The sequence below is a fragment of the Monodelphis domestica genome, chromosome X (assembly GCF_027887165.1).
Source record: "Monodelphis domestica isolate mMonDom1 chromosome X, mMonDom1.pri, whole genome shotgun sequence".
Lineage (NCBI taxonomy): Eukaryota > Metazoa > Chordata > Mammalia > Didelphimorphia > Didelphidae > Monodelphis > Monodelphis domestica.
The window spans coordinates 65,334,424-65,622,781 of NC_077235.1; the positions used below are offsets into that span (position 1 = coordinate 65,334,424).

General features: G+C 38.1%; 3 long non-coding RNA genes, 5 other non-coding genes and 3 pseudogenes across 8 annotated transcripts; 10 read left to right on the forward strand and 1 right to left on the reverse strand.

Moving 5' to 3' along the window:
• The first annotated feature begins 33,102 nt into the window (after window positions 1-33,102).
• On the forward strand, window positions 33,103-187,716 carry LOC107650312 (uncharacterized). The gene is made up of 4 exons (XR_008914347.1): window positions 33,103-33,867; window positions 62,782-62,897; window positions 184,256-184,321; window positions 185,977-187,716. It is a non-coding gene; the product is annotated as an uncharacterized LOC107650312 (long non-coding RNA).
• On the forward strand, window positions 33,874-40,254 carry LOC130456073 (uncharacterized). The gene is made up of 2 exons (XR_008914346.1): window positions 33,874-38,328; window positions 40,080-40,254. It is a non-coding gene; the product is annotated as an uncharacterized LOC130456073 (long non-coding RNA).
• Window positions 35,606-35,664, forward strand: MIR7383-2 (microRNA mir-7383-2). The gene has a single exon (NR_127656.1). It is a non-coding gene; the product is annotated as a microRNA mir-7383-2 (primary transcript).
• Window positions 78,315-78,373, forward strand: MIR7383-3 (microRNA mir-7383-3). Its single transcript, NR_127657.1, has one exon. It is a non-coding gene; the product is annotated as a microRNA mir-7383-3 (primary transcript).
• LOC130456072 (uncharacterized) lies at window positions 112,657-114,825 on the forward strand. The gene is made up of 2 exons (XR_008914345.1): window positions 112,657-113,316; window positions 114,651-114,825. It is a non-coding gene; the product is annotated as an uncharacterized LOC130456072 (long non-coding RNA).
• MIR7383-4 (microRNA mir-7383-4) lies at window positions 146,013-146,071 on the forward strand. The gene has a single exon (NR_127658.1). It is a non-coding gene; the product is annotated as a microRNA mir-7383-4 (primary transcript).
• A 30,178-nt stretch (window positions 187,717-217,894) lies between the features above and the next one.
• Window positions 217,895-217,953, forward strand: MIR7383-5 (microRNA mir-7383-5). Its single transcript, NR_127659.1, has one exon. It is a non-coding gene; the product is annotated as a microRNA mir-7383-5 (primary transcript).
• A 17,231-nt stretch (window positions 217,954-235,184) lies between these two features.
• On the forward strand, window positions 235,185-237,193 carry LOC130456075 (ras-specific guanine nucleotide-releasing factor RalGPS2-like; annotated as a pseudogene).
• Window positions 236,814-237,490, forward strand: LOC130456074 (ras-specific guanine nucleotide-releasing factor RalGPS2-like; annotated as a pseudogene).
• Window positions 237,491-244,000: 6,510 nt separating this feature from the next.
• On the reverse strand, window positions 244,001-244,076 carry TRNAK-CUU (transfer RNA lysine (anticodon CUU)). The gene has a single exon. It is a non-coding gene; the product is annotated as a tRNA-Lys (tRNA).
• Window positions 244,077-267,241: 23,165 nt separating this feature from the next.
• LOC100010774 (ras-related protein Rab-5A-like) lies at window positions 267,242-270,331 on the forward strand (annotated as a pseudogene).
• The last annotated feature ends 18,027 nt before the right edge of the window (window positions 270,332-288,358 follow it).

Consider the following 288,358-nt stretch of genomic DNA (forward strand, 5'->3'; position numbering starts at 1 on the left):
TTCAATTAGCTTTTTGGTTGATTCTCTAGGATTCTTTAAGTAGACCATCATGTCATCCACAAAGAGTGATAACTTGGTCCCCTCATTGCCTATTTTAATGCCTTCAATTTCCTTTTCTTCTAAAATTGCTAATGCTAGTGTTTCTAGTACAATATCAAATAATAGAGGTGATAATGGGCATCCTTGTTTCACTCCTGGTCTTATTGGGAATGCACTGAGTTTATTCCCATTACAGGTGATATTAGCTGATGGTTTTAGATATATACTGTTTATTGTTTTTAGGAAAGACCCTTCTATTCCTATGCTTTCTAGTGTTTTTAATAGGAATGGGTGTTGTATTTTATTAAAGACTTTTTCTGCATCTATTGAGATAATCATATGATTTTTGTTGGTTTGCTTGTTGATATGGACAATTATGTGGATGGTTTTCCTAATATTGAACCAGCCCTGCATGCCTGGTATAGATCATACTTGATCATGGTGAATGACCCTTCTGATCCATTGCTTGTCTTTTTGCTAGTATCCTATTTAAGATTTTTGTGTCTATATTCATTAGGGAGATTGGTCTATTATTTTATTTCTCTGTTTTTGACCTGCCTGGTTTGGAATCAGTACCATGTTTGTGTCATATAAGGAATTTGGAAGAACTTTCTCTTTGCTTATTATGTCAAATAGTTTGAATAGTATTGGGATTAACTGTTCTTTGAATGTTTGATAGAATTCACTTGTGAATCCATCAGGCCCTGGGAATTTTTTCTTAGGGAGTTCTTTGATGGCCTGTTGGATTTCATTTTCTGATATGGGATTATTTAAGAATTCTATTTCTTCTTCTGTTAGTCTAGGCAGTTTATATTTTTTATATATTCATCCATATTGCCTAGATTGGTATATTTATTGTCATAAAATTGGGCAAAGTAATTTTTAATGATTGCCTTAATTTCCTCTTCATTGGAGTTGATGTCCCCCTTTTCATCTTTGATGCTGTTAATTTGCTTTTATTCTTTCCTTTTCTTAATTAGATTGACCAGTACTTTGTCTATTTTGTTTGTTTTTTCAAAGTACCAGCTTCTAGTCTTATTTATTAGCTTAATAGTTCTATCACTTTTGATTGTATTAATTTCTCCCTTAATTTTTAGGATCTCTAGTTTGGTTTTCTTCTGGGGGTTTTTAATTTGTTCACTTTCAAGTTTTTTATTTGTATTTCCAATTCATTGATCTCTGCCCTCCCTAGTTTGTTAATATATGCACTCAGGGATATGAATTTTCCTCTGATTAGTGCTTTGGCTGCATCCTATAAGGTTTGAAAGGATGTCTCACCATTGTCATTTTCCTTGATGAAATTATTGTTTCTATGAATTGTTCTCTAACCAATTTTGGTGTATTATATTATTTAATTTCCAATTAATTTTTGATTTGGTTCTCCATGTACCCTTACTGATCATTATTTTTATTGCCTTATGATCTGAAAAGGCTGCATTTATTATTTCTGCTTTTCTGCATTTGTATGCCATGTTTCTGTGACCTAGTGTGTGGTCAATCTTTGTGAATGTGCCATGTGGTGCTGAGAAGAAGGTGTATTCCTTTTTGTCCCTATTTATTTTTCTCCATATGTCTATTGACTCTAATTTTTCTAATATTTCATTCTCTTCTTTTACCTCTTTCTTATTTATTTTTTTATTTGATTTATCTAAATTTGATAGTGGTTGGTTTAAAACTCCCACTAATATGGTTTTACTGTCTATTTCTTCCTTCAATTCTCCTAGTTTCTCCATTAGAAATTTGGGTGCTATATTATTTGGTGCATACATGTTGTCTAGTGATATTTCCTCATTATCTATAGTCCCTTTTAACAAAATATATTTACCTTCCCTATGCCTTTTAATCAGGTCTATTTTTGTTTTGGCTTTGTCAGATATCATGATTGCAACTCCTGCCTTCTTTCTATCAGCTGAGGTCCAGAAGATCTTACTCCATCCTTTAATTCTGACCTTGTGAGTGTCTACCCGCCTCATGTGTGTTTCTTGAAGACAACATATGGTAGGGTTTTGGATTCTAATCCAGTCTGCTATTTGTCTGCATTTTATGAGTGAGTTCACCCCATTCACGTTCAAAGTTATGACTGTTACTTGTGGACTCCCTGGCATTTTGATATCCTCCCCTAATTCTGACCTTTCTTCTTTAGTTATAACCTTTTAAGCCAGTGATTTACTTTAAATCAGTCCCCCTAGTCCCCTCCCTTGATATGTTTCCCTTTCTAGCCCCTCCCTTTTTTCCCTTACCCTCCCCCCTCTCCTTCCCTCTCTTTTTGTGTTCCCTCCCCTCCTACCCCCCTTGGTTTTCACTTCTCCCTTACGCTGTTGGATAAGATAAAATTCAAGATCCCTATGGATCTGGATGCTCTTCCCTCTCAGAGTTGATTTCACTGAGAGTAAGGTTTAAGTAAAAACTCTCTTCCTCTCCTTCTTATAGGAGAATTCTTCCCCTCCCCTTCCCATGTGTATCTTTGTGTGAGAATGATTATTCTATTTAATTTTTTTTCTATTTCTTGGAGTATATCTTAGTACCATCAACGATTCCCCCTTCCCATTTTCTTTCTATCCCCCCTTTCTCCATATCATCTTGATGCCCCAAACTTTCTTTATGCATGATTCTTCTTACTACACTAATGATGCATACAATTTTTGAAAGTTACACATTACATTTTCCCCACATATTAATATATATCATTTTATATGAATGTGGTACTTATAGAAGAGCGTTTGAATAAAGGAAAAGATAACATTTTTCTCCTTTTCCCTTTCCTTCATATTTACCTTTTCATGTTTCTCCTGGTCTTTGTGTTTGGATATCAAACTTTCCACAGAGCTCTGGTCTTTTCTTTACAAACACTTGGAAATCTTGTATTTTGTTGAATGCCTATACTTTCCCCTGGAAGTATATAGTCAGTTTTGATGGATAGCTGATTCTTGATTGAAGACCCAGCTCTCTTGCTTTTCTGAATATCATGTTCCATGCCTTATGGTCGTTTAGAGTGGAAATTGCTAGGTCCTGTGTGACCCTGATTGGTGTTGCTTTATATCTAAATTGTCTTTTTCTGGCTTCTTGTAAGATTTTTTTCTTTTGCTTGGAAGCTTTGGAATTTGGCAATTACATTCCTGGGAGTTGTGTTCTGGGGATTTAGTGTAGAGGGTGTTCTGTGAACTCTTTCAATGCATATTTTATCCCCTTGTTCTAGAATCTTGTCATCTAATTTTATTTTTAAAACAACCCTGGGAGGTAGATGCTATTATTATTCCCCCTTTTATAGTTGAGGGAACTGAAGCATACATAATTACTTACTCAGAGTGGCACAGCTAGTCAGTGTCTGAGGCTGGATTTGAACTTGAATCTTCTGACTCCAGGCCCACTGTACCACTCAGTTGTCTTATAATATTTATGTGCTTCTCTTGAAGAGTTGTTAGAAAAGTGCTTGAAGTACTCCATTGGTATAAGACATTGTCATCTCCATAGGGAGGGTCCTGTTAATCTTATTTTATCCTATCTAAACCCAGAAGAATGTGTCTTCCTATACTCCCTCTACTCCTCATCAAAAACTACTCAACAGAAACATTTCTATCATTCATTCATTTTTATTAAAAAAAACACTTTACCTTATGACTTACAATCAATACTGTGTATTGGTTCCAAGGCAGAAGAGCTGTAAGGGCTAGGCAGTCAAGAGTTAAGTGATTTGCCCAAAGTCACACAGCTGGGAAGTGTATGAGGTCAGATTTGGAGCCATCTAGCTGCTCCCATTCATTTTTTTTTTTAAATAATGATGGCTGTCACTCACATGAAGCATGAGAGTGTCATGTGTCTCAAAGGGAAGCAGAATAGATCTAGCCTCTTCTCTGAACACCTTTCTCGAAGGAGAACATATTCTTGCCAGGAGAGAAAGCAGGAAGTTGGGGTCAAATGCTGCTAGCTTCTTTGCCCTTTTCTAAGAGAGATGCGGTATTGGTTTAGAACTCTGTCTGCTCCTTTTAAATATTGTTATAGGGGATGAGATTTGCAGGTTTGAGCTGAATGTCAAATCTGTCTCTTAAAGAGGAAATGAGAACCCTAAGCATCGTAGTCATGGTTTGACTCCCTTCCCACTGTAATGCTTAGAATGGGCGGTCACCAAAAATTGTAATTAACCCTTAAGTCACAAGACTGTTAATAGCTAGATTTATTAATAAGAAAAAAGAAAAATAAGAGAGAAATGTAGAAAGGAGGTGAAGAATTTCCTAGCCTAATAATCCAGAACCTAAGGACTAAGTGTCTGTCTCCAAATATCAGCCTCAGAAAATAACCCCACCCCCAGTTTCCTGCTGGGTCTCATCTTATAAATCCTTACTACACCCACTAGCTCTTTTAGATCACTCCTGAAGAACCAATCACAATTCCTCAATTAGCCTGGCCCCACCCAGGGGTGCAGTGCCTGTGGGATCAATTCCCTGGTTGCTGATTGATCCAAATTCAAAACAAATGGGAGGGAAGTCTAAATCTCTGATTGATCAAATAAAAATACAAATTCCCTTCTCACACCACCAAAATACCAGTTTCACATTGGACACATATAACAAATAGCAAAAACACAACAACAAAACCATTTATCCAAATCAGTACCAAAACAAAAATCAGAAAGGGTATACAAAGGAGAATATAGATACCACACTGCCTAAAGCAACTCCATACTAAAAGAGGACTAAAGAAGGCTATAACTCTTCCTGGTACTCTCCTACCCCCTCTTCACTCCTCATGTACAGCAGGATATTTTTCTCTATCGATAAGAGGAGAATTTCATAATAATGAGCTTTGGGACAGGGGTTGAATTTGAAAAGTAATTAGCACAGTACCTGGCATATAGTATATGCTTAATAAATTCTCCTCCAATAAATAGAGACAAACTTATCTGTAATGATTGTAGCAAGTATGGAGTACGAGGACAATTTTATTTCTATAAAGGATTGTGTAATGGCTAAGAATGGACAAAATGCAAGTTTATATTCCCTGTTAAAGGTTGAATGGCTGGAGGAGCACCTCTTTCTACTCCAGGTTATCAAGGAAAAGGAAGTTCTTACTAACAAAAAAAAGGAGGAAGAACATCAAAGAAGAAATAAAGAGGCAGATGGCATCCTGATCCATGTCAAAAAATGTAGCAGAGGAATGTGACAGAAGCAAAAGGACCAATGTGCCTTTGGAACTATTTAATAGATACATGGGTATGCTCTTAGTGAGTTGGAAAAAAACAATTTCTCATGAGAAGGAATGATGTTAAGAATTTGTTGCAAGTGCTTCCAGGAGGAAGGTCATCAGGACTGGTCTCATAGGAAGAAGAGGTTAATGCTTGTGGCTAACACTCCATGGTGAACCCTCTTGAGCCTTAATGTTATTTGATCTCTACAGTATAGGCATATTTGGAATCTGATGAGAAATTTGCCAAGACTAATGTCCACTATTCATTTTCCAGTTAATCACAGGAGAACGAATGAGATTGCTAGAGAGCATCTAGGAAGCACTGCTAGAAGTGGAGTTATAGACAAGAAAAAGAAGGCCTTAGGTGGCATCACTGCTGCCAAATGAGGGAAAGGGCTCCTTGAGGAAAAGTTAGATAATGGAAGTAAACTGATTAGAAGGATGGCATCTGGAACATGGATTTGGGATTGGGAATCATAATTTGGAATACAGGAATTAGGGATTTTTAGCCTGGAATGGACGCTTCCTGACAAGGACTAGTAAAATACGTTTGCTCTAAAACTTGCAATTCTGATCCAGAAGGTTTTAAATTGGAAATATAAAAAGCAAACTACCCACATATTTCTGTCAGTCTAGAGACTAGAGTGAGCACAAGTATAGCAAGGGAAGAAGGTAACCAGTTATTCACAGAAGATAATATATAGTTTAAGTGTAATAAGAAGTCTCACAGACTCAAATGTTACTAGATAAATCTTACAGAGTATAGATGATAAACAATGTGTCCTAGAGATCCCAATTCAAGGAGATAAATGTGACTTCGTAGAAAGTACTGGGACTAATGATGGGAATATGACCTAAAGGAGGCCTTATTCAAAAAGAATAATCAGATACAATGATAACTATTATGAACTAATCATTTCTTCCCTCCTCCCCTTTTCCCTGCCTCCCTCCTTTTTTTTACTCTTTTCTATTTCCTTTGAAGGTGCTCTGGGGTACAGAGGTATACCACTGGGGTTCAGGAAGGATACCTTTTATAAGAATGCAAGACTCCAAAACTTAACTTAAAAGTAAAGAGAGATTTATTAGTAATGTTGAATTTTTGGCAAGCAAGACAGTATGAATGGGAGGTTGCTCCCATAATGCCTCAGTTCTGGGGTTTTTATATTCTTTTACAGCAATGAGGACTTGACTTTGGGGCAAGAGGTTGGGGAGGAGGTTTGCCGGAAGACATGGGGGTGGTTCTCATAACTTGGAAGACAGATGGAAGAGGTCTATCTCTTTGTCCATCTCAAATCAATGGGACAATCAAAGGAGGATAATCCTCTCAAGGTCAGATGTTTTGGGTTGGGAGTCAGAGGGTGTAAGGGAGCAAAGGAATTTCCCTGATAATAGGTTGTCTGAATTTCGGGGGGAAGGGGGGGTACAATGCCCATGACAAAGGCACAAGTCTGTCTATTATTTTTCTGGCTCAAACACCTTGATACCTATAGGATCAAATACAAATACCTCCCTCCCCCTGATACTTAAGATTTCCTGAAACATCACCTCAATCTACCTTCCAGAACTTGTTTCATATTATTGCCTTTCCCTAGGTTCTACATTCCAGCCAAACTAGGAACAACAAATTGTTTCCCCATACTCAAGCATTCCATTTTCTGCCTCTGAGCATTTGTATAAGCTGTTCTTAGTGCCTGGAAAGTACTCTCTCCTCATTTCTGTCTTTTCAGAATAATTTCTTCCCTCTAAAATTTACTTTCACAAAACCATTCCTCATCTCTAATCTCATGGCCAGTATATGTTATATGTTGTGTTCGTGTCACATCCTCCCAGTTTAAAATAAACTCTCTTAGGCCAAACACTGTATTGTTTCTGGCCTCAAAGCTCCAGAGCCTAGAATAGCATCTTGCTCATACTCTGATAGATCTATGATTCATCAGTGAGAATACTCCCTCCAGCAGGGCAGAGTTTAACCCATCCATACTTTCTCAACCTTGTCTAGGGTTTCTCACAAATCTCCTCTGGGGTATTTACCAGTAGGGGCCATCTTCCAAATCTGAACACTGCAAGGGTGCCAGTAAAACATACATATTGGGCAATCTACTAGTCAACCCTCCCAATTGGTCCACCTCCTTTTCTGTTACCATGTTTCTTTGACAGTACCTTTTTTATTGCTGTGGCTTCTGTGACTTTCTTCATTGGCAATGAAATGCATCCTACTCATGGATATATATCTCTCAGTCACACTTTGGATGACCTGAACCTTTAATTCTTTGGAGACTATGGCTTCCTATGTTTTGTATCCATACAACAATCACTAGATGAAAAATAATGTTAAAAAATAGGTCATAGTTTCTGTTATGGGCAGGAAGGATACATTTTGGGGTTCGGGAAGGATACCTTTTGCAAGCATGCAAGACTCCAAAACTTAGCTTAAAAACAAAAAAGAGATTTATTAATTTAGAAAGTAATGTTGAGAGTGGCCAGGAGGATAGCAAGGTGGAACAGCAAGATGGGGAGCAGTTCCTGGGAGGACAGCATGAAGGGAAAGGCTGTTCCCCATGAGGATAGCATGGATGGAAAAGCTGTCCTCCAGACGACATCAGTTCTGGGGATTTTATACTCTTTGAAACCCGATGCTATGTCATGGTGTGGACGTGACTTAGAGTGGTAAGCCCTCAGGCATTTGGTGGGGTGAGGTGGTCATCTGACTGGGGTCTACCTGGAGGCATAAGGATTCATCTCTTTGTCCATCTTAAATCTAGAGGACAAAAGAAGATAAACATCTCAGGACCCTAGGTGGGGTCATTGGGTGTTTCTAGGTTAAGAGTCAGAGGATGCAAAGGCAAGGGAGTTTCCCTGATAATAGTTAGCCTGGGTTTCTGAGGTACAGTGCTCATGTCAGTTTCCAAGAAAAGGTCATGAAAAACCCAGTGCTATTTCCCCAAATGAAAGCCAGGCTATTCTCTTCTTCAGTTCTGCTGTACCCCACTGTCCTTTATCAAACATACATGGGTACTAGCAATATGGATTATCTATTCAATTGCCCAACAGTCTGTACATTAGGAATTCTTTATCTACTTGTTTTTTCTTTTGTGGATAGTTTGACTGAACTCTTCAGCCATATTAAGTCAATAAGCATTTATTAAGCACCTATTGCATGCTAGGCACTGCATTAAATGGCAGTGACTCAGTGGAAGGCAAAAATAATCCCACCCCTCAACAAACACCTGATATAATAGAAAAGACAACACACAAAGTACACAATCTATATACAGAACAGTTTGGAAATAATCTGAGGGAAAGAATTAAGACAATTTATATTTTTGTAAATATTCATTCATATCACCTAGATTTCCATATTTATTGTCATATAATTGGGCAAAATAGTTCTTAATAACTACCTTAATTTCCTCTTTATTAGAGTTGAGGTTGTCCTTTTCATCTTTGATACAGTTAATTTGTTTTTTCTTCTTTCCTTTTTTTAAAAATTAGATTAACCAGTACTTTATGTTATGGGGTTCAGAGGTGTACTCCTGGGGTTCAGGAAGGATATCTTTTGCAAGAATGCAAGACTCCAAAACTTAGCTTAAAAACAAAAAGAGAAATTTATTAATTTAGGGGGTAAGGTTGAGAATGGCCAGGAGGATAGCAAGGTGGAACAGCAAGATGGGGAGCAGTTCCTTGGGAGGACAACATGAATGGAAAATCTGTTCCCCATGAGGACAGTATGGATGGAAAAGCTGTCCCCCAGACGACATCAGTTCTGGGGATTTTATACTCTTTATAACAGATGCTATGTCATGGTGTGGATGTGACCTAGAGTGTTAGTTCCTCAGGCATTTGGTGGAGTGGGGTGGAGGCATAAAGATTCATCTCTTTGTCCATCTTAAATCTAGAGGATCAAAGAGGATAAACATCTCAGGATCCTAGGGAGTCATTGGGTGTTTCTAGGTTCAGAGTCAGGAGGATGCAAGGGAGAGAGAGAATTTCCCTGATAATAGTTCGCCTGGGTTTCTGGAGGTGCAGTGCCCATGTCACTTTATCAATTGTATTTGTTTTTACAAAATACCAGCTCCTAGTTTTATGTATTAATTCAATAGTTCTGTTACTTTCAATTTTATTAATTTCTCCTTTGATTTTTAGGATTTCCAATTTAGTTTTTTATTTGGGGATTTTTAATTTGTTCTCTTTCTAGTTTTTTTTTAATTTGCATGCCCAAATCGTTGACGTCTTCCCTGATAACTTGTAAATAACACAGAACTACCAAAGTAGTCAGAAAAACCAAGTCAGGAAATCAGGAAATAAGTCCAATATTTAGCCCTTTACTAAAGAGAGTCTGGCTCTGCGACTTTTACAGGTTTTATACCCTGGACTCTGGGGACACTATCCCTGGGAGTGACACCGCAGGAGATGACAACTCCAAGGAACAAAAGAATTGGGGGGGGGGCTATATATCATTTGGTGAGATCCAGGGGCAGGGAAAGATGATTGTCATTACCATAGCTACAAGGAAATGGGAGTGTTCAAACTACATTGACAGGATACCATCAAGCTTGGGATGGACACCCAAGCCAGAGGCTAGAGTATAAAGGAAGGGGCTACTTACAATGGATACTAAAAGGATGGTCCCTGCCCAGGTGTGGGCCTTCTTGGGAAAGGATCTCTGATACAAAGGGGGATACAAAAAGTGTACTTAGCATTTGCTTAGCCCCACCTAACTGAGATTGTCATTTACCTTGGAGTCCATTATTTAGCCTGAAACTGCTAGCCTGAGATTCCCTTCAAGGTGGATTCCCTTGGGAACAAGGAACAAGTACAAGCTTTGTGGTCTCCAACTTACAATCTAGTCATAAAACTTGGGGTTCATTAGATCTTACTAGGCTACAAGTTTGGGGTTTCTAGATTCCATGTTGACATCCCTTTCTAATTTGTTGATATATGAACTGTTAAACTGGAAAAAATGCAGAACTATTAAAATGGTCAGAAAAAAACACTTTTTAATTAAGGAAAGGGGGTGCATGCATTAATAGGCCTTCCACTCAGAGCTGTGTGCCTCAAACCCTCACAGAATCCCCCTCAACTCTGTCCCTGCTCTGGTCACGGACCCCTGGTGTTGTGGTGTGCTAGAGGCCAACCCCTTGTGTTCGGGAAGCATACCTTTTGCAAGAATGCAAGACTCCAAAACTTAGCTTAAAAGTAAAAATAGAGATTTATCAGTAATGTTGAATTTTGCGCCAGCAAGACAGCATGAGTGGAACAACCTGGAAGGTTGCTCCCAGAATGCCTCAATTCTGGGGTTTTTATAGTCTTTACAACAGTGAGGACATGACTCTGGAACAAGGGTTAGGGTGGGGGGAAGGTTTGCTCGAGGGCATGGGGGTGGTTCTTTGGATTTGGAGGACAGAAGAATGAGTTGTATCTCTTTGTCTCAAATCAATGGGGCAATCAAAGGAGGGTAATCCTTGAGGTCAGATGTTTTTGGCTGGGAGTCACTAGGGTGTAAGGGAGCTAAGGAATTTCCCTGCTTACAGTTTGCCTGAGTTTTGGGGTACAATGCCCATGCCACTGGGAAAGCCTGTTGTGGGGGGCTTGAGGTGAACCCTTGGGGTTTGAGAAGGGCACCTTTTGCAAGAATGCAAGACTCCAAAGCTTAGCTTAAAAATAAAAAGGGAAATTTATTAATTTAGAAAGTAATGTTGAATCTGGCCAGGAGGATAGTATAGGTAGAACAACAAGATGAAAGGTTGCTCCCAGAATCCATCAATTCTGGGGACTATATACTCTTCACAACAGTAAGGAGGTGATGCTGTGTCATGGTGAGGATGTGATTCTAGAGTGGTAAACACTCAGGCATTTGGTGGTGGGGTTTGATCATCTGACCGGGATCTATCTGGTGACCTTCATACTTTAGGGGCAGATGGATGTCTGAGATACAGTCATATGGTATTGAAGTGTAGCCTGGAGGTGCATCTCTATGTCCAGCAGATGTTTCTGGGTTAGGAGTCACAAGAACAGAAGGGAGCAAAGGAATTTCCTTGATTATAGTTTGTCTGAGTTTAGCCATTACAATGTCCATGCCAAACCAACCATGTGAGATTGACAACTCCAGGGAACAAAAGAGGAGATCCAAGGGCAGGGAAAGATGATTGATTAACAGTACTATAACTATAAGGAAATGGGAGTGTTCAAACTATCCTCACAGGATAGTTCCAAACTTGGGAAAGGAAACATAACCAGAGGCTAGGGTGTAAGGGAAGGGGGTACTTACAATGGATACTAAAAGGATGCTCCCTGCCCAGGTGTGAGTCTTCTTGGGAAAGAATCTCTGATACACTGGGGGAAACTACCCAAGACAAAAGTGTACTTAGCATTTGCTTGGGCTAAGCACCTAACTGGGATTGTCATTTACCTTGGGGTCCATTATTCAGTCTGAAACTGCTAGCCTGAGATTCCCTTCAGAGTGGATTCTCCTGGGAACAAGGAACAAATATAAGCTTTGGGGTCTCCAATTTGCAAGCTAAGCTAATCCTAAAATTTGGGGTTCATCAGATCTTACTAGGCTATAAGTTTGGGGGTTTCTAGAATTCCACACCGACAGCACTCAGAGATATAAATTTTCCCCTGAGTACTGCTTTGGCTGTATCTGAGGGAAGGAATTAAGATATACCAGAAGAGCCCAGAAGGTGGGACTTTAGCCAAGACTTGAAGTCAAATTATACTAAGAAGTGGAGATAAGGAAACAGAACATTTCCGCTAAGGTGAAAGACAGAGTGTCTTGTATAAGGAACAACAAGGAAAGCAGCATCTGTAACCTGACAAGTGTAAACATAGAAAGATTTTGTGACTATGTGATTAAAGATTGTCCATACAAAGAATGTCTCGACCCCAGTATTGATTGGGAAAAAAAACTATGAAATGGTCAGAAAAACCACTCTTTTATTAAGGAAAGAAGTACAGGGCTGAGTTAGTCTTCCATGCTGTAAAATTTAAAATTTAATCTCAAATAATAAAATATTATATTTTAAGGAGGTTTATTAAATGATCATTAGAAATCAAGGAATAAAGAGGATACAAAATAACAATGAAAACCATGTGCCCATGGCTGGTTAGCCATTTTTAAATCCCCACCTTACCACCATCACTGCTGATTGCTACATCATGCCAAAGAGGGCATGGGAAGAGTTACTGCCAGTTAAATACCAATAACATGATCTCCATAATGTGGAGTTGCAGGAGAGATTATAGGGAATTTGGGGAAATACTAAGGGCTTCTGGGGAATTAAGTCAAAGGTTCAAAATCTCCATTTATACAATGCAGAGCTGCACACCACATGCCTACACAGAGTCTAAGGATTGAACTCTGGATGCTCTGGTCACTGTACCCTGAACCCTGGGAGAGCCAACCAGGCTAGATTGACTACTCCATGGAGTAATTAAAGTGGGAAGCTTAAATACCTTCCTGAGTATTTGTTGAGATAATGATGTCAGAGGTAGGTAATGCATATAGTGGATTTACATTGGCTTGACAGATCAATGACATACAAGCTAGAGGTATGGTAACTTTAGCCCTCTCTTTTCAAACTCCCAGAACAAAGACCGCATGGCCTGCTCATAAATTATGCATTGGAATGCTGTCTGACCGGACCAGAAAGGAGCTCTTTGTGGCTCATCTCAGAGATTCTTCCTGGAATCCTACATATCCCCCTCCCCCCCTTTTTTTTATAAAATAAGAGGGTAAGAAATTATAAACTTAATCAAAGAATCAAACATTAGTGAGCATAACCAATCAAAAATGAATTCTGAATCAAATTGCAAAACTTTTAACTATTATGAAGGACCAATAATAAAAATAACCTTAACTTAGTAATGATTTTGAAGAATGATCTTCATATTAACTTATCAAAGTTAAGGGTAAAAAGTTTCATCAAATACCAATAATAAAATTTTGATAATAAAATAATCTTAACTCTTTATAGATCCTGAATGAATGTGATGTCCATTTCATAGTTTGTAGGAGATATGTATTAATATATAGTTTTACCCATGCATAGCCAAGACTATAAAAAGTAGTCAGATCTTTTTAATAGTTGAGAAGAAGGACTATATCCTGAGATAAGAGGGAAATCCTTTCTTTCCCATGTCCTGATCATGCATGATATTAGGGATATATAAGGCAATATGCCTGCCACATAGATACAGGGATGAAAATTTGGGACCAGGCTGACCTGTGAATGAGGGTGTCAAAACACTGCGTCCTTGCACCTTCAACGGTAGATATCCATTTCATATGGAATATGCATTTGTCTGTGGATTTAGGCTGCTGTCTGGCCAAGTGAGAAGTATCCATTGCCATCCCTTCTTATGTAATCTGACATAATTTCTTAGAATAGTCCTCTGAAATTTAACAAATGCTGTCATGTTTCTACAGTCTCCAGCTTTTGGGTGTGAATAAAAATAAAAGTCCAAATTCATGTGTCTTTCATAGCTCAGGATCAGAGTATTAATAGTACTTGCAAGGTACCTTTAGTATTCAAAAGCAAATCTATGGGAAAAAATAATCTGAGAAAATGATCCTGGGAAAACAATCCTAAAGTTAATACAAAATTTTAAATTCATGGCTCACTTTTCATGTGGCATAGTTGTAGCTGAGCCAATATGTAATATCAGAATTTACATTCAAAAATGATTTCTATTTCCTAATTTAAGTTGACCAAAATTCACCTTGTATATGTGCATAATTTTTCATCATTAAAAGCTTTGCAAAAACATTAATACAACAATTATTGTGAATTTTTAACAAATACCAATATTCCCATACACGTTACATTCTAATTTGTTGTTTAAATAGATGTTTAAATAAATAAATAAATAAATAAAGAATGATGATAATGAAGTGATATTGCAACTTCTGGCTGCATATTTCTTATATCATCCTTATTTAAATCTCTGCTTCTGTATAATTGAACTAAACAGTATGATAACCAAGCATATAACATTACCAATGTTTGCAAAATTCATTGTACCAGACCAATGTTTGGGTAAATAGAAGCTTAAGTTGTTTTTTATATAGAAGCAATTTCTACAATTTCTTGTTCATATAGAATTTGATGTAACTTTTTCTTTCCTAGTTGTCAATATATAATATTCAATGTGCTTTTTCTACAAGCGTATCAGTGCCAATTTTTTCCTATTTTTAATACATACTTCAAAAGCGAAACTTAGAGTATACTTTGCCCTTGCTCCATGTAGGTATGTAATAACCTGTTCCACCTTGGAGGGTCAACAACTGTGCATCCACAGAAATTGTCCAACCTAGAGCACTCAGTTTACCACTGAGGCTTGACTTTCATATACCAGAACATCTTCCAGTATTTGAAGGGGAAGCTAATAGACCCCGAATCCAGCGGCCTGCCTGAATTCTGGGACTGGTGGGAGAGAGCAAGAAAGAGTTCCCACAAAGATATTACCCAAAAAGATGGGGTTTCAGGAGTAATGATCAACAATGGTATTAACATTTAACCACACCAATGGTGATTGGCACATAATGTCTACATAGTTATTATCAGGAACATAATCTATGCATAGATGTAAACGATCATTTTCAATAACTTAGGTTCCTAATAAAAAATGTCAAAGTGCATTTTGCCTGACACCTCATCCTTTTTTCAGAGTAATATCAGGACCTTATAAATCCCTGTGCAGTGTCTCCTGCTTTAAACACCATTTTTTTGTTGTCAGAGTTAATAGGTCTATGCTATGAATGAGAAAATTTCTATCTCCTTCTCTTTGGAGAGTCATCCCAATGTCTATACCCTTGTCAACAGTAGCATTTCTTACAATACAAGTAGGAATTTTTCAATGCATACAAAATAAATTCCTTTTGACAGTATATAGTATAGACATCCAAAATGAAAAGTATACAGTAGTGCCTAAACAATTATAGCTATTTCGTTTTGATCCCATGATAAAGTCTTTGGAGTGTGGGATCTATCTGGTGTCCTTGACAGACATGAGTGGGGTTAAGTCTATCTAAGTTAACATGCTTGATATTGGTTTGGGTATGATATACCAGTAGATGTCAGTATGACAAGTGTCCATCAGTAGCATAATAGCAAATGTCATTAAAAGCAGTGTAATGTTAGTCTTTGGTGTGTTTGTAGTCACCAGTGATGGTTTCTTCCAGCGTGTCTGGAGAGTGGCTGGTGTGTCATCAGCATTGTTTGTGTGCGTCTGTTTCTGATGTCATCTGGCATGATGTGCTTTGCGGGTGACCAGATGTTTTCACTCTCTGTAAACATACAAACAAAACCTCGACCCAAAGTTATCATCCTGTTGGGTCCCTAACAGTCTTAATCTCTTGGTAATATTCAACCCAATCCATGTATATCATACAATGTAATCTTTATCATTACATTCAAATTGTTATTGCATAGTATTAGCTTATATTCCTTGTGGGATGTAGAAGGGATAGATGGTTAGTTATACAATTTCCACCCTTTTTTCTTTTTAAAAGCTTAAATGCCTTTTCCAATAACATAGACTTTTAAATAAGACTGATTCTAATAAAGATCTATTTTCTTCTTGCAAATATAAAATGAACCTTATAAGACAATTATCATACATACATATGGAATGATAGCAACAATTTGTGCTGCAATTGGACAGTATTCACTGTACGAACATAACATTTTCAATTGTATCAGTTGTTATTTGATCATATTTGGGTAACATGGGACAATTCCAAGAAAATAACTGCAAGTTACATATTGTTCAAATACCATTTGAAAATTTCAGGTGTATGATAAAGCTTGATCTTATAACAATTATCCATATATTTGTATAATAGAATATTTGTAAGTAAATTAACGATATTCTTCTGTAAGTAAATTGTTTTTCATAAAAGTACATTTGTGTGGATAGTGCATCAGACCTGCCTATAAGGCGGTGTTATTGCCTTTCTAGCCCATCTGCTGTTTTTTTCTGGTGTCTGGTGCCAGACACATCTGCATTGTTCTCTTCCTGGGCAGACTTTCTTTCAGCTGGATGCCTTTGGTTTTCCTCCATGGACTTCTGGTATCTGAGAAAATAGACAGAAAATCTCGACCCCAAATGAAAGCCTTATTGGGTCTTATTAAGTTAGAAAGTAACTGAAAGTACATCCTTCCAGTTTTTGAATCTTGGGGCTTACAAATTCCTTTGAGCCCTTTCTGCAATTGCTTGCATTTAAGCCATGAGTTATCCAATTCAGCCCATCTATTGCTGTTAAAAGCACTGTTATCCCAAAATTGTTTGGAATAGTTAAATGTGCACGATTATTTACAAGATCTGTAATCACTTTGCACACTTCTTCATTTTGGGCTTAATCCCATAAATCAGGAGAGTAACTATCTCCCATCACCTCTTAGTTTTCAACTTTTAGAACATGAGCATGTTGCAATGCATGCTTTATTCCACAATGTGTAATTCTTAAAATGTATCAGACATCTTTTAGAGGTGAATATAATCCACAAAATTTCGCACTGGCAAGCACTTTCACTTGCTTGTACAGGATATTGAGGTACAATGGATCTGGCCCTCTGCTGGAACAGAGAGTGCTAGCGATCTGCCTGCTAAAAAGCAGTGGCCTCACAGCCATTTACCTTTGAAAACGTTTTCTCCTTGACTTTGCAAGACAGCATACATAGATGCTAAATATTCACTTTTTTAAACCAATAATCATAAAAACATCATACCATGAATCCCATTTGATTTTTACCAATTTGTGCTGTGATCTTAAGCATTTGTCTATCTGCATGTAATTTTTGCTTTTTGCAAAAATTTATACTATGCAATCATCAATATTACAGTACTGTTTCCTGTTTTTCCTTAAATAGATGCAGTAAAAGTATGCACAGCATTATCAAGCAGTTGCACTGATGTTATTATTTTTAAACTATTGCATCTAAATTCATAACTGAAAAGATCTTGATACTGGGACTAGAATTATTAATTTTATTTATGAACTTTACAAAATTCCACTGCAAAAATAGATCACATTGTGCAAGTAACATTTGAACTTGTATTCTTGTCATTGGTTTTATATTAATATAATGATCAGCTTCAACATTTGTAATTTGAGTAAATAGCAGTACTGCCAATTCTAAATCACACATAAATCACTTTCCTTGTTAACAAATTAATGAAGAATCTTAATAATTAACTACTGGTTAACAATTTGAATCCTTACAACAATGTGTCCACTCTGCTGAGAATGTGTCTCATTTTTAGAATTGATGCTACATTATTTTGAGAGTGAATAATTATAAATAATTTGTTTTTTGGATAAAGTTGCATTAATACATCTTATATAAAGTTTCTGAACTTCATTCAGGTTTTTTAAATAATATCTAACTTTTATCTTTGCTGATCTTATGTCCTGTTTAAAAATTTTAATAATTCCTACATATTTAAAATTTGAATGTGTTATTAATTTCTCTAAAGCATATACGAATTCATGCTTGTCATTTAAACAATTGTACTTAGTATTAACTTTCCTTTTAATCAATTCCAGTACGTGTGATGAAAACTTGTAATCCCAGTTGCAGGAATGCTGCCCTCCAAGTGGCAAGATCAATTTATGTTTAGAAGCAAGCCACATGGCTGGGAAAGTCCATGTAGGTTCACATCTAATTAAAAGCCTTAAAAAATTCTGTTTGCACCTTGGTAGTTAATCTACAGTTACATTATAATTTATGCTAAAATATTATCACAGGTAAAATATGTTTTGTTCCAATATGTTGTAATATATGACAAAAAGTAGATAAAGATTTTTAACTTTTAACCTTTCCCTATCAAGAAATATAATCAGACATTTCTTCATAATTTTGCCATGTCCAATCTAAATTAGAACAATTTAATTTTTTTATATTTGACTTTACAGTATGTTCATATTTTAGCAATGATCTTTTTAATTTCAGATTTTTACACTTTGTTTTTACACAATAGCTTGCCTGGATTCTCTGGCAGTGCTCCAAAGAGGTTGCTAGATTCCTCTTTGATATGTTAAAATAGTGTTGAGGTTTGCTGATAGATAAAAAAAGCCTTTTGCTCTGGTTGTCCCCTTGAGAGCGAAATGTCTGTTTTCTTTCTGCGTAAGGCAAACACTTGTCCTCCTTTTTAAACTGGACTGCCCTTAGATTCTTGAGGACTAAAGTTTTCATGCTTTAATGTGATCTTATAGTCCTTTTGTGAGGAATTATATCCTCAAAGTATTCTTTAACCTTAAGCAGCTAGCCCAACGTGATTAAAGGTTTGTTCTTCGTTTAACCATTGCTTATTAAGCTTTCACAATTTACCTGTGCCAGTTAACTTCTGTTACTTTATGATTTTTAGCTTGTTCCTTGCATAACTTTTGAAGTAGGCAATTTATAAGAAATCTTTTGCAATAAACTTAGATTTATTTTCAATGAATAATCTGGCTCTGGAAATTGCTGGCTTTACCTAACTCAGTAATCTGGAGTTAAAAGAACTTGATTAACATACTGAATCATCCTGCTTTGAATTTGTTTAGAAGTCAGGATCTCAATGCCTTATTCTTAGGCTGTAGTAAATTAAACTTTGCACTTTCCAAATTAAATTGTAATTTCTGTTGGAGAAGCATTTCTACCTGCTTTTTTTTCTATAAATTTAAAATGGTCATAATACTGCATTAAGCATTCGTGGAGGCAGAGGTTGACATAAATAATTCTGTCTGTTTCTACAGCAAACAGACAGAGGAATGATAGCATGGATAGAGAAGAATCAGTTAAAGGAAGGGGGTTAAGTATTTTGTTAGTATTGTTAGTGAAAGGAAGGGCAAAAGACTGAGAGAGAAGTCAATCCTCCATATTTAATGCAGCATATCAATTAGCTCATTTGCTCTCAATTGCAGGTAATATTTTTCTTAATTTCCAATCATCTGGTGTAAGAGATTTTGAGCATTTGGATTTTCCCTAGGTAAGGGAAGCTAAATATTCTGCTTCCTTTTTTGACTGCAGAAGAGAAAGGAACTCCATGAAAATTGGGGGAGGGGCTGCACATTGCCTTCTCTTGCTTCTGAATGCCGGAGTTCCTTGGGGTTTTTTGAAGTTTATGAGCTGTTATCTGCTTGGTTCAAAGATCACTAGGCTATTGTAAATAGGTTAGAATTAAGCCTGAAGAATGTTTCTTTGTGGCCAACTGCCTTAGCAAACATAGGAGATAGTCTAGGCTAAAGAAATAGTATCAGTAAGAGGTTGGAGGTAGGGCGACAGCTTCCACCACTTCAGGATTCCATCACTAATGTGAATCGGGGTGGAATCCTGAGGTTTTTGCCTCTTGATTCTGTCAATCTTCCTGTTCCTTATCATCAGCATTTTGCATTGGCTGATCGGCCAAAATCCTTTTACTACTTTTCCACGCATTCAAGTTGATCTGCAATATTTTGTGTCCCTCTTTCTGATGCTTTCTTTAGCTCTTTAGCTATTAGATCCCATGCAATCATCTGGGACCTCCCAATCTAAAGCAATCAGATCCTCTCCCTGATAAAGCTCCGCCTTACCTCAATGGCCTCTTGAGCGTAATCCCAGCTTTGACTTCAGTCTCTTAATGCCCTTGTCTCCTCAAAGATTGAGTGCACTCTCATTCTTTGCGTTTTCTGTGTTGAAGGGAAGGGTCCTAAAGGCACGTTGAGCACCATAATGCAGCGGTCTGTCCAGTAGCCACTACACAAAAGGAAATATCTACAGGATTATGATTTTGAGGAGGAGAAAGAAGTTGGAGGGAGAGTTTGGGGGCAACTGAGTCTATCACACACAGATCAGATACTGTTTAGGAAGGATGCATCTTCCATTTATCTTCCTTTATAGGACATACAATGAAGGAAGATAAAAATAACCAAGAATGCATGGATTAGGAATCAGGAGTGAGGTGAGAAGGAAGGAAAAGAATAAAGAAAGAAGATCTTTAGAGGCACACTGGATCTCCATAACAGGAGTGATCCATGTGGCCAGCAGACAGGTTGGAAAGAGAGAGAGAAAAGGAACAAGAGGAAGAAAATGGCGTCCTTCCTGAGTATTTGTTGAGATAATGATGTCAGAGGTAGGTAATGCATATAGTGGATTTACATTGGCTTGACAAATCAATGACATACAAGCTAGAGGTGTGGCAAGTTCAGCCCGCTCTTTTCAAACTCCCAGAACAAAGACCGCATGGCCTGCTCATAAATTATGCATTGGAATGCTGTCTGACTGGACCAGAGCTGAGCTCTCTGTGGCTCATCTCAGAGATTCTTCCTAGAATCCTACAGATTTATAGAAATTTTAATTAATAAAGAAAGAAGGAATTAAGGGAAGAAGAGAGAAAGAGAGAGAGAGAGAGAGAGAGAGAGAGAGAGAGAGAGAGAGAGAGAGAGAGAGAGAGAGAGAGAGAGAGAGAGAGAGAGAGAGAGAGGGAGGGAGAGAGAGAGGGAAAGAAAGAGAGAGTTAATTTAAGCTGCTCTGGCTCAGGCTGAGCCAAGAAGTAGTTAAAGACCTAGGCCAAAGTGGCCTCCCTGAGCCTAAGGGAGAGCGAGTCAGTCTTTATCACTCACCACAAGACTGTCTCCAAGCTAGATTCTTCCACTCCAAACTGAAATTACTCTCCAAACTGAATTACCGCAACTGAATTTTTACCCCTTCCTTTTAAGGTAATTTTCTCTTATGTCACCTCCCCTAAATTTTCACATCTACCAATCACAGTAGATGCTTTTTTCCAGGACTGCCCATTCTTAGTTTTCATCTTCTTTGGTTTTCACCTTCTCTAGTTAGATTAAATCTTCTGAGTACTTCACACCTCTTTGTTAAGCTTGCCTTTTGTAAGTTACTTGACCTTTTTAGGACTAATTTAACTTTTACAGGTACTTAACACCTTTTTGTATTAGATCTAAAAATAGACTTAGCTTAACTATAAGGTATGAGTTTAGGGACTTTCATTGTTCAATCAGGAGTTTACAACTTTATCTTCCCCTAAGGCACTGTCTGAGTAGGGTGGAGTAATTTTAAAAGTTCCCAATACATTCCTGATTCTTGTTAGACCAAGTATCTCCATTGTTACAATAAGGCAATAGTTTAAATAAAATCTTCTAAGGTACAGTCTGAGTAGTTTTTAAGATTCACAGAACTGATGTTAAGACAGGCAGTTAAGAAGGCAGAAGAAAATGAAAACTGGAGTCATCCAGGATGTGGAAATGGAAAACCTAGAACCTGACAGCTGAGCCCCAGCAACCTCAAAAGAGACTATCCCTTCCGTTAGGACAACGAGGCAGAGCCCTACCCAGACAGGCTCCAGTCTTTCCCCCTCCTCCCCTCCTGCCCCTCCACTCTTCAAATTCCTTTGCTGGGGGGGGTGTCAGATATTGCTTCCTTTGCTTTCTGGGGGGGGGGGACAGGAGGCAGATGGCTCAGTAGTGATGACAGTTGGCAATAAAGTCATTTGAATTCTGAAAAAAAACTTTAGTATACTCAGGAACAAAAATGAACGTCTTTTGTAGAATGTTTATACATTTTTACATATTTCAATTTCCAGTGAACAAATTTTAAAGCCTTCAACTGGCCATATAACTTAAAATGAGTTTTTGCCTTCCTTGTAAAGCAATAACTCCTATAAGCATTTTATAATTTTGTATAAATATCTATTTTCTCTAAATATTTTCCTTTCAGTAAACTGCTTTCAACCCTCTGATTAGTATACTGATTTTCAAATGATTGGTAGAATTGATTTTTACTGACTAGTAAAACTTACTGCCTATACCTTTACCTCATACTTGCAAAACTAAATAATAAAGATTTCTATCAAGAAAGGAAAAAAAAGGGGTTTAATAAGAGAGAATGATAATAAAGTAAGTAGAATGATGATAATGGATCTCCCTTTAGAAGATTTGCAGTGTTTGGGGAATTAATCCAATCTTCACAATATCATTAACAAATAGGAGAACTTAAAGGCCCTCACCACCTTTAAGGAATGTTTTGGATATCCTAACAGCAGCAAAACCCTTTGTCAAGCATGTCTTCTTTTCTTATGATTTTTGATTTGTATTCCAAGCTCTTAGCACAGTGATTGGCTTGTGGTAAATAATTACTTTTTTCTTCATTCATCTTGTAATTCAATATATAGTTGTACTAAGTGCTGGAGATACATAGCTCCACTGGTGTCCTCATAAAATCAGAAACCTTCACTGCTGGTTCCCAGTCACAGGGCTAAAGTCAGTCACAGTGCTAAATTCTGGAGTTAGAAAGGAAGGCAGAGAAATATGCGGTTCTTTTCATTTTTTACCCCATTGTTTTATTTGATAGTCTTGAACCCTTCCTAGATCTAAAGCTTCTTAAAGGTATGGACCATAGTTAAGAATTTCCCTGCTAGATGTTTAAGAAAGATACATTCCCTGCCTTCTAGGGACTGTTGATAATTTAGTAGAGTATATTTCTAGATTACTAGTAGGAAGAAAGGAAAAACCACACTCCATGTGTCAGAGATAAAGTTGTTACCAGCCTGTGGGGTGTGAAAGATAGTAAGAATTATGGAAGATTTTCAATAAGGGATAGATCCCAAGTTAGTCTTTAAAGGAGAGGTAGAAATTTAATCAATCAGCAGAAATCTATGAATTACTTTGTACCAGGAATTGTGAAATGTGATGGAGATATGAAGACAAAAATGAAAGTCGCTATTCTCAAGATGCTTACAATTTATTGGTTAAGATGAGAAGGAAGGACACCCTAAAAAGGCAGTACAGTATGAACTTAAAGGCTGGGTGCCCCTTTGTCCTGTTCCCATTCATCCCTTGAAAAGGTCCAACCCTGGATTATTCCTACCATTGGATTCCTTTGCTCTTATTAACGTGCCGCTGAATGGTGGAAATCAGTATGATGGAAATCAGAAAACATGCAGACTGGACCCACTATAAATTCATATTATCTAATTTCAACTGAGCCCCTCACAGGAGCATTGCAAACATTCTATTAATCCCAAATTGATTTATTATCTAACTTTAAATGATTGCTCTCAAGCTTCCCACCTCATACCCTCCTTGAACCATCTCAGCTTCAACTGCCATGCTTCATACTTCAAAAAATGGAGTCATTTTCCCAGGTCTGTCTATTTCTTCTCTTCCCCTTCATCATTTTACATTAGTCAGACATCTTCCTCCATTGTCCTTCCCTCCAGTTTCACATGAAGAGATAGCACTTCTCCTTGCCAAGACAAAACATTGGCCTTTGACTCATCCCTTACAGATTTTTTCCAAGTAAATTGGCCCACATAAGTCCTCCTCATCTTTAATCCTGTGAGAATTAAAATTAATATACAACTCCAAATATTATATTTAATGAGATTTATTAAAATAACAAATAAAAAGCTAGAGTAAAAGGATGCTAACTAAGCCATGTTCGCAAGAGAGGAGACTTAGAGGGAGGAGTCATGGAAACATGATCAATAATATAACAACACAAACATGAGGATGCAGGGAAAAGGATGCTGGGAGATACTAAAGGAATTTTGGAGAACATAGTCCTGGGGTTCAAAATTTTCTAATTAATATAATCCCTCCCTTATATAATGGCTTCTGTTCCCTCCAAATGTATTCATTTCTCCCCCCATCCTTAAAAACTTCTGGTTTGAGCCAATCTTTCCACTAGCTATTGTTCTGTATCTTTCCTCTCTTTGGTCAGGAAACTCATTGAGAAAGCCATCTATAATCCATGTCTATGCTTCCTTTCCTCTTGTTCTATTTTAAACCCACTGCATTCTAGTATCTGACTCCTTCATTTAACTGAATCCACTCTTTCCATAATTATTCATGATTTCTTAATTGCCAAATATCATAGTCTTTTCACAGTCTTGAATCTCTTTGATCTCTCTCCAGCATTGATACTTCTTAAAAATACACTTTCCTGGTGCAGCAGTGGGTAAGTCATTTAAACCCAATTGCCTAGCCCTTATCACTCTTTTGCCTTAGAACTCATACTTAGTATTGATTCTAAGTCAGAAGCTAAGGGTTGTTTTTTAAAAGAATATACTTTCCTTATTTTTTTTGTGATATTACTGTTTCCTGGTCCCCTTATTTGCCTGACCATGCTTTCTCAGTCTCCTTTGCTGGATCTTCAACCAGGTCCTTCCCACTAAATATGGATGTCTCTGGGCACACCTTGATTGCCTTCTCCTGGAGCTCTACCCTGAGCTTTAGTCAAAAAGAACTGGGCCTCCCCCCTTAGTACTATCAGCCACCCCAAACTGTGAACTATGTCCACAACCCCAGCCTAGACTGGGATTCCTGGCCTTGCTCTGGGCCCACACAGATCAGCCCACTTCAGCCCAGATTACCCTGGGCTGAGACTGGACTTTTCCACAGATGGTTTCTGAGTATCTCACTTAAATACCTTACCAAGCCTAAAGCAGAAAACTGGTCTGAATCCAGTCAATTCTAGTATAGGTGTTTAAGAGAGAGAAGATGCCGCACAAATGCTGATAATCATCCCACTGTAAAGACATAAGAATTTGGAACACTTCTGAACTACAAAGAAAAAAATGATCAACCATGACTCTCTGGGACTCAAGATGAACTATATTTTCTTCTTCCTGCCTGGAAAATGATGGGTTTAGGATGCAGAATTTTGTTGTTCAGTCATTTTTCAGTTGTGTCTGACTTTGTGACCTGCTTTGGGGTTTTCTTGACAAAGATACTAGAGCAATTTGCCATTTCCTTCTCCAGCTTATATTACAGATGAGGAAACTGAGGCAAATAGAATTAAGTGACTTGCCCAGAGTCACACAGCTAATGACTTATCAGAAAGAGAAGTCTTCATGACATCAGGTCCAACATTCTATCCACTGTGCCACCCAGCAGGATGTAGAGTGAGACATATATTTTGTATATACATAATGCAATAATTTATCTTACTTGATTATACATATTTGTTACAAAGATCTTGTTTTTCTTTATTTTCTACTAGGTGAGAGAAAGAGGTAGAATGGAGGAGAGGGATTTTTGCTACTTGAAAGAGAAACAAATATTTTTTTAAAAGTTGATTGGCTAGGGGGCAGCTGGGTAGCTCAGTGGATTGAGAGCTAGGCCTAGAGACGGGAAGTCCTAGGTTCAAATCTGGCCTCAGACACCTCCCAGCTGTGTGACCCTGGGAAAGTCACTTAACCCCCATTGCCTAGCCCTTACCACTCTTTTGCCTTGGAGCCAGTACACAATATTGACTCCAAGACAGAAGGTAAGGGTTAAAAAAAAAAGTTGATTGGCTAGCTGTGATGTGAAACCAAATAGCAATAGGTGAACAATCCAAGAGCAGAATAGGTACGCATAAAAATTTAAAAGACCTAAGGGAAATCCTCTATAGTATTTATAGTTCTTCTATGAAGTATTTATGGAAGAGTATGGACAAAGTCACATGTGATGAGGAGGTACATATATATGTCATCTGTACCACAAGATGTACCTGTATCATCGAAAATCCTAGTTTGGCAAGACACTTAACCTCTTAGTGCCCAGTGCAGCTCACTAAAGAACATATTGCAGGACAGTTGGCAAACTTTAGTGGTAGAAGAGACTTTTTTTCACCAAAAATTCCCTTTTACATTGAAACCACAGAAAAGAATAATAATTACATTATTATTTTTTCAAAATTAACTTTTCAAAATGCAGCACATATTTTTTACTATCTTCATAGCCAGAGAATAAAAGATTTGGAGGAGATCTTACATGTATATGGATATGAGTATATACATATATATTAAATTCAAAAAGAAACAACAGAAACATGGAAAGTCTAAGTTACTTGACCTACATCATCTAACTAGTTAGGGAAAGAACTTGGACTATCATATGGATAGTCTTAAGCAATCTATTTCTTTTTATAATTCTCATTGATAATAATACTGCTAGTAGTAATACTAGTACACAAGGCATTGTGGGAAGATGGTGAAGTAAAATGAGAAGCTTTCTTGCACTGCTAATACCCCCACAACCAAAAATAACTACATGATATCAATATTAAAAGTGACAAAAATAGGTAGGACTCTGGAGGTAAGCTGAATAGCAAGGGACAACTAGGAAGAAAATTTTCTAACTTCCTTGGCCTTAGTCCCATAGATTCAGACCCTGGGGGCAGGAACAGAAAAAATAGAAGGAATCCACAAAACAAGCCCTGATGGCAATATTAGCAACCTCACCTTATTTACTGAGCCAAGGGAGCCTTTATCTCTAAAGGTACCATTGGAATATGTAATCTCAGGTGGAGAGCCCTGTGAATGATGGAACAACTTGGAGTCAGTGGGGACCAAGTCCTAAGGGCAGAAACTATAGCTGAATTACTAACAAAAGAGGGTATGTGGAGGCCCTAAAAATGCAGAGTGGATACTTGCTCTGTCCTGAGCTGCAGTGGTGGGAGAGGAGGATGAGGAAGGAGCACAGACTCAAGTAATTGCTGAACATAAATATTCTACAAGTCTTTAACACTCATTATATACTATGGAAGTAATTGTGCATCCTGAGGAGTTGTGGTACTGGAACAAAAGTTTCACTGGTATAATCAAGCTGGAAAGACTTGTTTTGGAAAGAGTATGGTTCTGGCAACAGATTGTGTCTATTGCATAAGGGCCAATCTAGCAAAATTTGGTTCTATATGTAGAATTTAAATTAATATCCAACACTCCAAGTATTATATTTTTAAAAGTTTATTAATAATCACTTGAAGTGGAAGAAATAAAAAGAAAATAGAAGTAAAAAAAACTTAATTATCTAACAAAATTAAGACCACCTGAGCAATAGTCTTCTGGCTCTTACTTCATGCCACCTCCACCAAATGGGATCATAGGACAAGCACAAAAGGTGGGATTACACAAAATTTATATCCTCCCTATGTCAGCATATAATGTGAGAAGAGGAGTGGGGTACTGGGAACTGTAGTTCTGGGGTTCAGATTCCAATTACACAACCCCCCCCCCCGTGATTCCTATGGAAAATGAGCATGTAGAAATTTCCCAAATTAACATGCCTAGTTTCCACATGGAATCAAGTACACATAATCAATTTATATCTCTAAAGATCTTCAACTAAAGGTACATACAATATTGTACTTTATAAGGGGAAATTACAATAATTTGGGAATAAGAGGGAAATAAAAGAAAGAGAACAGCGAGGCGCATTGACAAAAAGGCAATTAGGGGGAAGTCCCCTTTGACATAAGAGAGTATATTCAAAACAAATGCATTCAATTCCCCTGTAGTTCAATTTCATTACACCCCAAAGTTCATTCTGGATCTTTTGGTGTAGTGTGAGGTTTCTGTAGTCATCTCCATGGCACCTTCTCAAAACAGTTTACTTTCTTGTTTAGGAGAGGAAACAAGTTTCTTTTCCTAAAATTACTCTCAAACAAGTAACATTTTTTATAAATCTAAAATTATATAGCAATTATACAATCCCCCCCTGAAGAGGATGTTGACAAGTACATGGATCACCTAGGCATACATGGCTGAGTTATGAGGTATGTGAATCAATTGTAAAAAGGAAGTAAAAAACATTAAAAAAAACAAATAGAAGAAAGGAAAAAAATTAAAATTAAATAGTATATACAAATTCTGAGTAAGCAAGAATAAGCCCATAACAGGTCCTAGAACCAGGGTCTAATAAAGTGATTTATGTCCCACAAGCCTGTAGAACCATTGCAGCAACATGCACTTACCCAATCAGCAGTCAGGACTACAGAAAATTGCCACACTATGAAAGTCAGAAAAGGGACTAGATTTTTGCAGTAAATGGAAAATATAATTCCCTGGTCTGATTTTACCTTCACTCTCAGGGGTAGGGGAGACAGAATTATAGCTAAGCCGAGGTACTTTGTCTGAAGCTGGCACAGGGAAATCCTGCATCTGACATTGTCAAACAGCCACTTCTTTGAACCCCAAAACAAGTCCTCTGACTTGGCACATATTTTCATCAATCCCACCAGGATTGGTTAGTCTCCTTAACCTTGAACTTCTTAGTACTGTATAATGGCTTTTTTTGTGATCCCTTCGCCTGGAATCAGCCACAATCATTAATCAAAGTCCTATAATATTAATAATCAATGGCAGGTTTCCATAGTCTAAAGCTTTTAGGTATGCATTAATATTAGGGCTAATGGATATTGTAAATTTATATTAGTGCAAAATCAAAAAATCATTAATACTAGTAACATGTGCTTCAAGTGCAAAAATGAGAGAAAAAAGAAAATTCAAATACGCTATTACACATACAAGGAAAAACAATAATAATTTTAAAAAATATATAGTTCAAAATCAGTGACACACTGTGTTATCCAAGGAGAAGTGCAATACAAAGGTTTCTCACCCTAAAATGAGATCCATTTCCTTTTTAACTTGGTCATGATCCTCAGTGTGGGTGCAAATGATTTTCATCAAGTAACAGCTTTATAAAACAGTAGTATAACAGGTAATGCACATTCAAAGAAGTGCCCAAATCCCCAAAATCACAAGAGCCCATTTAATGACAATAGCAAACAAACCCACTATCATTAGGATTCACATGAGTCTCTATAGCCACTTGCTGTAAGACATTAAAAAAAAAAAACAAAACCTTTGAAGCTCATAGATACTTGTCACAAGTTCTGCAGATCTAGCCAATTTTTAAAATTCAGGCTGAGATATTTTTAACAAAGTCTATTACTGACATCATTCCAAGAGGAGCCCAGAAAAAAAAAACACAGACACACACAGACACACACAAATCTCTGTACCGCTGATGAAAGCCTTTTGGGTCTAAAATGTCACCAAGAATCTAGATTATTCTGGTGCAAGGGTGGAGTAGGCTGAAGAGTTACAATTATAAAAACCATCCAGAAGCCACTAGGAAACGTGGGAAAGGCTCCCTTCCCAAGAGCCATCCAGAAGTACCACACCCCATTAGGAAAACTTTCCCACCTCCTGGATGAGATTGTAATAGCCATAAAAGGCATGTCTTTATATGTCTCATCCAATTCATTTTTATAAATGCAGAGTTGGGGAATACAATAGTGCCATTCACTTCAACTACTAAATGGATCCTTTACCTTTTGTTACAAGCAACTCAAAGGTAGGCAAATGATCAGTCAGAGGTAGTGGTGCTACTAGATACCTGAAAATTCACTTATGAAGACCCCTTAAAAATAATTTAAATGTTTAGGTCACTAAATTCTACAAAGGTTTTATATAGGTTGTAACCAGTTTGATGGAATCCATCCATCATCATCTATGTGACAATTAACAAAGACAAAAAGACACAAAATACTGTTTAAGCAACATGTGACCTCAAGAGATCTGGTGACAAACCCAGCATCCACAAGGTCTTATGGTTTTGCCATAGAAAAGGGTTTGCACAACTTGTTTATGGACTTTTACAATGGTTTTCTTCATCCAGTCAAAGAGGGGGAGTACAAATAAAGATAATGTAATAGCACATATAACTAATGGCCAAAACACAGTAACAGAAAGTGACATAATGTAACAGAATATATTTGATTAGATAAATATGTGAACTTAACAAACAAAATTAAATTTTAAAACAATCAACAAATGTAATAATATAAGTGACAGGATACAGGCACTGAATTCAAAAGTTCTTTTCTCCAATTCCAATAGCTACATTACAGAGACTTCTTCACTATTTGGAAGGGAACAAACTAGAACAGTTAACATCAATAAAACAATGGAGTCTGAAAAGGCTTAAAAATTCACCTCCAGATTCTTTAAGGCTCCTGCCCCTCCCCAGTATCATCATCCATTTAGAGTCCTTTGGTCACATCTCTGGGGTTCCCCATACCCACACTGGGCATAGTGTGGATGAACCCCATATTGGGTGTGTTGCAGAGACTGGGCAGGCCAAAATGGTAAGGGGGTGTAGGGAGATGAATCTCCTCCCTGAATCTCAGGATTAATCAAGCTAATTGCAAGGACTAGTGTGCCCAGGAACAGTAGTAAGAAAAGACACCCCAAAAGTTTGAGTTGTGTTAGCTCTGTAATGCTCTCCTGGAATGGGAGCTGTTTGAGATAGGCAGGAAACTGAGCCATGCTTTCAATTCTACTTATTAAATTGTTGCAAATCTATTTCCTGTCTGCAGGTGGCGCTAGCCTAGTATGTACTAGATAGGAGTAAAGACCTCACAAGGCTAGTAGCCCCAATCAGCCTTTGAGTGGAGGGTGGCCAGAGGCTAAGTTAGTGAGGGAAAACAAAAGCTTGTATACATGTATATCTTCTAAGTTAACTACTAAAGAATAGTTAAAAAGAATAGTAATTAAAATGCACAGAAATTCATAGGAAACAAAATCTAAGAAAGGAAAAAGTGTTAAAGATCCACATATGCCATCAAATGTCTATTCCCAAATGCTTAGGCAACAAACAATTCTAATGGGGAGGTAAAGTGGGATTTGTTTGAAGAGAGCAATGTGGATACACAGGGAACTCATCAATCAACTTAAATTTTAAAAAGAAATGTAGAGAAGATAGAGGAAAGCCAAGGAATAAAAGATGAATCTAAGAGCTTGATGTGGACTTGTAAAGACAGTGTCAGAAATACTAAATCTCAGAATGGAAGAGAATCAAAGAATAGATAGAACCTTAGGGGTGTCCTGACAGTGGTGATAGCAGCAGCAGCAACAGCTGTTGTTTCAGGAGTTCTTAGCTCAGAAATGGTAAAGGGGTCAGACAACTAGTCATAAGGAGTTTACAAGGGCCCTGGGTATAACTGGCACTTTTTGGCAACTCTACTGCCAATACCCAGTTATTGTTCTAACTTCCAGGAAGGAGAGGAGTGCTGGTGGTTTGTCACAAGGGAGCTGGGCCTTGGTCAAAGTACTTAAGCAAAAAGGAGCACTTGTGGGTGCAGGGGACCAGGACCCATCCTTGGGTAAAGACCAAAATACGGACAAAGGAGAGTAGAGACCATACTTCTCCCAGGATCTCACAACCTTAGAATTATCAAAAAACTGCAAATCCCCAGAACTAGTACAGAAAACAGCATCACAGTGGACATAGGTTTAGACACACTTTGGGAGATAGTGGATGATAAAATAGCCTGGTGGGCTATGAGCCATGGGGTCACAAAATGTCAAGAAAAGACTGGCTGACTTAACAACTATTGTGCTATAAGAAATTATGAGATTATCTAACATTACAGTAAAAGAAAATAACAAATGCTGGTGGGGAGGAGGAAAAATTGGGATACTACAAGTCCAATCATTTTGAAGAATGATTTGGAACTACACACAAAAACTGCATATTTTGATCGTAGCAATACCTCTATATTCAAAGAGATCAAATAAAAGGAAAAAGGACTTATTTATACTCATTATTATATTTTTAGAATTGGAATTCGAGGAAATGAAACGAGCAAAACCAAGATAACATTGTACACATTTACAGTAATTTATTATAAGGATGATAAACTTTTAAAGACTTAACTACTCTGATCAAGAAAATAATCCAAATGGATGCATGATTAAAAAAATGTTCTCCACCTTCAGAGAGAGAGAAAAAAAATGAAATCTGACTGGAGATTGAAGTGTGCTTTTAAAGTTTTAGTTTGGAGTTTTTTGACTTTTCTTTTGCAACATGGCTAATATGGAAATATCTTTTACATGATTTTAAAGGTAAAATTATATCAAATTTCTTATCTTCTCAAGGCAGGAGGATCAGGAAGGAAGGAGAAAATTTGGAATTCAAAACTTTAAAAAATTAATGTGAAAAAATGTACATGTAATTGGGAAATATTTAATGATATGAATAAAATATATTTTAAAAGAAGAGAGAAGGGGTTTCAGAAAAACCTGGCTTAGAATTATATGCACTTATACAAAGTGAAGTCAGAACTGGGAGATTATTATGGACAGTAACAGCAATGCTGTAATGACAGTCAACTGTGAAAGTCTTGGCTACTCTGATCAAAACAATGATTCTAAAGTACTAATGAGGGAAAAAAATGCTGTCCCCCTCTAGAGAGAACGGATGAAATACAAATTGAAGTGCTATGATTTTCTCATTTTCTTTTTCTTGCTTTTTTGGAAATATGGCTAATGTGGAAATTTGTTTTTCATGATTTCACATATATAATTTATAACCTCTTCTTTGCCTTCCAAGTGTGGGGGGGGGAACTCCATTTAAGGGAGGACATCCTTAGACCCTTAAACTCCTTTTTTCCTTTCTGCTAAGAAGTGCCCAAGCTTGTAGCCTAGGAAGATTAAATGAACTGCAATTTACTTGGCTTAAGGGTGAAGGCTCACATGAGAGTTCCTCCCCGAGGGAAAGTCCTACTTCCATGACTCTCCTCGTCCACCCTTAAGCCAAGTAAACTGGGGTTCATTTAATCTTCCTAGGCTACAAGCTTGGGGACTTCTGGATTCCATGTTGACACAAGGAAGGGTCCTTGTTGTTCAGCACTATCTGATTCTTTGTAATCTTAGGGTTTTCTTGGCAAAGATACTGGAGTAGTTTATTTCTTTTCTTTTCTTTTTTTTAAATAGATATCGCACTAGGATAGTTTATTTCTTTCTGCAGTAGATTAAGACAAACGGGGTCAAGTGACTCGCCTAGGGTCCCGCAGCTAGATGTCTGAGGTCAGTTTCAAATCCAGATCTCCTTGACTCCAGACCCTCTATCAATGCACTTTGGCGCCACCAGACGCCCGTCTAGCTGCAAATAAAGGCAGAACAATTCAGTGTGTGACTAGGGGGAAGAGGGTGATCGGTGGAGAGTGACAGCAAAAGGATGAGCTGGGAAAGGGCACAGTTCATCACACAACACCCAGGCTCATAGTCGGTCTTCTCCCCATCTTCCCAGACCAGTTGGAGCTTCTGCCTGTTTGGGGGGTGGGAGGAGAGGGGAGCTGCCCAACAGATCAGGGGTGGGGCAAGGGCCAACCCCACATCTGGTCCTTAGAACTGTGGAACATCCTCACTACGTTTTATCTGACCTCTACTTGAGCTTCTAACTAATTCCAGCTTCCGTTAGTCACTCGGTTTGCGGTTTGATTTAACCTCCTCTACCCAGTTCCCTTTCCGGTCACAACTCGTTTCTGCTATTACCTCACTTCCTGGTTCGGGGTAGCGTAGCTTCCGTTTTCTGTCTCTTTCTAAGGCTTCTAGCCATGCCCTTTCCAAGTTAGTCTTTGGCTCCGGAGGAGGTAGCTGCTGGCTGGGAAGGTAAACTGCTTTCCTATATCTGCCTTGAGTTGAAAGGAAGGAAATGAGGAGGGAGCCGGCGTAGGCCTTAGCTGCGGAGGAGGACGGAGAAGACAGACCTCTTTCTGTTTTCTGAGCTGTTTCCCCACCCAGGTGGCCTAAGGTTCCCACATCATTCCTCCCCCTCCTCCTCCCTCCCCCCCCCCCCCATCTCCTCCTTTCCATACTCTTATATCTAAAAAATGTCTATTGAAGAAGGGCCCCATATATATCAGAATATAGCAACATTCTTTTTTTTTTTAACTGTGAGAACTTGAGGGAAGGGGGAATGGGCCAACCATCGATTTGAGAATGATTGAACACATTTTAGTATGCAAGTGTCATCATGAAATATTCCTTTGTAAGAACCGAGGAAATTAGGAATGCAGAGAAGGAGAAGAGCCACACGCGCTGATGCAGAACAAGGTAAGCAGAATAAAATACTTAGATGTATTATGTACAATCCGTACCATGTTGACTACCTTCTTGGGGAGAGATGGGAGGGAGGGAGAGAGAGAACACGGATTGCAAAATGTCAGAAAATGAATTCTAAAAATTGTATCGACATATAATTTGGGGAAAAAAAATAGAATATCTGCATAATGGCTGCCATGATACAAATATAGATGAAATAAAAGCCTGTAATCAGTAATTAAGGCAGCACAGTGATATTATTAGATTTGAATAGAGTATTAGATTTGAAGTTAAAGAGCTGGGTCACTAGTTAAGGGACTCCCCATATCGTTTAACTGTGTGTGCCCCACTCTCCTCAACTGTAAAATTAAGGGATGGGTCTGGATAATCTCTGAAGTCCTTTACAGCTCTCTATCTGCATTCCTGTGTGACAGCCAGTCTTGGCCCAAGAAAAGAGATGAGGAAACAGCACCCTTCTTTCTTAGCAGAGGGGTGGGGGCCTATGCAGATGTTACATGGAATGTTGTGGTCACCTTGTCAATTTGTTTTGCTTAACTATTACTGTTTGTTTCAAAGGAGGGCTCATGAGTCAAGGGAGGATGGGGAAGTTTTATGCAGCAATGACTGCTGTACAAACAAAAGACATCCATACAGCTTCTTGTAAAAATAGAGGAAAAAACAGAGATTGAATTAGATACTGTCTAATGCAGAATTGCCCAATTTAGAGAGAGGATCATGGGAGTTATGTTCCAAGGGGTCCTTTTTCATTAAATAAGAAAGAGAAAAAAGACATCTGAATGAAACTGATTTTTTTTTTGTGCACACCTTGTACAGTTGTTTCTTTATGTAACACTAGCACATAATATGTAGATGATTTGTGGATGTGCTTTATACATAATTTGGATAAGTCTAAAGAGATGAATTTTATGGAACTGGCAGATCCTGTTATGGGATTTCATCTCAACCAGTTCTACAGAAGCACAAGCATTTTGAACAGTTTACTGTCTGTGTGGCATCCTTATGCTGGAAGAAAATAATCAGAACTGGGAACTGATCATTTCTTCTCTTAATATGCATAACTAGTAGCATTGAACAAAGGGTATTTGTTGTAAACAGTATCTGATACTTGTTTTATTGCCTAGCATCGGTCAGCTCTTACAAGACAATTTAAAAATTTATCATGTAGGGAATTAAAACCTTGAAAGAAAGCTCTAAAGGGTTGGGGGACTTGGTGGGTTCAGAAGATACAGGAAGAGTCTTTAGTATGTTTTTCAAAGTAAAAGATGCAGTAACATGTGCTCATTGTGTGCACATGAACCCTCCCAACAACTTGCCTGTGTTTAGCCACAGTTGTATATGAAAGCTACTGAGTATTTCGACTATTACCAAACAAATGGGAAAAAAACCCAAAGTAATATGCTTGGGAATCATGAAAATAAAGAAATTTTTGCATGTTCTTTAAGGAGTAGCAATAAGTATTTATCTTATATAATGTATAATCTTCCAAACCCTTGGTAATTTATCTATAAATTCAGGTATAATAGTCTATTCTTTGCCTCCATTGGGTTTGCTCACTCTGAACAAGAATGGCCATGTTTAGATACATACATCCAAGGTGCTATTCCTTCCTGTAATCTTTGACTTTACATCCAATTAAGTAAGTCTTTATTAAGCCCTTACAGACCAAGGCCCTCCAAAGGACCTCCCCAAGTCTTTTCTCAGCTCTCTCCTCCTCATGATTGGCGTATTCCAAGGTACCTGAGGTCCTCTTATTTTATATTGACTGTAAGAGGCTCCAGCTCCCTTTGTTTACCCCAATAGAAAACTCCACTACCACTGCCTCCTTTGGGCCATCTGGTGACAGCTACGTCTGGACCAAGTGGACTTCCTGCCAGCGCCTTTCTATTGTGGTTTGTATGTTTTTCAATAAAGTCCATAATTAGAACAACTGAATGTGAAAATGTGTTTCTTACAATCCTTGGAAAGCCTCAGAAGCTACTTGATTACCATGATTTTTCCGTTCATGGGACATCTTCAAAATGCATGGCATAAACATGACTTTATTCTATTTCATAATATAACTGTTAGTAACTAGGTTGTGGACTGGTGAGTTCAATGTCATAGGAAATGTCTTCTACCAATACCAGTGGCCACTTTCTCTGCAACTTCTTCTGAGAGCAGTGGGTTCCTTAGCCAGTATGTGGCAGGGGCAAGAGATAATCAGACCTTCCAGCCTTCAAGGCAGGTTTCTTATCCACTATTCCATGCTGCCTTTTAGTCCCCTGTTAGGGACATTAAAAAATGAATGAATCCTGAATTCAGGAGTCATTCTAAAACAAACACTATTGTTTATCGATGACACATTAAACCTGGTTGTTTACATGACACAAGGAAGGTTGTGAGTTAGGGTGCTTAAGTCAAGAAGACCTGGATTCCAGACTTTGCTCAGGCTCTAATGCCTATGTGACCCATATACCTCCCAGTGCTCCCAGGCCTCTCTCTAGGACCTGAAGTTGGTGATTTGCTTCATCTCCTTATCTGGCCTTCCCTATACCTATGAGGTTGGTTTAGTTTAGGCAAAAAGAAAATGAAGCCTCCAATCCTAAAAACCTTGCAACCTTTATTTTTCACTTAGACTAATATTTTATGGTACTGTGAAATCAGTTAGCATTACTTAGTAGGATAAAGAAATGACTACTGTAAGGTAATTAGACTCTCTAAAATTCCCCTTGGAAATGCGTTATACTATTCTATTCAAATAGTGGGATGAAACTATTAATATGGTTTCATTTTCTCTTCCCACCCACCTGTACTGCAGGTGTTCTTTGGAGTTTGGTCCTTGGCTTTATGCTTTTTTCTAACTGTTTTAAGGAAGGAGGCATTTAAAAATTTAATTTAATTTTTTTTAACTTCTCACAAAGTCAGATATCACTAGCCTGTGGGGGAAATTTTGACATTGAAGACCCTGAAGGAGTTTCTTTGAGTCACCATCCCCTCCATACTGAGAGGGGAAAAAAATCTGCAAATCATTTTATGTGTAAGATGAATGCCATTAAAGCCTTTTAGTTGATAACAAATATTGATAAAGTGCTCTCTCTTTATGCCCCAATTATTTCATCTATTTTGTTGTTATTTTTAATGGGTTTTCCACTATTAGTATTTCCCCTTTTGTTTGTTATTCTATGTATTAGTTGCAAATGCTCTTGATTTTTGTGGGTTTATTGGTAGTGTTGGCTCATTGCAAGCAATGTAAGGAAATAAAAAGATAATGTGTAGTGCTTGCTATCATGTAGCCTTTAGTCTAGTAGGAATGTATGATATGTACATATAATTTTATAGATTAAATGTAGAAGTGATTGTGAGGAGAGTAAAGTTGCTACATGAAGTTGGTGATGGGTTAGGGTTAGGGAAAGCTTCTATGAAGGATGGCTTTAAGGGCCAGGTCTTGGAGGATGAGTAGAATTTCAGAGACAAGGGGAAGGCTCACTTTAGAGGCCTAAGGAAAAGATAATTGGTTCAGAGAAGATATCCACCATCATCTTTAAAAAAAATCTTTATAATTTAGTATTCGGTTAGCAACTGTTCTATATCTCTTCTTCCCAGCAAAACATTTTGAAAAGGACTATACATTTGTGTTCTCACTCCTTTGTAAATCTTCTTCCTTCTGACTTTTGTCCTCATCATTCAATTGATTGTTTTCTTCAAATTTAACAATTTTTTTTCTTTTTTGGGAGGTGGGTAACATCTTAAGTTCTTAAATGTTACCCTTCCTCCCCAGTCTGCACTAGAAAGTGACACCATTGGAAACAGATATGGATATGTTATTTGTGTCAAATGTGTATGTGACACACATACACTTCTATTTATCAGTTCTTTTCTCTGGATATGGATAGCAACTTCCTTCATTGTAGTTATTTTGAATGTTCATATTACTCAGAAGAGCTTAGTCATTTACAGTTTTCCTTCGAACAATATTCCTGCTACTGTGTAAAATTTTTCCTTGGTTCTTCTTGTTTCACTCATTTCATGTAAGTCTATGTTTTCCTAAAATCAAGCTGATCATCATTTATTATAGTATAGACAATCATATATTGTTAAATTTTTTTATTATCATGCAAAACACTTCCATATTGGTCATTGTCAAGAGCACACTCATACAAAACCAAAGCCCCAAAATGAAACTGTAAATCAAAACATCCAAAAATCTCTTAAGTATCATAGTGTGCCACACATAAGGACCATCCTTGTTCTATGTAATTTTGTAACATTTAGTTTGAATTTTTAAATATTTATTTCTGTTTCCATTGTGTTTATTGTTTTCTTGAATGCTGACTTTACTCTTCATCAATTAATACAGGTATTTTCCAGCATTCTCTTGGATTCATCTTATTTTTTACAACAGCCAGGTTTCGGGATTATTATCCTCATTTGGTCTCACCCACCTTCCCAGACCAGATGAAGCATGTTTATCATGTAAGTGGGCAGGGCTGCCAGTAATATCTTAGCTTGGGCAAGCGTCTCCTTTAACACTCAGATCCTCAAAAACAAGCACTGCTTAACAAGCTGCTGTTGAACCTCACCACTCCTAATATACCATCTCCAGTGGACTTCAACTGCAGCTCCCTCCAGTACTTCCTGTTTCAGGTATCATCTCTATTTCCATTCTCATCGTCCTCTGCTCACTTCTGTTTCTAGTTATATATGCCTTTTCTATCTCCCCGTTTCCTGTTTCTCACTAGAGCCCTTTCCTTTTTTTCTGTTTCCAAGTCTTCTAGCTGTGGGCTTGGTGGAGGTACCTGGTGACTGAAAAGCTAAAGGGCTTTCCTAGATAGCCTATGAGATGGAAAGAAGGAATAGCACTTACAAGGGTGTGTGTGGGAGGAGGAAAGAAAAGCTATAGGCCACAGCTTTAGTCTCACATGCTAGGGAGGATAGGAAGGCAAGACCCTTCCCATTCCCTCAGCTATTTCTAAAACACAGATGTCCCCAGACTCTTGAATTATCCCTTCCTCTCCCCTGTCTGCCTCCCACTCCATTGACCCTTCTCTAAAGCTACAGAAATGATTCAAAAGCAGGTTGATCCCAGGTAAGGTTAGCCTGGCCATTTTTGGGGAGCAGACCGTAATTTGCTCAGCCTCTGCTTATTGCAGATATGCCAGGGATGCCTCTGGAGACTTAGGCCATAAATCCTCTGCCTCCAGAAAAGACTCACTTGGCATTGAAAGGAAAAAGCCCAGCATCCCTTGGGGAATGTGGTCTTCAGGAATCTGTAGCCTTGAGAGTAAAGATAGCATTGGCCTGCCAAGAAGTGCACCACAAAGACTGATTGGGAAGAAATGACAGATGGCCAAATCCTAGGGAGTCTTGGTGGTTCTCTGTATTGGAAGAGCAATGTGTCAGGGGAGCAGAGACTTTGAAGGCTGTATAGCCCCATGTGCTTCCAGCCACCTGGTTCTTGATCAAGTTTCCTTCTCAGCAAGACCAGAGCTTACTGCTCTGCCCAAGTCACTGAATTGGCTCCTTTTAAGGTGAGAATAGCAGAGGGCATTTTTAGGGCTAACAAATTCCCCCCAGCTTATGATGCTTAGATCTGTCAGTGACTAGGGAAGGCATGGGGAGTAAGTAGAAGGGCAAGCACTAGAGAAAAAGGTGTCCTGGGGGGGGGGGTTGAGGATGTATTCCTCTGTGTGTGTGTGTGCTGGGTAGAGGCAGCCCCTGAGTAACTGATGGTTGAATTTTCCTTGTGAGCATTGACACCTTGGAAATGGGGGAATGCTACAAGTCAGAGTTTATTTGTTGTTTTGTTGACTGTCGTCTAGACTACAAAATTTAATGTAAAAATGTTTATACAGATTATACTTAAAAGTGTGGCAGGTACACATATTTTCCCTGGAGAGCTGGTGGTTAAACCTTTCCCAGAATCATCTCTGACTAGATGAAGTGATGTTTCTCTCCCTCCCTGTGTCTAGCTCGTTTTCTTCATTCATTCTCATCTCAGGTGCTAAAGTAATCAGGGACTATGCTCTACTCTTTTCAGATTAATTACTAAGATCACAACATCATTCCCATTAAACAATTGGCTCGGAGTCCCTGCCTATACTTATTAAATATTTGTATTTATTGAATTTGAGAAAGGACTTTTTCCTTAAAGGTTTGCTCAAGCTTGTTCATTTCCTAGGCCTAAATAAACATCAAGCTTACTGACTTTACCTTTTTGTTGACAGTGTAAACAAGCAGTATAACAAAGAGAAAAATAATCATTTACAACATATCTGCTGTGAAAAAGATGATAGCTAAAGGCGTTTTCCAGCATCACTGTGACATCAGGCTTCTCACTTCTGGACCCATAAACCCACCATTCATTTTTTTTGAATACCAATTAAAGTGTTTTCTCAAGAATTTTCTTTGTGTTTCTTTGTAACATTGAAGTTAAACCCAGTTCTCTTAGGAAATAGTTTCTAGATCCTTTCCCTTTTTCCTCTCTTGAACCATTACAACTAACAGTTTCTCTCCAGAATATCAGTTAAACAGTTTCTCCCAAACTCCTCATTGAATGACAGTAAAAACACTAGGGTCCGTCCATTAGTGCCTCTTGAAGATAGGGTAACAGGTGCTTGAAATCTGTGTTGGAGCTTGATTCCTTGGCAGGGGTTGTGGGCTAGATGAGGCAGAATTCAGTGCACATGTTCACAAAGGCCAGTCTGGGCCAGTATTGTTAAACTTGCATGTGTACATGTTGTCTCCCCTGATCACAAAGGGCAGGGTTGGTTTCCTTTTTGTCTTTGTAACCTCATCACTGGGCACAGTGCCTGACACATCAGCTGGTGGAGCTGGGTGGCTCAGTGGATTGAGTGGGAGGCCTCAAACACTTTGTCAACTTGTGACCCTGGGCATGCCACTGAATTTCATTTTGCCTCAGTTTCCCTAGCAGTAAAATGGGGATAATAATAGACTAGCACCTAGCTTCCAGGGTTGTTGTGAGGATCAGAGGAAATATTTATAAAGCAGTTAGCACAGTGTCTGGCACATAGTAGGTGCTATATAAACATTAGCCACTCTTAGTTTTCACTGAATGTTTGTGAATTGTTGATTTCTTAGGGAGATACTGTTGAAACTGGTGTTATAAAAGAAATTAGACAAAATCCTTAGTTTATTCAACTCAACAGATGATGAATTTCTCAGGGATATATCTGCTTTCTTTCACTAGTTTTTCCCTCCACAGAGGTAAGGTAAATAGTGGAAGTGGCCTCATTTTACTGAAAAGGTAAGTCTTCAGCTCCCCCTGGCAGGCATGGCATGACAAGTAAGAGCTCTGAGGTAGGACAGTTACTCATTTCCCCATACACATGGACCTTCTTTCCAACTCATAAAGGATAAGTTTACCTTTTCCTGACCACTGATGGTCACGCTGGTGGGATAGGTGTGTAGTAAGCTGCCTCCTGAGTTGTTATGGTGGACAAAACAGACATTAGGTAGAGGTCCTCAAAAGGTGTGAACAGAGAAGGTGGTGTTAACTTGGAAATAACTCAGAACTACTAAAGTATTAGAAAACCCACTCTTTAATCAGGAAAAAGGGATAAGCATTATTATTTGGTCACTACACAGAGTCAAAAGCTAAATGCCATACAAAACCAAAGGCCTTGAGACTAGGAACTATATCCCTGGGAGAAAGCAGTGTACTAAGTACCAACTCCAAAGAGAAACAATACTTGAGAGTCTATACCCTTTTGGGAAGCCTACAAGAGACCAACCACAAACAGGTGTGTAAACCTCTTTGCAGTCTACAAGCTATGATATTAGGGAACAGTCAGCTGTAACAAATTATGACTTGATGAGAAGGGCTCCTACTTCTTTAAGCATTTCTTCACCTTCAGAGGATGGAATTCTTAGGAATAACTTCCTTTTGTCAATTCCTCAGGTATATCTCCATAGGCAGAATTCTTAGGCGGGATTAGAAAAACTTCCTAATTTGTGTCACTTCCCTTAAAATCAGTGACCTTAATTATGTATATAATCTTCTTGTTCACTTGTGTTTTTGTTCACTTTTCTGCCCATTTTTCTTTAAATGTCCTCATTCATCAAATCTGTATCCATTCCTAATTTCAGGAGACCTCATTCTCAACCACAGAATAAGAGGTACCTCTCAGTTACCTTAGTTCCCTTTTCTTTTTATTGCTTCATGTGTGCCTACACTACTACTCAGATATTAATACATGAGTAATTATCCAGTGTTGTATCAATAGTGACCTGTTGGATTAACATACTGTGTTTAAACAATAGGATACTGCAAGAAAAGACATGAATTCAAATCATAAAAACAGGACCAATGACTGGTTTTTATATCAATATATAGTAAAGCATGTATATATGCAGTAATATTCAGACTTGTAAAAATACACCACACTAACAAATAACAATTTTCTAGCATTATAACAAAGCTGTTATGGAAGAAATATCTCCTTTTTGAGTTCCCATGATAGATAAGTGCTACCAAAATAGTTCTAGCACAATACAGAAAGCATAAGGTTAAAAGTCTAGATTTTATTATGCTTTTAACACAGGTTTAGGGGTAAAAAATAATCTTTGATTATAAAAAGTATCAAAATGTTAATAGAAAAATTATGAGATAATAAATTATTTTACATATTGCAATCTTTTTTTTTAGATTTTAAATGATATTCAATGAATGATAATGGTGAGAAAAATGTTTTAAATAGGTGAAGTTTTTTAAAATAGATTTTCACAAGTGAGAAATAGTGAAAACATTATTTTTCATTTATACCTCCCTTTGTAATACATTTAAAATAAGTCCAGGCAGAGAAATAGAAGAGCTTTTTAGAAGTCAGGGTAGTGCCTTAGAATTAAAAAAATTCCTGAACTCAAGGAAGTCACTGACTTCTTGTTCCCCACTCAGATTTCCAGGATATTAATGAATTTACAAAATTCTTTTACTTCATTTTAAGTTGTTAGAATTTCCTTTCCTCCTTATATTTATTTTATATTATTATTTAATTTTTATTTGGTCATTTTCAAACATTATTCATTGGAAACAAAGATAATTTCTTTTCTTCCCTCCCCACCCTCCCACCACCTCTCCCATAGCCAACGCATGATTCCACCGGGTATCACATGTGTTCTTGATTCGAACCCATTGCCATGTTGTTAATATTTGCATTAGAGTGTTCATTCAGAGTCTCTCCTCAGTCATATCCCCTCCACCCTGTAGTCAAGCAGTTGCTTTTCATAGGTGTTTTTACTCCCACAGTTTATCTTCTGCTTGTGGATAGTGTTTTTTAGATCCCTGCAGATTGTTCAGAGACATTGCATTGCCACTAATGGAGAAGTCCATCACCTTCGATTGTACCACAATGTATCAGTCTCTGTGTACAATGTTTTCCTGGTTCTCCTTTCGCTCTGCATCACTTCCTGGAGGTTGTTCCAGTCTCCATGGAATTCCTCCACTTTATTATTCCTTTTAGCACAATAGTATTCCATCACCAACATATACCACAATTTGTTCAGCCATTCCCCAATTGAAGGGCATCCCCTCATTTTCCAATTTTTGGCCACCACAAAGAGTGCAGCTATGAATATTCTTGTACAAGTCTTTTTCCTTATTATCTCTTTGGGGTACAAGCCCAGCAGTGCTATAGCTGGATCAAAGGGCAGACAGTCTTTTATTGCCCTTTGGGCATAGTTCTAAATTGCCCTCCAGAATGGTTGGATCAATTCACAACTCCACCAGCAATGAATTAGTGTCCCTACTTTGCCACATCCCCTCCAGCATTCATTACTTTCCATAGCTGTTATGTTAGCCAATCTGCTAGGAGTGAGGTGATACCTCAGAGTTGTTTTGATTTCCATCTCTCTGATTATAAGAGATGTAGAGCACTTTTTCATGTGCTTATTAATAGTTTTGATTTCTTTGGCTGAGAACTGCCTGTTCATGTCCCTTGCCCATTTATCAATTGGAGAATGGCTTGATTTTTTGTACAATTGATTTAGCTCTTTGTAAATTTGAGTAATTAAACCTTTGTCAGAGGTTTTTATGAAGATTGTTTCCCAATTTGTTGCTACCCTTCTGATTTTAGTTATATTGGTTTTGTTTGTACAAAAACTTTTTAATTTGATGTAGTCAAAATAATTTATTTTTCATTTTGTGACTCTTTCTAAGTCTTGCTTGGTTTTTAAAATCTTTCCCTTCCCAAAGGTCTGACATGTTTTGTGGGTGAGCTCATTCCATTCACATTCAGAGTTATTATTACTAGCTGTGTATTTCCCAGCATTTTGATTTCTGCTCCTTTTCCTGCTTTTTCTTCTTTCACTATTTCCTTCTACACCAATGTTTGCTTTTGAACAGTCCCCCTTGTTCCCACCCTTATTTTACTTCCCTTTCTACCCCCTCCCTATTTATTCCCCCCCCCTTATTTTTCCTGTAGTCTTTCTAAAGTTAACTCCCCCACTCCTTCCCTCTCTTGTACTGCTTCCCTCCCCACCAGACCGTTTGTTACCCTTCTACTCCTCTATAGGGTGCAAATCTATTCTCTGCCCCCAATGGATTGGATTGTTTTTCCCTCTTTGAGTCACGTAAAAGTTGAGTATTTCCTGTCTCCGACTTCTTTACCCTTCCAGTGTATTGATGTTCTCCCCCCTCCCACCATGAGCTTCTTTATGACATATAAATTTACCCCCATTTGTTTCTTTTCCCATTTCTTTTAATATTAACCTATTTTTAAGCTCTAGTTATATATGTGCATACTCATGCGTATGTATTTTTGCATGCATATATCTATATACCTATTTATGTCTTGTCCTTTCATCCTATACAGTTTGTTGCTGTTCCCTCTAAGTATACTTCTTTTTGCTGCCCAGGTAATAACAACAGTTTTTAAGAGTTACCAATGACCTCTTTTCTTATAGGGATACATATCATTTTAACTTAATGAGTCTCTTTAAAAATTTTTTTTGTTTTTCTTTTTTCCCCTCTTTTTTAATTACCTTTTGATGATTCTCTTGAGTTCTGTGCTTGCACATCAAATTTTCTGTTCAGGTCTGGTCTTTTCTTTAAGAATTCTTGAAATTCTTCTATTTTGTTGAATGACCATACTTTCCCCTGAAAGAATATAGTCAATTTTGCTGGGTAGTTGATTCTTGGTTGTAGACCTAGTAGATTCCTAGCTTTCCGGAATATCGTATTCCATGCCTTTCTTTTTTTTCAGTGTGGATGCAGCCAGATCCTGAGTTATCCTCACTGTGGTTCCTTGGTATCTGAATGACTTCTTCTTGGCAGCTTGTAATATCTTTTCTTTGGTCTGATAGTTCTTGAATTTGGCTATAACATTCTTGGGTGTTGTCAGTTGGGAGTTAAGTACAGCAGGTGATCTGTGGATTCTATCAATCTCCACTTTTCCCTCTTCTTCAAGGATTTCGGGGCAGTTTTCTTTAATAATTTCCTGTAACATAATGTTCAGGCTTTTTCTTTTGTCATGGTCTTCTGGTAGGCCAATAATTCTTAAATTGTCTCTCCTGGAATGATTTTCTAAATCCTCTGTTTTGTCAATGAGATGCTTCATATTTTCCTCATTTTTTTCATTCTTTTGGTTTTGTTTTATAGTGTCCTGCTGCCTTGTGAGGTCACATAATTTTAGTTGTTGTATTCTGGTTCTTAAAGACTGGATTTCATCCTTAGTTTTTTGGTCGTCCTTTTCCTTTTGGTCAGATTTTCTTTGGAGGTCATCTTTCATCTTCTTCACCTCATCTTTCATCTGCTTTGCCTCATCTTTCATCTCCTTTGCCTCATTTTCCAGCTGGTTGATTTTGGCTTTCAAGACACTATTTTCTGTTTCCAGATGACTTATCTTAATTTTTAAGTTCTTTTCCCAATTGTCTTCAGCCTCTCTTAATTGTGTTTTGAATTGCATTTTGAGTTCTTCCAAAGCCTGTATCCAATTTGCTGGGATTTCTGATTTTTCCTTTGCTGATCCCTCCCCCTCTGTTTCATTCGCTCTTTGCTCATTACCTGTGCAGAAGCTGTCTATTGTAATTTCTTCTTTTTCTGTTGTTTGCTCTAATTTACCCCTTCTTTGCTCCCCGTATTTGGCTGTGCTCTTGCTCCTCTCATTTTGTTTTGGTTTTGGAGCTGTCAGTCTCCCCTCTTGGAGCTTTGTCAGATCTCTTGGTACAGTCTCTAGGGGAGGAATGTTAGCTTCCCTGTCCTCTGGGGGCTTTTGATTGGATTGAGTTCAACTGGGTCGGGCTGTATGTGGTATGAAGCTCTGAGGCTCTGAAGACTCCTGGAAGGCTGGGCCGCCCAGGCTCTCTCCAATTCTCTCCAGCTGCTTCTCCGCTGTTCGCAAGTGCCTTTGCCCACCTCCCTAAACTCTGAGGAGTTCTGATGGAATTATATTCAACTGGATTGGTCTGGATGTGCCCTGAGGCAACGGTGAGACTGGACCCAGCCACTGCCCGTCTCTCCCTGGCTTCCTCCCCGCTGCTCACAAGGTAGACCCTGAAAACCAGCACCGTTGCCCGCTCAGAGGCTCCCGCTGCTGCTGGGGGCTCAGCCCTCTGGGTTGTGGGGGAGGGGTCCTGGGACCTTTGCTCTGCCTTCCCCTTAGCCCTGAGTATTCTCGGATTCCGGCTTGGGGGGGGGGGGGCTACCTTTTGATTTGAGTCCAGAAGGAGGGTTCCCTGCTTCTGTCCTGTTGTTCAGCTTGAATTTCGGTGCCCTAGGAGCATTCAGTCTGTATCAGTAAGGAAGGGTCTTCCACGAGTTTAGGCTTTTGCTGCTTGCTAAGCCGCCGTCTTGACTCCCCGCCCTACATATTGCAATCTTGTACACTATTTTAGGCTATGAACATTTAAAAAAATTCACAATCTTATGCTTCCTTCAGTGTCATAAACATTGAAAAAATTTAGTTAAGCAGTGTCATAATCTCTCATTTCCACTAAGGAAAGAAGTTAAATAGACCATAGGTAAACTAAATCAGGCCACAGGTTAAACTTCTTTTTAAAAATATTTTTAATAAATTTCCATATGAGTTTTCTAAAGTTATATAATTCAAGTTTTCTCCCTCCTGGAGCTGGCGAGCAATTCAATCTGGATTATGCATGTATTATCACACAAAACATGTTTTGATATTAATTTTTGTAAGTGAATAATCTTATAAAACCAAAACCCCAAAATATGTACCCAAATAAACAAGTGATAAATCATGTTTCTATCTGCATTCTGACTACAAGAGTTTTTTCTCTGGAGGTGGATAGCAATCTTTTTCATAAGTCCCTCAGAGTTGTTCTGTATTGTATTGCAGTTAGTAGCAAAGTCTGTCACATTTGATCTTTCCACAGTGTTTCAGTTACTGTGTACCATGTTCTACTGGTTCAGCTTATTTTACTCTGCATTAGATCCTGTAGGTCTTTCCAGCCCTTCCTGAAATCATCCTCTTGGATCATTCTCCAATTGAGGGACATCCCTTTTGCTTCCAATTCTTTGCCACCACAAAGAGAGCAGTTATAAATATTTTTGTATAAACAGGTCCTTTCCCATTTCCTTTTTGTCCTGTCATCTGAGAAGTACGTGAAATCTGAAATTTTCAATTCCCATGTGTCAGGTTTCAGCCAACTCAGTAGTAATACCTTAAGTAGGAGAAATAGCCCTCATGTACCCCCAGACCAAAAGAAAAAAAATTAAAGAGAATCAAAGATGAAAAAAATTGCATAGTCCACCATTTTGCTCAAAGGTTTGCAATGTACTTTTTTTGATTGCACATTTAGTGTGTCCATATTAGAATTTCAGCATACAACTCTGAAGGTAAACATAAGCACCAGGAAACATTAAAGTAAGAGTAATACAGTAATGATTGTTACTATTAAATAATACAAGGTCTCTCTAATCTGACTTTTTCCTAGTAACCCACTAAAAATATCTATTTAATAAGCTTATTTCATCTTGTACCTTACAAGTCCTGTGTAGGATTCTGAGATAAGTGTCATTCCCAAGGCAAATTCTGAGGAGGTTTTCTTCCTCATACATCTGCTTCCTTCATTTGGAGGGGTAAAACTGCTAAAATCTGCTAGTGATAAGACCATACAATTCTATAAGGCCCTCGTATCATAGTCACTCAAATCTGGTCTTCTAGTAGCTAGTTCATGTGGCAAAAACCTGTTCAGAACTTAATGGAGCTAACCTTTTTTATAACAAGGGTATAAGAAGAACATCAAGTTTTAAGAAGCCACCTGAAAGCGGACAGAATTAAAATTTTTACATACCACTTGGGCTTTCTCTCTACTTTAGTCCTGTACCTGATATAGGTAATGCTATTCACAGACTGAAAGAGGAATCTTAAAAAAGACCCATAAGGGTGTGACTTATTAAACAAACCATACTGTTTCTTAGTATTCATCACATTGATTCCTCAAAATAGGAAAAATAGATGCTTAAAATTTTTTCTTTACAATTATTAATGCACCTTTATTTGTAAAGTTGTTAATCCAAATTTGAGAACATATTACTAAAACATAATCCAAGATTGCATATTCCAAGAAAATAAATTTCTTTAAAAATTCATGTGGGGGGCAGCTAAGGGTCTCAGTGGATTGAGAACCAGGCCTCGAAATAGGAAGTCTTAAGTTTGAATCTGGCCTCAGACACTTCCTAGCTGCGTGACTCTTGAGCAGGTCACTTAACCCCCATTGAGTATCCGTTATTGGTCTTCTACCTTGGAACCAATACACAGTATTGATTCTAGTATGGAAGGTAAGGGTTTAAAAAAATCATGTAAATTTAATTGAATCCAAAGGGAAGTACTTTGTTCTATTTTTTTCAATCTCGTTCTTAATTATTTTTAAGATCAAAAAAGTTTTAAAAAAAATTCATCCAGTAACATATTTATTTGCCCTTTTGTCGTTGTTCTTAATAGAAACCTTTAGAAGTGAATTGTGTGTGTGTGCATATATACATATGTTTTCTGATTATTAGAGAAAATGTTTTAATCTCATTGCTTTTTTCAAAATGTTTACTATTGAATTAAATTTTTAAATTTTTGCATAAAATTTGTAATTTACAACTTTTACAGCTTAATTATATCACATTTTTGTTTTCTTCACACTTTTGAAGATATACATATGCACACATGCTTCATAACATCACCTAGAAGTACTGTAGAGAACTGATGCTACCCATAAATGTGTAATAATTAACTGGAGGATGGATTGCAAGCCTTATTTAGTTGTTTAGGTTAAGAAGTTAAAACAAATATTGACCAGAAATTCAGAATAGAAAAATTAAGAATATTAAGGCCTTTTATACTTGTAACTTATTATATCAGCTCAATTATATTTAAGTATTGCAACAACAGGATTGATAACATTTTTTAAAAATTTGCATTTCACCTGCTCAGATTATTGAAATTTGCTATTAAAGGAAGGACAGACATGGTTTTAAAACAAACATGTAAGCCTTTTTAAGTTGTAAGAGGTCTTAATTTCTCATTAAATTACTTTATTACTCTATAACAGTGATGAACCTTTTAGAGGGTGATTTGAGAAATGTCCTCAGGCACCCCATGGAGATGGGGAAAGTCCCACCCCACATCCCTCTGCCTTTTTACTAGTGAACTATGTGCTGGGGTGATGGTATGCATGCCCACAGAGAGGGTTCTGAGTGCCCCCCTCTGGCATGCATGCCATTGGTTTGCCACCAGTGCTCTATAATGTCACAATTTGCTGTTAGGGCGGCTGATTAGATTGGATGACCTTGCCGAAACAAAAGGACCTAAAGAACCTGATAAGTCCCCAAAGAACTTGAGTTAAGGACAAGGGTCTGTTGTGTTTTTCCAAAGAGTAAGTTATTACTGTTCTTCATTTTAAAGCAAAATTGGATACTCAGTTGGATACTGGACAGTTTTTAAACCTTATGACCACATTCTTTTAACAGCTTAGTTTCTTTTTTTAATTTTATTTTCATTGTGATGCAAAACATACTTTCATATTAGTCACTGTTGTAATAACAAAATCATACATAAGCAAAACCCTAAAATTAATAACACAAATGCACTGATGTGAAAGAAGACTCCAACAGTTCTTTCTCCGGAGGTGGATAGCATTCCCCATCATAAGTCTTTCAGGATTATCTCTGATCAGTGCATTTCTGAGAGTAGCTAAGTTTTCACAGATAATCATCTTCCAATATTTCTGTTACTGTGTATGGTATTCTCCCAGTTCTGCTTATTTCACTCTGCATCAGTTCCCACAGATCTTTCCAGCTTTTTCTGAAATCATCTTGTTTATCATTTTTTATATATAGCACAGTAGTATTCCATTACGAATATGTACCACAATTTATTTAGCCATTCCCCTATTGGTGGACATCTCTTCAATTTCGAGTTCTTTGCCACTACAAAAAGAGCTAACAGCTCAATTCTTAATTTAATACCATTCAAATTAAGAGAGAAATTAATGTTCTAAGGTTGCAATTGCATTGTTAGCATTTTTTCAAATTCATAGTATTTCTTATATAATGATTTCCCTAAAATGATAATTCAAGAAAAAATATTAAACCTAAGAACATACGCAGAAAAGATTTTGAAACAGAAAACAAAACTTATTACCAGAGAAATGGCATCAAGTCAGTTGAATGCATTTCTAAGTCATCTTATGCAGAGGATCACTTCATTACTTTGGCATTCTATGTTAAATTGCATTCAAAAAATAGTTTGGAGTAATTTTGGAACAATTAACATTTTAAATTCTTATTCATGCAGTTTTATATGCATATCATCTTAATGCCAAATATCAAGTGATTTTCATGCTTTAAGATCTGATCTTCAAACATCACAACTATCTAAACAAAAGGACATATCTCACTTTAAATGAGAGGATGATATAATTTACTTTTAGGACTATTAGATTAAAATTAATATCTTAAAGTTCTTATTTTCCATAATGTTTATTAATTAATTTACTTGAAATAGAAAAGATAGATAAACATAGATTTAAAGTTTCCTTCTTACTCTTAAGTCTCACCATGTGTAGTAGTTCATCCTGTAGGATTCTCCATCCATCTCACCTGCCTGCTCAGGAAAGTAGAGACCCAGGTGAGGTCCACCCATACCCTTTTATTTATATTCATGGGCACAGCACTGGCATGTAAAAAATGGGATGAACTGGATTGGCAATCCAGGAGGGGAGGGGATGAAATTCCCTCTACACAATTTTCCTTGTGATCCTTTGGAAGACTAGTCTCCCCAATGGCTCATTTAAACATAACTATCTTATACCTCTAAAGATGTTCTAGCTAAAAGTACATACAACATTGCACTTTCTAAGACAGTGGTTCTCAACCTTTCTAATGCCATGACCCTGCAATACAGTTCCTCATGTTGAGGTGACCCCAAACCAAAAAATTATTTTGGTGGCTACTTCAAAACTGTAATTTTGCTACAGTTATGATTCGGAACATAAATACCTGATATGCATTATGTATTTTCATTGCTACAAATCAAACATAATTTAAACCTATGTTTTGTGATTAATCACAAAAACAATATTTAATTATATGTTGAGAAATATTAATCCAGCAGGAGGTAGCCTGAGCACTGGGGCGGGAGGTAAGTCCTGCCTGGGGAGGGGGTCTGCAGACGACGCTGACTTCTTCCTGTCGTCTCCCTCCAGCTCGAACTGAGGCTTCACTTTGCTGGGGTTACTCGGCTCCGTTATCTGCTCCAGGAGTTACCCACTCCAGGACTTGTTCTTAACTCCTCCGGAGCCAGCGGCCCGGTGCTCTCTCGGGTCTCTGTTTGAGTCTGGTCTCCAGGCAACAGGGTAAATCCATTGCCCCTCATAGGGGGAGGGCTGTTGATAGGTAACTAATTTTAGTACAATGTGCGGGCAGCAGGGTTCCCGTTCTTTCCGAGATCTTGCTGTAAAGTAGCTCGATTTCTCAGTGGCTAAAGCCATCGGAAATATGTATTTTCTGATGGCTTTAGGCGACCACTGTGTTTTGGTTGTTCAACCCCCACTGGGGTTGCGACCCACAGGTTGAGAACCGCTGTTCTAAGAGGAAGCTATAATAGTTAGAGATAAGAGGGAAATAAAAGAAGAAAACAAAAAATGATTGATAGACACATTGACAAAATGCCAATTAGGGGGCAGTCCCCTTTGGCATAAGAGTTGCTTTCAGAATAAGTATGTTCAACCCCCTTCAGTTCAGTTCATTATATGCCAAAATTCATTCTGGATCTTTTGATGCAGTGTGTGACTTCCACAGGCATCCTTACAGCACCTTCTCCAAAAAAGATCCACTTTCTTGATTCAGGGTGTTGGAAAGTTTCTTTTCCTGAAATTTCTATAGGAGATTTTAAAGCTTGGATTTTAGGATAATTATACAATCCCCCCTCAGGAGGGTGCTGACCAATACCAAAATCACCCTGGGATACATGGCTGAGTTATGAGGCATATGAAACAATTGTCAAAAGAAAAACATCCCCCCATAAAAGAGCAAACATTAAATTCTGGATAAAAAATATAAAGAAAAAAATCTTTTGTGTATAAAATTCTGAGGAAAATAAAGTAAAAAATATAAAACCTGTAACAGGTCCTTGAATCACTAGCAAGGCCCAGTTAAAGTGATTTATGTCCTATAAGCCTGTAGGACAATTGTAGCAATATATCACTTTACCCATCAGCAACCAGAGCTACAAAAAATTACCAAACTATAAGAGAAGGGACCAGGTTTCAGCAGCAAATGGGGAAAACCATTCCCTGGTCTGATTTTACCTTCACTGGTAAGGATAGGGGAGCCATAATAGCAGTCAAAGTGGGCTGCTTGATAGAATATGGCACAGGGAAGACCTGCATCTGGCATATGTCAAACAGCCGCAACGTCGAACCCCAAACAAGTTCACATACCCTGTCTTGGAGCATAATATCATTAGTCCTACTGGGATTTGGTTGGTCTCCTTGAACTTTGTGCTCCTTGGCACTGTGCAGTGGCTCTTTTTTTGTTCACTTCTCCTGAAATCAGATATAGTTATTAAGCAAAGTCCCATAACATTTATCATTTCATGGCAAGTCTCCATAGTCTAAAGCTTTTGGGTATGCATAATTATTAGGGCTAATAGATACTGTAAACATATCCTTCAAGTCAAGAACATTAATACTGATTCCATGTACTTCAAGTACTACAAAGGATAGGAAAAAAGAAAAAAATCAAATATCCTATTGCAAATATAAAGAAAAACAATAAATCATAATTTCATAGTTCACAGCAGAGACACAACACAAAGGTTTCTCAATCAAAAATGAGATGTCTTCCTCTTTTAACTTGGCCATGATCCACAGTGTGAGTGTACGTGATTTTTTTAACCAGGTAAAAGCCTTTTAAAAAAGCAGTAGCAATAGCAATAGGCATTGTTCAATTTTCTAAATTTGGTTTTAATTTAATTCAATATTATTGATATTTAATAATACTTTTATTTAAATGTATTCAATGTAATGTTATTGTTTTAGATTATTATTAGTAGTATTTAAATTGCCTGCAGTTTTTACTTCTTACTTGTGGGTGGCACTACACCTGTGTGTAGAGGGTAGGACACTCTCTTTGGGTGGGGTTTCCTAAATTTTAATTTTAGTTGTTGAATGGAGGATGGATGAGACTGGGGAAAAACTTGAGGCTTGCAGACCCACCAGTAGGCCTCTATATTTGTCAGGGTATGATATGACAAGAGCTTGCACCAAAGTGTCAGAGGGAAGGGGGCATATGTATTCAAGAAATGTTGCAGAGATGAAATGAGCAGGCATTGGCACAGCTTGGATATGGGAGTTGAAATGAAAGATACGAAAAAAATTTAGGATTACTCCAGGTTGTGAATCTGATAGATTAGAAGAATAGTGTTACCCTTTATAGGCTTGGGGAAAGTTTAGGGACAAAGTTGAGTTCTATTTTGGCCATACTGAATTTAAAGTGTCTACTAGAACATCTTGTTTGAGAGGTCTGAAAGGCAGTTGTAAATGTCAAATTGGGGGTCAACAGAGAGGCCAGAACAGGTTAAGTAGATTTGAGAATCCTGGCAGAGATGATAATCAAATTCTTGGGACCTGATGAGATCACTAAGTGAAGTACAGTCAGAGAAGAGAAAAAGGTCCAGGACAAAATCCTGAGGAGCACCTCTGGTTAGAGTATATGATCTGGAGACTGAGAAGAGACAATCAGATAGGTAGGTGGAGAACAAAGGGAGAGTGGTGTTTAGAAAACATAGAGAAAATAGAGTATTGAGAAGGAAAGAATGTTCTATTGTTAAAGGCTGCAGGAGAAAAAGGATTGAGATAAGACTTTTAGATTTGGCTGGGGCTTTTATTGGCCATTCAGTTAAAGCAGCGGTTCTCAACCTGTGGGTTGCGACCCCGGTGGGACACAGGGGTCGCCTAAAGTCATCAGAAAATACATATTTCCGATGGCTTTAGCCACTGAGAAATCGAGCTACTTTACAGCAAGATCTCGGAAAGAACGGGGACCCTGCTGCCCGCACATTGTACTAATATTAGTTACCTATCAGCAGCCCTCCCCCTATGAGGGGCAATGGATTTACCCTGTTGCCTGGAGACCGTACTCAAACAGAGACCCCGAGAGAGCACCTGGACGCTGGCTCTGGAGGGGTTAAGAACGAGTCCTGGAGCGAATAACTCCTAGAGCAGATAACGGAGCCGAGTAACCCCAGCAAAGTGAAGCCTCAGCTCGAGCTGGAGGGAGACGACAGGAAGAAGGCAGCATCTGCAGACCCCCTCCCCAGGCAGCACTTACCTCCGTCCCCAGTGCTCAGGCTGCCTCCTGCTGGATTAATATTTCTCAACATATAATTAAATATTGTTTTTGTGATTAATCACTATGTTTAAATTATGCTTGATTTGTAGCAATGAGAATAAATAATGCATATCAGGTATTTATGTTCCGAATCATAACTGTAGCAAAATTACAGTTTTGAAGTAGCCACCAAAATAATTTTTTGGTTTGGGGTCACCGCAACATGAGGAACTGTATTGCGGGGTCACGGCATTAGGTTGAGAACCACTGAGTTAAAGCCTTAAGTGATTTGAGCTAGCCCCATTCAGAACATTCTGGGCCTAGCTTGAGAAAATTATCCCAGTTTTAGAAGAGTATTCCCCCCCACCCCAAACTCACAATTCCTAGCAAAATAAGCATCTAGAAATTTTCTAAGGAGAAAGTTCCCTCCCACTTATGATGAGGACTATTCTCTTTACTCTCTACATGAGGCTTCTTTGTGTGACTGAATGGGAATTCAATAAACAACTGTAAATTCTTCTCTTCACACCTTTCTTCAAGGGAGACTTTCATTCCTGTCAGAAGTTAAGTTGGAGGTTGTCACCAGAGATCACCACTCTGCTTCCTCAGAGGATTCTATTTGCTCACTTAAATATTGTTAGTCTTGGCACTGAGGTTTGGGGGTTTAGACTACCTTCTGATCAGTGTGTAGAGAGGAAGAAGGATCCCAAGCTTTATACCCAAGATTTGACTCCCTTCCTACTAAATACTAATTCTACAATGAATACCCATTGAAAACAACACCATTTATTCAAATTATGGCAAAACAGAAATCAGAGAAGATATGCATAGGAGAATATAGACCAGACAATATAGAGTGAAGGACCTCTCTCATTAGAAGTCAGGTCAGTTCAACCAAGAAGGAGTGTCCTGGATCTCCCCCGGAACAAAACTCCTGGAAGTCTGAGTGAGGAGATAGGGACAGTGTGGATGCTCCCAGCTGTCTTCATGTTGGCTTCTTCTTGGAGTCTTTTCCTTCTTGAAGTTGGATGGGGCTCAACTATCTTCTGTCTCAAAACTAAAAGTCAGCAATTTCTACTGCTCTAACCTACTCTACCCTGCCCCTGATGCAATGCAGGACATTCTTCACCAATGAGGAGAGAGTCTTATACCAATGGAGTTTGAGACACCATTACATATCAGTTGCCAGCTCTGGACATTTCTAACTCCATGATAGCTCTTGCATTCATTCATTCATGCATTTTTCTGCACCTAGTCTAAGGCTGATACAGATTGGCCTTCTATTTTATCTTTCTTAATCTATGGAGACTGAACATTTATTTAATATGGAGGAACATGGACTTTCCCTGTCATTGTAACAAGATTATTATTGTACATGTTGAAATTTGAGTTCAAAAGGAAAGAATTCAGATTTTATTTTAACATGGACTGAGATACATCACAGTTTCTTTCTTTTTTTTCTTTGAATTAATTTATTTAGCCAATTTAGAACATTATTCCTTAGTTACAATAATTACATTATTTCCCTCCCTCTCCTCCACCCACCCTTCCTGAAGCCTATGCACAATTTCATTGGGTATTGTGTCCTTCATCAGAACCTATTTCCATGTTGTTGGTGTTTGCATTAGGATTTTCATTTAGAGTCTACATCCCCAGCTATATTCCCTCAACCCATGTATTCAAGCAGTTGTTTCTCTTCTGTGTTTCTACTCCCCCAGTTTTCCCTCTGAATGTGGATAGTGGTTTTTCTTGTAGATTCCTCCAAGTTGTTCAGGATCACTGCATTGCCACTACTGGAGAAGTCTATTACATTCAATTGTACCATAGTGTATCAGTCCCTGTGTATAATGTTCTCCTGGTTCTGCTCCTCTCACTCTGTATCAATTCCTGGAGGTTGTTCCAGTTCCCATGGAATTCCTCCACTTTATTATTCCTTTAAGCACAATAATATTCCATCACCAACATATACCACAATTTGTTCAGCTATTCCCCAATTGGAGGGCATCCCCTCATTTTCCAATTTTTGGCCACCACAAAGAGCGCAGCTATGAATATTCTTGTACATGTCTTTTTCCTTATTATCTCTTTGGGGTTCAAACCCAGAAGTGATATGACTGGATCAAAGGGCAGACAGTCTTATCACCCTTTGGGCATAGTTCCAAATTGCCCTCCAGAATGGTTGGATCAATTTACAATTCCACCAGCAACCATTGCTGTCATGTTGGCCAATCTGCTAGGTGTGAGGTGATACCTCAGTGTTGTTTTGATTTGCATTTCTCTGATTATAAGAGATTTAGAACATTTTTCATGTGCTTATTAATAGTTTTGATTTCTTTAACTGATAATTGCCTATTCCTGCCCCTTGCCCATTTATCAAGTGGAGAATGCCTCGATACACAGTTTTTCTCCAATATCTCATGTACCCTCCATTCCCACCTCTACTCATACAAAATATATTTTGATTGCATTTTAAGGTATCTGAATGTTCATTTCTGGAAAATGTGATTGGCAGGGAATCCATTTATATCCACAAAAGAGAAGGGAGACCCCCCAAATCTTATCAGTGTTCAGTTTGGGATCTCTGTAAGGCCACAATGTTTCTTGCAGCTATGATTTCCCTGTGCTTACTCAAAGGACCAAGCAGATTTGCCTTCTAACTCATATTCCCTAATGGTGCTTAATTTCTCTGCCTTTGCACAACTATATAACCCTCCACTCCATGCCACAAAAGCATTCCATTTTTAATTTTTCCTGCTAGAACCTTGATATGTCCTACAAATATTGGTTCAAATGCTACATTCAGAAGAAGAAAATATCAGTTCCCCAGATGTTACTATGAACTTGCTTTGGAGAATTTCCCTTTTCTTCCAGTTGCCCTGATTACCTTGACTTACTCTTCATATTTTGTATATAATTGTGATATGGATGACATAGTAAAGAGTCTGAGAAGAGAAAACTCAGACAAAGTAAGTATTGAATTTATATTTTCCGTGATATCCTCAGCACCTAGGGCATAAGGAGGAACACTGAGGTCTTTAATATGTGGGTTCAGTCATTTATTTCACACAAAAGAACATAACACAATGTTTTGCTGACTTGTTTTGACCAAAATGCATACTATTCCATGTTGCCGTTGTGTTCCAAAGGAAAGACTCTAGAACCCATTTTAACATTAACTCATATCACACATTTTTTTTTCTTGGACATCTCATATTTTTCCTATCTAATGTGATCAGTGGGGAATCCATTTTAACATGAAAGTAGAAGACACAGCTCCAAAGTCTTATCATTTGCCAGATTTAAACATTTGTAACTCTACACACTTATTCTTTTTTTTTTTTTAAGCTAAGTGGTTTTTATTTTTTTGTTTTTTTTTTTAATTTTATAGTATTTTATTTGATCATTTCCATGCATTTTTCATTAAAGACAAAGATCATTTTCTTTTCCTCCCTCCCACCCCCCGTGGCCGACGTGTGATTCCACTGGTGTCATATGACTACACACTTATTCTAAGGCTCAAACAAATGTGCTTTCTACCTGATGTTCCCTTTGTCTTTGCACAACTATGGGCAACATCATGCAGAGAATGTATTCCATTTTCACCTGGGCCTTCTCTATGTCCTGCAAAACTCAGCTGAATTCTCACATTCCACAAAAGGAAGATCCTAGTTCTTGCTGTTAATGTGATCTCTCTGTATACCCTTTCCCCTCTCCAAGTTTCCTAATTACTTGGCATACTCTTCATATTTTATAAATGTTGTGATGTGGCAGACTTTTCTCCACCCATATGAAGTAAGCGAGTCTATTATTATTGCAATATCCTAAACACCTACAGAATGGGGAAGAATACCTAAATCTTAAACAAATGAGGTACCAGCATTTATTTCACTTGAAAAAATAAAAGGACCTAACATGGTCCTTTCCTGACATTTTGTGACCAAAATGTTGTACCATGATGGAACATGCTGAAATTTCAGGTCAAAATGAAAGAATCCAGAACTCATTTAAAAGTACTCTGACATATTAATCATTTTTCCTCTGATATCTCATGGTCTCACCATATATGTTTATATTCCACTAAGTCAAAACTCCACTTTCATTGCATTTTATGTTATCTGAAAACTTGTTTTGGGGAAAAACAATAGGCACACTATTCATTTTAGTCAGCATATGAGAATGGAGAGCCCCCAAATTGTGTTGATTGCCCTGTTTGGTCATCACTGACCACATTATTATCTCTTGCATCCCTGATTTCCCCAAACTTATTCTAAGGCTAAACTAAATTGACCTGATCTTCTCTTTGTAACATCTTCTTTACCTGCCTTTGCAAACCTTTGAGTCCCTGTACCCCATTCCCTTTTCACTTGTACCTCTTGGAAACCCTTAATGTCCTGCAAATTTTAACATGAAGCAGGTTCTTATTCTCCCTGGTGCTATTGTCTACTCTCACTTCCTTGTTGCTTTCCCCATGCCACATCCCCCCATGTACTTAGCACTCTTCATATTTTGTAAACTTTGAAGTGTGAAGAGGTATTCAAGACCAATTTAAGGTGATGAACCTAATTTGTTTTTGTTTTGGTATCCATAGGGCATGATGAAAACTATGTAGGTCCTTAATCAACATGACTTGAATATTAATTTCATGCAAAGGAAAAGAACATAGTCTTTTGTGACTGATTTGGGAAATTACACTATGCTGAAGTTTTATTCTAAAGGAAAGAATCCAGAACTCATTTGAACATTAAATCTCATATCACACATTTTTCCTTGGACATCTCATGTAATCACTGCCACCACATCTAGGATTATATCCCTACTCCAAACTCTGCTTCAATTATATTTTGAAGTATCTAAATGTTCAATTATGGTCAATGTGATTGCTATGAAATCAATTTTTAACACACAAATGAGAAGGGACAACCCCAGGTTTTATCGGTTTTCAGTTTTGAACTCTACATTGTCTCTTGCATCCCTTATTTCCTCACTCTAGGGCTCAAGGAAATTGGCCCTTCTACTTGGTCTTTTCTCATTCTTGTTTCATTTTTCTGCCTTTGCAAATTTATGAACACCTTGCCCCTTGTCATGAATGCATTCTATTCTCACTTGTGCCTCTTAGACCCCAAGTATTCGCAAAGCTCAGCTTCCATGCTACCTCATGCATGAGAGATTCTTATTCCCTTTGGTGATAGTGCGAGCTCCCTTCCTATCAACTTTCATTCTGTCACTACTTTTCCCTACTCTTGAAATTACTTATCATTCTCTTGTTAATTTGTACATGTTGATATAGGTAGTTATTTTCTCCAGGGTAATAACTGTTATATATAATTGTTTTGACATCCTCAGGAACTAGGGCAAGGGAGGAATGGACAGGTTAATGGGGATGGAATATGTATTTTGTATGCTTTTACTCACAACTTTTGATAAAGATGGTTTGGAACATGCTGAATTTGACTTCAGACGGAAAGTGTCTAGAACTACACCCTCACTTTCTGATTCGTGAGCCCTATAATTATCTGGCCTCTCTACTTGCTCTGTATTCTTCATGCAATCAAATCTTTCAAGGTATCCATTCTAGGCACTCTCTTCTAGATGCTTTCTGCCACTGCCTAGTAGAGCTTACCCCATAGATCCTCTTTTTTTTATTGTGCCTCATTACCAGAATAATGCTGATAATGATAGTTGTCAAAGAGAATACTACTCTATGATAGGACTCTTACTCTACCAGATCTCTGATTCTGCAGCCCAATACTGATCTTTCCCTTCTTTCATTTTACTTCTACATTTGCCTAGAAATATCCCCATGTCCATGCTCTTTTACTCCTCCCTGTGCATCAAAATCCCAACTCTCCCCAGTGTAGGGCATGTAGACTTTTCAAGTGCCAAATCTTTCTGGCCTTATCCAGTATAAGATCCTTATATCCCTTCACTGACCATCTCTTTGCCCATAGGAACATTCATCAGTGGAACTCCTTCACACCTCCAAAGTAAGGTCTTACCATTCTCTTCAGTTTTTATCTGTTCCTTTCATCCACTGTATAGTAAACTTTTCTTTTTCTGAGACATCAGAGGTCACCTTCCCCTCATTGCTAGTCCTTGATTTGACCATTGTATACTACACACTCCTTCCTTCTCCTACTCTCCTCCCTACTCTCTCATGTTGTAAATGCTGTCACCTATAGATAAGGCATCACCTTATCTTTGGTTCTGTTTTTTTTTTTCTTAAAAAAAGTTTTAAACTCTTCTTTTTTCTTGTATGGTTGAGTTTAGATTTGCAGAGTAGGTCACCCTGGTCTGTATCCTGAGCCCTCTTCCTCTTTGGAATGCTTTACATTTCCTCTTTTCTAAAGGGTGCTGAATGAGAAAAATTATCTATTCTGACCAGGTCCACTATCTTCCTTGAGTTTATTCTTCCTGAGATCTGTGGTGATTTTATCAATTTTTCTCTCCTTATTCTCCTTATCGCTCATTTTCTAATTCCCTCCCTTCTAATTATGGTTTCCTGGCAGCCTGGATCTCAAAGCATCTCAGTTTCCTCCCATGCAGGGCAATTCATAGTTTACCAGCCTAGGTCATGTTTCCAAGTGTCTTTTAAAGACCCTTCTTTACATCACTTCCTGTGCTTTCCCCCACTTTTACAGGGACCAGTTACAATCTATAACTTTACTTCAGACTGTCCAGGGGGCAGTCAGTCATTTCTGAGTTGTCACCCACTTTAGCACATGGGTTGTGGATCTCCCCCACTTTAACGTAAAGTAGGTTGTATATGCTGGTGATTAAATTTAAAAGTAGACAAAAGGAAAGTTAATTCTATCTTCATGATCTGGAGTTAATGTGAATTCCCTCTCTACTTTCCACCATCTTTCCTTGACATCTCATAAACAAAATGGATATTGCAACATGCTGAAATACAAGTTAGGAAAGTATTAACCCACTCATTTCATTACCAACTTGGATATGATAGTGTTTATTGGACATCTCCCATACTGCCCCTGACATTGCACTACATCTTATGTCAAACTCTTAATTTTATTGGCTTTCAATACATTTGAGAACTCCGTTCTGGTAAAAGAAAGCGGTCTGTTACTTAATGAAATCTAGAACTTTGGGAAGGAAGTAACAATCATTTCCTCAATGAAAACAGGAATTCAGACTGAATTATGACCCTTCATATGACCAATTAAACTCTTAATCCTAACAAAGATCATTGATTACCAGATAAAGATGTAATTGTGATGTTTTCCACCTACAATGTACATCTATACTAGGTCAACTTTTCAAATGCATATAAAAGGAAGCTGGAAAAAGGGTAGGGGGGCATGATTTATAGCTGTTGGCAGGGAAGGGAGGCAGAAGCTCAGTTCCAGATAAGATAAGGCACAAACTTACAGCAGATGACTATGAGGTTGCATCCCTTGGTGTTCCTGACAACTAGTCAGTCAAAAAACATTTATTAAATGCCCACTATTGTACATGGGGATACAAAGAAAGGCAAAAAATCATTCTCCTCCCTCAAGTAACCAAATAATGGAGGAGACAACTTGTACCAACTGTGGAGAGACAAGGAATTTACAAGCAAATAGGAAATAATTGTCATAAGAAAGGCACAAAAATGACAGGTATGGGGAAGGGGGGAAATAATTGTAGCTGGAACTGGAAGGAAGCCAGGGAATTAGGAGGCTATTGAACACCCTTAGGTAAAAGGTGATGAGAATCTGCTGTAGGGTGATGCTGAATGAATGGAGATGGTATCAATATGGAAATGTAGAGAGGCAAATGACAGGATTTGACAACTAATTGGATACTTTGGGGTGAGAAGAAATTAAGGATGACACTAAGATGGTGAATCTGGGGGCCCTTTGGGCCAGGAGGATATAAAAACAACTTCAGGATATTCTAGCAGAGATCTGCTAAAACTAAGGAATCTTCTTTATGGATTGTTGCCTTGCTTTTCCCCTCTTTGTGGATTGCTTTAATCTGGTTTTTGGATATGCCTTTGTTACAGTTGTTCCTTGTTTTGAATAGGAACAGTAATGTCACAGGGTAATGTCTCCACTTCCTTGAGAATTGGATTTAAATGAGGCAGAGTTACACAAAGCCATTGGCCTCTCTTTCTCTCTCTTTTCCAGAGTCATCATAGTTCAGTGTCAACAAAACAATGAAGACTACTGGCTTTTTATTAAAATAAAGATTTCTTGGAATCCCGAGTGGTCTGTTTGCCTTGAACTTGGAACCAGGAAACAAGGTAAGCATCATATATAATTTATTTGAATTTCCTTATTTAGATAATCAGATTTATATAAATCCAGCATCAAGTCTTACTAATTTCTTGAGGGGAAAGGTTGTGGGAAGCCATCAAACCCACACTGACAGAGTCGCAGCTGGAGAATGAAAGCTACAAAGTGGCCTTCATAAAAAATGAGGCACCCACTCAACCCCCTCTCTGTGACTTCTCTGACTAACTTCCCTTACTACTGGCTAGGATTATTATTCTTTCCCCAGTTACCGAAGAAGTAATATGAGAGCAAATACTCACAGGATTTATACATATGCCCACTTTTATCCTCCTAGAATAATACCCCAAAGATCATATTCACAGAATTAAAACCTAAAGATCACTACCAACTACCCCCTCCTTTCTCTCATCAGAGGCACATTAAGATGCCCCACACCCATTGCAAGCCAAACACACAGTCACACCAATCACTCTAAGCACAAGCTGCTGCAACACACTTCATTGTTTCTGTATGTGTACAATAACCAGGCAGCATCACTAAGGTGCCTTAATGAAACACGGAAAAAAACGTAACATGTAAATTGAGGAAATTCCCGATTCTGGTCTGTCTTAAATTACCCTTTAACCCCATACCTTGCTGTGAAATGTTTTACCTATCTCCTAAGTAATTGTGATTATGAAAGCTGATCAAGGTGGGCAGCTGGGTAGCTCAGTGGATTGAGAGCCAGGCCTAGAGATGGAAGGTCCTAGGTTCAAATCTGGCCTCAGACACTTCCCAGTTTTGTGACCCTGGGAGAATGACTTAACCCCCGTTGCCTAGCCCTTACCACTCTTCTGCCTTGGAACCAACACACAATATTGATTCCAAGATGGAAGGTAAGGGTTTTAAAAAAATGAAAACTGATCAAAAGCAGCAATGATTCTCTTAGCTGGTCATCCCACATGTATTCATCTATCATGTATTTTTCTGTAGTAGCAACATGGTATGTGATCACAGAATGTTGATTAAGCAGTTTGTTAATGTGTGACTTATCCAATTATCTGTAGAATATCATGTATGTTGAAAAATGAGACTGTGCCAGAAAAGCATGTACGTACTGAACTACATAATAAACATGAACTCTGTGCCAGACAGAACAGCTTGGTGATGCTTGAGGATCACGTTCTTTTTAGAAAATTTTATTTAGTCAACTTAGAATATTATTCCTTGGTTACAAGAATCATATTCTTTCCCTCCTTCCCTTCCCCCCCACCTCTTCCCAAGCCGATGCATAATTCCACATGTGCCCTTGATCAGAACTTATTTCCATGTTGTTGATGTTTGCACAACATCTTGATCATTTAGAGTCTACATCCCCAGTCATATCCCCCTCAACCCATGTAAGAGAACCAAAAAAAGCTCTCGGTCTAAAACCTCTCCAGTGCTCAATACAGTGACACTCCACACCCAGACCTCTTCCCAGGCAATCATTAAGTTCTCAGGGGCTGGACCTGCCCATAAGAACAACAAGACTAGGGCCCCCAGGAGGCTGAGGAAACATGGAGATAGGGTGCCAGAGCTTGGGGAGAAGGAATGACTCACAGTAAAATGCCACTGATAACTGAAAAAAGCCCTTAGGCTAAAACCTCTCCAGTGTTCAATACAGAGACTTTCCTACTATCTACACCCAGATCTCTTCCCAGGCAATCATTAAGTTCTAAGGGGCTGGACCTGTCACTAAGAGCAGCTGAGGACTAGGGGGAAATATCCTCAGGGCAAAAACCTCTCCAGAGCCCAATACAAAGACCACCCACATTCCTCACTTAGACATCTGACTAGGAAGGAACAAGGCAATAGCCACAAACTCCCAGGAACTAAAATTCACAAACACCAAAAAAAAAGCAAGAAGAAAACGTTGACCCTTGATAATTCTTATGCAGAAAAAACCCAGACTAAAGAGGAGACAGAGCAAGATGACAAACAATTAATCCAAACCTTCAGGAAAAAAAATGGAAATTGGTCAGAAGTTCTTGAAGACTTTAAATCCGAGATTGTCAGAAAAATGGAAGAGATGTGGCAAGAAAAGTGGGAAATAATTAAAAAAGAAAACAACAGCATCTCCCACTTGGAAATTGAAGCCCAGAAATCAAATGAAGTGATTGAAGACCAGAAATGACCTCCTAGAAGCCATGAAAAGCAGGATAGATCAAACCAAAAAGGGAAATCAAAAGATCTTAGCTGAAAACCAGTCATAAAAAACTAGAATTAGATAAGTAGAAGCCAATGATCTCACAAGATAGCAAGAATTAATAAAGTAAAGTCAAAAGAATGCCTTCTAATCAGAAGGCAACACAAAATATCTCATTGAGAGGGTGGTTGACCTTGAAAATAGATCTCAGAGAGACAATTTGAGAATCATAGGCCTACCTGGAAACAGACAGAAGCCTTGACACCATACTACAAAAAATTATTCAAGAAAACTGCCCTGAGGTTCTGCAACAAGAGGGCAAAATAGACATTGAAAGAGTCCATAGATCACCCGCTACACTAAATCCTCAAAAGACAGTCCCCAGGAATGTAATTGCCAAATTCAAGAACTTCCAAGCTAAGGAGAAAATATTAAAAGAAGCCAGAAAGAGACAATTCAGATATCAAGGAGCACCAATCAAGCTTACATAGGATCTGGCAGCTTCCACACTAAATGACCGCAAGGCTTGGAATATAATACTCAGAAAGGCAAGAGAATTGGGTCTACAATCAAGGATCACCTACCCATCAAAATTGACTGTATACTTCAAGGGGAAAGTATGGGCATTCAACAGAATGGAAGACTTCCAAATATTTGTAAAGAAAAGATCAGAACTAAACAGAAAATTTGACATCGAAATACAAAAACCAAGAGAAACACAAAAAGGTAAATAAGAAAGAGAGGATTCTTATTTTTTTTCTTCTTCCATAAGGGCCTCAATAAGTCCAAATTGTTTATAATCTTATATGGAAAAATATTATTTGTAACTGTCAAAAATTGTATTCACTATTATAGTAGTTAGAAGAATTACCCATAGGTAGAAATTAGGTTACTAAGTGGTTTAAAATCATATATAAAAAAGAAGAAGAAAGACAGGGAGAGGGAGAGAAAATGGCACCAAGAGAAAATTGAAGGAATAAGAAAATTAGGATAATCTATATTACACAAAAAGGCACACAGGAGTGGGAGGGGAAGAATACAACAATAAGAAGGGGAGGAAGAGAGCGCTAAAAGGTAATACTCAAACTTTACACTCAGTGGAATCAATTCTGAGAGGGAAGAGCATCTAGATCTACTGAAGTATCTGATTCTATCTTACCCTATAGGAAAGTTGAGAGGGGAAATCTAAGCGGGGGGAGGGTGAGTTAGAAAAAAGGGGAGAGAGGGAAAGAGAAGGGGAAGGGAATTTAATAGACCCTAAAAAATAAAAGGCAATAAACAGGGGAGGGGGCATAAAGGGAGGAGGGTAAGGAAGCAATACAAGGTGGGGAGAAAGGAAAGTAAAATAAGGGTGGGGATTAGGGGGGCTGATTAAAAACAGATCACTGGTGTAGAAGGAAATAAGGAAAGAGGAAAGGGCAGGACAAGGAGAGAAAATCAAAATGTTGGGAAATACACAGGTAGTATCATAACTTTGAATGTGAATGGGATGAGCTCACCCATAAAATGCAAGCAAATAGAAGGATTAGAAACCAAAATCCTATCATATGTTGTCTTCAAGAAACACACATGAGGAAGATAGATATGCATAGGATAAAGGTAAGTGGATAGAGCAGAATCTATTGGGCATCAACTGAGAAAAAGAAGTCAGGAGTCACAATCATGATATCCGACAAAGCCACAGTAAAAATAGATCAAGTTAAAAGTGACAGGGAAGGTAATTATATCCTGATAAAAGGCAGCATAGACAATGAGGAAATATCAGTACTCAACATGTATGCACCAAATGGCATAGCATCCAAATTTCTAAAGGAGAAACTAGTGGAGCTCAAGGAAGAAATAGATAGAAAAACTATCCTAGTGGGAGACCTGAACCTTCCTCTATCAAAACTATATAAATCAAACCAAAGAATAAATAAGAAAGGTAAAAGAAGTGAATGAAATCTTAGAAAAATTGGAGTTAGTAGATATATGGAAAAAAATAAATAGGGACAAAAAAAGGAATACACCATCTTTTCAGCAGCACATGGTACATTCACAAAGATTAACCATGTACTAGAGCATAAAAGCATTGCCAACAAGTGCAAAAGGGCAGAAATAATAAATGCAACCTTTTCAGATCACAGTGTAATAAAAATAATAATTAGTAAGGGTACATGGAGAGGCAAATAAAAAATTAATTGGAAGTTAAATAATACGATTCTCCAAAATCAGTTAAAGAACAAATCATAGAAACAATAAATTCATTGAAGAAAATGACAATGATGAGACATCCTTTCAAAATCTATGGGATGCAACAAAAGCAGTACTTAGGGGGAAATTTATATCCTTGAGTTCAGATATTAACAAATTAGAGAGAGCAAAGGTCAATGAATTGGGCATGCAAATTAAAAAACTAGAAAATAAACAAATTAAAAATCCCCAGATGAAAACTAAATTATATATCCTAAAAATCAAAGGATAAATTAATAAATTTGAAAGTCAAAGAACTATTGAATTAATAAATAAGGCTTGAAGTGGGTACTTTGAAAAAACAAATAAAATAGACAAAGTACTGGTCAATCTAATAAAAAAAAGGAAAGAAGAAAACCAAATTGACAGTATCCAAGATGAAAAGGGAGCCCTCACCTCCAATGAAGAGGAAATTAGGGCAATCATTAAAAACTATTTTGCCCAATTATATGGCAATATATATGGCAATCTAGGTGATAATGATGAATATTTACAAAAATATAAATTGCCTAGATTAACAGAAAAAGAAATAGAATACTTAACCCCATTTCTAAAAAAAAAATTGAATAAGCCATCAAAGAACTCCCTAAGAAAAAATCCCCGGGGCCTGATGGATTCACAAGTGAATTCCATCAAACATTCAAAGAACAACTAATCCCAATATTATACAAACTATTTGGCGTAATGAACAAAGAAGGAGTTCTACCAAATTCCTTTTATGACACAAATATGGTACTGATTCCAAAGCCAGGTAGATCAAAAATAGAGAAAGAAAATTGCAGACTCATCTCCTTAATGAACATAGATGCAAAAATCTTAAATAGAATACTAGCAAAAAGACTCCAGCAAGTGTTCATGAGGGTTATTCATTATGACCAGATAGGATTCATACCAGGAATGCAAGGATGGTTCAATATCAAGAGAACAATTCACATAATTGACCATATCAACAAGGAAACCAACAAAAATCACATGATTATCTCAATAGATGAAGAAAAAGCCTTTGACAAAATACAATACTCATTCCTATTGAAAACACTAGAAAACACAGGAATAGATGGGCCTTTTCTAAAAATAATAAACAGTATATGTTTAAAACCATCAGCAAGCATCATGTGCAATGGGGATAAATTAGAAGCATTCCCAATAATATCAGGAGTGAAACAAAGATGCCCATATCACCTATATTATTTAACATTGCACTAGAATTTGAAAATGATATGATGGTCTACTTAAAGAGTCCTAGAGAATCAACTAAAAAGCTAGTGGAAATAATCAACAACTTTAGCAAAATTGCAGGATACAAAATAAACCCACATAAATCATCAGCATTTCTATCTACTTCTACCTTATCCTAGCATCAAGAGTTAGAAAGAGAAATTCCCTTTAAAATCACCATAGGCAATGTAAAATACTTAGGAATACATGTGCCAAGAGAAACACAGGAACCATATGAACACAACTACAAAACACTCTCCAAACATTTAAAACTAGATCTAAATAATTGGAAAAACATTGGTTGTTCATGGGTAGGATAAGCTAAAATAATAAAAATGACAATCTACCCAAACTAATTTACTTATTTGTTGCCATACCCATCAAAATACCAAAAAACTTTTTTACTGAATTAGAAAAAAAAAAAACAGAACAAAGTTCATTTGGATGAATAAAAGATCAAGGATATCAAGGGAAATATTGGAAAAAAATGCAAGGAAGATGGCCCACCAGTACCAGATCTTAATATGTACTATAAAGCAGTGATATTCAAAACCATATGGTATTGGCTAAAAGACAGAAAGGAAGATCAGTGGAATAGACTTGGCTTAAGTGACCTCAGTAAGACAGTCTATGATAAACCCAAAGATCCCAGCTTTCTAGATCAAAATCCACTCTTTAACAAAAAATTGAAAGACAGTATGGGAGAGATTAGGTTTAGATCAACATCTCACACCCTACACCAAGATAAACTCAGAATGGGTGAACAACTTGAACATAAAGAAAGAAACAATAAGTAAATTAGGTGAATACAGAATAGTATAATGTCAGATCTTTGGGAAAGGAAAGATTTTAAGACCAAGCAAGAGTTAGAAAAATTACAAAATGCAAACTAAATAGTTTTGATTACATTAAATTAAAAAGTTTTTGTACAAACAAAACCAATGCAATCAAAATTAGAAGGGAAGCAACAAATTGGAAAACAATCTTTATAACGAAAACCTCTGACAAATGTCTAATCACTCAAATTTATAAGGAGCTAAATCAATTTTACAAAAAATCAAGCCATTCCCCAATTGATAAATGGGCAAGGGACATGAATAGGCAATTTTCAGATAAAGAAATCAAAACTATTAACAAGCACATGAAGAAGTGTTCTAAATCTCTTATACTCAGAGAGATGTAAATCAAAACAACTCTGAGATATCATCTCACACCTAGCAGATTGGCTAACGTGACAGCAAAGAAAGTAATGAATGTTGGGGGAGATGTGGCAAAATTGGGACATTAATGCATTGCTGGTGGAGTTGTGAACTGATCCAAAGATTCTGGAAGGCAATTTGGAACTATGCCCAAAGGGTGGTAAAAGACTGCTCTTAGATCCAGCCATAGTATTGCTCGGGTTGTACCTCAAAGAGATAATAAGGAAAAAAGACTTGTATAAGAATATTCATAACCACGCTCTTTGTGGTGGCAAAAAAAATTTAGAAAATGAGGAGATGCCCTCTAATTGGGGAATGGCTGAACAAATTGTGGTATCTATTGGTGATGGAATACTATTGTGCTCAAAGGAATAATAAAGTGGAGGAATTCCATGTGAACTGGAATGACCTCTAGGAATTGATGCACAGTGAGTAGACAGAACCATGAGAACATTATTGACATATATACTGTGGTAAAATAAAATATAATGGACTTTTCTACTAGTAGCAATGCAATGATCCAGAACTATTTGGAGGGATGTATGAGAAAGAATGCTATCCACATCTAGAGGAAGAACCGTGGGAAAAGAAACACAGAAGAAAAATAACTGCTTGATCACATTGGTTGATGGGGCTGTGACTGGGAAAGTAGACTGTAAACGATTACCCTTATGCTGGGGTCCCCAAACTATGACCTGAGGGCCACATTGTAAAGATTAAAATTTAGGGGAGACTGAGGCAGGTAGAAATTAGTTTCGCTCTGCAAGGAGTATTATATTTTTAGAGGTTTATTAAGGATTATGGATTAAAGAAAATACAGGATAAGGAAAACGTGCCTAGGCCAGAGGCCTAGACAAGACCTCACCTACGTTATGGAAAGAGCCACGTCTGCTCCAAAATGGAAGTCCAAAAAAGAAAGAGCGCATAAAAGCCTTGCAATCAGGTTAAATACCTTCTCGATCTCGCCCACCTCAGAATTCTGTGAGATTACAAAGCATTTTGGGGAAGTGGAGCAAGGGCTTGTGGGGATTGAAGTCCAGAGTTCAAATCTCAATTTTACATTCCCCCCATTTGATCCTCTAGGAAGAAGTCCTTCCTCAAAGGATCATAAAAACATAATCAATTTAAAGATTACAATAATTTGAGGATAAGAAAAAGAAAGAATAAAACCAAAAATTGCTTAACGCATTGACAGAAAGCCAGTTAGGGGGCAGTCCCCTTTGGCATAAAAGTATACATACAAATAAATGTTCAATCAACTACACCCAAAGTTCAATTTTTTGCAACTTGTGGTCTGGAGGCTTCTTCATGGTGGCTTCTCCAACAGTTCAGTTCTGGTTTCAGAGAGGTAGCATCTTCTTTACCTAAAATTCTTCTCAAAAGGAATTTAAACTTTGCAATTAAATTGCAATTTGCAATTTAAATAATGATATTTTTTACATTTCCCCCATTAAGAGGGTGATTGAAAAACCAGGATCACTTAGGGATGCATGGCTGAGGTATATGAATCAATTGGTAAGAGAAATTAACAAAAACATCAGAAAAATCCAAAAGAAAAGAAAAAATTTCTGGATGAAATTATAGACTATCAAAGTCTTATGTGTAAAAATTCCAAGTAGAAGAAAAATAAATCTATAACAGGTCCTTGAATCAGGGCCCAATCAAAATGATCGAAGCAATGATGCATTTACCCAGTCAATAGCCAGGACTACAGAAAGGTACCACACTATGAAAGACAGAAAAGGGGACCAGATTATATAAGCCAAGTAGGAGCCAAGTTTTGGGGATACTCCTCTGTGAGTATCTTCAGAGTGAGTGTGGACACAAGGAAAGCCTATGTCTAGCAATGATAAACACAGAAACCTCGAGTCTTCACACTAGGTTCAAGACCTTTGTATTGGCCTAGAAGTGCATCAATCCATCCTGGATTGGCTTTTCTTTGGCCCTGTGCAATGACTCTTTTGTGTATATCTTGTCCTGGAATCAGACAGAATCATTAAGCAAAGTCCCATAATTTATTTAAATAATTCGTGGCATCGTTTTTATAGTCACAAGCTTTTTGGGCATGCTCTGACAAATGTATTTCAAAGTTATAGTACTGAAAAGTCAAAAAGTTTAAAGAAAATCTTAATGCAGGTGACGTGCTTGGAATATAAAAAAGAGAGAAAAAAAACAAATAGTATATTGCACATGCAAGAAAAATATAATAATAAAAGAGCTTTTAAAAAATTCAAAAATATAGCTTATAATCATTGATACTCTATGTCAGCTAAGAAAATATAAAATACAAGGCTTTCTCACCAAAAATGAGATCCATTTCCTCTTAATATCTGGCCATGATCACTGTGAGTAGAAGGCAAATGAATTGAACAAGGTTAACAATTTTTCCTTTTTAAAAATACAGTAGTACAAATATGTAGGTATCAAAATCCCCCAAATTCTCAATAGCCCAATTAATTACAATAGCAAACAAACACACAGTCATATTTCACATAAGTTGCTATATGGCATTTTTTAAAAGCCTATGAATTGATGGACATTTGTCACCCTGTTTTTTTTTTTTTTACAAACGTAGCAATCTTTCAACCTTGGTAATAAACATATTTTTAAACAAAGTAAAATACTCATCTTGGTTTAAGAACATAATCAAGAAATCTATATATCATTCTGGTGCAAGTAAAGTAGTGAGCTGAAGAGTATAAATAAAGGGGTGCTCCTTTTTCTTGGAGGCTTATAGGGATACAAATGCCCTGAGATTAACTGCCCAACTTCCATTCACATATTTAGAAATGAGGGAAGGTTGGGGGTTATAAATAAAATGTATTTCACTTCAGCTAGAATTGCCCTTACCTCGTGGTAGGGGCAGGCAAAAATAACCAGAGATTGTTTAAAAAATTACAAAAATCATATTTAAAAACCCTTAAAATCATTTGAGATATTTAGTATATTAAATTTTCCAAAGATTGTTATACAAGTATAACCAGTTCTGAAGTCCATCCATCCTCTGTGACAATTTACAAAGTGAAAAATAGAAAAACTGTTTTTTTTTTCATATGGGCTTAATTACAATAATATTTGTTCAATAGTTATAGGGGAAAAGCAACAGAATTTTAAAACTCAGTACATTCAAAATAAATTCAGTCAACCTTCAGTGTAACAGAATAATATTCAATCCAGTAACATATGAACTTAAAATCACAAAGTTATATCTTAAACAGAACAATCAGGAAATGCAATAGAAATACAGAGATTTTTTATAAACCATTGGAGTCTGAAATGCCTTAGAATATAGCCTTTAGTCTCTTCAAAGTTCCTTGGGTGGGTTTTTTAAAAATTATTAATTATCCATTTAAATGTCTATTGTCCGAAGGCAGAGTGGTAAGGGCTAAGCAATGGGGTCTGAGCGATCTCCTCGGAGCCCCACAGCTGGGGAGTATCTGAAGCCAAATTTTAACCCAGGACCGCATTTCTTTATGTCTGGCTCTCAGTCTGTTGAGCCACCCATTTGCCCCTCCAAAGTTGAATCTTTGGGCTGAGTCTGCTCCCTGACAGGCAGGTGAAGTCAATGAAATTACCAAAAGAGTCAAAAGATATCCTTTTAAACAGCCCATTGCTATTAAGTTTCTGTTTGAAATATCTGTTTCTTCTCCTCTCCCCTTTCTCTCTCCCCCTGCTCTGATACCTCCTCCAGCCCCAGTCCACGTGGCTAATCTTAGCCTAAGGGAAACTTGCCCATTCTCCTTTCCCTCTTGTCTCTCCCCTTCGCCCACGTGGCCAATACTGTTACCAGCTGATAGAAATGAGTCCTGAGTGATCTACTCCAAGGATCTGGGTGATGAGCCAGCTGGGGTCATGCTCGTGGGTCTGGGGCGCAGAAACAGGCAGGCAGTGGCCAGCGGATGGCTGCAGGCAGGAACACAGACAGGCAGGGCCGGTGAGAGGCCAGGAGCTGGAGCGGCTGCTGGGGTGGGCAAGGCCGGGACCAGGTACCAGGTGAGGACTATCCGGGCTGCAGGCTGCAGGCAGGAAGCGACGGGGCCTAGCCGGGTGGGGTGGGCGGCAAACACAACAGGTCCGGAGCCTGTAGCAGCTTTGCGAGGGTAAAAAACCTTGGCCAGAGAGATGTGGCTCAAAAAAAATTTTTTTTCTAGGTACTAGATATTCAAAGTTGAACTAAAGATCAGAAAAGAAATCAGAAGATTGAGAGGTTTTTTTCCCATTAGGTTGCCAACTGTAAAGATTAAAATTTAGGGGAGACTGAGGCAGGTAGAAATTAGTTTCGCTCTGCAAGGAGTATTATATTTTTTAGAGGTTTATTAAGGATTAAGGATTAAAGAAAATACAGGATAAGGAAAATGTGCCTAGGCCAGAGGCCTAGACAAGACCTCACCTACATTATGGAAAGAGTCACGTTTGCTCCAAAACGGAAGTCCAAAAAGAGAGAGTGCACAAAAGCCTTGCAATCAGGTTAAATACCTTCTCGATCTTGCCCACCTCAGAATTCTGTGAGATTACAAAGCATTTTGGGGAAGTGGAGCAAGGGCTTGTGGGGATTGAAGTCCAGAGTTCAAATCTCAATTTTACAACATTTGGTCCCCTGAGGCCCTCTATCCGCCCCCTTTGCACTTCTGGAAGGGACACCTCTTTCATTGGTGGTTAGTGAGAGGAGCACTGTATGTGGTGGTGCCCCAAAGCACAGCATCTCTCACGTACAATACTACTTCTGGTGACATAATCCTTTGTGTGGCACCTTACAAAGAGGCAACGCGCAAAGGATTATGTGGCTGCACAGTGAAAGACATCAGTATGGTGAACGGTGATCTGGGGGAGGGGATTTTGCACTGTGTACACTGCTGCCTGGTTAGGATTAGGTTTTTATAGTCTGAACCTCCAATGGTCTGAGGGACAGTGAATGGGACCCCTGCCTTAGTACAAATATTAATAATATGGAAATGGGTCTTGATCAATGACACATGTTAAACCCAGTGGAATTGCCCATCAGATATGGGAAAGGGATGGGGGCAGGGGAGGGAAATAACATGAGTCTCGTAACCATGGAAAAATATTCTAAATTATCTAATTAAATAAAAATTTAAAAATAACCCCCCCAGATAAACTAGATGCATTCCCAATAAGATCAGGAGTGAAACAAGGATGCCCATTATCGCATCTATTATTTGACATTGTATTAGAAACACTAGCAGTAGCAATTAGAGAAGAAAAAGAAATTGAAGGCATCAAAATAGGCAAGGAGGAGACCAAGTTATCACTCTTTGCAGATGACATGATGGTCTACTTAAAGAATCCTAGAGATTCAACCAAAAAGCTAATTGAAATAATCAACAACTTTAGCAAAGTTGCAGGATACAAAATAAACCCGCATAAGTCATCAGCTTTTCTATATATCTCCAACACAGCTCAGCAGCAAAAACTAGAAAGAGAAATCCCATTCAAAATCACCTCAGACAAAATAAAATACCTAGGAATCTATCTCCCGAGACAAACACAGGAACTATATGAACATAACTACAAAACACTCACCACACAACTAAAACTAGACCTGAGAAATTGGAAAAACATTAACTGCTCATGGATAGGATGAGCCAATATAATAAAAATGACCATCCTACCCAAACTTATTTATCTATTTAGTGCCATACCCATGGAACTCCCCCAAAATTTCTTTATTGATTTAGAAAAAACCATGACAAAGTTCATTTGGAATAACAAAAGATCAAGGATATCCAGGGAAATAATGAAAAAAAAAAAACACAAATGAGGGGGGCCTTGCAGTCCCAGACCTCAAACTATATTACAAAGCAGCAGTCATCAAAACAATTTGGTACTGGCTAAGAGACAGAAAGGAAGATCAGTGGAATAGACTGGGGGCAAGCGACCTCAGCAAGACAGTATACGATAAACCCAAAAAGATCCCAGGTTCTGGGACAAAAATCCACAATTCGATAAAAACTGCTTGGAAAATTGGAAGACAGTGTTGGAGAGATTAGGAATTGATCAACACCTCACACCCTACACCAAGATAAATTCAAAATGGGTGAAAGACTCAAACATAAAGAAGGAAACCATAAGTAAATTGGGTAAACACAGAATAGTATACATGTCAGACCTTTGGGAGGGGAAAGACTTTAAAACCAAGCAAGACATAGAAAGAATCACAAAATGTAAAATAAATAATTTTGACTACATCAAATTAAAAAGCTTTTGTACAAACAAAACCAATATAACTAAAATCAGAAGGGAAACAACAAATTGGGAAAAAAACTTCATAAAAACCTCCAACAAAGGTTTAATTACTCAAATTTATAAAGAGCTAAATCAATTGTACAAAAAATCAAGCCATTCCCCAATTGATAAATGGGCAAGGGACATGGATAGGCAGTTTTCAGATAAAGAAATCAAAACTATTAACAAGCACATGAAGAAGTGTTCTAAATCTCTTATAATCAGAGAGATGCAAATCAAAACAACTCTGAGGTATCACCTCACACCTAGCAGATTGGCTAACATAACAGCAAAGGAAAGTAATGAATGCTGGAGGGGATGTGGCAAAGTAGGGACATTAATTCATTGCTGGTGGAGTTGCGAACTGATCCAACCATTCTGGAGAGCAATTTGGAACTATGCACAAAGGGTGATAAAAGAATGTCTACCCTTTGATCCAGCCATAACACTGCTGGGTCTGTACCCCAAAGAGATAATGGACAAAAAGACTTGTACAAAAATATTCATAGCTGCGCTCTTTGTGGTGGCCAAAAATTGGAAAACGAGGGGATGCCCATCAATTGGGGAATGGCTGAACAAATTGTGGTATATGTTGGTGATGGAATATTATTGTGCAAAAAGGAATAATAAAGTAGAGGAATTCCATGGAGACTGGAATGACCTCCAGGAAGTGATGCAGAGCGAGAGGAGCAGAACCAGGAGAACATTGTACACAGAGACAAACACACTGTGGTATAATCGAACGTAATGGACTTCTCCATTAGTGGCGGTGTAATGTCCCTAAACAATCTGCAGGGATCTAGGAGAAAAAACACTATCCATAAGCAGAGGACAAACTATTGGAGTAGAAACACCGAGGAAAAGCAACTGCCTGACTACAGCGGTTGAGGGGACATGACAGAGGAGAGACTCTAAACGAACACTCTAATGCAAATATTAACAACATGGCAATGGGTTCGAATCAAGAACACATGTGATACCCGGTGGAATCATGCGTCGGCTATGGGGGGTGGGGGGGAGGAAAAGAAAATGATCTTTGTCTTTAATGAGTAATGCATGGAAATGATTAAATAAAATACTATAAAAAAATTACCCCCCCAAATAAAAAGAGGGGAAAAACAGAGATTGAACTAAATAATGTCTAATGCATTATTGCCCACTTTAGTCAATGAGCCCTGGGAGTTTTGTTGTAATGGGTCCTTTTTCATTAACTTAGGAAGGAGAGAAAGAAAGAGATTATTGAATGAATGAAACTGATTTTTTGTACATGATTTATATAGCTTGTTTCTTTATGTAACAATGGTCCAAAACACATATTTGTTTTGTGGATGTGCTTCATATATAATGGTTTTGGACAAATCTAGAGAGATGAGTTCTGTGGACTTTGTAAACCCTATTTCATGATTTCATCTTAATTGGTTCTCCTGGAGAAGCATTTAGAAAAGTATATTGTCTGTCTAGATTCCTCATGCTGGAAAAAGATAGTCAGAAGTGGGAATTGATTATTTCTTCTTTAGATATGGGTACCTGGTAGCATTGAACAAATGTCTATATTGCCTAGCATTCGTCATGTCATGTTTTAAGTAACAGTTAAAAAAAATTATTTTGCAAGGAGTGAAAATCTCAAAAGAGGGAAAAAAAAGCACTAGCGTGTCGAGAGGTTAGGTAGGCATGGGCACTGCTTTTAGTTTCTTTTTCTAAGTAAAAGATGTAATAAAACAGGGAATCATTACTTTCTTGGATATTCTATAAACTCATGAACATATGAAAATTGCCAAGTATTTTAACTATCTGAGGAGGAAAACCAAATTAATTACTTGTTCATATTTTCTTAAAGGAGAATAGATAGATACATATCTTTTATAATCTAGTGGGTAGCTAGGTGTTGAAGTGGAAGGAGTGCTGGGCCTGGAGTCAGGAAAGCCCCTCTTTAATTTAAATTTGGCCTTGCAACACTCACTAGCTTAGCTGTATGACTTTGCAAAAGTCACTTAACTTTACTCTTTGCTTCGGTTTCCTCATTTGTAAAGCTAAAGAAGGAAATGGTAAAACAATTCAGAATCTTTGCCAAGAACACCCCAAATGGCATTACCAGGAGTTAGACATGCCTAAATGATGAAAAGAAAATCTTCCAAGCCTTTTATATCTTTTCTTTAAATTTAGGTATAAGAGTGTGTTCTCTGGGCCTGCTAACTCCAAACAACAATGGGGATGTTGATACAGGTGCAGCCAAAGTGATAGATGGCTATCCCTTCCTATAGCCTCTGACTACATACAATTCCATAAGCCTTTATTAAGCCCTTACAGGCCAAGGACCTCCCCCAAGCCTTTTCTCATCTTTCTCTCTCCTCATGATTGGCGTATTCCAAGGTACCTGAGGTCCTCTTATTTTATATTGACTGTAAGAGGCTCCAGCTCCCTTTGTCTACCCCAATAGAAAACTCCACTACCACTGCCACCTGTGGGCCATCTGTTGACACAGCTACATCTGGACCAAGTGGACTTACTGCCAACATCTCTCTATTGTGGTTTGTATGTTGTTCAATAAAGCTAATACTTAGAACATCTGAATGTTAAAATGTGTTTCTTAGACTCACTGATGTAATTAGCCCAAAGGGATTTTGAAAAGTCTCTGAAGCTACTTAGTTACTTTGTTTTTTTCATTCATGGGGCATCTTCAACATGCATGGTATCAATATGACTTTATTTATTCTATTTAATAATATAACTATGTTAGTGACTAGGGTATAGGCTGGTGAGTTCACTGTCACAGGAAATGCCTTCCACCAATACAATTGGATCCCTTCTCTGCAATTTCTTATGAGAACTGTGGGTCCCATAGTGGCAAGGGCCAGACTTAATCAGATCTTCTGGCCTTCAGGTCTGTCTCTATATCCACTTCTTCATGCTGCCTTTCAGTCCCCTGTTAGGGACATTAAAAAATGGATGAATTATACTTTCCTCTTCCTGAATTCAGAAGTGATTCTGAAACAAAGCTTATCAATGACATTTTAAACTTTACTATTTAAAAGTTGATATATTACAAGGAAGGCAGTGAGACATAGTGCTATCCTTAAGTCAGGAAGACCTGGATTTAAGACCCTACTGGCTATGTGACTCTAGGATAGATGTTTAAACCTCCCAGTGCTACCAGGCAACTCTCTAGGACCCTGAAGTTGCTGATTTACTTTGTCTCCTCCCCCTGGCTTTCCCTAAACCTATAAGATTTATTTAACGGTACTCTGAAGTCAGCATTACTTAGTATGCCTTAACTGGATGAAGAAATGACTGCTGTAAGGTAATTAGAATCTCCAATCATTCCACTGGAAATGCAGCATTTACTGTTCTATTCAAACAGTTAGTGGGCTGAAATAATTCATATGGTTCCATTTTCTCTTCCTATTAACCTATACTGCAGGTGTTTCTCAAAGTTCAATCCTTGAATTTCTGCCCTTTTCTACTCTTGGGGTTCCTAACTGTTCCTAACCTAACTGAAAGGAAGCATTTTTAATTTTCCCACTAGGCCCTGGGGGAATTATGGACAGTAAAGACTCTGAACAACACAAACCTCTTATTATTTGTCTGTGAGTGAAGAAGTGAATGAGTTCAAAAGTTCAGTCTTCCTCTCTCAACTTGGATGCCTAAGTTTTGCCTTTCTTTTTATCTCTTTTATGTAAAGCAAAACTCTGAGCTAGGGATAGAGGTTCAGTACTCTCATAGAATAATTCTATGGGAACTCTTATCTCACATCTAACCGCAAATCACTTTGTGCCAAGGAAACTTATTATCTCTCTTAACTTCAGTTTCTGAGAAACTCTGTGCCATTTGTTTGCTATCCTTGAGAACATACAAGTTGATCTTGTCTCATCTCTGCTTATCCTTGCCCAATTAAAGATAGCCCTGTCTAGTTCCCAGGAGCCAGTGAATCTGGTCCACAATCAATAGTATCAGCATGCAGCTGGGTCCCATATATCATTAAAGTATACTTCTGAGACAGAGAGAGGTAGTTTTCCTCCCATGTGGTATGGGCCTGCTTTCCTTAATGTAATCAATCATAATTCTTCATCACTATGATGCTCCCAACCCAATAATCAATTGTATTATTTCCTTACCTATCCTTTTTTTCTTTCAATGCTTATGAAATGAAGCTGCATCTCCATCTTGGAATATTTGGCTTAACTGAGGCAGCCTTCTTTATTACAAGATTTGAGCCTTGATTATAAACTATTGTATTGCTTGGAGAACTTGTGCCTCAATCTATCTTTGTGGGAATTTCACTCATGGTGCATTAGAGACCTAGAGAAAGGACAAGTGGTTCAGAGAAGATATCCCCCATCCTTGCCAAACAATGTAATTTTTTAGAATATTTTATAACTGCCCAGTATCTTTCCTCTCCTCATCTAAACTCTGAAAAAGCCTCTTCATTTTTGCCTTCACTCCCTTGTAAACCCTTCACAAAGACTTTTGACCTTTTCTCTAAAGTGAGACCATGCTCTCCCAAGTCACCAGTGGTATCATTCTTTTTGCTTTTGTGACATCACTATACTTCTGGTATTTTGCCATCTTCTTCCCAGAGAGCCATTCATTAGAACATTTTTTTAAAAAAGGAAGATGAACAAAAAGTTAAACTGATCAAAAAATCAAAAAAATCTGTAAAAATATGCAGTGTTCCTCATCCATGGACCTTCTGCCACTAGAGAGGAGTAGAGGATATTGTTTTCTAACATTTCTTCTTAGGGAGCCCTGCTTTTTCTATGAAATTTTGCAACATTAACTTTTGATTTCTTGCTAATTTTTTCCATTTACATTGTTGTAGTCATTATGTATAGTGTTTTCTTGTCTCTGCTGACTTCACTCTGTGGCATTTTTTAAAGATGTTTCTAGGCTCCTCTGTATTCATCATTTCTTAAAACAGTAATATTCTATTCATGGACCACAATTTGCTTAGCCATTCCCCAAATGACAAACATATTTCTATATACTTTTCTTTTACTAGTGATTGGCAGCATACTTTCTTATGATTGTTAATTATTTTAATTTTTTTCGAGAACTGTTCATATTCTTTGGCCATTTGTCTGTCAGGAAATGTCTTTTAGTTTTCTATACAAACCAAGGTGAAGTGGGCTTGCAGCCATATTAGTATATGTGTGCTAGTATGCACACAGATACAAACACAGAAAACACCCATCTATTTGTACTTTCCCCCTGTTCACAGGCGAACCTGTGCTCATGCCCACACATGTATAAATAACATATATCTTGAATACCTCTTAGTATTAAGCAAACTTTTAGCTGAGAAGTTCGATACAGATTTTCCCTCCGTTCAACTCCCTTCCCTTGTTATCCTAAATACATTAATCTTCTCTGCATAAAAACTTTTCAGTTTCATGCAATTAAAGTTTGTTTCTTTCTTTTGTTATTGCCTCTATTTCTTGTTTGTTTTAGGAAACATCTGTCCATATCTGTGAGAGATATATGATCTGTTTCTCTTCTAATTTTTTTAGTGCAATGTGATCTTTAATATTAAAGTTTATTCATTTGGTGTTGATAGAGGAATATATATTGTGAGATGTTGGTCAAAGCTTTACTTTATCTAGAACACTCTCTAGTTTTCATAACAGTTTTTAATTGAGTAGTGAATTCTGTTCCTCAAAAACTTATATTTTCCAGTTTATTGTTAACCAGAAAGCAGGGACTGTTTGCTTTTTGTGTCTGGATTCCTACCACCTAGCTCAAGGCCTGACACCAATAGAAGATGCTCAATAAATGCTTGTTGACTTTCCTTTGAGGAAAACAGATAGAACAGCCTTTTCATTGGCTTCTTGTGGCAAATGTGGTATTGCAGTTTACTGAAAGGTTCTGATTGTGTCATGGCCGCCTTCTAGTATTAAACTCAGACTTGTTTCAGATTCTTAGCTTGTTGTCTTTTCCATATGACAACTCATTCCTGACCAGTAAAGGATAAGCACAATGGATCCAGATGAAGTCCTGAATTGATAACGTGAAATAAATAATGAATCCCTTCTCTCTAAATATAAATTCAGACCAATTCATCACCATTAAAATGACCTTTTAAAATCATGCTATAAAAGGTCATCTGACAGAATAAGACTTATTAACAGTGGAGACTGCATTGATTTGGTAACAAACTACAATGGTCATCTTTCTCAGGTCATGATAGGATCTTGTTTTAAGCAAATTCAACATACATGAATTCACATATATGTGGTCAAGAATAAAAAAGTAGAAAAACACAGAAAATAAGCATTTTAATTACTCACTAAATCTTTGCCATTTTCCCAAGCAGTGTAAAGTCAGTGTATCCAATCATGCTCAATTCTTGCTGTAATGATTAAAATAGTGGAAGACTTAAATTGTGGCAGATAATAGAGTGGATGGTTTAAATTGGTTTAAATTGTGACCGCAGAAAATATGGTTTCAAAACAATGTCTTGTTTTAAATCAAATATAAGGTGGTCACCAGGGAAATATTCCCAATTATGAAATATACCCAAGTCAACTGGGTTTTGTAGAGATTTTAATTCATACAAATGAGGAATGAGAGAAAGAGAGAAAAAAGGAAATAATGAGAAAAGGATAGGCCGGCCCAGGGCAGCCCTGGCCAACCCAGGCCTAAGCCTTAAGAGAAAAGATCAGTCAGTCTTTAATCATTCACCACAAGATCTGTCCAATCAAGGATTCTAGTGACACCAGGCCAGCTTCATCTCAGCTGACTCCACCAGCTCAATCCTGAATCTGAAACTGAATGTGAATCTGAATGTCCTCAGCTCCCTTTCTGAGTTCCTTTTAAAGGGAATTTTCTCCTATGTCACCTCCCCTAAATTCTTACATCTACCAGTCACAGTAGATGTTTTCCAAAGGATAGACCATTCTTAATTCACACCTAAGAAGTCTAAACTTTTGAGTAATTCACGCCTGAGTAAGTTCTCACCTCTTTGCCTTTTGCAAGTTCACAAGTTGCCTGACCTTTATAGGTACTTAGCACCCTTTTGTATTAGTTCTAAAAATAGGCACAGCTTAAGAACTTTTTGCCTTATTACATGTATGGGTTTAAGTACTTTTCATTGTTCAGCAAAGAGTTTACAACTTTATCTTCCCCTAAAGTAAGCTTAAGTAGGAGTGGAGTAGAGGTCTTCACATTCCTGATATAAGTAGAAGTCTCACATTCCTGATCTAAGTTCCTTCATTGTTTAAAATGGGGAATAGTCTTAACCCAACCTTATGAAGTAGGGTCTGAGAATTTTTAAGGTTCACATTGCTCTGAGAAGTATTTGTGTGAGTCATCACATTTTTTTCTCTAAACATTAGCTTGTCTGGAGTTCTCTCTGGTAATCAGTGGAGTTCAAGTCAGAGCAGTGCTTCTCTTTGTTTCATTAATGCCATTTAGTTATTAGTAATGGCCCCAAGGTACAAGAGTAGTAAAGGTGGTAGCTTAGATAAGCCTAAGAAAAGCTGCAAAGTACCTTGGTATGTTTGAATAAGAAATACTTATTACAAATAGTAGGCTTTGCTATTAGCATTATTTTCAGCTTATGCAAAGAGTCTTGGAACATATTGGTCATATAAAATGAGGTCTTATTGTATTATCAAGATCACCAGGATTCTTCCTGCCCCCAAATTTTCTTCTGATAATTAAGCTTGTGCTATAGTTTGACTGATACCAAGTCTTCCCTGTGTTTCCTGAATATTTACAAAAATATAAATTCCCCAGATTAAAAGAGGAAATAGAATACTTAAATAATTCTGTCTTAGAAAAAGAAATTGAACAAGCCATCAAGGAACTCTCTAGGAAAAAAAATCCTCAGGACCAGATGGATTTACAAGTGAATTCTATCAAACATTTAAAGAATAACTAATCCCAATATTATAAAAACTATTTGGGAAAATAGGAAGAGGAGTCCTACCAAATTCTTTTTATGATACAAAAATGCTTCTGACACCTAAGCCAGGAAGAGCAAAAATAGAAAGAAAATTATAGGCCAATTTCATCAATGAATATAGATGCAAAAATTTTGAATAAGGTACTATCAAGGAGACTAAAGCAATATATCACAAGGACCATTCACAATGACCAGGTAGGATTTATACCAGTGTGTGGGATGAAATTTGTGCATTATTCCCCAGTATACATTGATTAGTATTAGTAATCATAGATTTGCAATTTCCTATAGAAAAATAGTGAAGTTAGATGCACTCAACTAGGAGATATCAATCTCTCCTTTTGAAAAGAAGAAACCCCCTCCCCAGGGATAAACATACATACATATATATATATATGTATGTATATATATATATATATATATATATATATATATATATATATTAGTATAGGCCTTTGACATTCTTCTTGAATGTAGCTAAAAGGCTGTTCTCCCCCCTTCTATTCCTATTGGAAGAAGTTTAGGAGTAACCTAATTCCTATTAGAGAAATCTCAAAACTTACAAGTTATAAATCTTGACTACATGAGAAGTGTTGTGATGCCGTAGTACCGAGAAATGTTTCAGAGAGTGTTCAGCAATCTGATAAATCCTTTGACAGGCCTAAAACCTTGACTCAACTAAAAAATGCAAACCTAAGGAATATTCCCATATGCTTAGATACACTCAGAAGCAGTGAAAAAGAATAAGGAGGCTAGAAGAAGGAGGGTAGAATAAAATACAGATGACGGGAAAGTAAAAATTACATTGTGTTGGATCCCTATAAAATCTGAGTAAACCTGTGTATCTGGACCTGCTTCTGAGACCACAGACTGTGGAGCTTCGTGAGTAGTATTGCCTCACCCTTGCCTCTCCCCAACTCATGAGGATGCTGTCTAGGCTCAGACAGTGTTCTTCATACTCTATGCCCCCCACCACACCTCTGATTAAAGCCACATGAACTCTGCCAGCATCAAGTCTCCTGTCTTCTCATTAGAGTGAACCCAAGGGTATGAGCCCCTCTCAGAATTTTACTCCACACACCAGGAATGCAGGGCCCATTTAATATTAGAAAAACTATCAGTATATTTGTACATATCAATAACCACATTAACAAATCACATGATAATCTCAGTGGATGCATAAAAAGCCTTTGACAAAATACCACACCTATTCCTATTAAAAACACTATAAAAGCATAGGAACAAATGGAGTTTTCCTTCAAATAATAAGTAGTATCTAGTTAAAACCATATGCAATGGGAATGTTATAATCTTTCCCAATAAGATTAAAGTGAAGTAAGGATGGCCATTATCATCACTGTTATTTAATATTTTACTAGAAATGTTAGCTTTAATAATGAGAGAAGAAAAAGAAATTGAAGGAATTAAAATAGGCAATAAGAAATTAAACTATTACTCTCTAAAGATGATATGATGGTACACTTAGAGAATCCTAGAGAATAAACTAAAAATTTAGTTGAAATAATAACTTTAGTAAATCTGCAGGATACAAAAATAAACCTACACAAATCATCAGCTTTTCTATAAATTACCAACAAAGTTCAGCAGTAAAAGATAAATTCCCCTTAACTCTAGACATTATAAAATACCTGAGAATATATACTTGCCAAGACAAACACAGGAATTAAATGAACATAATTACAAAACACTTTTCACTCAAAGTCAGATCTAAACAGTTGGACAAACATTAATTTCTTTTGGGTAGGCAGAACTAATGTAATAAAATGACAATTCTACCTAAATTCATTTATTCAGTGCCATACCAATAAAACTACCAAATAATTATTTTATAGAACTAGAAAAAACAATAACAATTCATGTGGAAGAACAAAAAGTCAAGAATGTCAAGGGAATTAATGAAAAAAATGTGAAGGAAAGTGGCCTAGCAGTACCAGATTGCAAACTGTATTGTGAAGCAACAATCATCTAAACAGTCTGGTATTGATTAAGAAATAGAATGGTGGATCAAGGAAATAGATTAGATGCATAATATGTAAGTGTAAATGACCTTAGTCACATAGTGTTTGTATTTATTAAGCCAATGCACCTTCTTATACCTTCCCTTTTATGTGTTCTCTTCTGTCATGCAATATAAGCTTGATGAGCCAAGGAATTGTCTAGCTTGCTTGTCTTTGTATTCTCAGCATTTGGTACAGGGTTAAAGAGGTAGTAATCACTTTTATGCCCTTTGTCTCCCTATCTGTTTATCATCTATCTCATGATTCTCCCTTTTGCTCAGCCCTTGAATCCAATCTGGTGTCAAGTGTAGATTAAAAATTAATATACAATAACTCTAAGTATTATATATTATAAAATTTATTATCTAACAAAATGGAACAATGTGGCTAAGTTTTTCTACCTGCTCAAAGAAGACTATGTCCACAGGAAGAGCACCACAGGAAGCGAAGAGAAGCTAGACCAGGAACCCCACACAATTTATCTCCTATCTATGTCAGCACATAATGACAGGAAGTCAGTGAACTCCTGGGAATTATATTTTTTTAGGGTAACAGATTTCTAATTATACATTCCTCTCTGTGATCCTTTTGGGTGGCCAATCTCCCCAGAGGGATCATTTTAAACATAGCCAACTCATAAATTGCAATGATTTGAATATTGATTCTAAGACAGAAAGTAAGGGTTTAAAAAACAGTCTATGAAGATGGCAGCTCAGATGCAGCAAAAGTTCAGACCTCTGTATTCAAATGGGAAAAAAATAAATTATGAGTACCATAAAAAAAAAGTTCAGACCTCTGAAAACCCTTCCACACCAATCAAAAACACAGTGCTTCAAGGAGACAGTAAACCAAATCTAACAACAGAACAGAGCTAGGGAACTCTCCTGCTAGATTCAACTTAAAAGGTATGTCCCCCAAAAGCCTGAATTCTTGAACACTTGGATTCAAGGGAAAGGAGGAAGGAAGGTCCCAGGACCCTTCCCCCAACTATAGTGCTGAGTCACCAGCAGTGGCTAGAATCTCTGAGTGGGCAAAGGCGCTAGTCCAGAGGGAGTGCCTTGCTGGCACAGGTATGCCAGGCTCAGGGCATTGGACACAGGTGGCATAGAGGCAGCTGGAGTTGAAGCACAGAGAGGGTAGCCTAGTCACAGCCAAAACACTCCATCTTGCTCCATCTTGCCCTCCCGTGAGATTTTGGTCTCAGAGCACATCCAGCTCTGCATATCAACTCTGCCCTGGATTAATCTTATCAATAGGGCAGATAGGAAGTGTTCAGAGGGCAGGGAACCTCAAGCTCCTACACCCCTTCCCCATAGACTGCTCTGAGAACCTCTCTGACTAAGCTCCAAAGGCAAAGACTGCAACCACTACAGGCTACAAGTTTGATAACAGGGTGGGAAGCCCAGCTCCTTTTCAGCTACTGCTGCCAGCTGGGGAAGATCTGACCTTAGGGCTCATAAATACCATCAGCCTAACCTAGTCAATCAGAAGAGCAGAGAAGAAGCCCCTTCAGGACAGAATAGCCCAAACCCAGGGATCCAGCAAATGATCAGAGGAGCAAGATTATAGGCAATGATGGGGATTGGGGGGGGAGAGAAGGAAAAAATATGAGTAAACAACAGAAAAAGAAAAAAGGAATTACAGCTGACAGCTTCTATACTGGTAATGAACAAAGATCAAATGGAACAGAGGAGGACCAAGGAACACCAAGCAAAAACACAGAAACTCCAACAAATTAGACACAGGCTTTGGAAGAACTTGATATAAAATAATAAAAATGACCATCCTACCCAAACTCATTTACCTATTTAGTGCCATACCCATTGAACTTCCAAAAAATTTTTTTACTGATTTAGAAAAAACCATAACAAAGTTCATTCGGAAGAACAAAGGATCAAGGATACCTAGGGAAACTATGAAAAAAAAATACAAAGGAAGGGGGCCTTGCAGTTCCAGATCTCAGACTATATTATAAAGCAGCGGTCATCAAAACAATTTGGTACTGGCTAAGAGACAGAAAGGAGAATCAGTGGAATAGACTCGGGATAAGTGACCTCAGCAGGACAGTATACGACAAACCCAGAGAACCCAGATTTTGGGACAAAAATCCACTATTTCATAAAAACTGCTGGGAAAATTGGAGGACAGTGTGGGAAAGATTAGGTTTAGATCAACACGTCACACCCTACACCAAGATAAATTCAAAATGGGTGAATGACTTGAACATAAAGAAGGAAACTATAAGAAAATTAGGCGAACACAGAATAGTATACATGTCAGAGCTTTGGGAAGGGAAAGATTTTAAAACCAAGCAAGACTTAGAAAGAGTCACAAAATGAAAAATAAATAATCTGGAATACATCAAATTAAAAAATTTTTGTACAAACAAAACCAATGTAACTAAAATCAGAAGGAAAGCAACAAATTGGGAAGCAATCTTCATAAAAAATCTCTGACAAAGGTTTAATTACTCAAATTTACAAAGAACTAAATCAATTGTACAAAAAATCAAGCCATTCTCCAATTGATAGATGGGCAAGGGACATGAATAGGCAGTTTTCAGTTAAAGAAATCAAAACTATTAATAAGCACATGAAAAAGTGCTCTACATCTCTTATAATCAGAGAGATGGAAATCAAAACAACTCTGAGGTATCACCTCACACCTAGCAGATTGGCTAACATGACAGCTATGGAAAGTAATGAATGCTGGAGGGGATGCGGCAAAGTGGGGACACTAATTCATTGCTGGTGGAGTTGTGAATTGATCCAAACATTCTGGAGGGCAATTTGGAACTATGCCCAAAGGGCGATAAAAGACTGTCTGCCCTTTGATCCAGCCATAGCACTGCTGGGTTTGTACCCCAAAGAGACAATAAGGAAAAAGACTTGTACAAGAATATTCATAGCTGCACTCTTTGTGGTGGCAAAAAATTGGAAAATGAGGGGATGCCCTTCAATTGGGGAATGGCTAAACAAATTGTGGTATATGTTGGTGATGGAATACTAATGTGCTAAAAGGAATAATAAAGTAGAGGAATTCCATGGAGACTAGAACGACCTCTAAGAAGTGATGCAAAGTGAAAGGAGCAGAACCAGGAAAACATTATACACAGAGACTGATACACTGTGGTACAATCAAAGGTAATGGACTTCTCCATTGGTGTCAATGCAACGTCCCTGAACAATCTGCAGGGATCTAAAAAACACTATCCACAAGTGGAGGATAAATTGTGGGAGTAAAAACACTGATGAAAAGCAACTGCTTGACTACAGGGGTGGAGGGGATATGACTGAGGAGAGACTCTAAATGAACACTCTATTGCAAATACCAACAACATGGAAATGGGTTCAAATCAAGAACACATGTGATACCCAGTGGAATCATGTGTTGGCTATGGGAGAGGTGGGGGTGGGGGGGAGGAAAAGAAAATGATCTTTGTTTCCAATGAATAATGGTCAGAAATGACCAAATAAAATAATGTTTTTAAAAAAGAACTTGATATACAATAAAAAAAATTAAGAGAGACTGAAGAACTCTGGAAAAAGAACTTAAAAAGCAAAATAAGTCATCTGGGAACAGAAAATTGTGTCTTAAAAGCCAAAATTAACCAGCTTGAAAATGAGGCAAAGAAGATAAATGATGACCTATAAAGAAGTGGAATGATGACCTACAAAGAAAATCAGACCATGAGAAGGATAACCAAAAAGCTAGGGATGTAATTCAGTCTTTAAAAATTAGAATCCAACAACTAGAAGCAAATGACTTCACAAGGCAACAAGAATCTATGAAACTAAATCAAAAGAATGAAAAATTGAGGAAAATATGAAATACCTCATTGACAAAACATCAGATGTTGAAAACAGATTGAGGAGAGATAATTTAAGAATTATTGTACTACTGGAAGATCATGACAAAAGAAAAAGCCTGGACATCATTCTACAGGAAATTATCCAAGAAAACTGCCGTGACATTATAGAGCAAGAGGGAAAAGTGGAGATTGATATATCCAAGGATCCCAGCTTTTGGGACAAAAATCCACTATTTGAGAAAAACTGCTGGGAAAATTGGAAAACAGTATGGGAGAGATTAGGTTTAGATCAGCATCTCACACCCTACACCAAGATAAATTCAGAATAGTTTGAATGACTTGAATATAAAGAAGGTAACTATAAGTAAATTAGGTGAACAGAGAATAATATCCTTGTTAGATGTTAGAAAAAATTACAAAATGTAAAATAAATAATTTTGATTACGTTAAATTAAAAAAGGTTTTATACAAGCAAAACCAATGTAACCGAAATTAGAAGGGAAGCAACAAATTAGGAAAAAAACTTCTTAACAAAAACCTCTGACAAAGGTCTAATTACTCACATTTATAAGGAGCTAAATCAGTTGTACAAAAAATTAAGCCATTTCCCAATTGATAAGTGGGCAAGGGACATGAATAGACAATTTTCAGATAAATAAATCAGAACTATTAATAAGCACATGAACAAGTGTTCTAAATCTCTTATAAGCAGGGAAATGGGAATCAAAACAACTCTGAAAGTATCACCTCATACCTAACAGATTAAGTAACATGACAGCAAATCATAAATGTTGGAGGAGATGTGGTAAAATTGGGACATTAATACATTGCTGGTAGAGTTGTGAATTGATTCAACCATTTTGGAAGGCAATTTGGAGCTATCCCCAAAGGGCGCTAAAAGGCTGCCTGCTCTTTGATCCAGCCGTAGCACTGCTGGGTTTGTACCACAAAGAGATAATAGGGAGAAAGACTTGTACCAAAACATTCATAGCTGTGCTCTTTGTGGTGGCAAAAAATTGGAAAATGAGGGGATGTTCTTCAATTGGGGAATGGCTGAACAAATTGTGGTATCTATTGGTAATGGGATACTGTGTGCTAAACGGAATAATGAACTGGAAGAATTTCATGTGAACTTGAAAGACCTCCAGAAATTGATGCAGAGTGAGAGGGGAAGAACAGGAGAACATTGTACCCAGAGACTGATACACTATGGTACAGTCCAATATAATGGACTTCTCTACTATCTGCAATGCAATGATCCAGGACAATTCTGAGAGACTTATGAGAAAGAATACTATCTACATTCAGAGGAAGAACTGTGGAAATAGTAACACAGAAGGAAAACAACTGCTTTATCACATGGGTTGATGGATGAGGATATGATTGGGGATATAGACTCTAATTGATCATTCTAGGGAAAATATAAATAATATGGAAATATGTCTTGATCAGTGACACATGTAAAACCCAGTGGAATTACATGTCAGCTACAGTAGGGGGTTGGGGAGATAAAGAACATGAATCTTGTAAACATGGAGAAATATTCTTAATTAAAATTTCCTGACAAATAAATTGCAATAATTTGTGGATGAAAGGAAAAGAACAAAACCATTGATTGCTAGGCGTATTGACAAAAGGCCAATTAAGGGGCAAGTTCCCTTTGGCATAAGAGTGTACATACAAAACAAATGCATTGAACACCCCACTGTTCAAATCACCATATCCCAAAGTTCACTCTGAAACTTTTGGTGCAGTGTGTGGTCTCTGCAGGCATCTTCTTGCACCTTCTCTGAAAAGTTTCACCTTCTGGATTTGGGAAGTAGTTTCTTGTTTCTTATCCTAAAATCACTCCCAAAGGAATTAATAATAATAATGCACTGTGAGTTTTTATTTGGTGGTGAGGAAGCTGATCCAGAGTATCAAGTTCAGTAATTATTGCAGCTCTTGTATAGCACATGCCATTTCTCAATAATGAAGAACCATCTATAAATAATATTAAATCTGAATTATCCAAAGGGGTGTCCAGTAAATCATTATGAGGTTTATCAGCAATGGATACTAAAAATGTACAGTCTTTTAAAGGTTCTCTGGAATTTGTGAAATCAGGGAGCAAGGTTGCAGGATTAAGAACTCTACAGAGTTTTAGTGTGATATGTTCATTGTTTAATAGGATTATCTCATACCTAGTAATACTTTGGTCAGTAAGTGCCTGTGTCCAATGTCTTAATAACAATGCCTCGACCTTGTGTGGGCACATTATGGTCAGAGGGCATCCCAATACCAGATTGGGAGATTTGGTTACCAGTAAAGCTGTGGCAGCTACTCCTCTAAGTCATGGTGGTGCTCCGGCAGCTACTGGGTCAAGCTGGGCCGAATAATGGGCTACTGGGCATTGAGCAGGTCCCAAAAGTTGAGTTAGAACCCCTGAAACTACCTCTTTCTGTTCATGGACATATAAGGTAAATGGTTTATCATAATTTTGGATGCCTAGAGCAGGGGCAGATAAGATAGCTTGTTTTAAGTTTGAAAGAGCTGTTAGGTGTTCAGTTTCCAATTTAAGCGGTTCAGGGACCGAGTTTTTTTGTGAGTGATACAAGAGGATTAGTGATTTCCCCATAGCAAGGGATCCACTGCCAACAAAATCCTGTTGCTCCAAAAATCGTCCTCAATTGCTTTTTGTGGTAGGAGTACTTAACTTTTGCATATTTTCAATACACTTGGGAGAAATTAAACAGGACCTAGGAGTTAAAATGAAGCCTAAATATTGCACCTTGGGAAGACACTACTGAAATTTGTCTTTGGAGACCTTGTGACCTCTCTTGTGTAGCTCTAAAGGAAGGTGATTACTATCCTCCAGGCATACTTAAGCATTTGGTGAGGTCAAGAGTAAATCATCCATATACTGAGTTAAACGACTGCATTTACATTTTATGACAGCTGTATCAGCATTTAAGAATTGTGTAAACAAAGTAGGGCTGTCCATGAAACCCTGAAGCAAATGAGCCCGTGTCCTCTGGGAACCCTTCCACGTGAAAGCAAAGATATGCCTGGAGTTCTCATGTATAGGTATAGAAAAGAAAGCTGAGCACAAGTCTACTACTGTAAAGTATGTAGCTGTGTTAGGAATAGAAGAAATAATAGTATTTGTGTTGGAAACTACAAGGTATCTCTTTATAACATAATTGCTCACAGCTCTCAAATCCTGGATAAAGCAATAGAGATACTTGCCATTGGACCCCAATTTTGGCTTTTTAACAGACAGGATCGGCATATTGTATTCAGATTTACAGGGAATTATGATGCCTTGATCAATCAGTGAGTTTATTACAGGTGTAATGCCATCAATTGCTTCCTTAGAAAGAAAGTACTGAGGAATGGAAGGAGGTGGGCTAGATTTTTTTTTAATTTGGACAGGGACTGCTGATTTAAGTAGGCCAACATCAGAAGATGATGTGGTCTGGAAAGACTGAGGTATATCAGTTGGGATCTCCAAAATAGGAGTCTCCTTTGTCTCATGAGCATTTGAAAGAAGTTCAGGGAGTAAAGTTAAGGATTCCTCAGGCAATTCCAGTGACATAGAGCCATCTGGAGAGCAAGTTATTGTGGCCCTAAGCTTGCATAAAAGATCTCTCCCTAGAAAATTTATAGGGGAGGCAGGCATTAAGAGCAAAAAGTGTTCCACACTAAGGGGTCCTATGGACACTATTCTAGAGGAAAGCTTGGGAACCTTTAGGGGTGTCCCTGATACTCCCAGGACATTTATTGAGCCAATTAAACTGCAATCTGAATAAAGTGTTCTCTTTAATAAAGACTGGGAAGCTCCAGTTTCCAAAAGGCAATCATAATATGTGTTACAAACCTTCAATGTTACATGGGGCTCATCAATATGGGGGGCAGTCAATGGGGACAACAGGCAGTAAGACATCAGGGTCTGGAAAATCAAAGGTTGTATCCTCTGGTTCCTGTGCTCCACCCCCCCACCCTTCCTCCCATTCACTTTCATAATCTTTGGGTAGTTCCCTGAGGGGCAGTAGTACCCTGGGTGGTTTGGGAATGAGCTTCACTCAAGGTATACTGTTGTGGGGTCATTTGGTATGAGTTATAAGTTGCCTGATTTATGTTCCTGGAATTGTTATTAGTCCTAAAGTTGTGATTCCTGAAATCATTATTGTGATTATTATTCCTATAATTGTTTCTATATTTATAATTCAAATGGATATTATTTTTGATTGCCTGGAACAAATTCATAAAGTTCATCCTTATATGTTTCACTTCTTTTCACAGAAGTGGCAGGTAAGGGACCAATGGTTAGATTCATGGAGAGGGGAAAGTGCCATTGGTTGAGTATCATGCCATTTGTCTTGTTTATCAGTTCTATCACTTAAAAGAGTCTAGTTTCTTCTGAATCGTGTCCAGTAAATTATTAGTCTGTTCCTCTTTTTCTTTATGGCCTCTAGTGACATAAACAGTGGTTTTCCTCAACTCATCAAGATCCATCTCAGGCCATCTTGGGCAATGCATTTTAAAGTAATCCTGGACCACTTTGCAAGAGTTGTTGACAAAGTGTCGCCTTATCCCTTTCTGAAGAAAGATCAGGGTCCAGATATCTACTCCCAAGCTCAATGAGCTATCCATGAATTTAGAGGGTGTCTTATTGTCGTATTAAGACTTTCAAATTTGGTCTATGCATCCGGTCTTTCAGAGCATTTTCACATTGCTTTTAGAATGGTCTCCCTACAATGATATAATTGCAAATAGTCCCCTGGGTTGTTATAATCAAAGGATTATAACAAGGATCTTTAGATGGTGTAACAATTAAAAGAGTATTTGGCATAAACTGTTACAGATAAAAGAGTGGTTGACTTAAACTGTGACAGCAAAGATGTTTTTTTATATTAAAAATAAAGTGATCACCAGGGGAAAATTCCCAAATATGAAATATACCCAAGTCAGCTGGGTTTTTACGGAGATTTTAATTAATACAAATGAAGGAATTAAAGAAACGGGAGAGAAACAGAGTAAGAGGGAATAGTAGGAAAAGGGCTAGACCAGCTTAGGCCAGCCTTAAGGCTTAAGCCTTAAGAGAGAGATCAGTCAGTCTTTTATCAACTCACCACAAGATTTATCCAAGCAAGACTCTAGTGTTCAGAGACCCACCAGTTCAGCTTTGGCCAGCTCCATCTCCTGAGAGAGAGTCCCTTGCTCTTGTGATAATTAAAATGTTTGGGAGCAAGGGAAATATATATATATCAATTATGATCGCTGAAATATGTTTTCTACTGTGTCTTGGTTTTATATAAATATAAGATGGTCACCAGGGAATATATTCCCAATTTATGAATATGCCCAAGCCAACTGGGTTTTATAGAGAAATTTAATTTATAATACACTGATTAATCAATAGAAAAAGAGAAAGTAAGAAAGGAATAAGAATGAATAAATCAGTCAGTTGGTTTTATCACTCACCCAAGATCTCTCTAGGTAAGGCTTCTCATGCCAACCTCAGGCTCCACCTTCAAGAGAGCCTCCTTTCAAGAAATGTTTCCAGAGAATTCTCCTCCTTTAGAGCCAGGCTTCTCTCCTGATCCTCCAACCGAGCAACCTCCTCAGTCCTCACTATCTTTAAGGACACCATCTCAGTTCCCTCCCCTCAGTTCTCACATCTACCAATCACTGTCCATGTGTCCCCTGTGCCAATGGTGGCTCTAGCTTAACCCAGGACCGCCCAGAGGTCTGCCCCTTTGCACATGTCTGTTGAAGGTCATATTCTCAAATAATTAAATCTTGATCTTTGCTGCAGCCTTTCCTAAATCCTGTTAGACTGAGAAGGGTGGAGATTGTAAGTTCCAAGACCTGGTTCTGTCATTCCAAGTATCTCTATTGTATCAATTCTAAAATCAATCATGACTCAAAGAACTTCCTATTCTATGCTTAAGCATAGGTCAAAGCCCTTTCCATTGTTAGCAAAAGGTTTCTGTCCTAAAGTAGTCTTAAGTAGGGAGGAGAAGGATCCTCCCATGCCAAGGGGTTTCACATTCCAATAGAGTTCTTACTATCAGTAGGAAAATTTTTCCAAGTATGAAATTTTCCAATGGTGAAATTTCCAACATTCAAAGGTCTAAGAAATTTTAAGGTTTACACTCTCAGCCTCTCATCTCCTTTTAAAGAGAATTTTCTCCTATGTCACCTCCCCTAAGTTCTCACATCTACTAATCACAGTAGACATTTTCCAAAGGACAGACCATTCTTAATTCACACCTGAGTAGACTAAACTTTTGAGTAATTCACATCTGAAAAAACCTCTGAGTAAGTTCTCACCTCTTTGCCACTTGCAAATTCACAAGTTGCCTGACCTTCATGGGTACTTAGTACCTTCCTAAAAATAGACTTAGCTTAAGGCTTTTGCTTTACTATAAGTATGAGTTAAGTACTTTTTCATTGTTCAGTAAAGAGTTTACAACTTTATCTTCCCCTAAAATATACTTAAGTATGGGTGGAGTAGAGTTCTCACATTCCTGACTAAGTCCCTTCATTGTTTAAAGTGGGGAATGGTCTTAACCAAGTGTTCTGAAGTAGGGTCTGAGAATTTTTAAGATTCACAATGGCCAGTGTGCTGCATTGCACCCCTGGACTTTATTAACATGAGAGATGATCTTATTTTGCTCATGTTCCATTAGAAAACCTTGGAGCAAATTTTCAACATCTTTATAAAACAGATTAGATTGAAAAAATATTGGCCATCTTTTCATTACAAGAATTGGTTCTTCTTCATAACTAGGGGTATTGCATTTCAATTTCTTTATATCTTGGGGTGTATGTTGTCTTAGGGTTACCACATCTTATTGTGGGCACATCTCTTAAGGTGAAAAGGAATTCATAGGAATTGGTTAATGGTTGTGGTTTCTTAAAAGTTGACTTTGGGGATACCGAGGCAATGGGTAGAAGCAGGTATGTTAGGAGGACAAGATTTCTTTGGGACTGGGGTGGGTTGTGGGTTGGGAGAAGGGACAGGATAGGATGGGGAGAGGGTTAGCCAAGAGTTGCAGGCCATAACAGAGGAGGATCTCCAACTGAGATATAGGAGAGGGGTCTTTTTTCTCTATTTCATGAGAAATAGGATTTTCCTCTTCTGGTAGTTCAGGAACAGGCTTGCAAAAATCAGACATGTTTTGGATAGACTCCTTGTTTGCCATTGAACCCTGTAAGAAGTACTGGAAATTGTCCAATTGAATTTTCATGTTGGCTTGTATCTCAGCTCTAAGTTGCCATATGGTAGTGTGTTTCTACTTAACATTTATGATCAGGAAAAGAAAATTTTCTCGCAACATAAGAAGGTGGCAATCTTTAAACGTTAAACTTTAAAGGTTCCTAATTGGATGAAAGCCAGAAAGCTTTCCTGCAGAGTAGCATTCATGCTGCTCAGTATTGCAACTAAAAGGTTAAATGAAAGGAAAGGGGAAAAGAAAATAATTTGCAATATATTTCATATTTAAATTTTTTATTTATTATTATTAGTAGTGGGGATAGGGTAAGGGCAGGAGTATTTCATCTTATTTTATTTTATATGATATTATATGATATTATTGAATTTTATTCCCATAAAAATATTTTAGAAATTTTGAAATTTATTTATTTTTTATTGTTGTTTCACCCCAGTGGTATAAAGCAGCCACTGCAGCTCAGAAAAAAAAAATTAGTGCTCAATACTGACCTCTAGTGACCAATAGGCAGCAGTACAACAGGGAAGGGTTAGGGCATGGTTAGGGTGGTGGGGTGGGAGTAAGGGGCATAGTTAGGGTGGTTCTGTCTGCCAGAAACCAAAATTGAGGTTATGACTACAAAACAAGGTGGGTTTTGGGTTTGCATTTGTCCCAAAAGCAAAATTTCTCCAGAGGGAGAGGCAGGAGAAAGGCAGGTTGGGGCAAGGCAGGGAGGGAGTTCCTGGAAGCAGGCTGGGGTGGTTGGAAAAGGACCTAGCCAGGATGGAGAACCAGGAGCCTAGCAGGGGCTAGGAGACCACCAGCTACGGGGCAGAGAAAGGGACTCCCCTCCCTTCCTCCCACTCCTGTACTGGGCTGGTTCTGGGGAGGGAGTTTAAAACTTACCTGCATTTACTGCAGGTAGCAGCAAGAGGAGAAGCGGGATTGGTAGAAGCAGCAGCAGAGGCCATGTGGGGGGTGGGCAAGCCTGGTGTTGGCAGGAGCCAGAAGAGCCGCTGGGGCAGCAACAGCTATAGAGGAAGCCACACCTGGGTGGCTGTGGGCTAGCATCAGGGAAGGTGCAAGCTGGGGTGGCTCAGGGAACCTCAGTAGCTTGCTAACAGCAGAAAAGGCAAGCATCCCCCCCAGGCAGTCGCTGGGCTAGAGAGACTTGAAGGGGGGGTTTGGGGGGGGTGACTGCAGCCAAGGTGGTCAAAGCTGCCTGGGCAGGAAAAACAAGACTCTCAGTAACTGAGAAAGTCTAGCAACTTTACTGAGGGGCATTGAGTAGAGAAAACTCTAAGAATTCATATCCCGAAGTGGCATGTCAATGTAGATTCAAAATTAATATACAATAACTCCAAGTATTATGTATTATAAAGTTTATTATCTAACAAAATGGAACCACGTGACTAAGTTTTTCAACCTGTTCAAAAAAGACCACATCCACAGGAAGAGAAGAGAAGCTAGACCAGGAACCCTACCCAATTTATCTCCTGTCTACCTCAGCATGTAATGACAGGAAATCAGTGGACTCCTGGGAATCATAGTTTTTATGCTAACAGATTTCTAATTACACACAAATTTTATCAATACTACCACCACAATATCCCTTGCAGTTCTTCCATTATGTCTCTTTTAAGTACAGTGCAACAACAATAGTTTAATTGAACTAATACTGTTTTAACCATTATACTAGTCCATCAGAATACATGAATTCAAATCATGAAAACAATACTAATGACTTTTTTATGTATCACCACATAGTAATTATACATTTAATAGTATTCAGACTTAAAGAAATACACTATTTCAACAAATGCATTGTAATTTTGAGGGACTCACATTCCTTAGATGGAGAAATGAGGGTTGAAGGCAGTGAGGAAAGGGTTAATGAAAATGACTTCTGTCATTACTCCCTCCCAGATTCCCCAAATTACTTGAGGAAATAAAAATGGAGATCTCCCCTCCGTGAAGGCTTGCCCCTTGGTGTCCGTGTTGGCCCTCAAGGACGACGAGGAAGTCTTCTCTACAAGGAAAGTGTGAATCTTAAAACTGCTCAGACTGTGCCTTGGAACATTTGGTTAAGGTTATTCCCTTATTGTAACAAATGAAGGTGCTTAATCAGGAATGTATTGAGAACTTTACATTACTCCATCCATACTTAGGCATACCTTAGGGGAAGATAAGGTTGTAAACTCCTTACTGAACAATGAAAAGTCCCCAACTCATACTTATAGTGAGGCAAAATCCCTTAAGCTAGGTCTATTTTTAGATTTAATACAAAAGGGTGCTAAGTACCTATAAAGGTTAAATTAATCACTAAAATGTCAAACAACTTACAAAGGGCAAGCTTAGCAAGAGGTGTAAAGTTTTAGTTTACTCAAGGAAGGCTTAACAAAAGATGTGAATTAAGAATGGATAGTCCTGTGAAAAACGTCTACTGTGATTGGTAGATGTGACAATTTAGGGGAGGTGACATAAGAGAAATTTCTCTTTAAAAGGAGCTGTCTGAACCCAGTTCAGGGGATTGGAGTTTTTGGAGTTATTGTGGAGGAGCTGGCTCTTTGAACTTAGGGAGTTGAGTTTGGAAGCTGAATTGGAGGGTCTCTCTGAACACTAGAGTTTTGCTTGGAATGACCTTGTGGTGAGTGATTAAAGACTGACTAGTCTCTCTTAAGGCTAAGGCCTAGGCCATTTGTCCTAGGCCTTTTCCTACTATTTCCTCTTACTCTGTCTCTCTACCTTTCCTTAATTCCTTCATTTGTATTAATTAAAATCTCCATAAAACCCAGCTGACTTGGGCATTCATATTTGGGAAATTTTCCCATGGCGACCACTTATTTTTTATTTAATTCAAGATACTAAAATTATCTTTACAGTTTTGGCAATTGACAGTCTTGAAACCATATTTTTGTGGTCACAAGAGGAATGTGGGACCTCAAACCAAATATGCACTGCTTTGGGGAGCTCACAAACCTCCCCCTCGTGTCTTCTTGAAAACTGGCAACAAGATGGAGTCTGCCAATGGGCTTACTCTCTAGATGTTACTAAATGAGATTGAATTCTCTATCTGACTGCTTATTTGATTTAATTGTTGATTGGGGTAAAGGGGAAGAGGTTAGAGGGATTGTAGGTTGCCCTAGATTTTTTTCTAAATAATATAATTACTGAAGTAAAAGGTTTTCTCATAGGCAGGGGAGAGGTAGAAAGATGAGAGTACTACTCACCAATTTGAGTCCAGTATCTCAATAATTCATGGAATGAAAGTCTTTGAAGAAATTAGGTTTCTTGATAGGGACCAACGTTTTAAATAGGAATCCGCGATGTTAAGATTTCTGTCAGTGTCAGAAATCTCCACAGGTATCTTGAAAATGGCCCAGAGAAACAGCTTTGCCTTCCACTCCCTTCTGTGTCTCCACACTCCAGACCCTGCTCCTTAGGCAAATTTCCCAGAAGTCCTTGTTCATTTCCAACTGTTGTTCTTGCCTCATGCACTGTAGAGCTCCTGACTTCCATTTCCCCCCAATGGTTCTTTTGTCCTACTCCTCATCATTACAGCATCTATTACATAAGAGCAGGATGAAGCCAAGCCAAAATAAACTTGATACACCTTCAAAAAATTAATAAAACAAAATCCCATTGAAAAAGAAAAATTCCAGGATATAATTGGGAAGAAACAAAATTGTCAGAATCTCTAAAAAAATTCTACTTACTATGAAAAGAAAAAAAGACAAATAAATATTTTTCAAAATAGGAGGACAAAATCCTATTTCTAAAATAAAAATGCCCACAGGAACAAAATTTCCAGATATTTCCCGAGCCAAGGAAGTCTCCCAAGTTTCAGTGTGCTTCCCAAAACCAAACCCCATTCTAAGGCTAGGTAAAAAGAATTGAGACAAACCTTAGCATTCAGCATCATACACACAAAAAAAAAATCAGTCTGGAAAGATCCTCCAAGTTATTCACAAAACAATGGGCTGCCCCTTAGGGAAAAAAAAGATTAATAAAGAAGACTAGGATAGAAAATCATGCCCCTTTCAGTATTTTAGTAAAAAAGTGACCAAAAATTATATTACTGCATGTATCAAGACCTGTCATTGTTCATTTTGTTAAGAAGTATAGTCATCTGCGCCTATAGTATGAGGGTGTTATGGAACTCAAAAAGAGGAAGAATAGACACATTTCTAATCCCTTCTCCCTATACCCTTCTCCAAAGGAGACTTGTATTCCTGTTAAGAGGAGAAATAGGACATTGGATCAGGCATGACACCACTCCTCTGCTCTCCTCAAAGAGAGAATATTATGCTAGGAGTATATTTCTTTGTTCCCTTAAATACTGTTAGTTTAGGAGATACAAGTTTCAATTTCAAGCTAAGCTTCAGATCGCTATTCTTTTTTTAAACCCCATCTTCTATAAGATTTAAATTAATATCCAATAACTCCAAATATTATATTTTATAAAGTGTATTAATAATCACTTGAAGTAGAAGAAATAAAAGAACAAAAGTAAAAGCCTTGTACTCCCTCAACTTCCACAGCCAGGGGAAGAGAGAGGGCGAGGGAGGAGCTACACAAAAATATACCCTCCCCATGTTAACATGTAACATGAGAAGGAACATGGGAAGCTGGGAAGAGAGTTCTGGGGAGCAAAATTCTAATTATATACTTCCATCTCAGAATCAGTATTTGTGTTGGTTCCAAGGTAGAAGAGTGTTAAAGTCTAAGCAGTGAGAGTAAGTGACTTTCTAAGGGTTATACAGCTAGGAAGTGTCTGAGGCCATATTTGAACTCAAGATCTCCTGTCTCTGGGCCTAGCTCTCAAACCACTTAATCACCTAGCTGCCCATCCAGATTTCTATTTCTTAATAGCGCAATCAAGGCCCCAAGCTATATATATATATACATCCATGATTGATTCCCTTCTGACCAAATGATAATTCTACAGTGAATAAACGTACTGAAGAGCAAAATTCAAACAAATGAACAAAACAACAGCAAATCCATTTATCCAAATCAGTGGCAAAACAAAATCAGAAGCATAAAAAAGAGAATATTTCTGGGTTCCTGAATCAACTTCATACATACAGTAGATTAAAGAAAACTGGAATTATTCCTGCTTTTTTTTGCCAAATCTTTCTGACCTCTCATGCACAGTGGGGCTTTCTTCACCAATGAGAAAAGAGTTTCGTATCAATGGGTTTGGGGAAGGAGATTACATTTGGAAATTATCACAGCATTTGGTACATAGAAGATGCTCAGCAAATTCTCTCCATCTCTAGCAGTGAGAGACAAATTTATTAAGGACAAGTTTTTTTTATCAAATACTTTCTCATCTACCAGTAACACCTAATGGATAAAATGCAAGTTTATTTATATTTGTTAAAGGTAAAATGACCAGAAGAGCAGCGGTTTTTTTCTCCAGGTTATCAAGGAAAAGGAAGTTATCACTAACAAAAAAAGAGTAAGAGCTTCAAAAGAAATAAAAGTCAGATGGCATCCTGATCCAGGTAAAAAAGTATAGCAGAGGAATGTGACAAGCAAAAGGACCAATGCACCTTGGAAACTATTTAATAGGTATGTGGGTATGCCCTTAGTGAATTGAAGAAGGTAATTTCTTATGCCCAAGGAATGATGCTAAGAATTTGTTGCAAGTGCTTCCAGGAGGAAGGTCATCAAGATTGGTCTTATAGGAAGAAGAGGTTAGTGCTTGTGGCTAGCACTCCATAGTAAAACCTCTTGAGGCTTGATATTAATGTGACATGAATAAGATGGTATTTGATCTCTACAGTATAGGCATATTTGGAATCTGATGAGAACTTTTTGCCAAGGATAATGCCCAGTATTCATTTTTCTAGTTCATTATAGGGGAATGAATGACATTGCTAGAGAGCATTTAGGAAGCACTGCTAGAAGTGGAGTTATAGGTAAGAAAAAGAAGGCCTTAGGTGGCATCACTGCTGCCAGATGGGCTTTTGAGGAAAAGTTGGATAATGGAAGAAAACCAGTTAGGAGGGTGGCATCTGAAACATGGATATGGGATTGGGAATTTTGACTTAGGATATAGGAATTGTGAGCTTTTAGCCTAGAATGGATACTTCCTGAAAAGTACTAGTAAAATAATATTTGCCGTAAAACTTCCAATTCTGATCCAGAAGGCTTTAAATTAAAAAAAAAAAAAAGAAACCTCCCATATATTTCTGCCAATATAGAGATCAGAGGGAGCACAAATATAGCATGGGAAGAAGAGGACCAGTTATTTACTTGGGACAGTACACCAAAAGGGTAGTAATAAGACCCATAGACTCAGGTGTTGCTAGATAAATCTATAGCATATAGAACAGTGATGGCAAACCTTTTAGAGATGGAGTCCTCTCCCACGCTCCCAGACCACGCGCTTTGTCCTGCCCCTCCCCACCAAGTGCTGGATGTGCCCTTACACACCGTTCTTATTGGGCTGCTGGGTATAGGGGCAGGGGAAGTGAGGAATGTCCTCAGCAAGTATAGAGAGGGAGAGGGGAGTGGCCTGATCACTCCTCTCCCCTCCAGCTCTGTCTTGTGAGACACCCACCTTACTCCATGGGTACTCCCATTGAGTTGCTGGGTAGAGGGGTGGGGGATGTGAAAAAAATGTCATCAGGCACATGGAGAAGGGGAGGGGAGCAGCTCTGCCCAAGTCCCTCTGTCTTTCTAGTAACGAACTGGGTTGGGGTCGGGGGGAGAGGGTAGCACGTGTGCCCACAAAGAACACTCTATGTGCCATCTTTGGCACATGTGTCATAGGTTTGCCATCATTGGTATAGAAGATAATTTGTATTAGAAATCCTAATTCAAGGAGATTGTATAAGGGGAACCCTCTCCCCTGGGTCATCTGACCTGTGTCCCTGCACTGTGTGACTGGATGTCACATGAATGCTCCAAACATAGGTCACAGGTGAAGAGTCCTTGGGGCATGACCTGGAACTAAAGGTTATAGGTTGGGTCAAAAGAAAGAATAAAAGAGGGGGTGCGATCTATTTCCTTGGATGGTGGCGGTAGAGACCATGACTGAGAGAGACAGCCATGTGGAGAGACACATGGTTACAATTAGATTAGAAACAGGTTTTAAACTCTATATGTCTGCTTTCTCTATTTCAAGTAAATATTAATAAACTCTAAGGAAACTTAAGAACCAGGAGTTTTAAATTTAACACTAACAAGATAAATGTAAATTCATGGGAAGTACTGGTAATGAAGGCAATTTGACTAAAGGAGGTCTTATTCAAAAGGAATAAACAAGATGTGTTGATATCTATCATGAACTAATAATTTATTCACTCCTCTCCTTTTTCCCACTACCCTCCTTTCTTTTACACTTAACTATTTCTTCTGAAGGCACAAATCTGACTATAATTCTCCTAGGTCTAAAACCATATTGCCTCAAATACAAATGCTTCCCTCTAACATTTAAGACCTTCTGCAATATGATCTCAGTCTACCTTTATGGATTTGTTTTGTATTTATTCCCTTTCTCTAGGTTCTACATTCTAGCCAAATTAGGGGCAAAAAACTTTCCCATACTTAAGCATTCCATTTTCTGCCTCTGAGCATTTTTATAAATTATTCCCCCCACCTGGGAAGTACTCTCTTCATTTCTGTTTTTCAAGGACCATTATTTTCTTTCAAAATTCACCTGTTATGTAACCTTCACAAAGCCTTCACTTGTGGAGGACCAAGGGGTTAAATCCCCCTGAACTCTCCCTCCTCTATTCTGTAAGTTCACAAAGAGGACACAGGTGCAGAGAAAAGAGCAATGTAACCTTAAGTCTAATGATGTGAAAGCAGAGAGAAAACTCCCTCCCTGTCTCCAGAGACCAGGCTCTAATCAAAATTATTTTTGTTGACCATTTGTTTCCCTTAATGAGATACCTTGTGTAAAGAATTAAAATTTAGGGGAAACTGAGGCAGGTAGAAATTAGCTTCTCTCTGCAAGGAGTATTATATTTTTAGAGGTTTATTAAAGGTTGAGAATTTAAGAAAATACAAGTAAGAAAGGCATGTGCTAGGTGGGCCAAGAGGCCCAATTCAATTTCACTCACATCATAAGAGATGTGTCTGCTGGGCAGCAGAAGTAGAAAAGAAACCCTCAGTAGGCGGAGAATTCCTTTAAATAATAATTTGCTCTCGGCCCAGGTGAGAATTCAGTGAGATTACAAAGCATTCTGGGGAAGTGGAGTAAGGACTTCTGGGGATTGAAGTCCTGAATTCAAGTCTCCATTTTTACATCTCTCCATGTGATCATTTGAAAAAAATATAATTTTTCCCAAAGGATCATGAAAACATAATCAATTTAAAAATTACAATAATTTGAGGATAAGAAAAAAAAGAACAAAACCAATAATTGCTGGATGCATTGACAAAAAGCCAGTTAGGGGGCAGTCCCCTTTGGCATGAAAGTATACATACAAATAAATGTTCAGTCAACTACACCCAAAGTTCAATTTGGATTTTTTTGTGTGCATCTTGTGATCTGGAGGCATCTTCATGGTGTCTTCTCCAACAGTTCACTTTCTGGATTGTGCAGCTTGTGATCTGGAGGCATCTTCATGGTGTCTTCTCCAACAGTTCACTTTTTAGATTCAGATAGGTAGCATCTTTCTTTACCTAAAATTCTTCTAAAAAGGAATTTAAACTTTACAATTTAAAATAATAATATTTTACATTTCCCTGTGTTGTGGGTGATTGAAAAATACAGGATCACTTAGGGATGCATGGCTGAGGTATGAGGTATATGAACCAATTGGTAAGAGAAATTAAAAAGACATCAGAAAAATCCAAATAAAAAAAGAAAAATTTCTGGATGAAAATATAGACTATCAAAGTCTTATGTGTAAAAATTCCAAGTAAAAGAAAAATAAATCTATAACAGGTCCTTGAATCAGGGCCCAATTAAAATGATCTAAGCAATGATACATTTACCCAGTCAGTAGTCAGGACTACAGAAAGTTACCACACTATGAAAGACAGAAAAGGGTCCAGATTATAGGAGCCAAGGTTGAGATACTTGGTAGAATGTGGAACAAGGAAGACCTGCCTTTAACACATGTTAAACAGCCGCAACCTCGAACCCCAAACACATTCAAGTCCTCTTTGTCTAGGCTCAAAATTACATCAATCCCACCAGAATTGGTTGGTTTCTTTGACCTTGTGCTCGATTGGCACTATACAGTTTAGCTTTGTGCTTCTTTGGCACTGTGCAATGGCTCTTTTGTGTATATCTTGTCCTGGAATCAGACAGAATTATTAAGTAAAGTCCCATAATTTTTTAAAAATAATTAGTGGCATCATTTTTATAGTCTCTAGCTTTTGGAGCATGCATTGATAAATGTATTTTAAACTTATAGTACTGAAAAATCAAAAAGTTAAAGAAAATCTAAATGCTGGTGACATGTGCTTGAAATATAAAAAGGAGAGAAAAATAATAAAAAACTGAAAAGGTATATTGCACATGTGAGAAAAATATATATAATAAAAGAGTTTTAAAAATTCAAAAATATAACATAATCATTGACACACTGTGTCAGCTAATAAAATGTAGAATACAAGGCTTTCTCACCAAAAATGAGATCCATTTCCTCTTCATATCTGGCCATGATCCACTGTGAGTGAAAGCAAATAAATTGAACAAGGTAACAATTTTCATTTTTAAAGAACAGTATTACAAATATGTAGATATCAATATCCCCAAAATTCTCAATAGCCCAATTAGTTACAATAGCAAACAAACACACTATCATATTTCGCATAAGTTGCTGTATGGCATTTTTAAAAAAACCTACGAATTGATGGATATTTGTCACAATTTTTACAAACGTAGCAATATTTCAACCTTGGTAATAAACATATTTTTAAACAAAGTAAATCTCATTTTGAGTTTAGAACATCATCAAGAAATCTCATTCTGGTGGAAGTAAAGTAGTGAGCTGAAGAGTATAAATGAGGGATACTCCTTTTTTGGAAGCTTTTTAGGGGTACAAATGCTCTGAGATTAACTGCCCCAACTTCCATTCACATATTTAGAAATGTGGGAAGGTTGGGGGTTATAATTGTATTTCACTTCAGCTACTAGAATTAGCCTTACCTCGTGGTAGGGGCAGGCAAAATAACCAGAGATTGTTAAGAAGAAATTCTAAAAATCATGTTTTTAAAAACCCTTAAAATCAATTGAGATATTTAGCACAGTAAATTTCCCAAAGGTTGTTATAGCAATTGTAACCCATCTATCCTCTATGTGACAATTTACAAAGTCAAAATAGAAAGACTGTTTTTTCATATATGGGCTTAATTACAAAGATATTTGTTCAATATAGTTATAGGGGGAAAGCAACAGAATATAACAGTTAAACTCAGTACATAAAAATGATTCAGTGTAACAGAATAATATTGAATGCAGTAATATATGAATTTAAAATCACAAAGTTAAACCTTAAACAAAGCAAATAGTAAAATGCAATAGAAATACAGATATTTTTATAAACCATTGGAGTCTGAAATGCCCTAAAAATAAAACCTCCAGTCTCCTTAAAGTTCCTTGGATTTTTATCCATTTAGATGTCTATTATCAGAAGGCAGAAAATTGGTAAGGGCTAGGTAATGGGGGTTAAGGGACCCATCCAGGGCCCCACAGCTGGGAAGTATCTGAGGCCAGATTTTAACCAAAGACCTCCCGTCTCTAGGCCTGGCTCTCAGTCCACTGAGACACCGAGATGCCTCCCCAAAGTTAGCTAAAAGCTTGTACAGAGCTGAATATTTTCCCTGACACACAGGTGAAGTCAATAAAAGGATCAATGCAATTAAAAGATATTTTTGTAAAATAGCCATGCTTTTAAGTTCCTGTTTTGAAAGTCTCTTCTCTCCCTGTTTTCTCTCTCCCCTCCTCCGATACCTTCTCCTACCCCAGTCCACGTGGCTAATCTTAGCCTAAGGGAAAATTACCCCATTTTTACCAGCTGGTAGAAATGAGTCCTGAGTGATCTGTGATCTGCTACAAGGCTAGAGTTTTGCTGGGGCCTGCTGGCGGGTCACCAGGTGATCGAGATCTGGTTTGAACAGGGACTGGGTGAGCTAGAGAGAGCACCGGGGTGGGCAGGACTGGGAGCTGGAGTGGGCAGCCGGGCTGGGCAGGTGAGCTGCAATCTGGGTCAAACAGCAAACTGGTCTGGAGTGGATGGCTGCAGGCAGGCAGGTAGGCAAGGGCCAGGCTGGGAGCTGGTGAGCTATCTAATGACTGGAATGAGCAGCAGCTTTTTGAGGGTAAAAAACCTCAGCCAGAGAAATGTGGATCAAAAAAATTTCTAGGCACTAGCTATTAAAGGCTGAACTTAGTAGAGAAAAGAATCAGAAGATTGAGATATTTCGTTTTCTGATGTGGTAAGCCAAACTGTAAAGAATTAAAGTTTAGGGGAAACTGAGGCAGGTAGAAATTAGTTTCTCTCTGCAAGGAGTATTATATGTTTAGAGGTTTATTAAAGGTTGAGAATTTAAGAAAATACAAGTAAGAAAGGCATGTGCTAGGTGGGCCAAGAGGCCCAATTCAATTTCACTCACATCATGAGAGATGTGTCTGCTGGGCAGCAGAAGTAGAAAAGAAACCCTCAGTAGGCGGAGAATTCGTTTAAATAATAATTTGCTCTTGGCCTTTCTGGGGAAGTGGAGTAAGGACTTCTGTGGATTGAAGTCCTGGATTCAAGTCTCCATTTACTTGGTAGAATAGATAAATATTCATATTGCTTCTGGATGAGGGGCTGGAACAGCAGAAGCCTGAGAGAGCAAGCAGTAACCTAAAGCCTGTTGATAGAGTAACATGTTGGATTAAAGCTAGATTGGTATAAGGATGCAGTGTGAGAGTCCTCCCTTTGTGCTACCCTACCCCTCTATCTCAAATTCTGGGGTCCCCAAGATCGCAACATTTCTTTGTGTGTAACTCCATGGCCAGTATTCTTCTATATATGTATAACATCGTTTTAGTTTAAAATAACATCCCCCAGAGCAAGTATTGCATTGTTTCTGTCCTATATCTAGGACAGCACCTTGTAATACTCTGATGGATCAATGATTTCATCCATGTGAATACTCCCTTGAACATTGTAGAGTACAGACCATCTATACTTCTTCATTCTTGTCCAGGGTTTCTCACAAATCTCTTCTGGTGTATTTACCCATTAGGGAACATCTCCAGAATCTTTACCTTGCATGGGTACCAGAAGAAGATGTAAATTGCTCATCCCTCTTGTTTGGCCTACCTACTTTTCTATTTACTTGTTTCTTTGATGGTATATTTTTTCTTGCTGCAGCTACTGGGACTTTCTTCATTGGCAATGGGATGCAACTCATGACTATGTTTCTCTAGATCACTCTTTGGAGTTCCTGAATCTTTAATTCCTTGGAGACTGTGGTATCCTGTACTTTGCATCCATATAGCAATCACCAGAAGAATAAAACTGTTAAGATGAGCCATAGTTTCAGGGAGGCCATTAAAAGACCAGGGCAGTTTCCCCAGATATAAGCCAATTTGTTTTCTTTTTTCATTTCTGGCCTCCTAAGATATCAGTCCATTATCTATGCATGTGGGGACCAGCAGATATGGGTTTTCTATCCAATTGTTTAGCAACGTAAAGAATAGGAATTATTTATCTATTTGGTTTTTCTTTTTGTGGATAGTTAATTTGACTGAAAAGTTCAACCTAAGTCAACAAGTATTTATTAAGAACCTTTGGGGCCAGCTAGGTGACTCAGTGGTTTGAGAGCCAGGCCTAGAGATGAAAGGTTCTGGATTCAAATCTGACCTCATACACTTCCTAGCTGTGTGATCCTGGGCACTTACTTAACCTCCTTTGCCCAGCCCTTACCACTCTTCTGCCTTAGAACACAACCTTGATTCTGAAACCGAAGGTAAGGGTTAAAAAAAAGAAACTACTAATGTCTCAGGCTCTGTTAAATGACAAGGATTGAATGAAAGGCAAAAAAAAAATCCTTCCCTCTCTAAGAAAATCTCAATCTGGTGGAGGAGATATCATTTGAACAAACAAGTATAAATTATATTTATTTATATGTTGTGTTTGAGGTGAGGTCTCACTTCAAAAGAATTTGTCATTCATGCTATGTTCATTTAGGGCAAAGTTTTTATTGGGGATAACAGGGAGATGTGGCTGGGCTGGTGAAAGTGGGGCTATTTTCCCCTGGAAGTAGTGGGGATAGGAATTTAATAGAGAAGAAATCAAGGACCCTCTGCCCCTTCCCCTAGTTTGGGCTTAGGAAGATGGACAGGTGCCCCTGAGTAGCTCTACAAAGGTGGAAACTAATGGAATTTCCCTTGTTGGCTGTTCATTGGAAGGAGCTAGGTGTCCTAATAAGCTCTTGACCTTGGATGTGTGCAGGTATCTGGAACAGAGCCCCAGTGTGATGTCATTTGGTGCCTGACTCAGGGATCCCAGACCCCATCATTTTCCCCCTCTTTGTCGAGTTAGGTATAACCACTTCCAGGGGTGGAAATGGATAAGATGGTCTCTTTTCATTCCCTGGACAGGGAATGGGTAGAGGGTGGGGTGTAAGGTGATATCCCAGAGACTTCACATTTTGGGAAGAGACCTTTTTCAGTGAAATCTGGGAACCTCTCTCATCAAGAAAGTTCAGTGTTGAGGTCACATCCTCAAACGAGGGCTGGAGGGCTGGGCTGCAAATAAGAATATCTTCTACATATTGAACATCAGTCCAAGTCCTAAGAGAACCTGAAATCATGGAGCCGAGTCACTGGATGGTTCCCAGGGCAGCCCTGTTTCCAATGTCCTTCCTTCCCCTCAGGAGGGGCATGGTCCAGGGGGGTTCTGCTAGAGAGGACACCCCTTTATCCAATGGCCTTTCTTACCTCACTTGAAGCAAGAACCTGCTACATAGGAAGTCTCCTTTGGGTTGCTGGAAATGGCTGCAGCTATCAGTAGAGCTTGTTCTCTATTACAGGCTCTGGCTCTTCTGCCCTTCTTCTCAGCCTGCATCAGTGCCTGTTGTTAAAAGCCTTAAAAGTGGCATCAAGTAATTGAAAGAATGGGGTTTGGGGTCTTTAGTCAAGTTTCTGGAGCTTCCTTCTGATGTCCTGGACCAACTGGCCAAATTAGGGTTGCATGTTAAGTATGGGGGTACCTTCTGGCGACTCAGGGGTTCATGGCCTTAGTAGGGTGACCTTGGAACAGTGCAGTTTTCCTCAGACCCTTGTCCCTGTATGACTTCTTTGAGTTTTTCATAGTTAACCTGTTTCTTTATCCCCTGCTTTATCCCATCTACCAAGCAAGTGGTCATGTGGTCCCTCCATCCTCTGTCCCTAGGTCCCTCAGTCTTGGTCAGGTCATTACAGCCCCGCCCCAAATTCTCCTTTTCTCATGTCTAGTACAGCAGGACAGGATGATGTTCATACCTCCCCAGTGCAGGTCAAGTTGTAGAGACACAGCTTTAAACCCCTCAAGGAGTTTTGTGGGGTCCTCTTGTTGTGGGAGAAACACACCCACATTTGGAGCAGGGTCTCACCCCAAGAATGGAATACTCTAACTTGATCAATCCAGAAGAAAAGAATTTTATTTGAAGAAGAGGTTTATAGTGGAATAATAGCCTAATAACTGGTAGAATAGTCTGGGGTCTAATCAGGTAGCCTTAGGACTGATGGATAAGTCCATAGGCTAGTAGAATAGCTTCTTTGGAGCTGGTTGAATAGCAGCTCTCCAGGTGTGGAATAGGAGCTCCATGCCCTGTAGATCAGGGTCACCATATTTATTAGACTCTGTGGGCTTGTCATCATCCCATTCACCTCTCCCCCAAACCCTGGAAAATAGGCATGGCCAAATTCAGTAGGAGATGTGTTTGGACGTTTGACACTTATGGAATAAGGAGCATGTGCAGGTTTGGGGGATCTTTCTGGAATACCAGAGTCCTTGGTGCAGGTCCCACGTTGCCCCATTGGCCTCCTTGTCATCATTTGACAATGTGGGGGGTGGGTCTCGATACCCTGCTGGAATGGGAACATGGGGCAGCCCAATAGCCAACCATTAGAGGTAACTGCTTATGCCTAACAGAACAGACCTAAAGTAAATATAGAACAATATGCAGAATCAACAAATCAGCTTTGGCACGAGGCTGATGTCCAATATAGAGCCTTACAGATCTGGTACACAATGGGTCAGCCTGCAATTCACGTTTGACTAATGCTGAAACTATAGGTTTTGCCTTGGTGTTTAACCAGTGCTAACTGGTAAGAAATGCAAGATCTGAGAGCAAGTATTATGGCCCTGTTCCTATTGCTGCCCTTCACTGCCCTGCTTCATCACTGAGTAATGGCCAGGTCAGTCATTGAGGAGGGAACGTGGACTCCGGGCAGGCCATTTCCCATAGCCACCCCACCAAAGGGGTAAAAGAAATCAGGGGGCTTCTCCCCTAAAGAAGAATAAGATACCCCACTGCCCTGAGATAGGGATGGGTAGGGGCCCTCCCCTTCTCTCTCCCATTCACCTGTTCCCCCCTCCAGTGATGTAGTGTCCCAAGCTGCACTGCTCAGGGTCAGGGTCTAATGCAGGGCTAGGGCTGGGGATATTGTCGAGGGAGTGGGGCAGGTGCTGAGGCTAGTGGGGGGGGGGAAGGTATAGGGAATCTGGGGAATAAGGAGGTGGAGTTTGTGGAATCAAGTCTATGGTCCCCACTGGGCCACCCTCACTGTAGCTGCTGCCTGGGCCTGGGTACCCTCCTGCACACACTGGAGGAAGGGATGGGTGTTGGGGTGGGGAGGAGGTTGGCAGTGGGAGCTCTAGGAGCAACCAGCCCAGCTTCCCCTAATAGGGTGCAGGATCAGAGACACCTTCAGCTGGGACCAGAACCCTGGACTGGGGACCCTGGGGAGGGAAAGTTGCCCTAAGTTATGCAGGTGGCTTCACAGGGTTTGTCAGGCACATTCTGCACTGTTCCCCCAGCTTAGAATGTGGGCTCAAAGCCACAAAAGCCAACATGGAGGGAGTCTCAGGCCATTTGCCCTCCTGCTGCAGTAATGAATTTGGCCAAGGTTCAGGGTTCCCTTTAAAGGCCAAATGTCCCCTTCCCCCAGTTAGTATTGGAGCCATTGAGAGATACAGTAGTGAATGAGCTGCTTTCTCTTAAGATCTGGGAGATCAAAACTGCCCCATTGTCCCAGGTTCTGCCTGTCCCCGAGTTAGCAGTACCCACCACTTCCGTTTTCCCATAATCACACGATTTCATTTCTATACGTTTATTTGCACCTGCCCACTTCCGTTTCTGGTCACACCCTGTTCCTGCTTGCCTCACTTCCAGTTAGCCCCATTTCCGTTTCCTGTCTCTTTGCCAGGCCTCTTGCCATTCTCTTCCCTGCTTGGGCAGTGGGCTCCGAGGAGGTAGCTGCTGGTTGGAAAGGTAAATTGCTTTTCTATATGTGCCTTGAGTTGGAATGGAGGAAATTGGGAGAGAGTCAGGGTAGGCTTCAGCCTTAGCTGCGGCGGAGGCCTCGGAAATGGGAAAGCTCTCACTGAGCTGCTTCCACAAGGGAGGAGGGGCGGCTGAGGGAAGAACAGCATGAGGAGCCAGCCAAGCCCTATGCCCTCACCTCTCCCCTCCCACATCCTCTTCTCCCTTTCTTCCCTTCTTAAGCCGCTTTTCCCTCTTGCCCTCCTTCCTCCCTCCTCTCTCTAAAGCTACAGAAATGACTCAAAAGCAGGTTGATCCCAGGTAAGGTTAGCTTGGCCATTTTTGGGGAGCAGACTGTAATGTGCTCAGCCTCTGCTTATTGCAGATATGCCAGGGATGCCTCTGGAGACTTAGGCCATAAATCCTCTGCCTCCAGAAAAGGCTCACCTGGCATTGAAAGGAAAAAGCCCAGCATCCCTTGGGGAACGTGGTCTTCAGGAATCTGTAGCCTTGAGAGTAAAGATAGCATTGGCCTGCCAAGAAGTGCACCACAAAGACTGATTGGGAAGAAATGACAGATGGCCAAATCCTAGGGAGTCTTGGTGGTTCTCTGTATTGGAAGAGCAATGTGTCAGGGGAGCAGAGACTTTGAAGGCTGTATAGCCCCATGTGCTTCCAGGCACCTGGTTCTTGATCAAGTTTCCTTCTCAGCAAGACCAGAGCTTACTGCTCTGCCCAAGTCACTGAATCGGCTCCTTTTAAGGTGAGAATAGCAGAGGGCATTTTTAGGGCTAACAAATTCCCCCCAGCTTATTATGCTTAGATCTGTCAGTGACTAGGGAAGGCATGGGGAGTAAGTAGAAGGGCAAGCACTAGAGAAAAAGGTGTCCTGGAGGGGTTGAGGATGTATTCCTCTGTGTGTGTGTGGGCTGGGTAGAGGCAGCCCCTGAGTAACTGATGGTTGAATTTTCCTTGTGAGCATTGACACCTTGGAAATGGGGGAATGCTACAAGTCAGAGTTTATTTATTGTTTTGTTGACTGTCGTCTAGACTACAAAATTTAATGTAAAAATGTTCATACAGATTATACTGTTTTCTTCATTCATTCTCATCTCAGGTGCTAAAGTAATCAGGGACTATGCTCTACTCTTTTCAGATTAATTACTAAGATTGCAACATCATTCCCATTAAACAATTGGCTCGGAGTCCCTGCCTATACTTATTAAATATTTGTATTTATTGAATTTGAGAAAGGACTTTTTCCTTAAAGGTTTGCTCAAGCTTGTTCATTTCCTAGGCCTAAATAAACATCAAGCTTACTGACTTTACCTTTTTGTTGACAGTGTAAACAAGCAGTAAAACAAAGAGAAAAATAATCATTTACAACATATCTGCTGTGAGAAAGATGATAGCTAAAGGCGTTTTCCAGCATCACTGTGACATCAGGCTTCTCACTTCTGGACCCATAAACCCACCATTCATTTTTTTTGAATACCAATTAAAGTGTTTTCTCAAGAATTTTCTTTGTGTTTCTTTGTAACATTGAAGTTAACCCCAGTTCTCTTAGGAAATGGTTTCTAGATCCTTTCCCTTTTTCCTCTCTTGAACCATTACAACTAACAGTTTCTCTCCAGAATAACAGTTAAACAGTTTCTCCCAAACTCCTCATGGAATGACAGTAAAAACACTAGGGTCCGTCCATTAGTGCCTCTTGAAGATAGGGTAACAGGTGCTTGAAATCTGTGTTGGAGCTTGATTCCTTGGCAGGGGTTGTGGGCTAGATGAGGCAGAATGCAGTGCACATGTTCACAAAGGCCAGTCTGGGCCAGTATTGTTAAACTTGCATGTGTACATGTTGTCTCCCCTGATCACAAAGGGCAGGGTTGGTTTCCTTTTTGTCTTTGTAACCTCATCACTGGGCACAGTGCCTGACAGACACATCAGCTGGTGGAGCTGGGTGGTACTATGATTGGAAGACTGCTAGTCACTGAATTTCATTTTGTCTCAGTTTCCCTAGCAGTAAAATGGGGATAATAATAGACTAGCACCTAGCTTCCAGGGTTGTTGTGAGGATCAGAGGAAATATTTATAAAGCAGTTAGCACAGTGTCTGGCACATAGTAGGTGCTATATAAACATTAGCCACTCTTAGTTTTCACTGAATGTTTGTGAATTGTTGATTTCTTAGGGAGATACTGTTGAAACTGGTGTTATAAAAGAAATTAGACAAAATCCTTAGTTTATTCAACTCAACAGATGATGAATTTCTCAGGGATATATCTGCTTTCTTTCACTAGTTTTTCCCTCCACAGAGGTAAGGTAAATAGTGGAAGTGGCCTCATTTTACTGAAAAGGTAAGTCTTCAGCTCCCCCTGGCAGGCATGGCATGACAAGTAAGAGCTCTGAGGTAGGACAGTTACTCATTTCCCCATACACATGGACCTTCTTCCAACTCATAAAGGATAAGTTTACCTTTTCCTGACCACTGATGGTCACGCTGGTGGGATAGGTGTGTAGTAAGCTGCCTCCTGAGTTGTTATGGTGGACAAAACAGACATTAGGTAGAGGTCCTCAAAAGGTGTGAACAGAGAAGGTGGTGTTAACTTGGAAATAACTCAGAACTACTAAAGTATTAGAAAACCCACTCTTTAATCAGGAAAAAGGGATAAGCATTATTATTTGGTCACTACACAGAGCCAAAAGCTAAATACCGTAGAAAACCAAAGGCCTTGAGACTAGGAACTATATCCCTGGGAGAAAGCACTGTACTAAGTACCAACTCCAAAGAGAAACAATACTTGAGAGTCTATACCCTTTTGGGAAGCCTACAAGAGACCAACCACAAACAGGTGTGTAAACCTCTTTGCAGTCTACAAGCTATGGTATTAGGGAACAGTCAGCTGTAACAAATTAAAGGCAAAGGTCAAACTAAAACTGGGCTTCATGAGAGGAAAACTTTCATCAAATAGAGAAGCTTTCAAAACAAAAAGGTGCTTAACACTTAAAATAAGTATGCTTAGTACTGGGGAGATCAAAAGTAAGGGTAAACTAATTCATTAAAAAAATCCATGTTGACAGTGGGTTACTGTGTGAATCCAGTTATTGAGTACACAGGAGAGTGTGGATTGTGCTGTTTGCATTTTAAGACTTCAGGGAAGGATCCCAGAAGGGTTGTGAAATGTGGAAAGCCTTATTGCTGAGGCTAATGGGGCTCAAATTCCAGTAAAGACTTCAAACTCAGCCTCAAAACTTCAGAGTTTGAAGTCTGTTGGTGCTTTATCACTTAGCACAGTGTCCAGCACATAGTCATTGCTTGATAAATGTTTTTTGATTGTGATTGATAAATTGAAGTAACCTGTCCACGGTCACCCAGCCAGTCATGGGATCTCACAGTTGGAAGGGAGCTGGAAACCAGTGTTCCTGCTGCAGAGAGGAATACCCAATGCAGAATCCCTGGCAGGTAGTCAGTAGGGGCAGGCTTTCTTCTCCTTATTCTTCCAAGGTCTAATGAAGCTTGTATCAGCCTCTATTTTTTTTAAACAGAAATAAGTCAGGTTTAGGCATTTTATTTTTTAAAAAAGCTGGAAAAAAGTCAACCACCATAAATTATTCACCCAGCCCTTCTTCCTCTATTTCAGTCAGTTCAGAGGATGAAAAAGATCCAAAAAAGATGGTAGGGGGTTGAGTGGAGTATAAGCTCTCCATGAGGCAGGAGTATTTGTAGCAAATAAAATCCCTATCAGAAATTCTTGTGCTTTGAGAATCATGGTTTCCAGTACTAGGAAGGTGATAGGTGCCCAGTGTTCTGCCCTAGTCACATCTCGCCTTGAGTATCATATTCCAAAGTACCTGGAGAATATCTAGAGTGCTCCATTTAGGAGAGAATGGGGACTAGCTTTGGATGTTTAGTCCACAGAAGTGATGACTCAATCAAAGCCAGCTGTTAGACACTTAATAATTAGGGGACCTTGGGTAAACCACTTTGAATTTAGACTTGCCTACTGGGAGGTCACAGAGCCCTTACTCCTCATTCCATTTCCCCTTTATGTACTTTGCTTTATAATGTTAGCTCATTGAAGGGACATGTTTTCTTGTATTTTTATAGCACACTACTTGGTGCATAGTAAGCAATAAATGGGTTTCTTCTCTCTGTCTGTCTCTTCCACACACTTAACACCTAGCCTCAAAGCTTTTCCTTTCCCACTATATGTTCCACTTAGATGCCAAAAAGGATATTCTGAAAGCATTGTTTAATAAATGTCTTCTTTAGACACCAGTTCCTTCCTACTGTGTCTTAAGATTGCATACAAAAAACTTGCTTGTCATTTCGAGCTTCTCATAACCCAGCCAGGACCCATTTGCTAGATTTATTAAAAATATGTGATTCCCTTCACATAGTCTTTGGTCTAGACAGATTGCATTCTTAATGTTCTTCATAATGATGCTTCATTTCCTAACTTCTTGCCTTTTGCAAAGTCTGTTCCTGATACCTAGGAGGTGTTCCATCCTTCTGTCTTTGAGAGTCTGGCTTGATTGCATATCTCAGCCCAGATGCCAAATCCCATTTGAAGCAGTTGTCGCCTGGTCTTGGTGTGAAATCACTGAGTTCTCCAGTCTCTGTCTTCTTCCCCCCATATCCTCCCCATAAGGTATACATAGTGAGTTAAGGAATGGTGTAGTCCACCCATTGGAGTTAAGTACATAGTTTATTCTTGTCATGATATCTTGAGCACCTCCACCATGAGAAGAAATACATGTGCCATTTGTCTCATCAGTAGGGCTTGAACATTAATTTCACCAAAAGGAACATAATGTCATCTTCTGCTGACATCTTGTAACCAAAGTAGATATTGCACCATGCAGAAATTTGAGTTCAAAGAGAATCTAGAAATCATTTTTACATGCTCACATTTATCATAACGTTTTCCTCTAACAGTTCATGTACCACCTCACAGCCTATGATTACACTCCCACTCAACCCAAACTGTACTTTGGTTGCCTTTTAGGTAATTTGAAGCTTGTTTTGGTTAAACATGATAGGCATGGACTCCATTTTAACCTACAAATTAGAAGGGAGAGCCCCCAGGTCATCTTAATTGCCAGCTTTGGATATTTTAAACTCCACAATATTCCTTGAGTCTGGGTTTTCCTTGCAGTTTCTCTGTGGCCCAAGTAAACTTACCCTCTACCTGATCCTCCCTTACTGGGTCTTCTTTCTCTGCCTTTTCAAACCCATGAGTCTCCACCCCATGCCATTAATGCATTCCATTCTCACCTGTGTCTCCCTTGCCAGTACATTCAACACAAGGATGGCCATCTATTTCACAATTATAAGAAAAAGTGGTTCCTTTGCTTGTGATTGATTAGTTAATGGAGGTATTCTTATGTCGGTCATGAAAATATACCCCATTTTCCCCAGTTCTCTCTGGCGTGGGACTACACTGCACCATCTATTACCTAATTGTCCAAGGTTCTCTGACAGCAGTTCAACACTAGTGGTGCTATTGGCCCTCCTTGTGACTGGTGTCCTAGTTTGAGAATATCCAAAGTCTGCTGAGGCTGAGGCTCAGGATTTTATTAATCCTTTAATCTCCACAGTCCTGTCTCACCTCAGCCATTATTTGCAATGACTTTTGTGTCTTCAGAGAACTGATGATATTACAAAGGTACCATACCCATCCCCGGTTCAAATATCTTCAGTTTATTTTTCCTACATTTTCAGGAAATTCACAGTGCCTCTTCACAAGTTTCTCATCTTTGTGGAGGAATTGAAATGGGATTTCTCCCTTGAGGCATCTTCTGATTAGTCTTCTTCAAGCATAGCAGCTAAAGTTTGTATATGTTCTTCAGTTAATCTCTGGCCTTACCTCAAAATCCATTGTCTTTGCAGTTACCACCTGTCTGATCAGTTTGTCTGTCTCAGGGATCTTCCATCATTCCCAAAACACTCTTGCTTGTAAATGCCAAGTCTCTCAACATTGTTCTTCTAGGGCACATGGTTCACATGGAAAAAATGCCAATTTTGACCCTGTGGTATCTATATATCACAGAGAGTAATGCCACCACTTTACTCATAAATGGAATAGTATTTTGTGGGAAAATTGTGACATTCAGTCTGTAGGAATGTCTCTTGATAGAGTGGCTCCTGCTTCTTCCTCAGAGGATGGACGAGTCTGAAATTCCCAGGAATGACTTCCTAATGTCAATTCCCCCAGTGCTCCATGGGCAGAATTCTCTGGCAGGATTAGAAAAGTTTCCTGATCTGTCTCACCTGCCTTAACATACACTTCTTATCCTTCCTCTTTTCTGCCTAAAAGCCTCATTCTTAAAGTCTCTAACTATTACTGATTTCAGGAGACCTCTGCCTCTCAGCCAGAAAACGAGTTTCATCTCAGTTATCTCAGCTCTCCTATTTTGCCTACTGGTTTGATATACCATGCTTACACAGCATGATAGGGCAAGAAAAGATTAAAATCATAAAAATAGAACCAATGACTGATTCCTATATCAACATACAGCACCAATATATTTGAGAAATATATTGGACTGATAAATATAGCAATTTCATAATCATAGGATGAAGCTGTTATGACAGAAATATCTCCTGTTTGAATTCATGTGGTAGATAACTATGGCCAAAATAGTCCTACCATAATACAGAAATTATCAGAGTAAAAAAAGCCTAGTGCTTAAAACAGGTTCAGGAGTTAAAAAAATAATCTTGAACTCCCAAAGGCATTTCTAAAAGTTTATAGAAAAAATGAGACAGAATAAATTCTTTTACATACATTTTTTAGGCTCTGAAAGAGTATAAATAAAAAGGCCATGCTTCTTTTAATGTCATAAATGTTGAACAAATTTAAGCAGAATCATAATTTCATACATCCCCAAGCAAACTAACCTAGTTAAAAAGACTATATAGGTAAACTTAGGTCACAGATTAAAATAACATTTAGAGGGTTCACAAGGAATGGAATGATGGAGAGGGGAGATTTGCATGTCAACAGAGTTAGCATCAGATAAATCCTTCCTTATGGCAAATTACTTTGGAAGCTTTTTGGCTTCTATTTAAATTTTTAAAATTTAAAACCCTTACCTTTTGTCTTAGAATCAATACTGGGTATTGGTTCTAAGGCAGAAGAGTGATAAGGGTTAGGCAATGGGGGTCAAATGACTTGCCAAGGGTCACAGCTGAGAAGTGGCTGAGTTCAAATTTGAACCCAGGACCTGTCATCTCTGGACCTGACTCTCAATCCACTGAGCTACTTGCCCCCTCTTTTTGTCTTGATGAATGTTTAAGAACTGAAATAAAATTTCACCTCACCGAGGACAGGTTTTAGCCAGATCAGTAATGTCTTCAGTAGGAGAAACCTCCCACTAATTAATAAAAATGAAATCAAAGATAAAAAAATTTTTATTGTCTACCATTTTGATCACATAGAGGTCTGCAATACCCCCTTTAGATCACACACATAAGAATTGTTATGTCCACATTAGAATTTGATTGTATACTTCTGATAGCAACCAGAAACACCAGGAGACATTGAAGAAAGAATACCATGATGATCAATTTTAAATAACATGAAGTGTCTTTGATTCAGCTTCTTCCTGGTAACCTGCTCCAAATATCCATTTAATCAACTTCATCTTGAGTCTTATCTCTTCCATATAGATGTCTCATCCTGGGAAACATTTTTCCTTTGAGATTTTGGAATAGATGTCATTCCCAGGGTAGTTCTCAAGAGGTGTTCCTCCAAGTACATCTGTTTCCTTTGTTCCACCTCACTTGCAGAGTTCCCTAAGGAAAGGTTGCTAATAACTGCTGGTGATAAGAAAGTACAGTTTTTAAAGACCTAACAGGTTATCAAATTTTTTCTTCTGATAGTTATTTAATGTGAAAACCTGTTCAAATCTTAGGGATCTAACCTTATTCAACAGTAGAGCAGGTAGTTTACTTTTTGAGTCTAGGCATGCATGCATTTTAGTTTTTTAATATTAGGCTTTCTGTCTTTACTTCAGCCCTGTACCTAATATAGATAATGCTATTCACACTCTGAAGGAAGAAGCTTAAAAAGAATCTAGGAGGGCTTGACTTGTAAAATAAGCCATACTGTCTTTAGTATTATCTATCACACAGGGGCTTCAAAACAGGAGGGAAAAAACATGATTTAAAATTTTCTGTATAATTATCAATGCAATTTTGTATATAAAATCTAACCCAGTTTTGAGAATACTTCTAAAACACAATTAAAGCCTATATATTCTACAAGGGGAAAAATTTTTTTTACAAAAATATTCATTATTGTAAATTCAGTTGAATTTAGAAGTTGTTTAGTACTTTGTTCTATTTTTTCAGTTTTAATTCCAGGATCAGAAAGAGAAAAAAAATGTTCAGTTCATCCAGGAACATCGTGTCCACTTGTACTTTTGTCATTGTTAATAGAAACATTTTGAAGCCAATCCTGTGTGTGTATCATAAATATGTATATCTTCTCATTCTTAGAGAAAACTGGCTGATCCTGTTGCTTTTTTCAAAATGTTTACTATTCCATTACAATTTTAAACATTTACTTAAACATTTGTAAGTGACAATTTTTACATCTTTATCACATCCTTGTTTCATCCCCTCTTTGAGGACACACACATACACATACATACATATTTTATCATATCATCTAGAAAAGTGGTAGTACTGTGGAGACCTATTGCTACATGTAAATGTACAATTAACAAGGGAATGGCTTGCAAGCCTTAGAATTTACCTAGTTATATAGGTAGGAAGTTGAAACAGTGACCACAAATTCAGAATTGAAAATTTAAAAATATGAAGATCTTTTATACTGGCATCCCATTACATCAACTTAATTATGGTTAAGTATTACAACAACAGGATTCATTTATATTTTTTAAAAACTGCGGATTTCACCTACCCTGGTTATTGAAATTTGCCACTGAAGGAAGAAGAGATGGTTTAAAACAAACATATAAGTCTCCTTACTTCAATTGAGAGAGTTCTTAATTTCTCATTAAACTACTTTATTACTCTAGAATTCCACAACGTGCTTTTAAGGAGGTGACTAGATTTGATGACCTTGCCTTAATAGAGGGACCCAAAGAACTTGAGAAATACCCAAAGAACTTCACAGTTAACGACAAAAATCTATTGTGTTTTCCTAAAGAGTAAGTTATTACTGTTATTCATTTTAAAGCAAAATCTATCCAAGGAAATAATTAGCTTTTAAAACCTTGTGAACACATTCTTTTAACAGCTCAATCCACAATCCAACAGAATCTAGAATAAAAGAGAACTTAATTTTCTAAAGATACAATTACCTTATTCTTTAGATAACATTTTTTCAAATTCACAGCATTTCTTATATAATGATTTCCCAAAAATGATAATTCAAGAAAAATTAGAAACCGAAAGGTACACAGAAAGGATTATAAAGCATACAACAAAATTTATTGCCAGAGAAATGGCATCGATTGAGTTGAATGTACTTTTAAATCATTTTACGTAGAGAATTACTTCATCACTTTGGCATTCTATGCTAATTGTAGTAAACCAGTTCGGGAAAAATTTTGAAACAATTACATTTTAAGTTCTTGTTCATGCAGTTTATATGCATATCACCTCAATGCCAAATATCAAATGTTTTTCCCTTTAAGATATGATCTACCTGTGGCCTCAAGCATTTCCTTGCTGTGTGACCCTGGGCAAGTACCCCATTGCTTAACCCTTTCCCACTCTTAAGCCTCAGAACCAATACATAGTATTGATTTATGATACACAGTATTAGAATCAAGTATTGATTCTAAGATGGAAGGTAAGGATTAAAAAAAAGATCTGATCTACCAATAGATCAAATATCACAATTATCCTAAACAGAAGAACACATCTCACTTTAAATGAGATGTTATAATTTAGTTTTAGGATGAAAATCTGGATTTATAATTACAAATGATGTCATTTAAAGCCTCAGTTTTCCCAAAGCCCAAAATCAGCACCTGAAATAATGGGTCCACCTCTTTCAGTTACCGTTCTTTCTAAAGATTTATGGTGGTAGCCTTGCCTTATCATTCCCTTTTGGTGCCTATGAGGCTCTCCTAAAATATAGCAGTTGTAAAAATGATACTGTCACTGTTTATCTCCCACATAAAGATTGGATCACATCCTCCTAATTAATGGTTCTTCAAGGGCAGAATTTTAGTTCCTACACTCAATTCCAAGATCCATACTTATTTCTGTAGTTGTCATTTGGTAAAACTTAAATGTAACTTCATAGAATATTATCCATCTCATATTGCTATGAGGCATTTCTCCAACTGTTGTTCACAAATTTATAGGCAAAGGAAGTTTTTCTTATCATTCTCACTGCAATGAGATTAAAAAAACCCCTAAAAACCTCTCTTCTAGACTCCAAATCCTTAGTTCACATTTCTTTCCATTTACACTTTCAGTGCATATGGACACCAACTTTCTTTTTCCATTTATTCTCTTATTTGTACTTGTTTAAACATTCTCCTTAGTTTTCCTTCATTATAGTCATTAGTACTGTCTGACTCTTTGTGACCCTATGGACCACGCGGTTTTCTTGGTAGATACTGGAGTGGGTTTCTATTTCTTTCTGCAGAGGATTAAGATAAACATAAATTAAGTGACTTCCCCAGGGTCATACATCCACTTCTTGTCTGAGGCCAATTTTGTAGGTACTTGTACTTGCTGACTACATGACATGAGCCACTTAACTGCTTCCTACAAACTTCAAGACTATTATACCACTTTTCTTTTGCTCTGATTCAGCATTCACCTACCTCTGCTACTTATTTTCACTCTATTTCATCTATATTTTACAATCAGTCTGGCACTTTCCTGAATCTCCCTTGCACAATAGAATAGTAAAATGTACTAATTACTTATAAAACTTTTATTAAAATTTTGAGTTCAGTTTCTTTTAGGTGACTGCTTCTTATTTATGTAAACAATTAAGTTCTTTTAAATCATTCACAGAAAAAATGTAATGGCAAGGTAAAGCATTGCCCTATGATTAAATTTTAACCTACTAAATAAGGCTTATAGACTACAGACTGCAAACCATTTGATTTCCTTTGCTTTAAGACTTTCTTAGCATTCCATAGGCACTGAATTCACCTTCTACTAAAATAATAAATCTATCATCCTCTAAGGAAAAAAAATGATTTTAAGTCTTTTTTTTTATTTTTAATATATTTTATTTGATCATTTCCAAGCATTATTCGTTAAAGACATAGATCATTTGCTTTTCCTCCCCCCCCACCCCCCATAGCCGACGCGTAAATCCACTGGGCATTAGATGTTTTCTTGATTTGAACCCATTGCTTTGTTGATAGTATTTGCATTAGAGTGTTCATTTAGAGTCTATCCTCTGTCATGTCCCCTCAACCTCTGTATTCAGGCAGTTGCTTTTTCTCGGTGTTTACACTCCCATAGTTTATCCTTTGCTTATGAATGGTGTTTTTTTCTCCTGGATCCCTGCAAGTTGTTCAGGGACATTACACCGCCACTAATGGAGAAGTCCATTATGTTCGATTATACCACAGTGTATTATTAGTCTCTGTGTACAATGTTCTCCTGGTTCTGCTCCTCTCGCTCTGCATCACTTCCTGGAGGTTGTTCCAGTCTCCATGGAACTCCTCCACTTTATTATTCCTTTTAGCACAATAGTATTCCATCACCAACATATACCACAGTTTGTTCAGCCATTCCCCAATTGATGGGCATCCCCTCGTTTTCCAGTTTTGGGCCACCACAAAGAGCGCAGCTATGAATATTTTTGTACAAGTCTTTGTGTCCATTATCTCTTTGGGGTACAGACCCAGCAGTGCTATGGCTGGGTCAAAGGGTAGATATTCTTTTGTCGCCCTTTGGGCATAGTTCCAAATTGCCCTCCAGAATGGTTGGATCAGTTCACAGCTCCACCAGCAATGAATGAATGTCCCTACTTTGCCACATCCCCTCCAGCATTCATTACTTTCCTTTGCTGTTATGTTAGCCAATCTGCTAGGTGTGAGGTGATACCTCAGAGTTGTTTTGATTTGCATCTCTCTGATTATAAGAGATTTAGAACACTTCTTCATGTGCTTGTTGATAGTTTTGATTTCTTTATCTGAGAACTGCCTATCCATTTCCCTTGCCCATTTATCAATTGGAGAATGGCTTGATTTTTTGTAAAATTGATTTAGCTCATTATAAATATGAGTAAACCTTTGTCAGAGGTTTCTATGAAGATTTTTTCCCAATTTGTTGTTTCCCTTCTGATTTTAGTTACATTGGTTTTGTTTGTACAAAAGCTTTTTAGTTTGATGTAGTCAAAATTATTTATTTTACATTTTGTGATTCTTTCTATATCTTGCTTGGTTTTAAAGCCTTTCCCCTCCCAAAGGTCTGACATGTATACTATTCTGTGTTTACCCAATTTACTTATGGTTTCCTTCTTTATGTTTAAGTCACTCACCCATTTTGAATTTATCTTGGTGTAGGGTGTGAGGTGTTGATCTATTCCTAGTCTCTCCAACACTGTCTTCCAATTTTCCCAGCAGTTTTTATCGAATAGCGGATTTTTGTCCCAAAAGCTGGGGTCTTTGGGTTTATCGTATACTGTCTTGCTGAGGTCGCTTTCCCCCAGTCTATTCCACTGATCTTCCTTTCTGTTTCTTAGCCAGTACCAAATTGTTTTGATGACTGCTGCTTTGTAATATAGTTTTAGGTCAGGGACTGCAAGGCCCCCATCATATGTGTTTTTTTTCATTATTTCCCTGGATATCCTTGATCTTTTGTTCTTCCAAATGAACTTTGTTATGGTTTTTTCTAAATCAGTGAAGAAGTATTTTGGTAGTTCAATGGGTATGGCACTAAATAGATAAATAAGTTTGGGTAGGATGGTCATTTTTATTATATTGGCTCGTCCTATCCATGAGCAGTTAATGTTTTTCCATTTGTTCAAGTCTAGTTTTAGTTGTGTGGCGAGTGTTTTGTAGTTGTGTTCATATAGTTCCTGTGTTTGTCTTGGGAGGTAGATTCCTAGGTATTTTATTTTGTCTAAGGTGATTTTGAATGGGATTTCTCTTTCTAGTTCTTGCTGCTGAGCTGTGTTGGAGATATATAGAAAAGTTGATGATTTATGTGGGTTTATTTTGTATCCTGCAACTTTGCTAAAGTTGTTGATTATTTCAATTAGCTTTTTGGTTGAATCTCTAGGATTCTTTAAGTAGACCATCATGTCATCCGCAAAGAGTGATAACTTGGTCTCCTCCTTGCCTATTTTGATGCCTTCAATTCCTTTATCTTCTCTAATTGCTACTGCTAGTGTTTCTAGTACAATGTCAAATAGTAGAGGTGATAATGGGCATCCTTGTTTCACTCCTGATCTTATTGGGAATGCATCTAGTTTATCCCCATTGCAGATGATATTAGCTGTTGGTTTTAGATATATACTGTTTATTATTTTTAGGAATGACCCTTCTATTCCTATGCTTTCTAGTGTTTTTAATAGGAATGGGTGTTGTATTTTATCAAAGGCTTTTTCTGCATCTATTGAGATAATCATGTGGTTCTTGCTAGTTTGCTTGTTGATGTGGTCAATTATGTGGATGGTTTTCCTAATGTTGAACCAGCCCTGCATCCCTGGTATGAATCCTACTTGATCATGGTGAATGATCCTTCTGATCACTTGCTGGAGTCTTTTTGCTAGTATCCTATTTAAGATTTTTGCATCTATATTCATTAGGGAGATTGGCCTATAGTTTTCTTTCTCTGTTTTTGACCTGCCTGGTTTTGTAATCAGTACCATGTTTGTGTCGTAAAAGGAGTTTGGTAGAACTCCCTCTTTGCTTATTATGTCAAATAGTTTGTATAGTATTGGGATTAACTGTTCTCTGAATGTTTGATAGAATTCACAGGTGAATCCATCAGGCCCTGGGGATTTTTTCTTAGGAAGTTCATTGATGGCTTGTTGGATTTCAATTTCTGATATGGGATTATTTAAGGATTCTATTTCCTCTTCTGTTAGTCTAGGCAGTTTGTATTTTTGTATATATTCATCCATTTCTCCTAAATTGGTGTATTTATTGCCTTATAATTGGGCAAAGTAATTTCTAATGATTGCCTTAATTTCATCTTCATTGGAGGTGCTGTCCCCCTTTTCATCTTTAATGCTGTGAATTTGCTTTTCTTCCTTCCTTTTTTTAATTAGATTGACCAGTACTTTGTCTATTTTGTTTGTTTTTTCAAAGTACCAGCTTCTTGTCTTATTTATTAAATCAATTGTTCTATCACTTTCGATTTTATTAATTTCTCCCTTAATTTTTAGGATTTCTAATTTGGTTTTCTGCTGGGGGTTTTTAATTTGATCGCTTTCGAGTTTTTTCATTTGCATTTCCAATTGATTGATCTCTGCTCTCCCTTGTTTGTTAATATAAGCATTCAGGGATATGAATTTACCTCTGATTACCGCTTTGGCTGCATCCCAAAAGGTTTGAAAGGATGTTTCGCCATTGTCATTTTCCTCGATGAAATTATTAATTGTTTCTATGATTTCTTCTTTAACTAATCGGTTTTGGAGTATCATATTGTTTAATTTCCAATTGGTTTTAGATTTGGTTTCCCATGTACCATTACTAATCATTATTTGTATTGCCTTGTGATCTGAGAAGGCTGCATTCATTATTTCTGCTTTTTTGCATTTGTGTGCTATGTTTCTGTGACCTAGTGTATGGTCAATTTTTGTGAATGTGCCATGTGGTGCTGAAAAGAAGGTGTATTCCTTTTTATCCCTATTTATTTTTCTCCATATGTCTATTAATTCTAATTTTTCTAAGATTTCATTCACTTCTTTTACCTCTTTCTTATTTATTTTTTGATTTGATTTATCTAAATTTGATAATGGTTGGTTTAAGTCTCCCACTAGTATGGTTTTATTGTCTATTTCTTCCTTCAATTCTCCTAGTTTCTCCATTAGAAATTTGGGTGCTATGTTATTTGGTGCATACATGTTGATTAATGATATTTCCTCATTGTCTATAGTCCCTTTTAACAAAATATAATTACCTTCCCTATCCCTTTTGATCAGGTCTATTTTTGCATTGGCTTTATCAGATATCATGATTACCACTCCTGCCTTCTTTCTATCAGTTGAGGCCCAGAAGGTCTTACTCCATCCTTTAATTCTGACCTTGTGGGTGTCAACCCGCCTCATGTGTGTTTCTTGGAGACAACATATGGTAGGGTTTTGGATTCTAATCCATTCTGCTATTCGTCTACATTTTATGGGTGAGTTCATCCCATTCACGTTCAAAGTTATGATTGTCATTTGTGGACTCCCTGGCATTTTGATTGCCTTCCCTAATTCTAACCTTTTCTTCTTCGGCTCTACCTTTTAGTCCAGTGATTTACTTTGAATCAGTCCCCCTTGTCCCCTCCCTTGATGTTTCCCTTTTTAGTCCCTCCCTTTTTCTTCCCTCCCCCTCCCCCCTCTCTTTCCCTCCCTTTTTGTTTTCCCTCTCCCCCTCCCCCCCTTGGTTTTCCCTTCTCCTTACCCTTGTTGGGTAAGATAGAATTCAAGATCCCAATGGATCTGGATGTTTTTCCCTCTCAGAGCTGATTTCCCTGAGATTGAGGTTTAAGTAACCCCCCTCCCCCCTCTCTTCCTCTCCTTCTTATAGGAGTTTTCTTCCCCTCCCCTTCCCATGTGAATCTTTGTGTGAGAACCATTATTCTATTTGGTCTTTCTTTACCCCCTATTTATACATTACATTTTCCCCACATATTAGTATACATAGATTGATATAAATGTAGTCCTTATAGAAGAGAGTTTGAGTAAAAGAAGAAGATAACATTTTTCCACTTTCCTTAATATTTACCTTTTCAGGTATTCCTTGCTCTTTGATTTTCGGTATCAAACTTTCCACAGAGCTCTGGTCTTTTCTTTGCAAAAAGTTGGAAGTCTTCTATTTTGTTGAATGCCCATACTTTCCCTTGGAAGTATATAGTCAGTTTTGCTGGGTAGCTGATTCTTGGTTGGAGACCCAGCTCTCTTGCCTTTCTGAAGATCATGTTCCATGCCTTACGATCATTCAGAGTAGAACTTGCAAGGTCTTGTGTGACCCTGATTGGCATTCCTTTATATCTAAATTGTCTTTTTCTGGCTTCCTGTAGGATTTTTTCTTTTGTTTGATAGCTTTGGAATTTGGCAATTACATTCCTGGGAGTTGTCTTTTGGGGGTTTAGTGTAGAAGGTGTTCTGTGAGCTCTGTCAGTGGCTGTATTGCCCCCTTGTTCTAGAATCTCTGGGCAATTTTCTTTGATTATATCTTGTATCACCATGTCCAGTTTGGTGTTTATTTCTGGCTTTTCTGGGAGTCCAATTATTCTTAAATTATCCCTTCTCCCTCTATTTTCCAGATCTATCACCTTGTCGGTGAGATATTTTATGTTCTCTTCTAATTTCTTGGTGGTTTGGCTTTGCTTTATTAGTTCTTGCTTTAAAGCCTGGTTTTCTTTTACAGTTTGGTCAAACTGGTTTTGTAGATGCGTGAATTTCTTTTGCATTATTTCCCACTTTTCCTCCCAGAAGGCTTCCATCTTTTTGGTCATTTCTGATTCAAATTCTTCATGGGTTTGTGGAGAGTTTCCATTTCCTTTGGAAGATTTTGGAGCATTTTCTTGTATATCTTCTTCTATCTGCTCTGTATTTTGTATTTTGGCTCCATAGAATGTGTCCAAAGTTGCCCCTTTCTTCTTATTTTTCTTGGTATTTTGGGGCTTCTGTGCTTCTGTGGAGTTTGCCATCTCTGAATGTGGAGGATTAGCTTTTCTTATCTCTGTCTGGTGATCAGAGGCTTTAGTCCTGGGCAGATTGTCAGTTCTATGAGCTTTCCCTGGGTTAAACTGAATATGCCTCACTGGAACTGGAATGGAAGGGTCGGACCACATTGCTTTCCGGAAGTTGCCTTCAGAATAGCTGGCCGTGAGGCTGTTTCGTCGGCCTGCGGGGGGATGGGCTGCAGCTTCCCCAAGCTCCGAGGGCAGGGACTTTCACTGAGACTTGGATAGCAGGATCCAGCCTGTGAGGCTGTCTTGCTCCAGGCAGTGACTTTCACTGGGACTCGGATAGAAGGCCCTGAGGGTTGTTGTTCCGAGGACCCTGCTCTCTGAGCCGGGCCGGGCTGCGGCTTCCCGGAGCCTTGGACTCTGCGCTCCTACCCCTTAGGTCCGAGTGATCTCGGGTTCTGGCTTTTGAGGGGAGCCGTACCTTTTGATCCGGGTCCAGGTCCAGGAGGAGGGTTCCCAGGGTCTGTGCTGTTGATCGTTTTGAATTTCGGCACCTTAGGAGCTTATAGTTTGAGATCGGTCGGGAAGGGTTTTCCGGAGATCTGAACTTTAGCTTTCTCTAAGCCGCCATCTTAACCGGAAGTCATGATTTTATGTCTTAAGTGATGTTTGTATGTAAGCTTAGTTCTAGGTAGCTGCAAGATCTACCCCTCCCCCACAAATTCTAAGATATTTGAGCATTTACAAAAACATGCAAACCCTAATTTGGAAATTCATAGTAAAGAGAATATGTTTTCAATATAATTTTAATCTATTCGTTTATAATGCCATAAGTTCTCCTGTTTTCATCTCTGCAACAGCATTTCCCTCCCTATTCTATAAACTTTATCTTGCACTGAGTCTGATCAAAAGGTCAATGTGTAGCAATTAAAATAATCTTGAAAAACTAATTTTTCTTAATTTTAAAATAATTTTTATTTGATTTGCCAAGACATACTAATTGTGGTCAAATGACTCTATGGACCATCATAAGATTAACAGAAACTCCTAGCCCAGGTACCTACATATGTTTTGGGAGCACATTTTTCAGCCCCTCCCTTGAATATCCCAAGGTATCTTTAATTAGGAATTATCTAATTAGGTGATCCATCAACCTATTCACCCCTCTTTATCCCCACAGATAGCTCATGTAGGCCAGAAAAGTATAATTATAGAACTTTTCCTATTGGCCAGAGTCTGTGAAAGGACCATGTTTCTCAGCACAAAGTAAATGCAAAAATCTATAGACTAAATAGAACCAGGTGGCTCAGGAATTCTCCCTAATATCCAGGAACTGAATCTGAACTTTTATAATCCAGGACCCTTATGTCAAAATAATATAGCATATGAAAAATAAATCCTTACAAGTGGAAGTAAGTACTTATTGGGAAGGAGTATTTAACATCAGAATGTTAGTATGATGGCAGGGAGAGCTGTTTTTAGGCATGAAACTAAGGAATAGTGTCAAATCATCCTAATGTCCTTTTCATCCTAGAATAAAGATATAAGGGAACCACCACATTTCCAAAGTCCTTTCTGTTTACCATGCAGACAGAATAGGAGCCTGCTTGGTGATTCAGGAAGCCCTAGGACCAAGGCCCATGCTGGCAAAAATGTGGCATGCATACTGGAGGGGACTGCTCAGTTCCCTCTCTCCATAGTGCCTGAGGACATTTTTCACATCTCCCACCTCTACAAATGTGAGCACTTCCTGTCCACTATCTGAGGTAATGAGTGGGCAGGGCCCATAGGCAGCTTAAAGGTGCAGTTTGGGCATGCAATCGCTAAAAGGTTTGCCAATGCTGGCCTAGACTCTTCCTCAGTCACCCATGGGAGTCCAAAATATCAATGATTATAGTCAACAGAGGTTGAAACTGAGGAGGTACTACTGTGAGCAGCTTTATTTTTGAGATTTTTTTTTCAACTCGTTTTTGCCTTTTCTCTTATTTCCATTGTTATGGACATAGGTCATTAGAGAGACAATTTTATCAGGTGTTTTAGCTTTAGCTAATGTTAAAAAAGTCTGGGATATCATCCACATCTTTACCCATCAATACTAGCATTAATTTGACCATTACAGGATGTTGGATTTTCAATCCCCTCATACAGTTTTCAGCAATGTTCTTGGTCTATCTCATTTTACAGGATGCTCATTTTCACCTTGGTTAGGGTCTCCATGCTTGCTCTGGCTTATTTCTCTCTAAATGTTAGAAAGAGTTAGGGGAATGTCTTGTGGGGTGTCATGGCCAAAACCTTAGCTCCTTTCTTGTGTAAGGTGAAGTTCTCTCATCAAAGCTGATAGATTTAACTACAGAGATTAGGTTTCAAAGCCAATTGTTGAGCAGCTTGTAAGACTGAATTTTTTATTTCCATCTTCTGCCCAAATGTTCCAGTAAGTCATTTGGTAAGGGTATTCATTTCCTAAAGCCAATCTAAGCATATACAAGGTGTTAAAATTAAATGATGCTTCTTGGGGTGGGAGGTACAAAGATATCTGTCCCCTGGAGTTAATTCTGTCTATATATGTTTCATAAAGATTTTTAAACTGAACCTTAGATAATTTGTGTTCTTTGAAGAGAATATTTTTCAAATTGCTTTGAAGACACCTCATAGATATATCTTTGTAAGAAACCAACTGATTAAATTTCTTATTTTAGAGTAAAAATATTTTGCCAGGAATATTTAAACCAGAATCTGAGGAACCCAAAAAGAAGGTTAGTTTTGGAACCAAGATTTTCCATAATCAGAATCCCTGAAACCAATTCACTTTACTGCATAGAAACAAATTTTTATGTCATTCCAAAGCTTTGTTTTAGTGGTAGCACCAATGCACAAAATAGAAAATTAAGACAGTAAACTGAAAGAATGAGAGCAACAGATGATTTTTTTAATTTGAAAATTTTATTTGGTCAATTTAGAACATTATTCCTTGGTTACAGGAATCATATTCTTTCCCTCCCTCCCCTCCCCCCACCCTTGTACATAGTCAACACACAGTTCCACTGGGTTTTACATGTGTCCTTGATCAGAACCTATTTCCATGTTTTTAATGTTTGCACTAGGATGATCCCCAATTTGTCCTGTCCAACACATTTCCTGCTCAATCCAACTGATCCCTTCCACTACTCAACCAATCCTTGACCTCAAAGCTGAACTAAAAGCTCACTTTAAAAGACAACTGGAAAATATCTCAAGTGACCTTCAGAAGAATAACTGGAGGATAGTTTGGGGGGGGGGGCTCAAGACCATATAAAAGACCTTGAGAAAAACTTGAGAAATCCCCAGATTCAGAAGAGAGATTTACCTCTCCATGTTCCTCGTCCTGTTTTAACTACCTCTATATCTACCCAGACTCTTTCTACCTAACCTATTTCCCCCTCCTGCACCAATTACCTACTCTGGCTTCTCAAACATCAACTCCAGTAACAGAAACTGAAAATAATTCAGCTAAAAGTTTATTCCCCTTAAAGGAAGTACCCACCTTCAATTAAACTGGATATGTGGTGTCCTTAAGATACCATATACCCTTCACCCCCCAAAATATTGAGATCCAAGCAAAATACCCCTTACTTTGAAGATGAAACTATTGAGGTTATTAAAAAGCTTGAAAGCATTTATTGGACTGATGATACTTCATGGTTAGATATAGAAAATTTGCTCCATGCTTTTTTGACAGAAAGGGATTAAAATAAAATCATCTCTCTTGACAATCAGGCCCAGGAAAGGAGAACAATTCATTGGCCCCAGCAAGACCCAAGATGGGACCCCAATAGAGTAGAATATTACTTAAAACTGCCAGGCTAGAGAGACATTACTTAGAGCTATGAGAGCTTATTCTGATAGGCCTGGTACATGGATGAAGTTTGAGAATCTTAAGCAAAATAATGAAATGAAAATCCATATATAGACCTGGATCTTTTGAGAGAAGAGATATCAGACAGATAAGAAAATAATTTATAGAGAACTGTTGTAAAGTGACCAAATATTATTTTAAAACCAACTGCCCAAACTGGTATAATATGAATCTTGAGGAATTGAGGAGTGTAGCATTTTACGTCTCTAATGGTCACCAGAAGAAAGATGACAATAACAGTGATTTAGTAGAGGCTTTAAAGAAAGAAATTAAAATTTTAAGAGAAGAAATTGAAAAAGAAAAAGAAAAAATCCACAAATAACCAAAGTGTTGTTTATGTGGAAAAAGAGATCACCTAATGTTAAACTGTAGAAACTGGAATCAGATACTCAATAACAAATTTCAGGGATAATGGTAATTTCAGAAATAATAATTTTAGAAATAATCATAATAATAGAAACAATAATAGAGATAATCCAAATGAGGCAACTGATACTTCACAACAAAACACCCCAAATGGGGTTTGTTCACACTGTACTCAGAGTGGAAACCACCCTCACCCTGGGGGACCCCAGAGGTGTGACCAAAGGAATCTAGATAAATGATGGTACTCTTGGGGGTTGGGGGGGAAGGGACCTCAACGAGTCTGTAGGTGAATTTTAAACCTTTTCAGACTTCATTTCCTTATTGGTGTTAACTGTTTCAGTCTGTTCCCCTCTCTATAGTAAAGAAGTCTCTGTAATACAATTTTAAACACAAGGTCCATTTCAAGTACTGTTAACCACTCCAACAGTCATCAAAATTGGCGGAAAGGACTCTTGGATTCATTGCTCACACATAAAACGGGTACCTTCTATCGACACTGATTATATCCTGTCACATGCATTGGAGATAAAAGAGATAAAAAGATAAAAACAAGCATACACTGTTTTGGCTGACACATTGAATTCCTGACTTTTTTATTATTGTTCTTATTTGCAATAAGAATATTTGTTTTTTTCCTTTCTTATTTCTTGTACTTGAAGTACATGTAACCAATGTTAATAAGGTTTTGGATTTTGAAGGATAAATTTACAATATCTATTAGCTCTAATATCAATGCATACCACAAAAGCTTTAGACTATGGAAACCTGCCATTGATTGATATTGTGGGACTGTGATTAATAATTGTGTCTGATTCCAGGAGAAGGGATCACAAAAGAGCCATTGTACAGTGCCAACGAATGTAAAGGGTGAAAATTATGGTTGAGACTGAAAAAATCTAAATTTAAATGGTTGCTAAGGGAAATTCCAAATAATAAAATATCCAAGTCAGCTGCCAAATTTTTATGGTGATTTAATTACAACAGGAGGAAGAAAATAGGGAGAGAGGGGGAAAGAAGGAAAGGAGTTTAACTCAGAACCACTCTGGCTCAGGTTGAGCCAAAGCGGGCGTTAAGGCCTTGGAGAGCCAAGGCAGGGAAAGGGGTCAGTCCTTATCATTCATGTGACCGTTCTGAAGGAAAGCTGTCTGTGGGGCTCCTCCAAGCTCGAGCTCCAGGATCAAACTCAACTCTAGCCCTCCTCACAGGGAGTCCTGAGAACTCCCAAGGCTGTTCTCTATCTCACTTCCTGCGTCTTACATGTACCAATGGTGACTCAAGCTTGACTTAGGATCATCCATAGGTCTGTCCTTTTTTTGCACATGTCTGTTGAAGGCCATTTTCTCAAATAATTAAATCTTGAGTTTGATGCAGCCCTTCCTAATCTTGTTACACTGAGTAGGGTGGAGAATTTGGGTTTCCAGGACCTGATTCTGTTATTCCAAGTATCTCTATTGTTATTGATCAGGAAATAGCTAAATCAGGTCTTCTGAAGAATGGTCTGATTAGGGTGGAATAGTTTTGAAATTCACCCGAAACACAAGGTCAAGGAAACCAACAATCCTTGTGAGATTAATGAGATCTGCGCTAAGATAGAGGACTTATTTGAGGTAGCAGCTGTTGGACATACATCAGACACAGGTGTTCCCCTTGCCACATTCCAACAAGTACCTTAGTTTGGCTGCCATTTTGGCTCCCCTATCCCTGAGAGTGAAGGTAAAATCAGACCAGGGAATCATACTTCCCTTACTTCAAAATCTAGTCCCTTTTTTACTCTTTCATAGTATAGCAACTTTCTGTAGTCCTGGCTGCCAATGACTAAGTGCTATATTACTGCATTTATCCTACAGACTTGTGGTACAGAAATTACTTTAATTGAACCCTAATACAGGGACTTGTTATGGATTTATTTTTGCCTATGCAGAAATTTTTATATACATAGATTTTGATATTTTCGGTTTGGTTTTGATTTTCTTTTCTCCCCAAATTTAATTTTTTTCTTCTATTTTTTTTGTTTTTCTTTTGACACTTGATTTATATACCACATAACTCAACCATATTTCCTGAGTTGATCTGGGTGTTGGTCAACACCCTCCTCTGTTTTATTATATAATTTTCATGAAATTCAAGATTTAAAAATTTTTGAGAGAAATTTCAAGAAAAGAAGCTTGCTAACTCCTCAAATCAAGAAAGTGAACTGTTTGGAAAAAGTGCCATAAAGAAACCTACACTGTATCAGAAGATCCAGAATGAACTTTGGGATGTAATTGATTGAACTCAGCCCTCAAGGAGCTCAAAATCTAATGAGTTGTAACATGCAGACAAGTATATACTGCACAAAGCAAACTTTTTACAGGATAACTAAAAATAAAGAGAAAAAGCCCTGGAATTAGGATGGGTTAAGGAAAGATTACTGTAGAATGTGACATTTTAGTTGAGATCTGAAGGCAAGGAGGTTAGTAGTTCAAGTGAAGAAGGGAGATTGTCCTGGGTAAGGGGAAAAGCCAAAAAGAATTCCCAGAACTGAGAGATGGAGTATCTTATTTGTGAAGCTTCCAGGAAAGGAGTGCTACTGAATTGTAGATTTATGTGTTGGGGAATAAGGTGTAAAAAGACTGGAAAGGTAGGAGGGGGATAGGTCATAAAGGATACCAAACAACATTTTGTATTTGCTCCTGGAGTCAATAGGAAATCACTAAAATTAATTGGTTAAGGAGTGCCATAATTGGATTGGAGCTTTAGAAAATCCCTGTAGTGGTTGAATTGCAGTGAGGAGAGACTTGAAGCAAGTAGACACCCTAGCAAGCTATTATATTAATCCAACATGAGGCAATGTCAGTTTCAGAAAAGATAAGGGGATGTATTTGAGAGATATTGCAGAGATAACATCATGAATATGATGGGTAAGAGATGCTGAAGAATTTAAGATTATTCCTGGGTTGTGAGTTTCAGGGACTTAGGAGGATGTCATTGCCAATAGGCATTGAGAAGGTAGGAGGATGGGAAGATCTAGGGCGAAAGGTAATGAGTTCTGTTTTGGCCATGTTGAATTTAAGATGTCCGCTTTGAGAGGTCTGAAACACAATTGGAAATATGAGATTGGGGGTCAACAGAGAGGCCAGAATAGGATAGGTAAATTTGAGAGTCATGGCACAGAGATGATAATCAAATACATGGGAGCTGATGAGATCACCATGTGAAGCATAGAAAGTAGAGAAGAGCGTCCAGGACAGAACCCAGAGAAGCACCTCTGGTTAGAGGATGTGATCTGGAGACTGAGAAGAGGCAATCAGATAGGTAGGTGGAGAACAAAGAGAGAGGTGTTTAGAAAACCTAGAGAAGAGAGTATCAAGAAGGAAAGAATATTCTACTATTAAAGGCTGTAGGAGAAAAAGGATTGAGATTAGGCTTTTAGATTTGGCTGGGGCTTTTATTGGCCATTCAGTTAAAGCCTGGAGTGATTTGGGCTAAAATTTCTAGTCAGGTAGCCCCATTCAGAACATTCTGGGCTGAGCTTGAGAAAATAAAATATGAAAGGACCACAGGACAGAAAGAAAATTCAGAAACTCTTTCTAAGGAGACAGCTCCCACCTGTGATGAGGGCTATTCCTTCCACCTCCAACATGGGACTTTATTATATGACTGAAAGGGAGTTGAACAACACTAGACTCTTCTCCTTACACTTTTCTTCAAGGGAGACTTTCATTCCTGTCAGAAGGTAAAGTGGGAGGTTGTCACCAGAGATCACCTTTTTGCATCCTCAGAGAGAATTCTATTTGCTCATTTAAATATTGTTAGTTTTGGCACTGAGGTTTTAGGGTTAAGTCTACTTTCTGTTCACTGTGTCACTATTGGAGAGGAAGAAGGATCTGAAGCTTTATACCGAAGATTTGACTCCCTTCCCACTAAATACCAATTCCACAGTGAATACATATTGAAAACAGCTAAGAAACCCATTTATTCAAATTATGTCAAAAGAGAAATCAGAGAAGATATATCACAGTTTTCCTCGTCATCTGCCTGTTCTCTACCCCAGGCATTTTGGATTCTACTCCCATTTAATCCAAATTCTTGATCGCATTTGAGGTTACCTGAAAGCTCATTTCTGGTCAATGTAATTGGCATGGAATAATTTAAATTTTCCAAATGAGATGGAAGAGCCTGAAAGTCCAAATTGCCAGAATTTTCTGTTGCCCTGTAACTCTTTTATCTATGTTTTTCCTGAATTTACTGTAAGGCTCTTCCCTAATGAGAGTGATTTCTCTGGGGATTTTAAATTTGTTTTTTTTCTAGTTTTTTTTTTTAGTTGCATGCTCAATTTTACTGATCTGCTTTTTCTCTAATTTATTGAGATAAACACAGTGATAGAAATTTCCCCCTTAGTACTGCTTTAGCTGTATCCCACAAATTTTGATATGTTGTCTTCTCATTGTAATTTTCTTCAGTGAAATCAGTGATTGTTTCTAGGATTTGTTTTTGACATACTCATTTTGAAAAATTACATTTTTTAGTTTCTAATTAATTTCTAATTTGCCGTTCCATGAACCCTTATTGATTATAATTTTATTGCATTATAATTTGATAAAATGCATTTATTATTTCTGCTTTTGTGAAGTTTTTCTGTCCTAGTACATGATCAATTTTTGTATATGCACAATGTGCTGCTGAAAAGAAGACATATTCCTTTTTATCTATTAAATCTAGCTCTTCAAAAATTTTATTTGCTTCCTTCTTTCTTGTTTACTTTTGGTTAGATTTATCTAATTCTGATAGAATTAGGGTGATATACACTGGTATTGTTTTACTATATATTTCCTTCTTAAGTCCCTTTAGTTTTTCCTTTAAAAATCTGGAGGCTATACCATTTGGTGCACATATTTGGTGTTGATATTACTTTATTGTCTGTAGTACCTTTTATCAAGATGTATTTACCTTCTTTATCTCTTTTAATCAGATCTATTTTGGCTTTAGCTTTGTCTGAGATCATGATTGCTACTCCTTTTTTTAATCTCAGTGAAACCCAATAGATTTTACTCCAGTCCCTAACCTTCACTCTGTGTGTGTCTACCTACCTGCCTCAAATGTTTTTTTGTAAACAATGTATGGTAGGATTCTGGTTTTTAATCCAGTCTATTATCTGCTTTCATTTATGGGTGAGTTCATCCCATTTACATTCACAGTTATGATGACTATTTGTGTATTCCTCTCCATCTTATTTTTCTCCTTTAATCATGCACTTTCTCCTTTTACTCTGTTCCTCCACACAAGTGTTTTGCTTCTAATCACTCCCCTGTCCCTTACATTACTCCCCTTCCCACCACCACCCTTCTTATTTCCCTTCTACTTTTTTAGAGGCTGTTTTAATCACCCTCCCAATTCCCCTTCCCTTATAGTTCTCTCCTCCCCACCACTCCTTTCTTATTCCCTGTCTCCTTCTCTATAGGGAAAGATAGGATTCCATACCCCATTGATTCTGGTTGTTTTTCCCTCTCTGAGCCAATTCCATTGAGAGTAAGCCCCTCCACTGTAAAGTAAAGCCTTTGACCCTTGATCCCAGCGTCCCCCAGCTTTAGGCACGAAATCAGGTTTCTTTGTTTTTCCCAGGCTGAAAAAGGATCTGCTCTTATCTTATGACAATTTACCTTTCTACCAATGATAATCTCCTATGTCTTTAATTACTATGTATTATGTATGTTTGCATATGAATGTTAATAACAGACGAGCCACACAGCGGCCAGCCTCTTCCCCATATCTCTCTCTCTCACTCTTTCTTACTTTTCCTTTCTTCCTTCCTTACTTTCACTCCTTTTACTTATCTCTCTTAGAGCTCGGCCTCTGGCCATGCTCAGTTTTTCTTAAGCAATTTCTTTTGTCTCTCTGACTTACCTTTCCTGCTCTATCCCCTAACCATGAGCCATAAAAGTCCATGTATCAAGGGAGGCTAGATGGGACTGGGCTTGCTCTTTACCTATTTCTGAAGACAGTTCTGATTCCCATTGGTTGTTTTATAGTCACCTTAGGGTCTCCTGTCCTTGGGAAATGAGGGACTGGCCGAGCTAATCTCTGTGGGGCTCGTATCGTATGATTCATGGCTGATTCTTTCTTCCATCCCTCCTGACTTCAGATCCTTCCCCCAAGCGGCAAAATTCCTATCTTTCCTTTCTTGAGGGAACCGCTGGCAGTCTCCCTCAATCCTTCTTTTCCATTTGGTCAATTCTACTTTTCATGGAACTCTTTTCTTCATTGGATTTTTTTGCCTCCTTTCCCACTTGATTAATTTTGCTTTTAATGCTGTTTATTTTCTTTTCGCATTACTTTCATTTCTTTTCCCCATTTTCCTTCCACCTCTCTCATTTGATTTTTGAATTCCTTTTTGAGCTCTTCTAGCACCTTAGACCAATTCCCATTTTTCTTTGAAGGCTGCTTTGATCTCACTGTCACCTACTGAATCCGTATCTTGCTCTTTTTTTGGCTCAATAGAAAATTTCCAAATTAGATATTTCTTTTGCTGTTTGCTCATTTCCCCAGCCCTTTTTTGCTTGTGGAATGGGAGTTATTAACACTGCTGATTCTGTCCCCTTTGCTGATTGCTTATAGGACTCAGCATTGTGAGGGATTTTCCTAGGGGCTTAACCTTAGGCCTGAAAGGGCCAAGCCTATGTACTTTAGGACCTCAATGTGGGCTGGTGCCAGGATTTGGGACTTCAAGGGTGGGTATGTGGGATGTTATTCTGTTGCCTTAGGCCAGGTATCAGGATTTTGAAGTTGGATTATGCCCAGGTTTGTAACCTGTTATAGTATGTTGTGGGGGGGAGAGGTAGCCTACATTCCTATGTGCAGTTTTACTTCCAGTTCCCTCTTATCCCATGACTACCTTTCAGGTTGTTTTGCTCAGGGGAGCCACAAAACTATGTTCCCTTGTTGGTTCTGTGATTCCAGATATTTTGAGGTGCTATTTTAAAATTGATTTGAGAGGATTTTTGGAGCGATTCTAGCTTTCACTGTTAGTTGCCATTTTGACTCTGCTCCCCTTTGTCAGTTCTTGACCTTTTGTTCTTATAGATGAATTAAAAATTTTTTTTTCTAGATACATTAAATAATATTCTGGTGATTTAATTTGTATGGAACTGAATAAGTATATTTAGGTAGAATTGTAATTTTTACTCTATTGGCTCTGCCTACCAGTGAGCAATTAATATTTTTCCAGTTGTTTAAGTTGGACTTTATTTGTATTAAAATAGTCTTTTAATTGTCCCCCTATATTTCTGGGTTTATTTTGACTGGTTACTCTTACTTGTTTTTAATCTCTTGTGTAATCTGGCTGTTCAAAGTAAAAATATCTGGGCCAGAATCCTGAACTGAAGAACTCAACTTTATTTGTGGGTGAAAAGAGCTAGAGGTCATCTTATCTAGAATGTGGCAAAGACCTTGTTTAGATGTTCAACAGTTTGCTTTTTAAGTTTTTGACAGTTAATTTACATAAGTGATTAACAGAACCACATGTTTAGAGTATGCTAGCTAAGAATTAATATATTCTAGTACAAGGTTCAAGTATATCATTGATCATATAACTAATACCGTCAGTCTCAATCCATCATAATGTCTTTGGAGAATAGACTTAAAGACAAGCCAGAGTTACCTCTCTTGGTCATATAATGTAAGGATCTTCTTATTGACAGAAATCCTTATAAGAGGAAATACTTCTAATAATAAATTCCATCTTATACAACTGATTCAGTGATCATTTTTGTTAATCTTCATCAGCAATCAAATTTCATTCAAGCTGTGCACTTAACAGTTGATAACAGAAGCTCTTAAGTATATTGGTAGCTATAAATTCCAACATGCCAAACTTATCTACCACTATACTTAATACACACTTGATTTAATATCTGGGATTAATTATTTCTAAAATCATATGTATGATTCCTTGTTTTATGTTCAATGATATGAAAACAATAAAGTCAATTTCCTTTCTATGGCTTCAATTGTCATTACAAACCTATGTGACTCAGTACCTAGTGTTCGTCTTGGGGCCAGGAAGGCCTTAATTAAAAGCCTTCCTCAGATGTTTATTAGACAAGTCACTTAACTTCTCCGAGAAGCTGTTTCCCCACATGTAAAGTGGGGATACTAATACCTACTTTCCATGGTTTGTTGTGCAGATCAAATTAGGTAATATTTGTAAATTTTGTGCCATCTTTAAAGCACTACATAAAAAGTAGCTATCATTATGATCATTCATTTGAAACTTCTCTCTCCAAAATTGCCCAATGATCTCTTCGTCATGAAATCTAGTTCTCAATTGCTTTTGATATTGTTGACCATTCTCTCCAAATGCTTATTTTCTTCTTTCTTTTTTCTGGGACATTCAGGTGGGTCTTGTGGTTTTGTTCCATGGATCAGTCATTTTAGAGTACCGTCCAGTGATCTCTCAGAGGGTGAGGGTTCTCTGCCTAAGTGTGATGATCCAGTCAAGTAATGGAGGTGAGAAGCGCTATATACTCAGTCCCATGTAAGTAGGCATCACATAGTGTTCTGCCATAGCACGGAGGCTCATTTATTATATAAGCTAGTGATTACATACTTCTTTGGCACACAATCAATTTTCTTCATATACGTTTCCATAGAACTTAACAACAGATGTGTAGCCTATGGTGATAGTCAATGAAACATTGTTGCTATAGGTGAATGACATAAACAGGGTGATCCAGAGGTTAGTTCTCCCTGACCTAGGAGTTGACCAGTAGGAGGATCATTGTTACTTTTGGTCAGCTTTCACAGTCAATCACAATTACTTAGGAGATGGGTAACAAAACATTTTGTACCTAGGTACAGGGTTAGAGGGTAATTTAAGACAGACTAGGTTTGGGATTTTCCTCAATTTCCAAGTCACATTTTTCTTGTGTTTCACTCAGGTACTTGGAGATGTTGCTTTGACTATTGTAATATAACAAACAAGCGAAGTGTGTCCTGTCAACCTAGGCTTGAAGGTGATTGATGTTCTTGGCTTACTTGGCTTGTAATGGAAGTGAGTGTAACTCTGTGGAGAGGGAAAGGAGGGGGGTAATGATCTTTAGGTTTTAATTCTGTGAATGTAATCTTTTAGGGTAATAATCTAGCGGGTTTAAGGTGGGATATATGTTTATTCTATAAGTCTTCGCTCTTATATTATTTCTTTTGTGTTGAAGAGAGAACAATAATCATCCATTAGTGAGGGAAGTTAAAGAGAGAGAGAGAGGTCACAGAGAGGGATCAGTGGGGGCCTCATTTTCTGGGGGTTGCCTTACAGCTCCATTTCCCCAGACTGTGACTCTGTCAGACAGCAGGGGTGATGGTTTCCCACAAGTCCTGGACTTTTTTTCTCTCTAAACCAGATCACATGATGATCCCATCAGCCTGTTGCTTCCATTTAACATTCCCAAAGTCTTAAATTTTTTTTTCTATTTTAGAATTGATACAAGTATCAGCTCCAAGGCAGAAGAAAGGTAAAGGCTAGGCAATTGTGGTTAGGTGACTTAACCAGCATCACGCATCTAGGAAGTCAGACTAATGTAGTCTGAAATCCCTATCTTCCTTTTGGACATGTCAAAGTAGGATGTCTCCATGGCATCTGAAACTCAGCCCATCTGAAAAAGAACTCATGATCTTTTCACAAATATACTTTCTTGCTCCCTGCTTTCTTTTTACTGTCAAGGGCACTACATTTCTCACAGTCACACAGGTTTGCAACCTCATTGTCATCCTCCTCTCCTCTCCTGTAGTCATCTTAACACATCCCAGTGTGTTTCCAAGTTATGTCTTTTTTATATTCATAGCATTTCTCACATACATCCTTCCCTGAAATCACACACCCGCCAACACTCATCTCCTCACCCCATCATCTCAAGCTATTCCAATAGCCTTCTGGGTGGGTTGGTCTCCTGCCTTAAGTCTTTCTCCATTCCAGTCTGTCTTCTATTCATCTGTCCTAGGGATCATCATAATTTATGGGTTTGCCTGTCCATGTTTCCATCAGCACTTTTGAACAATTCTTGTAGAGAGTAGGTACTCAAGACTTTATGGTAGCAAGAAAACTAGAGTGGAAATGAGAGAACCATTGATTTGGAAATAAGTTGTGGTATACAAATGTCATGAAATATTCCATTGAAAGAACTAATGCATTTAGGAACATGGAGAAGGAAAAGCCGCATGTGCTGGTGCAGACCAAACTAAACAGAATTAGGATGATTTATACAGTGGCCACAATGAAATGAACATAGATGACATCAAAGCTCAACAATGAATAATTTATATTTAAGTAATAGTAGAGTCATTACAGTGAATAGAGTATTAGATTTGGATTCAAGAAGAGCTGGGTTCAAAGTTTGCCTTAGTCCCTAGTTACTGGAGTCTCACATGTTGTTTAACTGGGTTCCTGTTTCTTCATCTGTAAAATTAAGAAATGGATAGCCTTTGAAGTCTTATAGTTTTAAATCTACATTCCTGTGTGACAACCAGTCTTGGCCTGAGAAAAGAGATGATAAAGCAACACCCTTCTTTCTCAGCAGAGGAGTGGGGCTCTAAGGGTGCAGATGTTATATAGAATGTTGTGGTCACCTCCTCAATTGGTTTTGCTTAATTATTACTGTTTGTTTCAAGGGAGGGCTCATGAGTCAGGGGAGGATGGTGAAGTTAAATGCAGAAATGACTGCTGTACAAACAAAAGATATCCATACAGCTTCTTGGAAAAATAGAGGAAAAAACAGGGATTAAACTAGATAATGTCTAATGCATTATTGCCCAATTTAGGTATTAAATTAGGAAGGAAAGAAAAAAGCAACTATTGAATGAATGAAACTGATTGTTTTTGTGCATGGATTGTATAGTTCTTTATGTTACAGTGGCACATAACATGTAGATATTTTGTGGGTATGTTTTATATATAATGGTTTTGTACAAATCTAAAGAGATGAGTTCTATGGACTTAGTAGATCCTATTACATGATTTCATCTTAATCATTTCTCCTAGAGAAGCATTTAGATTTCTGGGTAGATTTCTCATGGTAGAGGGAGATAAAACTGGGAATTGATCATTTCTTCTCTGGATATGCACTGAACAGAGGTCATTTACTATAAACTCTATATGATACTTTCCCTGTTGTCATCTTTTAAAAAGAGTTTAAAAAATTAAAACTTCCCAAAGAAGCACTAAAGGTTTGGGGGGCTTGATGGACACAGTGGTTATGGGAATTCGCATGTGCTTAGTCACAGTTATACGTGAAAGTTTCTAAGTATTTTAATGGAAAAAAAAACCACCCAAACTAGTAACTTGGGAATCTCAAGAAAATCCATATTTGTTTATATATTCTTAAAAGAGGAGTGGTAAATATTCATCTAATATAATATATAATCTTCCAAACTCTTGGTACCTTATTTGTAAATTCAGGTATAATAGTCTATTCTCGGCCTCCATTGGGCTTGCTCACTCCAAACAAGAATGGCCATGTTTAGATACATGTATCCAAGGTAATGGATGGCTATCCCTTCCTGCAATCTTTGACTTTACATCCAATTCAATAAGTCTTTATTAAGCCCTTACAGACCAAGGACCTCCCCAAGTCTTTTCTCAGCTCTCTCTGTCTTCCTTGTGATTGGTGTATTCCAAGGTACCTGAGGTCCTCTTATTTTATATTGATTGTAAGAGGCTCCAGCTCCCTTTGTTTACCCCAATAGAAAACTCCACTACCACTGCCTCCTTTGGGCCATCTGGTGACAGCTACATCTGGACCAAGTGGACTTCCTGCTAATGCCTATCTATTGTGGTTTGTATGTTATTCAATAAAGTTCATAATTAGAACAACTGAATGTGGAAATGTGTTTCTTAGAATCCTTGATGTAACTAGCCCAAAGAATTTGGAAAGCCTCAGAAGCTACTTGATTACCATGATTTTTTCCATTCATGGGACATCTTCTGCCACGGGCGGGGTCCAGACTCACTCGTGATTCCAGGGGTTCCCAACTGGTGGTGAATGATCAGTCAAAATAAATAACAAACAGAAGACAGCTTAATCATTATGGCCATGGGACTGCTTTGCATCTGATAGCTGCTCCACCATGCCCAGGCTTGGTTTTTATTTTTATACCCATTTTCTTGGCACTCAAATACACATAATCAAAGAGAGATAATTGGAAAAGTGATACATTAACCTTTAACAAATCACTTGAATCACATTCTATATTTTTGTATTGTGAGTACAGACAGAATATGGAATACAGATAAATGATTTTGTCACAGGTGGCATACTAGGGAGTTTGAGTTACTGATTTGTGTAATTGAGTCACTGAGGCATATTGAAGCTTAGTGTGCCTGTACTGTACCTGTAGGTATTGTATGGACCTCTATGATTGATTTGTGTGCTGGCTTCATGAGAAAGTTTTGGGCTTGGCCTATACCTGCAATTTTGCTGGGAATTATGTACCTAAGTAAAAGTTAACCCATGATAGTCTTTTTGGGATTGGGTTTGAGGGTCTGATCTTTTGGTGATGTTTGAGAGAATTAGGGTACAGATGTTTTGCTCTTGCATTATTTCTTTTGAGACTAGGGGGAATAATAATCATGTCAATTCATAGGTAAGGGGAATTGATGAAAGAATTCATGCAAGGGGGATAGAGTGGGCAGTCACATCTTGCCAAGGACCACTCTGTGGTCTCCCCAGCTACCACGTGTGACTCTGTCAAGGTGTCATGGACTGATGGCCCCCAGAATATTAGGGACATTAAGAAATGAATGAATTATTCATTCCTCTTACTGAATTCAGGAGTCATTCTAAAGCAAACACTATTGTTTATCAATGACACATTAAACCTGATTGTTTTCATGATACAAGGAAGGCAGTGAGTTATAGTGCTTAAGTCAGGAAGACCTGGGTTCCAGACTTTGCTCAGGCCATAATGCCTATGTGAACCTTATACCCCAGTCCCCTCTCTAGAACCTGAAGTTGGTGATTTGCTTCATCTCCTTACCTGACCTTCCCTATATCTATGAGGTTGGTTTAGTTTAGGCAAAAAGAAAATGAAGCTCCAAAACCTAAAAACCTTGCAACCTTTATTTTTCACTTGAATTAATATTTAATGCTACTCTGAAATCAGATACCCTTACTTTGTAGGATGAAGAATGACTGTATAAGGTAATTAGAATCTCCAACAATCCCTTTAGAAACTCAGCATGTACTGTTATTAATATAGTTTCATTTTCTCTTCCCACCTACTTGTACTGCAGGTGTTTTTCAAAGTTTGATCTTTGACTTTCTGCTTCCCACCCCTCCACCCCCACACCCCCACAGTTGAAGGCCCTAACTGTTTTAAGGAAGGAGGCATATTAAAATTTAATTTTTTTAATTTCTCACAAAATCACATATTACTAGGTCCTGGGGGGATTTTTGATATTGAAGACCCTGAAGTAGATTCATCAAGTCACCATCCCTTCCATACTGAGAGAAAAAAACCTACAAATCACAAATTACATGTAATATGAATGCCATTAAACCAATCTCATAGGTATAGGGAAGGCCAGGCAAAGCACCAACTTAAGAGTCCTAGAATGCCTTTTAGTTGACAATAGATATTGATAAAGTGTTCACTCTTTATGGCCCAAATATTTTATCCATTTTGTTATTTTCAATGGAATTTCCACTATTAGAATTTCCCCTTTTGTTATAGTATGCATTACATGATTTTTGTGGGTTTATTTGGTAGCATTGGCTCATTGCAAGCAGGAATATAAAGGAAATAAAATTATATGATGTGGTTCTTGCTATCATGTATGATGTGTACATATAACTTTATAAATCAAATGTAGGAGTGACTGTGAAGAGAATAAAGTGCTACATGAAGTTGGTGATGGGGTAGGGTCATGGAAGGCTTCCATGAAGGCTGGCTTTAAGGGCCAGGTTTTGGAGGATGGGTAGAATTTCAGAGACAAGGAGAAGACTTCTGTGAAAATCAAGCATTGATCCTGTATTTTCTGTACATTGTTGTGCATTTTATATAACAACTTAAGCCTCTTCTTTGTCTCTGAGTGAAGAAGCTCTTTTGTTCAAAAGTTTAGTTTTCCTCTCTCAAGTTAGCTATCAAAGTTTGATCTTCCTATTGATCAACTTTAATTAAAGAGGAAACTTTGAGCTATATTTCAATACTCTCATAAAACACTTCAAATTCCAGGGCATTTTTATCTCAGCACCACCTGCAAATCCCTTTGTGGTAAGGAAATTTATTATCCCTCTTAACTTGAGATTCTAAGAAACTCTGTGACATCTGTTTTTTATCCTTAAGAGCATACAAGATGGTCTCATCTCTGCTTATCCTTTCCAAATTAAAGGTAGTCTCAGATGTGGAAAAAATGAGGACAATAATATACTGTTAGTCTAACTGTGAATTGATCCTACCATTTTTGAAAGCAGTTTGGATTTACGTCCAGAGAGTTATAAAACCATGTATATCTTAGACATGTAAAGGATAATTTTAGCATTTTGACTTAAAATCTAAATTAATTGGTCACCAGGGAAAATCCCAAATAATAAAATACCCAAGTCAGCTGGAAATTATGGTGATTTTAATTAATATGGAGAGAAGGAATTAAGGAGAAGAGAGAGAGAGAGGAAAGAGTTAATTTAAACTGCTCCAGCTCAGGCTGAGCCAGGCAGGAGTTAAAGGCCTTGGCCAAAAGGGCCTCCCTGAGCCCAAGGGAAAAGGAAGTCAGTCTTATCACTCACCACGAGACTGTCTCAAGGAAGCTATCTGAGTGATCTCCTCCAGGCTGAGTTCCAGGATCGAACTGGTGCCCAGGCTGCTCACAGGAAGTGATCAACCAGATCCAACTTTCCAGGAAAAGAGTTTAGGAGAGATTAAAAAATCCCAAATATATAGACCTTTTACCCTTGTGTCTCCACCTCTAAATTTTCACATCTACCAATCACATCAAAGGCTTTCTCCAGGACTGCCCATACTTTTAGTTCTCACCTTCTTTGATTAGATTATATCTTTTAGAGTTATTTCACACTTCTTTGTTAAGTTCACCTTTTGTTAGTTACTTGACCTTTTTGTGATTAATTTAACCTTTATAGTTACTTAACACCTTTTTTGTATTAAGGTCTAAAAACAGACTTAGCTTAAATTTCTAGCTTCACTATAAGGTGAGAACTAAGTACCTTCATTGTTAATTAGGAGATTACAACTTTATCTTCCCCTAAAGTATGTCTAAGTAGGGTGGAGTAATGTAAAGTACTACAAGACATTCCTGATTCTGTTAAAGAGAGTGTCTTTATTGTTACAATCAGGAGATAGCTAAATCGAATCTTCTAAAGTACAGTCTGAGTAGGGTGGAGTAGTTTTAAAATTCACAGACACAGCAATAATGGTGCTGGTTCTGTTTCCTAAGGACTTCATAGAAAAGGGAAAAGAACCTATATGTTCCAAGATATTTATAACAGCTTTCTTTGTAGTGGCAAAAACCTGGAATCTGAGGCAATGCCCATCAATTGGGGAGTGGCTTGACAATTTTTGGCATTTGTGTTGGAATATTATTGTATCATACATAATAAACGATGACCTGGTTAATTTTTTTAAAACTTGGAAAGATGTAGAAGTAGTGAAAATGGGAAATGAGTAGAACTAAGAGAACATTATATACAGCTATAGAATTAATATTTGAAGAATAACTTGTGAATATCCACCTCTAGAGAATGAACTGAAAAATAGAAACAGAAAAGCCACAATCTATCTATACATATCTTTTTGTTGGGTGATACATTCTATGGTGTAGGGAAGGGAGTGAAGTACTGAGATGTTGGAGAACAAATTTTATTAAATAAAAAAATTAAAAAGAAAAAAAGTTGGAAGACAACATTGACACTTTATTTACTTCTATAAGAATAATAGAGAAGGGAGAAGTTTTGCAGAAGTCAGAGGCTTGGTTTTGCAACCCAAGGGTGGCTCATGTATGGAACATAAAAAGATAAATTTCCAAGGAGTTTCAGGAGCATATAAAAAGAGGAACAGAGTGCTGCAGGGGACCCTTTGGTTTCTGTCTCTTGGGGAGCTTGGAGAGATCACTTCCTGCCAGGGGAAATAATGGACTTTTGGTTGGAAGCCATTGACTCAGCACCTGAGATTTTTCCCACCATCATTTACTCGATCTCCAATATAGAGTTATCTACCTGAGATTCAACTGTTCCCACTGACCTTGTTCTTGAGTTCCAGTTTCCTACTTGTCATCATATTTACTGAGAAGAAGCCAACCTGAGCCAAGAAGTCTTTCTGATAGAATTTGAAATTGCAGCCATTTTGGCTGCATCCTTTAGGGCAGGGGTCCCCAAACTATGGCTCACAGGCCACATGTAGCCCTCTGAGGCCATTTATCCGACCCCCACTGCACTTCCAGAAGGGGCACCTCTTTCATTGGTGGTCAGTGAGAGGATGCATCCTGTGCTCCTGGAGTACTGTATGTGGTGGTGCTGTAAAGCATGGCGTCATTCACATACAGTACTAGTTCCAGTGACATAATCCTTTGTGTGGTGCCTTGTTCTGAGAGTAACTGAATGAGAACGAGGCGCTGCGCAAAGGATTATGTGACTGCACAATGGAAGACATCAGCATGGTGAGCGGCAATCTGGTGGAAGGGATTCTGCACTGTGTGTACTGCTTCCCAGTATAGTGATGGCAGTGATGGGCCTGTGCAAGGTGTGACAGGCCCATCACAGCCACTGCTGCAGCCTCCACTATCCCAGACAGTGGTATACAGTGTCACAGGCCCAGCACCACCACCTGTATATAGGCATTGGATAGCAGTGATCTGACCTGTGACATCAGTGGTGGGCCTCTACTGTGGGAAGCCCACCACAGCCACTGGGTGTTTTATAAGACACCCCCTTTTTTGGGTCAAATTAATATGACAGTGTCTTATTTTTGGGGAAACATGGTAGTACAATGGCCCTCATACTCCCCCAGATGCACAATATAATAGGGGCCATTATGTTGTGTATCTGGGGGTGTATGGGGTCCATTGCGTATTAATGTGGGGAGGGACTTTTGGGCAAAGGGAGGTTATAAGGAGCCATTATGTTGTGCATCTGGGGGAGTATGGTTGCCATTGTACTATGTGGGAGAAGTGAGGCATATGTTTTTCGTATTATGGCCTATAATTACAGATCCATAAATACGGACTGCAAGAGGACACACACTAGTGGCATGCCTTATTTTTTTCCTGCCATGGAATCTGATCGCATGGGTAAGACCCATGCGATCAGATTCCTGTGTGAGTTCCCAGATCACAGTGCAGTTCGCACAGGGTAGTGTGAACTGGAAAGGTGGTGGGGGAACTGCCTCTGTAATCGTGCCAGTTCCTGCACCACACTAGTGTGAGTTAAAAGTGGAGTTCTACCAATATGGTCATTGGTGAGGCTGAAATGATATGGACTGGGAAGGCTGCATTGATGGATATAGATCAGACTGCATTGATGGGCAGTGCAGTCTGTATGCCTCTGTGTGGGCAAAATTATTGTTGGTATATTGTTTTTGTAGGGCTGTGTGTAGATAGATAGATAGATAGATAGATAGATAGATAGATAGATAGATAGATAGATAGATAGATAGATAGAGATATTTTACTAATAGCAATTTGGAATCCCTAGGAAACAGTGACGTCAAGAAAGAGAAAAATTGACTCGGAATGTAGGGTACTTTTTCATGCAGTACAAGGAAAGAGTTGTGTGTTTCATATGCCAGAATATAGTGTCTGTGTTCAAAGAATACAATTTGTGTTGACACTATCAAACTCAACATAAAGATAAATATGATTGTTTGGTCGGAGATGTGAAAAAAGATAAAATATTAAAACAGAAAAATACATTGACAACTCAGCAAAATACTTTCGTGAAGCAGAAGCAGCTAAATATTTCATCACTGAGAGCAAGTTTTCAAATTGCCAAGCTAATAGGGTGCCAAGCCAGACCATTTGTGGAGGGAGAATTTGTTAAAGAGTGCTTTCTTTCTGTTGCCAAAGAGATGTGTCTTTCAGTTAGTAAATCTACATTTACACGAAGGATTGAAGAAATGGAAGACAATTTGCATCAGCATTTGCAAAACTGCTAGAAAACTTTCCTACTTTTCCTTGGTACACGACTAGAGCAATGATGTTTGTGATTCTGCACAACTTCTAATTTTTATTCGTCGGACAAATGACAATTTCAAAGTCACAGAAGAGGTTGCTGCACTGCAAATCATCAAAGGATGATACAGGAGAGGATATCTATGAAAAAATTTCCCAAACTGTGAAGGATTTAGAGCTGGACTGGGCTAAACTAGCCAATGTGACAACTGATGGTGCTCCTAACATGGGGTCTAAGAAAGGAGTAATTGCTCGCATTAACCAAGAGATGGATAAACATAACCATTCTCATCCAATAGCCATACACTCCCTCATCCACCAACAAGCACTGCTATGTAGTAAATCACTGAAGTGGGACTCTGTTATAAAAATTGTGGTATCTTGTGTTAACTTCATTAGAGCTAATGCACTAAATAATAGACAATTTCAGGAATTTCTTTCTGAGCTAAATGTTACCTATGAAGATGTTCTGTACCACACAGAAGTCCATTGGCTGAATGAAGGGAGAGTTTTGAGACATTTCTATGACTTACTTCCACAGTTTACAGCTTTTATGCTTTAAAAAAACAGAATTTTCAGAGTTCAATGATGTGGAGTGGAAATGGCACCTCGCTTTTCTGACAGATGTAACAGATACTCACCAGTTTCAATGTGCAATGTTCAATGCTGAACTATAACTTGTCTACCAAGACTATTTGGGGGGCCAGTAGAACAGAAAGGTAGGGGTTTTGGGGAACAGATAGTGTAGATGTAAGTTAGCATCAAGAACAGAAGAATAGATCCACAAGGATCTCCTAGGTTTGGAGGGAGAAGATTTAGAGAACTAGAATTAGAGAAACCTTATTTCATGACCCTCATTCCTTTCCCTGTTTGAAAAACTTAATAAACCCAAATACCTTTTCATAAAGAAAGCAGTCTAAGGCATATCAGACCAGCCTACAGCCTGATAGAGACAGAGTAGAGCACTTGAAAGGAACATCCTCAATCAAGTCAAATAATCCATTTATTTCACTTCCTTAACATAACTTCAAATTGCTTTCAAGAATAATAAAAGTAGTCCTATTTTATTCCCAGGAGCCAGTGAATCTGGTCCACTCTCAGTAGCCTCAGGAGGCAGCCATGTCCCATAAATCAATGAGGTGTTCCTCTAAAACACAGAGAGGTAGTCTTTGTTCCACGTTTGTTTGGGCCTACTTTTTTTTAATGCAAAACAGTTTTTTTAACATTATTTTATTTGGTCATTTCCAAACATTATTCACTAGAAACAAAGATCATTTTCTGTTCCTCCCCCCCTCCCACCACCCTTCCCTCTCCCATAGCCGACGCACGATTCCACTGGTTATCACATGTGTTCCTGTTTCTAACCCATTTCCATGTTGTTGGTATTTGCATTAGAGTGTTCATTTAGAGTCTCTCCTCAGTCCTATCACCTCCACCCCTGTAGTCAGGCAGTTGCTTTTCCTCGTTGTTTTTACTCCCACAGTTTATCCTCTGCTTGTGGATAGTATTTTTTAGATCCCTGCAGATTGTTCAGGGACATTGCATTGACACCAATGGAGAAGTCCACTACCTTCGATTGTACCACAGTGTATCAGTCTCTGTGTATAATGATTTCCTGGTTCTGCTCCTTTTGCTCTGCATCACTTCTTGGAGGTTGTTCCAGTCTCCATGGAATTCCTCTACTTTATTATTCCTTTTAGCACAATAGTATTCCATCACCAACATATACCACAATTTGTTCAGCCATTCCCCAATTGATGGGCATCCCCTCGTTTTCCAATTTTTGGCCACCACAAAGAGTGCAGCTATGAATATTCTTGTACAAGTCTTTTTCCTTATTATCTCTTTGGGGTACAAACCCAGCAGTGCTATAGCTGGATCAAAGGGCAGACAGTCTTTTATTGCCCTTTGGGCATAGTTCCAAATTGCCCTCCAGAATGGTTGGATCAATTCACAACTCCACCAGCAATGAATTAATGTCCCTACTTTGCCACATCCCCTCCAGCATTCATTACTTTCCATAGCTGTCATGTTATCCAATCTGCTAGGTGTGAGGTGATACTTCAGAGTTGTTTTGATTTTCATCTCTCTGATTATAAGAGATGTAGAGCACTTTTTCATGTGCTTATTAATAGTTTTGATTTCTTTGGCTGAGAACTGCCTGTTCATGTTCCTTGCCCATTTATCAATTGTAGAATGGCTTGATTTTTTGTACAATTGATTTAGTTCTTTGTATATTTGAGTAATAAAACCTTGGCAGAGGTTTTTATGAAGATTGTTTCCCAATTTGTTGCTTCCCTTCTGATTTTAGTTACATTGGTTTTGTTTGTACAAAACCTTTTTAATTTGATGTATTCCAGATTATTTACTTTGCATTTTGTAACTCTTTCTAAGTCTTGCTTGGTTTTGAAGTCTTTCCCTTCCCAAAGGTCTGAGATGCGTACTATTCTGTGTTCACCTAATTTTCTTATACTTTCCTTCTTTATGTTCAAGTCATTCACCCATTTTGAATTTACCTTGGTGTAGGGTGTGACATGTTGATCTAAACCTAATCTTTCCCACACTATCCTCCAATTTTCCCAGCAGTTTTTATGAAATAGTGGATTTTTGTCCCAAAAACTGGGATCTTTGGGTTTGTCATATACTGTCTTGCTGAGGTCACTTATCCTGAGTCTATTCCACTGATCCTCCTTTCTGTCTCTTAGCCAGTACCATATTGTTTTGGTGACCGCTGCTTTATAATATAGTCTGAGATCTGGGACTGCAAGGCCCCCTTCCTTTGTATTTTTTTTTCATTATTTCCCTGGATACCCTTGATCCTTTGTTCTTCTGAATGAACTTTGTTATGGTTTTTTCTAAATCAGTAAAAATATTTTTGGAAGTTCCATGGGTATGGCACTAAATAGATAGATGAGTTTGGGTAGGATGGTCATTTTTATTATATTGGTTCATCCTACCCATGAGCAGTTAATGTTTTTCCAATTGTTCAAGTCTAGTTTTAGTTGTTACGAGTTCACAGATTTTTTTGGATAACTGTATTCTTTAGCCATCTATCTATTGGGGAACAGCTTTTGGTTTTCTATACAAATCTAGGGGAAATGGGAGTGACACATGCACATAAGTACAAGGGCATACCCATTTATTCATCTATAATGGTCCCACCTATTCATAGTGAAGCCTGAGCTCATCTCCAGCATGTTTGTATGTTTATATGTCTTGAATATCAATCTGTTTGCTGAGAAAATTTTTTTTAGTTTTTACAACATTATTTTGTTTGGTCATTTTCATACATTGTTCATTGGAAACAGATAATTTTCTTTTCTTTCCCCCCAACCCCCCCGCCACCCCTTCCCTAGCCGAGGCGCGATTCATCTGGGTATCACGTGTGTCCTTGCTCTGAACCCATTTCCTTGTTGTTGGTATTTGCATTAGGGTGCTCATTTAGTGTCTTTCCTTGATCATGTTCCCTCACCCTCTGTAGTCAGGCAGTTGCTTTTCCTCAGTGTTTTTACTCCCTCAGTTTGTCCTCTATTTGAGGATAGTTTGTTTTTTTTCATAGATTGCTGCATGTTGTTCAGGGACATTATAAAGCCATTACTGGAGAAGTCCATTACGTTCTCTTGTACCACAATGTGTCAGTCTCTGTGTACAATGTTCTCCTGGTTCTGCTCCTCTCACTCTGCATCACTTCCTGGGGGTCATTCCAGTCACCATGGAATTCTTCCACTTTATTATTCCTTTTAGCACAATAGTATTCCATCACCAACATATACCACAATTTGTTCAGCCATTCCCCAATTGAAGGGCATCCCCTCATTTTCCAATTTTTGGCCACCATGTTTGCTGAGAAATTTGACAGATTCTCCCTACATTGAATCCTTTCCTTAGTTATGTTAATCTCTGTGCAGAATCTTTTTAGTTTCATGTAATTCAAATTATCCTTTTATGTTCTGTAATTCTCTCATTTGCTTAAGAATGCATCTGCTATTCAGAGCTATGGGAAATATATGATATGCTTTTTCCCTAAATTTTAATAAGTTATGGTTTGTAATATTAAATAGTATGATTTCAGAGTTTTATCATGGAATATAATGTAAGAGAAAAGCTAATCCAAGCTTTCCTTCAATCAGAACTCTTTCCAGTTTTCCTAGCAGTTTTTAATCTAGCAGCAAATTCTCATTTTAATTATTTTTGTTTTTCATTTTATTGACAAGCTGAACAGCAGGTACTGTTTGCTTTTTTTGTCAAAGTCTAGCGTATTAGAATAGGTGCTTATTAAATGCTTGTTGACTTTATTTGGAAGAACATGAATAGCTATGTCTCTTCATTGGCTTCTTGTAGCCAAAAGGAGTATTGCAGCTTACTGAAAGGTTCAGATTGTGTCATAGCCAATTTCTAGTATTAGGTGCATTCCAGGCTTAATTTGTTATTTTTTTCTATGTGACAGTCCACACTTGTCCAGTTAGGGGAAGGATCCAAAGACATCCTGAACTTATAAAGTGGAACAAATAATGAATTCTTTTCCTTTAACTATGAATTCAGACTAAATCATCATCATTAAAATAATCTTTAAAAATCATGTGAAGAAAGGTCACCTGGGAAAGAATAAGACTTAATAGCAGTGCCGACCACATTGAGTTGATTTCAAGATACAATAGATATATTTCTCAAGTCATCTATTAGTGTTCCCCATATATAAGAACAAAACTAGAAGGAAATAAATAATAGAAAATTATTAAATTGGGATGACTTCTTATATCACATTGTGTGATACCCCATTTTTACAAAATAAAATTTATATCACTTGTAAGAATGTGCCCTTTTACTTCTGTGTCACAGAAAGCACATCTTTTTTCCTGGAACCATCCCTCTTTTTTTTTAAGCCATCCCTCTTCTGAACTTCCGTTTGACTATCAAAGCCAGCAGGATACTTTCTGACCTCCCAGGTATATGCTCTAAAATATTTTGCCCTGAAGCCAAGTCTCTCCACATTACTTAACCATGCTGCCTCTTTCTGTCTTCCTTTTATGTGTTCTCTTCCTCCATGACAATATATGATTGACGGAAGCTCTCCTGTCTATGTATCCTCTGAACTTACTACATGGCCCAACACTTACTAGTTACTTGAAAGCCTTCTACCTATTCATTTAGAATCTTTTCCATGGTTTTCTCTCTCCCTCAGCTCTTGAATCCAATCAGTGGTCATTTTTTGCCCTTACCTCCTTCATAATATCTCTTTGCATTCCTTCTTTTATGTCTTATTTTTCCCTTTATGTATCTTTTAGGGAAGGTGCCCAAACCACCCATTATTATTTCTCTATGCATTCTGCTCCTTTGACCCTAGAATCCTTTTTTCTTCTTTACTATGGCAACTTTACCACTCTGGAAAATCAGTTCACCTTTATGGTTTCTTCGTCTATTTGGTCAGTTTGGGCTGGAAACTCTTTTATTTTAATTTAAATTTATTTGTTACACTAAAATAACCAGTTGACTCTTTCCGTCCTTCCTCGCCTCACATTAGAGAATTATACACATAAAACTCTCTTATTTTTATTCATTATTTCTTCCTCTGGAAGTGGATATACCCAAGTAATTCTTCAAACAATATTTCTGTTCCTATATATAAAACTCTCTTGATTCTGCTTGTTTCACTTTTCATAATTTCATATATGTCTTTTTATATTTTTCCAAAATCAACCTAATAATTTCTTACAGTGTAATCATATGCCATGATTAATTTACATTAAATTGAATAATACATTACATTTTAAAAGATTTATACAAATAAAACTAATGTAGCCAAGATTAGAAGGAAAGTAGTAAATTGGGAAAATATTTTTATAGACAGTTTGTTGGATAGAGGTCTCACAACTGAAACATATAGAGAACATTGTCAACTTTGTCAAATCTATAAGAATATAGGCCATATCTTGATTTATAGTCAAAAGATAGAATCAATTTTTAGATAAAATCAAAGCTATATATCCTATGAAAAATACTTTTAGATCTTTATCAGTTAGAGAAATGCAAATCAAAATAACTGTGAGATATCTCACACTTATCAAGATTGGCTAAAATGATAAAAGGGCAAAATCACAAATGTTGGAGGGATGTGGAAAAATGGTGGCACTAATACACTGTGAACTGACCAAGTCTTTTTAGAGAGGAATCTGGGGTTATCCTCAAAGAGTTACAAATCTGTGTATACTTTTTGACCCAACAATATCACTATTAGGTTTATTTCCTAAAGTGTTCATACAAAAGAGAAAATAACAATATGTTCTAAAATATTTTTAGATATTTTTTCAGCTCTTTTTGTGATGACAACGGACTTGAAATTGAAAGGATGCTTATCAATGGAGGAATGGCTAAGTTGTGGAACCTTCCTTATAAAGGAAGGGCCTAGGCTAGTTGTATACACTAGTAAATTTATCTCTATGCCCTGCTCTTGCCACTCTTTATAAGTTCTTTGAGGGCAGAGACCATGTTTATTTTTCTTTGCATTGGTGTTCCCAGGACTCAGCATAATGTCTGGCACTTGATTCCACTCATACAACTGTAAAAATGGAGATTTGAACCCCAGACTTCAATCCCCAAAAGTACTTGGTATTTCCCAGAATTCCCTATAATCTCACCTGAGTCCTAGAACACAATTTAGCATTTATTTATTTATTTAATTCATATTATTTTTTCATTTTCAAACATTATTTATTGGAAACAAAGATCATTTTCTTGACTTCTGGTCAAGTGGCAGCTTAGAGAAAGCTAAAGTTCAGAGCTCCAGAAACCCTTCCTTACTGATCTTAAACTGAATGCTCCTAGGGCATCGAAATTCAAAACAAACAATAGAATAGACCCCGGGAACACTCCTCCTGGACCTGGATCAAAAGGTACGGCCCCCCAAAAGTCAGAACCCGAGATCACTTGGATCTAAGGGGTAGGCAAAAGGAAGGACCCAGGATCCATCCCCCCCCCAACCCAGAGTGCTGAATCCGAGGCAGCAGCAGGAACCTCAGGGCAGGCAAAAGGGCCTTGAGAGCCAGCTATTGTGAAGGCCTCACCCTGAAAACAACCTGAGCCAGTCCAGGGGGAACCCAGACAGCAGGGAAACAGAGAGAGACAGGGGAGCCTGTAGCCCCCTGACCAGATCCTTCCATCTGAGACTCATCGAAGGTCCCTGCCTCAGGGCATACTCAGTCTGAGGTTAATCCTATCACCAGCCCTCAGAGCTCCTGGAAGCCACGGGCCCTCCCCCTCAGAGTTCAGGCTCCTATGGCCAGCAAAGGCTTTGAAATACATCTGAAAGTGTCAAGCCAGGCACAGAGCATAGAAGTAAGGCAACAGAGAAGCATCGGGAGGGAACTGAGGAGGGTAGTAACACCGAAACACCAGCAATTCCGGGCTTCCTGGGGAAGACAGACAATTTGCCTGGGGCTAAAGCCGCTGAACACCAGACAGATAACAGAAGAGCCAGCCCCCTCCCTCAGATAGAGATGGCAAACAGCACAGAAGCAAAAAAAGCCTCAAAACAACAAGAAAAACAAGAAGGGGGCAACTTTGGACACATTTTATGGAGCAAAAATACAAAATACAGAGCAGATAGAAGAGGAAACACAAGCAAATGTGCTGAAACCTTCCAAAGGAAATGGAAACTCTCCACAAACTTTTGAAGACTTTGAATCTAAAATGATCAAAAAGATGGAAGCCTTCTGGCAGGAAAAGTGGGAATTAATGCAAAAGAATTTCATGCAACTACAAAACTGGTCTGACCAAACTGAAAAGGAAAACCAGGCTTTAAAGGTCAGAATTAGGCAACTGGAAGACAAAGAGCAGGTAAAAGAGCAAGAATCAATAAAGCAAAGCCAAAAGATCAAGAAATTAGAAGAGAACATAAAATATCTCACTGACAAGGTGACAGACTTGGAAAATAGAGGAAGAAGAGATAATTTAAGAGATAATTTAATTTAAATTGGACTACCAGAAAATCCAGAAATAAACAGCAAACTCGACATCGTAATACAAGATATAATCAAAGAAAATTGCCCAGAGATTCTAGAACAAGGGGACAATACAGCCACTGACAGAGCTCACAGAACACCCTCTACACTAAATCCCCAAAAGACAACTCCCAGGAATGTAATTGCCAAATTCCAAAGCTCTCAAACAAAAGAAAAAATCCTACAAGAAGCCAGAAAAAGACAATTTAGATATAAAGGAATGCCAATCAGGGTCACACAAGACCTTGCAAGTTCCACTCTGAATGATCGTAAGGCACGGAACATGATTTTCAGAAAGGCAAGAGAGCTGGGTCTTCAACCAAGAATCAGCTATCCAGCAAAACTGACTATATATTTCCAAGGGAAAGTATGGGCATTCAACAAAATAGAAGATTTCCAACTTTTTGCAAAGAAAAGATCAGAGCTCTGTGGAAAGTTTGATATCGAAAAACAAAGAGCATGGAATACCTGAAAAGGTAAATATGATGGAAAGGGAAAAGGAAAAAATTGTTATCTTTTCATTTATTCAAACTCTCTTCTATAAGGACTACATTTATATCAATCTATATATATTAATATATGGAAAATGTAATGGGTAAATAGGGGGAAAAGAAAAATCAAATAGAATAATCTTTCTCGTACAAAGATTCACACGGGAAAGGGAGGGGAAGAAAACTCTTATAAGAAGGAGAGGAAGAGAGTTTTTACTTAAACCTTACTCTTAGGGAAATCAACTCTGAGAGGGAAAAACATCCAGATCCATTGGGATCTTGAATTCTATCTTACCCAACAAGGGTAGGGAGAAGGGAAAACCAAGGGGGGGAGGGGGGAGGGAAAACAAAAGGGGAGGGAAGGAGAGGGGGCAGGGGGAGGGAACAAAAAGGGAGGGGCTAGAAAGGGAAACATATCAAGGGAGGGGACAAGGGGGACTGGTTTAAAATAAATCACTGGATTAAAAGGTTAGAGCTAAAGAAGAAAGGTTAGAATTAGGGAAGGATATCAAAATGCCAGAGAATTCACAAGTCACAATCATAACTTTGAACGTGAATGGGATGAACTCACCCATAAAACGTAGATGAATCGCAGAATGGGTTAGAATCCAAAACCCTACCATATGTTGTCTTCCAGAAACACACATGAGGCGGGTAGACACTCACAAGGTCAGAATTAAAGGATGGAGTAAGATCTTCTGGGCCCCAACTGATAGAAAGAAGGCAGGAGTTGCAATTCTGATATCTGATAAAGCCAAAGCAAAAACAGACCTGATTAAAAGGGATAGGGAAGGTAATTATATTTTGTTAAAAGGGACTTTAGATAATGAGGAAATATCACTAATCAACATGTATGCACCAAATAATATAACACCCAAATTTCTAATGGAGAAACTAGGAGAATTGAAGGAAGAAATAGACAGTAAAACAATATTAGTGGGAGATTTGAACCAACCATTATCAAATTTAGGTAAATCAAATAAAAAAATAGAAAGAGGTAAAAGAAATGAATGAAATCTTAGAAAAATTAGAATTAATAGACATATGGAGAAAAATAGGGACAAAAAGGAATACACCTTCTTCTCAGCACCACGTGGCACATTCACAAAGATTGACCATACACTAGGTCACAGAAACATGGCATACAAATGCAGAAAAAATAAGTGCAGCCTTTTCAGATCACAAGGCAATAAAAATAATGATCAGTAACGGTACATGGAAAACCAAATCAAAAATTAATTGGAAATTAAACAATATGATACTCCAAAATCGTTTAGTTAGAGAAGAAAGCACAGAAACAATAATTTCATCAAGGAAAATGACAACGGCGAGACATCCTTTCAAACCTTTTGGGATGCAGCCAAAGCAGTAATCAGAGGTAAATTCATATCCCTGAGTGCATATATTAACAAACAAGGGAGGTGTAACAGTTAAAATTTAGGGGAGATGGGGAGACTGAGGCAGGTAGAAATTAGTTTCTCTCTGCAAAGAGTATTATATTTTTTAGAGGTTTATTAAAGGCTAAAGATTAAAGAACATACAAGTAAGAAACATGTGCCTAGGCCAGAGGCCTAGACAAAATAACCTCACATCACGCAAGAGACCACCTGCTCCAAACGGAAGTCCAAAAAGAGCCAAGAAGCCCCTCAAAAGCCTTTGAATCAACTTAAATACCTTCTCGATCTCGGCCCAGGTGAGATTACAAGGTATTCTGGGGAAGTGGAGCAAAGGCTCATGGGGATTGTAGTCCTGTATTCGAGTCTATTTTTTACAGAGGGCAGAGATCAATGAATTGGAAATGCAAATAAAAAAACTTGAAAGCGAACAAATTAAACCCCCCAGAAGAAAACCAAACTGGAGATCCTAAAAATTAAGGGAGAAATTAATAAAATCAAAAGTGATAGAACTATTGATTTAATAAACAAGACTAGAATCTGGTACTTTGAAAAAATAAACAAAATAGACAAAGTACTGGTCAATCTAATTAAAAAAAGGAAAGAAGAAAGGCAAATTAACAGCATCAAAGATGAAAAGAGGGACATCACCTCCAATGAAGAGGAAATCAAGGCAATCATTAAAAATTACTTTGCCCAATTATATGGCAATAAATACAGCAATCTAGGCGATATGGATGAATATATACAAAAATACAAACTGCCTAGACTAACAGAAGAAGAAATAGAATTCTTAAATAATCACATATCAGAAAATGAAATCCAACAGGCCATCAAAGAACTCCCTAAGAAAAAATCCCCAGGACCCGACGGATTCACAAGTGAATTCTATCAAACATTCAGAGAACAGTTAATCCCAATACTATACAAACTATTTGACATAATAAGCAATGAGGGAATTCTACCAAACTCCTTTTATGACACAAACTTTCAATTGCTTTTATTTGCTGTGCCCAGGTTCTTCAAGGCCATAAAACCTTTCTGGATGATGCTTATAATTGGGAATTCCTGATTTGGGAGATAGCCCTGTTGTTTTTCTTATTGCGTCTTGCCTCCCTGGGGTCCAAAACCAATAAGAAATACAGTAATATTTCATTACTGCTCATGGAGCAGATTAACTTATATCTCAAGATGGAAAAGAAGCAAAATAAAAAAGAACAGCTCACCCCTGGACAACAGGAGCTGAGGTAAAGTCTGCTCAGCTTTCTCTTCAGAAAGTCCCTTCAATTGGGAAGTGTTAGGGGGAAGGATTTCCAGTCACCAGCAGGAAAAGTGGGTAACCATCAAGAGAAAGTCTTCATCCACCTTCTCTCTTTGATATCTCAAGATGGAGAGACCCTAACTGCTCTCCAGCCAGAGTCTTCTCTCCTCAGGAAATTCACTCCTGGGGCCCTTCCCCCATTGAGGTGATCAATTTCATATACTCTTCAGTCTGGCACTTTTTATCTAGTGCCAGCCTCTATCACACCACAAGCCTCCCTTCTTCTGCTTCTAAGGACACACATCTCTCTACCTGGCAGGCAAGATGTAGTGAGTAGGTTGTGAATGGGCTAATGTGCCCTAGGCATGTGCTTTTCTTATTTTGTGTTTCTTTATCCTTGATTTGTAATAATCTTTAATAAACCTCATAAAATATAATACTTTTAGTAGAGAAAGTAATTTAACTATTACAGTTAATGGCGACCACAAAGGGATGAGAACTTCTAAAAAAAATTTTTTTTTTTAAAGATAGCCTAGATAAATTTCTTTTTAGCCACGTTCCTGCAAGGATTTTCAGAAAAGCCTCTTGATCAGCTCTGCTCTTGCTGCCTGCTCTTGCTTCCTGCTATCCCTGATTACCAGTAAGGACCTTCAGATCGCTCATCTGGTCCCAGCCCCGCCTGGCCTGGCTCCACCTGCTGCCTGCTTCTGCACTCCTGCAATCTGGACCCAGATAGCTCTCCTGATCATGACCCACTCAGACCCAGCCAAGCTGATCTCCAGCCTCCAAATCAGATAGCCCCAGGCCTTGCTGGTAGCTGCCCCAATTTCTTCAGGATCAAAAACCAGGTGGTAAAAACAGGAGTGTTCCTTCTTTAGGTTACAATTAGCCTCCAGGGGACAGGGGACCACAGGGGCGGGGAGAATGAGGAGAAGGAAGAGACTTTTCCAAACAGGAAGTTGATTACAAGCATGGGTATTTCAAAGGATATCTTTTGTGTGCACTGATTCTGTTACTTTAGGGGAACATTTCAGCTCCCTGCAATTCTTTGGCCCATTTTGAGATTCCAAAAATCCACCCTCACTATGGGGAAGCAGCTCAGTGGCTGAGTGGATTGATAGCCCGGCCTAGAGTGTAACAATTAAAATTAGTTTCTCTCCTTCAAGGAGTATTATATTTTTTGATGTTTAGTAAAGGTTAAAAATTAAAGAAAATACAGAATAAGAAAGCACGTGTTTAGGTGGGCCAAAAGGCCCATTCAACCTCACCTACATCATGAGAGAGCCTCTTGCTTGTAAGTGGAAACAGGAAGACCCCCTCAGTAGGTGAAGAACTCCTTTAAATAATAATTTGTGATCTCGCCCAGGTGAGAATTCAATGCGATTACAAAGCATTCTGGGAATTGAGCAAGGACTTCTGGGGACTGGAGTCCTGGGTTCAAGTCTCCATTTTTTACATTTCACCGTGTGATCATTTTGGGAAAGATTTACCCAAAAGGATCATGAAAACATAATCAACTAAAAGATTACAATAATTTGAGGATAAGAGAGAAAAAAACCAATAATTGCTGGACACATTGACAAAAAGCCAGTTAGGGGGCAGTCCCCTTTGGCATAAGAGTGTACATTCAAAATAAATGTTCAATCAACTACACCCAAAGTTCATTCTTGATCTTCTTGTGCAGCTTGTGGTCTGGAGGCTTCTTCATGGTGTCTTCTCCAACAGTTCAGTTTCTGGATTCAGAGAGGTATCATCTTTCTTTACCTAAAATTCTTCTTTAAAGGGAATTTAAACTTTGCAATTTAAATAATGATATTTTTTTACATTTCCCTGTGTTATGGGTGATTGAAAAACACAGGATCACTTAGAGATGCATGGCTGAGTTATGAGGTATGTGAATCAATTTGTAAGAGAAATTAAAAAGACATCAGAAAAATCCAAATAAAAAAGAAAAATTTCTAGATGAAAATATAGACTATCAAAGTCTTGTGTGTAAAAATTCCATGTAAAGGAAAAATAAATCTATAACAGGTCATTGAATCAGGGCCCAATTAAAATGATCTAGGCAATGATGCATTTACCCAGTCAGTAGCCAGGACTACAGAAAGGTACCACACTATGAAAGACAAAAAAAGGGACCATATTATAGGAGCCAGAGAGGAGCCAAGGTTTGGGATACTCGTCTGTAAGTATTTTCAGAGTGAGTGTGGACACAAGGAAAGCCTATGTCACAACAATGTTAAACACAGTAATCTTGAGTCTTCACACTAGGTTCAAGACCTTTGCATTGGCTTTGAAGTGCATCAATCCATCCTGGATTGGGTTTTCTTTGGCCATGTGCGATGGCTCTTTTTGTATTCTCTTTTCCTGGAATCAGAATTATTAAGCAAAGTCCCATAATTTTTTTAAAATAATTAGTAGCATGATTTTATAGTCTCAAGCTTTAGGGCATGCAGTCATATTATAGAAAATGTATCTTAAACTTATCTTACTGCAAAATAAAAAATTTAAAGAAAATCTTAATGCTGGTGACATGTACTTCAAATATAAAAAGGAGAGAAAAAATAAAAAACTGAAATAGTATATTGCACATGCAAGAAAAATATAATAAGAGTTTTAAAAATTCAAAAATATAGCTTATAATCATTGACACGCTGTGTCCGCTAAGAAAATATAGAATACAAGGCTTTCTCACCAAAAATGAGATCCATTTCCTCTTCATATCTGGCCATGATCCACTGTGAGTATGAGCAAATGAATTGAGCAGTAGTACGAAAATGTGGTATCAATATCCTCAAAATTCTCAATAGCCCAATTAATTACAATAGCAAGCAAGCACACTATCATATTCACATAAGTTGCTGTATGGCATTTTAAAAAATGGATACTTGTCACAAATTTTTACAGACACAGCAAATCTTTCAACCTTGGTAATAGACATATTTTTAAACAAAGTAAAACTCATTTTGGGTTTAGAACATCATCCAGAAATCTAGAGATCATTCTGGTGGAAGTAAAGTAGTGAGCTGAAGAGTATAAATGAGGGGTAGTACTCCTTTTTTTGAAGGCTTTTTAGGGATACAAATGCCCTGAGATTAACTGCCCCAACTTCCATTCACATATTTAGAAATGTGGGAAGGTTGGGGGTTATAAAATGTATTTTACTTCAGCTACTAGAATGGGCCTTACACCTCATGTTAGGGGCCGGCAAAAATGACCAGAGATTGTAAAAAAATTCTAAAAATCATGTCTAGAAAAAAACCCTTAAAATCAATTGAGATATTTAGCACATTAAATTTCCCAAAGGTTGTTGTACAATTGTAACCAGTTCTGATGAAGTCCATCTATCCTCTATGTGACAATTTACAAAGTCAAAAATAGAAAAGCTGTTTTCATATATGGGGTTAATTACAATGATATTTGGTCAAAATGGTTATGGGGTAAAGCAACAGAATTTAACAATAGTTAAAACTCAGTACATTAAAATGATTCAGTGTAACAGAATAGTATTGAATGCAGTAATATATGAACTTAAAATCTGAACTTAAATCACAAAGTTAAATCTTAAACAAAGCAATCAGTAAATGCAACAGAATACAGAGATTTGTATAAACCATTGGAGTCTGAAATGCCTTAAAATATAACCTCCAGTCTCTTGAAAGTTCCTTGGGTTTTTATCCATTTAGATGCCTATTGTCAGAAGGCAAATTGATAATGGTTAAGCAATGGGGGTTAAGTGATCTGCTCAGGCCCACACCGCCATGAAGTGTCTCAGGCCAGATTCCAACCAAAGACCTCCTGTCTCTAGGCCTGGCTCTCAGTCCACTGAGACACCCAGCTGCCTCCCCAAAGTTAGCTAAAGGATTGTACAGAGCTGATACACAGGTGAATTCAATAAAAGGATCAATGCAATTAAAACATATTCTTGTAAAATAGCCATGCTTTTAAGTTCCTGTTTGTAAAGTCTTTCTTATTCCCCTTTTTCTCTTCCCTCCTGTGATCTCCTCCTGCCCCAGAAATTTATATCCTTGAGTTCATATATTAACAAACTGGAGAGGGCAGAGGTCAATGAATTGGGCATGCAAATTAAAAAACTAGAAAGTGAACAAATTAAAAAATCCTCAGATGAAGACTAAATTAGAGATCCTAAAAATGAAAGGTGAAATTAATAAAATTGAAAGTCAAAGAACTATTGATTTAATAAATCAGACTAGAAGTTGGTACTTTGAAAAAACAAATAAAATAGACAAAGTACTACTCAGTCTTATTTAAAAAAGGAAAGCAAAAAACCAAATTGACAATATCCAAGATGTAAAAGTAAACCTCACCTCTAATGAAGAGGAAATTAAGGCAATCATTAAAAACTGCTGTGCCCAATTATATGGCAACAAATATGGCAATCTAGGTGATATGGGTGAATATTTACAAAAATATAAATTGCCTCGACTAACAGGAAGTTACCTAAAGAACCCCATATCAGAAAATGAAATTGAACAAGCCATCAAAGAACTCCCTAAGAAAAAATCCCCAGGTCCAGATGGATTCACAAATGAATTCTGTCAAACATTCAAAGAACAACTATTCCCATATTATACAAACTATTTGACAGAACAAGCAAAGAAGGAGTTCTACCAAATTCCTTTTATGACACAAATATGGTACTGATTCCAAAGCCAGACAGGTCAAAAACAGAAAGAAAACTATAGACCAATCTCCTTAATGAATATAGATGCAAAAATCTTATAGGATACTAAGAATAATTGATAAATCCATACTAGGTGTGAATTCTAGTATCAAACAGATACAAAAAATGGAAATCAGAATAATGTTGATGGAATTTAATCAGGTATGTAGCAATGTTTTGAGGTAAAAGGAAACTAAAGTGGAGATTTTATTCCACTTTAAACAGAGGGTTGAAAGGAGTCAGGCTAAATGCTTTGGACTTCAGTTTGGTTACACACTGTAAGATTGCTAATGGACTTAATCAAGGTTTTTTGGAAGTGTGGAGTTCAAACTAAACTCCATGGAAAGTAAATTATTATGAAGGATTTGATACATTCAAAATTTTAAATTGTAGTAAGCCCACTTGTTACAAAGAGGCAAGAGACAAGGTTGTTAATTATTAAAAACCCAAATCAAGCCAAACAGCCTAAGGGTAAAATGCTTACAAGCTATTAACCCCTTTCTCACAGACAAGAAGGAGAAAGAAGTGCTTATAATTGTTTCACATTGATACTTGGGGACTGAAATAGCAACACGGTAAATGTATATGACTACAAAGAGTTGACAACTACTGTTTGATAGAATTTAAAGATGAGTATATTTTAATCATATACTTCAGAAATTTTAAGGAGATGTTCAAACAAGTAAAAGTTTCCAGCCATGTTCCACTGAACAGCTTGTTTGAAGCTATAGAATCTTAATGCAAACATTCCAGGTCCAAAATGATAAAATAAGTTAATGTGTAATTGATGAATTACCTCATGTGAACTTTGGGCATATAACCTGAGAGATCCCCAGATGTTAGCTGATGTTTTGATTAAATATTGATCTGTATAGTAGCCAAGGAATGGGGGCAGGATATTGAAAATGGTGTATGTATAACAAATGCTTGATCACAGTTTTATGACTGTTATGTGAATTGCTGCTAATATGACCTAAAATTTATAACTGATGAGCACTATGCTAAAGATACAGTGTTTCAATTATATAATCCTATAACTCAGTATTCTTCAGTTTTTTATTAGCAGGGAGACTAGATGGAATGTTATTTTCATGATGGTAAAAGCAACTCAGCAGGTAAAGAGGTATATTGTATTTGAATATGGAAGAAAGAGGGACTTTGCTCTGGAATCCAAAAAGCTTGAATATGCAGATTTGTAGAGAGAGAGGGAGTGTATGTGGGGAGGTGAAAGTGTGAAAGCAAACAGATAGATGTTCCGCTCTTATAGTTGGATCCTTGGCCTAGGAATAATTTCTAAAATTAATGTATTTGGTGTTGGTAAATCACAAATGATTCTGGAATTTCTCTAGAAAGTTACCCTGAAGAGATTCCTGTATGGTGTTGTCTTACTCCTTCAGGTGGCCTAGGTTCAGGAGATGATCCAGCCCTGATTTATATTTACTGTGGTACAACTCAATTCAGCATTTCTGTTCCTTATTGCCAAAATATGTAAGAATAAGTGAGTTATCAGCTTTTGTTTGAGAGTATGGAAATTTGTTTCTGGACTTCTGATAAGCAGAATTCCTCTGAGCTGTAATGGGTAAGACTTGTCTTTTAAGGAAAAAGAAGGCTTCTGGAATGCAATGGTGACGAAGTTCGCAAAGGCCAGAGAACTTCCTGTGAAGGTTACAGAGGCAATTCAGGGCTCAACTTGGACTGGACCTTTTCTAACCATCTAGGCTGTTAATCCTTGAGTGAAACAATGATGGCATGAGACAGTGACAGCTTTGGCCTGTACATGAAGACCCCTCACTATGTGTCCCTTTGGATGTGAGGAAATGTTTTCCCTGTCTGCCTTCTCTTTAGTGACAAATTCCCATAATCAGCACATAATGCAAATTATAAAAATAAAAGTTTTCATTTCCCCAAACAACCTATGAAAATTATCAAATTGTTAGGGAATGTACTTTGAGAACTAGGTAGAGTTATTAATAAATGGCTTGTATGTGTAGCCTTGATTTACCACAATTAAGGTTTGGATTTTGTTCTTGGAAAAGAAAAAAAAAATTCTGGATTTCCTTCAGAATCTAGGGTAAAGAAATTCATATTTGAAATATTGTTGCTCAGGTGGTTATAGTTGCTATGTAAATGTGGGCTTTGTAAAACAATTCTTTAACAGAAATATCACATGTCAATCATGCAAACAACTTAGGAATCAAATTTTCTGAAAGCAAAAATTCCTATCAGAGGATGATTTCTGAAGATGAAGTCTGTTGCTAAGATACCCACATGTTAATATTTAATATCAGTTTCTATTGTATTAATTCTCTCTGTTTATATCTATTGCTCTAGTTTTTCCCCAGTCCTGATTTTTATATGCCTGCCTTAGGAACTGACTCTCCCCCTTGGTGAGCTGTCTACTGGTCAAAGGTAACAATCACTGACCTTGTCCTTCAGGTCTCCAAGCCTTCAGGACCTAAGCACTTGCTGCAGACACACCCCTGAAGACCCTGTGCCCCCTCCCCTTTCTTCGAAGGGATTTGACGCCCCTTATTAGCTATGAAGAATCTACAGATGATTGAAACCATCACCCCTGTTCCCTTAGATATTTGAAGAAGGAGGGGGATGGCATAGCGTATTCATTTTTCAGGCTGACTATAGGCAGGAAATTTTTTTTCCCCCACTATATACCATTACCTGAAACATTACTAGTAGAGAGGGAATTGAGATGGGACAAAGAAGCCTCCTGGGAATGGGCTGGAGAGATCCTGCAGGCTTTTATGGGGGCTGATCAGTGGCATACATGGGGAACTGATGTTGGTTAAAGATCATGTATATGCTTGTCTATTGGCAGGGCCCACTGTCTGCAACATGCCTGGTAAATTTCACTGTACAGCCTGGGGGCAGAGGAGACCCCTGCCCTGTAGACCCAGACAAACCCCAAGGCCACTCTATAGAGAAGAGGGGATCCGGGGGCTTCCCTCATAGACCTCTCAGTGGCTCATGAGGTCTGGGGAATGCTAGACGGGAAACCAGGACACCCTGATGAAGCTTGTTTTTTCAGGAAAAAACTGCTCAGCCCCAGAGGGGGCTGCATTGCTAATGTAGCTACTGCTCCATCTCTGATCCTCTCCTCTTCTCCCTGTGCTCATGATCTCCTGCTGATCCCCCAGAGGCCTGGTATTGGCCCCTGCTTAATAAATTGCCTTATATCCTATGTCCAATGGCACCTAAAGGCAGTTAAACATTAGGCCTTGCAGTCTCACTACCCTCCTGTGCCCACTGAAGTTGAGTCAAGGGTTTGACTCACACCCACAAGAAAAGGAGGGATTGAAGTGAGGTAAACTAAATCATTGACCAGAAAACCTGTTTTTCCCTGGGGAAAAGTAGAAATCAGGACTGAGCTTTTCTGGGAAGGTTAGTTAGCTCAGAACCCAAACAACATATCAGTCAAGATCAATGTGAAAGTAACTCCCTTACTGCAGCCAGTCTAAGGTAAGATATACAGTGGAATTTCCTGTACCCCATGCCACTGATGAATATAGCTTCCACATGATAAGGCTTGCTTTCTCCATCAAGGTTTATCTCATAATCAATATTGTTTGCTTTGTATCTTGTATCCTATAAAAACTGCATTGTAATTTCAGTCTGGTGCAACTTTCATTATGAAGGTTTGCCCTGGCTTGTAATAAATAAATGTTGGTTCCATTAATTTGAACTTCTAGGAGTCTGGACTCACTTTATGAAGTGTACTACTTCAGTAGTGTTTCCTCTAATTGAGTAAATTCCACTAAATAACCATAGTGCCTTACTCCATCTAAAGCCCTGAGAGGAAATGGAGAAAGGATATTTTTTTTTACTGGTATACTTTTGTTGTGGGAGAAACATCTCCTGTTTTACTTCTTGTAGTACTTTGCTGCTGCTGAAATTGTTCTGCCAAAATGTAGAAAACCTGTTTCATTGTGCTCAAGCATAGTTTCAGGTCTCAGAAAAAAAATAAACCTGAACAAAGATTAGGATTTTACTAAGGCCTATTATAGACAAAATTATGTCAAAGTTGTGAAATAATTCTTTTGCAATATTGCAATCTTATACATTCCTCTTATGAAATTTATTTTATTTTTTATTAAATAAATTTTATTTAATTAATTTAGAATTTTTTCCCATGGTTACATGATTCATGTTCTTCCCCCAACCCCCAACCCCATAGCTGATGCACACTAGGTTTTACATTTATTAATGATCAAGACCTATTTCCATATTATTGATATATGTACTAGGATGATTGTTTAGGGTTTACATTCCCAATAATATCCCTATTGTAAATCTTGAAATTTCTCAGACTTGTGAATGTTAAAAATTTTCCCCAATGGGGAATTCTCAATTGGAACAATTCCCTACTAGGAACATTCCCCATTTTGACTGTGAGAACTCGCCAGGATCAGAAATGGGAGGACCTCTACTCCACCCATACTTAAGACTGCTTTAGGGGAGAAAACTCTTGCTAAACAATGAAAGTACTTGGACCCATGCTTATGATGAGGCAGGGAGTTCTTTGAGCTATGCCTGTTTTTAGAATTGATACAATGGGATGCTAGGTACCTATAAAGGTCGGGCAACTTGTAAACTTGCCAGGAGCAAAGAGGTGAAAACTTATTCAGAGGTTTTCTCTTGAGGGGATTAGTCAACTCAGCTGTGTTTTCTCTGGTTCAGACTTACTGAGGGGATTAGTCCACCCAGCAGTGTTTTTAGAATGAATTGTCCTTTGGAAAAAGTCTACAGTGATTGGTAGATGTAAGGACTTAGGGGAGGTGACATAGGAGAAAAACCCCTTTATAAGAAAAAGCAGAATCTCTTGAGAAGGGAATCCTTTTGGAGGATCTCTGATGAGGATCGCTTGGGAAGAATCTCTTGAGAGAGGCTCTGGAGAAGGGAAGCTATTGGAGGACAATCTCTAAGGAGGTCTTGCTGGAACTCCTCTGAGGGGACTCTGTTCCTCTGGAGGTTCTGGAGAGAGGTCCTTTGAAACAGTCTCTGGCTGGATCTCACTTTGATGAGGACTCTGGCTGGAACTCTCTCTGGTGAAGTCAGCTGAGATGGAGCTGGCCTGGTGTCACTAGAATCCTTACTTAGACAGACCTTGTGGTGAGTGATAAAAGACTGACTGACTGATCTCTCTCTCTTAAGACTCAGGTCTAGGCCATGTTGGCTTAAGGCCCTTCATACTTATTCCTTTCTTACTCTTTCTCTCTTTCTTTAATTCCTCATTGTATTATTAATTAAAAATCTCTATAAAACCCAGTTGACTTGGGTATATTCATAATTGGGAATATATTCCCTGGTGACCACCTTATATTTGATTTAAAAACCAAGACACTGTAGTGAAACATATTTTCTGCGGTCAAATTTACTCACCCACTCTTATATCTATCACAATTTATATCTTCCACTATTTTACTCACTACAGTTTATGTCTCCAACTCTTTTAACTGCCACAGTTTACAACCACAATTTTAAATCTTACACTATGGAACCATGTGATCAAGTAAATGTTTTTCTTCTGTGTTTCTACTCCCACAGTTCTTCCTCTAAATGTGGATATTGTTCTTTCTTTTTTTGGATATTGTTCTTTCTTATAAGTCCCTCAGAATTATCCTGGATAACTGCATTGCTGCTGGTAGAGAAGTCCATTACATTCGATTGTACCACAGTGTATCAGTCTCTGTGTACAATGTTCTCCTGGTCCTGCTCCTCTCACTCTGCATCACTTCCTGGAGGTCATTGCAGTTCCCATGGAATTCCTCCAGTTCATTATTTCTTTGAGCACAATAGTATTCCATCACCAGCAGATGCTACAATTTGGTTAGCCATTCCCCAGTTGAAGGACATCCCCTCATTTTCCAATTTTTTGCCACCACAAGGAGTGCGGCTATGAATATTTTTGTACAAATCTTTTTCCTTATGATCTCTTTGGGGTACAAACCCAGCAGTTCTATGGCGGGATCAAAGGGCAGACAGCCTTTTAGCACCATTAGGGCATAGTTCCAAATTGCCATCCAGAATGGTTGGATCAATTCACAACTCCACCAGTAATGCATTAATGTCCCAATATTGCCACATCCCGTCCAACATTTATTACTTTCCATTGTTGTCATGTTAGCTAATTTGCTAGGTGTGAGGTGGTACCTCAGAGTTGTTTTGATTTGCATTTCTCTAATTATAAGAGATTTAGAGCACTTTTTCATGTGCTTATTGATAGTTTTGATTTCTTTCTCTGAAAATTGTCTATTCATGTCCCTTTCCCATATATCAAATGGGAAATGGCTTGATTTTTTGTACAACTGATTTATCTCCTTATATATTTGAGTAGACTTTTGTCAGAGATTTTTGTTATAAAGATTTTCCCCCAATTTTTTGCTTCCCTTCGAATTTTGGTTGCATTGGTTGTTTGTACAAAAACTTTTAAATTTAGTGTACCCAAAATTATTTAATTTTATATTTTGAAATTTTTTCTAACTCTTGCTTGGTCTTAAAATCTTTCCTTTCCCAAATATCTGATAAGAATACTATTCTGTGTTCACCTAATTTACTTATAGTTTCCTTCTTTATATTGAAGTCATTTACCCATTCTGAATTAATCTTGCTATAGGGTGTGAGATGTTGATCCAAACCCTCTCCCCTAATGTTTTTCAATTTTTCTAGCAGTTTTTGTCAAATAGTGGATTTTTGTCCCCAAAGCTGGGATCTTTGGGTTTATCATAGACTGTCTTGTTGAGGTCACTTGCTCCAAGTCTATTTCACTGATTCCACTATTCCTTCTGTCTCTTAGCCAGTATCATATGGTTTTGATGATCACTGCTTTATAGTACAGTTTAAAATCTGGTGCTGCTAGGCCACCTTCCTGCACATTTTTTATCATTATTTCCCTTGATATTCTTGATCTTTCATTCTTTCAAATGAATTTTTTATAGTTTTTTCTAATCCAGTAAAAAAAGTTGGTAGTTTGATAGGTATGGCACTAAATAAGTAAATTAATTTGGGTAGGATGGTCATTTTTATTATGTTAACTCGTCCTACCCATACATGAGCAATTAATGTTTTTCCAGTTGTTTAGATCTAGTATTAATTGTGTGGGAAATGGTTTGTAGTTGTGTTTGTCTTGGCAGATAGATTCCTAAGTATTTTATATTGTCTCGGGTGACTTTAAATGGAATTTCTCTTTCTAACTCTTGCTGCTGAGCTGTGTTGGAAATATATATATAAATGTTGATGATTTATGTGGGTTTATTTTGTGTCCTGTAACTTTGATGAAGTTGTTGATTATTTCTAGTAGCTTTTTAGTTGATTCTCTAGAATTCTTTAAGTAGACCATTATATCATCTGCAAAGAGTGATAGCTTGGTCTCCTCATTGCCAATTTTAATACCTTCAATTACTCTTTCTTCTGTAATTGCTACTGCTAGTGTTTCTAGTACAATGTTAATTAATAGAGGTGATAATGGGCATCCTGGTTTCACTCCTGATCTCATTGGGAATGCTTCTAATTTATTCCCATTGCAGATGATGTTTACTGATGGTTTTAAATATATATTGTTGATTATTTTTAGGAAAGGCCCTTCTATTCCTATGCTTTCTAGTGTTTTCAATAGATTGAATGAATGTTGTATTTTGTCAAAGACTTCTTCTGCATCTATTGAGATAATCATGTGGTTTTTGTTGGTTTGCTTGTTGATATGGTCAATCATGTGAATGGTTTTCCTAATATTGAACCATCCTTGCATTCCTGGTATAAATCCCACCTGATCATGATCAGTTGCTGGAGTCTTTTTGCTAGTATTCTATTTAAGATATTTGCATTTATATTCATTAAGGAGATTAGCCTATAGTTTTCTTTTTGTTTTTGACCTCCCTGGCTTTGGAATCAGTACCATATTTGTCTTAAAAGGAATTTGGTAGAACTCCTTCTTTGCTCATTATGTTAAATAGTTTGTAAATATTGGGATTAGTTGTTTGAATGTTTGGTAGAATTCACTTGTGAATCCATCTGATCCTGGGAATTTTTTCTTAGAGATTTCTTTGATGGCTTGTTCAATTTCTTTTTCTGATTTGGGATTATTTAAGAATTCTATTTCTTCTTCTGTTAATCTAGGCAATTTACATTTTTGTAAATATTCATCCATATCACCTAGATTGCCATATTTATTGCCATATAATTGGGCAAAATAGTTTTTAATGATTGCTTTAATTTCCTCTGCATTAGAGGTGAGGTATCCCTTTTCATCTTTGATACTGTTAATTTTATTTTCTTCTTTCCTTTTTTTATTAGATTGACCAGTACTTTGTCTATTTTATTTGTTTTTTTCAAAGTACCAGCTTCTGGTCTAATTCATTAATTCAATGGTTCTTTTACTTTCAATTTGATTGATTTCTCCTTTAACTTTTAGGATTTTTAATTTCGTTTTCATCTGGGGATTTTTAATTTGTTCTCTTTCTAGTTTTTTAATTTGCATGTCCAATTCATTTATTTTTACCCTCCCTAATTTGTTAATATATGCACTCAAGGATAAAAATTATCCCTTGAGTACTCTTTTGGTTGTATCCCATAGATTTTGGTAGGATGTCTCATCATTGTCATTCTCTTCAATGAAATTATTAATTAGAAACAATTAATAATTGTTATAATATTGTTATAACAAATAATGATTTGTTCTTTAACTGATTTTGGAGAAGCATATTATTTAATTTCCAATTAATTTTTGGTTTGCCTCTCCATATACTCTTAGTAATTATTATTTTTTTTGCATTATGATCTGACCTCTTATAAAATTTAAAAGACTGCCATAATCCCATACTTCCTTCAATGTCATAAAAGATGAACAAATTTGGTTATGCAGAGGTACAATCTAATACATACCCCTAAGGAAAATAGCCTAATAAAAGACTCTATAGGTAAACTAAACCAGGTTACAGATTAAAATACATTTGGAGGGTCCATAATAGGCTGATGGAGGAAGATTTATGTGTCACTAAGAAAACAAAGAAAATTAGCCTCAGGAAAATCCTTCCTATAACACAGGGAGTTAGGGGAGGTAACAAATAACTGAATCATTTGGGAAGTTCAAACTCCACATTGGCTTGTTATCAAAGAAATGTAAAATAGTCTCCTTCTAACATTATTATTCTAGGAGTCAGATTTTGTTTTGATAAAATGAATATTAACAGAAGACAGGATTTTACTTAATCAAAAGTTTCAGGAATAATTGCTATGAGCCCTGAATAACAATAATTAATAAAAGGAAATAAAGAATTCTCAATATTTTAATTGGTTTTACAAAAACATTAATTACATTTTGGTCCACAAATAAATTGATTCAGAAAAAATTCCACCTAAAAAAGTTTGATTGTTCAAATAAGCTGTGAAGTTTGAAAAATTTCCAAAGAGATATATACTTATTTATATTATAAGACATGACCTGGGAACTTGTTCATCTTTAAAGTGAATAATCTTATAATCTCCAAAGCCCACAATATATACCCAAATAAATGAATGAAAAATCATATGCTTTTATATGCATTTCTATTCCAACAGTTTTCTCTGAATGTGATTAGCATTCTTTGTCATAGGTCCCTTAAAAGGGGGTGCTGAATGGCTCAGTGGATTGAGAGCCAGGCCTAGAGATAGGAGGTCCTAGGTTCAAATTTGGCCCCAGACACTTTCTAGCAGTGTGACCCTGAGTAAGTCAGTTCACCCCCATTGCCTAGTCCTTACCACTCTTCTGCCTTGGAAACAATACAAAGTATTGATTCTAAGAAAGAAGGTAAAGCTTTAAAAAAAAGTCCTTCAGAATTATCCTGATCATATGATATATATTATATAGATATATAGATAATAGCTAAGTTTATCATAGTTGATCATTTCACAATATTGATGTTACTGTGTTCAGTTTTCCTGTTTCTGCTTATTTCACTCTACATCAGATTATGTAGCTCTTTCTGAAATCATCCTGTACACCATTCCTTACAGCAAAATAGTGTTCCATCATCATCAAATACCACAATTTGTTCAGCCATTCCCTAATTGATGAGCATCAATTTAGTTTCCAATTCTTTGCCAACACAAAACGAGCAGCTATAAATATTTTTTTACAAGTTGGTTTTTTAAAATCTCTTTGGGATACAGTCCTAGTAGTGATATTACTGGATAAGACAGTATGATGCATTGTTTTATAGCCCTCTGGGAATAATTGCAATTTACTCTCCAGAATTGCAAAATCCCCTCCAATGTTTATAATTTTCCTTTACTGTCATATTGGCCAATCTGATAAGTGTGAGATGGTGCCTCAGAATTGTTTTAATTTGCATTTCTATAATCAAGATGGATTTAGGACATTTTTATATGATTATTGATAGCTTTGATTTCTTCATCTCAAAACTGCCTATTTCTATCCTTTGACCCTATGTCAACTGGGACATGACTTGTATTCTTATAAATTAGACTTAATTCTTTATATATTTGAGAAATGAGACCTTTATCAGAGAAATTTGTTATAAAATTTTTCCCAGTTTATAGGATTTCGATAAGGGTACCCAAATACAAATCACATCATGTGTACAGTTAAGCAGTTTTCCAGAGAGGGTAACTTAAAAATAGTGTAGATTGAGATGGATATCTGAAATTGTACAATATTTGGTAAAATTTGGGTGAAACTGGAACACAAAGGGAACCCCAAACACATGTTTGAGTAGACTCAAAGTAAGATCTGAGTGAGGGGGCCCAAATCAAGAATGTCTTGGGTAGATCCAGGATGAGGAGGAACCTTGTACTCATCTGTAGAATTCCTGGAGAGTTATTGAGGTCAGAGCGACATTCTGGTTAAAAGCAGACTTTGATTGCAAAGTTAGTTTGAAACAATATTATTGAATGATAAATAAACATTATATTAGACCCTGGATTTTGGAATTAGAGATTGAAAGTTCAAATACTGGCTCTGCTTCTCAAAAACTGTGTAAATCATCTAAACTGAATGGGTTTCTCGGGCCTTTTCAATCTGCAGTGATTCATTACTGTTCTAAATTCTAGTATCTTACATTCCCTGAAAAGCTTCATAGAATACCATAATCAACCCACTAGAATATATTGTCATCTATCTCCAAGTGCCAGTGTTGTAGAATATGTACTATTATATCTTTAAATGAAATACTGTTTTTATAAGTTCCTCATAATTTACTTTGTTAACTCTAGGAATAAATTTTATGTCATCTTGAACACTGTACATCTTTTCAGTGCTGTATTCCAAGGTGACCAGACATAACAATAAGGCAGTATTTTTATAGTAGTGTGAGGTTTGAATATGGTGTGTATGGGGGGCCAGGGGTATATATGTATATGTGTGTATGTATATATATATATACGTATATATATATATACACATATATGTATATGAAATCTTATTTGAACTTCATAACTCAAAGAAGTAGGTGCTATTATTATCCCTATTTTCTAGATGGGGAAACTGAGACTAAAGTTAAATGAATTACCCAAGATTACATTTTTTGAGGTAGGATTTTAAAGTACTATTACTTTTTTTGCACTTTTCCATAATAATTTTATAAGCTAATAATAAACAACATATATATAAAAAGATAAGCAAATATCATCTGCAACGGGGATAAACTAGAAGCCTTCCCAATAAGACCAGGAGTGAAACAAGGATGCCCATTATCACCACTATTATTTAACATTGTACTAGAAACACTAGCAGTAGCAATTAGAGAAGAAAAAGAAAATGAAGGTATTAAAATAGGCAATGAGGAGACCAAGTTATCACTCTTTGAGGATGATATGATGGTCTACTTAAAGAATCCTAGAGAATCAAGCTACTGGAAATAATCAACAACTTTAGCAAAGTTGCAGGATACAAAATAAACCCACATAAGTCATCAGCATTTCTATATATCTCCAACCCATTTCAGCAGCAAGACTTAGAAAGAGAAATTCCATTTAAAATCACCCTAGACAAAATAAAACACTTAGGAATCTATCTGCCGAGACAAACACAGGAACTATACGAACACAACTACAAAATACTCTCCACACAATTAAAACTAGATCTAAACAATTGGAAAAACATTGATTGCTCATGGGTGGGATGAGCTAACATAAAAAATGAAAATCCTACCCAAACTAATTTACTTATTTAGTACCATACCCATTGAACTACCAAAAAACTTTTTTACTGAATTAGAAAAAAAAACATAAAAAAGTTTGGAAGAACAAAAGATCAAGGATATCCAGGGAAATCCTGAAAAAAAAATCCAAAGGAAGGAGGACTTGCAGTCCCAGATCTCAAACTATACTATAAAGCAGTGGTTATCAAAACAATTTGGTACTGGCTAAGAGACAGAAAAGAGGATCAGTGGAATAGACTTGGGGTAAATGACCTCAGCAAGACAGTCTATGATAAACCCAAAGATCCCAGTTTTGGGGACCAAAACCCACTTTTTGATAAAAACTGCTGGGAAAATTGGAAGACTATATGGGAGAGATTAGGTCTGGATCAACATCTCACACCCTACACCAAGATAAACTCAGAATGGGTGAATGACCTGAATATAAAGAAGAAAACTATAAGCAAATTAGGCGAACACAGAATAGTATACTTGTCAGATCTTTGGGAAAGGAAAGACTTTAAAACCAAGCAAGAGCTAGAAAAAAACACAAAATATAAAATCAATAATTTTGATTACATCAAATTAAAAAGGTTTTGTACAAACAAAACTAATGCATCCAAAATTAGAAGGGAAGCAACAAATTGGGAAACAATCTTCATTACAAAACCTCTGACAAAGGTCTAATTACACCAATTTATAAAGAGCTAAACCAGTTGTACAAAAAATCAAGCCATTCTCCAATTGAAAAATGGGCAAGGAACATGAATAGGCAATTTTCAGTTAAAGAAATCAAAACTATTAAAAAGCACAAGAAAAAGTGTTCTAAATCTCTTATAATCAGAGAAATGCAAATCACAACAACTCTGAGGTATCACCTCACACCTAGCAGATTGGCTAACATGACATCAAAGGAAAGTAATGAATGTTGGAGGGGATGCAGCAAAGTCAGGACATTAATGCATCGCTGGTGGAGTTGTGAATTGATCCAACCATTCTGGAGGGCAATTTGGAACTATGCCCAAATGGTGCTAAAAGGCTGTCTGCCCTTTGATCCAGCCATAGCACTGCTGGGTTTGTACCCCAAAGAGATAATAAAGAAAAAGACTTGTACAAAAATATTCATAGCTGACCTCTTTTTGGTGGCAAAAAAATTGGAAAATGAGGGGATGCCCTTCAATTGGGGAATGGCTGAACAAATTGTGGTATATGTTGGTGATGGAATCCTATTGTGCTCAAAGTAGAGGAATTCCATGGGGACTGGAACAACCTCCAGGAATTGATGCAGAGAGGAGCAGAACCAGGAAAACATTGTACACAGAGACTGATACACTGTGGTACAATCGAATGTATCGGACTCCTCCATTAGTAGCAATGCAATGACTCTGAACAACTCAGAGGAACCTACAAGAAAAACTACTATCTACATCCAGAGGAAACACTGCAGGAGTAAAAACACCGAAGGAAAACAACTGCTTGAATACATGGGTCAAAGGGATATGGTTGGGGATGTAGACTCTAAATGAACATCCTAGTGCAAACATCAACAACATGGAAATAGGTTCTGATCAAGGACACAAGTAATACCCAATGAAATTGCGCGTTGGCTGAGGGAAGAGTGAGTGGAGGGGAGGGAGGGAAGGAAATAATGTGATTATTGTAACCAAGAAATAATGTTCTAAATTGACTAAATAAACTTATTCAAATGGAAAAAATAATTTTATAAGCTAAATCTTTATAACTTAGTAGATTAAAAGAGATCCAGGCCTAGAGATGGGAGGTCCTGGGTTCAAATGCGACCTCAGGTAGTTCATAGCTGTATGACCTTAGGCAAATCACCCCTATTGCCTAGCCCTTACTCATCTTCTGCCTTGGAACTAATATACAGTATTGATTCTAAGATAGGGTTTTTTTCCTAAGAGAGATCTAGCTGAAGAACTAGTTTCTAATGCTTCTTTTCACATTAATGGCATAATAGGATGACAAGAGAATCCTTATGGAGCAGAAAATAAAAACTCAGTAAAAGTGGCCTTTAGGGAAACAATGGCTGTGATTTTGTTGGTCTGCTGAGAAGCTCCCTGTCCACTCTAACAGAGAAAAAGCACCAAGAATGTGAAATCCAAAGCATGTGAATAGTGTTCCTTTGTTTCTCTTTTTCCTTTCAATCTACTGTGAAACAAAGAGCATCCCTGCTGACTCTCCTTATTATCCCAATCTTAACAATAACGAAATCTGTGCCAAATCTGGAATTATTCTTCTCCCTTTTCCAAGGCATGAACTTTTTAGAGTTAACTTCAAAATAGTCTGAGTTTTTTTATGAACTAGGGCAGCTACATGATGGAGTGAATGGAGCCCTAGGCCTAGAGACTAGAAGACCTGAGTTCAAATCCAACCACAGATACTCACTAGTTGGATGATACCAGACAAGCCACTTAACCCTCTTTTCCTCAATTTCCTCATCTGTAAAATGGGCTGGAGAGGGAGATGGTGAACCACTTCAGTATCTTTGCCAGGAAAACCCCAAATGGAGTCACAAAGAGTCAGACACAACTGAACAATAAAACTGATGAACTAAACCTAATACATCAGTTTTCTGTAGTAATATTTTTGTGTCCACCTATCAGGCAGTGTGAGGTCTGGAAGGCGCCTTAAAGGCCATCTACTCTAACTTCTTTTCATTTTACAGATAAGGAAACAGAGGTCAGAGCTGAAATCAACTCACCAAAGGCATCCTACCCAATCCCAAGGTATAGTCCACTCAATGGCTCACAGGCTTAACATTTTCATGGCAAGGAGTGCCTTTTGTTTTTGCCACTGAAAATGGCATAAGAAAACTCTGCATGTCAAAGCCTGTGCTTGATTATGTAACATCTGAACCCTAAATTCTATTTAAGGGAAGACATCCTTAGGCCCTTTAGGAAACTGCTTTTTTCCTGCTAGGAAGGAATTGTCATTATTGTTCAGACCCATCTGAGTTTTTGTGACTAGTGGACTCTACTGTCCCTGGAGTTTGCATGACAGAGATTTTTTAGTGATTGGCCATTTTCTTCTGAAGTGGATTAAGGCAAACAAAGGTTCAGTGTCTTTCCCAGAGTCACACAGTTAGGAAGTATAATGACAGCTGGTCTAGAGTTCTATCTACTGAGCCACCTAGCTGTAGTTGATGTTCAGCCGTGTCCAAGTCATATTTGGGGTTTTTTTGGGCAAAGTTATTGGAAACCAGGATCACACAGCTAGGCGGTGTCTGAGGCCACCCAGGTCTCCTTGCCTCCAGGCCCTGCGATCTGTACACTATGGGGCCACCTGTCTGCCCATCTAGATGCAAATAAAGGCAATACAATTCAAAGTGTGTGATTGGGGAGGAAAGAGACTGGACCCCAAAGAATAAGCAGGGAGAGAGCACAGCTCATCACACAATACCCAGGCTCCCAGTTTGTCTCCTTAGTTCTCCCCCACCTCTCCACACCAGCTCTGCCTGTGAGGGGTGGATGGGGGCATGCCCTTCGGATAAGTGCTGGAGCAAGGGTCTCTCCTTTATCACTCTGGTCCCCAGAACAGTGTAACTACTACCACCACCACCTGCCCTTACTATCGGGACTGGTCTCAGCTGACCCTTCTTGAGCATCTTACTACTTCCGGCTTCCTGTAGTCACCCCTTTTGCATTTTGATTTAGCATCCTCTGCCCACTTCCCTTTCCTGCACTTGTTAATGCTATCACCCACTTCTAGTTTCCGGTTAGCATCACTTCCTCTTCCTGTCTCTTTCCAGGTCCTCTTGCCATGCCCTTCCCAGGTTTGACTGTGGGCCGGGAGGAGGTAACTGCCGGTTGGAAAGGTAAAGGACTTTCCTGTATGATATGTCTTGAGTTGGAATGAAGGAGATGGGGAGGGAGGCAGGGTAGGCCTCAGTCTTAGCTGCGGGGGAGGCCTGGGAGATGGGAAAGCCCTCACTGAGCTGCTTCCATGATAGGAGGGGCAGCTGCAGGAGCAGCAATGTCAGGAGCTGCCCAAGCCCTTCCCCTTCCCCTTCCCCTTCTCCTTCTCCCCTTCGTCTCCCACCTTTCCCCTCCCTCCCCCCATCCGCTCTCATACTTCCCCTTCTCCCTCTCCTCTTTCTCCTATCCTTCCACTCCTATCCATTTTCCTTCCCTCTTCCCCTTCTTCTTTCCCCCTTTCCTTAATCCTTGTTCCCTCTCCTCTTTCTCAACCTCCTTTCCCCCCTCTCTTCCCCTTCCCCCTCTTTTCTTTCTCCCTCCTTTAACCCCCTTCCCCTCCCTCCTTCCTCCTCACTCTCTCCCTTGCCTTCCTTCCCTAAAGCTACAGAAATGACTCAAAAGCAGGTAGATCCCAGGTAAGGTTAGCTTGGCCATTTTTGGGGAGCAGACTGTAATGTGCTCAGCCTCTGCTTATTGCAGATATGCCAGGGATGCCTCTGGAGACTTAGGCCATAAATCCTCTGCCTCCAGAAAAGGCTCACCTGGCATTGAAAGGAAAAAGCCCAGCATCCCTTGGGGAACGTGGTCTTCAGGAATCTGTAGCCTTGAGAGTAAAGATAGCATTGGCCTGCCAAGAAGTGCACCACAAAGACTGATTGGGAAGAAATGACAGATGGCCAAATCCTAGGGAGTCTTGGTGGTTCTCTGTATTGGAAGAGCAATGTGTCAGGGGAGCAGAGACTTTGAAGGCTGTATAGCCCCATGTGCTTCCAGGCACCTGGTTCTTGATCAAGTTTCCTTCTCAGCAAGACCAGAGCTTACTGCTCTGCCCCAGTCACTGAATTGGCTCCTTTTAAGGTGAGAATAGCAGAGGGCATTTTTAGGGCTAACAAATTCCCCCCAGCTTATGATGCTTAGATCTGTCAGTGACTAGGGAAGGCATGGGGAGTAAGTAGAAGGGCAAGCACTAGAGAAAAAGGTGTCCTGGGGGGGGGGGGGTTGAGGATGTATTCCTCTGTGTGTGTGTGGGCTGGGTAGAGGCAGCCCCTGAGTAACTGATGGTTGAATTTTCCTTGTGAGCATTGACACCTTGGAAATGGGGGAATGCTACAAGTCAGAGTTTATTTATTGTTTTGTTGACTGTCGTCTAGACTACAAAATTTAATGTAAAAATGTTCATACAGATTATACTTAAAGTGTGGCAGGTACACATATTTTCCCTGGAGAGCTGGTGGTTAAACCTTTCCCAGAAACATCTCTGACTAGATGAAGTGATGTTTCTCTCCCTCCCTGTATCTAGCTGGTTTTCTTCATTCATTCTCATCTCAGGTGCTAAAGTAATCAGGGACTATGCTCTACTCTTTTCAGATTAATTACTAAGATCACAACATCATTCCCATTAAACAATTGGCTCGGAGTCCCTGCCTATACTTATTAAATATTTGTATTTATTGAATTTGAGAAAGGACTTTTTCCTTAAAGGTTTGCTCAAGCTTGTTCATTTCCTAGGCCTAAATAAACATCAAGCTTACTGACTTTACCTTTTTGTTGACAGTGTAAACAAGCAGTAAAACAAAGAGAAAAATAATCATTTACAACATATCTGCTGTGAAAAAGATGATAGCTAAAGGCGTTTTCCAGCATCACTGTGACATCAGGCTTCTCACTTCTGGACCCATAAACCCACCATTCATTTTTTTTTGAATACCAATTAAAGTGTTTTCTCAAGAATTTTCTTTGTGTTTCTTTGTAACATTGAAGTTAAACCCAGTTCTCTTAGGAAATAGTTTCTAGATCCTTTCCCTTTTTCCTCTCTTGAACCATTACAACTAACAGTTTCTCTCCAGAATAACAGTTAAACAGTTTCTCCCAAACTCCTCATGGAATGACAGTAAAAACACTAGGGTCCGTCCATTAGTGCCTCTTGAATTTAGGGTAACAGGTGCTTGAAATCTGTGTTGGAGCTTGATTCCTTGGCAGGGGTTGTGGGCTAGATGAGGCAGAATGCAGTGCACATGTTCACAAAGGCCAGTCTGGGCCAGTATTGTTAAACTTGCATGTGTACATGTTGTCTCCCCTGATCACAAAGGGCAGGGTTGGTTTCCTTTTTGTCTTTGTAACCTCATCACTGGGCACAGTGCCTGACACATCAGCTGGTGGAGCTGGGTGGTACTATGATTGGAAGACTGCTAGTCACTGAATTTCATTTTGCCTCAGTTTCCCTAGCAATAAAATGGGGATAATAATAGAATAGCACCTATTGCCCATGGTTGTTGTGAGAATCAAATAAGATTTTTGTAAAGTGTAGGGGCTATTTATTTATTTTGTTTGGGGAGATATTTATTTAGCTCTTACTACATGGTCAATTTTTTTACATGTCAATGCAGTTTTTAATAATTGTTTTCTGACATTTTGTGATCTTTTTTTCCCTCTCTTCCTTTCTCTTCTCTTCTTGAGACAGTAAAGAGTAAAATATAGGTTATATATGTGCTTTCATGCAATTCATATCTTCCCCATTCATCACGTTGTGAAAGAAGACATGTATTGCTTATACAAGGAAAAAAACTCATGAAGGAGATAAAGTAAAAAATGATATACTTCAGTTTGCATTCAGACTCCATCAGTTCCTTCTTTGGTGATGGATAGGTTTTTTGATCCCGAGTCCCTTGGAGTTGTCTTGGATCCTTGCATTGCTGATAGTAGACAAGTTATTCACAGTTGATCATTGTGCAATGTTGCTGTCACTGCATTTTGTTCTGATTCTGTTGACTTCACATCATTTCATATAAGTCCTTCCAGGTTTTTTGGTGATTGTCAGTCAGTTTTGATGACACAATAATATTTCATTACAATCATATACCACTACTCTGTCAGCTGTTTTCCAGTTGATTGTCATCCCTTCATTTCATTGTCACCACAAAAACTTATATTAATAGCTTTCTTCAAGTAGATTCTTTCCCCTGTCTTTGATCCAGATACAGATTTGTGATACAGATCCAGTAGTGAGGCTCAGTCTTGTTTCCCTTTGGGTATGGTTCCAAATTGCCCTCCAGAGTGATTATATCAGTTCACAGCTTCATTAAGTTGTTTTAGTGTCTCAATTTTCCCATATTCTCTCCAACTTTTTTTCATTTTTCTTTTTGGTCATATTAACCAATCTAATAGGTATAAGGTATTTTTGAGTTGTTTTAGTTTCTATTTAATCAATAGTCATTTGGAGCATTTTTTCATATTACTAAAGATAGTTTTAGTTTCTTCTGAAGACTGCTTATTCATACCTTTTGATCATTTTAACATTGTGGAATAAATTGTATTCTTATAAATTTGATTCTCCAAATCAATATTTAATAAAAGTTTGTTAATTTTTAGTATCTGTGGGAAATGGTATTGAAGGTGGTATTGCAAAAGAAATTAGATAAAATCTTTACTTTATTCATCTTATCAGTTGATTAGTTGGATATTTATGCTTTCTTTTACTAGCTTTTCCCTCCTGACAGATAAGGTAAGTAGTGGAAGTGGCCTCATTTTACTGAAAAAGTATCACAAGTAAAAGATCTGAGGTAAGATAGTTATCATTCATTTCCTATACACATGGACCTTCTTCCCAACTCATAAAGGATCAGTTTACCTTTTCTTGACCACTGATGGTCACTGCTAGTGGGATAGGTGTGTAGTAAGCTGCCTCCTGAGTAGTTATGATGGACAAAACAGACAGTAGGTAGAAGCCCTCAAAAGATGTGAACAGAGAAGGCGGATTACTGTGTGAATCCAGTTATTGAGTATTTTATTTTGTCTAGGGTGATTTTTAATGAAATTTCTTTTTCTAATTCTTGCTGCTGAAATGGGTTGGAGATATATAGAAATGCTGATGAGTTATGCGGGTTTATTTTGTATCCTGCAACTTTGCTAAAATTGTTGTTTGTTTCTACTAGCTTTTCGGTTGATTCTCTAGAATTCTTTAAGTAAACCATTATATCATCTGCAAAGAGTGATAGCTTGGTCTCCTCATTGCCAGTTTTAATACCTTCAATTTCTTTTTCTTCTCTAATTGCTACTGCTAGTGTTTCTAGTACAATGTCAAATAGTAGAGGTGATAATGGGCATTCTTGTTTCACTCCTGATCTTATTGGGAATGCATCTAGTTTATCCCCATTGCAGATATTTGCTGATCTTTATATATATATATATATATATATATATGTTGTTTATTATTAGCTTATAAAATTATTATGGAAATTATTTTTCCTTGGTTACAATAATCACATTATTTCCCTCCTTCCCTTTCACCCACTCTTCCCGCAGCCAACACACAATTTCATTGGGTATTACATGTGCCCTTGATCAGAGTCCATTTCAATGATGTTGTTTGAACTAGGATGTTCATTTAGAGTCTACATCCCCAACAATATGCATTCAACCCATGTATTCAAGCAGTTGTTTTTCTTTGGTACTTTTACTCCAACAGTGTTTTCTCTGGGTGTGGATAGTGGCTTTTCTCGTAGGTTCCTCCGAGTTGTTCAGGGTCATTGCATTACAACTAATGGAGAAGTCTGTTACATTCGATTGTACCACAGTGTATCAGTTTCTGTGTACAATGTTTTCCTGGTTCTGCTCCTCTCACTCTGCATCACTTCCTGGAGGTTGTTCTAGCAGGAGGGTTTATTAGCTCTGTCCTTTTGTTAGGTTTGATTTTCAGTACCCTAGAAGCATTTAGTTTGTAATCGGTAAGGAAGGGTTTTCAGAGGTCTGAATTTTCATTGCCTCTATGTCGCCATCTTGACTCCGCCTCCCCCCACCAATCTTTGTGCTTATATTCTTAGATGGGACAGCTTACAGCTCTCTGAGAGGCCACGTGTAGTGAGTTAATGTTTCTTCTGAAAGTATCATTTATTATGGCAGAGTCCTTTACCATGAGTAAAGGGGAAGATATCAGCCAAGACCCCTTTCCAGTGAAGAACTTGCTCAGAAGTAGCAGGGAAAATTTTAAATTAAAGAAAAGCTTCAATTTTCAATTTTAAAAATCTTCAAGGTAAATGGGCATCAGACATAAGTAAGAGTGGATTAACAAGGGAATTTAACAATTGGGGATTCTTTAAATGTGACTTAATTTACTGAGTGTTCAAGGGAGGTGGTAATGTTTCTGAGTACATTCAAAGATGAGGTTAGCTAAGTGAAGAGAATGTCACTTTGCAAACTGAACTTAGATTTCAACTTGGAATTTTTATATTTCAGAAGTTTTAATTTAGAATGTCATCCAGTACATGGTAGATATAGAAGCATTAATATCTTGACAGTGATGTCAAGCTTGAATAATAAAAATAGGAATGGGTCTTCAGGGATGGCTCTTTTGGTTAGGAGTCATACAAAGAGAAATAGTAGAAGTTATTAGAAAAGAACCAAACTGATAGAGTTATTAGCAAGAAAAAAAGCAGTAGAAAATTAAAAAAAATTCAAGTTCAAGAAAAAATGTTAAGTTCTCTAAGGAAAAAGATTACCCCCCCCTTTGTGAGGAGAAGAGACTCGAAGGATATGTTCCTCACAGTCAGACAAGGGACAATGAAACATGGTAGAAATAAAGTGACTTAGTATAGAATCCTGTAGATATCTTAATGAGGGAAAGTGAGTTATAAATAAAGTGATGTTACTGAAAATAAAATGAAGCATTATTGAGGATAATTAACAAGAACTTGAGTTTGCTGTATGAGAGGCAAGGAGAGATAAAAATAAGCTCTCTTTTAATCTCACATGTTAGAGGCAAAGGAATGACAGTGTAGCAGTGTGGCTCAGATTTGAATAAGATGACCTTGTATGGGAAACTGAATCATGAGAAGACTTACCTTGGAATTCCTAAAAAGTTGTCCCCTCTCCAATTTTTAATCAAGGATAATCAAAAGTTTTTTTCCCCTCCAGAGGTCATCCATCCTGATGAGTAGATTAACAGCCTCAAAAGGGTTTTTATTATTCATGTCTGAAAAGTAGACCTTAAAAGAATTTTAAAATAATTCCTCAGCATTCAGTCTCAAATAACAAAATCCTTTAAAAAAAATAACCCTTACCTTCTGTCTTAGAATCATTACTGTATATTGCTCTAAGGCAGAAGAGCGGTAAGGGCTAGGCAATGGGGGTTAAGTGACTTGCCCAGGATCACACAGCTAGGAAGGGTCTGAGACCAGATTTGAACCTAGGACCTCCCATCTCTAGGCATGACTCTCAATCCACAGAGCTACCCAGCTGTCCCCAAATAGCAAAATCTTGTTGGTAAATGTAAATTATCTGTGTATCAACAATAATGTAGATAGAAAAATAAATTCCAACACCAGCGATTTAGTTCTTTTTTTAAGTTAGTGCTAGAAACCATATTAAGTGTGCCCTTAATTCTAGGCAAAAATGTAAATAATGAGGAAGTAGTTGAGGTAAGAGATACAGGAAATACAAGAAGTAGGGATTTGATACATAGTTGTAGGAAGTATACATGTACCCAAATGGTAGGTCAAAAGTACAATAAAAGAGATTTTAATTAATTGGTGACCTTAGAATGGTCTAAAAGGAAATCCAGGATTTAAGCAAAGAATTAGTGTCATAAACATGGAAGACATTCCAGTTCCCCAAAATGATTCACTCAAGAATTCATTTCTGTAAGGAAGGGCCAGCAAGAGTTTCAGTCCAGTAGTTTGAAGAACTTCTAAGGAGATCAACAGAGAAAAAAGGAAATAAACAATTATTATTTTCTTGCTTAAAAAATAAGGTAACCTACAGTGGGTTTTTATTTTAAACACTACTTTTATACATTTATACTGTCAATACAATCTTGGATTAGTAGGCTGGTTACTTCATTAAGTGGGAATTAAAATTAGAGATCATTTTAAAAAATAAAACACAGGTCATGTCTCTTTTTATTTTACCAGGATGAAAACTATTCATAATAACAATCTGAAAATTCTTTAATGTTGTAGTCTGTATTATCTTGTTATAGACTTTACTTTTCAATTAACTTTTACTATTCTTAAACCTTCAAAAATACAGACTTGATCTTTTCTCTAGCAGATTTTCCCATTTATGATACAAGTTCTACACCATGGAGAAACTGTATTAACACTTCATTTCAATCTCATCATGTGATCAGACTCAGATGCATTTTTTTTACAATTCCTTTTATTGGCATGGTAAAATATGTATTTAAAAATAATAAAAGTGACAGGGGCATGGTCAGACTTAAAGAAAAACATTTGCAATGGTTTAGGTGACTTTATAATATTTCAGTATACAGTATAATTCAGAAGAAGTACCTCAAGTTCAAATATAATTGAAAAACTTACTTTTAAATTATATCAGAACAGATATTTGAATATATTGATGACCCAAAAAGACGATTAAGGGATATGAATTTCAACTAAAGCACCATCATACCGAAGGATAGAAAAACAAGCATTATGGTATTGATTAAGTTAGAGGCAGGTAAAAGGTTATGTTGAGAGGTAATTATTAGAGGTCTTATAAGACTCTGATATTAGTAAACCCTTGAGAAGGCAAAACCAAAATTCCACAAGTGAAATTTTAATCTTAAATTTAAAAAAGTCTGTTATGACTGGGAAAGGCTTGAATTGCTCAAATTGCAAAACCTCAGAATTTCACAACTTTGCAAGTAGGAACTCTTGCAGTCTTACTATTTAGTGTTTTAAGGAAATTCTAAGGACCTTCACAGATAATTGTTAAGTGTACAATTATTGTTTTCTCAATTAAAATATAAGGTTATCATGTGGAATTTTCAGATTAATGTTTCTATAAAAATATTTACTTTTTAGATAATACTTTGAAACAGGAGAGTGATTTCAGTCTTAATTTCTGTAAAGATTAAAATTAATATTCAGTATTCCAAGTATTATTCTCATAATACTATTTATTAAAATCCACTTAGAGCTAAGAGGAATTAAAAAAAAAACTCCAGCAAGCACCCAAAAAACTTCATCCTTCCCACTAGTTTGAGCCAGAGAGAGCCCGCGTGGGCAGAAACAGAAACTCAAAACTCCCTCGAGATAAGGAGACGCACAAATAGGAAAAGAAAAAGGGGATTGTGGGAAATGTAGTCTCTAGGGTTCAATATTCTAAATCAATACATAACTCCTTGTGATTCTTTGGGCGACCAGTCTCCCCAATGGATCATGAAAATATAACTAACTTATAACTTGAACTAGAATTATATACAAATATTACATTTTTTAAAGGGAAATTACAATAATTTGGGGATAAGAGGATAATAAAAGGGAAAAGGAACAAAACCAATACTAGGTGCATTGACAAAAAGCCAATTAGGGGGCAGTCCCCTTTGGCATAAGAGTGTACATTCAAAAAAAAAAAGCATTCAATCCCCCCAAAGTTCAAATTCACTATATCTCAAAGTTCACTCTGGATCTTCTGTTACAGCATGTGGTATCTTCAGGCATCTTCATGACACCTTCTAGATTCTTGAAGGTAGTCACTTTTTCAAATTCAAGTCAAAGTTCACAGCAATAACATAGTCCCCCCTGAGGATAATAGCAATGCATACTCCCCCTCCCCTGAGGAGGATACAGGATGCATGTATGAATTACACAAGGATACATAGTTGAGTCAAAAGACATATGAATCAAGTATCAAAAAAAATCAAGGAATCAAAGAAATTAAAATAAAAAATAACTTCTGAGTCAGATAAAAATATAAAAAGAAAACTTGAAGAAAAAAAAAATTCTTGGAAGAGGAAAAAAAATCATATTTCACAACAGGTTCTTGTAGTGATCTATGTCCCGTAAGCATACAACAACAATTAGCCACTAATCCAGTTTAGCAGTCTGGACTACAGTAAGTTGTCACATCATGAGAGAAAATAGAAAAGGAGACTAGATCTCAAGACAAATGGAAAATAGAATTTCCTGGTTCAACCTGTTTCTTTTTTTTTTTTTTTGGATAATGGAGCCAGAGCAATTGATGTTATATGCTTGATACAGAGTGTGGTACAAGGATGTCCTGCATTTAACACATGTTAAAAAGTCTCAACCTCGAGTCTCACACATGATCAAGTTATTGTGCTTTTTGTGCAGAATGCCATCAATCCCTATAGGACTTGTTTGGTTTCTTTCACCTTTTTTGTGCTTATTTGGCATTTTATAAGTCAAGTTCTGTGTTCCTTTGTGGTCTGTTTGTACTTGGATTAGACATAGTCATTGAGCAAAAGTTTCATAATAGTTAAATAACTAGTGGCAGGTTGCCATAATCCAAAGCTTTTTGGGTATGTTTTTTTATGTGATATATAAACAGACATCTTAGGTTATTCTATTGCAAAAAGTAAAAATAGTTTAAATTTTTTTCAATACTAGTAATGTGTTTCAAAGGCAAAAAATTAGAAAAGAACGAAAAAATGAAATACTTTATGGCACATGTGGGAAGAAAATTAAATGTTAAAATTGTGAATATTTTACAATTACAGAGGTAAAGTGTAGGGACTAGTTTTAAAAAAATGATTCATTTCCTCTTTGACTTACCATGATCGGCAGTGTGAGTGCAAATAAGGCAGATAAAACAATGTGAGTGCAAATGAAGTAGACAAAGCAATAATACATTCAAGACAATACAAAAAAATTGGTGAAGGCACAAAATGTTACAAAAGGCACATCAGGTCAATATAGGTCACTAATACAGATTTTCTTCTATGAGGTAGTACATGTGTTGCCCTACAAGGCAAATTGTGCAAATACAAGGATCAATCAAATAAAGTGCAACAAAATAGTACAAATCCAGCAATAAAGAAGTCTAATCACAATCAATAGTCAAATACAATCAGTGCAAGCAATTATTCACCATCAACGGAAGGTACTTGTTTTACATGACTACAATGAATCCATGAGTCACTCTCCAATTTTTATGGCTGTTGGTGTAGTTAATAGGACCTAGAATGGTCTTTCATAAGCAGGTTCAGTCAACCCAGTACATTTGGAATTCTTTATGTACACACTATCACCTGGGTTTAAATCATGAAGTGAGAAATTAATGGGGTATGATTGAACAGCAGCTCCCGAGTTGTGGAGTTCTTTCAGTTTTGTTTGTAATTGTCTGATATATGTAGCAATGATTGTATCCCCTCCTAACACTGAGGTATAGTCAGGGGCAAATGGTTGTGCCTGAATAGGTGGATGTCCAAATAACATCTGAAATGGTGAGAGGTAAATCACTTCTGGGTCTGCTTCTGAGATAAAATAAGGTGTGAGAGGTAGAATTTCAGGCCACTTTAAATGAGTCTTCATGCACAATTTTCCAGTCATGGTTTTAAGTTCTTTATTCATTTGATCAACTTGTACAGAGCTCTGGGGTGTATGAAATTTAGGAGTTATCCCCAGACATGAATAAATTTGATATAACACTGAATTGGTAAAATGAGTTCCTTTATCTGAATCAATATGTGCTGGCAGGCCAAAACAAGGGATAATTTCTTTCAAAAGGATTTTAGCAACAAAAGCCACTGTGACGTGAGCAGTAGGAAATGCTTCAGGCCACCTGGTCAGTTGATCAACTATGACCAGGCAAAATTATACTGTCCAGCTTTTAGCATAGTGATAAAGTCAATTTCTAGGTGCTCAAATGGTGTGTAAGCATGTTGATTAAAGGCCTGGCAGGTAGGACAAACTGTACATACTTTGGAGGCAATGGTAGTTATTCCAGGTGCTATCCATACTCTTTTAACAGAGTCTACAATGCCTTGAGTGCCAAAATGACCATGTTTATGAATAGAGCGACAAATCTGGTTATAGAAAGCTCTAGGGAGTAAGGGTTTGTCATCTGATGATACCCATACTCTATTAATCTGTTTTGTTTTAATTTCTGCTTCCATTATTCCACTTCCTTGTCATTATAAGAAAGGGATAGATCCAAATGATCAGTAATTGTTAGTGGCATAATTCAGGGCTCTCTAAGGCTGCTAGTTTTGTTGCAATATCTGCTTGGTTATTTCCCCTGGAGACAGGGTCATTGCCACCTGTATGTGCAGAGCAGTGAACGAAAGCTATAGCTTCAGGGAGCAGGATGGCAGAAAGAAGTTCAGTAATAAGGTTTGCATTGGCAATACAGTTTTCCAGCTGATGTTAACAATCCCCTCTGAAACCATAGCATGCCAATGGTGTGATATATGCCAAAGGCATAACGGGAGTCTTTGTAAATTGTGACTCTTTTATCCTTTGTAATGATACAGTCCTGTTTCAAAGCTGTGTGTTCTGCACCCTGTGTGCTTACATTTGAGAGCAGAAGCTGACCACAGAGTATCAAATTCAGTAACTACCACAGCTCCTGTATAGCTCCATCCCTCATAAATGAAAAACCGTCTGTAAATAATATTAAATCTGACTCATCCAAAGGGGTGTCCAGTAAATCATTATGAGGTTTATCAACAGTGGACACTAAAGATGTACAATCATGTAAAAGTTCTCTGGAAATTTATAAATCAAGGATCAAGGATTAAGAACTCCATGGCATTTTAGTGTGTTATGTTCATTATTTAATAGGATTAACTCATACCTAGTAATCCTTTGGTCAATAAATGCCTGTGTCCTATTTCTTAACAACAATGCCCCGACCTTGTGTGGGCACATTATGATCAGAGGGCATTCCAATATCAGATCAGCAGATTTGTTTATCATTAAAGCTGTGGCAGCTACTCCTCTAAGGCATGGTGGTTCTCTGGCAGCAGTTGGAGCAAGCTGGGCTGAATAATAGGCTATTGGCCATTGAGCAGGTTCCAAAAGTTTAGTTAGAACATTTGGAGCTACCCTTTTTTTGTTCATGGACATATAAGGTAAATGGTTTATCATAATTTGGTATGCCTAGAGCAGGGGCACATAGGATAGCTTGTTTTAAATTTGAAAGAGTGGTTAGGTGTTCTGTTTCCAATTTAAGCGGTTCAGGGACCGAGATTTTTGTGAGTGCTACAAGAGGCTTAGTGATTTCCCCATAGCAAGGGATCCACTACCAACAAAATCCGGTTGCTCCAAGAATATCGCTTAATTGCTTTTTTTGTGGTAGGAGCATTTAAGTTTTGGTTATTTTCAATACACTTGGAAGAAATTAAACGGGACCCAACAGTTAAAATAAAACCTAAATATTGTACCTTGGGGAGACATCATTGAACTTTGTCTTTGGAGACCTTGTGACTTCTCTTACATAGCTCTAAAAGAAGATGCTTGCTATCCTCTTGACATGCTTCAGCTTTTGGTGAGGCCAGAATTAAATCATTCATATACTCAATTAAATGACTGCATTTAAATTTTATGGCATCTGTATCAGCAGTTAAAAATTTCTTGAACAGAGTAGGGCTGTCCACAAAACCTGGGGGAAGATGAGCCCAGGTCTTCTAGGAGCCCTTCCAGGTGAAAGCAAAGATATGCCTAGTGTTCTCATGTATGGGTGTAGAGAAGAAAGCTGAGCACAAGTCTAATGCTGTAAAGTATGTAGCTGTGCTAGGAATAAAAGAAATAACAGTATTTATATTTGAAACTACTGGGTGTCTCTTTATAATGTAATTGCTCACAGCTCTCAAATCCTGGACAAAGCAATAGAGATGCTTGCCATCAGGGCCCAGTTTTGGCTTTTTAACAGGCAGGATGGGCATATTGTATTCAGATTTACAGGGAATTATGATGCCTTGGTCAATCAGGGAAATTATTACTGGTGTAATGCCATCAGTTGCCTCCTGTGAAAGGGGTACTAAGGAATGGAAGGAGGTGGGCTAGATTTTTTTTAATTTGGACAGGGACAGCCGATTTAAGTAGGCAAACATCAGAAGATGATGTGTCCCAGAGAGACTCAGGTATATCAATTGGGATATCCAAAATAGGAGTCTCCTTTGTCTCATGAGCATCTGAAAGAAGTACAGGGAGTAAAGTTAAGGATTCCTCAGGCAATTCCAGTGACATGGAGCCATCTGGAGATCAAGTTATTGTGGCCCTAAGCTTGCATAAAAGATCTCTCCCTAGAAAATTTGTAGGGGAGGCAGGCATTAAGAGGAAAGAGTGTTCCACACTAAGGGGGCCTATGGACACGATTCTAGGAGAAAGCTTGGGAACCTTTAGGGGTGTCCTTGATACCTCCTGATATTAACTGAGCCAATGGAACTGCAATCCAAATAAGGTGTACTGTTCAATACAGACTGGGAAGTTCCATTGTCCAAAAGACAATTATAATAGGTGTTACCAACCTTTAATATTACATAGGGCTCATTAGTATGGGGGGTATTCAGTAGGGACAATGGGCAGTAAGATTTCAGGGTCTGGAAAATCAAAGGTTGTATCCTCTGATTCCTGTTCCCCCATCCCCCACCTCCCCATACACCTTTATAATCTCTGAGTAATACCTTGGGCTACCACCTGAAGGGCAGTAGCTCCCTGGGTGGTTCGGGGGGAAAGCTCCACTCAAAATATACTGCTGTGGGGTCATTTGGTATCAGTTGTCAGGGGCCTGATTTATGTCCCTAGGATTATTATTATCAGTCCTAAAATTAAGATTCCTGAAATCACCATTGTAGTTATCATTCCTATAATTGTTCCTATAAGAATTTCTCCTATTGGTATATAGTTCATCATTGCCCGGGAAAAATTCCTACAGTTCATCATTATGTGGCCCTTCTTATGACAGAATTGGCAGGTAAGGGATTGATAGATTCTTGGAGAGGGGTTAGCGCCATTGGTTGAGCATCATGCCCTTTGTTTTGTTTATCAATCTTATCCTCCAAAAATTTGATTTGTTTTCTCAAGGTTTCTATGATATTATTAGCCTCTTCCTGTTTCTCCTTTTGGCCTTTAAAGATATAAGAAGCAGTGTTTCTCAACTCTTCAAGGTCCATCTGAGGCCACCATGGGCAATGTGTCTTAAAATAATCTTGGGTCACACTGCAAGAGTTGTTGATAAAATGTCTCTTCATTTGCTTAATATCTTTGTCTTTAGAAATATCAAGGTCTAGATATCGACCCCCAAGCTCACTGAGCTTATCCATGTATTGTCTGAGGCTTTCAAATTTTGAGCATGCTTTAGTATCCTTGGAGTATACTCACCTAAGCTGTTAAAATGGCATCTTTATAACAATGTAATTGCAACTGGTCCGTGGTACTGTTATAATTCCATGCAGGATCCTGAGCTGGCCACTGTGCTGCACCATGCCCCCAGACCTTGTTAACATGAGAGATGATTTTATTTTTCTCATCTTCCGTTAGAAAAGCATTGAGCAAATTCTCAATATCCTTATAGGATGGGTCATATTGATAAAATATATCATCCATCTTCTTGGTCACAACCAAAGGTTCAGATTCAAATGAAGCTATATTATGTGTCAGTTATCTAATTTCTTGGGGAGTAAAAGGAATATGGTGTCTTAGGGTCACCTCATCCCCATTATGTCCTATTTCAGGCATTTTTTTGTCTTAATGAAGATCAGAAAAATAAAATTTCCTAGGAGTACAAGGAGGAGAAGGGAATTTGGAATTTTAAATGCCTCTAAGTTGGTAAAAAGCAAAAGGCTTTCGTGCATGGTCGCATTTCTGCTGCATAGTATTTTGATCAAAAAAGGAAAAATAATATATTTTTTAATTTATTTTTAAAATCATTATTATTATAAGGATTTTGGGTAGATGGGGAGCTTATTTTATTTTATTTTTTATGATTTTATTGAATTTCTATTTTTAAAAAAGGACAAAAAAATTTTTAGATTTTTTTATTTATTGCTGCCATCTAGTGGAAGCAAACGACTATAGCTGAGCAGGAAAAGGGGAAAAAAAGAAAAGAAAAAAAAGGAAGAAAAGAGAGAAGAAAAAAAATCAGTGCTCAATATTGACCTTTAGTGGCCAAGAGGCAGCACTACAACTGGGAGGGGTTAGGGGTGTTGTTTGGGGTGCTTTTCAGGGTAAAGGGTGTGGTTAAGGACTGCCAGAAACCAAAATCGAGGATATGACTATAAAATCTGGTGGAAACTAAGAGTTGGAAATAAGGCAAATTTGGTAAAGCAAGGAGAGGTAGGAATTAAGCTGGGGTGATTAAAAGAGGGCTAGCACCCTTCCAACCAAGGCAAAGAACCTGGTGGAGCCTAGGAGGCAATCAGCTGTCAAGTAGTGAAAGGGGCTTCCCTTCCATTCTGGCTAGGGGAAGGGAAGCTTATACTCACCAGCTAGAACAGAGATCAGGGCAGCAGATGTGACAGAAGCAGCAGCAACACGGGGGTGAGGGCCAGGCTAGAACTAGCTGTGGCTTTAAAAAACAACAACAATCCAAGAGCTTCTTTGGGATGCAGGTAGGATAAGCCAAGCCAGGTGTGACTAGGCTTCAGCAGGTACAGGACACAGTAGCAGCCCTGGGGTGGGCCTGGGGTTCTGAGGATGAGGTAGTAGTTTGAGGCAATGGGAGAGGAGTGGGCCTGCTCCTTAGCCAGGGCTTGGCTAAGGTGTGGGCAGGAATGGTAAATCAGGCTGATTGAGCCCAGGCTGTGGGCAGGGAGCACCTTCTCCACTAAGTCCCCTAAATTAAGGAAATTGGGCCAGTAGGAGAGTGGTAGGCAGACTGGAGTGTAAAATACAGCTGCCAGAGGCTTGGAAGACAGAAGGAGAGCTAGAGGAATGAGCCCCATCTGAGTGTTTGGAGCGGGGGGAGGGGGGGGCATTAAAAAATTCCCAGCAGAAAAGCAGCTTTTGGTTGGAAATCCGTAGCTGTTTTAAACTGTGGGGTTGTTCGGCTGTAAACGGTCTGCTGGCTTTAAAGAAAAGAAAAAGCTGAGTTCTCTCATCTCTTCAGGTCGCCAAAAATGTAAGGATTAAAATTAATATTCAATACTCCAAGTAGTATTTCAATACTATTTATTAAATCCACTTAGAGCTAAGAGGAATTGAAAAAAACTTCAGCAAGCACCCCCAGAACTCCCTCTTTCCCACTAGTCCGAGCCAGAGAGGGCAGAAACAAACTCAAAACTCCCTCCATGTAAGAAGACTGCACAAACAGGAAAAGGAAAAGGGAATTGTGGGAAATGTGGGCTAGGGTTCAAGATTCTAAATCAATAGAATTTCCAAGTATATTTTTGACATTTAAGTCAAAATTTTAATAGGGAATCATTTTGGACATTATTTTGAAAATTCTTTCAAACTTTAATTTACTTTTTCTAGTATGCAAACTATTAATATGTGTTTATCGACTGTTTAAGTATTGTAGTTGGTACTATATTTTGCATTTCAATTAACCTTTCCTCATTCACTAATTTATCATGATGTTATAATTAAAATGAATATATCTACCCAATTATTAATTTTCATATAGTCTATTAATAGGAAAGGTAATCAGCAGAGAATTAAATCTGTTACTCTAAGTTCTCCGACCACATGTCTCCATTAACCTTTGTTCTCCCTCACCTTTCCAGCACCATGTCTGCACAAAAGCCCAGTAAAACCTTACCCCACATGTCTCCATTAACCTTTGTTCTCCCTCACCTTTCCAGCACCATGTCTGCACAAAAGCCCAGTAAAACCTTACCCCACATGTCTCCATTAACCTTTGTTCTCCCTCACCTTTCCAGCACCATGTCTGCACAAAAGCCCAGTAAAACCTTACCCCCTTTCTTTTCACGTTCAGGACGTACACGGACGCATACTCTAGCATTTAGGGAATCTGGATCAACCAGGTCAGCAACCCAGGATGGGGGGGGGGGGGAGATTAAACCTCCCTGTGATCCTTTGGTAGACCAGTCTCACCAATGGATCATTTAAACATAACTTTTATACCTCTAAATATCACCTAGCTGAAACTACATACAGCATTGGATTTTCTTAGAGGAAGTTACAATAGTTAGAGATGAGAGGGAAAAATACAAAAAAACTGATTGATATACACATTGACAAAATGCTAATTAGGGGGAAGTTCCCTTTGGCATAAGAGTATACATTCAGAATAAGTATATTCAACCCCCTTCAGTTCAGTTCATTATATCCTAAAGTTCATTCTGGATCTTTTGATGCAGTATGTGGCTTCTGCAAGCATCTTTACAGCACTTTCTCTAAAAGGATCCATATTCTTGATTCGGGATATTGTCAAGTTTCTTTTCCTGAAATTTCTCCAAAAATTTTTAAATCTTGGATTTTAGGATAATTACACAATCTCCCCCTGAGGAGGGTGTTGACAAACACCAGAATCACCCTGGCTGAGTTATGAGTTATATGAAGCAATTGCCAAAAGAAAAAGAAAACTACCCCCAAAATCCCAAATAAAAAAGCAAAAGTTAAAATCTGTATATAAATAATAAGTACATAAATGATGAAAAACCAAATCTTATGTGTATAAAATTTCAAGTAAAAATAAACCTGTAACAGGTTCTTGAATCATAGGCAAGGTCCATTTAAATTGACTTATGTTCCACAAGCCTGTAGGACAATAGTAGCAGTACAGCACATTACCCATTTGCAGCCAAGACTACAGAAAATTGCCAAACTATAAGAGATAAAGGACTAAATTTCAGCACCAAATAGGAAAAATCATTCCCTGGTCTGATTGTACCTTCACTGTCAGGGATAGAGGGAGCCAGGATGAGAGCCAAACTGAGATACTTGACTCAGAATATTATACAAGGTGTGTGGTAGGAGGAGTCCTACATCTTAACATATGTCAAGCACCACAACCTTGATTCTCACACGAGGTTCAAGTCCTTTCATATTGGCATAGAAGTTCAACAATCCTCCCTGGATTGGTTTAGTCCTTTTTGACTTCATGCTACTTGGCACTGCATATTGGCTCTTTTGTTCCCCTCTCCTGTAATCAGACACAATCGTTAAACAAAGTCCCATAACATTTTTCATTAAACAGCAGGTTTCCATAGTCTAAAGATTCTGGGTATGCATGATTATTAGGGCTAATAGATACTGTAAACTTATGCTCTAAACTTTATCCTTCAAATCAAAAGCATTAATACTGATTTCATGTACTTCAAGTATTACCAAGAATAGGAAAATAAAGAACAAATCAAATAATCTATTGTGATCATAAAGAGAAAAAAATAATTTAAAAAATCATAGTTTTAAAATTCAAAGGCCAACAGGAGCACAACACAAAGGTTACTCACTCAAAATGAGATTTATATCCCTCTTAAATTGGCCAGGATCCACAGTGTGAGAGTACATGATTTTTTCACCAGGTAAAAACCTTTTCACAACAGTATTGCAACCACTAATACAGATTCTAAGAAGTGCAAAAATCCCCCAAATTATAAAAGCCCATTTTAGGATAAGTGCAAACAAACCCATTGCTTGTAGCCATGAAAGATTCCACTAGCTATTATTAGGATTCACATGAGTCTCTATAGTTACTTGCCATATGTCATTAAAAAGTTTTTGAAGCTTATGGATATTTGTCACAAGTTCTCCAGACCTATTTACATAAGAACAACAAAACAGATTTATAAGTGCACAAGCATCTCCCAATGAGGCAGTGGGCATGTTGAGGGCCAGTCGATTTTTTAAGATTGTTTTTGCTAAGGAATCAATCTCCTCCTATAGATAAGAGATGGCTTTACTGGTTTGGGAGATGGCTTGAGCTGTGTCTTGAGCCAATCTTTCAACCTCAGCCAAGATATTCTTAACAGAGTTGATTACTACCATCATTCTGAAATTTGTCAGGAGAGCTCAGAAAAACCTCTGTCCTGCTGATGAAGAGGCTACTGAATTTGGTCTTGACCTCTTGGGACTTGAATGCCACCCAGAACTTTGAACTCTGGCTGTTGATTTGTCTATCCAGCTGACATTGTGATCATGTACAGTTACAGGTGGAATAACATAGGCTAAACCACAAGTATCATACCATCCTAGAGTAAGGATAGAGTAAGCTGATGAGTTACAAATACAGAAATGTACAGGGGTGACCAAACCCCATGGGAAATCCCCTCTCCTCCAGGATGAGATTGTAATAGCCATTAAAGGCATGTATTTAAATGTCCCATCCATTTCATTTTTAAGCTGTACTCTAGCACAGATAAATGTGGAGGTAAGGATTGCAATAGTATGTTTGCATTGCACCTTATCTCCCATGTACTTATTGCTCAATGGACCCTTACCTCTTCTTACACAAATCAAAGGTGGGCATATGATCAATCATAGGTAGTGGTGCTCCTAGATATCTGAAAATTACTTCTGAAGACCCATTAAAATCAATTGAGATGTTTAGCTCATCAAATTTTTCAAAAGTCACTGAAGCAGGTTGTAATCATTTTGATGGGGTCCATCCATCATCATTAATGTGACAATTAACAAAAGCAAAAGGAGCAAAAGGCCATTTAGACAACACATGACCTCCTTGTGTTGCAAATTGTGGTAATGTCTCATTACTGTGGACTGGGATTGTTGCCCATAACAAAACAGAGCTCTGATGGATCTGGTGACACACCCAGCACCCACGAGGACCAATGTCATTTTCCTAGAAAAGAGTTTTTCCAACTTGTCTATGGACTTTTATAATGGTATTATCACCAGTCCAGTCATAGGCAGAGGGTATAAATAAAGACAATGTAATAGAACATATAGCTAATAGCCAAAACACAGTAATTAAGAGAGACATAGTAAAATGGAATATGATTGAATAGATTAATATGTGAATCCAAAAACAAAAATAAATCTTAAAACAATTAGTAAATACAACAAATGTGATAGGATACAATCATTCAACATCAATAGAATGTACCTGTTTTACATGGGAGCAATGAATCCAGGAGTCTTTTTCACCAATTTTAATAGTTGTAGGGGTGGATAACAGTCCTTGAAATGGACCTTCCCAGGCAGGCTAAGTTGCTCCAGCATGCTGGAAGTTTTTTATGTACACTTTGTCTCCTGGGTATAGGACATGGAGCAAGAAGTCTAGAGGTCCTGCTTATACCGCAGCTCCAGATTTGTGGAGTTCTCACAATCTGACCTGTAAATCCTGTATATTAAAAGCAATAGAAGTGTCCCCGCCTAGTAATGATGTGAATGCAGCAGAAAAATACTTAGCCTGCATTGGGGGATGTCCAAAAAGCATCTCAAGTGTTGAGATATGTAAATGTCCCCTAGGTCTTCTATGAAGATAAAACAAAGCTAAGGGGAGGTCTTCAGGCCATTTTAGGTGACTCTTTGTAAAAAAATAAAATAAAAAAGATTTAGTGACTCAGTTCACAATTTTCCAATCATGGTCTTAAGTTCTCTATTCATTTTCTCAATTCGGCCTGTGCTCTGGGGATGATATGTTACATTGAATTGGTGAGTGATCCCCAGACAAGAATAAATCTGGGATAAAACAGAATCAGTAAAATGGGTTCCCATCTGAATCAATTTGTGCTGGCAGGCCAAAGCAAGGGATAATTTCTCTTAAAAGCACTTTAGTAACAAAAGCTGCTGTGGCTTGGGCACTAGGAAAAGCCTCTGGCCATCTGGTCAGCTGGTCCACTATGACCAGGCAAACTTTGTAATGTCCAGCTTTAGGCTTGGTAATAAAGTCAATTTGTAGATGCTCTAAAGGTGTGTAAGCCTAAAGACACCCACCAAAAGCCTTGCCTTAAAAAGCATGTTGGTTATATGCCTGGCAAGTGGAATAGGCTGCACTCCCTTTAGAGGCTATAGTACTTATGCCACAGGCTATCCATACCTTCTCAACAGAGTCTACAATACTCTGAGTTCCAAAGTCACCATTTTTATGCACTGATTGGCATATTTGGTGAAAAAATTTCTAGGGAGCAGGGTTTTTCCTTCAGAGGACATCTATGCTCCATTTATCTGTTTTGCCTTAAATTGTTGCTTCCATTTTTCCACTTCCTTTTCAGTCTAGGAAAGTGATAATTCTGCTTCATTAGTTGTTAATGTTATCATTTCCCTTAGAGACAGGATTAGTCCCACCTGTATGGGCAGAGCAATGAACGATTGCAAGGGTTTCAGGGAACTGGAGAGCAGAATGAACTTCATTAATAATTTCTGCATTTGCTATAGTTTTTCCAGCTGAAGTTAAAAATCCTCTCTGGAGCCATAACGTACCAACTGTATGACAAATTCAAAATGCATATCTTGAGTCATAAATTGTTGCTTTCTTACCCTTGGCAATTATACAGGCATGTTTTAGGGCTATCAGCTCCAGTGTAATGTATACCATCCTTCATGAAAGAGTAAATAAGACAAGACCTGGATTGGCTAAAGGAGTGTCCAGGAGATCTTCTTGAGGGTTTTCAGCAATGGACACTAAAGTTTCACAGCTATGTATTATTTCTCCTGAGACTAGAAAATCAGGAGCAAGGTGGCAGTGTTAAGAGCTATAAATGTTTTTAAATTATATTTTCATAGTTTAATAAGGTTATTCCATATCTTGTGAGTCTTTGATCAGAGAATGCCTGTGTCCTATGTCTGAGCAACAATGCTTCTATTTCATGTGGGCACATAATTGTTAATGGACAACTCAATACCAAGTCAGCCATCTTAGTCACCAATAAAGCTGTGGCAGCTATACCTGTAAGGCATGGTGGTGCTCCTGAAGCTACTGGGTCCAGCTGGGCTGAATAATAAGCATCCAGACACTAAGCCGGTCCTAGACTTTGGGTTAAAACATCCGAAGCGCATGTATAAAGTGAATGGTTTATCATAATGTGGGATACCTAGAGAAGGGGCAGATACGATAGCTTGTTTTAAATCTGGCAAACCTGACATGTGTTCTGGTTCTAATCTAAGCAGGTCAGTAACTGAATCTTTTGTTAGTGCTATAAGGGGTTTTGTGATTTCCCCATAGCAAGGGATTCATTGTCTGCAAAACCCTGTTGCCCCTAAAATTGCCCTCAACTGTTTCTTAGTAGTGGGAGCTCTTAATTTTTTAATATCTTCAATGCACTTAGGAGAAATAGAACAGAAACCAGCAGTTAAAATGAACCCTAAATATACACTTTGGGGAGAAACCATTGAACCTTTGCCTTTGAGACTTTGTGGCCTTACTTATATAGTTCTAACAGAAGATGTTTGTTATCTTCTTGGTGTGCTACCACACTTGTTGAAGCCAAGAGTAAATCACCTACATATTTAATTAGTTGACTATGTTTAAATTGAATATTATCTGTATCCTGTGCCAAAACTTGAGCAAAGAGGGTGGTATTTTCCCTGTGCCTTTGGGGCAAGATACAGATGACCACTAGGAGCCTTTCTAGGTAAAAACAAAGATATTCCTGGAATCCTCATGAATTGTTATCAAGAAGAATGTTGAGCCCAATTCTACTACAGTAAAGTAAGTGGCTGTGCTGGGAACAGAAAAAAATTATTGAGTTTGGGTTTGCAACCACAGGATGTCTTTTATGACATGATTATTCACAGCCTTCAATTCTTGTGCAAATCTATATACACATTTTCCATTAGGGCCTAGTTTTGGATTTTTCACAGGGAAATAGGTGTATTATATTCAGATTGCATGGGATTATTATTCCTTGTTTTATTAATGATTCTATCACTGGAAATACCTTCAATTGCCTCTTTTGAGAGCATACTGAGGAATGGAAGGAGGTGGGGAATTTTTCATCTTAATTTGAATGGGATCAGCTGATTTAAGTAGGCCAATTATCAAAAGAAGATGTAGCCTATAGAGACTCAGGTATATCAGCTGGGATTTCAAAGTTGGGGAGTTCTCCCACATCCTGACTGTCTGAAAATACAGGAAACAATTTTAATAATTCCTCAGGCAATTCTAGTTTCATAGAGCCATCTGGAGAGTATGTTATTGTGGCTCTAAGTTTTCATAAAAGATCTCTTCCTAACAAATTTGGAATCTGGCATTAAATGGAAAGAATGTTCCACTGAGGGGGTACCACAGACACCATTCAAGGGGAAAGCTTTTCAACCTTTAGAGGTGCTCCCAACATACCGATTGCATTCAAAGAGTCAATAGGATTACATTCAGAATCTGGTTTACTCATTAAAACTGACCTAGAAGCTCCAGTGTCTAATAGGCAATCATAATACATGTTCCAAACTTTTAGGGTCATGTGAGGTACTTTATTGTGGGGAGGGGAATGGACTGGTATAATAGGCATTAACACATCAGGGTCTGGGAAATTGAAGGTCTTAACCTCCATCTCTAGAGCATTCCCCCTCTTCTCACATTATTAGAAAGATTCCTGGCTATTTCTCTGGGTTCCCTTACACTGAGTACAGGGGTTGTGGTGTGAGTTATGAGTTGCCTTCTCCTATTATTGGCATAATAGTTTCTCCTATTATTGGCATTATTCCTAAAGCTTCTATTTCTATTTACCTGATTCCTCTTTCCACAGTTCATAATTACATGACCCACCTTTCCACAAAAATAACATGTTAGTAGTTATTTTGTGGATTCTCATAAGGGAACTATGATCTCTCATTGCTTTGCCTTTCCAACTGTTTCGGTCAATTATTTTATTTCCTTCCTCAATGTCTCCACTACAGTAGTGTTCTCTTTATCCTTCTCTCCCTGTTTAATAGTTAATTCCTTTATTTCCTTCCTTAATCTTTCCATTAAATCAGTGTTCTCCTTCTCCTTTTCCTTATGTCCCTCATAAGCATAAATTGCCACTGTTTTCAATTCTTCAAGGTCCATAGTAGGCCAGTTTGGACAGCTAGTCATAAAATAATTCTTAACTACCTTATATCTGTTTTTACAAATTGTGTTCTGATCTGTCTAACATCCCTTTCCTTATCAAGATCTATTTCTATATACCTTCCTCCCAGCTCAAATAAGTCTATCCACAAACTGAGAGGGGTTTTCATTGTCTTCTTGATTAAGATTTTCAAATTTAGTCCATGTACCAGGCCTATCAAAACAAGCTCTCATAGCTTTTAGCAATGCATTTTTAGCCTGGCATAGTTGCAAGTAATCTTGCTCTGAATTTCGGTTCCTTTTGGGAACTTCAGTTGACCAATGAGTTGTTCCCTCCCCCTGGGCATGATTAACAAGTGAAAAAAATCTCATTTCTTTCCCTTTCCATTACAAAGGCCTGTAGTAAACCTTCCACATCAAGCCATGTGGGATTATATGTGCGGAAAATGCTCTCAAACTTATTTATCATCACCACAGGCTCAAATTTGTAAGGTGTTTTTTTTCTTTGAGTCTCTCAAAGTCTTGTGGAGAGAAAGGTGTATGATGCCTAATGTTGACTAAATCTCTATGTCTGTTATATGTAGGGACATCCCTTAGAGGAAAAAGACCTTTATTTGAATCATCTGTGGTAACTGCTGCTTGGCCTGTTTTCTGTAGTTCAATGGAGTGGGTTGTAGTAAGGCTAGTAAGGGAATAAGGTGGGGTGGGTGAATGGAGAGGGAGGGGTTAGGGGTGGGGAGGCAGGATGAAAAGATTAAGGATGGGGCTGGGGGTGTGGTGGAGAGGAATGGGGAGGAGCTGGGATGGGGTAGAGAAGAGGGGGTGTGAGGCTGGGGGCAGGGTGGAGAGGACCAGGATGGGGCTAGGGAGGAGAGGAGTAGGATGGGTAAGGTCTAGAGGAGGAGTCATAGTAGGGTGGTTGGGATTGGTCAGGGGAAGGTGGATAGGGATAAGGAAAGCCAAGAGGATAAGGATAGGAATGGTTCAGGTAGCTATAGGGAAAAATGGGTGGGTACTGAGGAGTGAGCAAGAGGAAGCTCTCAGGGTTAGGGTTAGTAGTGGGATGATAAGGGAGGATAGAGAGGTAGATTGGGAGGAAAGGGGATTTGAGGAGTAGGGGATGAGCGAGGTCTGACAGGGAGAGGAGCTGAAGGGTTCAAGTCCTGGTTTGGGTCAGTATGAGGAGAGATCTCACAAGCCAGGTGGGATGATAAGAGTTCATTTCTTGCTAGATTTAATCAAGGATTCAGGAGGAGAAACTAAATGAGTTAAGCCAGAATGGTCTGGTTCCAAAGAAAGAATGGTTTCGTTACTGGAGGGAATGGTTGATTTATCAATGTGATATGCCTACAAGAGCCAGTATTTATAATCTTTGGAATCTTTGTTTTTAATGGTTAACTTCAAATCTTTTAAGATCTTGAAGTCAAAGGAGCCATATTTTGGCCAGGGAAATGACTTTTCCATCCATGCCTTACAAAGCTTTCTAGCTTCTTTCTTTGTCATCCAATTCTCCTTAGGAAGATAGGATCACCCCAACAATTAAAAAGTTTATTCAGGGGTGAATCTGGAGGAATATTTCCTGATTTTCCTTGATTTGTTGCAGTATTTTCCATAATGTCAGGTCTGTCTGGTTTAATCTGCTTATTTAAGCTAGCGTAAGTATTGTTAAATGGTCAGCTTAAACAATGAAAAGTTCCTAAAAGATAAGAAAAATGGAGACACAAATTTCTTCAGTGTTATTGTGGGAAGCAATGAGAGTAGATTTCAAAAAATAAGCTAATATAAGGTATTAAATAATTCTTGCACAGCAATAGTACTAGTAATTAATGTATATTTAGTGTGGTTATTGTTATTAGTATGTATTTATTATAATTATTACTGTTATTAATTAATACTACCAAATAGTAATAAACAAGTATTAATTATCAATAATTATTATTAATAATTAATAGTTGGTAGTGGCTAATTATAGTCATTAAAATTAATAATTATTGTTATTGATAGTATTATTAAGACTATTGTGTTCTAAAATGATTCCTTAATATTGCATTTAATTGATTTAATGTTGACTTTGTTCAATTTTAGAAATTTTGTTTTAATTTTAATTCAATATTATTAACATTTAACTATTAATAATCCTTTTATTTAAATATATTCAATTTAATATTATTTTAAATCACTAGGTGTATCAGGGAAGGTATTTTCTTTTAAATTTCTTGCAGTTTTAATTCTCGACATTAGGTGACACTATAACTGAATGTGGAGTGGAACACACTTGAGGTTAGGCTTTATTTTTTTTTAACAGGGTGATAAAGGAAAAAAAACTGGTGTGACTTTTGATATGCTTAGAGGAAGCAGGCAGTCTGAAGGAATGTTTTGTGAATGCCATGTGTTTTTAAAGTTGTGGGCACTGGGTCTCGGGCAGGGAGCTCCTAACTCTAATCCACAGCCTGGAAGGACCACCAAGATTAATTTAAGGGGTGTCTCCCTGCTTCAATCACAGCCCTCCACACACTGGACTCAGGACAGCTAGGTGTTCTACCAGTTTCATGTGCCGGGGGAAGTCAAGGGCTGGGTTCCCATCTGCACAAAAGGCTTGGACTTCTTACTCCAATCCATGCAAAGAAAAGGCTTGGGTTCTGTTTTCCACCACCCCACCCTCATGCAAGCCAGGGCCCTGAGTCATCTCCTGTTCAGTGTGACGTGTTCTGGTAGTCAGGCAGTGTAGTAGATAAGGAAACTTGGTGAATTATAGTGGGGGGGAATTTTAGAGAAGTTGCACCAGGAAGTAAGCCAAAGAAAGAGACTGAATCTTGAGTCCCTCCTCTATACTACTTCTTGTTTCTTTCTTCCCAACTGTCTGGATGAAGATCTCACAGATGGTAAGTTGAAAAATTTTCCACTAATAAACAAATCCTACAACTAAAGGATCTTTTATACTTTGGGGATAGGGGGTAAGAAGAGGTTGGTGGAAAGTGGGAAATTAGAGTCTCCCTAATTTCTAAGTTATCTTGTTGATTGAAGATTTTGAAATAAAGTCAATTCAGAAAACAAAATTATCTTCCCCTAATGGTAGATATTAACAGCACTGCTGACAAGTCTCTTCTGGACAAAACCGAATATCTCTTCAGCTCACAGTATAGGTAGAAGGCAATGGCCAAAGAGGAGACGAAGGGGTCTGTCTTCTACCTTCAGGCAGAAACAGCCAAGAAGTGAAGCCCCAGGCACCTGGAGCCTCCTAACTGCTTCCTTCAAGGTTCCATTGGAACAGTCTCCCCTCTCCCAATGATTTGTGTTGCAAAAGCTCTGAGTTCCTTTGCTTTGCAGATCTATTTTTCTTTGCCCAAATATTTTCATTCACAGTAGACATGGGGCTGGGAAGCACCAGGAGTTAAAAAAAAAACCCTGGTTCCATGTGTGCAAAAAACCAGGACTTCTTTCTTTGCCATCCCACCCCTATCTATGCTAAAGGAATGGGGGGTGGGTAAACACCTCCTGGGAAGGTCTCACCAATCCTATCCAGGAAAAATAGCAGCCTTTTCCCTCTCTCTGCCAAGATTTGTTTTGCATATGAAAGCAGATGAGCAAACTGAAACCCCTTCTTTCTAAATAAAACCCTATGCTGTACTCAAAAATGCAAAATTGTCTCAGAAGAAAATTAAGGATACGTTCTAAACCGAAGTGGTTGCCAAGCTGTTATAATTAAAATTAATATATCTTCTGTAATAATTAAAGTAGTTGCTAGGTCATAAACTGTAAGAGCTAAAATAGTGGAAGACTTAAATTGTAGTAGATAAAGAGTGAATGAGTAAATTGTGACCGCAGAAAATATGTTTTTACTACAGTGTCTTGTTTTTAAATCAATATATAAGGTGGTTGCCAGGGAAATATTCCCAATTATGAAATATACCCAAGTCAACTGGGTTTTATAGAGATTTTAATTAAGTAATACAATGAGGAATTAAAGAAAGAGAGAAAGAGTAAGAAAGGAATAAGGATGAAGGGCCTTAAGCCAACGTGGCCTAGACCTGAGTCTTAAGAGAGAGAGATCAGTCAGTCCTTAATCACTCACCACAAGATCTGTCCAAGCAAGAATATAGACACCAGTTCAGCCAGCCATCCTTCTCCAGAAAGAGATTCTTCTGACTGTCCTCAAGAGACTGTCCCAAGAGCCTGTTTCCAGAGCTCTCTCCCAACAGCCTCCTTAGAGACTGTGTTTCCAACAGCTTCCTTAGAGACTGTCCTCTCCTTAAGAGCCTGTCATCTCCTTATATAGGGAATTTTCTCCTATGTCACCTCCCCTAAGCTCTTCCATCTACCAATCACAGTAGACGTTTTTCAAAGGACAGACCATTCTTAGTCCACACCCAAGAAGGTGTAAATTTTTTGAGTAATTCACACCAGGAAAGCTCTGAGTAAGTTTCTCAGCTCTTTGTTCCTTGTAAATTCACAAGTTGCTTGACCTTCATAGGTACTTATCTTAAGAACTTTTTGCCTTATTATAAGTATGGGTTTAAGTACTTTTCATTGTTCAGAAAAGAGTTTACAACTTTATCTTCCCCCTAGGGCAGACTTAAGTAGGTGAAGTAGAGTTCTCACATTCCTGATCTAAGTAGAGTTCACTGCCCAAATGGGGAATGGCCTTAATCCAATCTTATGAAGTAGGGTCTGGGAATTTTTTAGGTTCACACTTCCCAGTTATTAATTTTCATAAAGTTTAATAGGAAAGGTAGATCAGCACAGAGTTAAATCTCTTTGTTACTCTAAGTCCTCCGATCACATGTCTCCTAGCCTCCATTAACCTTTTCTCTCCCTCACCTATCTCTCCAGCACCATGTCCTCACAAAAAGCCCAACAAAGCCCTGCCCCCTTTCTTTTATTCACGTTCAGGATGTACATGGATGCATACTCTGCCATTTAGGGAATGTGGATCAACCAGGTCAGTAATCCAGGAGGGGGAGAGGATGAACTTCCCTTGACACAATTATTTGCTTGAACATTCAGTATAAATAGATTGAATTATCACAATGGTATTATTCCTTCAGAGGGTTAAATTAGGGAATAACACATTTTTACTTTTTAGGTCAATATCAAGTTAGGTGTGCCAAATAACATCTAATTAATTTAATTTAATAAATTATGGTCAAAGTCCGGGAGTAATTTAGAAGAATTTTTCATGATAATACAATATAATTTAGAAATGCATCCCTTTAAATAAAAGAATAATTTCACAGTTTTAATTATATGCTTATTATTTACCCAATATAAGATTATTAAAGGAAAAAAATATTGAAACTTAAAAAATTCAGAAGAACACACAAGATATCTACAATCTTTAAAGTCTGATAGACATTTTCCAAATATTGAATTATGACTTCCATATTCAGAACCTGAAAGTTGTCTAAGTTTAGCACAAATTAGAATTAAGATTTGTTACCTTTAAAAGCAACATATACATTTTGTTTGAAACCAGCAAAATTTAGAAAATCCAATTGAGAAATTAAAATATTTCTCCTTGCCATGTGATTAGTTTCTTATCAATTCAATTGTATATCATTTGTCACGGGTCCTTTTCAATGTGGCTATCATTGAAAAAGACAGAAGAGTACATGGATATGAAAATGGAAATTATTATGATTAATATTATTGTTATTATTTTTGAAATTTTTAGTTTTACTTTTTTTCTATCTTTTTCCCTCTTGGTTGATCATATCAAAGTATAAGCTAGGACTAATGAATAAGACACAAATTTATAAAGCTGACTAGCACTGTGATAGAGGTTTAAAACCCTAGAACTGGAGTTATAGTCTGGGAAATTGCTGGAGCCTCAGCCACAGTGAGGGAGGGACTCCAGGAGATGTTCTGGAATCTTGGGAGAGCAAGAGTTTCTGTCAGAGAGAGGCAGTTAGCTCTCTCAAATTCTGAGACAGCCTAATGAAAGGTCTGGTCAAGACTTTGCTCCTGAGGAAAGACTTATATCTTTCTCCTGGTGATTGGACACCCTTCCCCCACTGATTCTGAATGGAAGTGGCCAGTTGGAGAAGACACCAAACTGCTGACAAGATCACCTGACAGCTCCTGGTGCCCTGGGGCTGGACGGTGCCCAGGGGGGCCAAGACCAGGGCCATCCAAACCTGAATCTCTCAGGGGCCCAAGGCTGCCAAGGCCTGGGTTCCCCAACTTGAGGAGGGATGTAAGGGTAGCTAGAATAGGAACACCTCTCCCTCTTTCCTCACAAAAAACCCTTCCCGCCACCATTTCCCTGTGTTATTCCCAAATTGATCAGTTAGAATAAAGTTTGTCTTCTTTCCCCAACTGACTCTAGTGTGAGTGGGAAACAGTTCCAACTTAATGGGAGAGTAACTCTCTATCTCTGAGGAAAGACATTAGTAGTAGAGGGAAGTCAAGAGGCATTTTGGGGGTGAGCAGCCATAGCTGAGTGGAGGCTGAAGGGGAAACTACTTACTCTCTCTCTCCTCTCCCTTGGCCAAGTTAAACAGCAGCTGTCTCCCCTGAACCCTGCTTTGAGAGAGGGGGTCTCTACTCTTTCTCCCTCTCTCTCTTTACCACCAGACTAAACGCTCTATTACAGCACAAATTAAAGGATTAGAGTATCCCCTTGATTTCCTTTCAGTTTTGAAATTATCTCTGCCACTGCTATTTTCAGACTTGTCATTATTTCTCTGGGTCCCTCTAAAAGAGGATAAAAGAGGAAATGTAGATCAGAAGTACAGGTATATACAAAATGTAAGTCTATAAAATTTTATAATGTTTTTAAGTAAACTAATCAGAAGACTGAATATAGCTAAACAATAGAATCTGTAAGAACTACATTTAATAATTTTGCACCCAAACACCATTAATATTTTCAAAAAAATTAGCCTTAATTAGGGAAAAATCCAGAGTTAGGGAAGATTTTTGATAGTATAGAATTTGGAGTTCAAAATTGGTAACAACAGGCTACATGTTAGGCAAAGAAAAATAACCTTCAAAATTCAAAACAAAAAAAGGACAGATTAACTTTACTAGGCCTGGTTTTGGTACCTTGAAAAGAGCTGCCAAAATTATTTTTATTTATATGGGTCATTTTCCTTTTTTTTTAAAAATGTATGTACAGTTTTGTTGTTCTTTGGGCATAGTTAAATATTACTCTCTAGCATGATAACTCCACTAGCTGTGCATTAGTACCCCAATTTTCCTCTAACCCCTCCAATGCCTTTTTCCTTTTCTGTCATCAGAGACACTTACTGTAAAATATTCTCCAAGTTTTCTGCTTTCTTTCTAATCTTGACTCCATTAGTTTTGTTTACATAAAAATCTTTTTGTAATGTAATCTAATGTAATCAGTATTATCTATTTTATATCTAGTAATACTCTCATTTGGTCATTCTTTATAGATCTGACAGGCAACGTATTTCATGATCCTCTAATATGCTTATGGTTATCATCCTTTATGTCTGCATCATGTATCCATTTTGACTTTATCTTGGTGTACATTGTGAGATGTTGATCTATACATAATTTCTGCTAAACTGCTTTATAGTATTCCCAAAAGTTTTTGTGAAATGGTGAGTTCTTGTCCTAAAAGCTTAGATCTTTCGGTTTATCAAACTGTGGTATATTTTGTACCTGATCTCCTCCACTAATCTACCCTCTATTTTTTAGCCAGTGTAAGAATTTAAATTTTAGTTTTTATGCTAATATATAAGTTCTAAAGTAATATTGTGGTCACCGGTTTTTTAAAAAATTAACTCTTAAGTTATGAGTCTATTAACTTCTCTTAACAATTTAGTTTAATAGATATAGTAAAAGAGAGAAATATAGGAAGGAAGTAGAAAGTATTGCCTAGCTAGATACTCTATAATTTCTGTCCAAAGAAGCCCAGCTCACCACCCGGCAAGGGCTCTCAAGTCCCAATCTCTACATGGAGTTGTGGTAGTCTCTTAAGCCAGGAGTTCTGGTGGTGTCTTCAGCAAGGGGTCGAGCAATGTAGCCTCCTCCAGGAAAGGAAGGCCTCTCCAGAATCAATCTCTCCCCAGGAAAGAAAGGTCAGCTACTCACCCAGCAAGCCAATGCAGGACCAAGGGAAAGAGTATCCTCCTTCAGTCCAGCTCACTGACACAGAGTGCCCAAAGACAGACTCCAAAGGAGAAGTTCAAAGGAGAAGTCCCTTGGATAGGAAGTTCAAGGCTTTTTATAGTCCTTTTTTTCCACATCACTTCCTGTCCCTTCCCCACTTTACAGGAACCAATTATAGTTTTTTTATTTGCCTAGCACTGCCCAGGGGCAGGGCAGTGGCCTCTGGAGTTCTCATCAACTCCAGCAAGTGACTTGTGAACTCTCTTACTTAGTGTCAAGTAGGGGTACTTTAAGTTCTTGATTTGATTAGCTAAAAATAGGTAAGGGGAGAGTTAACCCTATCTTCACACCAGTATTAGACGGTTTTTGTGATTTACAGTTTGCAGTACATTTGAGATTTGCTTCTGCTTGGCCAACTTCCTTTACATTCTAAAGTTGGTCCCTTTAATATTCTTGATCTTCTGATCTTCCAGATGAATTTTGTTGTTTTATCTGGCTTTATAAAATGCTTTTTTGATAGTTTGGTTGGTACGGCTCTGAATACCCTTCTTTCTTAGCAGACAGATAAGACCTGATAGGTATAGAATGTTATATAGAATGTTGTGATTTGTCAGTTGATTTTGTTTATAATTCTTTGTTTCAAGGATAGGCTTATTTGTCAGTGGCAAATGAGAAAGTTATATGCAGGAACTACTTATGTAAAAAGAAAAGACTAGTAAAGTTTCTTTGTAAAAATAGAGAAAAAGCAGATTGACCTAGATAATCTCTAAGCCATCATTTCCCAATCTAGGCAGGAAACCCTGGGAGCCATGGGAGTTCTATTCAATGAGAAAAAAATGAGAAACAAAAAAATAAGGGACTATTTAATGAGTGAATGTGATTTGTTGTACCTGGTTCCATAGATTGTTTCATTGTGTAATACTGGTACCTAGTATTTTGTGCATATGTTCTACTTGTAATGGTTTTAGACAAACCTTGAGATGAGTAGGAACTAGCAGACCATGTTACATGATGTCATCTCAACTAGTTCTCATAGAGAAGCATTTAGAAAAGTATCCTGTCTGACTGAATTCCTTATTCTAGAAGAATATAGCTGGAACTGGGAAGTTATCATATCTTCTCTGGATATGAATAATTGGTAGTGTTGAACATTTACTGTTAACCCAATCTTGCATTTGGTATTACCTAGTATTCCTTATCTCTTAAAAGACAGTGAAAAATAACATGCAAGAAATTAATTCCTGGAAAGAAAAGCTGGGGGGCTTGGTGGGCACCAGGCATGATAGGCAGACGTATCTAGCTTGTTTTTTAAAGTATAAGATGAAGTAACATGTATGCTTATTACCTTCTTGGACACTGCAAACCCATGTGTGTAGCCACAGCTACATGTGAGAACTATTAAATATTTTAACCATTAGTGATGGGAATTACTCCAAACTCCAAGTAAATGGGAAAAACTCCAAACTAGCAATTTGAGCATCTTAAAATTAGGAAATTTTCACATGTTCTTAAAGGAGAAGAGATATTCATCTTATAGAACATATAATATTCCAGATCTTTGGTATCGTATCTATACCTTCAACTATAATAATTGTCTGTTCTGGTTCCATTCGGTTTGCTCAGTCCAAACAAGAAGGAGGATATTTAGACACATGTAGCCAAAGCAGTGAGTGGCTTTCCCTTTCTGAAGCCTCTGACTCCATATCCAATTCATTAATGCTCTATTAAACCCTTACAGGCCAAGGCCCTTCAAAGGACCTCCCCCACGTCTTTCCTCAGCTCTCATGATTGGTGTATTCCAAGGTACCTGAGGTCCTCTTATTTTGTTTAGATTGTAAGAGGCTCCAGCTCCCTTTGTCTACTCCAATAGAAAACTCTATTTCCTATGCTTCCTGTGAGCCATCTGGTGACACAGCTACATCTGGACCAAGTGGACTTCCTGCCAGCACCTCTCTATTGTGGTTTGTATGTTGTTCAATAAAGCTTATAATTAGAACATCTGAATGTGAAAATGTGTTTCTTAGAATTCTTGATATAACTAGCCAGATGGACTTGGAAAACCTCAAAAAATACTTGGTTACCATGGTTTTTCTATTCATAGCACATATTCAAAATGTACAATATCAGTATGGCTTTGTTTTATTCAATACTATTACTATTTCCTTGTCACAGTTAGCAAATAGGATATAGATGGGTGTGCTCAGTATCATAGGAATCAGTCAACACCTCTGTATCTTCTTCTGAGAGCAATGGATCCCACAGCCAGTACATGGCAGGGGCAGGACTTAATTGGGCCTTGCTGCCTTCAAGGCCAGCTCCTTATCCAATTTTCCATGTTGCCTTTTAGTCCCATATTTGGAATATTAAAAACAAATTAATTAAACTTTTCTCTTCCTGAATTAAGGAGCCATTCTAAAACAAAAGCTTCAGTTTATCAATGGCATATTAAACCTGAGTTGATATGACACAAAGAAGATAGTGGAATCAGTACCATCCTTAAGGCAGGTTTCAGACCTTGCTTAGACCCTATTGTGACCCTAGTCAAGGCACTTAAATCTCCCAGTGCACCCAGAGTGCTCTGTACAACCTTGAAGCTTTTGAAACTGTTCCAATTTATATAGCCTCCTTATCTGACCTTCCCTATACCAATTAAGTTGGCTAAGTTTGGATTAAAGGAAAATGAAGCCTCCTCAAACCCACAAACCTTTTAGCCTTATTTTTCACTTGGACTAATATTTCATAATCTTCTGAAATCAAATAGCATTATCTTATCCTTTAATTAGATAAAGGAGTGGCTTTTGTTGTTCAGTTTTTTAGTCATGCCCAGCTCTTCTTGACCCCATTTGGGGTTTTCTTGGCAAAGATATAGGAGTGTTTTGCTGTTTCCTTCTCCGAATCATTTAACAGAGGAGATACTGAGGCAAACCGGGTACAATGATTTGCCTGGGGTCAGAGGACAAATTTCAACTCATGAAGATGAGTCTTCCTGACTCTAGACCTTCAACTTTCTCCATTACCCTACTTAATTTGCACATAGAGGAATGATTAGTATGTGATTGTCTTAATCTCAAAAACTCCCTCAGAAATACAACACCTAAAGTTCTATTCAGATATTTAGTTGGTTGAATTTGAGTATTAGTAGATGGTTTCATTTTCTCTTCCCACCCCCTTTCTGTAAATGTTTTTCATGGTCCAGGCCTTGTGTAAGGGGAAAAAAGGGGGTTAATTATATTAAAAGTTTGGACTGGATTATGTTTAAAATAGGGTTTCCAGGAATTTAATTTATTCCAAAGAGATTTATTTACAATTTGTTTACAAAATATAGAAAGAGTGAAGTAAGAAAATCAGAGAGGATAGGGTAAGATATCTAGCCTAAGCACTAAGTAATTTACTCCCGGCCCCTGGCTCAACCTGGGCAGGGAGAGTTAGACCTTAGCCAGAGAGGCCTCAGCAAAGCCGAGGACCTGGGGAAGTCTCTCTCAAGAGGTAGGTCTCTCCTGAGACTAGTCTCTTCAGAAATCCAGGAAAATAATCAGCTTTTTCATTCACCACAAGTCAGTCCAAAGGGAGAGATTTAAGGATGGTCTCACCAGGAACAGAATCTAAGGTCCAACCAGCAGATTCTTCCACTCCAAAGAGTCTCCACTCCAAAGAATGAAGAACTCCCTCTCACAGGAAGTAGAACTCCAAGAAGAATTGCATTCAGGCAATTGTAACTCCCTTTTAGACACTTTCTTTGCATCACTTTCTGTACCTTCCCCTATTTTACATCTACCAATCACAGTTGAAGTTTTGCTTGAGGACTGCCCGGGAGCAGTCAGTTTAATTCTGATTCATCACCCACTATTGTACACATGGATCACAAACATCCCCATTTAATGATTAAGTGGGATGTTTACACTTTTGGTGATTAAATCTAAAAATGGACAGGGGAGTTAATTTCATTTTCACAATTAAGGGAAGAGTTAATTTAATTTTCACAATTGGGAGAGTTAAATTTAATCTTCACATTTGGCATCATACTCCTTTCCACACGGGAGTCCTTAACTGTTTTAAAGGAAGAATCCTTTTTCTTAACCTTCTAGAGATCATATATTTTCAGGGCCTAGGAGAATTATCGACAGTAAATATTCTGAACAAAACTCTTCAACTTAATAATTTCTCCCTGCTGGAGAAAAATATACCAATCATTTGGTCTGTAATATGGCTTCCATTAAAGTAATTTACTCAACAACAGACATTAAGTATCTATTCTTGGTGCCCCAAATATTTTACTCACTCTGTAGTTATTTTGAATGGGATTTCCATTTTTGACATTACTTCTTGTATTTTCTCATAATATGCACTATGTAGATATGCTGTTAATTTTTGTTGATTTATTTGGTAGCCTTCACTCAAAGCAAGAAGTATAAGGAAATAAAAATATAAGAAATGGTTTTTGCTCTTTTTTAGCCTTTAGTATGGAGATGTTATATATACACATATAACTTTATACATCAAATGTAGAATTATGTGCAATGCTATGTGAAACTAGTGATCATTAGGATTGTGGAAAGCTTTTGTGAAGAGGTAACATTAAAGACCAGTCCTTGGAGTATGGATAGAATTTCATAGATAAGAGGAAGGTGTGCTTTGGAGACCTAAGGAAAGGATAAGTTCAGAAAGGATAAAACACTTTGCCTCATGCTCCAACTTTTTCAATACCTTCAATCCCAACAGTGATACATTTGTTAACTTTCTGCTAAGCCCTTTTAGATCATGAGCTCTTTGAGAAAAAGAGCCATCTTTTGCCTTTGTATCTCCTATGCTTAGCATAGTATATGGCACATAGTAGGCATTTAAAAATATTTATTGACCAACTACTCTTGCCTACTACAAAAAAGCCTTTCTGAGTCTCAAGCCAGGATACAAGAACCCAAATGGATGGATAGAGCTGTGGACTCCAGAGTGAAGGACACAAAGAGATTATTCGTTGCAGAGCATTGTAAAATTTGAAGAGTAATTTTCTCACAATATTGCAATGTAGTAAGTATTATTAGCTTCATTTATAGCTGAGGAATCTGAGATTTAGCCTAAGGGCATGAAAAGTACTATTTAATTTCCCTAAAGGAACAACTAATCTATGTAACTGGCTGGTTTTCCTGGTGTTCTATGACTTCTTCACCAAAAAACCACATTACTGACAGTTCATTCCCTCTCTATCCCATCTAACATCCCACTGATATCATACCTCTCACTAATTTCTTCTTCTTTCCAGTGTTTTTTTACTTAGTCCATATGCTTACTTGCTTTTTTTGAATAATTGATTTCATTTTTCCCTATTTTTATTTTCTCCCAATTACATGTAAAAATAATTTATAATATTTTTAAAAGAATTGAGTCTCATTGTCTTTTTCCTTCTCTCCCTCCCCTGCTTTTGTGGTTAGCAGTCTGATTTAATTTTAACATGTGCAATCATGTAAAATATTTTTTCTATAATAATTCTTTTTTGGAATGAAATTCAAATTAAGGAAGTGAAAAAAACTGCTTCAGTCTGGATTCACACTCTACAAGTTCTTTCTCTGCAAGCCGATGTCATTTTTTTATTGTGAATCCTCTGGGATTGTTTCAGATCATTGTATTGATGAAAATAGCCAAGTTATTTACAGTTGTTCATTGTACATATTTCTGTCATTGTGTACAATGTTCTGCTAATTCTACTTTGGTTCCTATAAGTCTTTCTTTTTTCTTGAGCTCCTCCTGCTTCTCATATCTTATAGCACTCTACTATTTACACACCACTACACCACAGTACTTTTACACACTGATTTACACCATAATACCATATTACAACTTTGGGAGCTGGCCAGTGGTCTCCCTGAGGGTGAAGGATTGCTCCATCTAGATGTGACAATCCGGTTGAATAATGGAGATGAGAAGCACTGTGTGCTCAGGCCCATGGGCATAGGTGTCACACAGTGTTCTGTCATAGCACAGAGGTTCATTTATTATATAGACTGGTAATTACATACTTCTTTGGAATGCAATCAATTTTCTAAATATGTGTTTCCATGGAATTTAACAACAAGACACGTAGCCTAAGGAGATAGTCACCGAAACATTGTTGCTATAGATGAATGACATAAACAGGATGATCTAGAGGTTAGCTCTCCCTGACCTAGGAGAATCATTGTTACTTTTGGTCAGCTTTCACAATCAATCACAATTACTTAAGAGATGGGTAACAAAACATTTCATAGCTAGGTACGAGGTTAGAGGTCAATTTAATGACAGACAAGATTTGAGGTTTTCCTCAATTTACAAGTTCTAATTTTCTTGTGTTACTTTAAAGCACCTAGCAATGTTATTTTGTTTCTGTCCATAAACAGAATTCAGTGGAGTGTGTCCTGAAGTGATTGATGTTCTTGGCTTGCCTGGCTTGTAATGGGAGTGAATGTGGCTCTGTGGAGAAGGAAAGGAGGGGGGCAATGGGTACTTATTTGGGGGCTTTCATTCTGTAAATATAATCTTTTAGGGTAATAGTCTGGGGGAATTAAAGTGGGATATAGGTTTATTGATACTATAAGTATTTGCTCTCATATTATTTTTCCTGTATTGAGGAGGGAATAATAATCATAACACGTCCATTAGTTAGGAAAATTGGAGAGAGAGAAGTCAAAGAAGGGAATCAGTGGGGGTCTCATTCTCTGGGGGCTGCCTTGCAGATTCCATTTCCCTAGACTGTGACCTTGTCAGCCAGTGAGGGTATGATGGGCTCCAGCATTACAATCACATGCTATAATTTTCTCAGCCATTCCCCTTTTATGGGTATTCTCTTACTTCTCAATTCTTTCCCACCACAAAAGAGCTCTTTTAAATATTTTTGTATATATAGTTTCTTTTCCTATTTGTTTTTATCTCTAAGATACAAACTCAGTAATGATATTTCTGGGTCAGAAGGTATGTGCTGTTTTATAGATCTTTTAGAATAGATTTAATTGTTCTCCAGAACGGGTGAATCAGTTCATAATGCTTCCAATAGTGCAATAATGTATCATTCCCCCCCCCCAATCCCCTACAAATTTTGCCATTTTCTTTTTCTGTCATAATTGCCAATCTGATAGGTATAGGGTGGTACCTCAGAGGTGTTTTAATTTTCATTCTCTAATTAATAATGATTTAGAGCATTTTTTCACATAACAATAGAAACCTTTATTTTTTCTAGGAACTGCCTGTTCCTATCCTTTGATCATTTATCAATTGGGGAATGACTTGTATTCTTATACTTTTGACTTTATTTCATATATTTGAAAAATGAGACCTTTATTAAAAAGACTTGTAAAACATTTATCACCATTATTATTACTATGTATAAATCTCCATTCTATTTCCCCCCATTTCTCCTTTTCCTTTCATTTTATTCATCTTCATAGGTATTTACCTTCTGAACACTGCATTTCCTAATTTGACCTCTTTCTATCAGCCTCCCTCTTCTCTTATCTCCTGCAACTTGTAATAGTTAAAATTAAATCATGAGGCTTCTAGTAGTTTTAGTAGCTTTATTACATTAAAGTAGTGATAGTAAAGAGAATTAAATGTAGAAAAGAGGTAGAGTTGATTAGATTACTACCCTATTCGCCCTTTGATGGATTGAAGTTCACCACTGATGGGTTCCTTCAGGTTCCAAGCTCCAGCAAAAACAGAGAGAATGAAGGGGGAAGATGGGTGACTCAGTGGATTGAGAGTCAAGTCTATAGACAGGAGGTCCGAGTTTCAAATCTGGTCTCAGACACTTCTCAGCTGTGTGATCGTGGGCAAGTCACTTAACCCCCACTGCCTAGCCCTTACCACTCTTCTGCCTTGCAGCCAATATGCAGTATTGACTCCACAACAGAAGGTAAGGGTTTAAAAAAATAGAGTGAACAGTCCTTTGGTTTCACCTTATAAACAGTTTTCTTCACCCACTAGCTCTCCCATATCACATCTCAGGAATCAATCATAGTTCCTTAATTTGCCTGGCACCTTTGGGATCGATTTCCCATCTCATAAGTTTTAACTTCTTTTCTCTGAGGGTTTGTCTATACCTGCACATCTCAATGGTAAATGACTTCCAGGTCACTGATTGATGAGAGCAAACTAAGTGACATAATGGGGAGGGAAATTCCCATCCAACAATCCACCCTGTGATTCTGCTGGGAGATGAGCATGTTGAAATCAACTCAATTGAGGATTTGAGGAGATTAACATGCGCAATTTCCCCAATGAGTCATTTCAAATAACTGTATGATTGAAAATCTGTTACCCTAAAAAAAGAACTGCATATCCCAAGAGCCCACTGACTTCCTGTAATTACGTACTTCCTGTAGACAGAGGATAAAGGGCATAGGCTTTGGAGGCTCCTGCCTTTGGATGTAGAATCAGCATTGATGGTGGTGAGTGGGGTTGACTAAAAAATGCTTAACCAGCCATGGGCACGTGGTCTTTATTTTGTATCTTCTTTATTCCTTGATTTCTAATGATCATTAATAAATCTCTTAAAATATAATATTATTGTTGAGATTTAATTTTACCTTTTACATAACCAACTTATACCTCTAAAGATTCTCTTACTAGAGGTGTATAAAATGTTGCACGTTACCTAAAAGGAATTACAACAATTTTGGAGTAAGAGGGAATGAAAAGAGAAAGAAAACAAAAACAATGATTGATAGGTGCATTGAGAAAAAGCCAATTGGGGGCATTCTCCTTTGGCATAAGAGTTTATGTTCAGAATAAATGATATATGCAACCCCCTTCAGTTCAGTTCATTATATCCCAATGTTCCCTCTGGATCATTTGATGCAGTGGGTGGCTTCCACAGGCTTCCTTATTACATCTTCTCCAAAAGAACTGTGTTCTTGATTCGGGGTGTTGGTGGGTTTCTTTTCCTAAAATTTCTCCAAAAGATTTTGAACCTTGGATTTTAGGATAACACACACACATACACACACACTCCAAATAGAAGAAAAAAGTTCTTGGGGAAATATATCTATCTATATCTATCTCAAAATCCTATGTGTATAAAATTATGAGTATAGTATATAGTAGTAGTCTCTCGGTAACCGAGGATGACGATTGTCTTTGTGCATTTTCATTTATGGTGTATAGATGAGTGTGCACAAAGACACTTGTGCATGAATGAGATTTAAGTGGAAAAGTCGATGCTCTTGGCGTTGGAAGCCTGGGTCCAATGGCATGAAAAATCGTTACACCTGGAGCCTTCCTCAGCTGCATTGGATGGCCGTGTTGTCTTTTGTGCTCCAACACGCCCTAAGCACTCCACAGTGCTTTGCTGCATCGCCATCTCAGCCGTTGAACCTTCTTATTGGTTTCTTCCGTCTGTTCAGCCGAAGCAGTGTTCACATGCTGGGTGAGCAAAGCCTTGGTTCACCAGGGATCTACGACCGGATGGCTACTCTCACAAGGTTTAGCCGGCCTGTCGAAGCTGTTGCCCTGGGTGTGGCCGCTGTCGCATGCAAGCAGCTACTGGGAGCCACAAGTGAGAGCTGGGTGTCAGGTGATGGTCAGAGGCTGGAGAGCTGCCCTAAGATGGCACGACAAGCCCTTCATACCAGAGATACTACCCCTCCCTGAGGACCCCATACACCCCAAAATTATGAGTAAAAAAGAATAAATGCATAACAGGCCTTTTTATTCACCAGCAAGACTCACTTAAAGTGATTTATGTCCTAAAATCCTGCAGGACAAATGCAGCACTACCCATTTGCAGCTAGGACTACAGAAAATTGCCATACTAAAAAGAGAAGATACTCGATTCTGAGGTAAAAGGGAAGTAGGATTCCCTGGTCTGATTTTATCTTCAATCTCAGGGATAGGGGAGCCAAAATGAATGCCAAACTAAGGTACTTGTAGGAAATCTGGCACAGGGAAGTCCTTCATTTGAAGTTGTCAAATAGCCACTTCTCCAAACCACAAAACAAGTCCTCAGTCTTGGCATGGATTCTCATCAATTCCACAGGGATTCGTGGTCTCTTTGACCTTGTGCTTCTTTGCACTGTGCAGTGACTTTTTTGTGATCCTTCTGAAATCAGATACAATATTTAGTAAAAGTCCCAAAATACGGTGAAAGGTTAAAATTTTTGTTAGGAGTTTTAACAAGGCCAGGAGAGCAGTTTGATAAAACACAAAACAATTAGTTTATTTTGAGGAAAGTTCAGATAGGAGAAAGAAAGGAGGAATCTGAGAACAATCTTATAACTATACCTAAAATCCCAATCCTAACTAAAATTTCTAAAAAACCCTAAATCTATCTGCCTTCAAGGGCAGTTTCTTCTACCAGGGCCAGGCCCAGCCTACTCTGCCTACACTATCTAAAAATTTAATCACTATCTAGCTAATCAATAAGCATTAATTAACTACAACCTCCTTGCAGGCTGTTAAGGCCTTAAATTCATTTTCTCCATCCCCAAATGTCAGTCTCAACTGCCAGTCTCAGAGACCCAGAGACAGACTCCTGCTCTCTAGGGAACCCAGAGACAAAAGCCCCCTTCCAAATGACACTTTTATTTATCTCCATCCTTGGTCTCCTTAGTAATAGAACCTTCAACTCCCTTTCACAGAGGCTGTCAGTTAATTGACTCTTACTGAGAAATGTTTCGGCTTCTCTTAAAGGGACAGAGGGAGAAATTAAGAAAACTCTTCTACCAATAGTTAACAATAAATGGCAGGTTTCCATAGTCTAAAGCTTTTGTGCATGCATTGATATTAGAACTAATAGATATTGTAAACTTATCTTTCAAAATAAAAAAACCAAAACATTGATTCCATGAACTTCAAGTACAAAAAACTAGAAGAAAAAATTCAAATATCCTATTGCAAATAAAAAGAAAAGCCATAATAAAAATAAATCAGCAATTCATAGTTCACATTCCATGTGACAATGTGTCAGCCGAGCAGAGACACAACACAAAGTTTTCTCCCTCAAAAATGAGATTTATTTCCTCTTTAACATGGCCACGATCCATAGTGTGAGTGTACATAATTTTTTTCACCAGGTAAAAGCTTTTTTAAAAAAATAGTACAACTAATGCACATTCTAAGAAGTACCACAATCCCTAAAATTATAAAAGCCCATTTGAAGACAACTGAAAGCAAATCAGTTCTCTGCAGCCATGAAAGGTTCCACCAGTTATCATTAGGAGTCCCATGAGTCTCAATAGCCACTTGTGTGTCATTTAAAATCCTTTGAACCTTATGGAAATTTGTCATAGTTTCTCCAGATCTATTTACATAAGAACAACAAGGCTGATTAATAAAGGTACATGTGCTTCCTGATATGGCTGTGAGCATGTCAAGGGCCAGCCGATTTTGTAAAACTGCTTTTGCTAAATAGTTAATCTCTTCCCATAGGCAATGAATGGCCTTAGTAGTTTGGGAGATGGCTTGAGCTGTGTCTTGACCCAATCTTTCAGCCTTAGATGAGATATTTCCAACAGTGTATTATTGCCATCATTCCAAAATTTGGCAGGAGAGCCCAGAAAAACTTCTGTACTGCTGCTGAAGACCTTTTGGGTCTAGAATGCCATCAAGAACCTAGATTTCTGGCCATCGCATGCACAGATACCATACTATCCTGGTGGAAATATAAAGTAAGCTGAAGAGTTACAAGTATAAAAACATCCAGGGGTCACCAAGCCCCATGGGAAATCCTCCATCCTCCAGGATGAGATTGTAAGAGCCACAAAAGGCAGGTATTTATATGTTCCATCCATTGCATTTTTTAAACTGTACTTTAGTACAGATAAATGTGGAGGTAGGGAATGAACTAGTGCTGTTGCAATTCACATTGTGATCCATGTACATTCTCAATGGACCCTTACCTCTTCTTACACACAAGTCAAAGGTAGGTAAGTTATCAGTCAGAGGTAGTGGTGCTCCTAGATATCTGAAAATCACTTCTGACGACCTGTTAAAAGCAATTGAGATTTTTAACTCATTTTATTCTTCAAAGGTCACTGATGTCAGTTGTAACCATTTTGATTGAGTCCATCCATAATCATCTATGTGACAATTAACAAAAACAAAAGGAGCAAAAAGCCCTTTAGGCAACATGTGACCTCCTTGTATTGCAAGCTGTGGGAGCATCTCATTACTGTAAACCTTAAAATTTCCCAGACCCTACTTTATAAGATTGGATTAAGACCATTCCCCATTTGGGCAGTGAACTCTACTTAAAGCAAGAAAGTGAGAACTCTACTTCACCTACTTGGGTCTGCTCTAGGGGAAGATAAAGTTGTGAACTCTTTTCTGAACAATGAGAGTACTTAAACCCACACTTATAATGAGGCAAAAAGTTCTTTAAGCCATGCCTATTTTTAGAAAGGGGTGCTAAGTACCTATAAAGGTCAGGCAACTTGTGAACTTACAAGGAGCAAAGAGGTGAAAACTTAGAGCTTTCCTGATGTGAATTACTCAGAAGTTTTAGTCTACCCAGAAAAGGTGAGAGCAAGATGTGAATTAAGAAGGTGATAACAAAATGTGAATTAAGAATGGTCAGTCCTTTGGAAAATGTCTACTGTGATTGGTAGATGGAAGAACTTAGGGGAGGTGACATAGGAGAAAATCCCCTATGTAAGAAAAAGGAATCTTTTGAGAAATGATCTCTTGAGAAGGAAAAGCTCTTGAGAGACAGGCTCTAAGGAGGGTCTCTTGAGAAGAATCTCTTGAAGAAGAATCTCTAAGGAGGTCTCTCAAGGGAGGCTGACCATGAAATTGGTGAAAAAGACCCTCAAAAAGTTTCTGTGAAATCTCTTCCCTTTCTCTCTTTATTACTTGCTCTATAAGTCAGTTTTGTTTTCTTTTTTAACTTGGCTTCAAAAATACAGCTGCAAGAACGGGTGAGTAAAAAACCTTTTTGATTTTCCTTAAATTAAGCTGTTTTAGATCTTAGCAACAGGGCCCTAAGGTCCTGGCTAGCAAGTGCCTAAATTAGGACTAGAAAAACCTAGAAAAGCTCTTGGCCTTGTCCTCCCCACGTGTTTACTTTAGAGATATGTGGTTACAGCCAGTTCACAACATACTTAACAACTGGCTATTCAGCTCCATGACCAACCTTGTAAAATTTGCATTCTTTTTCTCTCTAAAATTTCTCATACCATGGGATTTATGGCAAAATATAATCAACACAGTACTCCCCCTTGAGATTTTGATTATTATAGCTGTAATATTGTATTTCTTTAAAAAACCCACTTCTCAGTCAAACCAACCAAGTGTTCCTTCTACTCAACAATATGCACAACTAAATACTCAGCTTGAGCTTATAGAGGAAAGTCAGGGAGAGATTGTAGCTTTTATGAGAAGCATTAAAAGAGAATTAAGAACATTATCAGAAACTCTGGACACAACTCCTGCCAACTCGGCCCTAGAACCCCCTGCTTCTAACCAACCTACCCCTCCCCCTACCCCCTTGGCCTCAGAAAACTCTAATTCTAATCAACCCACTCTGAGTACACACCCCACCCATGCTTCCAACCCAACACAATCAACTCTAAGTTCACACCCTACCCATACTTCTGATCTTAATCCCTCTACTTCACACCTTACTGATTCCTCCAATCCAAATACCTCTGTATCTTTTCACACTTCTTCCTTGGCTCCTCCTCACCCTACAAAATCCACTTTAAGTTCACATTCCAACCTAAATTCACACCCTACCTCTAATTTCTGGCACTATGGGACAACAACAAACCCTTTCCTTTAGTGTGCCCAACTCTTCTATTTCTCCTCCTTAGCCAACTGAGAATGGAGCAAGAAGCCTAGAAACAGGAGTGCCGAATAATTTAGATAGCTTATTTCCTTTAAGGGAAGTACCCACTTTTAATAAAAATGGAAACTTAGTATCTGTGAGACATCATACACCTTTTAGCCCTGAGGTTTTAAAAAAATTGAAGGAAGATATGCCATCATTTGAGGATGAACCAATATTAATTATAAAAAAATTAGAGAACATATTCAGAACTTTTGACCCCACTTGGTTGGATGTTGAGAATTTATTAGAAGCATTATTGACAAAGAGAGAGAAAAACAATATTGTCTCTCTGGCTAATGAAAAGCGAGGTAGAAGAGGACATTATTGGCCAACTGAAGATCCACATTGGAACCCAAATGTTGAATTAGATCACACAAAACTAAACCAGGCCAGAGAAGCATTATTGACAGCCATGAGAGCTTGCTCTGATAGACCTGAAAAATGGTCAAAATTTGAACGAACCTGACAAGATATTGATGAAACACCCTCCCAATTTATGGACAGACTTATTGACGTAGGGAATACATATATGGACCTTGATTTATTTAGAGAAAGAGACATTAGACAAATACATAGGCAATTTGTTAAGAATTGTTGTTCAGTGGTAAAAGACTACTTTAGAACTAGCTGTTCTAATTGGGACTCTATGGACCTTGAAGAACTGAGGAGAGTAGCAACCTATGTTTATAAAGGTCGTGTAAAAAGACCTGAGGAAGGCAATACATTAGTAGAAGATTTAAAGAAAGAAATTGAAATGTTAAAGAGTCAATTGAAAAATAAGGGAGAGACTATTGCCCCTTTGTGGGAATTCACAAATAAAGCAGTAACTTGCCACTTCTGTGAGAAGAAGGGCCACAAAATGATGGAATGTAGAACCTTTCTTAAGATGATTGGAAGGAATATGCAGTTTAATAATAGCTTTAGAAATAATAACTATAGAAATGATGATAATGGTCATAGAAACCAGAACAACTATAGAAATGATAATGGTCATAGAAACCAGAAGTTTAGAAATTTTAGAAATTATAATAATGATTATGGAAATAACTATAATGAATATAGAAATAAGAACTTTAGAAACCAAAATTATAGAAACAGGAATTGGGGAAATGATGACAATGCTCCAAATGAAGAAAATGATAATACTCAACAACAATATATGAGAAATGGTGCTCGTCCAAAAAATACTCAAGGTGCTAATGACCGTCGGAAAGGTGCCCTTCAGAAGGGTGCCCAAGGAACTTCCCAAATATAATGAAGGTGATTCTTCTTAGATTGCATTGATTTTGTTGATATTAATTAACGTTTTTCAGTTTTTTCTCCACTCCAAATAGTAGAAAAGGATGAACAAATAACTTAAAACGATGATTGGAAAATTATGCACTGAGAAACATTTAAAATGGCCTGAAATCCTACCTCTGGCCCTAGAAGCAGGCCTAGAGGAAACCTACACATCTCACCATTTGAGATGCTTTTTGGACATCCACCTATACAGGCTAAACCTTTTCCCCCTGCATATACATCACTATTAGGGGGAGATACTACTATTGCTTCCTATATACAGGAGTTACAGCACAAACTACATGAACTTCATGAATCCGGAGCTGCAGTACAAGCCGGACCACTAGATTTTTCTCTGCATGACCTCAACCCAGGAGATAAAGTGTATATTAAGAATTTCAAGCATACTGGAGCAACTCAGTCTTCATGAGAAGGACCATTCCAAATATTGTTAACTACTCCAACATCTATAAAGATTAGAGAAAAGGACTCTTGGATTCACTGCTCACATGTGAAGAAAGCATCTTCTGCTGAGACTGATTGACTGTACCCTATCACATGCATTGGAGATAATAATCCATAGACAAATGAATGCTGTTTTTTGAAAACACATTGAATTACTGATTTTTCCTTAATTTTTATTATTGCTTTTCTTTATTTTGATTAGAATATTTGATTTTTTCTCATTTCTTGTACAAAAGGTACATATAATTTTTTTCTGCAGTAATACAAGTTTATATATATATATATATATATATATATATATATATATATATATATATATATATATATATATACTTGCTATAATATCAATGCATACCCCCAAAGCTTTAAACTATGGGGACCTGCCATTTATTGATAAAATATTATGGGACTGTGATTAATGTTTGTATTTGATTGCAGAAAAAGGGATTTAAAAAAGGAGCACAGACTTAACCTTAATAGTGCCAAAAAAGAGCACACATGAAATACTAATGTGAGACTTGAGGTTGCAACGCTTGACATATGTTAAGTCGTAGGACTTCCTTGTATCTACACTCTTTGTGAAGTACTCATACAAGTACAAAATGTGACTATCATGCTGGTTCCCTATATCCCTAAGAATGTCAGAAGTCAGATGAGGGAATGACACTTCCCTATCAAAATAGAATTCTAGTTACTTTTCTTCTTATATTATGGCAACTTCCTGTAGTCTTGGCTACAAATGGCTAAGTGAAATATTACTGCATTCTGTTCTACAGACTTGTGGGATAGAAATTACTTTAAATTGGACCTATACAAGGGCCTATTTTGAATTTTTTTCTTATGTTTTTTGGTTATTTTTCTCTTCTTCTGATAACTGACTCATACACCCCCGTAACTCAAGATTGCATCCTGAGCTGAACTGGATGTTTTTTAACACCTACTTTGGGGGGGGGGGATTGTATTTTAATTTAAAATCCAAGAATTTTGATTTTTTCTTTGAGATTGTACTTTTATAAAAATCTAAGATTTTGATTTTGTTCAAGAAAATATCTTCAAGAAAGAAGCTTGAAACTTCTATATCCAGAGAATGAATTGTTGCAGAAAGATGCCAGAAAATCCACACTATATCAAGAAGATCAAGAATGAACTTTGGATAGAACTGAACTTTGATCGAACATTTATTGTAAATGTACACATTTATGCCAAAAGGGACTGCCCCTGATTTGGCTTTCTGTCAATGCGCCCAGCAAAACATTGGTTTTGCTTTCTTTTCTTTTCTATTTCCTCCCTTACTACTCTAATTTCCTCTTAGAAAATTGAATATTGTATATATCCATAGTTAGAAGTGCATTTAGAATTACAAAATGATTATGTTAAATGATCAATGGGGAGACTAGTCTCCCAATGATCATTCAGGGGGGATTGTAAACCTTAAAATTTCCCAGACCCTACTTTATAAGATTGGATTAAGACCATTCCCCATTTGGGCAGTGAACTCTACTTAAAGCAGGAATGTGAGAACTCTACTTCACCTACTTGGGTCTGCTCTAGGGGAAGATAAAGTTGTGAACTCTTTTCTGAACAATGAAAGTACTTAAACCCATACTTATAATGAGGCAAAAAGTTCTTTAAGCCATGCCTATTTTTAGAAAGGGGTGCTAAGTACCTATAAAGGTCAGGCAACTTGTGAACTTACAAGGAGCAAAGAGGTGAAAACTTACTCAGAGCTTTCCTGATGTGAATTACTCAGAAGTTTTAGTCTACCCAGAAAAGGTGAGAGCAAGATGTGAATTAAGGAAGTGATAACAAAATGTGAATTAAGAATGGTCAGTCCTTTGGAAAATATCTACTGTGATCGGTAGATGGAAGAACTTAGGGGAGGTGACATAGGAGAAATTGCCCTTTAAATAGGAGCTCAGATAGGAGCTCAAGGAATACAGTCTGAAACATTACAGATTGAAGATTGAGCTGATGAAGGCAGCTGAGATGGAGCTGGCCTGGTGTCACTAGATTCCTTGTTTGGACAGATCTTGTGGTGAGTGATGAAAGACTGACTGATCTCTCTCTCTTAAGAGTCAGGTCTAGGCCATGTTGGCTTAAGGCCCTTCAACTTTATTCCTTTCTTACTCTTTCTCTCTCTCTTTAATTCCTCATTGTATTATTAATTAAAGTCTCTATAAAACCCAGTTGACTTGGGTATATTCATAATTGGGAATATTTCCCTGGCAACCACCTTAAATATTTATTTAAAAAAAGACACTGTAGTGAAAACATATTTCCTGCGGTCACAAATTTGCTCACCCACTCTTATATCTACTATAATTTATATCTTCCACTATTTTAATCACTACAATTTATATCTTCAACCATTTTAACTCTTATAGTTTATGGCTCCAACTCTTTTAAATGCCACAGTTTATGGCCTTCCACTATTTTTAAATCTAACATTACTGTGGACTGAAATTGTTTTCCAGTACAAAACAGAGCTTCAACAGATCTGGTGACAAGCCCATCATCCATAAGGACCTATGGCTTGGCCACTGAAGAGTTTTTCCAACTTGTCTATGGACTTTTATAATGGTATTATCTTCAGTCCAGTCATAGGAGGAGGATACAAATGAATATAATATAACAGAAAATATTTCTAATAGCCAAAGCACAGTAACTGAAAGTGACATAGTGTAACTGAATATTTTAGATTAAATTAATATGTCAATTTAAAAAACAAGATTGAATCTTAAACAATCAGCAAATACAATATATATGACAGGATCAGTGTCAATGGAAGGTACCCATTTTACATGTGAGCAATGTGAGTCCTTTTCTCCAATTTTGATCGCTGTTGGAGTTTTCAACAGGAAATTACACACACCCTGTATTTAAAATTGCATTGCAGAGACTCCTTCACTATGGGGAGAGGAACAGACTGAAACAGTTAGCATCAATAAGGCAATGGGGTATGAAAAAGCTTAAAATTCACTTCCAGACTCTTTGAGGTCCCTTCCCATCCTAAGTACCATCATTCATCTAGATTCCTTTGTTCATGCCTCTTGGGTCCCCCATACTGAGGGGGGGGGCGTTGCTGAATTGACTACAGTGAGGACAAATCCCACATTGGATGTTTTGGTGTGAGTTGTGATTTGCCTCATTCAAATTACTATTCTTATATGAGTTCCTATTATTGTTATTCCTCAAGCTTCTATTTCTATTTTTTGATTCCTCTTCCTACAATTCATAATTACATTACCCACCTTTTGACAATAATAATATGTTAGTGGCTGCTTCATGGATTCCTGTAAAGGGGCCATGACCTCTCCCTGTCTTGCAATTGCTTTTTTGACTTTTTCAATTAATGCGTATTTTCACTTCTCTATTTCTCCACTAAGTCAGTGCGCTCTTTATCCTTTAATCATGTAAGCTTTTGGATGGTTAGAGAGATCCTTCATACACAGACATTAAAAATAAGAGCAGAAGTTTTGAGTCACTATATTAAAACTGCTAAGAAATTGTATGAATTTTATGAAATTGTATGAATTGTATGAAACCTCCATGCACTTATGGCAGTGGTGTCTGGTTTACAAAGTGCCCCCATCTTCAGGCTAACTAAAACGTGGGCATTATTGAGTCAAAAAGATAAAACTACTTTTGAAAAATAGGAATATGTAATGAGTAAAGATGATAATTACAAAAGACTTAGAGACTATATTAGTAGTTTGAAGATGACACCTTGCATTCCATATTTAGGCATCTATCTATCAGATCTGACTTATACTGATTCTGCATATCCATCAACTGGAAGCATTCTAGAAAATGAGCAGAGATCAAATTTAATGAATAATATCCTTCACATAATCTCTTACAGCAGTCTTGTGAATATGATATTTCCATGTTGCCTCATGTCCAGAAATATCTGAACTCCGTTCAGTATATAGAAGAACTACAAAAATTTGTGGAAGATAATTACAAGCTTCATTAAAGATAGAGCCAGGGACAAGCACATCACGTTATGCTGCTTCCAGAGAAGATTTAGTAGGTCCAGAAGTAGGAACATCTCCTCAAGGTGGAAGAAAAAACACAGCAGCAGAAGGAGCCTTGCTACTGTTAGATTTTAAATAGTTTTGAGCGTTAAATAGTTGTAGATAAGAGAGTGGGAGCCATAAACTGTGATAATTAAAATGTTTGGGAGCAAGGGAAATATATAACAATTATGACCGCTGAAATATGTTTTCTACTGTGTCTTGGTTTTATATAAATATAAGATGGTTGCCAGGGAATATATTCCCAATTTATGAATATGCCCAAGCCAACTGGGTTTTATAGAGAAATTTAATTTATAATACACTGATTAATCAATAGAAAAAGAGAGAAAGTAAGAAAGGAATAAGAATGAAGGGCCTCAAGTCAATAAGGCCTAGACCTCAGTCCTAAGAGATAAATCAGTCAGTTGGTTTTATCACTCAACCAAGATCTCTCTAGGTAAGGCTTCTCATGCCAACCTCAGGCTCCACCTTCAAGAGAACCTCCTTTCAAGAAATGTTTTCAGAGAATTCTCCTCCTGACTCCTCCTGAGTTCTCCTTCCACAGCCTCCTTCAAGACCTCTCCAGGAGCTCTCCCTCCAGGACCTCTCTCCTCTCAGACCTCCTTCAGAGCATCTCTCTTCAGAGCATCCACTTCCCTATCTTTAAGCAAACAATCTAAGTTCCCTCCCCTCAGTTCTCACATCTACCAATCACTGTTGATGTCTCCCCTGTGCCAATGGTGGCTCTAGCTTAACCCAGGACCGCCCAGAGGTCTGTCTCCTTTGCACATGTCTGTTGAAGGTCATATTCTCAAATAATTAAATCTTGATCTTTGCTGCAGCCCTTCCTAAATCCTGTTACTCTGAGTTAGGGTGGAGATTGTAGTTTCTAAGACCTGGTTCTGTCATTCCAAGTATCTCTATTGTATCAATTCTAAAATCAATCATGCCTCAAAGAACTTCCTGTTCTATGCTTAAGCATAGGTCAAAGCCCTTTCCATTGTTAGCAAAAGGTTTCTGTCCTAAAGTAGTCTTAAGTAGGGAGGAGAAGGATCCTCCCATGCCAAGGAGTTTCATATTCCAATAGAGTTCTTACTTTCAGTAGGAAATTTTTTCAAGTATGAAATTTCCCAATGGGGAAATTTCCAACATTCGTAAGTCTAAGAAATGTTAAGGTTTACACTACCACAAACACCTCCATCACCTAGGAATCTGATACCACATGGACACAGGAAGTGCCATAGCCTTGGTTATAATTTCATTCATAAAGTGAACACAGCAGGATTTTAGAGTGCAACATTCCCCAATGCAGGGCCAAGACATCTACTGGATGACGGTGTCATGGAGCCCCATGCACCATCCTGAGGACAGGCGGAAAGCTCTATTTTGTCTAGTGGAATATCAATAGGTAGCAGTGATGGGTCTGAGCTTAGTGAAGAAACCTCGTGGCCTGCCTTTGAAAGTTCTGCAGAGTTAGAAGATTTGGCTGTACATCTATATCCAGGAACAGTTACTATTCAAGGTGTTCTCAGGAGGAAAACTATATTTTAAAAGAAGGCAAAAAGCCGACAGTAGCATCTTGGACAAAATATTGGGCGGCTTTGTGTGGGATGCAACTTTTTTACTATGCTGCCAAGTCCCTAAAGGCTACAGAAAGAAAGCATTTCAAATCTACATCAAATAAGAATGTATCTGTCATAGGACAGATGGTGATGATGGCCGATGATCCTGAACACCCAGATCTCTTCTTGCTGACAGACTCTGAAAAAGGAAACTTGTACAAGTTTCAAGCTGGTAATAGAATGAATGCAATGCTGTGGTTCAAACATTTGAGCGCAGCCTGACAAAGCAACAGACAACAGGTTCCTACCAACTTGATGACTTTTGAATAAAGACAGGTTAAAAGCCTAAAAAAGAAGACAGTGGCTCACAAGCGAGGAAGAAGGACCTGATGAACGTGTGCCAGCTCTACAAATGTGTGCCAGGACAGAGCCTTCGGGCTCAACCTCTAGACTTTGGGGAACTGAACAAACACAAAGCACTAATTTCAGGGAATGGCCTCCCAATGAGTAGTGTTCCGAAAGTGAAACATTGGAGTTGCAACATGAACTGCCATGGACCATGCTTCTTTTCTCTGAACTGACCTGTGGAAACCATTGCCTTAAAGAGTGAAAGGAAAAACAACATGAAACACCAAATAGTGTGTGTGAGACTTCTGGTGGTGCTGTGCTTAGGATAGATTGTAGCTACTAGTTTGCATTTCTTTTAACTTTCTACTAATTTTGAAGGGGGGGGATCACATTTTTTAGATATTCTTTAAAGAAAAAAGTAAAACATTTCTTAAGAGTTACATTATAAGGAGCTGGGTTTGAACTGTGGATATAAAGAAATTTTCACATTCTAGGGATTATACCAGCAGCCCACTTTAAGAACGCTTCTCATCCTCCACCCATATGTAGCCCCACTTTCTCTCAAACCACGAGTGGAAGAACTGTAATTATAATAATGTAATGGGGGGAAGGGTTATTGTCAATGTTTTTATTGTTATTTTCAACACTAAACTTGCAATTCTTAGTACTGTATGGGGAACATCATTTTCTGCAGGAGACACAAAGGCTGAGTATTCATACTTACCAGACACTTGGGGACAGGGCTTGTTTTTGTTGAAAGAAAAGCATGGACGTTTCTAACTGGGCTTAAAAGTTAGTCCCATTGTCTGATTCCACAGGCATTTGCATTATTGAATGGAGATAGAATGAGGAGAGAAGTGTAATCTTAAACTAGACATCCTCCCCAAAGGTGATTTCTCATAATAACCCTACCACATAATTGGAAGGATCATCCAGTTTTCCAGTCACATGTGATTTATGTCAGTAAGGTATTAACCTACCTGAAGGGCTCAGAATAGCGTTTAAACTACAGAGTGCCAGTTTTATTTTCTTGAAATTATTCATTTTATTATTCAAGAAGAAACCCTGTAGCACATTGGTTTAAAGGCTTCCCATTGTGTATATGATTTTGGTGTGTGTTTTTTTTTAATAAATTGAACATGGAAATTTTTTTATCTTAAGATGGATATAGTAAAACTATCATTTTGAAAGGAAAAATATAATGTATGAATTAATTTGGGGCATAGATTAAACTATAAGAACCTTCCTTCTTATGCAAGCTACCCTTTATAATAAGACATTTTTCTAGAAACTTAGTAAAGACCTTTAACAGGAAATCATATTCTTTTAGTTAAATTTTATATCTATGTTTTGAATTCCAAATTGTGCTGTCTTCTGTACAACACTCCATTTAACTCCAGAAATATAAAGAGGAGACAAACGATTACAATATAGTCTAAATCCTATTACTTCAGAATTTCAAAATGAGCACCTGAACAAAGATTTAACTATTTGGTCAGCTATACAATTATCACTAAATAAACTTTTGAAGCCTCTTGCCTTTTAAAAGTAGCTCAAATTAAGAAATATTATATGACATTTTATAGGAATTGATTTCTGACTCCACATTCCTATTACAAAATTAGCCTCATGTAAAATGAATAATTTTACACACATTTTCTTAGAAAATGTTTTTTTTTTGCTCTTTACCATAAGTATTTAGCCCTTGATGCTGTGAAATTTTAAAAAGATAATATTATTAAACCCATAAATAAATAAGGGCCAATTTTGATGAGAAAGAGGATGTTATGCAAAGTCTTTCTAAATGTTAAGTTCTATGGATTTCTTTTTATTTCTGATAGCAATTGCTTAGTATGTATCTGATATAAGGCAGTTAGAAACAACATGTGATTTCGTGTCCATTATCTTCTGTTTTTGTCTATTATATAAGATAATGGTTTTGACTTTAAAATGTTTTATTTTGGAAAGTGACATGAACTGGAAGATGACAAAAGGAGTTGCCTGTGCCTAATCATTTTTCAATTCATGCATCCCCCAAGTCTGACCCATGTTGGGTACATAGCAAAGACACCATCTGCATAGCCAACAGTATTATTATGTAGAGTTTGCACATCTTTGAGTTTGTCTTTCATTTTTTAAAATTCCTTGATGGGTTTTGTTTCTTTTCAGAAATAAGTGTTTTTGACAGTGTGTATACTTTAAGAGAGACGGTGTAGATGAGAACCCTGTGGATTTTTATTATATATAAAAGCTAATATTGCAGGCTAACTATTCTATTTTCTTGTTATAGCAAAATTATGCAACTGGGAGTCAGCCTGATGTCATATAGTTTTGCCAAAGACAGAACCATATTGTTTTGGAAGGTGTGTTTGATATTTCCAACTCTTAAATCCACATGTTCATTTGCCAAAATTTGATTGGACTGATTCCACTTTACCCATAGATTTATTCAAGATTCTTGATTTATCTCCAACTTCAGATTAGTCCATTTCAAGGAATTTGTCATTGATGCCAAAATTATCATAATATTTAAAACCAATTACAAATAATAGTCATCAATTAAAACATTGCAGGTATGATCCACAAGTAACACTATTTTTATTTTACCTGATATTCATTCAAATGAGTATTTCAGTATTATATAATCGCTAAAGTTCTTACCAGGTTTCCTAACTGGTTCATTAGAAGATAAGAAATTTTTTCCTATCTTATTAAGTCTGCTGTTGCTTCAATTTTTATATGTTCCAAATAAGATCATTAAAATGTCCTTTTTTCCATACTTCTTCTTCCCAAGATTACATTTATGAGGAAATTTAAATTGATTTAGGGAATAAACCATAGAGGTTATATGTCCAAAAACCCTGAATGGATAAAAGCAAACACTTAATTTAAGGCACATGTTTTACATCTTAAGAAGTGTATTTTTAGCATACAAATGAAACCCCAATTCTAAAAGCTTAGGAACAACAGTAAATTTCATTTTATCTTGAATTTACATGTTTCCTACTGATTCCCATGTCTTACATGCTATATCTAATGAGTATTGTTTTTAGAGTAACCTCCACATTGCACGGCTTAAGAGAAAACTGGTCAAACACACCTTCCTTTTCTCCATTGTGTAAATGTTCATTTGTATTGACATTACAAAGAGAGATCCAAATAATTTGAGTTCAGGTATTCTTCCTAGGCATGTGCTTCATTTTTACAAAACTATTTCCTGTAGAAAATGCCATATGACTACTGCACTATGTACTGTATGAACTGTGTTGATATTTGGTATATCTACATGTTAAGTCTACTAAAAGCAAGGGTGATTCTGGCAAAAAAATATTTAGAGAGGGTAAAAAGTGAAAAAAAAACTGAAGAAAATGAGAATACTTGTCAAACCTTTATGGTCACCATATTGTAATACTTAAAATTAAATAATGAGACTGCTAGTAGCTTTAGTAGCTTTTTGTTTTGTCAGTAGCTCCTGGGGTAAACTAGCACTCCCATTATGTATGGAGGAAACAGCTGAGGAGCAGACACACTGCTAGAAGGACATGAAGCACAGTGCCTGGCTCACAGGAGGGGTATCCCAGAGGCCCTGTTGTAGGAAAAGGATGGTGATGGTCAGTTAACTTCACAAACTTTTTTTTATTCCTTTTTATTTGCTATAACTTTAACAATATACATTCTTCTGTTCTGGAACTTCATCAACACCTTAAATTCTCTGTTGCAGAACATATGCAGAACAGGGACTCTGAGGAGAGCCCCAGGAGAATCCAGACTCCTACCTGCAACAAAAAGAGAACAAAGAATAGGTTAGGCCAGTGGCTGTCAGAACACCTAACCCTATAATTATATAAAACCTCTATGGAACTCCTCTGAGCTCCTGCCATAATCCTCTTCTGGTACCCAGTCCTTCCAGGCCATGGTTGTGCCGTCAAGGCCTTCATCTGATCCCCAGAAGCCAATAGAACTCATTAAGAGCAACCAGTCTTTCTTTCTCATGGACAAATCTTCCCTCTTCCAAGGGAATGCAGACACTTAAGTGGAGACCAGGGGGAGGAATCAGAGGGGAAGGCAGAAATGGTAAGATAACCAGAAGAGTTGCAGATGGAGAAGCCTCACATCAGCTTTGACACCCCCCAGGGCTATGGTCACTCACACTGTGAGACAGACAGCTAAGGTCTGGTCTTCTTCACCTAGAGAGCGCTCCACTACCTCCTCCTGCCCCCCCAGACAATGGGCCTGCTCTGCAACCAGCCCTGCCTAAAGCACTGCCACAAGCTACCCCATGTCCTGGGCCAGTCTACCTACCTCAGTCTATCTCTGACACTTGCCAGGCCCAGGAGCTTTCCAGGGCAGGGCAGGGCAGGGCAGGGCAGGGTCTCCATCTGCTGCTCCATTGGCCTGCTTTCTCATTCCTGCTCTCAGAGGCAGGGAGGTGTCCATTAGTGAGGTTGCATGGCTCAGAGAGGGCTTCAGGGATCAGAAGAGTTCAGAAAAGGGAGCAGGTACCCCAACATGGGGAGAGATCTCTGTGCACAGCCTCTGGCCAGGGAAACTAGGCCTCAAAGCCAGTGGGATATTTAGGGTACCAAGAAGATGCAGTTGGAGGTGCAAGACTGATGATCAGGGGAGGAGATGAGGCACCATAAGTATATAGGAGAATCCTCAGCAGAGAGATGCTCACTGAGGCCATGGGAGTGTGTCACAGACTAATCTGCACAATAGTTATTATGGGAGGGGAAGGTGGGGAGATGGTGGTCTTGGTGACCATGGCCTAGGACCAGGCTCTTACAGGATCTACCAAGCTCAAGCAAGGCTTTAGGGACAAGCTGAGCAATGGACTGGGTGACATTGGTGGAAGGATCAATCAAGATGACTGCTGAGAGACCAATATGCCAATCAACCCTTGAATAATGGGAGAATTGTGGAGAAGTTCTTTCTAATTCTGACCATATTTTTACAATTTATAATAGATTTTTACAACATCTAAAATTTTATTTTAATTTTTTTTTAATTCTCAGATTCTATGTTTTATATTTTTCACACTCTTCCATTGCCAGGCATTCTATACTCAATATTCTAAACTTATTTCCAGCTCTGATATTCTCCAGTCTATATTTTAAGTCTTTGCTTTGTTAAACATCCTGAGAACCGTATTCTAAAGTTCTTTCCTGTTCTGACATTTAAAGACATGCTTTAAGGCTCCATCCATTCTTAAAAATTCCATAGTCGATATTCTAATGTTCATTTCATTTCTGATATACCATATTCTCATTTTGAAAATCTGTTCACATTCCATAGTATATGTTTTCAGATACCTTAGCATTCTATATTCTAAAGTTTTTCCCAGTTCTGATAGTCTATATTCTGTTTTTGGACTCCATCAAATACTAATCATTGAATAAAAAATATTCCAAAGTTCTTTCAAATTCTAATATTCAGTATTCTATTTTGTTAGAGTCCTTCCATTGCTAAGAATCCCCAACTCAAGTTTGTAAATTTCTTTCCAGCACTGACATTATATATTCCATTTTTGACAAATCCTTTCATCACTAAACATTCTGAGAAAGATATTTCAAAGTTCTTTCTAATGATGACATTTTATGGTCTATGTTTCAAGATTCCATTCATTCCTAAACATTTTGTAGTCAATATTCTAATGTTCTTTCCATTTCTGACATTGTGATCTCAATTTAAAGGTCCTTTCCATTGCTAAGCATTTTTAGCTTTCTATACCAAAGTTCTTTCCTAGTCAGCCATTCTATATTTTGTTTTAAGAATCCTTCCAAATCTAAGCATTTTATGAAAAGTATTCTCTAGTGTGAGGAGAGGAGGGAAGGAAAGGTCAGACACTTGAGAATTTTAATGGAACCAATAAATTAATTTAAAAACCTAATAATAATAATAATAAATAGGGCACAAGAATCATTAATACAGAGACCATATAGACAGTAGGGTGAAGCCTGATCCATGGGAACTCCACTACAATTTTATATTAAGATGGATTGTCATCTTCTGTAACACTTTAGACTGAATAACTGTCAGAGACCATGTATGGGGCAAAAAACCTATGACCAAAAATAAGATAATTATCAGAGACTATGTGTGGAGACAAACTTATGACCAGGAATGAGATAAGGGTTTCTGAGAACATGATCAAATAGGTTATCTCTTGGAAACTGGCGTCGCTAAGTCCAATGGCCACAAACCATGACAATTCTTCATGTTCCCTCCTGGTACAAACCGTCCTTAATCACCACCATCCCCCTGTTACCTTAAGTGTATATATTCTTGCCTTGCGCCTGCAATAAACGAAGCCGAGTTTTGCTGCTATCAGACAGACTCTCTGTCCTTTTTCCGTGCTCGGTCTCCTCTCTCTCCCCCTATGGGCTTTTAGGTGGCTGTTCCCCGGACCCCACAGCTGCATCCGAGGTGGACTCAGAAATCTGGCGCCCAACGTGGGGCTCGAACCCACGACCCTGAGATTAAGAGTCTCATGCTCTACCGACTGAGCTAGCCGCTGGGTCAGTCACAGCACCCCTCTCAAAAATCCTCCAGGGACCCAATGAGCCATACGCTCAATTTGTTGCAAAACTTTTAGAAACCGCCGAAAGGGTCTTGGGACAAGATGGAGCAGATAATCCGATGGTGAGACATTTGGCAATTGAAAATGCTAATTCTGCCTGTAAGGCTGCCCTAAGAGGAAAGGCAAGAGAACTTGATCTAGATGGGATGATCCGTCTATGTAATGATATTGATGCTTATGATCATAAAATAAACAAGTCCATCTCCTTAGCCATTGGGGCTGCCATGCAGGCTTCTCGCCCCAACACCCCCCAAAACTGCTTTAAATGTGGGCAACTTGGCCATTTTGCACGTCAATGCCCATCAGGACAAAATCCTAGGCAGACTCCCGCACCAATAGTAGCCCCCCCTAAACTACCACCTAGTATTTGCCCGAAATGCAGGAAGGGCCGGCACTGGGCCCGAGACTGCCGATCCAGAACCACCTTTGATGGACAGATAGTTCCCCCGGTACAGGGAAACGGGATGTGGGGCTCCCTCGGGAGCCCCTGTCCAGCTCCCTTACTCGAGCCACAGCAGGCAGTGCAGGCTTGGACCTCTGTGCCTCCACCACCAGAATACTGACACCAGAGGAGGGCCCAATAGTCCTTCCTACTGGCAAATTTGGACCACCACCCCCTGGCATGTTTTTCTTGGTCATAGGCAGAGCACTCACCACCCTGCAAGGTGTTGTGGTGCATCCTACCCTTGTTAATAATGATTACAAAGGGGAAATAAAAATTATCATAGAATCCCCACATGGTCCTGTTACCATCCCTGCAGGTAGACGCTTAGCTCAAGCCCTCCCCTTCCCTATGATTGGCAATTTTCCTGTAGTTGCCCACACACGGGACCCCTCCTCCCCAGGCTCCTCCAATATTTACTGGGTGCAGCAACTTACTGAATCCCAGCCCACTCTCCAGTTGAAAATCGAAGGGAAAACCTTCACTGGATTACTAGATACAGGAGCAGGCTCCACTGTTATCTCTCAGGCTCACTGGCCCCGCTCCTGGCCCCTTCAACCTTCATCTACCCATCTATCAGGAATAGGCCAAGTCCAAGACACCCTGCAGAGTTCTAAGGTCCTTACTTGGCAAGATACTGAGGGCAATAGAGGTACCACACGTCCATATGTAGTTGCAGGGCTTCCAGTCAATCTCTGGGGCAGAGACATCCTAACCCAGATGCGACTTCTCATGGTTAGCCCTAGTGACCCTGTCACCACCATGATGTTAAAATCTGGATACCTTCCAGGAAAGGGCCTTGGAAAAAGGGAACAAGGCCTCCCCCATCCCATTTCCTTTCGACCTCATAAGGACAGGAAAGGTCTGGGGTTGCAAAGTTTTTCACAAAATTTTTTATAAGGGTCACTGATCCCCCTGCACTCCAGGCTGATAAAATCATGTGGAAATCTGACTCCCCTGTCTGGATTGATCAGTGGCCTTTAACATCGGAGAAGGTTCAGGCTGCCATAACGCTGGTGCAGGAGCAACTTTCCTTGGGCCACCTTGAACCTTCTACCTCCCCCTGGAACACACCCATTTTTGTTATCAAAAAGAAATCTGGAGGATGGAGGCTCTTGCAGGACCTAAGAGAGGTCAATAAAACTATGCTTCCCATGGGGGCTTTACAACCAGGCCTTCCATCTCCAACTGCTATCCCAAAAGGTTTTAGTAAAATAGTCATTGACATCAAGGATTGTTTCTTTTCCATTCCCCTTGACCCAGCCAACAGTCCCCGCTTCGCATTTTCCATTCCCGTAGTTAATCACATTGGGCCCAACCCTCGGTTCCAATGGTGTGACCTCCCCCAGGGAATGGCTAACTCCCCCACCTTATGTCAGAAATTTGTAGCTCAGTCCATTGACCCTGTAAGGACACAATACCCTTCAGCTTACATCATTCATTATATGGATGACCTTTTGATAGCAGCTTCATCCTCCCCCTTAACACAAACCATAGCTCAGACCATCATATGTGCACTTCAGGCCCGAGGCTTCAGAATAGCCCCTGACAAGGTCCAGACTCAGTATCCCTTCACCTTCCTGGGATTTTGTCTTGAGCTTGACTTTTTATTTTCACAGAAGGTTTCACTCACACGCTCTACTCTCAAAACCCTTAATGATTTCCAGAAACTTCTAGGGGACATTAATTGGCTACGCCCCTATTTGCAACTTTCCAAAGCAGACCTTCGCCCTCTGGAAGACATCCTTCGAGGAGATGCTGACCCCTCCTCTCCTCGTTCCCTGACCCCAGCAGGCGAAGCTTCCCTTAAGAAAGTAGAGCAAGCTATAGCTACACAGAACATTGGATATTTTTCTCCCCACCTTCCTCTCTACCTTCTCATCTTTCCCACTGAATTCTCCCCCACGGGACTTTTATGGCAAGATCCCTCTCCACTTATTTGGATCCATCTCCCTATGTATAACCGAAAGATTCTTGCCCCTTATCCTGACCTGATCGCCCGATTAGCAATGGTGGGCATCCGTCTCTCCACCCGGCATTTCGGCCGCTCCCCTGACCATGTGGTTTCCCCCTATAATAAGGAGCAGCTTGACTGGCTCAAATCTCAAAATGATAATTGGGCTATATTCATATCTACCTACCAGGGCATCTTGGACAACCACATGCCCAGCAATAAATTGTTGCAGTTTTTCACCCTTACCCCCTTCATACTTACACGCCAAACCCGATCCTCGCCTATCCCGGGGGCACCCACGGTCTTTGTGGACGGCTCTAAAACTGGTCTTGCCGCCATAGTTATGAATAATCGCCCCCGCTCTCTCAAAACCCCTTATGAGTCTGCACAGCTGGTAGAGCTTTATGCTGCTCTAACTGTCTTCCATTCCCTGCCTGATACCCCATTTAACCTCTATTCAGATAGCAGATATGTTGTTCAATCCCTGCTCCGACTCGAGATTGTTCCCTCTGTTCAGCCAACAACCGCCACCTTTTCCCTTTTTTCCCAGCTTCAACAAGCCATTAGACGGCGGTCCTGTCCCTTTTTCGCGGGTCACATACGTGCCCACTCCGGCCTCCCAGGCCCTTTGTCTTTCGGGAACAATCTTGCGGATCAATACACTCGCTTAGCTGCCATGGTTACCACAACTACCCCCTCTCCCCATCCCTCAACTGATCCTGTCTCCCTTGCAACAGAGGCACATAGACTTCACCACCTCAACTCTCAAACCCTTCGCCTGGCCTACAAAACCACCAGGGAACAGGCCAGGTCAATTGTCAAAGGTTGCAAGAATTGTGTTACACTCTTGCCTGAACCCCATCTAGGGATCAACCCCCGAGGTCTTCTCCCCGGCCATCTATGGCAAATGGACGTTACCCACGTCCCCTCCTTCGCCAGACTCAAATATGTCCATGTCTCCATTGATACGTTTAGCGGCTTTCTTTTTGCATCTGCGCAATCCGGCGAAGCCACAAAGCACGTTATCAAACATATGTTCCTTGCTATGTCCATGATGGGAAAACCCCTCTCCATCAAGACAGATAATGGCCCTGGCTACACTAGCCAGGCCTTTAAACAATTCTGTTCCCAATTAGGCATAAAACATGTTACAGGTATTCCCTACAACCCACAAGGACAAGGTATTGTTGAACGTGCACACCAAACCCTCAAGAACACCCTTTTCAAACTTAAGACCCAGGAGACCCTTTACCCACTGTGTGGCAATCAGACCCTGCTTCTTGCACATGCCCTTTTTGTTCTTAACTTCCTCACTCTGGACGAGGAGGGGCGCTCCGCTGCTGATCGCCACTGGCATCCACATACCACATCTGATCTGGCAAAAGTCCTTTGGCGAGACCCCCTCACAGGCCTTTGGCAAGGCCCTGATCCTGTCCTCACTTGGGGAAAAGGCTCAGCTTGTATCTTTGATGCCAAGGCGAACAATGCCCGTTGGGTTCCCTCCCGTCTGATAAAGACCTTTGACTCCCCTGCCCCTTCCCCTAACACAAACTCTCCAGGGGCCAGCCCCTGAGATTTCTTTTCCTTGTTTTTCAGGAAAATACAAAATGATCCCGATTTGCTTGATCCTGTCCCTGAGCATCTGTCCCTCGTCAACGAGCCCTGAGAGTCCTCATCTTCTCGTACACCAAACATGGGAACTCATTAATCCTATTAATCAACTCACCATCACTTCTTCAAATTGGCCGCGTGGACGCTGGTTCCCTGATATCACAGTTGATCTTTGTACCCTTGGCATTCCCTACACTTTGTCACTTCATTATTGTTCTTCCCCCGTGCCTGGCACCCAGACTCAAGATCAATGGGTCCAGCATACCCAATTTCCACTATACGGGTGCCCTGGCTTTGGACAGCCTGATTACTGTGGGAGTTACTCAGAAGGATTCTGTGCCACTTGGGGATGCGAGACAATTGGCACAGCCAATTGGATTCCCCAAGGTAAAGACCTTATCACACTTGCCCGCAAAGGCTCCAAGCCCAAACACTGTACTTCCAACCAGATCAATTGCAACCCTCTCATTATCAAATTTACCAACAAGGGTAAAAAGGATCCCCGTTGGACTTAAGGACTCACCTGGGGACTGCGCCTTTACAAAATTGGCCTTGATGATGTCTTTCTCTTTACACTCAGACTGCGTGTGACCCCTGTTACCATTCCCATGGGTCCTAATTTTGTTTCTACAGACCAGCGCCGCCCCTCATATCAAGACCCCCAACCCTCCCGACCCCTCTCCCCCACCCGAATCCTCCCCTCTTCTCTCTCACCTGCCCCTACTTCCAAAGCATCCCCTGGTATCGCTGATAGACTCCTCAACCTCATTAATAGTACATATTTGGCTTTGAATGCTACCGCCCCAAACCTGACGACTGGCTGTTGGCTATGCCTCCGTCCACAACCCCCATATTATGAAGGAATCGCCTTTACTGACCATCCTCATCGTACCTCTACCCCTTCCCCTCGCTGCGCCCTGTTCCCCCACCGCCTCACCCTTACTGAAATTTCTGGAAAAGGCCTTTGCCTAGGTCACCCCCCTCCCTCTCACTCCCATCTTTGTAATGTTACCCTTCCCATCTCCCACTCCCCTCATTATTTAGAAGCTCCCAATAACACTTTTTGGGCCTGCAACACTGGCCTCACCCCCTGTATCTCCCAACAGGTCTTTAATACTTCCTCCGAATTCTGCGTGCTTATACAATTATGGCCCAGAATTACTTATCACACAGACACCGCCTTGGATAAACTTTTGTCTTCATCCCCTCGGGTTATACGGGAACCCCTCTCTACTATTGCCATTATTTTAGGTATTGGTGGTCTTGCAGCCGGCATTGGTACCGGCGCCACCGCTCTCCTACAGACCCAACATATTACAGCCTTACATTCTGCTATGACATCTGACCTTGTAGCCCTAGAAAAATCTGTTTCTGCTTTAGAGAAATCCCTATCCTCCCTCTCAGAAGTTGTACTGCAGAATAGACGAGGCCTCGACCTACTTAATTTAAAAGAAGGAGGATTGTGTGCAGCCCTTAAAGAAGAATGTTGCTTTTATACTGACCACACGGGTGTAGTCAGAGAGTCAATGGCAAAATTAAGAGAACGTCTAGCTCTTAGAAAAAAGGAGGCTGAGGCCAAAGAAGGATGGTACAATAATCTTCTGAGAAGCTCCCCTTGGCTTTCAACCCTAATCCCTACGATAATAGCTCCCCTTTTTATCATCCTCCTAATTCTCACCTTTGGCCCTTGGGCTTTCCAACGCCTGACTAGATTTATCAAAGGATTTATCAAATCAAATATTGACTCAGCCCTTGTCAAGTATCCTACGGTCCAATACCATCGTATCGAAATAGCAGATACTGACCAACCACACATTCCGTCTGATACTGATTGCCTCCAATTTAATGGCAGGGCGGTAACCCAACGACGGGAATAGCACAGGTCCTCGATCCCTGATGATCGAGCAACTCCCCCTGTGTAGGCTAAGACAGGGGCCGTCGCTGCGGTCCTGACTTAATAATCTTCCCTCTAATAAAAAAGAAAGGGGGAATTGTCAGAGACCATGTATGGGGCAAAAAACCTATGACCAAAAATAAGATAATTATCAGAGACTATGTGTGGAGACAAACTTATGACCAGGAATGAGATAAGGGTTTCTGAGAACATGATCAAATAGGTTATCTCTTGGAAACTGGCGTCGCTAAGTCCAATGGCCACAAACCATGACAATTCTTCATGTTCCCTCCTGGTACAAACCGTCCTTAATCACCACCATCCCCCTGTTACCTTAAGTGTATATATTCTTGCCTTGCGCCTGCAATAAACGAAGCCGAGTTTTGCTGCTATCAGACAGACTCTCTGTCCTTTTTCCGTGCTCGGTCTCCTCTCTCTCCCCCTATGGGCTTTTAGGTGGCTGTTCCCCGGACCCCACAGCTGCATCCGAGGTGGACTCGGAAAAATAACTGCTTTAAATGAAATTGTTTATTTCATATTCACTACATAAATCCAGGTTCTCATTTTGCTCAGGTGTCTGCTCTAAATGCGAGGGAATTGTCTAACATGGTAAAATCTAGTCAAGAGACAGTTTGCAATGGAATGAAATATAATAGTAATATTTAGACATGAGAAAACAGCCAAAAGGATAACATTGGGATGGACTACAATTGACCAGGAAGAATATAGCAGCACACATTAAAGTTTAGAGCAGAAAATGATTCATGGAGGGCAGGATTGTGACTATTGTAAAGATTAAAATTTAGGGGAGATGGGGAGACTGAGGCAGGTAGAAATTAGTTTCTCTCTGCAAGGAGTATTATATTTTTAGAGGTTTATTAAAGGTTAAAGATTATAGAATATACAAGTAAGAAACATATGCCTAGGCCAGAGGCCTAGACAAAATAACCTCACATCATGCAAGAGACCGCCTGCTCCAAAACGGAAGTCCAAAAAGAGCCAAGAGAGAGAGAGCCCCTCAAAAGCCTTTGAATCAGCTTAAATACCTTCTTGATCTCGGCCCAGGTGAGATTACAAGGCATTCTGGGGAAGTGGAGCAAAGGCTTGTGGGGATTGTAGTCCTGTATTCGAGTCTATTTTTTACATTCCCTCGTGTGATCATTTTTGGAAAAATTAATTTTTCCCCAAAAGGATCATAAAAACATAATAAACTTAAAAGATTACAATAGTGTGAGGATAAGAGAAAAAAGAATAAAACCAATAATTGCTGAACACATTGACAAAAAGCCATTAGGGGGCAATCCCCTTTGGCATAAAAGTATACATACAAATAAATGTTCAATAAACCACACCCAAAGTTCAATTTTGTGCAACTTGTGGTCTGGAGGCTTCTTCATGGTGGCTTCTCCAACAGTTCAGTTCTGGATTCAGAGAGGTAGCATCTTCTTTACCTAAAATTCTTCTCAAAAGGAATTTAAACTTTGCAATTTAAATAATGATTTTTTTTACATTCCCCCGTGTTGTGGGTGATTGAAAGATTCAGAATCAGTTAGGGATGCATGGCTGAGGTATGAGGTATATGAATCAATTGGCAAGAGATATTAAAAAGACATCAGAAAATCCAAAAGAAAAGAAAAATTTCTGGATGAAAATATAGACTATCAAAGTCTTATGTGTAAAAATTCCAAGTAGAAGAAAAATAAATCTATAACAGGTCCTTCAATCAGGGCCCAATCAAAATGATCTAAGTAATGATGCATTTACCCAGTCAGTGCCAGGACTACAGAAAGGTACCACACTATGAGAGGCAGAAAAGGGGACCAGATTATAGGAGCCAAGGTTTCGGGGATACTCGTCTATGAGTATCTTCAGGGTGAGTGTGGACACAAGGAAAGCATATGTCATAACAACATGTTAAACACAGTAACCTCAAGTCTTCCTTTGTATTGGCCTAGAAGTGCATCAATCCATCCTAGATTGGCCTTTCTTTGGCCCTATGAAATGGCTCTTGTGTGTATCTCTTGTCCTGGAATCAGACAGAATCATTAAGCAAAGTCCCATAATTTATTTAAATAATTAGTGGCATCATTTTTATAGTCACAAGCCTTTTAGGGCATGTATTAGCAAATGTATCTTAAACTTAAAAATCAAAAGGTTAAAGAAAATCTTAATGCTGGTGACATGTGCTTCAAATATAAAAAGGAGAGAAAAAATAATAAAAAAGCTGAAAAAGTATATTGCACATGCAAGAAAAATATAATAATAAAAGAGCTTTAAAAAATTAAAAAATATAGCTTATAATCATTGACACTCTGTGTCAGTTAAGAAAATAGAAAATACAAGGCTTTCTCACCAAAAAATGAGATCCATTTCCTCTTTGTATCTGGCCATGATCACTGTGAGTAGAAGGCAAATGAATTGAACAAGGTTAACAATTTTTTCATCTTTAAAAATACAGTAGTACAAATATGTAGAAATCAAAATACCCAAAATTCTCAATAGCCCAATTAATTACAACAGCAAACATACACACTTTCATATTTCACATAAGTTGCTGTATGACATTTTTAAAACCTATGAATTGATGGACATTTGTCACAATTTTTACAAACATAGCAATCCTTCAACCTTGGTATTTGAACATATTTTTTAAAACAAAGTAAAACTCATCTTGGGTTTAGAACATAATCAAGAAATCTATATATCATTCTGGTAGAAGTAAAATAGTGAGCTGAAGAGCATAAATAAAGGGGTGCTCCTTTTTCTTGGAGGCTTATAGGGATACAAATGCCCTGAGATTAACTGCCCAACTTCCATTCACATGTGGGAAGGTTGGGGGTTTATAAAATGTATTTCACTGCAGCTAATGGGCCTTACCTCGTGGTAGAGGCAGGCAAAAATAACCAGATTGTTAAAAAAATTCCAAAAATCATATTTAAAAAACCCTTAAAATCAAATCATTTGAGGTATTTAGCACATTAAAATTCCAAAGGTTGTTAATACAATTATAACCAGTTGTAAAGTCCATCTATCCTCGGCAAAATAGAAAAAAGCTGTTTTTTCATATATGGGCTTATTCACAATAATATTTGTTCAACACAGTTATAGGGGAAAAACAACAGAATTTCAAAACTCAGTACATTCAAATTAAATTCAATCAACCTTCAGTTCACAGAATAATATTGAATCCAGTAATATATGAACTTAAAATCACAAAGTTAAACCTTAAACAAAACAATGCAATAGAATACAGAGATTTTTATAAACCATTGGAGTCTGAAATGCCTTAGAATATAGCCTTTAGTCTTTAAAGTTCCTTAGGTGTGTTTATCCATTTAAATGTCTATTGTCCGAAGGTAGAGTAGTAAAGGCTAGGCTATGGGGTTCAAGGGATCGGTCCAGGGCCCCATGGCTGGGAAGCATTGGAGGCCAGATTTTAACTAGAGACCTCCTGTCTCTGGGCCTGGCTTCCAGTTAGCTGGGCCACCCATTTTCCTCCCCAAAGTTAAAGTTGAATCTTTGGGCTGAGTCTGCTCCCTGACAGGCAGGTAAAATCAATGAAATTGCCAGAAGAGTCAAAAATCCTTTTAAACCCATTGCTTTTTAGGTTTCTGTTTGAAAAGATCTGTTTCTTCTCTCTAGTCTTTTCTCTCTTTCCCCTCTCTGATCCCCCTGTGGCCAATACCCCCATCCACGTGGAGGCTTAGCCTAAGGGAAAATTGCCTGGTCTCCTTTCCCTCTCTTCTCTCCCCTCCACCCACATGGCCAATACTGTTACCAGCTGGTCGCAATGAGTCCTGAGCGATCTGCTCCAAGGATCTGGGTGATGAGCCGGCTGGGGTCGTGCTCGAGGGTCTGGGGCACAGAAATAGGCAGGCAGCAGGCCGGTGAGAGGCCAGGAGCAGGAGTGGCTGCGGGGGTGGGCAAGGCCAGGACCAGGTACCAGGTGAGGACAATCAGGGCTGCAGGCTGCAGGCAGGAAGCGGCGGGGCCGAGCCAGGTGGGGTGGGTAGCAGGTCCGGAGCCTGTAGCAGCTTTGCGAGGGTAGAAAACCTTGGCCAGAGAGATATGGCTCAAAAAAAATTTTTTTTCTAGGTACTAGCTATTAAAAGTTGAACTAAAGATCAGAAAAGAATTCAGAAGATTGAGTTTTTTTTTTTCCCATTAGGTCGCCAAACTGTAAAGATTAAAATTTAGGGGAGATGGGGAGACTGAGGCAGGTAGAAATTAGTTTCTCTCTGCAAGGAGTATTATATTTTTAGAGGTTTATTAAAGGTTAAAGATTAAAGAATATACAAGTAAGAAACATATGCCTAGGCCAGAGGCCTAGACAAAATAACCTCACATCATGCAAGAGACCGCCTGCTCCAAAATGGAAGTCCAAAAAGAGCCAAGAGAGAGAGAGCCCCTCAAAAGCCTTTGAATCAGCTTAAATACCTTCTCGATCTCGGCCCAGGTGAGATTACAAGGCATTCTGGGGAAGTGGAGCAAAGGCTCGTGGGGATTGTAGTCCTGTATTCGAGTCTATTTTTTACACTATCTCATATCCAGATCCTAGTGTGACATCCTGAATCATTTTAATTGGATTTTATTTTAATTGACAACTTAGTCACTGTGAAGAGAGCAATAACAAAGAAAGCCCAATGAAATCTTTCAGAGTAAACAGTAATGCAATCAAAATGATCAAAACACAAGGATCCTTTACACTCTTAGTCCTAACATAGAAAGTATAATGCAGATGAGCTTTATCATCTCATCTTATGTTTCAACAATTTCTAAGACCTGTAAGCAGTCAGACTGTCTTTTAATTTTCAAAGAAACGTAATTTCCCTACAACACAGAGTTTCGTCTAGAAAACATTAAAGTGATACTTGTTGGTCTGAATGGAATTTTTTTTATTTCTTGTCTCCATGATTCTCTTTCCTGTAGGTAAGAATTCTTTTAGCTCAGGCTTGCCTTTTGGCAAAATGAACATTTGGAAAGGATTTCCATAACAGCCTGGTTTATGGCAGATACCAATGGCTATAAAAATCTTTGTTTCTGCAGAACAATAGTGAATAGGGTCTGCAGGTATCCTATCATGGAAAGAACTTACATCCTCAAAAGTCACCCATGTATCAGAGGCAGTCCAAAGTGACATAGTAGTGCTACCACACTGATATTCGCGGAATAAATTCAGTCCACCAGAGTGCCACCAACATTTTATCTCCTTCTCACTCAGCACAGCACATCTTAGAATAGGCATACACATCAGTGTGCCAAAGAACCCGAGAAAAGAGCAAAAAGAGAGACTAAAATGTGAAGGTGTAGATTGAGATCACTTCCCATTGACACTAATATTACTACTGAAATATATAACCAGAATAATCAAAAATATCAGCCAAGATGCTATTGGCTCTTAGTTTCCCAGTATCATAATGCCCCCAAACCACTGATGGTGAATTTTCTCTACCCAGAAAAGGGCTGAGGTGAATTTCCTCAAAGTATAATGTTCTAATGATAATTTCATGCCAAGAGACTTCTTCTGATGGAAGGACACTGGACATAGAAAAAAATCACCTGGGCTATTGGGACTGAAGGTCCCAAAATTTTAACGTATGCAAAAGTCAGAGAAGAAGAAAAATAAAAAATCTAATAAATATCTACAAAAAATCTGGGAAGGCTTAGATGAAGTGATACAAAGAGCAGAATGAGAAGAACACTGCAGTGTAGTGGTAGAGTTGGAAATAAGGTAATTCAGTATTGCTAAACAAATAAATTTGCAAAGTAATGGCAGGACCAGGAGTTTGGAACATGGGGCACCTAGGTGAAATTCTTATGCTGACAGTTGAGAACACTCAGGGATCTAGAAGTCAGTTGGATTTGGTTACTGACCAGATCCAGGCTGCTTTTGGATTTGTTCTGAGAGTCTCATCTGAGCTAAATAGATTTGAACCTGGTTTTGTTCCCACTGTCAATTCTTTGGAGAGAAGGACAGCACTGATCATTAGAAAAGACTCCCAGTGATTAAAAAAAGGCCCTGAGCTGGCTTTGAGGACTTTATGAATCTTTCCTAAGCCATCTCTGGTCTGGAAGGGATTTTGGCCATCTACAAAGGGTTCCTGGTTCTTGGTAACAACAATGAGTAAGAATACCTTAAGGAAGAAGGAATAGGGAACCAAGACTTTTGGTGTGCTGGCATTTTGAGGTTTCACCTCACTGCCAAGCTAGTTGGTAGGCCCTGACATCTTTGAGTTTACCAGATCATTCTGTTTGGAGGCAAGGTATAGACCAATAAGTTATAAGTTTCCCTTAGTGATAGCTTAGTGAGATAGTGGTTTTATTTGGGGTTTTATCATTAGCTGGTAAGAAGGGATTTAGCCCTAGGCCTTGCAAGATCCCAATGTGGTCCATGAGGGTTATGTAGACAGGGAAAACCTAGCTATACAAACCCTAAATTAGGGATTCCTTAGTTAATATCATTTTTATCATTTTGTATCAATAAAATATTAATTTTTATAGAAATCATTGCTCTCTAACTTAATTGTGTGTACTGGCCTAGTTAGAGTAGCTGAGGCTTAATCAACAAAAGCATCAGCACTAACCTCTCAGACTGACTTTATATCTTCAAATATGATACTTATTTCTTCAACTGTAAGAGTAATATTGAATGATGATCAACAGTGAATGACTCAATTATTATTAGCAAAGCAAGGATCCAGAACAACATGTAAGGGGCAAAAGGGGTTATTTTTAAAAGGGTTGTATTTTATATTTTAAGAGTGTGGTCACCAGGGATTTAATTATTAAATCCCAAAGAGATTTTATTTACAATTTATTTACAAACTGTAGAAAGAGTGAAGTAAGAAATCAGAGAGAAGATAGGGTAAGATATCTAGCCTAGGCACTAAGTAATTTCCTCCTGGCCCCTCCAGGCAGGGAGAATAAATTTCACCTGGCCTTTGCAAAGTTGAGGACCTAGGAACTATCTCTCAAGAGGATAGGTCTTTCCTAAGGCCAGTCTCTTCAGAGAAAAGCCAGCAGTTAAGAGTCAGCTTTTTTACTCACCATGTGTCAGTCCAGTCAGCACATCCTGATGCCCCTCTTCACCAGCCTCAACTCAAAAGCATGAAAAATTCCATTCTCACAGAAAGTAACAGCTCCATTTCAAGAAACTTCTTTTGTGTCACTTCCTGTGTCTTCCCCTAATTGTACGTCTACTAATCACAGTTGACGTTTTGTTTTAGGACTGCCCAAAAGGCAGTCAATTCTGATTCATCATCCACTATCACACACATGGGTCACAGACGTCCCATTTCATGCTTAAGTGGGATATTTGCACATTGGGTGATTAGATCTAAATGGGCATATTTTCATACTTAACTTTTAAGTACCATGTTTGTACTTTTTGTGATTGAATATGAAAACAGACAGGTCCCCATACTTAACTTTTAAGTAGAGTGTTTACACTTATGGGGATTGAAATCTAAAAATCGACATGAGTTACAATTTAAAACAGATAGGGAAGGTAATTACACCCTGATAAAAGGCAGTATAATCAATGAGGAAATATCAGTACTCAACATGTATACACCAAATGGCATGGCATCCAAATTTCTAAAGGAGAAACTAGTGGATCTCAAGGATGCAATAGATAGAAAAACTATACTAGTGGGAGAACTGAACCTTCCTCTATCAGAAATAGATAAATCAAACCAAAAAATAAATAAGAATGAGGTAAAAGAAGTGAATGAAAGCTTAGAAAAATTAGAGTTAGTAGATGTGTGGAGAAAAATAAATAGGAACAAAAATGAATATATGTTCTTTTCAGCAGCACATGGTACATTCACAAAAATTGACCATGTACTAGGGCATAAAAACATTGCAAACAAGTGCAAAAGAGAAGAAATAATACATGCAACCTCAGTTCAAAATACAAGGAAAATAACAGTAAGGGTACATGTAGAGGCAAATAAAAAATTAAATGGAAATTAAACAATACGATTCTCCATAATCAGTTAAAGAACAAATAATATAAACAATTAATAATTTCATTGAATAAAATGACAATGATGAGACATCCTTTCAAAATCTATGGGATGCTGTGATTTTAAATGGAGTTTCTTTTTCTAACTTGCTGCTGAGCTTGGTTGGAAATATACAGAAATACTGATGTTTTATGTGGGTTTATCCTGCCACTTTGCAACTGTTTTTTAATTATTTCAAAGTGTTTTAGTTGATTTTCTAGGATTCTTCAAATATACCATTATATGATCTTTAAAGAGTGATAGTTTAGTTTCTTTATTGCCTACTTTAATTCCTTCAATTTCTTTTTCTTCTCTAATTGCTAAAACTAACATTTCTAGTACAACATTAAACTGAACAAGCAATTACACTTTTTCAGTCCCCTAGGAGCATTTTGTTTTTAATTGATGAGGAAGTGTTTTCATAGTTCTGACATTTCACTGTCTCTATGCCTCCATCTTGAATTTTCCCCAACCTGGAATTTCTCTAGAGATTTGGGATCTCCCAAGGGACCTTATACCCCTCGTTCCATTTCCATCTGACTTACAGCTAAAAACTCTTTTCCTGGTGAGACTGAATGCCCCATGAGAGGAAAGGCTGTTTTGTTTTCCTTTTGAGGAATGAATGAAATTAATTCATTAATTTTATACCTGAAGAAACCAAGACTTAGCAAGTCTAGTGACTTTTCCAGGGTAATACATCTAGATTTGAACCAAAAACATGACTCCTTCCTTTGTGTCCACTGTGCTGGCTTTCACCTCTGAAGAACTCTTAGTGAAAAGTATGAGAGAAATGAAGAAGTCTGGGAGAGAACCTTGGCAGGGAAAGAGGGTCAGCCACACTGCCAGGGTACCAGGGGAAGGATGGACAGATTGGCTTACAAGCTCAGGTACAGAAATATGTAAGGCAAGGAGGGATTCTTCACTTGGGCTCTATGATGTTGGGTAGTTTTTTTCCTTTTTTAATATTTTGATATAACTGTATTTTGATATACACATTTTCTCTTATAGCCTATCAATTTAATTTCATGCTTTTAAAATCATTCTTCTGAGACAGGCTTCTGAGATCCAAGAACCACAAAAAAGGAAAAGTACTGAGTCTAGTGCTACCATGTTTCTTTGAGAGACTTGTTCACTTCCACTTTCTAAATCCTAAATGGCTAGGGGGGAGAAGAAATTAGGAGGAATAGAAGTGCCTGACTTCTAGAAGGTGAAGGTTTGGTTGCCCCAAGGATACAACCCCAGACAAATCCAGTGGAGGGGGGCAGTCAGGACAGCTAGGTGGTTCAGTGGATAGAGTACGAGGCCTGGAGACTGAAGGTCCTATATTCAAATGTGCCCTTAGATGCTTCTTAGCTAGGTGAACCTGGGCAAGTCAGCTAACCCTCATTGCATAGACCTAGTGGTTCTTCTGCCAGGCATTGTGCTAAATTCATTATAAGTATTATCTGGATGTAGATGCTCTCATTACCACTATTTTATAGATAAGGAAATTGAGGCATACTAATAACTCAGACCAGATTTGAACTCAAGTCTGCCTGACTCAATGTCCAGTCCAAGAAGGAGAGGGAAAAATGAGAGGGCTCAAGTCTGGGCATCCTAATCCAAGAAATCCTAAAAGAATATTGTTCAGATCTCTTTGAACCAGAAGGCAACGTGGAACTAGAAAGCAGTCACCTCCTGAAAGAAACCCCAAAATGGAAAGTCCCAGGCACATCAGAGGCCAAACCTCAGGACTCCCACGTCTAGGATAAAGTCCAAATTCTTTAGGGCCTTTCAAAATCTGGATTCCACTCATTTGCTCAATCTCATCTCCCTGGTCTCCTCAGTGGATTCTCCTTGCACCAGCCAAGGTGTACTCCCTGTAGTCCTCAAATGCAGCCCTCCTTGAGACAGTGCAACAGGTTTGAAAACCCAGTTTGGAGTTGGGGCTATAGAAGCCAGAGCAAGCTGGGTTCCTCACAGGAGAACGGTCCTCCCTGAGTCATCTGCCCATCGTTCATTCAGGGCTATCAAGGACACTTCCCTCTCACCCCAGCCTCAGGTTCTCTGTCTCTTGTCTGGCCTTGAAGGTTCCTCTGGTATCTTCTGGATTCATTCCAGCATATCTCATGTGAAATTGGATCCACGTCCTCATTCTGACAAAAATTAACTTGTGACTACTTCTCCTGTTCTGCCTGTAGTTTCGACAGGGGCCCCTCTGGGAAATCCTTGAAGTCTCCAGAACTTTTTCCCAGCCTAGGGAAGAATGGAGAAACATCTTTCAGCATCTACTCCATGTCCCATGATCCACTCAGCTCTTTCTGTCTTTTTCTTTCCTTGAAACACTTCCCTTGTGCCTTAGAATTACTACTATGGAGCAGTTCTAAGGCAGAAGACTGGTAAGGGCTAAGTGATGGGATTATAATGACTTGCCTAGGAAGCATCTGAAGCTATATTTGAACCCAGAACCTTCTCTCTTGGGGCCTGGATGCCTACACCCCAAATCCTTTCTTAAGGGCCCTTCCTGAAGGAGATACTCAAAGGGCCAGGTGTGAAACGGTGTGGAACCTAGCAGGGACCAGAGCCTGATCTTGACCTTTTGGAAGTTGCTATTCTAAAGGGCTGTTTCTTTCTGAATCTTTGAGGACTTCCACTTATTGTCTGGAGGCTCCATCTTATGGCTCTTCCCCTTTTGGACCCTCATTTTTTTCCTCTTTGAAACAAAGGAAGATGGCCTTGGAGTTACCTTTCCACTGGGAGGATTTCATTCTCTGATTTGGTAGTCCAGGGGAAAGGATTATTCCTGATGGACAAGGGGTAGGAGATAGTGAGGGCTTTCTGACCTGGGCCTCCATAGAGGATTTGATGAGTCAGAGATAGAGTGGGGGGACAGCATGAACAAGGGTACATCCAGTGTGTTTATGGCAAGCCTGCACTGGAAGACCAGGGATGAGGGAAGCCCTGGTGACAAAGCTGTGGTCAAGGAGATGGCAAGGAGAGGGGATTAGATTTAATTCACTAACTTACCCAATGTCCTCTTTGGAGAGTACAGTCCCAAAGGTGGCAAGCCTCACCTGGTTGAGAGTGAGGTTTGTTTGGGCCCCATTGTCACAGCAACAAGGGAATGTTTGGTAACAAAGGTAGTTACCTCACAAAAGTTAGTCTCAACCCCACCTTCCTGAAGCTCAGGACAGACCAGAGCCAGCCACAAGAGAACTTGGAGGCAGGGGAAGACTATTATTGTACTTTGACGTGGAGGAGCTCTGACTACAACAAAATTACTGTCCTGGTGAGTGCCCTCCTTAACACTCATCCAGAAAGTTGGGGGAGAGAGCAAGAGGGGAGACCTGCTGGGGAAAGGGGCCCACTGAGCCTCCATTCAGCTTTTTGCCTCTTGTAAGTAAAAGCTTGCCCCAAGCCCCAGTGGTGTGTGTGTGGAGGCGAGGGGCAGTGACTAGCCCAAGGTCACAAAGGGTGTTAGAGTATTCAAATCCAGGAAAACCTTGATGCTGTTAATTTAAATTAATATACAATCACTCTAAGTATCATATTTTATAAAATGTATTAATAATCACTTGAAGGAGAAGGAATAAAAGGACAAAACTAAAAGTCTGAATAAAGCCAGCTTTCCCAGTCAGGTTCATGGGAAAAGAGAAAGAACGGTGGTGTCACACACAAACTTTATCTCCAAAACTTAAGGACATAAGATGAGAACGAAAGTAGGATGCTGGAAGAGAGATTCCTGGGGTTCAAAATTCTAATTATGCGATATTCACTTAAAATGGCAGACTAAACAACAAAAACCCAAAGGCACCCAGAGAAACTGAGGATATAAGAATTTCCCCCCAAAGATCAGTTGGCATGTATATGTGATCCAAGTGACTTGGAACTTCAGCTACCAATTGGTCCCCCCCAACCAAACCTCAGTTTCTACATCCATAAACCTATGGGGTTAGAGCTCTGATGGCCCCTTCCAGATAAGAAGTCTCATGCTTCCAGGGTGTTAAGTGTTCATAATTATTCAGTTAAAGCCAGAATTCAGCAATCATCTTCTCTTTTTAGCACAAGTTGAGAGGAAACTGTGCAAGAGAAAAGACATGAGGCAGTCTTTGATCAACACTAGTCTGCTTCTACTCTATCTGATGTTCTTCTTTCCCTGTTACTTGCATTTGTCACCCACTGCCTTTGTTACCCCACCAAACCATGCAAGGTGAAGATGAGAGAAGTGGCCAGAACCCAGTCATGAGGGTCTGGCCCATAAAAGGAGAGATGAGCTGTCTGGTGTCAAATTATTGGATGTGAGGGTCAGGTATAGGGGTTGAACCCATCTTTACAGCCATGGTGAGAGAGTTGACTTACAAGGAGGCCACCTCAAAGTAAAAGAGAGAGGAAAAGAAAGAGATAGAGACAGAGGGAGAGAGAAACAGAGAGACAGAGAAATAAAAACAGTGAGAGACAGAGAAAGATAGATATAGTGAGATAAAGACAAAGAGAAACAAATGGAGATACAAAGAGAGGTTAAGGAGAGAGAGGGAAGAGAGTGAGAAAGAAATAGTAACAGAGGTAGAAAAAGAAGGATGAAGAGAGACAATAAATGAGAGATGGTGACATAGGGAAATAGATGGAGACACAGAGAGAAGGAAAAATAGAGAAATATAAAGATAGAAAGAAAAATAGAAGGATAGAGAGAGAGATAGAGACAGAAAAACACAGAGGGAGAAACAACACAGAGAAAAATCAGAGGGAGACTGAGAGTGAGAGATGAATTGAAATAAAATGATATATAGACAGAGATACTGACAGAGAAATACCATTAGAGAGATAGACCAAGAGACAGAGTCAGAGAGATATAGAAACCGAAAAAGACAAACAAGGACGGAGAGATAGAAAGGCAGAGGGAGATAGACAAAGAGACTGAGAGACAGAGAGATAGTAACAGAAGATTAGGAGTAAGAGGGAGGGAGGTAGAGAAAGAAACAGAGACAGAGACAGAAACAGAGAGAAGGAGAAAGACAGGAAGAAAGGGAGTGAAAGATGAAGTGAGAAACATAAAGACAGGCAGACAGAGACAGGTAAGGAGATACAAAAACAGATTGGGATAGAGAGATAAAGAGAGACAGAGATGGGAAGAGAGATATTAGGAAGAGGGAGAGAGAAACAAAGAGAGAGGCAGATACAGATGAAGGAATACATAGACAGTGAGCAGGGAGGTAAAGAGAGAGATAAAGAAATAGGGACAGAGATGGGGAGAGAGACTGGGAAGAAAGATGGAAAGAAAAAAATACAGAGATAGAAGAACAAAAAGGCAGGAATATAAAGACAGAGACAGAGAAATAGAAAGGGGAATAGAGAAAGGTAGAGAGAGAGACATAAAGACAGGGAGAGATAAAGAAAGAGGCAGAGGGAGAATGAAAGAGGGGAGAGGGGGAGAGAGACAGAGAGAGAGAATTAAAAAGATATAGACAGATCTAGACAGAAAAAGTCAAGACATACTGTCATTCCCTACTGCTTTGTTATGCTTTGCTAGATTATTCATGAGCCCCTAACTGAGTGTTTCAGGAAGCCATTATATACCACCAGTCCCCTCAATGTTTGTTGAATGAGTGAATTTTATACATGTGAATGGAAGTTGAATCTGGTTGAAGTGACCATTACAGCCATCCCTGGCTTTATCACAAAAGTTGGGATTTTTTTAGTTTTTTGAAAGTTGATTTTCTGTGTTTCATGTATCCAATCTGCTCCACTCATCTTCCATTTGATTTTTTAACCAGCACCTGATTATTTCTATGTTTCCCTCTGTAGTAGAGTTGGAGATGTGACACTGCTAGGCCACCTACCTTCTATATTTTTTCATTGATTCCATTGATATTCTTGACCTTTTGTCCTTCCATCTGGGTCACTGGGGTGAGAGGGGAGCACAGTCAGGAAGACTACAGCAAGGAGTGAAGAGCAAGTCAAGAGCAAACCACACACCCACACCCAACATCTGCAGTTCCAGGTTCAGAATATAAGCCTAATCCAATATTGAGACTCTATGAAAGTTTTCCTGGGAAAATAAAGGTCCAATCCAACCCACACCCCTTGAAGTTTCAAGCTTGTGGTGAATTCTGGAATTCCATGTATGTTTGTGTTGAAGTGCGCTAATCTATGAGGGGTTAGAGGAAACAAGGAGTCCCAGTCTGGAACCACGGTAAGGATGTAGATCACAATTTGGATGGGGCTGATAGTACAAAGAGGGGTCCAAATATTCCTGCCAGGGGCTCAGGGCAGAGCTCCAAGACAGAGAAATCAATTGCATGCCTTTTTGGGTGAAGTACACAATGAGACCGGAGAGTGAGTCTAAGCCTGGGGCTAGAATTTGTGCAGCCTCTGACTTGATCAAGTTCAGAGTGAGACCAAAAGCTTATGCTCAAGCCTGAGGCAAGTTGTTAAGCTATCAGCATCTCAAGGGTTATTTGAATTATCTGTGGGAGGAGGCCCTCAGAGCTCCCAGCCCTGAGACCATCATACCACCTGTGAAGAACTAAAATTGGCAGAAACCCCCAAAATAAGCTAAGAGAAGCATCAAGGAAGGACTGAGGTTTAAAAGAGTAACCTAATCTCACAGAAAACAGAGCCCACCTCCAAAAAGGTAGGAAAAATTAGCAAAAAACAAAAACAAAATAAAATGCACCAACTCTATAGACTTTTATGGAGTCAAAAGCCAGGTATGGACACAGAAGGAGTTTTTGAAAGCAAAGCAAACACACACAAAGTCTAAAAGAATAAATATGCATTGAACACAATTCTGGAAGAGCTTTTCAAAAAAGACTTCAAAAAATTAAGAGAGGCAGAAGGAATGTGAGGAAGAGAAATGAAAGCAATGCGAGAGGAAGAAATGGGGCAAATGAAAGAGAACCAAAAACTTAGAGGAAAATCAGGACTTAAAAATCATAATTCACAACTAGAAACTAATGATTTAATGAGAAACCAAGAAGCAATAAAGCAGAATCAAAGGAATGAGAAAAAAAGAGGAAAACATGAAATATAGGAATAAAAAACCAAGTGACCTGGAAAATAGATCCAGGAGAGACAATTTGAGAATTATTGGACTACATTAATGTCATGATCAAGAAAATACCTTGGACATCATAACACAAGAAATTATCAAAGAAAACTTCCCAAATATTCTTGAACAAGAAAATAAAATTGAAAATGAACAAGTTCACAGATCACCTCTAGAAAGAAATCCTCCAATGACAACTTCCAGGAATGTAATAGGTAAATTCAAGAGTTCCCAAGACAAGGGAAAAAAAACTGAAAACAGTTAGAAAGAAACAATTCAAATACCATGGAACTACAATCAGAATCACACAGGACCTAACAGCTTCTACATTAAAGGATTGAAAGGCATAGAATATGATATTCAGGAAGTCAAAAGATCCGGATTTACAACCCAGAGTCACCTGCACAGCAAAACTGAGTATATTTTTTCAGAGGCCAAGTGGATATTCAATGAGATAGATTTCCAAGCATTCCTGAGGAATAAGCCAGACATAAAAAAATATGAAGGTCAGGTGAATAAGAAAGAAAATTTAAAGGACTCATTGAGGTCAAAATGTTTATATGTCTACATGGAACATGGATACCTATAATTCTCAAAAATTATTCTGAGTAGTAGAGAAGATAGAAGGAATATACTTAGAAAGAATGTAGGGAAGTCAGCTGATTATGATGATATGATATATATTATGATGTATTATGATGTGATGTGTATGTAAATGTAATAATATGAATTGATGTTTGTATGATATGACATATATGTAATGATTATGCTATATTAAAATATATGCTATATTTAAAAAATCAAGGGGGGAAAGAGAGGGTTGCAATGAGAGAAAAGGGAAGGTGTCAGTGGTAGAGATCACAGAACCTATCTAGGATTAAGATTTGAGTGCCCTTTCGGAGGTATATTACTCAGAGTCTTAGATAAGATCCGAATGCCCTCTCCTTCACCTTCTTTATTCTTTGCATAATAAAACATGTCAGGGAGGACAATAACATGTTATTAATGATTAGACTGTTCCATGAACCCAGGTGACCTCAGAGCCTTGTCTGCTATATCTTCTCATTGATGTTTCTCCAAGGATTGTTTTACTGTCTGTGGTTCTTGCCTTTAAAAGATGTTACCAGCTTGAATGAAAGCATGCTCATTCTACCATCAGTAGACAGGTCCTTCTGACACCAACCTTTTTCTCTGGTCTCTCATTTTCCCTAGGCCTTACCTGAGGAACTCCTGGTCCTGGTTCTGCCCCCCAGGGGGGCATCTCACATTTTGGCATCTCAGACAAGGACCTGAGTGAACTTCAACCATTTGTGGAGCACTGCATCAAGGAAAGAAAAATCGCAGGTAGGGGATTTCTCCCCCATCAGGGGAGGACTTTGGAAATAAAACATGGGCAAATGGTTTCTCATGACCAGCAGCTTTTTGCCCAGGTCATTACTAATACGGTCATTGCTGGTGGAGCTAAGGTTTCTTTGACTCCCGAACAGAGATTTTGACAGCATGTATCCTCTGTGTGCCCCTGGTTTGCCCATGAAGGTTCTTTTGATATTAATAATTGGGAGAGAGTCGGTAGAATGCCTCCAACAGCATTATACCTTAGAAGGACCTTCTGCAATGCCTGGAGATACCTTTTCTCTCTGGGGCTTAATTCGTTAATCACTTGATCTGTCGCTCAAAATCGAAGCTAAATTCAGTTCATAATTCCAAGGAGGAAACTGAGAAAACCCCCATATTATCATAGCTCCCCCAGAAAGGCTTTCTTTAAACCCCACACCCCAGTTGTACCCTGCCCGTGGGGAACCGGACTGGGGAATCCCCTCCCCTGTAGCCTGAAGCTCTCTCCTAATTATCAGGCTGGGCTAGAAAAAGAAGCGGCTCCTTAGCAGACCCGACCAAGAGTCCAGAATAAACTTTACCCTCCCCTCCCCAAGAATCTTGGGATAATCCTCCACTGCTGCCGCCGCAGCCTTTACAAGCCCGGCTCTTCAGTCATCCGCTACAGATCTCTCAGCAGAAGTCCGAGTAGAACCGCAGCTGAAATCATCAAAGAAGACCCGACCCCATGGCTAGCTCCATGAAGTATGGTGCTAAAAAGACTAGCAGAAAGGAGCCCCTTTCGATCCCTGATCACCTGCTTCTTCTACTGCTTCTATTCTTATTGAAAATGGCTCGCCATGACTGAGTTCGGGGAGCCGGAGGAGGAAGCCACAGCGGTGGCTAGGGCCTTGGGCACCTGGCTTCAGCCAAAGGGGAGGAGCAGCGGGGACGGAGCTGGCGGGGGCGGCCCCAGCAGCGCGGGGCTCACACCGGCCAGTCTGAGGAAGGGGAGCAGCATGAGGAGGCACAGGTAGGCCATGGGCGAGACACCATCCCGCTGTGCCAGGTTGGGAGTGAATGTCCAGGTGGCCCCGTTGAGATCTCTGCTCCACAGCCTTCCCCAAAAGATTAAAAACAAAAAGCTTTTGTGCTAATTTAAAAATCCAAGATGATCTCCAAGAGAAAGAAAACGATTTACATTTGCATCCTGGGAGTCCACCATTGAAGAACCGGAAATCAGGGACTTTATTCTTATTCCGTCGCAGCTAATCGAGGAGCAGCAGGACCCAATGGGCCAAATACTGGGAATACAATTTGCCAGTTCAAAGGAATCCGCCATTGGAAAAGCAAGTCTTGTGCTTTGATTTGTGAAGGGCCAATTTCAGGAATTTCAAGCGAGAACCATTGGGGCGGCTTTTCTAACCCAGATTATGTGTTTTGATGACACAACGGTGAAATTTGAAATATGGGATACAGCTGTACAAGAACGATATCATAGCTTAGCACCGATGTACGCCAGAGTTGCACAAGCAGCAATAGTTGTATATGATATCACAAATGAGGAGTCCTTTGCAAGAGCAAAAAACTGGGTCAAAGAAGCAGAGGCAAGCAAGTCCTAACATTGTAATAGCTTTAGCAGGGAACAAGGCTGATCTAGCAAGGAAAAGAACTGTAGATTTCCAGGAAGCACAGTCTTATGCAGATGACAAGTTTATTATTCATGGAAACATCAGCTAAAACATCAGTGAATGTAAATGAAATATTCATGGCAATAGCCAAAAAGTCACCGAAGAATGAACCACAGAATCCAGGAGCCAATTCTGCCCACACAACCCACACAACCAACCAGGAGTCAGCATTGTAGTAACTAAACCTCCAATTTCAACTGTCTGGAATATTCTTCTGCTTCCTAATTATTAGTAACAGTGGAATTGGAGCATTTAACCTGGCCCAGTACAGCTTCCAAAAAGGAGAAGAGACTTATAATATAGTCAAGTTTCTAATACAGAATTATTTTATGTGTTTTGAACTTAATTTTTAATAACATGCATGTGTCACTATTTGACTAATGTTTCAACAATAGAGGGGACAAATGGAAGCTCTTAATATTTGCTTCATTGGAAGATTCTTCTTTCTAATGCCAGTTCTTTATTGTAAGGACCCACAATTAACCAGCTAGTTCCTCTAAATTCCCATGGTAATGCAGATAATCTATGACACAGAATTGGGACTCCTTAAATTGTTTTTTTTTAATAAATTGTTTTGAGAAGCAGGTCCTAAAGATACTTCTGCTTTATCTGCAGTATTCATAAAAATGATAGTTTTCAGAGGTGTAACCTGGAGGTGCATCTCTGTCCATCTTGAATCTAAAGGAGGATCAAAGGAGCACAATCATGTCAGGGTCCTATAGGGGCCATTGGATGTTTTAGGCTAGGAGTCACGAGGATGTAAGGGAGCAAAGGAATTTCCCTGATAATAATTTGCCCGATGTCATGATCATTAACAAAAAAGAAGGAAAAAAAAACTTTTAGCCAACCATGTCTTCAGAGAAAAAAAATGAACTTTAGTTGGTATATGGTATCTAACTTATAGACTATCTTGTTTTTAAATGGTGATAAAAATCAAGTTTATCCCCATTTCTTCTCATAAAGACAAAACTAATAAATGCAACTAGACAAAGAAGTGTTTTCCTTCAAACATAAGAACTCTTCAACTAAAATGAAACAAACCAATTGTCTATAATTTCTCTTTAATCTCTGCTCACCATTTACATGGGGTGGTTCTGTTTTATTTTGTGATGGGGTTTTTTGCTCCCTTTGGACATAATCTAGTCAATGCACTAGCAATTATGTACATTCAACTTGATTATTTTAAACTTGGATCTTCAAATGTATTATAAATAGAGTACTGCATTATAGTCTCCATTTGTGTTTAATATGTTCTATAATATTTAAAAGTTGCTTAAAAGTATGCAAAATGTACAGTTAGTATAACAATTAATTCCTTTTCATCCCCTCTACCTTGTATTTGAGGGGGATTCAGTTATTCCTCCATGGCTAGAACAGTAATAAAATGAAGCTACTGTGTCTGTAAAAAAAAAAAAAGAAGAAAGAAAAGAAAAAAAAGAAAATGGCTTGCCATATCAGCAAGCCTTAAGACAAATAGATCAGGAAATTCCCCATCCCTCTATGGGATTCATGGCATTTCCTGTTGTTGAAAATGTTGATCAGGCTGGAAACTTACATTGCCAGCATGTTTCTATTGATTCTAAAACCTTAAAAGAGTTAAAAACAGCCACCTTACAGTATAACCCTGATGCCCCTTTCACATTAGCCTTAATAGATTCCTTGGCTAATGAAGTCATGACCCCTGAAGACTGGCATGCCATAACTAAGGCCTGCTTATTGTAACCACCAAAACGTGGTTGCCAAAACTGTGAAAGTTAAAAACTGTTAATGCCAAACTCTGTAAAGGTTTTGGCCAAACTGGAAGGATAAATTTAGTGTTTTGACTTAAAATCTAAATAAGTGGTCACCATGGGAAATTCCCAGGATTTATGGAGATTTTAATTAATATAAATGAAGGAATTAAGGAAAGGAGAGAGAGAGAGAGAGAGAGAGAGAGAGAGAATAACCAAGCAGTAGAAAAGGGCCTAAGGGAGAGGGAGGAGTCAGTCTTTATCACTCAACACAAGATCATCTCCAAGAAGGGTTCTTCCACTCCGAACTGAAATTAGTCTCCAAACTGAATTCAAATTGTAACTGCATTCAATTGCCCTGAACTTGTTCCTTTGCTTCCTTCTAAAGAGATTTTTCTCTTATGTCACCTCCCCTAAATTTTCACATCTACCAATCACAGTAGATGCTTTTTCCCAGGACTGTCCATTCTTAGTTCTCATCTTCTTTTGTTCTCACCTTCTCTGGTTAGATTAAATCCTCTGCGTACTTTGCACCTCTTTTTTTAAGCTTGCCTTTTGTAAGTTGCTTGACCTTTTAGGTACTAATTTAACCTTTATAGGTACTTGGCATCTTTTTGTATTAGATCTAAAAATAGACCTAGCTTAAGGTTCTAGCTTTACTATGAGTTAGGGAGTTTTCATTGTTCAAGCAGGAGTTTGCAACTTTATCTTCCCCTAAGGCACTGTCTGAGTAGGGTGGAGTACTTTTAAAAGTTCTCAATATATTCCTGATCAAGTACCTCCATTGTTAAAAATGGGGAATAGCTTAATCAAATCTTCTGAAGTAGAGTCTGAGTAGTTTTAAGATTCATAATCCCCCCGATGATCATTGGGAGACTAGTCTCCCCATTGATCATTTAACATAATCATCTTGTAGTCCTAAAGCACTTCTAACTACAGATGTATACAATATTCAATTTTCTCAGAGGAAATTACAGTAGTAAGGGAGGAATAGAAAAGAAAGAAAGCAAAACCAATGTTTTCCTAGGCACATTGACAGAAAGCCAAATTAGGGGCAGTCCCCTCAATCAACCACACCCAAAGTTCATTCTTGATCTTCTTGATGTAGTGTAGGTTTTCTGGCATCTTTCTGCAATAGTTCATTCTCTGGACTTAGGAGTTAGCAAGTTTCTTCCTTGAAGATCTTTTCTTCAACAAAAATTCAAAATCTTGGATTTCTATTAAAATACATTATATGGAAGAGAATATTTACTTTGGAAATCTGAGTATCATGAAAAAGCAAAGGCTCAAGTCAGCAGGAATGCTAGGGCTCGGAATGGAATTTCTCTTGATATGCTAATGGGAGAACTTGCCTAGACCTTTGATATGCAGGCCTATAAACAGATGAGCATTATAACTACCCAAGCCTGGAGATAACTGCCACCATCCACCTTAAAAAACTTGGAACTTGGCAAAGTCAGGCAAGGCCCTGAGGAATCTTATCAGGATTTTGTATCTCACCTCTTACAATCTGTCAGTCGACTAATCCAAGATCCTGAAGCAGCAAATTTAGTAGTAAAACAATTAGCTTATGAAAATGCCAATAAAACATGTCAAAATGCTATTCGACCTTTTAGACATCAATCTACTTTGGAGGATTTTATTAAAATGTGTTCTGATATTGGGCCCTCACATATGCAAAGTGCAACTTTTGCAGCCCTCCTCCAATCATCAGGAGTATTTGTTGTTCGAAAAGAAGGTCATTGTTTTAATTGTGGTAAAATCAGTCACTTTGCTAATGAATGTAAATTCACAAAAGTTTAAGCCACAGTTTAATGCAATGGTTAGACCAAAAACACCTTGTCCAAAATACAAAAGAGGACTACACTGGTCTAATTTGTGCCATTCTTGTATTGATATTAATGGCCAGCATATTTTGGGAAACTCCCAAGGGGGCCAGCTCTTGCCCCGTCAACAACTCAGAGCTTCATTGCTCACTTCACTGTATCACAACTGCAACAAGCCACTCCAGCAAGTGCAGGATTAGATTTATATTGCACAGAAACCACACATCTCCCTGCAGGAGATCCACCTCAAAGAATAAAAATGAGGTTCTTTGGACCTCTACCTGATCATCATTTTGGCTTATTATTAGGGAGAACATCCTCCAGTTCTAAAGGTCTTCTCATTTATCCTAGAGAAATTGACCCTGACTTAGTGAGAAATCCTAATTCTGAGGCACTCTGTCTGGATTGGTGGAGAGGAGAAGTAGAGTCCTGTTTTTACTCTGGAGCCATCTTGACCAGGAAGTCCCTTGATATATGATTTAAAGAGTGATACCACAACAAAGTTAGGGGAACACAGAATAGTTTGCCTGGTAGTTTCCCTTTGGAGAAGGGAAAAATTTATGACCAAAAAAGAAATAATAGTATTATGAGATGTAAAAGGAATAATTTTGATTATGTTAAATTAAAAAAAGCTTTTGTAAAACAAAACTAGTATAACCAAGTTTAGAAGTGAAATAGGTGTGTTACATGACAGTTTAAATATATATATATAACAAAATAACAGATTTATTTAACTAAAGGGAGAAAGGAAAAGGGATCAGGGAATAACTAACTTTACACCCAAATCAGAGATTAAAACCCTAACAAAATTTTATAAATATTCTAAACTAAATCCTTAATTACTAATTAATATTGGGTAGGGTTTGGTAGGAGCCAAACCAAACAAGGGCCAAAATTAATCTCAAACAACTGGAGTCCACTTTGGGTTGTAAAAAATATTATTATTTTAAATTGCAAAGTTTAAATTCCTTTTGAGAAGAATTTTAGGTAAAGAAGATGCTACCTCTCTGAATCCAGAAACTGAACTTTTGGAGAAGCCACCATGAAGAAGCCTCCAGACCAGCCAGCTGCACAAAAATTGAACTTTGGGTGTGGTTGATTGAACATTTATTTGTATGTATACTTTCATGCCAAAGGGGACTGCTCCCTAACTGGCTTTTTGTCAATGCATTCAGCAATTATTGGTTTTATTCTTATTTTTTCTCTTATCCTCAAATTATTGTAATCTTTAAATTGATTATGTTTTCATGATCCTTTGGGAAAAAAATATTTTTTTCAAACGATCAAATGGTGAAATGTAAAAATAGACTTGAACTCTGGACTTCAATCCCCACAAGCCCTTGCTCCACTTCCCCAAAATGCTTTGTAATCTCACAGAATTCTCAGGTGGGCCAAGACCGAGAAGGAATTTAACCTGATTGCAAAGGCTTTTATGGTCTTTTTTGGACTTCCGTTTTGGAGCAGACGTGGCTCTTGCATGATGTGAGATTATCTTGTCTAGGCCTCTCTGGCCTAGGCACGTTTTTCTTATCCTGTATTTTCTTTAATCCTTAACGTTAATAAACCTCATAAAATATAATACTCCTTACAGAGAGAAACTAATTTCTACATGCCTCAGTCTCCCCTAAATTTTAATCTTTACAGGGTCAAGCAGAAGACCCAGTAGGAAGTCACCAGTAGCAGATCTGTTGAAAATTCACTCCTCAGCAACAGCAGCAGGGATAGGCAGAATCTCAGGAAAGGCATAGGAGAGGGAATCAATGTATCTCTGGGTCTACCTCAGAATAACAAGACAGAACCCCTTCATGGCTCTCCTGACTATTAGGGAAAGCAACAGCCTCTCACTCCTCCAGAGAAGACAACCAACTGCTCCCAGAAAGTCTGTGTGTTCAGTTCCTCAGCTCCTGAGAGATCCGGAATGTTGGTCCCGTCTTTGACCTGTGGGATCTCCTGCTTTTAGCAAAGAGCTAATCCTTACAGCAGAAGGGAAACATCAAACTGGGAAAAATTTTATAACAATCATATATGATAAAGTACTCATTTCTCAAATTTATGAAGTACTAAGTCAAATTTAGAAGGATATAAGCCATTCCCCAATTGAAAATAGGTCAAAAGATATGAACTAGCAATTTTCAGATGAAAAATTCAAAGCCAACAATAATCATATGAAAAAATATTCCCTCTTGATTAGGGAAATGCAAATAAAACAAGCTTGAGGTACCACTTCATACCTATCAGTTTGGCTGATATGCCAAGTAAAGAAAAATGATAAATGTTGGAGGTGATGTGGCAAAGCATTCATGGTGGAGTTGTGAACTGATCCAGCCATTCTGGAGGTGTTTTTGAAATTATGTCCAAAAGGCTATAAAACAATGAGGTAATTAAAAAGGGGAAAAGATCTACTTGTACAAAAATATTTATAGCTGCACTTTTTATAGTGGCAAAGAATTGAAACTGAGGGCATCTCTATCCAGTAGGGAATGGCTGAACAAATTATGGTACATGTTAGTGATGGAATACTATTGTGCTCTAAGATGAGCAAGATGATTGTCAGAGAAATCTGGAAAGATCTGTGGGAACTGATGCTGAGTGAAATAAGCAGAACTGAGAGAATACAATAACAGCACCAAAAACTTAGTTACCCTCAGCAATGCAATGATCTGGGACAATCCTTAAGGACTTATAATGGGGAATGCTCTCCATCTTCCAAGAAAGAATTTTTGGAGTTGCCTTTCACATCAGTGTATTTATGATTTTATTTGGGGGTTTGGGTTATGCAGTAATTTGCTCTTACAACACTAACCAATATGGAAGTGTGCTTTGCATTATGATAAAAATAAAAATTATGCATTTATATAAGTATATAGTATGTTATATATGATGATTTTATTGGGTATAAATATGGCTTTATTGGGTATACCTATGAGAGTGTAAAAATACATCAATAAAAACTTGTTTTAAGAAAATAAAATTAAATGTGAGTTGGAATGTTAAAAAATGAATATGAGAAAATAACTGTCCATCCCATTGAAGGAAGTTTATGAAATAAATAGGAAAGTTTCAAGATCTGTCCAGTGGTCTCTCAGAGGATGAGGGCTTACTCCATCTAAGTGTGATGATCCAGTCAAATCATGGAGATGAGAAGTGCTATGTGCTCATTCTCACATGCGTAGGCGCCACATAGCATTCTGCCATCACACGGAGCCTTATTTATGATATGGGTTGGTGATTACATACTTCTTTGGCACACAATCAATTTTCTGCATATATATTTCTATAGAAGTTAACAACAGATGCGTAGCTTGAGGAAATAGTCAATGAAACATTGTTGCTATCGATGAATGACATAAACAAGGTGATCTAGAAGTTAGTTCTCCCTGACCTAGTAGTTGTCCTGTTAGGAGGATCATTGCTACTTTTGGTCAGCTTTCACAATCAATCACAATTACTTAGAAGATGGGTAACATAAGTTGTCACATATGCAAAAAAAAACTCACACTAATTGTTGATATTCAATAAAGAAAACAACTGCTTGGCTGAATTTTTCATTTGCAAACAGTTGTGGCTTTGTGTAAACAGAGTCTTATTGTCCTTATAATATAAAACCTTTTATTCTGACCTAAGGCTAATCATGGTCTTTTCTTTTTGGGAACCTCATAAGATTGTTTAGCATTCCTCTGAACTAAAGACTTTTACCTCTTGCCTTCTATGTAAAGAATACTTCTTGCCTTATTTTATTAACAATCTCCTGCTTACAGTAAAAGTTCCTCTAAAGGTCAGTGGTACCTTTAAACATGTTATTGTCCTGACATTCTACACTGTGCTGCCTTATGTGTTTTAAAGTGGCAAGCTTTTAACAGTTCCTTCCAACTGAAGATTAAAGAAGAAACTGTCATTGTCAGGAAATGTGGAGGCTAATTTTGAGTAAATATCACTGTTCTCGGAGAGGTGTGAGAAACACCAAATTATGGCACAGCATCTATTCTATTTTCTAAAGTGTCTCTCACTTTTAGTGAGAGTAATTTCAGCTGTCAAAAGTTAGCTTAATTCTAAGAAGAGTATTTAAGTATGATATATGCCCCTTCAAAAAAAATCTTCAATTTAAATCCTGAAATGTCAATCAAAAACTAGCCCATTGTACCAGCAAAACTTTTTGTCTCCTATGAATGTTATGCCTTTCCAAAGTCTGATGCAAGGGTTAAGATATTTGTGCCTTTTTATAATAGTATAATGAAAAAAAGAAGTAAGCTGATTATAGTTGCTTTGTGGCACTGTAAACCACACAGATCTACAGCTATTGCTTCACTGCATGACATGTAGCTCAGTTACTAGTGATGAAATATTGTAGTGATGGTTGCCAAGCTTATATGAATGGTTTGAGACTTTATTTTTACAGTCTTATTCTTAGGCTGGACCTAAGAGTCTATGTATAAACATTAGTATGATGTCTGTATTGTTTGTAGAGACTGACCAAAAAACCAGAATGTTGATTGTTGTAAAATTTGTCTGTTTATACTCATACTGTAGGTAGTTTGTGAACAAAGACTCATTTGATATATCTTAAACTGTTGTTTCAGCTGAGTCATTCTACAAACTCAGTCCAAAAGGAAAAGGACGACCAAAAAACTAAGGATGAAATCTAGTCTTTAAGAACCAGAATACAACAACTAGAATCAAGTGACCTCACAAGGCATCAGGACACTATAAAACGAAACCGAAAGAATGAAAAAATTGAGGAAAATATGAAGCATCTCATTCACAAAACAGAGGATTTAGAAAAATCGTTCAAGGAGAGAATTTAAGAATCATTGCTCTACCAGAAGACCATGACAAAAGAAAAAGCCTGGACATTATTTTGCAGGAAATTATTAAAGAAAACTGCCCCGATATCCCAGAACAAGAGGGAAAAGTGGAGATTGATAGAATCCACAGATCACCTCCTATACTTAATCCCCAACTGACAACACCCAGGAATGTTATAGCCAAATTCAAGAACTTTCAGACCAAAGAAAAGATATTACAAGCTGCCAAGAAGAAGCCATTCAGATACCAAGGAACCACAGTGAGGATAACTCAGGATCTGGCTGCATCCACACTGAAAAAAAGAAAGGCATGGAATATGATATTATGGAAAGCAAGGATCTACAACCAAGAATCAACTACACAGCAAAACTGACTATATTCTTATAGGGGAAAGTATGGTCATTCAACAAAATATAAGAATTTCAAGAATTCATAAAGAAAAGACCAGACCTGAACAGAAAATTTGATGTACAAGCACAGAACTCAAGAGAATCATCAAAAGGTAATTAAAAAAGAGGGAGGGGAAAGAAAAACAAAACAAAAAAAATTTTTAAGAGACTCAATAAGTTAAAATATGTATCCCTATAAGAAAAAGGTCATTGGTAACTCTTAAAAACTGTTGTTATTACCTGGGCAGCAAAAAGAAGTACACTTAGAGGGAACAGTGACAAACTGTATAGGATGAAAGGACAAGACATAAATAGGTATATAGATATATGCATGCAAAAATACATACACATGAGTATACATATATATACATATATATATATATATATATATATATATAACTAGAGCTTAAAATTAGGTTCATATTAAAAGAAATGGGAAAATAAACAAATAGGGGTAAATTTATACATCATAAAGAAGCTCATGGAATATGTGGGAGGAGGGAGAACATCAATATACTGGAAGGGTAAAGAGGTGGGAGACAGGAAATACTCAACTTTTACATGCTTTGAAATTGACTCAAAGAGGGAAAAACAATCCAATTCATTGGGGGCAAAGAATAGATTTGCTCCCAATAGGGGAGTAGAAGGGTAACAAACGGTCTGGTGGGGAGGGAAGCAGTACAAGAGAGGGAGGGGGCGAGGGGTTAATTTTAGAAAGACTACAGGGAAAATAAGGGGGGGATAAGATGGGAGGGGGTAGAAAGGGGGACTGTATAAAAACAAACATTGGTGTAGAAGGAAATAGTGAAAGAAGGCAGGAACAGGAGCAGAAATCAATATGCTGGGAAATACACAGCTAGTAATCATAACTCTGAAAGTGAATGAAATGAAGTCACCCATAAAACTCAAGTGAATAGCAGAATGGATTAGAATCCAAAACCCTACCATATGCTGTCTACAAGAAACACACATGAGGAAGGTAGATACACATAGGGTGAAAGTGAGAGGGTGGAGCCAAATCTATTGGGCATCAACTGACAAAAAGAAGGCAGGAGTCACAATCATTATATCCGACAAAGCCAAAGTAAAAATAAATCTAGTTAAAAGAGATCGGGAAGGTAATTACATCCTGATAAAAGGCAGTATAGACAATAAGGAATGTACTCAACATGTATGCACCAAATGGTATAGCATCCAAATTTCTAAAGGAGAAACTAGAGGAACTCAAGGATGAAATAGATAGAAAAACTATACTACTGGGAGACCTGATTCTATCGGAACTAGATAAATCAAACCAAAAAATAAAAAAATTAGAGTTAGTAGACATGTGGAGAAAATAAATAGGGACAAAAAGGAATATACCTTCTTTTCTGCAGCACATGGTACATTCACAAAAATTGACCATGTATTAGGGCATAAAAACATTGCAAACAAGTGCAAAAGAGCAGAAATAATAAATGCAACTTTCTCAGATCACAATGCAATGAAAATAATAATTAGTAAGGGAACATGGAGAGGTAAATCGAAATTAATTCGAAATTAAATAATATGATTCTCCAAAACCAGTTAGTTAAAGAACAAATCATAGAAACAATTAATAACTTCATTGAAGAAAATGACAACGATGAGACATCCTTTCAAAACCTATGGGATGCAGCCAAAGCAGCACTAAGTGTGAAATTTATATCCTTGAGTTCATATATTAACAAATTAAGAAGGGCAGAGGTCAATGAATTGGGTATTTAAATTAAAAAATTAGAAAGCAAACAAATTAAAAATCCTCAGATGAAGACTAAATTAGAGATCCTAAAACTCAAAGGAGAAATTAATAAAATTGAAAGTCAAAGAACTATTGATTTAATAAATAAGACTAGAAGCTGGGTCTTTGAAATAACAAATAAAATAGACAAAGTATTAGTCAATCAATTAAAAAATGAAAAGAAATAAACCAAATTGACAATATCCAAGATGAAAAAGGAGATCTCACCTCTAATGAAGAGGAAATTAAGGCAATCATTAAAAAATACTATGCCCAATTATATGGCAACAAATATGGCAATCTAGGTGATATGGATGAATACTTACAAAAATATAAATTGCCTAGACTAAAAGAGGAAGAAATAAATTACCATAACAACCCCATATGAGAAAAAGAAATTGAACAAGCCATCAAAGAACTCCCTAAGAAAAAATCCCCAGGTCCAGATGGATTCACAAATGAATTCTATCAAACACTCAAAGAACAACTAATTCCAATATTAAACAAACTATTTGACAGAATAAGCAAAGAAGGAGTCTACCAAATTCATTTTACGACACAAACATGGTACTAATTCCAAAGCCAGGCAGGCCAAAAACAGAAAGAAAACTATAGACCAATCTCCCTAATGAATATAGACGCAAAAATCTTAAATAGGATACTAGCAAGAAGACTCCAGCAAGTCATCACAAGGGTCATCCACTATGACCAGACAGGATTCATGCCAGGAATGCAAGGACGGTTCAATATTAGGAAAACCATCCACATAATTGAGCATATTAACAAGCAAACTGTCTAAAATCACATGATTATCTCAATAGATGCAGAAAAGGGCTTTGATAAAATACAACACCCCCTCTTATTGAAAACACTAGAAAGTATAGGAATAGAAGGATCTTTCCTAAAAATAATAAACAGTGTATATCTAAAACCATCAGAAACATTATCTGCAATGGGGAAAAACTAGAAGCCTTCCCAATAAGATGAGGAGTGAAACAAGGATGCCCATTATCACCTCTATTATTTAACATTGTATTAGAAACACTAGCATTAGCAATTAGAGAAGAAAAAGAAATTGAAGGTATTAAAATAGGCAATGAGGAGACCAAGCTATCACTCTTTGCAGATATGATGGTTTACTTAAGGAATCCTAGAGAATCAACCAAAAAGGTAATCGAAATAATCAACAACTTTAGCAAAGTTGCAGGATACAAAATAAACCCGCATAAGTCATCAGTATTTCTATATATCTCTAACCCATTTCAGCAGCAAGAATTAGAAAGAGAAATACCATTTAAAATCACCCTAGACAATATAAAATACTTAGGAATCTATCTGCCAAGACAAACACAGGAAGTATATGAACACAACTACAAAACACTTTCCACATAATTAAAACTAGATCTAAACAATTGGAAAAACGTTGATTGCTCATGGGTGGGACGAGCTAACATAATAAAAACGACAATTCTACCCAAATTAATTTACATATTTAGTGCCATAACTATGCAAAAAACATAACTAAGTTCATTTGGAAGAACAAAAGATCAAGGATATTCAGGGAAATTTAAAAAAAATGCAAAGGAAGGGGGACTTGCAGTCCCAGATCTCAAACTATACTATAAAGCTGTGGTTATCAAAACAATTTGGTACTGGCTAAGAGACAGAAACAAGGATCAGTGGACTAGACTTGGCATTAATGACCTCAGCAAGACAGTTTATGACAAACCCAAAGACCCCAGCTTTTGGGACAAAAATCCATTATTTGATAAAAACTGCTGGGAAAATTGGAAGACAGTGTGGGAGAGATTAGGTTTGGATCAACACCTCACACCCTACACCAAGATAAATTCAGAATGGGTGAATGACTTGAACATAAAGAAGGAAACTATAAGTAAATTAGGCGAACACAGAATAGTATACATGTCAGACCTTTGGGAAGGGAGAGGCTTTAAAACCAAGCAAGACATAGAAAGAGTCACAAAATGCAAAATAAATAATTTTGACTACATCAAATTAAAAAGTTTTTGTACAAACAAAACCAATGTAACTAAAATCAGAAGGGAAGCAACAAATTGGGAAACAATCTTCATAAAAACCTCTGACAAAGGTTTAATTACTCAAATTTACAAAGAGCTACAGCAATTGTACAAAAAATCAAGCCATTCTCCAATTGATAAATGGGCAAGGGACATGAACAGGCAGGTCTCAGCCAAAGAAATCAAAACTATTAATAAGCACATGAAAAAGTGCTCTACATCTCTTATAATCAGAGAGATGCAAATCAAAACAACCCTGAGGTATCACCTCACACCCAGCAGATTGGATAACATGACAGCTATGGAAAGTAATGAATGCTGGAGGGGATTTGGCAAAGTAGGGATATTAATTCATTGCTGGTGGAGTTGTGGATTGATCCAACCATTCTGGAGGGCAATTTGGAACTATGCCCAAAGGGTGATAAAAGACTGTCTGCCCTTTGATCCAGCTATAGCACTGCTGGGTTTGTACCCCAAAGAGACAATAAGTAAAAAGACCTGTACAAGAATATTCATAGCTGCACTCTTTGTGGTGGCCAAAAATTGGAAAATGAGGGGATGCCCATCAATTGGGGAATGGCTGAACAAATTGTGCTATATGTTGGTGATGGAATACTATTGTGCTAAAAGGAATAATAAAGTGGAGGCATTCCATGGAGACTGGAACAACCTCCAGGAAGTGATGCAGAGCAAAAGGAGCAGAACCAGGAAAACATTGTACACAGAGACTGACACACTGTGCTACAATCAAAGGTAATGGACTTCTCCATTGGTGTCAATGCAGTGTCCCTGAACAATCTGCAGGGATCTAAAAAAACACTATCCACAAGCAGAGGATAAACTGTGGGAGTCAAAACGCGGATGAAAAACAGCTGCTTGACTGCAGGGGTGGAGGGGATATGACTGAGGAGAGACTCTAAATGAACACTCTAATGCAGATACCAACAACATGGAAATGGGTTCAAATCAAGAACACATGTGATACCCAGTGGAATCTCGTGTCGGCTATGGGAGAGGTGGTGGGAGGGGGGGAGGCAAGAAAAGAAAATGATCTTTGATTCCAATGAATAATGTTTGGAAATGACCAAATAAAACAATGTTTTGTTTTGTTTTTAAAAGATAATGAAGAGTAAAGAGGAAAAAAAAAGAAGTTCCTCTCATCTCTCTAGAAATTTTGTGATGAAGTGGAAGGGATCCATCTCTCTTTGTTTTGAAAGAAACATAATTTACCCCAAATGGGAGATTTGAAAAGATTTTAATGAAAGTTGAGACTATGATATGCAAACGTCTTTAAAAATTCTGCATTTTAAAGGGAGAATGGCCAAAGGAAACCTGGACCTGACTTTTCATTCTGATGCCCCAAACCTGTTCGATTATGTGAGAGTCAGAGGAGAAACTCATAAAGCTTTGACTTCAGTTTTAGAAATTCTAAAGTGATGAGCATATGAAAACCAGTCACAAATACCTGAGTTCAAATACTGCTTCAGATACTATTTTGTTTTCTTTAGTCTTTTCCTCTGTAAATTAAGGCATTTGGAATCGATGACCTGGGGAACCAATTCATACAATATCTATTTCCATGTCCTTCTTGTTATGACAGAAGACTGTTACAAGGGAATCACTTTAAAAGACTGATATATATTAATTTAAGGTCGCCAAGGAATCAGCTATGTAATTCCTAAATGAAAACTTAAGTCAGCCGTCAATCTTTTATGGAGTTTAATTACAATAGGAGGAAGTAATTAGAGCTAGAGAGAGAGAAAAGGGAGAGAAGGAAATAGGGCTTAAATACCCCTTCTGTTTAGGCTGGGCCAAAAGGCCCAAGCCCTTAGATAGCTGGGGCAAAGAAAAGAGATCAGTCCCTATTACTCACGTGACCAAAATGGAGAAAAAGTCTCAGAGGCCCCCACCTTCAGCTTCCTTCAGAGCAAGCTTCTCAGAGCCCACACGAACCACACCGACCAACCACTCCCCCTACCTCTCGTCTTCAGACCTTCCTATCTTTTAGGAAACCATCCAAGTTCCTCCCCTCAGTTCTCCCATCTACCAATCACTGTTCATCAATTTCCCTGTGCCAATGGAGGCTCTAGCTTAACCCAGGACCGCCCAGAGGTTTCTGGCTTTTGCACATGTCTGTTGAAGGTCATATTTTCAAATGATTAAATCTTTGCTCCTTTGCTACAGCCCTTTCTAAATCCTGTAAACCTGAGTAGGGTAGAGATTGGAATAATTAAATTTTAATCTAGGCTGCAGCCCTTACTCAATCCTGTTAGGACTGAATAGGGTGGAGATTTATTCCAAGTATCTCCATTGTATCAATTCTAAAATCAATCATGACTCAAAGAAATTCCTGTTCTATGCTTAAGCATAGGTCAAAGTCCTTTCCATTGTTCAGCAAAGGGTTTCTGTCCTAAAGTAATCTTAAGAAGGGAAGAGAAGGAACCTCCCATGCCAATGGGGTTCCCATTCCAATAGACTATCAGTAAGAAATTTTCCAAGTATGAAATATCCCAATGGTGAAATTTCCAACATTTATAAGTCTAAGGAATTTTGACGTTTACAAGACATATATTGTACAAAGAAAAGTTCATGGAGGAAATAAAGTTAACGAATGGTATGATCAATCTCTTAATTGTCAAAGAAACATGATTTCCTAACAATGTTGAATTTCATCTAGTAATTTCATTTAAGTGATGCTTTTTAGATTGAACATGGCCTTTTAACTTCTTGGGTACATGATATTCATTGCTGAATGCATGAGTTCCCTTATCTCAGCTTTGCCTTTTGATGAAATGAAAGATTGAAAAGAATTTTCCTAAAAAATTGGTTTATGGCAGATACCAATGACTATAATATCAACATTTAAGTATGAAAGATGATGAAAAATGTCTGCAAGTGGGTGGCTCAGTGAATTGAGAGCCAGGCCTAGAGACAGGAGGTATGTGAATTCCGCCAATTTCCCCAAAATATAACATTCTAAAGTTAATTCCATACTATGAGATTTCTTGATGGATGGTGACTGGGAAAATCTCTCCTTGGCTAAACGGACTGACGATCCAAACCTTTTAGTTTATGGGAAAGTTAGAGAAGAAGAAAAGTCAAAAAGACTAATTTCATATGTTTCAGTCATAAAACTTCTTGAGAGAGGAAAAGATCAAATGGACTTCTCCATTAGTGTCAATGCGATGTCCCTGAACAATCTACAGGGATCTAGGAGAAAAAACTATCCACAAGCAGAGGATAAACTATGGGAGTAAAAACACTGAGGAAAGGCAACTGCTTGACTACAGGGGTGGAGGGGATATGATTGGGGAGAGACTCTAAATGAACACCCTAATGCAAATACCAACAACATGGAAATGGGTTCAGATCAAGGAAACATGTGAAAACCAGTGGAATCGCACATTGGTTATGGGAAGGGGGGGGGGGAGAAGGAAAAGAAAATGATCTTTGTTTCCAATGAATAATGTTTGAAAATGACCAAATAATGTTTAAAAGTAAAAAAATAAAATGTTTTACACAAAAAAAATAAAAATAAAGTTAATTCCATACTATGAGGTTTCTTGATGGATGGTGACTGGGAAAATCTCTCCTTGGCTACTGGGACTGAAGATCCAAACTTTTAGTGTATAGGAAAGTCAGGGAAGAAGAAAAGTCAAAAAGACTAATTTCATATGCTTCAGTCATAGAACTTCTGGAGAGAGGCAAAGAACATCACTGACCTTCAGAGTCACAAATACCAGGGATCTAATCCTGCCTCGGCCAGTATTTTTATCTTAATTCTGTGAATCTTAAATTTTCTCAGACTCTACCTTGGAATACTATCTTAAAGTTATGGTTAAGGTTATTCCTCATTTAAACAATGGAGGTACTTGGTCAGGAATGTATTGGGAACTCTAACATTTCTCCACCCATACTTAGGCATACTTTAGGGGAAGATAAAGTTGTAAACTCCTTACTGAACAATGAAAAAATACTTAACCCATACTTATAGTGAGGCAAAAGCCCTTAAGCTAGGTCTATTTTTAGATCTAATACAAAAGGGTGCTAAGGACCTATGAAGGTCAAATTAATCACTAAAAGGTCAGGCAACTTGCAAGGGGCAAGGTTAACAAAGAGGTTAGTGAAGTACTCAAAAGATATAATCTACCCAGAGAAGGTGAGAACTAAAAACTAAGAATGGGCTATCCTAGGAAAAGCGTCTACTGTGATTGGTAGACATGAAAATTTATGGGAGGTGACACGAGAAATTTCTCTTTAAAAGGAGATTTCTGAACCAGTTCAAGGTAGTTCGATTTAATTCAGCTTTGGAAGCTGAATTGGAGGTCAGGAGTCAGAGGAGGCTGCTGGGTCTCTGAACACTAGAGTTTTGCTTGGAAAGATCTTGTGGTGAGTGATTAAAGACTGACTTAGTTTCTCTCTTAAAGAGAAAAGGCCTAGGGAAGTAGACCCTAGCTTTTTCCTACTGTTTCCTCTTACTCTGCCTCTCTCCCTTCCCTTAATTCCTTCATTTGTATTAATTAAAATCTCCATAAACCCAGCTGACTTGGGTATTTCATATTTGGGAATTTTCTCATGGCAACCACTTATTTTTGATTTAAATCAAGACACTAAAAATTATCTTTACAGGTTTTGGCAATTCAAAGTCTTGAAACCCATATTTTCTCAGTTACAATTCTCTTCCCTCTTCTGTTGAGAGATTTGGTCCTGGGAGATGCCATTGAGATATTGGTTCCCTAATATGACATTCAAGTAATTTCACCTCCCTTGGCTGGGTTCTTCATCTGGATAATGAGGAGGGTGGAATAGATGGTGTCTGAGGTGCTGTCTAAGCTATAGGTCCATTTAGGGTTGAAATATAATGGACTGGCTGGAGAGGGAACTGAGAGAGAACTTTTAGGTTGCATATTAGAAATGTTGGCAGTGACTGAAAGGAGAGAGGTACAGCTTTGTTCAGAAAGGAATGATATAGGTTAGGCATGGAGAGCTGGCTGGGGGAGATGGAGAGCATGGTTCACATGCAAGAACACTGGGAACATATGCTTATTTTCCCCACTTATCATCAAAAATCATTGACTTGGTCCTTCCGTGTCCATGACCTTCTCATCCTATTTTTCTCCTTTTTCTGGTTAGATTCCTAGTGAAGAGTATTGGCAATAGTTGTTTTCATTTCTATTTTTCTCCTTGTAATTATTTAGTCTTCTTTCGAGCACATGATTCAATGAATAATTCTCTTTCCAAAATTACTAACCATATTTTAATTGTCACATGAAGTGGCCTTTTCTCAATCCTTGTCCTTGTCCTAATCAATCATCCTTCCCTGTCCTTTATTCCCCAACAGGTATGTAAGACTCCCAAGTTTTCTAGAATTCACTTGTGAATCCATCTGGCCCTGGGGATTCTTTCTTAGAAAGTTCTTTGATGGCTTGTTCAATTTCTTTTTCTCACATGGGATTATTTAACTATTCTATTTCTTCTTCTGTTAATGTATGCAATTTATATTTTTGTAAATATTCATCCATATTATTTACATTGGGCAAAATAGTTCTTAATAGAAGTTACCCTTTTCTTCTTTGATACTGTTAATTTGGTTTTCTTTCCTTTTCTATTTGATTAACCAGTACTTCATTTTATTAGTTTTTTCAAAGGACCAGTTTCTAGTCTTATTTATGAATTCAATAGTTTTTCACTTTTAATTTCATTAATTTCTCCTTTAATTTTTAGGATTTCTATTTTAGTTTTTATCTGGGGATTTTTAATTTGTTGTCTTTCTAGTTTTTTTTAACTCTTACTTTAACTCTTACTAATAATTGATTCTTAGAATCAATACTGAGTATTTGTTCTAAGGCAGAAAAGCAGTAAGGGCTAGGCAATAGGGGTTAAATGACTTGCCCAGGGTCACACAGCTAGGAAGTGTCTGAGGCCAGACTTGAAACCAGGGCCTCCCATCTCTGGGTCTGACACTCAATCCACTGAGCCACCCAGCTGCCCCCTCTTTCTAGTTTTTTAAATTGCATGTCCAATTCATTGACCTCTTCCCTTTCTGAATTGTTAGTACATGCACTTAGGGATATAAATTTTCCTTTGAGTACTGCTTTGGCTTCATCCTATAGATTTGGATATGATGTCTCCTCATTGTCATTCTCTTCAATAAAATGATTGTTTCTATGATTTGTTCCTTAACCAACCAATTTGGGAGAATCATATGATTTAATTTCCAATTAATTTTTGATTGGCCTCTCCATGTACTCTTACTAAATATTATTTTATAGCACTATGATCTGAAAAGGTTGCATTGATTATTTCTGCTTTTTTGTATTTGTTTGCAATGTCTTTATGCCCTAGTACATAGTCAATCTTTGTGAATGTATCATGTGCTACTAAAAAGAAAGTGAATTCCTTTTTGTCCCTATTTATTTTTCTCCATATATCTATTTATTCTATTTTTCTGAGATTTCATTCACATCTCTTACATCTTTCTTATTTATTTTTGGTTTGATTTATCTAGATTTGATAGAGGAAGTTTCAGGTCTGCCACTAGTATAGTTTTACTATCTAGTTCCTCCTTAAGCTCCAATATTTTCTCCTTTAAAAATTTGGGTAAAATTACAAATTTCTCTCCAGAATGGTTGGATTAGTTCACAACTCCAGTAGCAGTTTGTTGGTGTCCCAATTTTTCCAAATTCACTCCAACTTAATCATTTTCTTCAACTGTCATATTGACCAATCTAATAGGTGTGAGGTGGTACCTCAAAGTTGTTTTAATTTGTGTTATTAAATTAAGAGTGATTTGGAAATTTTTATATGATTATTAAAAGCTTTAATTTATTTCTCCAAAAACTGCCTATTCATTATCTTTGACCATTTAACCATTGGGGAATGACTTGAATTCTTATAAATTTAACTTAGTTCTTTATACATTTGAGAAATTAGACCTTTGTCAGAAGTTCCTGTTCTAAAGATTTTTTCCCAATTTGTTGCTTCCCTTCTAATTTTGGATGCATTCATTTTGTTTGTACAAAATTTTTATTTATTGTAATCAACGTTATTCATTTTACATTTTGTGATATTCTCTATTTCTAGCTTGGTCTTAAATTATTTTCTTCCCAATAGATCTTACAGGTATACTGTGCTATGTTCATCTATTTTATTATATTTTCCTTCTTTATATTTAAGTCTTTTACCTATTCAGAGTTTATCTTGGCACAGGGTGTGAGATGTCCATCTATACCTATTCTCTCCCATAGTATTTTCTAGTTTTCCTAGCAGTTTTTGTCAAATAGTGGGTTTTCATCCCAAAAGCTGGGATCATTGGGTTTATCATACACTATCTTGCTGAGGGCATTTACCCCAAGTCTATTCCATTGATCCTTCCTTTTGTATCTTAACTAGTACCATATTGTTTTGCTGACTATTGCTTTATAATGCAGTTTAAGATCGAATACTGCTAGGCACCCATCCTTCACATTTTTTTCATCATTTCCACAGAGATTCGTGATTTTTTGTTCTTCCAAATGAACTCTTATAATTTTTCCTAATTCAGTAAAAAAGTTTCTTGATAGTTTGATAGGTATGGCACTGAATAAATAAATTTGGATGGAATCATCATTTTTATTATGGTAGCTCATCCTACCCATGAACAATTAATGTTTTTCTAATTATTTAGATCTAGTTTTTAGTTGTGTGCAAAGTGTTTTTTAGTTGTGTTCATATAATTCCTGTGTGTTTCTTGGAAAGGAG